The sequence below is a fragment of the Pomacea canaliculata genome, linkage group LG4 (assembly GCF_003073045.1).
Source record: "Pomacea canaliculata isolate SZHN2017 linkage group LG4, ASM307304v1, whole genome shotgun sequence".
In the NCBI taxonomy this organism is placed as follows: Eukaryota; Metazoa; Mollusca; class Gastropoda; order Architaenioglossa; family Ampullariidae; genus Pomacea; species Pomacea canaliculata.
In genome coordinates, this window is record NC_037593.1 from 7,672,726 (window position 1) to 7,881,579 (window position 208,854).

The 208,854-nt window shown below is 41.6% G+C and overlaps 4 protein-coding genes, 1 long non-coding RNA gene, 4 other non-coding genes and 9 pseudogenes across 14 annotated transcripts; 5 read left to right on the forward strand and 13 right to left on the reverse strand.

Annotated features, from left to right (window-relative positions):
* Window positions 1-19,835: 19,835 nt before the first annotated feature.
* LOC112563415 lies at window positions 19,836-20,024 on the reverse strand. Its single transcript, XR_003099048.1, has one exon. It is a non-coding gene; the product is annotated as a U2 spliceosomal RNA (small nuclear RNA).
* A 4,447-nt stretch (window positions 20,025-24,471) lies between these two features.
* LOC112563416 lies at window positions 24,472-24,685 on the reverse strand (annotated as a pseudogene).
* A 19,392-nt stretch (window positions 24,686-44,077) lies between these two features.
* On the forward strand, window positions 44,078-44,259 carry LOC112563432 (annotated as a pseudogene).
* A 7,127-nt stretch (window positions 44,260-51,386) lies between these two features.
* On the forward strand, window positions 51,387-58,933 carry LOC112561702 (THO complex subunit 6 homolog). 2 transcript variants are annotated; one of them, XM_025234317.1, is made up of 14 exons: window positions 51,387-51,527; window positions 53,276-53,391; window positions 53,711-53,775; window positions 54,110-54,164; window positions 54,428-54,479; window positions 54,883-54,920; window positions 55,393-55,444; window positions 56,299-56,373; window positions 56,702-56,804; window positions 57,038-57,090; window positions 57,322-57,390; window positions 57,834-57,947; window positions 58,298-58,426; window positions 58,632-58,933. In XM_025234317.1, the coding sequence occupies exons 1-14, from the start codon at window positions 51,402-51,404 to the stop codon at window positions 58,719-58,721; spliced, it is 1,137 nt and encodes a 378-aa protein (XP_025090102.1). In that variant the 5' UTR covers window positions 51,387-51,401; the 3' UTR covers window positions 58,722-58,933. The 2 variants fall into 2 exon arrangements, with proteins under 2 accessions (XP_025090102.1, XP_025090103.1); XM_025234318.1 differs by lacking the exon at window positions 51,387-51,527 and adding an exon at window positions 52,931-53,081.
* Window positions 52,014-52,181, forward strand: LOC112563417 (annotated as a pseudogene).
* Window positions 58,934-59,958: 1,025 nt separating the features above from the next.
* On the forward strand, window positions 59,959-67,543 carry LOC112561703 (CDP-diacylglycerol--inositol 3-phosphatidyltransferase-like). 2 transcript variants are annotated; one of them, XM_025234319.1, is made up of 6 exons: window positions 59,959-60,085; window positions 62,202-62,336; window positions 63,405-63,558; window positions 64,093-64,174; window positions 64,551-64,632; window positions 64,886-67,543. In XM_025234319.1, the coding sequence occupies exons 1-6, from the start codon at window positions 60,046-60,048 to the stop codon at window positions 65,062-65,064; spliced, it is 672 nt and encodes a 223-aa protein (XP_025090104.1). In that variant the 5' UTR covers window positions 59,959-60,045; the 3' UTR covers window positions 65,065-67,543. The 2 variants fall into 2 exon arrangements, with proteins under 2 accessions (XP_025090104.1, XP_025090105.1); XM_025234320.1 differs by having other exon boundaries at window positions 59,966-60,085; window positions 62,264-62,336.
* Window positions 67,544-67,695: 152 nt separating this feature from the next.
* LOC112561701 (sodium/glucose cotransporter 4-like) lies at window positions 67,696-88,579 on the reverse strand. Its single transcript, XM_025234316.1, has 14 exons — window positions 87,922-88,579; window positions 77,249-77,317; window positions 76,932-77,036; window positions 76,299-76,358; window positions 75,667-75,771; window positions 75,433-75,541; window positions 74,881-74,961; window positions 73,563-73,795; window positions 73,213-73,348; window positions 72,642-72,900; window positions 71,831-71,993; window positions 70,862-71,083; window positions 70,084-70,222; window positions 67,696-69,455 (listed from the first exon to the last, which is right to left on the reverse strand). Exons 1-14 carry the CDS (start codon window positions 88,000-88,002, stop codon window positions 69,238-69,240), a joined length of 1,980 nt encoding a protein of 659 aa, XP_025090101.1. The 5' UTR covers window positions 88,003-88,579; the 3' UTR covers window positions 67,696-69,237.
* A 2,190-nt stretch (window positions 88,580-90,769) lies between these two features.
* Window positions 90,770-90,946, reverse strand: LOC112563422 (annotated as a pseudogene).
* Window positions 90,947-97,876: 6,930 nt separating this feature from the next.
* LOC112563427 lies at window positions 97,877-98,060 on the reverse strand. The gene has a single exon (XR_003099051.1). It is a non-coding gene; the product is annotated as a U2 spliceosomal RNA (small nuclear RNA).
* Window positions 98,061-102,844: 4,784 nt separating this feature from the next.
* Window positions 102,845-103,022, reverse strand: LOC112563418 (annotated as a pseudogene).
* Window positions 103,023-105,583: 2,561 nt separating this feature from the next.
* Window positions 105,584-105,749, reverse strand: LOC112563423 (annotated as a pseudogene).
* A 1,849-nt stretch (window positions 105,750-107,598) lies between these two features.
* On the reverse strand, window positions 107,599-107,785 carry LOC112563428. The gene has a single exon (XR_003099052.1). It is a non-coding gene; the product is annotated as a U2 spliceosomal RNA (small nuclear RNA).
* A 4,809-nt stretch (window positions 107,786-112,594) lies between these two features.
* On the reverse strand, window positions 112,595-112,772 carry LOC112563419 (annotated as a pseudogene).
* Window positions 112,773-115,333: 2,561 nt separating this feature from the next.
* Window positions 115,334-115,515, reverse strand: LOC112563421 (annotated as a pseudogene).
* A 1,827-nt stretch (window positions 115,516-117,342) lies between these two features.
* Window positions 117,343-117,529, reverse strand: LOC112563429. Its single transcript, XR_003099053.1, has one exon. It is a non-coding gene; the product is annotated as a U2 spliceosomal RNA (small nuclear RNA).
* A 4,810-nt stretch (window positions 117,530-122,339) lies between these two features.
* Window positions 122,340-122,517, reverse strand: LOC112563425 (annotated as a pseudogene).
* A 1,129-nt stretch (window positions 122,518-123,646) lies between these two features.
* On the reverse strand, window positions 123,647-128,147 carry LOC112562555. The gene is made up of 2 exons (XR_003098879.1): window positions 128,010-128,147; window positions 123,647-124,062 (listed from the first exon to the last, which is right to left on the reverse strand). It is a non-coding gene; the product is annotated as an uncharacterized LOC112562555 (long non-coding RNA).
* On the forward strand, window positions 128,057-145,879 carry LOC112562554 (mediator of RNA polymerase II transcription subunit 15-like). 4 transcript variants are annotated; one of them, XM_025235849.1, is made up of 5 exons: window positions 128,057-128,423; window positions 128,539-128,662; window positions 130,310-130,978; window positions 140,317-140,437; window positions 144,709-145,879. In XM_025235849.1, the coding sequence occupies exons 3-5, from the start codon at window positions 130,824-130,826 to the stop codon at window positions 145,846-145,848; spliced, it is 1,416 nt and encodes a 471-aa protein (XP_025091634.1). In that variant the 5' UTR covers window positions 128,057-128,423; window positions 128,539-128,662; window positions 130,310-130,823; the 3' UTR covers window positions 145,849-145,879. The 4 variants fall into 4 exon arrangements, with proteins under 4 accessions (XP_025091634.1, XP_025091632.1, XP_025091633.1 ...); XM_025235847.1 differs by having other exon boundaries at window positions 128,057-128,662; XM_025235848.1 differs by lacking the exon at window positions 128,539-128,662 and having other exon boundaries at window positions 128,057-128,507.
* Window positions 145,880-208,854: the final 62,975 nt, after the last annotated feature.

Genomic DNA, 208,854 nt, shown 5'->3' on the forward strand with positions numbered 1-208,854 from the left:
CATTAAGTTATATAGCAAATATTATACTTATTTGAGTTGTTATAACTGTAATATTGGAGAGCTTTTAATCTTGCATTTCTCGATACTGCGTTGTGAACGGTGTAACACTGCATGATATCCAGAGTTATGGATAATTTAAAACCACTTCTCTATTTACTTTTTCTTTTTCCATTTCTCTTATGTGAATGTGTGTAGCAGATTGTACTGGGTGGTTCAATTTACAAATGAAAGGAATAGCTTTGATTTCCAAGCACCTGGCATTTGATGGCGACAGTTGTGGCAAAGTGCCACCCATAACAAAAACCCTGTAAGATCAATTTAAAGCTGTCAAAGATAACTCTTGCCTTGAAAGCAACTGGATCATATCCTATAGAAGGGTTATTGGAAACTGTGATGTCTTAAATGTTTTTTATGTTATTGTTATGTTTGTTTACTGTCTTTGTTTTTCAGTAGACACTAATAAATTAGTAAACAGACCCATTTTGAAAGATGCATGTGTGTAAGTCAAGTTAAAGGGCCATTATATGATTAAAGTGATTGAAGTTGGTAATTTTGACAGATCAGAGTATACTGCAAGCTTCGTTTCTTGTTTTGTTTTCACAAATTCAAACCCATCATCTATCCCCACCATAGCAAAAATATGCAGTACAAGAAAAAGGAAATGTTCAGGAAATAAAACTGCTCTAAATATGCTGGTGCCTTTTTGTTAACCTTAAGCGTGTACTTGTCTATCAGTGTATAGTATGGCAGTCTCATATAATACATCTTGCTACTAATGTTACATAGAGATGCACGTTTCAAAAGTGATTTTGACATTGGGATAGATACTAATGGTTTCATTTTGTTTGGCAGAGCTATTTGGAAAAGTCCTGGGAAATGGCTGAAGGAGGACGACGAGAAAATGAAATGTAAACCCATCCAACAGTCAGGAACAGATTCTGGATACTGCATGTTCGTGACTAATAGAATCATGGAGTAAAACAACAGTTTGCACTTAAATCTGTACAGAGGTAAAAATTGTTTGGACACTAACAGTTATGTCGTGCCCAACTTTATCTCACCCTGATGGCCGCACTGTGACATGAGTATAAATCTCACATTGTCGAGAAATATGCAGTTTTGCAGAAGTCTTTGACATTAAAAATGAAAATTATGTTGTGTCTGGTTAGAATGAGGCCTCTGTGGGACCTCTAGGTGGGCATCCTTTGCGGCACTACAGCATTTTGGAAATTTTGTATATCCCTTTATGAATGTATGTATTCATCACCACTACAAAACAACAAAACACATCATTAATCTTTTTGTTCAAATTGAAAAGCAACCAAGTTTTCTTTTTTTCCAAGCTGGTAATAATATTTAAGATAGCAGGGCAACAACTTTTAAGATTTTAATTAACATATAGGGGTAATGTAAATAGGATTATGTTTTCAGGAGTGATTGGCTTTGCGAACGACCTGACACTTCAGACACCATAGCATTGATCCAATGGCAGCGACAGCCGAGCACCACTAATGTTTAGAATGCAGAGTCATTCTGCTGCTTGTGTCTATTGCCCTACTTTACACGCTCGGTACTACCTTGGGCCTAAGTCTTATGTCCGCATTTTGCACTCCCCGGTGGGCGGTAACTTTAATCCCCTCTCCCCCCCTCCCATTAGCTGGCCGGCTGACCAGGCAAAGCGAGTCGCTCGCTACCCACGCGCTGTCCGAGTCTGTCATCCCTTTAACACGCTGGAGTTGTTTCACATGGGTGCATCATTAGTGGTGCCATTTAAATCTGTGCATATGTGGCCTTGATACTCTTGATCCTGGGGAGTATCTGGGAAAATCCGCAGGTGCGCATTCTCAGTACCAGAAAAGGTATCATAGTATGCACAGATTTTCCCCAAGCATACAGAGGACCACTTAAATTGCTTAACATATTTTCACACCACGTTGTCCTGCCCATTTCTCACTGTTTGTTGTTTGGTAAGGTATTTTGTATTTGTTATGTTTCCATGACGTTTTTCTGGGGTTTCATTTGGTAAATAGCATTTGACAAGGCGGCAATCAGTCTGTCTATGAGAGTGACTAGCCAAGTGTCTCAAACTGATCACTAAAATAATCAAAGGTTGTATTAAAAAAAAAAAGCTCACTAATATGGCATTAAAAGTCTTAGGTCAGCAGGTAAAGTGACAATAGTGCTCGTCACTGCATAACTTTGTTTCTATGTACCATTACAAGTCAGCTAAAGTATGCTAAACATTTCTATTTTTATATCATTTTCAGCAATCGATGGTAAGGAAGATTCAAGAAGATCCACCACCATATAAGAGACCAAGAAAGCAACTGTCAAACAAAGAAATCTGGATGTTGTTACGAAGACGGTTTGTGATTAACATTTGTTTGGGCTGAATTTACTTTGTTCCTCAAGTTGAGAGACTCACAGAACCATTGATAATTTGATTTACCTTAAGTTCTGGTAAGTTCGTGTCCATGCTTATTTGTTGTATATCTGTTAATATGCGTTGTTTCATTTCTTTCTTCTTTCTTGTGTTGTTAGGTGAAGATTGGAAAAAAAGAGTGTTTAATGGTGAGTTCACTGGGAAATGAAATAACCAACAGAAAGAAGGCTGCCAGGTATGGCAGCGAATTGCAGATAAACTTGCTGCTTCTTGCAGCACAGAACATCGAAAGTCTATGTATGTAAGAGAGAAGTTGGGGGGACTTTGAAGTCAGAGGCGCAACCGAAGGCGTGACCAAAGAAAATCCACCTCAGAAAGTTGCTGCTGTAAAATACTGCGAATAATGACAACGGTTCATATTCGAAATTTTAGTGTGAAGGCATCAAACCTTACTGATGGCATAGATGGTGCTTACGTATCTGTTTAAAAACGTGTGATGTATATTTATAGCAAATCATAATTTATTCTAAAACTTTTTTCCTTGATTGTTCATTATAAAAAGCCTCATATAATAACATTGGGATGGACTATGTAAGTTTTTTCAGCTGAAAAGGATTTAATTTCTGTTTGCAAATCCAGCCACCCTTTCCTATTCCCATTACCGCGCCTGTGTGCAGGGTGCCTACCGTGGTGCTAGACTAATATGTTCTGAGTCATAGTGGTACTTATAATGGTGTCACAGTAACAGATATAACATCTCTTTTTCCAGGTGGAACAGATATGTTCAGCTTAAGAACAAGCACAAATTGCTTCAGGTTTGCTTTATTATTAAAGATTTGTACATGTCATTATTGTTTGTAATAAAGTAATTACTTATGTTTAAAATGACTTAAGCCTATTCATATATTAGCCTTTTTTATATTGAATTGACTAATTTGGATCTTACAACATAGTATAAGAAGCAACATCCGTCATGAATATTGCTCCTTCTCACCAAAACACTTGTATCACAGCTCACACATCCTACTTTTTATTTTATTGTTTTGTACAGATAATCCTTCCAGTGCACTGTCACTAGCTGATAGGGTAACTTGCATCGAAAATGATCAACTGTCATTGAAGGGTTTGTATTTTGACTTATCAGCTTAACATTTGTGAAGGGTGATATTTAAAGTTATTAAATGATTCTATGTACAATCTGGAGACAATGTATGACTGGTACTTGTCAATGTGCAGGCTTTATAAGATTTTACGAGGATAGAATCTGTAACAGTAAATGTCATGTCAACGACCAATGGTTAATTATTAAATTTCTGTGTTAGTAGCCATTTGCGGGAAAGCTATAGTTCTGAAGAGTGTATGTAGCTTAGGACCAGCAATTTCGTTCTGGTGCTGTGGCCACTACATTGTGCATATGCCTTTATATACAATCATGAAAATAAAGTACAGCTGGTAATGTGACATATGACTTTGTTTTATTTTAAAAACGGTTGAATCACACCAATGCACATTACAATGTCTGTAAGGATAAAAATATTTTTAAACTATAAATTCGTACAGTATTTTGGTGTTGTACAGCTTTTGTTAACCAAGTAGGATGGATTATTGCAGACATTCCATCAACCTCATTTGCCACCGAAAATTCTGTCAAGCTGGTGGAAGGCGAAATGGCAGACAGTTCACAAAGTTTGTAACAATATGTTAGCTAACTACTGTGAACATGAAAAAATAAATTAATTGTTTGTGAAAATTTTAAAATCAATATAACTAAAACACCTATATTTCTATATATTTTACTATTTGCTTAAACACTTACATCTCATTGTTTTACTCAACTATTGAACATTGGAACCAAAAACCAAACTTAAGAAATAAACTTAAGGATATTTTTCACACACACCTGAATACACTAAGACATACTAAAATTGTATGCTCTTTTGTATCACTTATTTTTTTCATTTTACCCTTATTTGTTAAGCACTGTTACTTTGGCAACATAGACAAGCATGAGCTGTCTGAAAGATAATTTTTCTTTAATGTTAAGAACACAATTATATAGAAAACAGAATCAGCAAAAAGTAAAGGAAAATATCAATGTCATGTCAGATGTTAAGAAAAGCTACATGATGTCAAAAAAATATGTATAAAAAAACTCATTTACATAGAGCAAAACTAAATGCTATTTTTGTATTTTAGTTTCATGTGATAAAGAAACCATACAACTCAACTTTGAAATGCACATAGTACTTTAATATGTGAATGTATTTTAAAAATCCAAATTTTAAAAGAATCTGTTTCTTTGCAGGGAAACCTTCAATGGATACTAGGAGAGGTGAATGCTTATAACCTTATGACCAGTTTTATGAACTATAATTTCAACTGTAATTGTGCAATACAAATAATGTTACTGCTTATCATATACAGTGGAACCTCGGTTAGCGAACGCCTCTGATAGCGAATATTTCGGTTAACGAACAAAAATTTCGTTAAAAGTTTGTCTCGGATAGCGAACAAAATTTCGGATAACGAACAGCCACGTGAACCAGACGTGACCGACCAGCATGTAATCATTCGCGCTCGAGACAGTTACGATCGGTCGTTCCTTATCTGTGCGCATCCTTATTTAGTGATTGTTGTGCTTTATTTTAATAAGGTAATCCTCAATCATGGCTCCAAAGAAGATTAAGAGCAATTAATAGTAGTGAGGTAATGACAAGGAAGCGGCCAACAATTGAATTGAAAAAGGAAATGATTTCAAAGTATGAAGGTGGCATGCGTCTGTCGGATATGTGATGTCGTATTACCGAAGAGTTTTACAAAAAAGTCAGAAGGAACAGACACTGGACAAGATTTGTTTAAATGCTTTCGTTAATGTTTTTATGTTTATTTAACTCCATTTATATTGCATTATAAGTGTTCTCATTAAAACAAATACCTATATAGCCTGTAACTTTCAAATATTAGCGAGTCAACAGGGGCTGGGAACCAATTAAATCTATTTCCTTTATTTCTTATGGAAAAAATTGTTTCGGATAACGAACATTTCGGATAACGAACAGCTTTCAAGAACGGATTAAGTTCGTTAACCGAGGTTCCATTGTATTCATTTATACCACTCAAAAATTAGCACTGAAATGAGAAAAAAATATCAAAGTTTGGCATTGCTGTGTTGAACCAGCTACTGTTTCTAAATGTGTTGTTTTACAAACAGGTAAAAAGAAACCAAACAGGGCAAAGACAGTTCTCACGAACTCTCCTTTTGAAAGCCCCCTTGGGAAGGAGTACCTGAAATCTGAAATTGAAAAAAATAAATCCATCGTTGATCTCAACAAGCTGCGGATGGAAGTCCTCAAAAAGATTTTGCTCAGGGAAGAAGAGAAATCTAACGTAGATATTTTTGACCATGTCACATATTTATGACATGAGTAACTTCTGTGTAAATATTTTTGTATATAATGACAAGGCTAATAAAATGTCTCTTCACCTAGGAGATGCATCTTGCATGATGAATGCATGTGACATTGTGTGTCTTTTCCACACTTTCATCTCAAAACTATTCCACAGTTATATAAAGCCGAGAAATACATGTTCTCTTTATTTCCAATGATGACAAAGATGCACATCATGCAATCTTAAGTTTAATGATGGTAAAAGGGCTTGCATAAATAATTTATCCCAAAATTCCACCATGCACTGTTCTGTAGGCAATATGTGATTACTATTAACTATATAGTAATACTATGCAATAAAAAATAAATATGTTACAAACTTCAGAAGAACCTACAAATCTGTTCCTTGCAGCTCGACCTGCTGCAACTCGCATTCCTTTCTGCAAAGGTAGTAATCATGAAGTTATGCTGTACCTAAAGTCATTATCCTTGTCCTTATCTTGATCCTCTGGTACTTCCAGTTTAAGTATTCAGGCTTTGTTACTTAACATCAGGCATACTATTGTAACATGCATACCTTCTCTGGTTCAAGCTGAAGACCTCGCAGGCAGTACCATCTTCTTTTGGCAACACCTGAAACAGTCTAACAAACATACACTGACTACTGAAACAGAAAGTTAATAAAACCAAATTAACTGCAGCCAGTCCGGCATTTGACTACTTTTTAGTCCTGCTTGCTCCCATAAGGCTGCAACCACACCATGCCAGCGAATCCTGTTTTGGTCATGCTTCAGTTGGGTCCATGTCATCCTGGCTACCTCTGCCTCCCTGTGGGCTGATCTTCATGTCTGAGTCTCCTAATCTGTGGGTTCCAGTCCAGTCCCACCTTCATTCCTTAATGTTTTGGCTGGCAGGCTTTTGGCTGGTTTTTTCCCACAGGTCTGTATTGGAGATCTCGGGCCCTCTGATGTTGAGGATGTGGCACAGACATCTGTTGATGAATATCTGAATCATGTTGGTGAAGGTGTTTGTCATGCACCATGTCTCGGATCTGTACAGAAGAACTGACTTAACGCTGGTACTGAAGAAGCAAATCTTGTGCAGAGATAATGCCTTGGAGTTCCAGATGGGTCACAGGGTGTGGAATGCAAGCCTGGCTTTATTTAATCCACTTATTACATCTTCATTTGCAGCTCCATCTTTGCTACCTACCAAGGTGGGTGAAGTGGTTAGTGTATGCAACACATTCCCCATGTAGTTTGAACAGGGCTTCTTGTTGTTGATCTGCATTACCTCATTTTCTTGATGTTGTCAGGCCAGTTCATCGCTGCTTCTTCTGATAGAGTGATAGCAGTTCACTAAGTAATAATTTGTGATCATGTACATTTCATATACCAATGGTTCTTTCTGCTGTGCACCTTGTAGAAGTATGTGGGATTTTAGAAAGGGCGTCATAAGCTCATGTAGGCACTGAGCATGACACCATCCTCTGGTTTTGGATGTGCCTCAAAAACAGCAAAAACTCTAGATTGTGCTAGAACACTTCCAGGCCATTTTGCCGCATCAATAAATAGTAAATCAGCATTGCAGATGACCCGATGAAATATATATAAAGCAATTTATTACTAAACTATTCTTTTCTGATCTTTAGAATATTGATTTTTTTAAAGTTATATGTATCATATTTGGCTAGTAAAGGTATGAAAGCAAGAACTGGCTTAAATACAGTGGGGAAGGGCAACCGTGCACATTTATGTCAACAATCTCAAGAATGATCAGTTTTGAAGTGATACTGTACAGGCAGTTTTGATTTCTTTTTACTGTATTAAAAAAAATCTAGGTGGGGTGGGGGAGGGCAGCTATGCTTTATGACATAGTATGATGTAACCATTAGACTGTCAATTATCTATAGCACAGTACACTGTTAACGGGATATATATTCAATAGCGACTATATACATTCTATGTGAAATGTTGATGCCAGTGTGTATTATATAGTAATAATGAAAAGGTCTTGCAAGGGCCATTTTCTCACAGCCTGGTGTCAAGCTTAATGCGCTACACAAAAGGCATTCAAAGAAGAACCTAAATATATATATATTGCAATATAAATTTGACGAACATTGAAATTTTTTGGTCAAATGAATTTATGCTCGTTTCTCCTCCGTGCATCCCTAACGCTGGAAAATCATCTGAGTTAAAACAAAAATCTAGCCTTATGTCTTGTTGGCTTCCTATTGATAAGGAAATTGAATCCTCCTCTATGCCCGATCTAGCAGCGCTCTCGTGACTCGGTTAATAATCCGCCCATCCGTTCTGTGGGAGACGGCCCCACACAATCTGAAATGTCCCCGTCGTGTAAAAAAACGAAGATCTAGACATTTGCAATCTATGACATTCCGTCCTTCGATTCGCAGTTTTTTAAGTCGCCTTGTATGTCATCGATGATCTCCAGAATGCCATGACCACGAGTATTAATCTGTGATACAGTGTTAAGTCGTCCCAATGAATCGATTGGATAAGCTTTATCGCGAAATTGTTTCTGAGAAGGTAATTTCTTACCGCTTCACACAGCATCGAGCATCCAGCCGCCATTTTGAACGAGCGGGAGCGGGCTGGACAACCTCTAGCCACCAACTAATTATATATATAAATTATACGTCCGTGCTCTAGCTTAGTGGGTGGATTGACCGGCGGAAGGACCAAAACTTGCGACAGAACTCTCCCGTTACTAAGAGACTCAACCGGCCTTTAAATCGTTTCGAGCCGCGACAAGATTTCGGCCCCTTGTTAATGTGCTAAAATTCTAGTATCTGCTAGTTTCTAACTCATTCTTTATACATATACTTCATTTTTTTTTAATCACTTTTCTAGTGTTTTGCCTTTTTTCTCTCTCTCAATGAAGATGACTGCAAAGAGGACACTGGATTCTGTATGAAACAAGAGGATTGCTCTGAAGAAGAATCTGACACATTCTACCAGACTCAGAAGAGAGGGAAGCTAACTCCTAGTGAACCAGTTTGGAACCATGTTTAATTTTTTTAATGTTTTAGATCTTAAATTTGACTGTGTTCTAAGTTAGAAAAATAAAGATAGGACAAGTGCTAGTTACAAGAAAATGATAAGGCAAGTAGTAACTTTACCAAACAAATCGTGTTTATTTAATAGTCTATGGGTATTCATATGTGCAGTGACGTACTTAAATCTTCTCCATCACCAGCAGAAGAGGAAGTGAAGAAAAAGAACGGGTCATTTCCTTCTTTTAGTCACATTACTTTTGATAGTTCTCAGCAGTCAACATCCACCATAACCCCTTGTGTGCATTCTTCCATTTTTCCAAGCACCTCCTGGACCACTTCAAGCAGCATCAGTTCCAATGAAGGTAACAAAGTAGAGTGCGTTGCTTGTTCATGTAAAGTAATACTAACCAGTGTCGGGGTCACCGAACTGAAGGGGCTTAAGGTCATCGTTAAAAGGCTTTTTTTCTGTTTGTTTCTTTGGCCGTTTATGTGACATAAGGCAAGTGTTGGCCTTATTCCCAAAATGAACAATCCGTAAAAGGTTTAGTTCCGGTTAAGAGATTCAAATATACTTGGGCGGGAGCCGACATGAAGCTGTCTCTTGTGTGTTTTCTAACTGGACAGTTTAATGAGTGCCACCTCTAATACCCAGAAACCAATAACACAACATGGTGTCAGAAGTGAGCAGCAAAGTGCTAGCTGTGTGATTTCTCCAGAAACTTTCAGGTGGGCACGTTTTTCTCATTTTGAAATATTGCGTCGTACGTTCGCAAAGTGACATTTCTCGCAAGATGGCGGAGACACATCAGAGACAACACTTCACTGCAAACGTCCCGATTCCCTCAAAGCTGGATTGTCTTCTAACATTGAAGTAAATTGGAAAAAATTTATTCGCCAGTGGCAGAACTATGAGGTAGCTACGCGCCTTGATAAAGAAAGATTCAGCTTATCGTTGTGCAGTTCTATTAGCTTGCATTGGTGAGGACGCACAAGAAATCTATGAAGGATTATCCTTTGCAGAAGGGGAGAACGACAAAGATATTCAGACTGTCATCGACAAGTTCAACGACTTTTGTTTGGTAGCACACATGAAGTGTATGAGAGCTACAAGTTTCATAGCCCGAAACCAAAACAAGGATGAGTCAGTTGATACTTACGTCACAGTTTTACGCAAGTTAGCAAAATCATTGTGATTTCAAAGATGTTGACCGCATGATTCGTGACAGACTTGTGATCGGTGTTCAAGATGACACTATGCGCGAAAAATTGTTGCAGAAGAAAACACTCAAGCTTACAGAAGCAATAGAAATTTGCAGAGCTCATGAGACGTCCAAGACTCAAGCACACTCGATGTTGGCAAGCAACAGCGAGAGTACAGTTGAGAAAACCATCAACAAGATTCAGAAAGGTCAGCGAAAAGTTCGTTGCGGTACGAAGCCAGGCCTTCGGGGAAAACCAGAGACTAAGCCATGCTCTAGATGCGGAAAAGGTTCCCACAACAGAGATGGTTGTCCTGCAAAGAACGCTAAATGCAGAAAATGTTCCAAGATTGGTCACTATGCTGCAGTCTGTCGCTCTTCAGGTTCTTCTAAGATTCACACAGTGGAAGAGGAAGAAGAAGACGAAGAAGCTTACATGGGTATGATTGTGGGCACTGTGACAACAGATCCTTGGAAAGTCAGTCTCCTGATGGAAGATACAGAGAATGTATTTAAGCTTGACACCGGAGCTGATGTTACAGTCGTACCTCAGACAGCAGTTCCAGCAGCCAAGCGACCATTGCAGAAAGTGCGCAAGAAACTGTATGGTCCAGGTCGTGTTGAGATAGCTGTGGAAGGCATGTTCAAGGCAAAACTGACATACAAGAATGTCTCTACACTGCAAGATGTGTATGTCGTAAAAACACTTGAAGAACCATTGCTAGGTCGACCAGCCATTACAGCGTTGAAGTTGATTGAGAGAATCAACACAGTTATAGAAGACCACGAAAAACAGTACAAGGAAGAATTCCCAAAACTCTTCAGAGGACTAGGAAGTCTACAAGATCCTTACAAGATTCGTCTGAAAGAACAAGCTGTTCCATATGCAGTAGCAGCTCCAAGACGCTTACCTTTGCCCTTGAAACAGAAAGTCAAGGCAGAATTGGATCAACTTGAAGAACAGGGAGTGATTCGCACAGTCACCAAGCCCAGTGATTGGTGCGCCCCAATAGTAGTGGTGCCCAAGAGCGACGAGAGAGTCAGAATCTGCGTCGATCTGAGCAAACTAAATGAAGCAGTTCGCAGAGAGAACTACCCGTTACCGTCAACAGATGAAACTGTTAAGCCCAGCTGTCAGGAGCAAAAATGTTCACAAAGCTTGATTGCAAAAAGGGTTTCCATCAACTTCCACTGGATGAAGGAAGTCAGGAGTTAACAACCTTCATCACACCTTTTGGAAGGTAACTGTTATACACGCTTACCCTTCGGGATAAGTTCAGGGCCAGAAGTATTTCAACGACGATGTCTCAACTTCTGGCGAACCATGAAAATGTGATTTTGTGACATTGACGACTTGCTCATTTTCGGTAAGAACAAGCAAGAACATGATCGTTACTTGAAGAAAGTGATGTCGAACGCTTCAAGAAGCGGGCATTACCCTGAACGACGAGAAGTGCCAGTTTGCCAAGAGAAGATATCCTTTCTCGGGCACATCATCTCGAAAGATGGGATCGCCATCGACCCAGAGAAACTGTCTGCTGTGAAGAATTTTCCCAAGCCAGAGAACATTTCTGATCTCAGAAGATTGTTAGGAATGGTTAACCACGTTGCGAAGTTTGCAGGCCCTAACCTCGCAAACGACAGCAAACGCTACGTGACCTGCTCAAGAAAAAACATAGAGTGGTGTTGGACACTGCTCAAGAAACATCGTTTGAGAGAATTAAGAAACAGCTGACTGAAGCTCCAGTGTTGGCACACTATGGTACTGACAAAACGACCGTCGTCTCAACAGATGCTTCATCTTTCGGTCTCGTGCAGTATTACTTCAGAAACAGTCAGATGGTCACCTCAAGCCAGTTTTCTACGCATCAAGAAGTATGACGGAAACTGAGCGCAGGTACGCGCAGGTTGAGCGTGAAGCACTCGCAGTGACTTGGGCGTGTGAAAAGTTCTGTGACTACATCACAGGACTTCGTGATCTGACAATCGAAACTGACACAAAGCCACTATTGGCTCTACTGAAAACAAAGAACCTTGAAGATCTACCTCCGAGAATTCAGAGATTCCGGATGCGCCTGATGAGGTTCAAGTACAACATTGTCTACACAAAAGGCAAGAATCTCGTGACTGCTGACACACTCTCACGAGCCCCAGTAAGAAACACTCAGAAAGATGAGAGAAGTGAAGAAGAAGAGATCTTCATCAAGCAAGTGATTCAGAGCTTGCCAGCCCAGTGAAAAACGCATCGAAGAAATCAAGAACGAGACTGCAAGAGATACTGTTTGTAAGACGTGCTGTATTATCTCCACAATGGATGGCCACGTTCTAGTCCAGAACATGAAGAACTGAAAGCATTTTGGACAGTACGTTTCAGAAGTCACAGAACATGATGGACTTCTTCTCTACAGATCAAGACTGATCATCCTGAAGTACTGAAGAACAGACATTCTCCACAGACTTCACATTGGACATCAAGGCATCGTAAAATGTCGTGCCTTGGCCAGAGAGAGCGTTTGGTGGCCAAAGCTTTCTAAGCAGATAGAGTCCATGGTACAGAAGTGCACAATTTGCATCAGGAGAGGCCAATTCCCCCTGAGCACTCATTCCCTCTGTCACACCAGCATTCCCTTGGCAGAAAGTTGGCATGGACATCTTTGAACTGAAAAAAGAACAGTACTTACTAGTGGTGGACTATTATTCACGTTATATTGAGTTGGGCACACTTGAAGAAATACTTCGGCGGAAACAGTCATCAACATGTTAAGAGCACTATTTTCCCGCCATGGAATTCCACAAATCGTCATCTCAGACAACGGCCCGCAGTTCTCCAGCAAGCAGTTCCAAACGTTCGCTCAACAGTACGAGTTCACTCACACAACAACGCAGCCCGTACTATCCACAAGCGAATGGCGAAGCGAACGCGCCGTTCAAACTGTGAAATCAATCCTGAAGAAGGCAGATGATCCTTATTTAGCGATTCTCACATATCGCGCTACGCCATTCAGCAAGGTCTCAGTCCAGCAGAACTGTTGTTCGGGAGAAGACTACGCACCATGGTCCCCACAATACCATCTCAGTTTTCCGAGAAAAAGGAAAAAGAAAGGAAGGACTTTCATAAGAAAGACGAGATGCAGAAGTTGAAATATAAACAGAACTTCGACAGAGCACACCGTGCCAGATCAGCCGCTGAGTTGGAACCAGGTCAGCCAGTTTGGGTGAAGCCAACCAGACACAGGGACAAATCATCAAGTCTCTGCCAACAGATCATATGAGGTAGAGAACCCTACGGTCGCCAACGACGCAACCGCCGTCTCTTGATTCCCAGAGATCTCAATCCCGAGAATCCCAGACCTATCCCAAAGACTCTGTCGTCCCTTATTCCAACAAACCCAAAGTCCGAAGAGGATCCCGACCCATTGTCTGGTCTACACTCAGATGATCCAGACGTTACTGTTGACAATCCAGAGCCATGTCCAGGAAGCCGCAGCCAGGAAGGTGCCAGCGTCCAAAGTCATCGCTCTCCTCCAGACCAGCCTGTCAAGACTACCAAGAGTGGTCGCATCATCAAGATCCCACAGAGACTTGACTTGTAAATGATTGACTCGAATCAAACGCACATAGACTTGAATAGGAAATTCAAGAATATTAAAATTAATGTTAATTAAGTTATATTGAAACAATGTCCATTTTAAAGAAAGGGAGATGTGACATAAGGCAAGTGTTGGCCTTATTCCCAAAATGAACAATCCGTAAAAGGTTTAGTTCCGGTTAAGAGATTCAAATATACTTGGGCGGGAGCCGACATGAAGCTGTCTCTTGTGTGTTTTCTAACTGGACAGTTTAATGAGTGCCACCTCTAATACCCAGAAACCAATAACACAACAGTTTACAGGACATAATATTGTACCTCTTCATTAATAATGGTCATCTGCAAAGTCGCAACTTGTCTTGTTTGACCATGGTTGCACTGCAAGTAAGCCATTTTTATGTAAAAACAAGAGAAGAAATGTTTTTCGTGCCTTTTGTTACAGATGGAATGCAATCAAGATTCCTTTTTCTTCTGGAAGAGCTGCTTGATGAAGTAAAGGTCATTGCGAAGTGAGGTTAAAAAAGCATTGAAAGTAATGGAATATATTAGAAACAACACTTCAGGGAGACAATGGATCAGGTTAAACTACCCAGAAGGTTATGAATTCCCCTTGGCATCGGTCAAAGAAAGCTGAAAGGTTGGATGCAGATCTCAAAGCTGATGCAGAAAAGAGAAGACATCTTCGTATGTTACCATTATTTTCTTCACTTTAGATTCCTTTAATGTTGTCTTTTAAACTAGCACTTAAATTTGCTTAGGGTATGTATTTGTGAGAGGATATGTACTCAAAAAGGTCACAGTTATTGCTGTATTTCAAAATATCAAATAATAATGACAAGAAATAATAGTAATAGTGACCAATTTATAAGGTGCAAAAACCTAAGGATAAGTTTAGTTCTAAATGAAAGTCATCCTGTTCCATTGTTAGTCGCAAGTCGGGTGACGCAAATCACAACAGCAGATAAGAGTTAATATAATCATTATACATAAACCAAGTACTATAAAACAGCTTATTTCATGATGATTTTTCTGTTTTCAGGAACACTATTTAGCAATGCTTTGGAGGTTTAATTTGAGGTCAGCATTGAAAGCCATCCTGTCAGCTTTATTCTCCACGCAGCTTGCACGACAGCTAATAATATAATGGCTTGAAGGGCAAGAAGGGATTAAGAGCCTGAATTCAATCATGCAGATAATTTACAGTAAGAAATCTAGAGGCAGTTTGCCCACTGGAAAAAAGAATGATGTTTAGAGCTATTGGCTGATATGTATATATTGTTTGCAGGTTTCAAAGGGTTGAAACTGACAGTTATTATTTTATATTAAACCAAAGAAAGGTTACCTAACTTAAGATTAGGAAAAAGAATTACAGGAATGAGTTTAAAAAATAAAAAGAACAAAAAATATCTTTGGAAATAAATTATAAATGCACTCATAATTTTGAATTTTGGCAATGTCCACAATTGCAAAACAGCATAACCAGAAAGAAAACAATTGTTGTCTTCCGTTCTTTAAAAAGTTCTAATATATAATTAACCGTAGTAGCCCTGTCTCTTGCTCCGTACATGAGGCCCGGTCTGAGACAAAAATGGCTACGTGTTGAGTGAACCTTGTGTGTCTGCCACACGACTTAGCGATCATTTTTATCCCTTTAACATCTCATTGCGACTCCGCCAAAGGGCACATAATTTTTTGTTAAGAAAACTTTATTCCCGATGTCAAAGTTTTGCAGGCTGTAGAGCTGGCGAGACTGACATTTGGGCTAAATGTCACGCAAGCCTCATTGGGTCAGTCCAACATCGAATTCACATGACCATTGGAGCAACTGCTTTTACGGAGCTGCTTGTCTTGATTCTGAATATGTGGAATGAGCATCACAATGCAAATATTTCATATCATAATTACAATATTAAATATTATATTTAGCGGGGATGGAAAGGAGATGGATGGAACTAGCAGTTAAAGCTGTCAAAAGCTGCAGCACATGGATGCTGTAGCACAACGATTAGAGATGCTATGATACTTAATCCACACAGAATGTGATGATGATGATGTCATTTGTAATGCGCAGGTATCCATTCAGAAGAATGCTCATTGCGCAGAAAAAAACAAGAAGAAGGAAAAAATAAAGTGAACAAATATATAAAACACCAGTACATATGTGTACTTTAAACCTGTTTATGTTTTTCAGCTGCTGTTAGAAAACATTTCCAGGATGCCACTGAGGCTGATATTCGATGTCCATTTGTCAAAGTGGCTGAAGCAGAGTACTGCCAGAGACCGGGACTATGGAAGAAGAGAACGCAATAATAAACGTCATGGTGGAAAAGGCCAATCAATGAAAGAGGTTCAGCACAGGAGAGTAGCCAATGGCAGAGAAGATTGTGGCAACGAAAAGTTAAACTCTTCACAAACGCCAATAATATTACAGACACTTTGGAACGAGAACAAATAGTTAAAACAGACACTGCTGGGAAAACTAAGCATTGGCTTTGGTCAGTTTTGGTTGTTATTTGCAATGGCGATAAGTGGTTGCTGTGCTAGTTTTAACGCATTAAAATTTAATTTCTTTACATGCAGTGATAATTTACTTGGTGTTTATGGCATAAATTAACCATTGGCATCCATACCCGAAATTAAATGTCTAAACTAAATGTGCGTATTTGTTCCTACATTACTATATGAATAAGAGCATTGTTGCTCATAGCAGGTTAAAAATATAGCTGCTTTTTTTTAATTATTATTTCTTCGTGTTGTCGTCAGATGACATTGTGTGACTGTTCTGAGGCAAAGGTTGTGTGGCTGTGTCAAGTAATTTGAATCAAGAACAAGCTTTTGTTTTGTAATGACAAGGATATACAGACCGCATTTGTACTGATGGCGTTATTTAACATGAGTGGACACTTTTTTTAGATCAACGTCCATTATTAGTGTCTGTGTTTTGGTGGGTTTTTTTTTTTTTTTATATAAAGCACTTTGATGGTGGTGTGAAGTGCTAAACCCGGCAGACAATGAAAAACAAACATAGAAGGTGCAACGAGAAATCATGAAGCAAACTATATTTTGTTTTTTTTTAATGTTATATTACGGAAATATACTTTATAAATATAAAACTTATTCATTTATAGATTTTGGGATAGACTTTATGAAAGGCAGCGATAACAAACTAAGAACGAAAAATATGATAAGAAGATAGAGGGAAGGAAAGAAAGAGATGGTAGACAGGAAAAAAAATCTTATGGCAATATCTTTCTTATTTTTATTTATTTTTTTAGTGACTCAAAAGGCTTTGTTTCTTTTTTTGCCTCGTCTGTTTCATTTTTTTTTGCCAATAGTTTTCCATCATATTTTTCAGGGTTGTCCATGGGACATATTTTTCTATCCCGTCCCATGGCAATTTATGCCTGTCCCATCCCGTCCCATCCCACGGGATGTTTCCCATGGGATTCCCCATGGTATTAACAATCCTATGGACAACACTGAAAACCACTTTTCGGCTTTGTTCTATAATTCCTGCTACTTCACATACGATAGATGATTCAGAGGAAAGATTTAAATCCTTGATTGAATGACGAATAACAGTAAATTTATTTTGCAATATTCAAATATCGACTACCATGGGAAATACAAATGTGTGCTATCCCATCCCATCCCATCCCATGGGACGTTTCCCATGGGATTCCCATTCCTATGGACAACACTGATATTTTTCTTTAATTTCGTTATCTATTCTGAAAGAATATGCTAGATGGTCTCGCTTGAGTAAAAAAAATGTGTTGTTTTTGTGCTAGGCAGAGTTGAGCACGTTTTCAATCAGTGTTGCAGACATCCATACACTCAGAAACCGCGATCTATTATCAAGAATGCAATCAACGTTTGACACATTAGGGTGAAAGTTACAAAAGCTCGGGTAAATGAATGTTGAAACCCTGTTGGCAGCTCTCTCGCCTCTTCTTCTGTGCAGCTGCAGGCCTTTCTTTCACTCTCTACTCTGAAATCTGGCTTGTCGTCTTTCGTCTTCCCTGGCGCCTGGTCTGACGATCAGAGGCATGCTGGAGGCGAATCAGGCGGCGCTGCAGGCGGACCTGATCGCGGAGCGAGCGGCGAGACACGGCTCGGAACTCTTGCGGTAGAGGAATGCCGTAGACGGCGACCGGCTCCTCCACCATTTTAATAACAAAAGGTCAAGTCGCCAGTCCAATATCCACCTCGGGAGGGTTGTCGGTGGGTTCGTCTTCATCATCGTCGTCATCATCATATGGGGACCCTGTTAACGCAGAACAAAATGGGTGAATACAAATTCCGTCGATTACAAAATTATCTGAAAATTGCCAGATTTCCAAATCCTTTGCAAGTTAGCTTTAATTTTGACTCATTTTAGGAAGAACATGACTTTTATAACCTTAATAATCGCTGTATAAAATCTTTGACAAATGAGGTCGAACGTTTGTCCGGTTAAAGTGGATCCCACAGGACACCTTAAATGACGACTGAATGAATTAATAATACGCGAACGACTCGCTAAACTGCGTACCATAATTGACAAAATAATCACGGCAAGTTTAAAAGTTTTAAAAAAAAAAAAATCCGATGTTTCATCTCAAAGGCAACTTGCTCTCCAGGAATTTCGCCTGTTACAATAACTGTAGTAACCAGCTTTAGCTGAGTCCATGTTGTAAGTGACGTCACGGCTCCCACAATAACCATGGCACATGCTTCTGTCAGCTGCTGACACACCGGAAATGTTACTCATCTCTACGGCTTCGACGCGGACTCTCACATCGTCATTATTATCATCGAGCTGAACGTTGGATAGCTGCGTACAGAAAAAATCTGGTCTAAGTTGGTGATAGAAAAACAGCGAGTCAAGGTCCATCACAGCACAACAACGTGTCAACAAAGTCGACGGTGTATGAAGATGGGGAAGCATGTCAGGTTCGACAAAATGATAAGTACAAGCCGACAACAAAACCCCATTTAATTTCCAGAACATTGTTGTTGACATTCTGGGTAAGCTCGCTATGCGATCACACAATGGCAGCCAAAAGACAGATGTACCTCCGCAGAAACGTTATTGTGTCCGAGCTTGTATATACCTGTTAAACGTGTGGCTTAGCACATCACTTTTTGTTTAATTTGAAGCCACAGATTATTTGCCTACCCAAAACAACAGTATATCTTTTAACGGAAAAAACAATGCAGTTCCTTTTCTCCAATCTCTTCAAACCCCATTCCCTACCTTCAGAACCCCTTCATGACTGAATAATAATAATAATTTTATGGTGCTTTTCTAATGATTTACTCGCAGCGCTTTATAGAAGTGATAGACAAATCTGTCCTCATAAGCGGAATCACAAACACCATGTAGCCATATTCGCATGTACCAGACACGCTCACTTCTACAAAGACACACTCACTCATAGTCAAGGTAAACACAGACGCAGGTTATGCACGCTCGTGGTCAGGACAGGGTCGCAGTGAATTACAAGGATCTGTTCTGAAAACCTTTTTAACAAAATATATTACTGTGACTAATAAAAAATAAACTAAAGAAATGCTTATTTCACCAATAATGTTGAATACTGTTAAAAATTACTCTTTTTAATTAAAAAAGATCTAGCTAATGTCTATATGATGAAAAATTTAGTCAGCCAATTAATGTATTGTAACAATGGCTAAATACGTCCACGTTGATGTTGGTACCCATTTACTTGACTGTTAACCTCAATGAATAAAAATAAAATCTATGAATTTATTAGCACACTAATTTCTTTACTGAGAGAAACAAAAACTTGTAGAATCAACAAAAGAAAAAAAAAAAGGGTTAGGTGAGACCCCGAAGTTGTATTACATATACACGTTAATGATGAGACGTATTAGCAGTGAAAGCTCGCCATCGGGGCCGATCTTGAGTAAATCCTCCCTTCTGACAGCCTGTCCCCTCTTTAATGTTATCACGCTATATCTTTTACTTACCCAGCGGACGCCCTCCCTCCACAAACCCCAGGACTCTTACCAAACTGTGGCCACTATTGATGTGCACGCCCAAATATGCCCTCACCTGTTTTATTGCTGCTTAATTACAAGCAAAGTCGACCGAATCAGTTGGAGGTTGTCAGGTCGCCAACTCCAACCCCTAATTAAATGCTTTCGCTTGGGTGACGTCTATTGACTAGGAATGAATGTGTTGAAGTAATCAGAAGTAACACCGTAACTAACTCTCAAATCTGACATTCATTTGTTTTTCTCCCCAGAAGGGGAGTGGGCCAACCCTGGAGTTTCAACATCACCAGGTCTACCCTTAGCAGAGGTGGAACAAGTCCCTAACCCTCTGTCATGTTCTCTAAATCAGTGTAATATTGAAGTTCCCATATGGGGGACGTATCAGATATTACGCTGATAAGAGCAGAGTTTCACATTTTTCGAAGAAGTCTTTGAAAACGAAAACAATCCAGTAGAAACTGACTTCGCGTCAGTGCGATTGACTAATGATACCCAATATGTCCTGAAACACGGAAACAGTTGCATTTAGATTTACGTAATATTCAGGTTTGGTAACACAACATACTTTTTAAATCACTTTTACTTTAAAATTTCTGCATAACTGTAAGCAAATTTATTTTCTAACTGCAGCTGTTATAATTTTACTTTTTCCGTAGTTTTATTTACATTATTCTTTATATCTTAATGTAAGAATTACTTTTTGCAATAATATTTGACTTAAGATAGCGTAAAGTGTAAAGGGAAACAACTCTAGATTTTCAGATAGTGTTAGTACATGGGAAGCAACTCGCTACTAAATTTATGAAATGGCAGCTAATTATAACAAAATTTTTGGATATCTATTAAAGCAATTTTATTTCTAACGCGGTTGTTATCCTTTATATTTTTTTCCTTAGGTTTATTTGCATTATTTTTATACATTAATGTAAGAAATTACTTTTTCGCATGATATTTAGGCCTGGATGTAATCTCCACAAGCAGACAAAACTAGAATACATAAGGAGAGAAGGATGAACAGCGCAATGACAAACATAAAGACAACTTGAATTTTCAAACTTTGTTTTTTTCTCTTCTCGGTATCTTTTATCTGGTCTTTCCTCATAAGCGGGGTATCGATATTCGGCTTGTTATTCGTGATTACATGTTACGGTCTATGTGATCCTGGGAATCGAGGCGCTTAACGTAACGGTGGCGTATTTTTTTGTTGCCCCCGACTGGCACGGGTGGTGAACGAGGTAAGCTAGACGGTTGTCGCGACAGCGGAGGCCACATGTGGTGCCAGCTGCCCAGGTCACGGTTTGATTGTCCCTACTCTAGTAATCATTGTTAAAACTAGAAACTACGTTTTGCTACACAGCACCATTCAAAGGGTGAAGGAGAGAGTTAGAGTGAGAGTGGGATGTTGATATTGTGCTGATGCTTGTCTGTAAGGATAGAACATCGAAAAACAATTTCCTATATGCTTCATGAGGAGCGACGAGGAGGTCAACAGTACTGTCGTACTTGGAGTACTAAAACAAACACAATTCCACTACATTCTGGCTTGGCGTCTTTCTTGTCTTCCCTGGCGCCTGGTCTGACGATCAGAGGCATGCTGAAGGCGCATCAGGCGGCGCTGCAGCGGGCCTGATCGCGGAGCGAGTGGCGTGACGCAGCTCGGAACTCTTGCGGTAGAGGAATGCCGTAGACGGCGACTGGCTCCTCCACCATTTCAATAACAAAAGGTCAAGTCGCCAGTCCAATATTCCACCTCGGAGAGTTGTCGGTGGGTTCTTCTTCATCATCGTCGTCATCACATCATATGGGACCACTGTTAACGCAGAACAAATGGGTGAATACAAATTTCTGTCGGGTCGATTACAAAATTATCTGAAATTGCCCAGATTTCCAAATCCTTTGCGAAGTTAGCTTAATTTGACTCATTTAGGAAGAACATGGACTTTATAACCTTAATCGATCGCTGTATAAAATCTTTGACAAATGAGCAGTCGAACGTTTGTCCGGTTAAAGTGGATCCCACAGGACACTTAAATGACGACTGAATGAAATTAATAATACGCCGAACGACTCGCTAAACTGCGTACCATCAATTGACAAAATATCACGGCAAGTTTAAAAAGTTTTTAAAAAAAAAAAAAAAAAAATCCGAATGTTCATCTCAAAGTGCAACTTGCTCTCCAGAATTTCGCCTGTTACAAATAACTGTAGTAACCAGCTTTAGCTGAGTCCATGTAGTAAAGATGACGTCACGGCTCCCACAATACCCTGGCACATGCTTCTGGCAGCTGCTGACGACACACCGGAAATGTTACTCATCCTACGGCTTCGACGCGGACTCTCACATCGTCATTATTATGCATCGAGCTGAACGTTGGATAGCTGCGTACAGAAAAAATCTGGTCAAAGTTGGTTATAGAAAAACAGCGTGTCAAGGTCCATCATAGCACAACAACGTGTCAACAACGTCGACGGTGTATGAAGATGGGGAAGCATGTCAGGTTCGACAAAATGATAAGTACAAGTACAAGCTTATGGTTTTAGGGAACAAACATGCGAACGTTAGAACAACGTTCTCGTCGTCTGACAGTTCAGAAAGCGTTTGGCGTTGCGTGTTCTTTCCAGTTCTTTACGAGAAGAAATAGAAACCCACATGCGTCAAGATCGGATTTCTTGAGCATTTTATGTAATCTTGTCTATCCGTAAATTGCTTTGCCTTGAATACACTTTAACTAATTCTATTCAGCATTAAAAATTTTCAAGTTATGTATTCACCAGATTTAACTGTGTTTTGTTTTTGGTACTTAAGTAAATCTACAAAATCTACTATAGTATCTCTTTTTAGCAAACCTCTATCGATAAATCTCATTCCTACAGTCGTGGACTGGGTAAGCAAGTATAGTTTAGCAATGTCAACTGTAATTTTGCTTTTAAAATTCTTAAGTGCAAATAAAGCTTCCCCAAAAAGTATTTTTGTATGGAAAACCATAAATCAATTGTTTAGTAATTTAAGACAAGTAGGCATGCATTATTTATGTCCATACATTCGATGACTGAACGATATTGGATCGAATGACAGGAGACGGCACGACTGGTTCGCATCATGAGCTACACTGCTCGTCTTAAAAACTAACGTCTGCCTACAATTACTGTTGCTCAGTCTCTGTAACTTATCCTGTCATGTGTATATACATATATCTGAGCTACTCTTGTCTAGTTTCTGTAATGAAGTGTTAGTGCAGCCCTGACTGAGCAACGCACGCGCTTGTGGATTGCCCAAAGGTGAGCCACAATCTTCATCCGCCAACGGTTACTCAAGACGTTTCATGGTTATAAGCTTAGGGCAGTCTCATCGAAGAATGAGTTCGTCTGCTAATGGGAAAGAAAGAATTCACAAGCGCTGAATGTTATATGGCTTGCAAAACTAACCACATCAGATTCGATGGCAAATGTGGCCAATTTTTTCGCAGATGGCGCGAGCTTCTGGTATTGGTAGAAATCAATTATAAACAAAAACCAAACAAAAGCAAAATGTCCCAAATCCGACTATATTTTATTTTAAAAATTTTTTTAAATCAATTGACAACAAAAGCCCATTTAATTCCCCAGAACGTTGTTGTTGACATTCTGGGTAAGGCTCGCTATGCGATCACACAATGGCAGCCAAAAGACAGATGTACCTCCGCAGAAACGTTATTGTGTCCGAGCTTGTATATACCTGGTAAATAAACGTGTGGCTTAGCACATCACTTTTTGCTTAATTTGAAAGCCACAGATTATTTGCTCCACCAAAACAACAGTAATATCTCTTAACGGAAAAAAACAATGCAGTTCCTTTTCTCCAATCTCTTCAACCCCTTCCCTACCTTCAGAACCCCTTCATGACTGAATAATAATAATTTTATGTTGCTTTTCTAATGATTTACTCGCAGCGCTTTATAGAAGTGATAGACAAAACTGTCCTCATAAGCGGAATCACAAACACCATGTAGCCATATTCGCATGTACCACGACACGCCACTTCTACAAAGACACACTCACTCATAGTCAAGTAAACACAGACGCAGGTATGCACGCGCATGGTCAGGACAGGGCGCATGAATAAAGGATCTGTTCTGAAAACCTTTTCACAAAACTATATTACTGTGACAATTAAAAAATAAACAAAGAAATGCTTATTTCACCAAAAATGTTGAATACTGTAAAAAATACTCTTTTCATTAAAAAAAATCTAGCTACTTGTCTGTATGATGAAGCAAAATTAGTCAGCCAATGTATTGTAACACTGGCTAAATACGTCTCGTTGATGTTGCTACCCATTTACTTGACTGTTAACCTCAGTGAATAAAATAAATCTATGATTTATAGCACACTATTTTTACTGAGAGAAACAAAAACTGTAGAATCACAAAGAAAAAAAAAGGGGTTAGGCTGAGACACGAACTTGTATTACATATACAACACGTTAATGATGAGACGTATTAGCAGTAAGCTGCCCATCGGGGCCGAATCTTGAGACCTCTCAGTAAATCTCCCTTCGCAGCCTGTCCCCTTTAAATGTTTACCCATAGTCTTTTACTATACCCATCTGACGCCCTCCTCCACATACCCCAGGACTCTGGTGGGAAGCCAAGTCAACCGATATATAACCAAACTGTGGTCACTATTGATGTGCACGCCCAAACATGCCCTCACCTGTGTTTTATTGCTGCTTAATTTAAAGCAAAGTCGACAGAATCAGTTGGAGGATGTCAGGTCGCCAACTTCAACCTCTAATTAAATGCTTTCGATTGGGTGACGTCTATTGACTAGGAATGAATGTGTTGGGGCAAACAGAAGTAATACCGTAACTAACTGTAAGAGCTTACTTTCATTTGTGTTCCTCCCCACGAGGGGAGTGGGCCAAACCTGGAGGTACTACATCACCAGGCCGACCCTTAACAGAGGTGGAGCAAGTCCCTAACCCTCCGTCATGTTCTCTAAATTAGTGTAATATCGAAGTCCCCATGTGGGGGACGTATCAGATATTACGCTGAGAACAATTTTTTTAGACGAACGGACTCGCCGCAAGCAACTTGCTGGTATGGCGAAAGTCAGAGAAACTACCCGCATCATTCGCTACTGAAACACGGAAACAGTTGCATTTAGCTTTACGTAATATTCAGGTTTAATAACACAACATACTATTTAAATCCCTTTTACTTTAAAATTTCTGCATAACTGTAAAAGCATTTTATTTTCTAACTGCAGCTGTTATTTTCTTTATTTCTTCCGTAGTCTTATTTACATTATTCTTTATATCTTAATGTAAGAATTACTTTTTGCAATAATATTTTGACTTAAGATAGTGTAAAAGGGAGACAACTCTAGATTTTCAGTAGTGTAAGTACATGGGAAGCAACTCGCTACTAAATTTATGAAATGGCAGGCTAATTATAACAAAATTTTGGATATCTATTAAAGCAATTTACGATTTCTAAACGCGGTTGTTATTCCTTATATTTTTCCTTAGGTTTTTATTTGCATTATTCTTTATACATAATGTAAGAATTACTTTTTGCAATGATATTTAGGACTGGATGTAATCTCCACGAGCAGACAAAACTAGAATACATAAAGGAGAGAAGGATGAACAGCGCAAATGACAAACATAAAGACATCTGAATTCTCAACCTTTTTTTTTTTTTCTCTTTCTCTGTATCTTTTATCTTTCTTTCCTCTTGAGGGGTATCGATATATTCGGCTTGTAGTCCATGATTACATGTACGGTCTATGTGAGCCTGGGAATCGAGGCCGCTTACGTAACGGGTGGAGTATTTTTTTGTTGCCCCGACTGGCACGGGTGGTGAACGAGGTAGCTAGACGGTTGTCGCGACAGTCGGAGTCCACTGTGGTGCCTGCTTGCCCAGGTCACGGTTGATTGTCCCTACTCTAGGTAATCATTGTTAAAACTAGAAATTACGTTTTCTACACAGCACCAGTTCAAAGTGGTGAGGAGAGAGTTAGAGTGAGAGTGGGATGTATATTGATGTTTTATCTGTAAGGATATAGCATCGAAAAACAATTCCTATATGCTTCATGAGGAGCGACGAGGAGGTCAACAGTACTGTCGTACTTGTAGTACTAAAACAAACACAATTCCTACATTCCCAGCATGTACATAGAATTGATGACGATCGAAGCTTGTCTTCCCTATTTCTTATATACTCCAAATCTGTATAGCTAAAAATCTCCACAAAGAGACATTTTTTGCAGGGGATTGGGGAGGGGTTCATGTTTTTTACATCTCTCCCTTTATTGTCTGCAAATTTGACATGGTGCGAGTTTTTGTTTTTACTCTCATGTCGTGCTCCCTGTAATTTCCGAGGTGACTTTAGTATCAACAGTACGTCCTACCACTCTGACAAGAAGTTGTACCAGAAGTAACAGCATGAGCAGTGTATAGAGTCTTTGTTTGACAGTTCTTCGCAGTCTGAACTTTGAGCTGTACATCTAGGGTTGGTTTCCGTTCAGTAGAACACTCGGAATCTTGTCCAAACATACACAAGCGCCACTTCACAGCTGAGGTATGTGCAAAGACCGAAGTTGCATCGTACATCAGTGGCTTGCAGCAGAGGTGTTTGTGGTTCTGCATTCTTACATCTCTTCCTCTTGTACCAGTCTCAAGCTTCGATCGTCATCAATTCTCGTACATGGCTGGGATGTAGTGGATTGGTTTTGTTTTTAGTATTTACAAGTACATTTTCGTCCTAACCCTGACAAGCATGTTCAGATAGAAGGTATTCACCTCAGCGCTCAGAAACCTACAGCAAGGACTGGTCGGCGTGAGGAAGACATTTTAATTGCCAGGTCTAGTCGGCGGTGCTGTGATCTTACCCCCTTTTGTCCGGGTAGTAATTGGAGAGATTGGACCGCTAGCAGTCCGCACATAATACAATCTGGGAGTCATGCTGTAATGTGCAATAAAGGATATGGAATTATATCCTGACACCAAGGGGGACGTATAGGTTTCATGCTGATACGTTCTACGCAATAAACTTTGTACAGTGATCAGTTGTAATGATCCTGAGAAGTACGTAGCCAAAGTAAAACATAGCTTCTGGTACAGATAAGATCAAATGAGTATTTTAATATTCTTTTATTATAATTAGCCTGCCATTTCAATAAATTAGTAGCGGAGCTGCTTTCATGTACCAACACTACTGATAACCTAGAGTTGTTTCCCTTTTACACTTTAACAATCGCAAGCAAAGTATCACTGCAAAAAGTAATTCTTACATTAAGTATTAAAAGATCATGTAAATAAAACACGAAAAATATAAAGAAATAACGAGCCGCAGTAGAAATAATTTGCTTTAATAGAATTTAACAATTTTAAGTAAAAAATATTTAAAATATATGTTTGTGTTACCAAGCTGAATATTACGTAAAGCTAAATGCAAGTGTTTCCGGTTTGTGGCGATTATTACTCGATTGCCGCGTCATGAAAACTCTCGCACTAGATGACGCCTTGCCACACTTTTACGCGATGAATCATCTAAACATTTTGCAATACTGTTCGTTATCAGTGTAAGACAAGATAATCGTCCCCCGTAAGGGACTTCAATATTAACGATTTAGAGAACTGCCTGAGGGTTAGGGACTTGCTCACTCTACCAAAAGGGTCGGCTGGTGACGTAGTTTCTCCAGGACTGGCCAAACGTATCCCTCCGTGAGAAAAACAAATGAAAAAACAAGTCAGATTTGAGAGTTAGTTACGGTATACGCTCTTGATTAACCGCAGAAGGAGGTTCTCGTCCTTCATAGTTTCATCCGTACACCAGTTCCTCTGGATTGTTCACGGCAAAGCGTCATGTATATTAATAAGTTTCTGTTCTTATTCAGCTTTATTTTGTACTTCCATAGGGGGACTTCATAATAAGTTGATTTTGAGAACATGACGGACGTAATAGGCTTACCCCACTCTGCCACGGGTCGGCCTGGTGTGTTAAATACCACAAGATCGGTCCCTCTCCCTGAACTGGGGAGAAAAAGCACTTTAATTGTCTATTTATTTATATATATAACTTTAACCCTATTCGTTCTGTTACTTATATACATTCATTCCTACTCAATAGCGCGTCACAAAAATGAAAGCGTTAAGGGATTCTAAGGCAAAATAAAACTGCTTAGAATCGCGTAAGGTAGGATAAATTTGACTCTCGTCTATTATATGTGTTCTGTGAAAATGTTGAAGGTTTTATAGAATGTTGTGTTTAATTAGAAGAATGACACGGGACCTTTTTTTTGCTTCCACAGGATCTCGTTTCTCCGTCACGTGACCCTATGACGTGTGGTTTCCAAAGTGAGACCATGCTCGAGAATGTGCTGCACCCGACTTGCACGAAAAGATGGAAAGATTCAAAAATTTCTTTCATCAGTTTCCGACGACAGAGCCTTACAAGCCTTAAACACAGAGTGCGCATACGATTAACAGACGACGTCAATTTCGCAATGATACAGATACAGACACTTCCTGTCAGAGATGACGTCAACAAGACTCTGACTCAAAGAAGCCTGTCTGCTTGACTATCTCTGGGAAGCTATCGTGGTACCGGCGGAAGGCAACAAGGGTCGTTTTCACTGGATTTTTTTCAATTTTTATAAATACGCAACACGAATGTGCAAATAAGTGGTAATTAAGTAAGAACGAATCCTTTGTTTCTCCTGTATTGCTCTCGTGCTCTGTAATTGTAAACAAATATATTTTTGAAAAATGTTTGACCATGCCCCAGAGCCTTATCACAAGCCTTGAGTATCCCTTTAATTACAGTTGAAGTGGCGACCCTGACACTCCAGAACTGATTCGACTCGAATTGTTTAAATTAAGCATCAATAAACACAGTGAGGCAAAATTTGGGCGTGCACATCAATAGTGGATCACAGTTTGGTTATTATCGGATTGAACTTTGGCATCCCACCAAAGAGATCCTGTCCAAACCGTACACAAAGCCCCCTCACAGCTGAGGTATGGCATAAACCGCATCGTACATCAGTGGCTGCAGTAGATGTGTTTGTGGTTATGCATCCCATCCTTCCCTCTCTTTTTCGGTTCAAGCTCGATCGGTCATTCAATTCTCAATGTGCAAAAGTTATGATATTAACCAAATTGCATTACTGCCTAAACAAACCCTAGAATAATGCATTCCTCAAACACGAGCACTACTGACTCATGGTTATTTTGAGTCAGTCTTTGCATTCTTACACTGATGTTCGTGTCTGTTTGTCAACGTGGCTTGAGTTGGTGCCAGAGACCGGGACTATGGAAGAAGAGAACGCAGTAATATACATCAAAGAGGGTGGAAAAGTCCATTATGTCTGATGGCGTTATTAATATGAATGGAACACTTTTTTTTTATATCAAAAGTCCCATTATGGTGTCTGTGTTTTGGTGGGTTTTTTTTGTTTTTTTTGGTAAAGCACTTTTGATGTGGTGATGTAAAGTGCTACATAAATTAACTTTATTATTTATATTTAATTGGTTGGGCGCAGGTATGTAAATGTTTGTGTCCAACCAGCTCGTTGACTGTTGAGGCAATAACTGGTTCATCATTTTCTTGACCAATGATTGGAGAGCAGAAACCCAACCGTTCTTTCACCCATATCAATGTTGCTAGCTGCGCAAGGAGAGTTCAATTTAGCGGGCTACAGTGACCCTTTGGCTAAATTTCTGGTTAAGCGCATTAAAACCGCCAAGCTTATGGACTTCTCTTCCTACCACTTAAAAGTTTTCTTCATTGGCTAAAAGATTTAAAAAGTGAGGACTTTCTGTGCTGTCTATGAATAATTAAACATTAAATTTATACAAGCGACATGATCACACGAAGGAGCACTCTCCTCAGCATTGATACGACCAGTATGCGTGACAGATAAACAACCGGCAGACAATGAAAAACGAAATATAGAAGATTGCAACGAGATCATGAAAGCAAACTGATATTTTACTTTTTGTAAATGTTATATTACCAGATAAATATACTTTATAAATATAAATTTAATTCATTATAGTTTTGGATAGACATAAGATACTTATAAAAGGCAGCCGAAACAAACAGAAAGAAAAATGTTGATAAGAAGAAAGAGGAAGGAAGGAAGGATGGGTAGACAGGAAAAAAATCTTATTGCAATATATGTTTTTCTTATTTCTATTTATTTTTTTAGTGACTCAAAATGCCTTTGTTTCTTTTTTGCCTCGCTCTTTGGAGCTTTTTTTTTTTAACCAAATATTGTTCCCTCTTATTTTGTCTTTAACTTCGTATCGTATTCTGAAAGAATATGCCAAGATGGTTCGCATGAGTAAAAAAATGTTTTGTGTGTGCTGAGGCAGAGGTTGACAGCGGATTTTCAATCAGTCTTTGCAGGCCTCCATACCTCAGAAAAACCGCGCATCTTTTTATCAAGAATGCCAATTCTACGTTGACACGGTATAGGTGAAAGTTACAAAAACTCAGGTAAAGAAACGTTGAAACCCTGTTGCAGCTCTCTCGCTCTTTCAATCTCTGGCCGCGCAAGCCTTTGTTTCACTCTCTACCACTGAATCTGCCTTGTCGTCTTTCTTGTCGTCCCCTGGCCCCTGGGTCCGGACGATCTGCAGCGCCTGCATGGCGGCGCTGCTGGCGGAACATTCCGGCGTGACTCGCGTCGAAACTCGAAGCGTTCCGGAAGGCCGCTGACGGCGACCGGCTTCCTCCACCAGTTCGAAAACCACAGGGCGCAGGGAGGGGGCTGTCGGTGGGTCTCATCACATCATCGTATCATTCGGGGACACTGGATCGACGCAGAACAAATTTGTGTAAAAAATAAAAATCCGCAAGGAATAAAAATTACCGTCGATGAAAAAAATGATGTATTCAGTCTCAAAAGCTACTTGCGCCAGAATTTCGCCTTTACAGTTACTGTAGCAACCAGCTTAATACTGACCAGCTTCCACTGAGTAGTAAGTGACGTCACGGCTCCCACAAAACCCTGGCACATGCTTCTGGCAGCTGCTGACCACCCGGAAGTGTTATATCTTCCACGGCTGCGACGTTGGGACTCTCACATCGTCATTATTAATCCGCGAGGAACTGAACGTGGATAGCTGCGTAAGAAAAAATCTGGTCCAAAGTTGGTTATAGAAAAACACGATGTCAAGGTCCATCACTGCACAACAACGTGTCAACAACGTGTCAACAAAGTCGACGGTGTATGGAGATGGGGAAGCATGTCTAGGTTCGACCAAAATGATAAGTACAAGCTAAGGCCAATGGTTTTAGGGAACAACATGCGAACGTTAGAACAACTGTTCTCGTCGTCTGACAGTTCAGAAAGCGTTTGGACGTGCCTTTCTTTCCACATTCTTTCGACAAGAATAAAACCCACATGCTTCAGGATCGGATTTCTTGATCGTTTTATTTAATCCTTCTTATCTATCCGTAGATTGATTTGCCTTGTATACGCTTTAACTACTTCCATTCAACCTGAAATTTTTTAAGCTAGTATTCACCAGATTTTAACTGGGTTTTGTTGATATTAAGTAAATGTAAAAATCTACTACAGTATCTCTTTTAGCAAAAACATTTATCGATAAATCTCATCCCTACAGTCGTGACTGGGTAAGCAAGTAGTTTGGCAATGTCAACTGTAACATTGTTTCAAATTCTTATGGGCAAAATTAAGGCTTCCATCAAAAAGTATCATTGTATGGAAAACCATTAATCAATGTTTGTAATTTAAGACAAGTAGCATGCATTATTTAAGCCCATAACTTTTTTTCTAAAACTTTTTTAAGATGTGTGACACTAAAAGAGTTATCTATCCAAAGTAACTTACATTCAGACCCGCATGACCGACAGCAAGTCATCGTAGGGTGTCCACCGTTCGGGTGTTAGGATAACACACAAAGATCTCCTACGAGCGAAGACGCCATAGGCCACGATCTGTACACACAAACACACAAACATACGCACACCACGTGTTCAAACAACTCCAATATGTATACAAAAATTGTTCTTTGATGCGAGCCACTTTCCCACGCGCGCGACACACACAACACTGTGTTTAACCTGGAGTGAGCGATAGAGTAGTAAGTTCAAGAACAATTTCATTTACAATTGTTCCCATCTCACGTGGCTCTTCAAAAAACTATATGTGGACCGATCAGTAAGCGTAGATAGCGAATACTTTAGAATTTTGAAAAAAAAAAAACTGACTTACTGGAGGAGACACGTAGTGAGCGTAGAGATCTTGGATGGGTCCTTGGGCCCATCGGTCTGTTACCGCGAAAGTCTGGACCACTTGTACACGGGTGTGGCCAGCTGGGTGCAAAAGGGCCTCCACTTTTCTGTTCGCAGAAGCCATTTTCTTGTGGTACTTGACACAGTCCATAAGGAAAGTATTCGCTCGGGGATTGTCTCGAGTCTGAAAGTTGACATAATAAATGTTTTTTATAGAGCACGTTTCGCTGCTAGTAAGTGTGTTCAGGAGATTCAAGATAAGAGCAGCACGAGTAGGCAAACGTCTGGCGTTATAAGTAGGGGGAGAGAAGAGGGGAAAGAAGATAGAAAAAAGGATGAGACCGAGGATACTCACTGAAAGAGGTGGGGCTTGTTCAAATACGGCACTGCGAACGATGCACGGTTTTCAAAAGATAGAGTTAGAGAAGGAAAAGAAGTCGCTCTCTATCTCATATATAAGCGTGCTAGCGATGAAAGATCCATCATGAGCACACTAGAGAACCTACGGCTGTGGGTGTCACCACCTAAAACATTTGTTCTGGATCAGACCCCACGGCGAACGAAACCGAAAAGAAAACACAGAAACGAGTGTAAGGAGTTGACCAGTATTTCAATGGCGTGGTTCCAGAAAGCAGCTGGCGCCAAGAGCTTGTTTACGAGATGGATTGTCCACGAGCCAAAAATCATGAGGACTCTAAAACGGAGAATCAGGTCCAAGAATATCCTGCCCTGCGCCGGCGCCAGTGGGCTGAATCCGGTCGTGGCTTGGTGACGAGAGTCGCTTATTATTTCTGCTTCTACTGGGTAGCTTGTGAATGCCAAATGCCAAGTCCCCACCCACAGTTCACCCTCTCTCTCTCTAGAGTTTACCACCCACAAACAAACCCTTCAACCACCGTTTCATGACGGACCTTTCCTTATATACTAACGAGCTTATTCAGCTACAGGCAAAAGAATACACTAGTAAACACATGCTCACCCATCTGTGACAGCCAGCCACGTAGATGAACCTCTCATGACCGCGACGCCCTTCTTGCCACCTCGACCACCAGCGTTATCTCTATCTCTACTATCCTCTTACCAAGCCTCCACCGCCCGTTAATCGCAACTGACGACAAAGGAACGAGAAGCAGCGATGTACTTCATCTTCTCATTTAATACTCTCCCAGGGCTGGGGAAACGAAAATGATAACACAGAGGGTCAGATTAACCACTTCGAGCTAGCAAGACTCGGTTGTGCGGGCAAGAAACAGCGACGGAAGGTGTGTAACACGATGGGGAATCTTTTCTCGTATATATCTTGAGACTCGGTTATATAGGGGAAAAGCGTGCTCGTTTCTGACCTCTCTATATATATTCTCTCTATTTTGGTGATGATGCTGAAGGTCCACCATTATCTCCGTGTATCGTCTTGACATTCTTCCACCCAATCCTCAAGTAGAGGTCACCACCATCCCGCCCTTTCAACACTGTTCCTCAGCACAAGCGTCTAATATAGTACAAATATACTACCGTAGATTACTTCCAGGCTGCATGCAACCGAAGAAGTCCAAAATTTGGACTCAGTTAACTCTTTCAATCAGATTAATTACAAGACACAAGAGGAAAGCTCGCTATACGATCACACATGTCAGCCAAAAGACAGATGTACCTCCGCAGGAAAGAAAAATCGTTTATCTCCAGAGCTTGTAAACGTGTGGCTTAGCAACATCACTGTAATTTTTTTAAAACTTTGAAGCCACAAATTATATGCCCCACTTATAACAACAGCATTTTTTTTAAACGGAAATAGGAGAGTATAGTTCCTTTTTCTCGATACATCTCTCAAACCCCACTCCCTCTCTTCAGAACTTCTTCAATTATTCGTGTGCGTGCAGCACATTCTTATTAGAGACTTAGGAGCAACACGTCACACCACACATTAGGTGACAAGGACAATCACAGAACAAGTTGAGAAAAGAGAACGGAAATCTCGCTAAAATAACCAGTGCATGAGCTGGCATCTAAATGGTGTCGCTTAAGAATGTCGCTCTCACGTGCCTTCCTGTCAGTGATCCCGAGACGAAATGCTAGCTGCCTGATATTCGCCAGAAGCAGGCACGTGCACGACTGTCGCGACACTGGAAACTTCTCTGGTGCTCGTGCCTACTGTCTTTGGAACTGCTCGAGCTGATTGTTGATATGCACGCGGTCTTGTGGGCAGCGGTGATTGCATTAGTGATGCAGTGATACCTCTGCTTGTTATTAGAACATAATATAATAATAATAATAATAAAGTTTTTATGCGATTTTCAATGATTACTTACAGCCCTTTATAGAAGTGATAGACAAACCTTTCCTCATAAGTGGAATCACAAACACCATGTAGCCATATTCGCATGTAACATAGTCAAGGTAAACACAGACGCAGGTTATGCACGCTCATGGTCAGGACAGGGTCGCAGTGAATTATAAGGATCTGTTTCTGAAACCTTTTTAGCATACCACAATTAAGTGATGTACATTGTGTGGAACAACATGCATGGTTTTCTTACATACTCCCAAATTTATAGCTAAAAATCTCCACAAAGAGACATTTTTTGAGGGGATTGGCGGAAGGGTTCATGTTTTACATCTCTCCCTTCATTGCCTGCAAAATTTGACATGGTGCGAGTTTTTGTTTGACTCTCATGTCGTGCTACCCTACAATTTCCGAGGTGACTTTAGTATCAACAGTACGTCTACACTCTGACAAGACAGTTGTACCAGAAGTAACAGCCATGAGCAGTGTATTATAGAGTTTTGTTTGACACTTCTTCGCAGTCTGAACTTTGAGATGTACATCTGTAGGGTTGGTTTCCGTTCAATAGACACTCGGATCTTGTCCAAACCATACACAAGCTAACTCACAGGCTGAGGTATGTCAAAGACCGGAGTGTGCATCGTACATCAGTGGCTGCAGCAGAGGTGTTGTGGTATGCATTCTTACATCTCTTCCCTCTTTTACCGGTCTCAAGCTTCGATCGTCATCAATTCTCGTACATGCTGGGATGTAGTGGAATTGTGTTTGTTTTAGTATTACAAGTACGACAGTACTGTTGACCTCCTCGTCGCTCCTCATGAAGCATATAGGAAATTGTTTTTCGATGTTATATCCTTACAGATAATTATTGAGATAAAACATCAATGTACATCCCACTCTCACTCTAACTCTCTCTTCACCACTTTGAACTGGTGCTGTGTAGAAAACGGAATGTCTAGTTTTAAAGGCCGAAGTCGAAATGGGCGTGTTTTCAAATGGTTTCGCCCGTGCGAGGGAAGGTAGAGAGTACACGGGGTCAGTACCAGCGGTCAGTTTTCCCTAAATCTACCCTGGCCCCGAGGCAGGGTGGAGATCGCAAGCGATAAACCGAGCCATAAAACGTGTTTCTCAGCGAGTACTGGTGTTGGCATGTTAGAAAGCTGGAGTGAAAGCGTTTGCAGATGAACATACTGTTCAGGGTTAGGACCGACAATTGAATGTATTCTCCATCAAATACAAAAATAGGGAGAAAGCAGATGAACAGCGGAAATGACACAAACACAAAGACAACCGCAGTTTTAAAACTTTATTTTGAATGCTTTCGTCTATCTGTTTATATCTCTCTATATCTTTCTTCATACTCATAAGGGATGATGATATTCAATATTTTCCCTGGTGACTGACATAGAAATATCTGTTTTGAGTGCAATGTTCGTATTTACAATATAGGCAACAATTACACTACCTGTAACACAGATTCCATCCACCATCTACAACAGCGGGCCCCACGCGTTCCATATTTGTCTGTTGGGTGAGTACAGACAAGGTGAATAACATTGTAGGTCACGTGCATACACATTCAGTCTCGTGCACGCTGCTGGTCAAAGTGAAGATTTCAAAAATGGGTGGACATGTGCTGATCATGTTTGGTTGTCCTAACGGAGGATGACATGTGCAGCCAGGAGCACCACTGGTGTGGGTGCGAGAGGATGTAATGAAAGTATGAAATGCCTCAGATGCATCCATTCAAAAGGAAGTTCCTTCGCCGTACCTGGCAATTAAATAAGTTAGTGAGAACTAGAGTTGTAAGAAACATCGAAACGGAGAGGTGGACGTTGCTAAAAGTTATATAAAGTTGGGATAAAAAAAAAACTGGCACAAGTAGAAAAGCGAACCTCTGCAAGACTGGCGCCTCAGCTCGTGGACTTTCAGTGGTTCTGAATGTTGATCTAAATATGAGATGAAAGGGGGATCGAAGGTGGTTTTGAAACTGTGTAAAATAATTAAACGATTTCAGTTGCAACTATATTTAGCAATAAAACGCCTTTCTCAGCCGACTAGTACTTGATGTAGGGTCTAAGAAAGTGAGGCGAAACGCTTCTATCTGAACATACTGTCTTCCTTCACATCTTTCTTTTTTCATAAGGAGGGGATAATAATATTTAATACTTTCAGTTCATTGCTGTTCAGCTTGGAAACCGTTTCACTTCAGCTTTCGACCGGGCAACACAAGTACTCAGCTCAGAAGACATTGCTTGCTAGGCGAATGTAGAGCCAGTTGACAGTAGGTTCACATAGAAGCGTTTCGCCTCATCGCTCAGCACCCTGCGGCGTAAGATGGGTCGGGTAGGAAGACGTTTTATGGCCAGGCCACTCGGCGGTGCCGTCTGATCTCTACCCCGCCTTTGTCCAGGTAAGTAGTAATTTGAGACGACTGGAACAACAAATAGTCAGCACCGCGTGTACTCCTACATTCCCGTGCACGGGCGAGTACCACTGTCTTTTCCTCCGGACACAAAACTTCGGCCTTTAAGCAATGATTACCTAGAGTATGGGTTCCGGTCAACTGTGAAGTGGGCAGCAGGCACCACAGTGGCCTCCGACTGTCGCTATCGTCTAGCTACTCGTTACACCCGACACCGAGCCAGTCGGGGCAACGAAAAACTACGTCACCCGTTACGTAAGCGAAGGCTAACAATTCCCCCACGGCTCACCATAGACCGTACCTGTAATCACGAACTACAAGCGAAAATATATTGATACCCTTATGAGGAAATAAAAATAAAAGATATAGAGAAAGAAAAAAAAAAAAGCAAAGGTTGAAATTTATTCAGTCTGTCTTTATGTTGTTTGATCATTTTGCGCTGGTTCATCCTTCTCTCCTTTGTGTATTCTTTTTTCTCTGTTTGTGGAGAATAATCCAGTCCTAACCTGATGGTATGTTACATATAGAAGTTATTTCACCTTAGCGCTCAAACCTCAAGCAAGGACTGGCTCGGGTGAGGGAAGACTTTTAATTGCCAGAACTAGGTCGGTCGGTGGCCTGTGTCTCTACCGCCTTTTTTGTGCGGGTAGTAATTGGAGACGATTGGCCGCTAGCAGTCCGCAAATAATACAATCTGGAAGTATAAGCTGTAAATGTGCGATAAAATCGAAAGGAAAAGGTAGAGGGGCAGAGCTTGTATAGACAACCTCGCGGTGTCTAGTTTGGCTCTGGTGTGTGTTGAATTTTGGACAACCCATTATAAAATGGCGGGTAAGAGAGGGAAGAAAGAGCAACAATAACTAACAACAAAGTATAGTTTGCAACTGGAAAATTCATCTATAATTTTATTTGCAGCACAAGTTCTCAAACTCTACTTTACAGATAATATATGTCGCTAGGACAACCAACAGATGATCGTACATGTCCACCATTTTTTTGGGAAATTCTTCACTTGGAGTGAAATCGAGGTGCACGAGACTGAATGTGTATGAACGTGATCTACAATGTCATCACTTGTCGTACTCACCAACAGACAAACATATGGCGCTATTGTTTGGTGAATAGGCTTTGTGTTATCACGGTGTGAATTGTTGGCCATTTTGTTAAGGTACGAACCTATTGGCCACTGTCCAACAGACAGATTGTACTGATTTGTCAGTCACCAGAGGATTAAACTGAAAATATGTGAAGAATCATCATCCTTATGAGAGCAAAGATATGCGAGAGATAAAGACAGATAGGACGAAAGCAATAAAAATAAAGTTTTAAATTCGTTGTATTTGTGTTTGTGGCATTTCCATTGTCATCTTTTCTTCCTTATTTTTTTTCTCTATTAATGGAGCATACATTAAATTGCGGTCTAACCACTGACAGCATGTTTCAGTTGCAAACCGTTTCATTTTATTTCTAAATTCGTCGCCAACACACAAGTTACGTTCGGTTGAGAAAGACGTCTTTTTATTGCTCGTTTAGTTTCCGCTGTGATCTTCGGACCAGGGTAGCATTAGTGGAAAACTGACCGCTGGTAAAAGAGTTTAGCAACTGTGTATCATTCTTCCCTGGCACAGGCGAGACACCATTTTAAACACGCTTACAAGAAATCGGAAAGACAGCGATGAGAGAGAGAGAGATAAACTAAGTTTTTTAAGATATTGTTGGTACATCAACTTGTGAACATTCCTGTATGTACTCTTTTGTTTACATTCTTTATTTCATACTGAGTGATTGTGTTGTATGAGGCAAATGTGAATGTATGTGGTTTCAGAAAGTTATCATTGCGCGACTCTGAGCCACAATACGAACCATTTACAGCGGTCAGCGGCCTCTAATGCAGCATCACAATCTTCAATCACATCTTTGCCAGCACAATGAAGTATTATTATGTAGAACATAAATAACGTATAAGCATTAATTTATTTGAATATTTCCAATTATAGATTTCATAAAGAGCATGCGGTCATGTACCATATATCTTTTATTACAAAATAGTAAAGACTTCTATGGACTTCTATAGTAATCAACTGTCCGCCGCATCCCCTCACTCCTGATTATTTTTTATTATAAACTCTTAAAGTTTCTAGATGCAACAGAAAATGCAGGTGTAATATATTAGTGCATGTGACTTGCCTCGTAACAATACATTCTATGCATGTAGGTAAGAAATGAAGTCTACTTTTATTTCTAATCTGTCTAAAGAATTTTAAGAGCGTTTTGTGGCGTGTGGTGTATGAGACCAAAGTAAGCAGGGACTCAAAATACATAAGTTGACTTCCTTCTTGTTGTGTTATTGGTTTGTGGGTATTAAGGTGGCACTCATAAACTGTCCAGTTAGAAAACACACAAGAGACACGCTTCATGTCGGCTTCCGCCCCAAGTATATTGAATCTCTTAACCGGAACTAAACTTTTACGGATTGTTCATTTTGGGAATAAGGCCGAACAATTGCCTTATGTCACACCTTTCTTTAAAATGGACATTGTTTCAATATAACTTAATTAACATTAATTTTAATATTCTTGAATTTCCTATTCAAGTCTATGTGCGTTTGATTCGAGTCAATCATTTCAAGTCAAGTCTCTGTGGGATCTTGATGATGCGACCACTCTTGGTAGTCTTGACAGGGCTGGTCTGGAGGAGCGATGACTTTGGACGCTGGCACCTTCTGGCTGCGGCTCCTGGACATGGCTCTGGATTGGCAACAGGATGTCTGGATCGTCTGAGTGTGTACCAGACAAGGGGTCGAGATCCTCTTCGGACTTTGGGTTTGTTGGAATAAGGACGACTAAGAGTCTTAATGGGATAGGTCTGGGATTCTCGGGATTGAGATCTCTGGGAATCAAAGACGGCGGTTGCGTCGTTGGCGACGTAGGGAGTCTCTACCTCATATGACCTGTTGGAAGAACTTGATGATTGTCCCTGGTGTCCTGGGTTGGCTTCACCCAAACTGGCTGACCTGGTTCCAACTCAGCGGCTGGTCTGGCAGCGGTGTGCTCTGTCGAAGTTCTGTTTATATTTCAATTCTGCATCTCGTCTTTCTTATGAAAGTCCTTCCTTTCTTTTCCTTTTCTCGGAAACTGAGATGGTATTGTGGGGACATGGTGCGTAGTCTTCTCCCGAACAACAGTTCTGCTGACTGAGACCTTGCTGAAGTGGCGTAGCGCGATATGTGAGAATCGCTAAATAAGGATCATCTGCCTTCTTCAGATTGATTTCACAGTTTGAACGGCGCGTTCGGCTTCGCCATTCGCTTGTGGATAGTACGGGCTGCTTGTTGTGTGTGAGTGAACTCGTACTGTTGAGCGAACGTTTGGAACTGCTTGCTGGAGAACTGCGGCCGTTGTCTGAGATGACGATTTGTGGAATTCCATGGCGGGAAATATGCTCTTAACATGGTTGATGACTGTTCCGCGAAGTATTCTTCAGTGTGCCAACTCAATATAACGTGAATAATAGTCACCACTAGTAAGTACTGTTCTTTTTCAGTTCAAAGATGTCCATGCCAACTTCTGCCAAGGGAATGCTGGTGTGACAGAGGGAATGAGTGGCTCAGGGGAATTGGCCTCTCCTTGAATGCAAATTGTGCACTTCTGTACCATGGACTCTATCTGCTTAGAAAGCTTTGGCCACCAACGCTCTCTCTGGCCAGGCACGACATTTTACGATGCCTTGATGTCCAATGTGAAGTCTGTGGAGATTCTGTTCTCAGTACTTCAGGGATGATCAGTCTTGATCTGTAGAGAAGAAGTCCATCATGTTCTGTGACTTCTGAAACGTACTGTCCAAAACGCTTTCAGTTCTTCATGTTCTGGACTAGAACGTGGCCATCCATTGTGGAGATAATACAGCACTGTCTTTACAAACAGTATCTCTTGCAGTCTCGTTCTTGATTTCTTCGATGCGTTTTTTCACTCGCTGGCAGCTCTGAATCACTTGCTTGATGAAGATCTCTTCCTCTTCACTTCTCTCATCTGTCTGAGCGTTTCTGCTGGGGCTCGTGAGAGTGTGTCAGCAGTCACGATTCTTGCTTTTGTGTAGACAATGTTGTACTTGAACCTCATCAGGCGCATGCGGAATCTCTGAATTCTCGGAGGTAGATCTTCAGGTTCTTTGTTTTCAGTAGAGCCAATAATGGCTTGGTGTCGTTTCGATTGTCAGATCACGAAGTCCTGTGATGTAGTCACAGAACTTTTCAACGCCCAAGTCACTGCGAGTGCTTCACGCTCAACTTGCGCGTACCTGCGCTCAGTTTCCGTCATACTTCTTGAAGCGTAGAAAACTGGCTTGAGGTGACCATCTGACTGTTTCTGAAGTAATACTGCACCGAGACCGAAGATGAAGCATCTGTTTGAGACGACGGTCGTTTTGTCAGTACCATAGTGTGCCAACACTGGAGCTTCAGTCAGCTGTTTCTTAATCTTCTCAAACGAGGTTTCTGAGCAGTGTCCAACACCACTCTATGTTTTTCTTGAGCAGTCACGTAGCGGTTTGCTGTCGTTTGCGAGGTTAGGGCCTGCAAACTTCGCAACGTGGTTAACCATTCCTAACAATCTTCTGAGATCAGAAATGTTGTCTGGCTTGGGAAAAATTCTTCACAGCAGAACAGTTTCTCTGGGTCGATGGCGATCCATCTTTCGATATGATGTGCCCGAGAAAGGATATCTTCTCTCTTTGGCAAACTGGCACTTCTCGTCGTTCAGGGTAATGCCCGCTTCTTGAAGCGTCGACAATCACTTTCTTCAAGTAAACGATCATGTTCTTGCTTGTTCTTACCGAAAATGAGCAGGTCGTCAATGTCACAAATCACATTTTCATGGTTCGTCAGAAGTTGAGACATTCGTCGTTGAAATACTTCTGGCCCTGAACTTATCCCGAAGGGTAAGCGTGTATAACAGTACCTTCCAAAAGGTGTGATGAAGGTTGTTAACTCCTGACTTCCTTCATCCAGTGGAAGTTGATGGAAACCCTTTTTGCAATCAAGCTTTGTGAACATTTTTGCTCCTGACAGCTGGGCTAACAGTTCATCTGTTGACGGTAACGGGTAGTTCTCTCTGCGAACTGCTTCATTTAGTTTGCTCAGATCGACGCAGATTCTGACTCTTTCGTCGCTTTTGGGCACCACTACTATTGGGGCGCACCAATCACTGGGCTTGGTGACTGTGCGAATCCTCCCTGTTCTTCAAGTGATCCAATTCTGCCTTGACTTTCTGTTTCAAGGGCAAAGGTAGCGTCTGGAGCTGCTACTGCATATGGAACAGCTTGTTCTTTCAGACGAATCTTGTAAGGATCTTGTAGACTTCCTAGTCCTCTGAAAAGTTTGGGAATTCTTCCTTGTACGTTTTTCGTGGTCCTCTATAACTGTGTTGATTCTCTCAATCAACTTCAAAGCTGTAATGGCTGGTCGACCTAGCAATGGTTCTTCAAGTGTTTTACGACATACACATCTGCAGTGCAGAGACATTCTTGTATGTCAGTTTTGCATTGAACATGCCTTCCACAGCTATTCAACACGACCTGGACCAATACAGTTTCTTGCGCACCTTCTGCATGGTCGCTTGGCTGCTGGAACTGCGGTCTGAGGTACGACGGTAACATCAGCTCCGGTGTCAAGCTTAAACATATTCTCTGTGTCTTCCATCAGGAGACTGACTTTCCAAGGATCTGTTGTCACACTGCCTACAATCATACCATGTAAGCTTCTTCGTCTTCTTCTTCTCTTCACTGTGTGAATCGTAGAAGAACCTGAAGAGCGACAGACTGCAGCGTAGTGACCAAATCTTGGAACATTTTCTGCATTTAGCGTTCTTTGCAGGACAACATCTCTGTTGTGGGACCTTTTCCGCATCTAGAGCATGGCTTAGTCTCTGGTTTCCCCGAAGGCCTGGCTTCGTACCGCAACGAACTTTTCGCTGACCTTTCTGAATCTTGTTGATGTTTTCTCAACTGTACTTTCTCGCTGTTGCTTGCCAACATCGAGTGTGCTTGAGTCTTGGACGTCTCATGAGCTCTGCAAATTTCTATTGCTTTCTGGAAGCTTGAGTGTTTTCTTCTGCAACAATTTTTCACGCATAGTGTCATCTTGAACACCGATCACAAGTCTGTCACGAATCATGCGGTCAACATCTTTGAAATCACATGATTTTGCTAACTTGCGTGAAAACTGCGACGTAAGTATCAACTGACTCATCCATGTTTTGGTTTCGGCTATGAACTTGTAGCTCTCATACATCTATGTGTGCTACCCAAACAAAAGTCGTTGAACTTGTCGATGACAGTCTGAATATCTTTGTCGTTCTCCCCTTCTGCAAAGGATAATCCTTCATAGATTTTGTGCGTCCTCACCAATGCAAGCTAATAGAACTGCACAACGATAAGCCTGAATCTTCTTTATCAAGGCGCGTAGCTACCTCATAGTTCTGCACTGACGAATAAATTTTTTTCCAATTTACTTCAATGTTAGAAGACAAATCCAGCTTTGAGGGAACAGGAACGTTTGCAGTGAGTGTGTCTCTGATGTGTCTCCGCCATCTTGCGAGAAATGTCACTTTGCGAACGTACGACGCAATATTCAAAATGAGAAAAACGTGCCACCTGAAAGTTTCTGGAGAAATCACACAGCTAGCACTTTGCTGCTCACTTCTGACACCATGTTGTGTTATTGGTTTGTGGGTATTAGAAGGGTGGCACTCATTAAACTGTCCAGTTAGAAAACACAAGAGACAGCTTCTTGTCGGCTCCCGCCAAGTATATTTTGAATCTCTTAACCGGAACTAAACCTTTTACGGATTGTTCATTTTGGGAATAAGGCCAACACTTGCCTTATGTCACACTTCTGTTATTAAATCCGAGATCTGTATATCTCTAAAGATATCGCGTATTAGCCAAAAATATAATACAAATGAGAATCAAACCATCTGAGTATATGGAATTATATCCTGACACCAGGGACGTATATAGGTTCATGCTGATACCGTTCGACGCAAATAAACTTTGTAAAGTGAAAGTAGTAAATTGTTCCTGAGAGTAAGTAGCAAGTTAAACATCGCTCCTGGTCCAGAATAGATCAAATGAGTATTTTTATATGCTTTATTATAATTAGCCTGCCATCTCATAAATTTAGTAGCGAGCTGCTTCCATGTACTAACACTACTGAAATCTAGAGTGTTTCCCCTTTTACACTTTACGCTATCTAAAGTCAAAATATATTGCAAAAGTAATTCTTACATTAGGGTATAAAGAATAATGTTAATAAAACTACGGAAGAAATAAAAAAAATAATAACTCCCGCAGTTAGGAAATAAATTGCTTTACATTTATGCAAAACTTTTAAAGTAAAGGTTATTTAAATAGTATTTTGTGTTACCAAACCTGAATATTACGTAAAGCTAAATGCAACTCTTTCCGTGTTTCATTGTAGGTCGGTCATCGTTCGTCCAATGGGTATTTGGTTCTTTTAAACTGATCTTAGGTGCGCGATCTACGTAAGTGTCAAAACGATGAAGCACAAAACACTGTTCTTATCAGCTTGATATCTGATACGCCCCCTACACATGGGGACTTCGATATTACACTGATTTAGAGAACAAGACAGAGGGTTAGGGACTTGCGCCACCTCTGCCAAGGGTCGGCCTGGTGATGTACCTCCAGGATTTCTTTACTCTCCTCTAGGGGAGAAAAACAAATCAATGTCAGCTTTGAGAGTTACGGTATTATTTCTGATTACCTCAACACATTCATTTCTAGTCAATAGACGTCACCCAATCGAAAGCATTTAATTAGAGGTTGAAGTTGGCGACCTGACATCCTCCAACTGATTCTGTCGACTTTGCTTTAAATTAAGCAGCAATAAAACACAGGTGAGGGCATTATTGGGAGTGCACATCAATAGTGGCCACAGTTTGGTTATATCGGTTGACTTGGCATCCCACCAGAGTCCTGGGGTATGTGGAGGGAGGGCGTCCGCTGGTAAGTAAAAGATATGGCGTGATAACATTAAAGAGGGGACAGGCTGTCAGAAGGGAGGATTTCCTCAGAGGTGCTCAAGATCGGCCCCGATGGCGAGCTTTCACTGCTAATACGTCTCATCATTAACGTGTATGCAAGTTCGTGGTCTCATTGCTTTCTCTCTCCCCCTCTCCGACGACTGGAGCCTTAAGAGTCGACCGGTACTAAGTAAGTGACGATGATGACAGCAAGTGACAAATGATTCGGAAACGTCAGTAAAATTATTTTTCCGTTACATGTAATTTAATCTTAATTATTGCTTGTTTCATCTGCAGCTGTTTATCAAATGTGTTTTTTGCGTACTAGTCCAGTAATGTAAGGTAGTGGTATAGGGTAAGCGCACACTTTTTTTTCTGGCTTCGATGCCTAAGTATGAAAACCTAACACAGGTGATTATTATGATTGTGGAGGTAGCAACGAAGTGTTCTTTTGGAAACGATGACCGTTACCTCTCGGCACGTTCTGATGACATCACAGAACAGCTCTTGTCTTGTAGAGTGGTTTCCCTTGGTGCGACTGGCGTACACAAGTTACAAATTATTTTGGAATCAAATTTCTTCATGCCAGAAGTGAGTTAATCATTATTACAATCAGTTCCGCTACCTGATTTCTTTTAAAGACATTAATAAAGCTTACAGTAAATGGAAATCAGTTTACTTTGTAAAAATTTTAGTTTTTAAATCCAGGGATATTTTGAACCTGACTACAGTTAGTAAACTGAGCTGATTATTCTTAATGAGCACTGTTTGGTCTCATGTAACAGAATAAAGGGAAAACAGGTCGACAGTTCCCATACACAATAGTGTACGATCAGTGTTTCTCTGGCTGAGAAATAGGGCCGTTAAGGGAAGTTACACTCCCAGCCCGGCGTGTTTGGGAAGCGTAAAGTGCATCGCCCCCTTTCGGGTTTTGGGAGAACTCACTCCCTCAGCCCTCCAAAGCCCCACCTTAAAAACACCTCGCAGCCCTTCATAGTCCCTCAGCCCTTCAAAGCCCCACCCTAAAAACACTTCTCAGCCCTTCAAAGCCCCTCTCAGCCCTTGGTAAATACCACCAGACAAAAAAATAGACATGATTCATCAATTTATTATATACAAGCAGATATACATGGTTTTAATATTTATTTACAACAAAGAATTTGTCACAAAGGCAGACCAAAAATATACATTGCAATTTATCATATTCACATACAAGCAAATAAAAGGGTTTTAATATTTATTTACAACAAAGAATTTGAGTCTTCAAAGACTTCAGGCTAGTTGTTGCGAATACCTGACCCCCCAAAAAAAGAAAAGAAAAAAGATCACTACAATCTTCAAAACAATTTATGAGTTAAAAGCAAAAAATAAATATGGATATAATATTTATATACAACAAAGAATTTGTTGCGAATGCCTGATCCCGCCCCCCCCCCCAAAAAAAAATGAAAAAAATCATTACAATCTTCAAAACAACTTATCATATGCATATACAAATACAAGGCAAAAAAAAAGGGGGGGGGGAATATTTATTTAAAACAAAGAATTTGAGTCTTTAAAGTCTTTAAGCTAGTTGTCGCGAATACCTGATCAAAAAAAAAAAAAAAAGTCTTTACAATCTTCAAAACAAGCTCGAGCTTGTATAGACACCGCTGTTAGTTTGGCTCTGGTGTGGTTTGTTGAATTTTGGACAACCCAACAAAAGCGAGTAAGAGAGGGAAAAAGAGCAACAAAAATAACAACAAAGTATAGTTTGTAACTGAAATTCATAAATTTATTTGCACAGTTTCAAACACTTTACAGATAATATATGTCCGCTAGGACAACCAAAGATGATCAGTACATGTCCACCCATTTTTTGACATCTTCACTTGGAGTGAAATCGAGGTGCACGAGACTGAATGTGTATGAACGTGATCTACAATGTCCATCACCTTGTCGTACTCACCTACAGACAAGTTTTTAAAATTATGTTGGACATACTTGTGAACCATTCCTGTATGTACTCTTTTGTTATTACATTCTTTATTTCATACTGAGTGATTGCGTTGTGATGAGGTGTGGGCGAATGTATATATATATATGAATAATGTATGTGTATTCAGAAAGTATATCCATTGCTCGACTGAGCCCACAAAATAGTAAAGACTTCTATGTATTTATAGTCCATCAACTGTGCATTATTTCGATTATTTTTTTATTATAAACTCTTAAAGTTTTCTAGATGCAACAGAAATCATGCAGGTGTATATATATTAGTGCAGTGACTTGCTGTAACAATACATTCTATGCATGTAGGTAAGAAATGAAGTCTACTTTTATTTCTACTGTCTAAAGAATTTAGAGCGTTTTGTGGCGTGTGTGTGTGTAAGACCAAGTACACAGGGACTCAAAATCAGATAAGTTGACTTCCTTCTGTTATTAAATCAGAGATCTGTGTATCTCTAAAGATATCGCGTATTAGCCAAAAATATAATACAAATGAGAATCAAACCATCTGAGCATATGGAATTATATCCTGACACCAGGGACGTATATAGGTTCATGCTGATACCGTTCTAAGCAACTAAAACTTTGTAAAGTGAAAGTAGTAAATGTATCCTGAGAGTAAGTAGCAAAGTAAAACATCGCTCCTGGTCCAGAATAAGATCAAATGAGTATTTTTATATGCTTTTATTATAATTAGCCTGCCATTTCATAAATTTAGTAGCGAGCTGCTTCCCATGTACTAACACTACTGAAAATCTAAAGTTGTTTCCCTTTTACACTTTACTCTGTGTAAAGTCAAAATATCATTGCAAAAAGTAATTCTTACATTAGGGTATAAAGAATAATGTAAATAAAACTACGGAAAAATAAAAATATAACAGCTGCAGTTAGGAAATAAATTGCTTTTACAGATATGCAGGAATTTAAAGTAAAAATGATTTAAATAGTATGTTGTGTTACCAAACCTGAATATTACTTAAAGCTAAATGCTACTGTTTCCGTGTTTCAGAAATAGTTGGCTATAGCATGACTAGTTCTTTAGAATAAAAATAGTTAAAATTGGCAAAGAGAAGCCCTGGTACTTCTTTCCTTGCTTGTTCTTATCAGTGGAATATTTCGTACGTCCCCCGCCCCATCTGGGGATGTATATATTTCTCTGATTTAGAGAATAAGATGGAGGGTTTTAGGGACTTGCTCCTTCTCTGCCAAGGGTCGGCCTGGTGATGTCATAACTTCAGGATTGGCCCCCTCCCCTCCAGGGGAGAAATACAAATGAATGTTAGATTTAAAAGTTAGTTACGGAATTATTTCTGATGACCTCAACACATTCATTCCTAGTCAATAGACGTCACCGAATCGAAAGCATTTAATTAGAGGTTGAAGTTGGCGACCTGACATCCTCCAACTGATTCGATCGACTTTGCTTTAAATTAAGCAGCAATAAAACACAGGTGAGGGCATGTTTGGGCGTGCACATCAATAGTGGCCACAGTTTGGTTATATCGGTTGACTTGGCATCCCACCAAAGAGTCCTGGGGTATGTGGAGGGAGGGCGTCAGCTGGGTAAGTAAAAGATATAGCATGATAACATTAAAGAGGGGACAGGCTGTCAGAAGGGAGGATTTCCTCAGAGGTGCTCAAGATCGGCCCCGATGGCGAGCTTTCACTGCTAATACGTCTCATCATTAACGTGTATGCAAGTTCGTGGTCTCATTGCTTCTCTCTCTCCTCCCCCTCTCCCGACGACTGGAGCCTTAAGAGTCCGATCGGTACTAAAGTAAGTGACGATGATGACAGCAAGTGACAATGATTTCGGAAGCGTCAGTAAAATTTTTTTTCCGTTATGCATGTAATTTAATCTTAATTATTGCTTGTTTCATCTGCAGCTGTTTAATCAAATGTGTTTTTGCGTACTAGTCCAGGAAATGTAAGGTAGTGGTAGTAGGGTAAGCGCACACTTTTTTTCTGGCTTCGATACCTAAGTATGAAAACCTAACACAGGTGATTATTATTATTGTGGAGGTATCAACGAAGTGTTCTTTCTGAAACCATGACCGGCGGTTACCTCTCGGCATGTTCTGATGACGTCACAGAACAGCTCTTGTCTGGTAGAGTGCTTTCCCTTGGTGCGACTGGCGTACACAAGTTACAAATTATTTTGGAATCAAATTTCAGCATGCAAGAAGTGAGTTAATCATTGTTACAATCAGTTCCGCTACCTGATTTCTTTTAAGACATTAATAAAGCTTACAGTAAATGGAAATCAATTTATTTGTAAAAATTTTAGTTTTTAAATACAGGGATATTTTGTTGAACCTGACTTCAGTTAGTAAACTGAGCTGATTATTCTTAATGAGCACTGTTTGGTCTCATGTAACAGAATAAAGGGAAAACAGGTCGACAGTTCCCATACACAATAGTGTACGATCAGTGTTTCTCTGGCTGAGAAATGGGGCCGTTAAGGGAAGTTACACTCCCAGCCCGGCGTGTTTGGGAAGCGTAAAGTGCATCGCCCCCTTGCGGGTTTTGGGAGAACTCACTCCCTCAGCCCTCCAAAGCCCCACCCTAAAAACACCTCGCAGCCCTTCATTGTTCCTCACCCTTCAAAGCCCCACCCTAAAAACACCTCTCAGCCCTTCAAAGCCCCTCTCAGCCCTTGGTAAATACCACCAGACAAAAAAATAGACATGATTCATCAATTTATTATATACAAGCAGATATACATGGTTTTAATATTTATTTACAACAAAGAATTTGTCACAAAGGCCTGACCAAAAAATATACATTGCAATTTATCATATTCACATACAAGCAAAATAAAAGGGTTTTAATATTTATTTACAACAAAGAATTTGAGTCTTCAAAGACTTCAGGCTAGTTGTTGCGAATACCTGACCCCCCAAAAAAAGAAAAGAAAAAAGATCATTACAATCTTCAAAACAATTTATCAGTTAAAAGCAAAAAATAAATATGGATATAATATTTATATACAACAAAGAATTTGTTGCGAATGCCTGATCCCGCCCCCCAAAAAATGAAAAAAATCATTACAATCTTCAAAACAACTTATCATATACATATACAAATACAAGCCAAAAAAAAGGGGGGGGGGTAATATTTATTTAAAACAAAGAATTTGAGTCTTTAAAGTCTTTAAGCTACTTGTCGCGAATACCTGATCAAAGAAAAAAAAAAAAAAAAAAAAAAGTCTTTACAATCTTCAAAACAAGCTCGAGCTTGTATAGACACCGCTGTTAGTTTGGCTCTGGTGTGGTTTGTTGAATTTTGGACAACCCAACAAAAGCGAGTAAGAGAGGGAAAAAGAGCAACAAAAAAAAAAAAAACAACAAAGTATAGTTTGCAACGGAAATTCATAAATTTATTTGCACAGTTTCAAACACTTTACAGATAATATATGTCCGCTAGGACAACCAAAGATGATCAGTACATGTCCACCCATTTTTTGAAATCTTCACTTGGAGTGAAATCGAGGTGCACGAGACTGAATGTGTATGAACGTGATCTACAATGTCCATCACCTTGTCGTACTCACCAACAGACAAACATATGGCGCTATTGTAGTTGGTGAATAGGCTTTGTGTTACAGGTGTGAATTGTTGGCCATTTGTTAAGGTACGAACCTATTGCACCCAAACACAGATGTACTATTTGTCAGTCACCAGAGGAATAAACTGAAAATATTGAAAATCATCATCCCTTATGAGTCAAGAAAGATATAGCGAGATAAAGACAGATAGACGAAAGCAATAAAAATAAAGTTTTAAAATTCAGTTGTCTTTGTGTTTGTGGCATTTCCATAGTTCATCTTTTTCTCCCTTTTTTTTTTTCTCTATTTTATGGAGCATGCATTCAATTGTCGGTCCTAACCCTGACAGCATGTTCAGTTGCAAACCGTTTCACTTTATCTTTCTAAACGCCAACACCAAGTACTCGGTTGAGAAAGACGTTTTATTGCTCGGTTTATTGCCTGTGATCTCGGGACCAGGGTAGCAATTAGTGAAAACTGACCGCTGGTAAAAGTTAGCACTGTGTACTCATTCCTTCCCTGGCACAGGCGAAACCATTTTAAAACACGCTCACAAGAACATCGGAAAGACAGCGAGAGAGAGAGAACTAAGTTTTTAAGATTATGTTGGACATACATGTGAACCATTCCTGTATGTACTCTTTTGTTATTACATTCTTTATTTCATACTGAGTGATTGTGTTGTAATGAGGTGTGGGCAAATGTGAATGTATGTGTATTCAGAAAGTATCCATTGCGCGACTGAGCCCACAAACGAAACCTTTACAGCGGTCAGCGGCCTCTAATGCACACACAATCTTCAATCACATCATTGCCACCAATGAAGTATTATTATGTAGACATAAATAACCATAATAAAACATTAATTTATTTTGAATATTTCCAATTATAGATTTTCATAAAGAGCAGCGTCATGCACCATATATGTCTATCCTTTTATTAGAAAATAGTAAAGACTTCTATGTATTTATAGTCCATCAACTGTGCATTATTTCGATTATTTTTTTATTATAAACTCTTAAAGTTTTCTAGTTGCAACAGAAATCATGCAGGTGTATATATATTAGTGCAGTGACTTGCTGTAACAATACATTCTATGCATGTAGGTAAGAAATGAAGTCTATTTTATTTTCTACTGTCTAAAGAATTTAGAGCGTTTTGTGGCGTGTGTGTGTGAGACCAAGTACACAGGGACTCAAAATCACATAAGTTGACTTCCTTCTGTTATTAAATCAGAGATCTGTGTATCGCTAAAGATATCGCGTATTAGCCAAAAATATAATACAAATGAGAATCAAACCATCTGAGCATATGGAATTATATCCTGACAGCAGGGACGTATATAGGTTCATGCTGATACCGTTCTACGCAAATAAAACTTTGTACAGTGATAGCAGTAAATGTATCCTGAGAGTAAGTAGCAAAGTAAAACATCGCTCCTGGTCCAGAATAAGATCAAATGAGTATTTTTATATGCTTTTATTATAATTAGCCTGCCATCTCATAAATGTAGTAGCGAGCTGCTTCCCATGTACTAACACTACTGAAAATCTAGAGTTGTTTCCCTTTTACACTTTACGCTATCTAAAGTCAAAATATCATTGCAAAAGTAATTCTTACATTAGGATATAAAAAGAATAATGTAAATAAAACTACGGAAGAAATAAAAAAAATAATAACAACCGCAGTTAGGAAATAAATTGCTTTAGATTTATGCAAAAACTTTAAAGTGAAAAATATTTAAATAGTATGTTGTGTTACCAAACCTGAATATTACGTAAAGCTAAATGCAACTGTCTCCGTGTTTCATTACAAGTCGGTCATCTCTCTTCCTTGCGGCATTTTCTGATATCCTTGAAAATGTGAAGGTCGCGATCTACGTCAGTTTCGAAACGATGAAGCACTGTCCAAACAATGTTCTTATCAGCGTAATATCTGATACGTCCCCCATATGTGGACTTCGATATTGCACTGATTTAGAGAACATGATGGAGGGTTAGGGACTTGCTCCACCTCTGCCAAGGGTCGGCCTGGTGATGTAGTATCTCCAGGGTTGGCCCACTCTCCTCCTGGGGAGAAAAACAAATGAATGTCAGATTTCCTCAGAAACACATTCATTCCTAGTCAATAGACGTCACCCAATCGAAAGCATTTAATTAGAGGTTGAAGTTGGCGACCTGACATCCTCCAACTGATTCGATCGACTTTGCTTTAAATTAAACGCTAATAAAACACAGGAGAGGGCATGTTTGGGCGTGCACATCAATAGTGACCACAGTTTGGTTATATCGGTTGACTTAATTGGCATCCCACCAGAGTCCTGGGGTATGTGGAGGGAGGGCGTCAGATGGGTAAGTAAAAGATTTTGCGTGATAACATTAAAGAGGGGTCGTGCTGTCAGAAGGGAGGATTTCCTCAGAGGTGCTCAAGATCGGCCCCGATGGCGAGCTTTCACTGCTAATACGTCTCATCATTAACGTGTATGCAAGTTCGTGGTCTCATTGCTTCTCTCTCTCCCCCTCTCCCGACGACTGGAGCCTTAAGAGTCCGACCGGTACTAAAGTAAGTGACGATGATGACAGCAAGTGACAATGATTTCGGAAACGTCAGTAAAATTATTTTTCCGTTATACATGTAATTTAATCTTAATTATTGCTTGTTTCATCTGCAGCTGTTTAATCAAATGTGTTTTTGCGTACTAGTCCAGGAAATGTAAGGTAGTGGTAGTAGGGTAAGCGCACACTTTTTTTTCTGGCTTCGATGCCTAAGTATGAAAACCTAACACAGGTGATTATTATGATTGTGGAGGTAGCAACGAAGTGTTCTTTTTGAAACGATGACCGTTACCTCTCGGCACGTTCTGATGACGTCACAGAACAGCTCTTGTCTGGTAGAGTGGTTTCCCTTGGTGCGACTGGCGTACACAAGTTACAAATTATTTTGGAATCAAATTTCAGCATGCCAGAAGTGAGTTAATCATTATTACAATCAGTTCCGCTACCTGATTTCTTTTAAAGACATTAATAAAGATTACAGTAAATGGAAATCAGTTTACTTTGTAAAAATTTTAGTTTTTAAATCCAGGGATATTTTGAACCTTACTACAGTTAGTAAACTGAGCTGATTATTCTTAATGAGCACTGTTTGGTCTCATGTAACAGAATAAAGGGAAAACAGGTCGACAGTTCCCATACACAATAGTGTACGATCAGTGTTTCTCGCCATGCGGAAAGTATCTTGCAGCAGGAAGCAATTATGGGGACATAGCCATTTTCAAGTGAGTCGGCCCTTTTTTTTTTCTTTTGTTGATTCTACAAGTTTTTGTTTCTCTCAGTAAAGAAATTAGTGTGCTAATAAATTCATAGATTTTATATTTTTATTCACTAAGGTTAACAGTCAAGTAAATGGGTACCAACATCAACGTGGACGTATTTAGCCATTGTTACAATACATTGGCTGACTAAATTTTTCATCATACAGACAATAGTGAAAATAGCTAGTTTTGTTTTAATTAAAAAGAGTAATTTTTTAACAGTATTCAACATTATTGGTGAAATAAACATATTTTTAGTTGATTTTTGATTATTTTATTCCAGCATGTCCGCTGCACTTTCTTCAGATGCTACAGAAAAATCTAAACACCCAGTATTCATATTCAAAGGTGTGTTTTTGGAATCTATATACTTTTCTTTGGAAAACACATTAATAAACATTGCATGGTTTTCTTTTAACCCATCTTAAGTTCATTTCTTTTAAATTTTTTATTCATGCAACAACTGTTTTTCACCAGCATTATGCCCCATCACAGTAATTGGATGGATAATATACTGTATGTATGACAATTATTTTCACAAAAAATTAATAGTTATAAAGCACATTTAGAAATTATATCAAATAAAACTCACAAGTTTTTGATACTCAAATTGCTTATTTACATCTTGTGAGATGTGCAGTTACTTTTGAGGCAATTCTGAAAAAGTTAACTTTTTTTCCAGGTTGTAAAGATGGTGGCATCTTTTGTTTAACATCAACAGAGACATTTCTCCTCAGGTATGTCAGCATAACACAACAGCCACAATGTGATTATCTCTCATGATTAGGTATTGGCATATTATGTAACAATAGCAACTGAATTAGAAGAAATATATGTGTATGTATGTGAGTTAGTTAGGGGTTGGGACTGAGTTTTACTTAGTTCCTTAATGTTCTAACTATGACTTATTTCATCTATGTTGATATCATTGATAAATTTATCACATATAACCTTGTTGAAAATTAGATCAAACAATATTCTCACATATTCAAACATTTAGTGCAGGAGATGGGGAAATTCAAGCTTGGAGATGGAGTGATTTAACAGCAAAGGTGAGAAACATTTTTTTTTCTTTTTGCTGCACTTTATTAATGTGATAAAAGATTTTTTTGTCCAGCCATCATTTTATGTACATTATATACCACCTACTATCTTCAGGCTAGAGTAGAACAAATCCTTGCTGTCTGTTTTACACCTTGAAATCATCTCAGAGCCTGAGCTCATTGCACAATTGTGAATTAATGGTTAAAAATTCTCAAGACCTTCATGTTAACTAATTGATGAATATGAGAAATCATTGGATGTTTTTTGCTTCAAATTAGCTTTATCAAGCAAATTATTTAAGAGTTTTGATTCTTCTTAGTTTGGTAGAATATTGGATTGGTATGAAAAGCACTAAATATGCTGATAAATTGGATGTATGCTTGTTTTTTTTTTTTTTTTTTTTTTTTAAAGACTGCAAAGTTGGCATGGTCTCTGACCCTTCCAAGAAGGTGGGTACTACAGTTTGTGTAGATTTGGAGAAACATTGTGTGTGTTTACAAATACTGATGGTATTTTTTGTAATGACTGCTTGTATTTTGCTTCCACATTTGAACTCTCACTTCTTATAACATCAGCTAATTTATATATTCTACATCATGATTTATTGATAAGATTTAGTTTATTTATTCTTTAGAATTCTGCAGTCTGAAAGATTTTTAAAAATATGAACTGAATGTCTTGAATAAATCATAACTGGTCTATCATCTTCTGATATTCTGTTTACTTCGTGTTCTCACAAAAATACTTGGTTTTCTTCTAATTAATCAGATCAGATTGTTTGGATCATGCCAAAATGTGGCAGTGTTGTGTTTATAGTATTAATGTATTGTGTATTGTTGCCTTAAGATCTTTGAATTAGATTAAAAACAATATTTGAATGCCTAAGGCTTGATTAGTAATTTTGCTTAGTTTATCTTACAGTGGAGTGCTGGCTAATGCAGAAGTAAACTCCATGATTATTAATCAGCAGTCAGTGAGTAAATCTGCTCTTTTGCTAAACTTTTTCACTGCTACTTTACCTACTGATTGTTTCAGCTGAAATACATGAAATATAATGTTCATATTTAAGTTCAGTTTTATTGAGACAAACAGTTGTAACTTAGTAATTTGTTTAGCAGGCAGGGTTACAGCTGGCTGTCTGACCAGAGGGAATTGTACACTGTATAAGAACTTTGGTCCTGGAAAACAGTAGCTCTCTTTTATTTGAGTATGGTATGATTCTATAACTATTTTTAAAATAGTGTAAAAGGTGAAAAGGTGACATTAAAACATTAACTGAAGATGGTAGTCAGAAACCACTATCAGTACATTATGCCTGAAATATTTGTAAGAACAGCACCTTGCTCATTGACTAATTAATTTATTCACAGAGTTATAGGAATGGAGTTTGGTTGTATCTGAAGAGTGTCTGTGCAGGGCTTCTGCTAAGGCTAAATTCTTTGGGGTCCCAGGGACCCCTTCTTCAGATTTTTAAGGGGTCCCTGTTCTTCGCCCAGATTTGAATGGGACCCCATTGACAAAAATTGAAGCGGTCCTCCGAACTTTTAATGCGTACTGTACGCAATTTTTTGCGTAAGCAGAAGCCCTGGTCTGTGCATTCAGTGTTGAATTCAATACTTGTCTAAGATATGAGTAACGGCTGGCTGCCTTGTCATGACAGTCTTAGCTGCAGGCTTGTTGTAAAACACCAATCCATTTCCCCCTTCTCCCCATTTCCCAAGATAAGAGTAAAAAATTTGTATCCAGTGGGCTGTTGCTTAGCAAAAATACACAGCATATTGGTATCATTTGTATCTGCAGACTAATGCTTCCTTATTTTCTTTTAAGCACAAGTCGTGTCTGTATGCTGGTGGTGGGGACAAAAAAATTCATACATGGGACTTGGAAACTGGACAATATTTGGTGAGATAATGAGTTGTGTTTGGAAGCCTTTCATGACGCTTGTAATTTCAAACATGTTTGTATGACATGCTCTTTAGCATTTTATTGGCATGTTCTTGCTATATTTTAAGGTACTTTCTCTAGTTACTTTGAAATAAGTATAATTTATCAGTACAGAATGGAGTATGCACATGCATATAGATATAAATTTGTATTTGAGAGCATGAATGCATGCATGAACGTGCATTCCTGTGTGTGTGTGTTGAGCATCTGAGGTCGTCAAATATATATCTGTACATTACTTTCAACACATTAACTTTTTAAAATTAATACTGGTTCCTGTAATCAGAGTGCCTTGGAAGGTCACACAGACTACATTCACAAGCTTCTGCTGATGAATGAAGGTCAGGACTGTCTTTCAGCATCAGAAGATGGCACAGTCAGAATCTGGGGTAATGGAGTGCTGTCTACTGTGTACTCTTAAACGTTATTTCCAGTTCTTGGCATCTGGTATCATTTTATCATGAAATTGATTTTCAGTTGCTTTTTTTTATTTTTGATAAATAGACATATAGCCATATGGTGCATTTAATTCAAAGTCCTGACATTTACAAACAAAACTATAAATGTTTTAATTACTTGTTTCAGACGACATGTATTTTCTTTGTTTTTTTGGTTTTTAAAGATACACGAACAACAGGTGAATCAGTTCAATGCATTGAACCTTTCAAAAATGAGGTAAATAACTTTTGCTGCTGACTATTACTAGTAGTAATACTTTTTGATCATATAGATGACTTTATCTGATATTTGATGTGAGATATTTCTGTTGTATAGAAGATTAATGCCATGGGAGAAAAAATATTAACTAATAGTATTATTATTATTGAATATGATGGTGATGATGATGATGCACAAAGGTATGCCGTAGAGTTTGGTGATTAATGAATACATTACTATTTGTGACAGCTCTGTGCACGGCCGTTAATGGGCAAGTGGCTGAGATGTTTGGCTGTGGACTCTGAAGAGGGTTGGCTGGTATGCATATTTCCTTCACTAACCTGTGTGTGTGTTTTTAGGCTTTGGCAACGGCACATACTCTAGTTTTTAAAATTCCTTGGGATTGTTTTCATTTTCTCTGTATCTTTTTATTTTATTTTTTTACTTTTATTTTTAGGAGCAGAACTGCTTAATACTAGTTTTAACAAAATGATCTGTGATTTGTTGATGCAACTAATCACATCAGGGGCAGTAGTGATGGAGCAAAGGTAAGTCATTACCTTTGGGCAACGTAAGGGACTTAAGGACAAGCATCTGGTTTAATATGCCTGTACTTAAGGATATTAGCCTGTGTGTTTGTTTCAATGTATTATATGTATCATGAACTGGCTTAGTCTTAGCTTGAAATATTTTCTTTGCTTATTATTTAATCAGATTTATTCACTAGGAAAGATGAAATTTTTTGTTTCCATTTCTTTTAGATATGTGGTGGAGGTCCAAAAATGTCAGCCTGGCACTTACGTACTTTGTCACCAACAACTGTGTTTGATACCCCCAGTGTCAGTCAGAACGTAGCACTTTTCCATGAAGACTATGTGAGTGAATAAATGTGTAATCAAAAGCATTAAGTTCAAGTCCTATGAAACATAAATGATGATATGAAACAATATCCTGTTGACTTTAATCTGGAAATGGGGTCGTATAATGGTGAAACCTTTTTGAAATGCAGCGCTAGATGGATTATATGCTTGTTTCAGAATTCTTTAACTCAGTATTAGCTATTGGGATACACTGATGGACACAGTTTCCTAGAGGTGGTGTTAACAAAACTGATCTTTCAAGGCTTGTGGGTTTTATCTTTTTATGATTTGTATTTAATAACACTTTTTCCTTTATTTAAATGAATTTTATCGGCATTTTTGTTTGTTTGTTTTTTTCCCCACAGATTTTATCAGCTGGAAGCTTAGCCTGTATGAACCACTGGATGCTCACAGGACAGCTGAAGTCTTCTATTCCTTGCTCCCCTACTTCTGTCTTTAGCCTTAACATCAATAAACGCTCAGATGCAAGCAAGGTGAGGTTTTCAAAAGTTTACACAACTGTGTGCAAACCACACCAAGAGCAACAAGTAATAAATAAACTTCTCAGAGTTTGAAATCTTAGATTATCTCTTATTTTTCTACTTGACCTATTAAAACCCAAGAAAGCATTTTTGATTCTTCGTTTTCATAAAATGTGTTGGTTGACATCTGTGTAATGTGCTTTTGGTTTTTCTTCAGGTGCTTTGTATAGCTGGAGCTAGTCCTTATATAGACGTGTGCATCAATTTTGGGTACACATCGTTTGCCCTGGTCTTCCAAGCAGCATAAATGTCCACACCAAATGTTTCTTGTTAAATCATATTATTCATGCTGTCTCCATACGCTTATTTTATAGTTCACTAAAATCTGCCAATAAAAGTGGATTTCCAAACATGAAAACAATGACTTTTATTTACCGATGGAAAGTTTTGAGATTTGAAATATGTATGCATATTATTTTATGTGACTATTTTTTTTGAATAATAAAAGGCAGTACTGCATACTTGTGTCATATTGTCATCAGGATTATCATCATTGTGATAACTTGACATTGAAAGATTAATACATATTAAGTTTGAGACTTATACAGTGCTCAGATATGAAAATTGCTGAAGGTGTTGAGGAAGAATGCATGTAATCAGCCCTATTTCACAAAATATATAGGCGAGCCACAGGCATCTTTTTAAAGTGATTTCAAAATGATGATTAAACAGTTTGTTGTTTAGTTGCAACCGACAAGGTTCCCCCTCGTCCTTGCGGCAGCCAGCAGGTCTGGTATGAAAAAGTTTGCCCATTTGCCAGCCACTTATCATGATATGTTGAAAGTTTATGAAGTCTTCGCAGCTTTTAGTGTTTGCAGTTACGAACCAGCCGACTTAAGTTTGCGCTTTCGGTCTGTAAATGACCCTGATGTAGCCTTGCTGTATGGGGCTCCCTGTCTTGGCCAATGTCGTAAACAGTTTGCTGTGGGGTCTCTGTCAGCCTTTCTGAAGTCCTCTGTAATGTGACCTGTTATTGTTTAATAACTTGAGATTCATCAAAATATGATAAGTAAAATTAAGTAACTGGTCATCAAATGATGGTGCTGCAAAATCCACATGGCCACAGATCATATTGCTGCTTTAGCTGGTCTTGCTCGTCTAAGTCGATAGTATTCTGCTGATCTCCCTTTTGTTTCTAGCTTGGGGCCGTGTCAGTTTCGCGCTGTATATCTTTCGTGTATCTGAGTTGGACAACCTTGTAGTTACTCTTTAGCAGACGATCAAACACCCACTTGCGCAGTGATATCAAACCAGAATAGTACAATATCCACATCTCTTTGCTAGCTGCAATAATCTAAACCTATCAAAACCCGAGGATACGAAACAAACAAATTTTTCAGTCTCAAATCAAAGCTGCTGAGTAAATATAGAAGCTGACTGCTTAGGTTCAATTCGTTGGGTTCAAATGCCACTTGTAGTGACGTGGCCCTATTCCACATGGCTAATGCCATGTTTCAGGCTAGCTCTTAAAGGTTTGAGATCTCCCGAGAAAGAAATAAATTTGCAGACATACACTTCCGGTTTGACTAAGTGCTAAGCGAGTTCAAGCCAGTTCAACGGTTTTCAGCACGATGACGGGAAATATTTATCTGTTTGTTCCAAATGTCATTGGTATGTAAAACAAACTTTTCAGTTTTATTTCAGTTTGCTAATTCTGATAACCAAACGTGTGGTTTTCGAAGCGAAGGTTATATTTTGATCTACTAGTCTCGTTCGTCGATCGCAAAATGTGAGAGGAACACAGAAATAATACAGATAAATCAGGAATGTTGGCACTTATCAGACCTGATCATTTGACAACATGAACTACTATTTATTACCCACGTTTTTTTTTTTCTTTTTGCATTCATTCAATTACAAGCAAACGTGAAGTTTAACCCGTACTGATATGGTCACAGCCAGCTTATTTCGACTCAGAAAACAGCACTGACTGTACACTACTAGTCTGCAACTCACTCATGACAGTACACATTAGACTATATTGCCCTGTCTTTTCCGCCAAAGTATGTTTAAGAACTATGCCAGAAGAAAATTTATCTTTGATTAACCATAGATTATACATTTCACGTGCAACACCATAGATCAACGATTTTAAGATCTCACACCAAAAACAGATGAGATTTATATCACTTAATGAAAAACAGAGTTATCGATAGAACAATTTAACTAAACATTCAAGATGATTGTGGTTTAGGAAAACTGAATATCCAATGTAATCTATTTGTTCAATAGATATTATTTGTTAGATATTATACAATCAACATTAATTTAGTGGAAAGCGTATAGATATGCCTACTAAGCTGCAAGTAGAATATAGAGATAAATTGAAGTACTTAAGATTTCACTATCAGAAGGTAAGAAAAAGCATGGGGGATCTTATTCAGATGTTTGAGATATTTCATGAATGCAATGACATTAATGCAGTAATCCCTCGCCACTTTGCACCTCACCTTTTTGCAGCTTCACTATTTCGCAGGTTTTTATAAGAAATTAATAGGGAAAATGATTCATGGATCTACACTTTTTCATGGATTTTCTGCAAAGTTCGATCAGTGGAAAATATATGTATATTTCATGAATTTTTAGATGAAAAATGCCCAAAGTGTATAAAATATATTACTGGACAATTTTTTTCACTTTATGTGTGTGGCGGAGAGAGAGAGATTTCTATATTACTGTTCTATTACAGGTACTGTATTACTCTACAGTACATATTATGTGTTTGTTCTTTTATTTACTGTAAAGGTACAATACATGCGCAGAACAGTGTGGGAAGGGTTATTAAGGAAATGGGAAAGGTTTATTTAGAGTAAAAGTAGGTGTTGGGTTTATAAAGCCTTAATATTATGAATAAATATATAAATAAATATACCATCTATTTCGTGGATTTTTGGATATCATTTGTGGTTCTGGAACGCATCTCCCATGATAAACGAGGGATTACTGTATATATGTATTTTTCTCCTCACCACAAACTTTTTTTTTTTTTTTTTGGAACAGTTTTGATGGTTAAGAAAATAAGCATATGAAAATTCATGTACAGACAATATGAAAATGATTTAACAAGGGCGACACTAAATAGCGAGGCTGTTGCAACAATATCCAGTCCCTATTACTTACTACTACTTAAGTACACAGTGTACTGAGCTGACCTCCATGCTTTGAAATAAATTTTACAAACTAATTAATTATTTGTTATTATCATTAGGTAATAAAAAACATGTTTCTGTTAGACTAACATAATAAATAAAGACACACCAAGTTTGACTTCAAAATGTATCAGTTTAAAAGCATCTACTGTTATTTTGTGTTGTGAACATGCATTGATAGAAGTACAAAATACTTGCATTCAAAAAATTCACAATTTAATCACATTTTTAAAAAGTTATCATGTCATTAATCATTGTACAGATAGCAGTTTACACTAAATGCATCCCAGAATAAATATATCATTATTTTGGCAGTGCTGTACATATGTTCAATTTCAGGAACATTTAATGTACATGTATCTTTAATTTTTCTTCCTGTAAGGTACACAGATAAAAAAAAGGTTTTAACACTTTGTGAAAACCCAAAATACTTGTAGAATTCATCAACACGACATTCATTGCATGGACAAAATATAAATAGATATCATTCAAATCATGATGTTTTCACTACACATATGATATGGAAACTTTAAAACATTGCCTTCTATTTTTTTTTTTTTTTTTTTTTTTTTGTGCAGATTACTTCCGAGTAATCTTTGCTTTTGTGTCTTTTTACTACATGCCTTTTGACTACATAAAGGCGAGTGCTTTTTACCTTCTGAGTGGTTTTCTTGATGCATTTGATGGTCATTTTGCTCGAATGCTTGATCAGGGTAAGTATTTGTTTTTCCTTATTGTAATATATATTGTTTAAGATTTTATTTGTTTTGTTCTTATTTATAGCTTTGTCAGTGTATTGATGACTGAGTACATTTTTTTCCATTACATCCTTTAAAAATTTGTAAATACATTAATTTGAACAGTTTTCTTGTTCATATGCTAAATGAGAGTAGTGCCCCTTAGCTTAACTGTGTTTAGGATGACTGCAGTCTTGATTACTACTTTTTTATATCTTTCTTCTTTTTGTCAGCGCCAGTGGATTGTTGTCTGTTTTGGTGTTCACTGTTGCTTTGTCCTGTTGTTAGGTCTTCTGCTTCTGTTCTGGATTGTTTTTCTATTCCTATAACAGGTTTTCTACATTACTGCCTAACAGTCAGTACAGCCATATTTGTGCCACTTTGGTTTACTGCATTCTCTCCCCTTCGCTGCAATTTTCGATCTGTGAACTGTTTGATTTGTACTCCCTTTAATTTCCTTTGCTTATAGACTCTGGATTTATGTGTGTCAACAGTGTAGATTTAACCCTCTGATTTTTTTTCACAATAATTGCTTCCTGTTTCATAAATTTTCTGGACTGTGAAAATGGACAACCATGTACCCTGTTATTAGCTTTATCATTGTTGCCATTAGGACATGCACTAACACTTGTACAGGGCATCTTTAGCTTTGCACACTGTAATTGCTCTGTCTTCTGCAGAATCTACTGTGATATGTGTCCTTCCAATCATTCAAAGCACAACTGTATGCTCACCTTTTTCACCTTGCTGTAAAAGGCAAACCTTACTTTGATGCTATATTGTTGTGGCATACTTCATGTGCATGGTTTTCTTTTTCAGTCTTTTAGTTCTGGATGTTGATATGTCTCTGTAATTTTTATTTGCCAATTTTCTTGGTATATGTCTGAATAGGTACTATGTGGTTTATGCACATGGATTTATAGTTTGTTTGTGTAAAGCATATTTAGTCTACTGTATATCGAAGAAATGCATTATGTAGGTATTTCTTATTTTCATGCTATTTTTATTGCCACCACATTTTTTTTTACTTCTTAAATTCACCAGGCACGAAACTTGGTGCCATGCTGGACATGTTGATTGATCGGATCACGACCATGTGTCTGTGTGCTGCTCTCTGCCAGTTTTATCCACGCTACATGCTCTTTTTCCAGTTTGCCATGGCCCTTGATATCTTTAGCCACTGGTTACATCTTCATAGGTAACAGGTCATTTATACTTAAAGTACAGTTGTACAGCTATAACACTACTTGTACTAGCTTGTACATAATAGCTAATATTCTGAAAATGGAAAAAGAGATTGTTTGCTATCCAACTCATTTTCTGAAACAAGTTGCAAACATGTGACATCAATGACCTTTTAAAGAAAGTCAAGTACAGGTGGTCTCACACTACAGGGAGGCAACTTCCTATTAGTGGTTAAAAGAATAATTATAAAGTTGTATTTCTTTGACAAGCCATAAATATTGACTGATACGTGCACCTTTTATTTTGCTAGTTATTTAACTCTATCCCATAAGATCATAAAATATCTTGAAAGTATTGTAAAGCGACGCAATAACTGTTTTTAATGCTGCTACTAATAAGTGTGGCTGTCTGTTTGGTGACTTTTGAAAAAAATCCTGTATTTTTTTTTTTTAAAGGGAAGTAAAAAGGATCATAAAGTGTTGAAGTATGGTTTGCATCATTATCTCTGTTAGTATTTCCTAATCATTGTGTGATTTCTTTTCTTCAGCTCTATGATGAAAGGCAGTGATAGTCACAAGAAAATTGATTTATCTGCAAATCCAATCCTTCGACACTATTACCACAACAAGGTAATTTATAAAAGAACACTGTACCTCTAAAAAATTTTTGCTTTAAAGTATAAAATATTGCATGGATTTTGTGACAGTGTGGTCAGTTTTTTTTTTTAATTTTTTTTTTTATTTCATTAGATGAGTTCAAGTTTTCAAGAAATAATGAGATAAATATTATCAACTGCTCGTTTCTGTCAGTATACACCTTGGAGGAAGGTACGCTTTTCACGTTTGTTTGAATTTGTGTTCTTAAAGTTTTTTGAAAAAGGCACTAATCATGCTAGTGATTAACAACCTGAAGAATTGGCCTATTTGCTATGAAAGTAATGTTTAGTCAGTTATTGGTTGAGGCTTATATTCATGTGCAGTTCATAAGTAATATTTTACATTTCAGACAATCCTGTTTACTATGTGTGCTGCTAATGAGCTTTTCTTCTGTATGCTGTACCTGGTTCACTTCACACCTGGCCCTGTCGGTAAGTGTGTTTACTCTTACTGTTTAAAAATATGACAAAATATTGGATTATATAAGGGATTTGCATGAAGAATCTACATTTTTTAAAATAGCACTGACTGAATGTTTTAATAGTATCTAGATGTTTTTTACAAAAAATACCAGTCTAATGGTATATCATATAAAAAAGATGATGAATAAAGAAAAATGCTTTTTTATATCATTAATGAGAATCTAGACTGCTAGTCACTCTTTTTTTCTTATGATGATTTCAGTGCCTCTTGGACCACTTTCTGTAGGCATATTCACCCTCATCCTCTATATTTCGGCTCCAATCTCTTTAGCAAAGAACAGCATCAGCGTTATTCAGTTAATTGCTGCCGCAGAAAACATGGCTACCATCGACAGAGAAGAAAGAGTTAAAAAGGCTGCAGAGCAAGCCAAGCAAAAGTAAACTTCAATCATGGTGCTTTGATAGATTGTATTGTGTAGACCACATATGGTTTATTGTTGTTGCGCATAAAGCAGGGTCACTGTAAAAATGTTATTCGCATTGGAGTAACTAAATGTTGAGAACTCTGTTATCTATTGCACCCTCAGGAAAGGAAGAAAAGAAACCACACACAAATTTTGCAATTTTTGTTGTTTGTGCGTAGTGTTGATTTAATGAAGTCTATCACCTTCAAAGCATTGAACCCAAATGAATGCTGTTTGTTTTAGTATGTACTTTTGGAGAAAATCTTCAAAAGCATCATCCCTTTTGCATATCTTTAGCTTTAAAAGTTATTTATATAAAGAATATTTACCCTTCTGTATTTTGGGGTAAATTTTGAAGCAGAAAAAACAAAGGTGTGTTACTGAAATTTTTTAAACAACTAAAGGTTGAATTGCGGCCCTATGCTCCTTGAGTAACAAGAATAAACAAACAAGGGTTGAATTAAAAATTTTAGAAAGACTATGAGAAGCATGCAGACTTAATTTGTTGTTCATCAATATTTTTGACACATACCTGCACCATGAAAAAGGCATCTGGCATTGGTGTTGGATGTTTTGGGGTATGCTACATACATAAGCATACTGATTCTTGAGATGGATATCTTAAGCTCTGATAACATTTTGGTCAGTGCACTGGACTTACTAGTCTCAGGTTGTCTGTTCTTGCTTGCCTAACTAGCAGTGATATATCGGGGAAGGTTAAAGGTAAAGGAGGAGAGTGTGGGACTTAATGGTTTTACTTGTTACTGTGTATGTGTCTCTTAGAGGGAGTGAGGTTTGATATATGTCAATGCCTAGGTAAAGGAGTGCATATGTATGTACAAAGGAGACAATGCCTGCAAGGTGTCAGTATGCACACACAGATGCTTGAGTTTTAGATAAACTGCATTTTTCACAAATTTCTGTTAAAGGCATGGTCATTGTAAGTGTTGAAATTGTTTCTGAAATTCTGCTGTAATCAGGATATAAAAGAAAAGGTTGGCATGGAAGATGTCTAGATGGAAAATAGATTTATACAGGCAAGTGAAAGCAGCTATACAGAATCACAGGAAGGACATCTTGTAGTACTTTTTTGTCATTAGCAACATATGATAGTGACAAAAGTCCTGTTGTTGTATACAGTTTAGTATTGTGTATTTATGCATCAGTACTTTACCTTGATATTTAGCATAAGCTTTAGTCTCTGTAATGCTCACTTTCCAAAGTTAAATTAGTGTTTAGTCCTGCTATCATTTTACAAACATGCTAAGAATGATGTTCAGTCTGGAGTGGTTATTGAATAATACCATAGACAATGTATATTTGCTAGATTGTTAGAATTAACAGTTTGTTTAGAATTTGCAAGAATTAATATAAAAAAGGAGCATGATGTATTTTGTCCGCATTTTGCAAAATCTTAGACCCTTGATTTTTCAGTGCATACATTCCTTTACTAGAAAAAATGGTGCAAGAACAAAACCCATCAGTATTCAGTCACTAGTACAAATAGTTTTTGCCACTGGTGTGTGTGTGAGAGAGAGAGGGAATGGGTGCAGGAGAAGTGCAAATATAAGGCAATTGCTATGAAATTAGGAAAGGAATCAATGGAAGTTTATTGTTTCTAAAAGAAAATATTTTTGAATACATTGATGCTGGAGGAATTTTCCTTGTACCAAAATTAAGATTAAAATGAATAATTATAATATTTGTAAGATTTTCCACATTTTTTAAGATATACATAGAACATTGATGGCATATTTAGAATAATGAAGACACTGATTAACAGATTAACTTTTAGGACTAATCTGTGAATAGGGTGAGGTGGGAAAATACCTTTTTTGCCTAATGGCACACTGCCAGAAATTAAACATTTATGATGCATACCGAAGTTGGGGAGATTTCTTAAATTTTCTTAAAGGGGAGAGTGAAATGTGTTTTCACTACTTTTAGTGAAGCTTACATTACTTATAACAAAGCTTTTATTATTTATAGTGTGGTAGAAACAATTTTGCTTTGTTTACCTGACAACAGATTGTAAGACCTCTTCATCATAGTAAAGCAGGTATTGTGATTTTTCTTACAGTGTACGAAATGTGTTTTTAAATTCTTTTTGTTGCCTTCTTAATTTATTGATTTAGATGTATCATGAAAGTTTGGTTTTATTTAAAGATGATTATGATTTCTTATATTTTTATCATCCTGAAAAATATTTGTTTTGTCAATAAATGTAAAATTAAGCTGCATTCCTTTTTAGTGTTTTACAGAAACTTTAGGATAATTCTAAGCAGAGGTGGCTCTGTTTCTAGGCCCCTCAGTCTTACAACTGCTATTCTAAATGGAGGTTTAAAAACTGTTCATATTTTGATTGGTTCTTTTCCTCTTGTCAGTCTATCTACAGCTGGTGTGCGCAAGTGTGATCACTGTCGGGATCCATGGAATTAAAATGCATACTCAAGGTTGCATAATATTTATATATACAACCCAGAACTTACACAAAACTGGTAAAGACCAATATTCTAGTAGTACAGAAACAGGAAATCCAGGTATTATGTTGAGTAATCTTGGATGGGCGAAAAAAGCTCGCTGAGATGACACATATCAAACACTGGTATTAACTGCAAGGATAGACTGACAGATTTATTGCAAATATTGATCATGCAACTCGCCTGTGACTGCCATTGAATGAAATATACATAATTAATCACATATATACGGCATGCATTCCTGTGACAACCTTCACACTCTCATTGATGGCTGTTGATGAGGACACAAGCCTTGTGCAACAAAATGGATGAGGACCATGCATGCAAAACAAACAACCCCCCTCCCCCTTTCTCCAAATAACAAAAACCAAAATCAAAATTTGAAAAAATTCGGCCGCACTCTGTCACACACGCTGCCACTCAGCACGAGATATAAAGCATGCAACATGTCAATATAGTAATACAATACCAAATAATAATGCTGCGCTTTAAGTGCGCACTCTGATTATATATAAATAACACGCGATAAACATAATTTATTTCTCGCACCAATCTTCTGTGTGCGACTGTCCGACCCTGTTATAAGATTGTTCATCACAAATCCGAGAGAGCTTTCCCTACTGACATGTCAACAATCACAATGAAAGGTATCTGAGTGTTATTGGTAATAGATATATGCATGGTATCAGTTAATACATATGTTTCAGAATACTAGAATAGATGTATCCCTATGGCGGGGATGGTCACAAGTGCTCAATGTGGGGAGTGGAATGTTTCATTGGTACTGGCCAGTGCACGTGAAAGCACGAAGCAAGACGGTGACAAGCTGGGTTAGGCCAGGCCTTGACCATGACACAGGACATTTTATTTATGTAGCGGCTACCAAAAAGAAAAACACTAACAACTGATTGTTCATGTGACAGTTTTGTGTGTGTATGTGAGAGAGGGGAAAAAAGCAACAGCTTCTCTATGTACCCTATGGCACTGCAGTGAATGAAAATGAGAGTTCACTCACATTTCTCTAATGACTAGCACGTACACTACACTGCTTTTTGTGACCAAGGATAGCAAGGAAGCTATCCACTCGTTGATTCCTGGTTGCAGTGTGCGAGAAGAGACAACAAGAAGCAAAACTAGCAAAATCATGTCGGTCATGACCATAGCCACCTTATTAATCGCTGAAGAAAGAAGCAAAAGGCATGTTCAAAATATCTCTACACATGTTTAATTATGTTACTGGACTTTGAAAAGTGTATCAAATAACTAATAATTTAAATCTAAGAGGCTAATTTTTTTAAATGAAAGATGGAGACACAATTATTGTCGACGAAATCCTCACGGGTAGTTTTCATGAAAAATGTATAAAAATCTACGAGAAACTATACAGTGGTTTGTTCTTTATCTCATCCTCTGTCTATAACAGCACTAATAAATAATAAAACATTCTGATAACTAAATTAAAAATACAAATTTCAGCGACATAAAAAATAAAATCCAACATCAATAAAAATAGGAGAAGAATAAAAACAAACAAGCAAAACAGAAAAAAAAAAAAAAAAACAGACAATAATAACAACAAAAGCACTCGTATGCTAGCTAATCTATCTGCGGCCTGGGGGAACCAGACTAGCTTGAAGGACTTGCTTCAAGAAAGTGATGGAGAGACAAGATCAAGCGTAGAAGCCCCAGACGAAGATGGCGAGGGTGAGAAGGAGAACGGCGTTGACGTTGAGCAGGCGGCGCGTGCATGTCTCCTCGTGGATGCTCGTCTGCTTCTCCTCCAGAGCCCGCATCTCGGCGTCCGTCATCTGATGGTCGCCGGCCATCTTCTCGATGCCACAGATCCACTGGCACATCTTCTTGTACCACGGCAAGCTGTCGTATGGAGCTGCGCATGTCACAACGAGAAGAGGAAGGCGATGGTAAGAAAAAGAAGACAACATTCAATAAGATTAACAGCAAGAGGCGTGACAAAATGAAACAACAACAACAACAACAACAACAACACAACAACAACAACAACAACAGCAATGCTGGCTTATTCGCTTCACATGCTCAACAAAACACTTAAGTATATTCGTAGACAGTATACATAGAGAATACAAGCTCTGTCTCTGTCTAACGTACATATACATATTTATATTTATTCGTGAACGGAAAGATCATGCTTGTCGTCCTAATCTCTATTTTTCTATCCTCCACCCCACGTTTTTGGCAGCTTCACAAACTGTCATTGTTTTCTTTAAGCACTTTTCAATAATATTATTTCTGCTACTTGTTGGCGCATTCACAGCTGGACCAAATCTCTTGTATTCCTTACCGCAACGGTCATTAACCCCTACACCTACACGTATATTCAGGGTGGGAGTGAATAGTCCATCGAGCTATAGCTGTCGGGTAGGATGTTGACCCCACCACCACCGTGGCGTGTATAAACTTGAGCTTTGGTTCGGACAGATAACTCTTATACCTCCCTCCTCTCTTCCCTTATTAACCATGGTGGTCAGCGACCTTACCGTCAGTTATATTTAGGGGTGAATGTTTCTTGCTCTCCTCTTTCACTGGTTCTGAAGGAGCACTGTCGTCTGCTTCTGCCTCTGAGATGTCAATCCTCTTCAGCGTGCTAAAGCGGGTCCAGAAGGTCAGCCGTTGAAGCTGTGCCGTTAGAGAAATATAAAGACAATGGTCATAGCAACAGTCTGCAACTAACCAAAGATCTGATGTATAGCAAAAGAAACCAAAGAACGGATACCGACCAAAGAAAGTCAAAGAACAGGCAGCGAACAAAGGAAAGAAAGCAGATAGATATTTGATAAAGGAAACACACACAGACACACACCAAATGAAACCGAAGAACAGATATCTAACGGAAAAACCAGAGAAAAGATAACCTTACCAAAAAAAAAAAAAAAAAAAAAAAAAAATAGCAAAAGAAAAAGGAAATAAACGGAAAAGTATCTAGCAAAGGAAACGAAAAAATCTAGCAAAAGAAATACACGGGTAAATATCTAACAAAAGAAACTAATATCTAGCAAAGGAAAAAAAGAAACCTAACAAAGGAAACCAAAAGAAGGATATAGAAAAGGAAACGATCTCAACTAGACCTTATATTTGGGGGCAGAGTTTACATTACAAGCATCCTGAAAAATCATTTTAGGGCTTATTTTCGAGGAAACATGGTGATGATAACAACCAACCAACCAACCAACCAACCAACCAAACAAACAAACAAACAAACAAACAAACAAACAAACAAACAAACAAACAAACAAACAAAAAAACAAAACAACTTACGTGGATTTCATCAATAGGTTTCGTTAGCAGACTGATGACTGTGGTGACAATGCAGACGATGACAAAGAGGATGATTCCGAAGTGCAGATAATGGACTTTGCTGATGATGCCCGGCCGCTTGTCTTTATCCTCCTCGCCACAAGGCACATTAGGGTAGGCGTACTCCCACGCAAAGCGGACCAAGCCCACCACCAGGCCAACCATGAGACCCCAAAATGCTCCCTAACAGGGATTAGAACCAGAAAGACTTTGCTTTGAGAGCTGGAGGAACCATTATTTCGATCACTCTTATGATAATTATGAAGAAATATTTGAGTTGATGATGAATTGGGATGCGAGATGGAATGTTAAAATACATTGTTAGACGCTCATGGAAAATTATATTTCTCGATGCAAGGAAATAAGAGATAACTAAATCCCATTAAAAGATTATTATTTGTGTGTATTGGAAGGGGGGAGGTGTGGGTGTGTGTATGTGTGGGGGGAGACGCGTAAACTGATCAACCGGAAGTATTGTCAACGATTTTAATTATTTTGAAAATTTTATCACTCCAGTCTCTCCATTATCTCTCCATCTCTTGCAAAGTGTGGCTTGGGTAAGCCTCAGTGTAGATTATCTCCTCTTACCATACGAAAGTTTTTTTTTTTGCTTTATCGTTACTTTCTTACACTTTTGTGTGTGAATGTAGCTGCTTTCTTGATACCTAACAAACAAATCACTACAGCTGCCCTACTGGATGAGTAAAATTGTATCCATGCTTGTACAATTTCGGCGACTGGTATATACCGTTTTAAAATAACTATTTTAAAAGAGTGTTTAAAAGTATTCTAGCTGAGTGTAGAAAAGTAAGAGGTATTTCTAGCACTTTGTCATCTTTCACTTCGTGTACAATATGTCAAGAACATATCATAATGATAGAGGTTTTATATTGCTAATCTTTACAGAAAAATACTTTACGTGCCACGTACAGGCTCGTTGATGCGCTTCCAGAAGATGGCGAGGACGTAGACAGCACACACAGGCGGCGCCAGGAAGCTGGTGATGGCCTGGATGTAATGGAACAGCTCCGAGATGTTCTGCACGACGGGGATCCATGCGATGCCGACCCCCACCAGGATGATTACACACAAACTGCCGAGATACACATCATCATCATTATCATTGCTGCTCCCTCCCAGTTATCAATCCATATGTTCACTCTTTACACACTCAGGCTTGCTTTCTTATCTTCAATATCGGTGATAAGGATGACTAAACCTCAGAATAAAACATGTTATGCAAGAAGACGATATAAGAAAATGAAAATAGATGATGATATTTCCCATTTCAAAAATAGCTGTATAGGAGCAAGAGGACCTAGAAACCATTGAGACATTTGCCTTCAAAGTTGGGCAGACGATATTGCTCTCAGTGGCGGAGGAAAAAAAAAGGGAAAAAATTTCCTTGGAATGTGACCAAGATAAAATACATCTTGGAATACGACCAAAAATATATTAAAAAAAGTGAAAATATCGCTACTCAGGATAAAGAACAGAAAGTACAGTGACACAAACATAGTTAAATCAGAGCGAACAAAGAAAGAAAAAACAAAGAGCCATGAGGAAAAAAGTAACACAGAAAAAATAAAGCATTAAAACTAAGGACAAGAAAAGAAATCAACATCAGATAGTAAAATTAACGAGGACAACGAAGAAAGAAAACGAAAGCACTTAAAGGAAAATGAATGAAAGACACAAGGGAGGTAAATGTGTCTCGCGAAGGTGTGTCAGGGGAGATTACCGTCCGACAATCATGAGCTCCACTTCCGATGCGTTCTTGTGGATGCGGCGCCAGATGTCCATGGTGAAGATGGTCGACGAGGAGTTGAAGATGGAGGTCAGCGACGACACCAGCGCCGACATCATCACTGCCAGCATCAAACCGCGGAGGCCGTCCGGCATCAGCTCCAGCACCAAGGTCGGGTAGGCGATGTTGGTGCACCCCGATCGACTCCCGCAGATGCTTTCGCAGACGTCGGGATCTCCACAGGCGATCTTGTCTGACAAACAAAGATTTCAGTTAGAAAAACGCTTCGGAGTTACACAAGACAACGATGTCATTGTTCACTATCGGTCATTGAGCTCTGGCAACGTGACACCCAAGTCACCCAAATCGCAAACCACTAAGATTCAGATTTTGTTCATTTGTTCATTTCAATGTCATCGTTTCATCGTTTTCATCATTTACAAGCCATCAGATGTCGCAGAAAAATTGCGAAGGACTACATTTCATTTTGAATCTTCAAGGTGTCGGGTATTACAGGTGCCTGGGAATCCCTACAGTGCCACCCGTACAAGATGTCTGGTGTTACCTGGAAAGAGAACACGCGCGATCATGCCCGGGAAGACGATGAGCCACATGGGGAGGAACTTGAGGTAGCCCGCCAGCAGGGCTCCGGCCTTGGCGTTGGCAAGATTCTTGGCCGCCAGGGCGCGCTGGACAATCACCTGGAACAAGGCAACCCGTCGGTCACGCACACAAATCTACAAACATGAATGATGATTCCTTCCAAACTGAAATTTAAAGGGAATGAAGATGCTGACAAACTAACACGACTGTCAGAAGAACCAATAGGAAAGTCACCAACCGCCACATCCCTACGTCAGCAGCAGGAAGATATCAAGCCAGTGAGAGAAACAAACAAATGGTGGAACGACTCACCTGGTCCGAGCACCAGTACCACACGGAGGAGATGGTCAAGCCGAAGATGACCCCCGGCCAAGGGAGGCCGCCATCATCGTAGGAGCGGATGAGGTGCCAGGAGTTGGCGGGGGGGATGCCGCACTGGGTGTAGCTGTAGTTGGAGTCGGTGCCGTAGTGAGCGAGCGTGGTGTTGGGCCAGGCCTCGAAGAACTTCTTCTGCAAAGCTTCGTAGCCGCCGATTTTGAGGAAACCTATTGAACACGTGATGTGAGTTGAGGATACAGTACTCGGGGAATGATCTTAGCCAGTTCCAAATGAGCATCCCTTGTCTTATACAAGAAAAAAAAATGTTAGAGAGTTGTTCATTTATCACGTGATAATTTTCTGAAGCTCATTTAACTCATTTATCAAATCGAGACACCTTAGTTTGTTTTTTTTTAACCTTCAGATAAGAAGGTAAATTATATAAACACGAGGTTTATACCTGTGTGTAATAGGGACTTTTTTTGACGGGAACATTAAATCTGTTTAAAATAGGAATTGGCTCTAGAAGTTTCCATCAGCGTTAAGGTTAAAACAAAAAACAACAACAACAACAATAAAACGTTCTGGGAGAGGGCTTGAGCAAGGTATAGAATGAAGCCACAATAATTCCTTGGTTTCACTGCATCAACACAGAATTTTATTCTAGTTTCTCGGCATTGCTAGAGTAGAATGATGTGAGACAACCAAAGTGTCGGAAAGGAGTACACGACTACGCTGCGGTTGAGGTTGAGACTGAGGGAGGTAAAGAAACGACAGAAGGGCACAGACAAAGAAGGAAAGGCTAGCCCCGAGTAAGTGGGGTCTCGAACCCCTCTCCCCAAACCAACGACCTAAGAATTGTGGTTTATGGGCGACCTTTATCTTTTCCTGTCAACGATAAGGACGGAAGTTTTCAAACGAGCGGGTCAAGGACTAACGGGATCAGCGTCGTTAGTCTGGTCAGGGTGGGAAGGGTGCCAGTAGGGGTGGGTGTCGCTGATAAGTGTACTTATACTACGTGGTGAGTGCTGAGTGTTTGGACTCTTATCGCCGCAGTACTTCTTGCTTTCGCGACCAAACTATGACAAGGCGAACACACTTTTTGTTTCCGTTCTGTGGAACAATATGTAAAGAAAAACACATAGAAAATTCTAGAAACACGTGAAAACATAGAAACATAGACAACAAAGAGAATGTTTGTCTTCAGTAAGGAAAATAAATCTTGGTTTATGTGGTTAAAGTCTCTTAGAAATTATAAAAAAATATATCTCTTATTTATCATTTCATTTAATTTTTTCTTGGACGAACTTACTCATGACCATCAGAATCAAGGCCCCCACCACCATGATGATGGTCTGGATGAAGTCTGTCCAGATAACGGCGGTCAGTCCTCCTGTAACCATAGTAACCAAGAAATCTTGTCGGTTAACCATGAAACAGCTGCAGATAACAATGGTCCAACATCGTGCATCTAGTTACGATGGAATGGTAGTTATCCGATGTTTAAGAGGTTCTTGCGCTTGATCTTCTGATCATTAATAGAGCATCACAGGGAGGCTGGGTGTCAATTGATTAGTTTTGAGTAGAATTGTAGCTTTTGTTTGCACTTGTTAACGACTGGAAGAGATTTCTGCTTGCCTGCGTGCATGAATGTGTCAAGTGCGTGTGAACGTGAAGGGGTGGGAATGGAGAAGGGTAGGGGCATGGGCAAGATTGAACTTGTTTAAAAAAGAATTGGAAAGTGAACAAGCAAGAAACTGAGCTGATAAGAATGAATCAGTCAATCAATGTCCTCAAAAACCTTAAACTAACATCTTTAGTGTCTATGAATATTTCTTAAAAAGAGCTCATCTAACACCCTCACCTCCGATGGTAAAGATGGCGGACACACCGAGCAAGATGATGACTGCGACATAGAGGTTGAGCTCTGGCATGGCTTGTGTCAGAAAGATGGCTCCGGAGTACAGGTCGGCCTGGTGACCAAGGGAATCGAAAGGAGAAATCAAAAGGGACAAATTCTTTCCATCTATTCTTTCTCTCATCATGATAACCACACAGAGACTTTGGTAAAGGTACTGTACCGCCATGGTGCACTCACAGAGATTTTGGTGAACACATACAGGAGCAAGGCCAGCACAGAAAGGTAGATTCGTATCCTCTGTCCCCCGAAACGTTTTCGGAGATACTCCGGCATAGTGAAGACCTGAAGAAAAAAACAAAAACAAACCCGCATGATCATTTGAAGACGAGCAGGGCGATACTCGGAAAACGAACCCGTGACTATACCAAACCCGACAACGCGGATAGTCAGGAAAGAACAGACGATACACACGGGTATAGCGAGCCTCGAAAACGAATGTGTGTATAATTATATATATATAATGTAAGAAGTAATAATTTAAATGTGTAACGTGAGGCGTAATGTACACGTGTATAAAGTAATCTGACAAGTGAAACTGTGCAAAAGCACGAAGGTCTAGCATCCGTTGCCCTTTCAATTCATATCATATTCATGTCATATAATTCTCCAATTTAAATCGTTAGTTTACATGTTTACAAACTAGACACACACAAACGCACAGCACATACAAGCACATAAATACACACGCACCCAAGTACACGAGAACACACACATATGAACACGCGTACACTCAGTGCAGACAAAGACTGAAGAAGGAAGAAATCGAGAGACAAAGAGCGAGAGAGGAAGTGGAGAGAATAAATACTTACGCCTGCCGCAACGTATACTGGGACAAACAGCCAGCCCAGAATCATCAGAATGATGATAGCCTGAAAAACATCATCATAATAATCATCATCATCATGATATGTGTGTGCACCTTCATTTGTACGTGAGTATGTGAGAGAGAGAGAAGTGTGTGTGTGTGAGAGAGAGAAGTATGTGTGTATGAGAGAGAGAGAGAAGTATGTGTGCGTGTGTGTTTTACGCCGAGCCAGCAACTAAGGCAAAGCCCTGTAAACAGATGCCACAAGCAGAGAAAGAGCTGGTGTTCGAGACGAGATGTGAACCCAGGTCATCCAGTCCTCACTGTAAATGGTGACAGACGCTAACCGTTGCGCTACCAAAACCGCCCTTAGAGAGGAGGGGAGAGAGAGATAGAGAGAAAGAAACAGAATGGAAAGATCAATTAACGGGAATTAGAATAACTGTTACACACATAAATATCGATAGATACACCTATATAAACACGTGGACATGTTTCTAATTTAATAAAGAAGCATTTTGTCTGTAATCTGCTCCCTTGTCATTGACCTCTAAGTAATTGCCGAAGTCTCGCCTCTCTGCTTCTATTCTGTTAAAGAAACATCAACACAAAAGTGTCGTGAAGAGTGCTGACTCACATTAATCTCAAAGACAGCGATGCCGATGCCACTCGCTGCCCCGGAGCCAGCCAGACCCACGAAGTGGCCGCTGCCGATGTTGCTGGCAAACAGCGAGGCCCCCACCTGTCCAAACAGAGGAATTAGCTCATCATCACCTGTCACAGAGACTATTTCACGAACACCGACATGCTTCAAATTATTCACTGAGGACAGCACTTAGCGCCGACAACCGTTTTCTTGTTGATTTTATTGAATGACATGGTATCTTTGATAAAATACTACCCCCATCTCCACACCCACAACGACATCTTTGGAGCGAGACAGAGGCGACTGACCGGTATCCAGTGCATGGTTCGTCCCGCCAGGAAGTAACCGCCTATACTGCCTCTGTTGCGGCATGACGACTGTAACAAATAGCATTGTATTAATGATGTGACAATGACATACAACGGTAATGACACGAGAATGATACATAGCTACAGTGATGTCGACATGAGAATGACACATAGCTATAGTAATGACGACATGAGAATGACACATAGCTATAGTAATGACGACATGAGAATGATACATAGCTACAGTAATGACGACATGAGAATGATACATAGCTATAGTGATGACGACATGAGAATGATTTATAGCAATTGTAATGATATGAGAGGGATACATAGCTGTAGTAATGACAACATGAGAATGACACATAGCTACAGTAATGACGACATGAGAATGATACATAGCTATGGTGATGACGACATGAGAATGACACATAGCTATAGTGATGACGACATGAGAATGACACATAGCTATAGTGATGACGACATGAGAATGATACATAGTAATGACGTTTAAAAATGACCTATAGCAGTATTAACAACATACGGCAGTTGCATAATAAATGCCATCATTACCTATAATACTTGTATAATAAATTCGATAATTGCATAAATTGGTATTAATGACTTGGAAAGAGAATGACAATAAGACATCATCAGCTCAATCCTGACGAACGGAGAATGCCTGAGCATTTGTTGTAGAGTGTAGACGAAAAACATTTTGAAAAACATTTCTTCCCTTGACCTTTCTTCTGTTCCATGGAAAGATCTATTGAATTCAAAAGCAGGATAAATTCTCGACAGAACTCCACCCTTGCACTTTGTTTCTTTACTGAATTCAGGATGGAGTTCATATCCTATGGCAATAACATATAACAGAATTAGTGACATGTCAGGGACAAATAATGGCAGTAATGCCATGTGACCAAAAAACCTTCAACACTCATAATCGCATTTGATAATGACAAAGTATTAACTAGGAATGGCAATGAGTTGTGATGTATTCATGACTCATGAGCATGACTAACACACTATGTTGGAGCCGTTAAATTGAGGAAGAGGATCCTTTGTCGGCTTTCAGAAGAGAAAGAGGGAGAGAAGGAGGAGATGTAAGAGTGAATTAAGAACACGTTAAGTATGTTTTCAGGGTCTCCAGAGAAAGGTCAAAGGTTACGAGAAGAATAGACAGTGAGTCTGTGTTAAAATGCAAAAACTACTTTGTAAGGTGTTTGGAAGAGGTAAAGACGCATAATTGTAGAGAAAAGACCATGAGAAGGCAATAAAAGCTAAGGTATCAAGGATAATGTGAGACCCTGACCACGTTTCTGTGAGATCAGAGGTAATAATAGTATTGACAGCCACTGAAATGAGAGGAGCATGCTGCACATTGGAGGGCGCCTGAAAAAATAAAAATCCGGAATGATGGGATAACCCAACCTAAAGATAAAACTGTGTATATCTTTGGCATATACAAGGATGCTTTTTTTAAAAAAACACATTTGAAATTATGTCTAAAAACATTAGTGGCATATTAATATTTAAACACTATTAGACAACATTCGTCAATACTTTAATCCAGTTTATTTTTGTCGGCCTGGGTCCGGATGCATGAAGTGATTGTATGAGTCACTGTAACAGCCATGGACAACAAATGTCTACTTGTTAATCAAGATTATGCCTGGTGATAACACAGGAACCGTTATAAAACTGTTTTGGTCCTAAACTGGAAATACCTGGCATCCGATATTTCTGTGTGTGTCCGGGCAAACGCTTTTTCGATAACCTTCATGAACCTGATGTGTTTTCTCGGTCAGTGAGGGAGTGGACCACACTATCTGGACACATACATCACCCGCCAGATACTCCAGTATTAGCAAAAACAAACAACAGAAAGGTCCCCACAAAAACATCAACTCCGCCTCCGCTTTTATTCCTTTCGATCGTGACCCTCTAAGTCCAGTGCAAACTTACTCCGACCTCGTTCGTGATCTGATAAGTTGGCTCGGTACCAACAACTGCTGAGAATCTGGAAGCAAAATCCACTTCACGTCTGTTATCAGCGAAGTAGTCCCCCAAGGGTTACTTCATTAAAAAAAAGACAATTTTGAAATGGTGTCTTTTAATGAAATTGGTCCAAGGACACAAGCTGATCCGCTGCCAAGGAGGAATTTGAACAAAACAAAATTATGATTCCAATATGCAGCGAACCTCCGAAGCAGTGACAATATTTCTTCAAAACTTTTCTTTCCGAGAAGACATTAGTCGCTGGTAATGTCCAAAAAGGTCAACAGCAAGGTTCCAGCGAGCAGACATACTATGTGTGATATGAGATAAGACATGCAGGGTGTTCAGCAAGCAGAACTGAACTTAGTAAATATTGTGATAGCTTCGTAAATTTTTTTTTTCTAGACTTATTTCACAATTCGATTCCTGCGTGGACCGCTTTTGCTTAAAATGTTGGGAGCTTGGGATAGCTGATACCTAGGTTAAAGGTTAAAGTTGAGAATCGCTATCAAGCCGCCATGCAGCCGACCACACACAACTCACTCCTGTCTTCAAGCGACATGTTGATACGACTACCTACACGTGTTATTTACAGTCTACACAAGCCTGCACCTGAAGAAAGGTCGGTGCATGTATCAGTGAAGTGGGTCATTCTCCATTGTTTTGTCCTAACCTGCCGAAGGTAGTGTCAGACAGTTCTACATCTCTCAGGTTACTCTGCTGTCCGAGGGAGGAGGAGGACCGATAAGAACCTCCGTGATTTACAGCTCGGCGAGGTGCCATATGCATTTCCAAGAGCGGATGACAGCTGGAATGTTCAGTCCGTTTTACATAAATTATGTACCTTCTTCAGATTACAGGCTAAGGTCAGATGAGCAAATACATCATTGTAAGTGGGGGCAGAGAGAGAGATAGAAAGAGTTAAACTGAACCTTTTTTACGGGGTCGCCGTTCTGTACCTACAGGGTCACACAATTTGAGACAGAACAAAATGGAACCCTGGTAAGAGAGAAAGAGAGAATGAGAGGGACTTGAACGAGAGAAGCGACCGGGTGGAAGTGAGATAGCTGACCGTGAAGAAAAACAATTAACTTACACCCCCACCCTACACACACACAAACACTTTCCCTACCCCACAAAATGTCCTTACTTACCCCACAAAAAACAAAAAATACCCCTATCCCCACATCAAAAGGCAGAAAAAGAGAAAGGAGGACATAAAGAAATGCAAAGTTACGAAGGAAGCAATGCACACACACACACGCAGAAGAGAGAACAAAAATGAAAGAGAGAGAGACAGGGTCATGTCCTTTAAGACAGAACAAAATCGAACCGTAGTAAAAGAAAGACGAAGAATGAAAAAAAACCGATTCAACAAACAAAGAATACACCAGAAAGAAAAAAGGTAGTAAAAGAAATGATGACAAAATTAACGAAAATAGGGGACAAAATGAAAAGAAACTTAAAAAAAAATACACAGACAGAAAAATAAAGAGACAGAAATACAGACAGAAACAACGAGAAAAACACAAAGAGACAGAGTAAAGTAAAAAGAAAAAAAAATTGTCCTTCTTGTCTTCTTGCTCCCTTCCTTCAACTCTTTTGGCATCTCTGATAATCAGTGCAGCATCTCACTAACTCCAGTTTTATTTTCCGGGCATCTTCGCCCCTCCTGTACACCCCATCTTATTTTGTCATAGGAGCGAGAGGAAACCCTCAATTAAACCGTTGATGTACAATAAACATTGTAAAGGTCGCCCCGAAAGGTCACAACGCCCCGTGGCCGCCATACCTGTGAGGGAGAAAATCCACCGAGCATCTACCCGCGGTCCCACCCCACCTCACTGACAAAGTCACCACATACCTATATATATGTGTGTGTGTGATACCTACCTACCACCACGCACTCTACAAAGTGTTCTCAGTTCGAGAGTTCACGAGGGACATAAATCTGATGTCTGTTTGAAAAGAGTGTTTGCCAGTCACAAACAGAAGTGTCTCGTCTTTCACGACACTGAGAGATACGCGTCCATAAAACATGTTGGCATGGCAACTTGCTCTCTAACCTCTTGGCCGAGAACACCTTAAATTATTGCAACAAACCAACCGGTTTGCTGAATGAAGGATAAAACTGATCTCAAGTTCTCGAGAAGACCTCAAACCTCTGGATGAACGACACACCCAGGTAGTCGCTTGGGCAAGATCGGGGTTTCTAAAGGTTGAGATAAGATTGGTTAGTTTGATTAACGAAATGATTCATTTACTATGCTTTATGTAGCAAAGTATCGCACGGCGATATTACATCGTTCCAAAGAGATGTTCAGAAAAAAGGAGACTAAAACTAAACCACAAAAACTGGATTTTGAGAATTTAAAACAAAATTCACAGACGGGCTTTCATGAAATAATTCATGTTTTTAACAATCTAACAGAAGTTATGTACAGAAGAAAGATTAAATGTGTTTTTCTTTAAAAAAAAAATACATTCAAACAACCGGTAGGAAAGATTTTAATCCTGATGTGTGGGTTGTTGACCTCTTTCTCTGCCTGGTGAGGTTTGCACGCGTCTATCTCGAGAATACAAGTATACAACAACATATTTTCCCGGATTTGGAGAAATGATATCTTGCACTAAGCTGACCTGATTATTACAACACAATGCAGCAACTTGCAAGAATCTTTACAGAGCGGCAACACCTCGACAGATCGTCCCTACAGGTGTGCTCGGCTTTATGCTCGGGCACGTGTGTCGCAGACCCCTGGTGTCCCCTGGTGTCCCCTTCTGACCTTTGCGCACTGGAGATTGTACATCAGGTTATCGCCTGACAGACTGCGCGGACAGGCGTGAAGTTACGTGGCGGGGACGTAGAGGTGTAGATGACAGGAACACCGTGACCGGCACGTAAACCTTTTTTGTTTTGCTAACACCTCACACCCTGTCCCTCTCCTACTTTATTCTACCCTTCTTTCTCTCTTCAGCGGTGTATCGTGTGCCCGCATTTAAAAACCTATCTTTTATTGCTTTAAGCACATTAAGACTTAATAGAAAAGATGATAAAGTTACAAACCCACTTGACAACCCCTATAATACCTTTTATCCCCCTCCCACAATCACAGCCCCTATACCCACCCTGACCCATCAGTCTATCTCTGCCTTCATTATATACATATTCACGAGAGAGAGTTTTCACTGTATTATTAGTTTAATTTTTTGTTGTTAGAGCATTCATAGAAAAAAGGGAAATGAGCTATATAAATCCTCAACAACGACGACGATGATGATGATGACAAGAAAGTACACTAGCGCCACATTTCAACCCTTGTGGAAAGATCATGACATATTACAAATAATAACAAACAACTTTAATCAAGACCAGACATGCTCCTGTGCCCACCAATGTTCCAGTCAAAGGACAGATCACATGAGTACAAACAAATCATTTGTTGATGTTCGTAGGGTGGTCTGGGTTGAATACCTCTTTGACAAACCACGAGTTCACAACCCATAGGAAGGAAAGAAATCTGAATCCACATACATGTATATAATACTTCTAACACAAGGTTAACAGGTCATCATTCTTCATGCACTGCTGATCAGTCCGCTCACACACACGTATAGATATATTGTTTTGGTGGTGGTGGTGGTGGTGGTGGTGGTGGTGGTGGTGGTTGATCTCAATTGTCATCACGCACTGACTAGTCTGTCACTAATTAACGGGTGGCCACACTCACACCACGTGGTCAACACGTGAGGTGAAAAGCTCGACCTCTGACCTTAAGGATAGTGTCACGGTTTTATTTTTGAACGACGTTTAACATTGTTGTCTTCTTTCTTTCTCTCCCGCTCTCTTTTTCTCCTGACCGATCTGTCTATCCCTCTTTCTCCTCCCTCTTTCACGTCTGTTAAGGAATGAAAGATAACAAACAAACAAACCACAAATTTAGCTAGATATTTATTCTAGGTGTTTTGGGTACTTGTTAATTGAATATGAAGATGTGCCTACACATTTTACATTCACCTCCTTCAGTCACGGCATACACTGAATAAAGGAATGCAAATTTCTATCTCTCCTCCCGTCCCCTTGTAGCAGACACACCCCACCTCCTCTTCTGAAGCCAGTTACTAGTGAAGTCACGGATTCATTTTTTTCTCATCGTCTACAAACTCTTCAAAACATTCCTTATCCCTATACATATCGTGCAAATGGCATATACATGGAAACAATGTTCATGGACTGCTGGATGACACTCAAGTAAACCTAGTTTATCAGTGTATCACCTAACACCACATTGCTGTAAAGGTTCTAGGGAAGCTTTTGTATCAAACTCAAGCCGGAACTTGCATAGTTGAGTCTGAGTCAGTGAACAAACAAGGATCGACTGACAGCCGCTGACAATGGCAGTTTATTTGCATGTCAGAGCCAAGCAGAGAACATTTTACATCCGGACACACCGGTGCACCTTGTGACAGTCAGGAGGGACTACACGAGGTCCCGGATTTTCCAGTTGTGTGCAAGTAAACAGGCCAACCAAAAGTTCTCACCTCCCGTTGTTCAAAGTTTTTTTTTTTTACACATACCGGTGAAGTGGACTCTAGCTTTATTCTTCGTGTTTCTTTCGTTTGATCCTCTGATCGAAGTCATTAAGGTGAAAGTACGAGACGGCACAGATTATTCTAGAAAAGAGAACTTCGTCAGATGGTAGAACAGATGGCAGAGTCGGGGGAGGACAGCAACCGAAGCAATTGTCTGTGTAGGAATGTGAACATTACATGAAGGACGTAGTCAGGAACGTAGTATGGAGCACAGTAAAGAATGTACAGTCCAGACGGTATGTACAGGACGTAGTACGGAAGGCAGTGAAGAATGTAGTTTGGACGTAGTAAGGACGTAGTGCCGAACGTTTACAACGGGAAACAGGGTACAGGAAAGGGTGATAAAAGTGCTGTCGGCGACAGAAATCTTCACTGAGGTTGTAAATTGTCATTAAACTCTTTGAAGGTGGCGGGCACACGGGGGCCTCAAGAGCAAAGCTTCGTCACAACGGTAGAGAGTTTATACATCTACATTCCTCTCAATCTCTCTCTCTTAGTACTTAGCTTATTCTATCCCAGTAACAAGCGATGGCTAAGTGGAAAAAAATGTATTGCTTACTTCTCGTCTCGTTAATAAAGAATTTTCATTGTCTCTTCCACACACACACCAGCTTGAATATAAATGTAGCGGCCAGTGTCTTTGATTAACGGGGACCAGTTCAGGTCAGGTCAGGTCAGTCCCATGCCCGGTCCGGGCGTAGGGGGGACCGTCCGGCAGCAGCAACAGACAGAATTTTCCACCCGGTCCTGTCTTGAGCAGATGCGAGCAGGTCTGGCATCTCGCGTTCGGTCCATTCTTTAATGTTGGTGACCCAGCTTTTCCTCGGATGACCACGACGACGGCTCCCTTCGAGGGTTCCTTGTAGGATCGTCTTGGACAGGGTGTTGTGGCGGGTGACGTGTCCGAACCAGGCGAGCTTGCGCCGCTTCACTGTTGCCAGAAGGGGCTCATGCGGGCCCACGAGGGAGGTTACGGTGCTCCGTACGTATGCGTTGGTCTTGTGTTCGCGGTACGAGATGCGGAGCAGCTTTCTCAAGCACTTGTTCTCAAAGGCCTGGAGCTTCTTTTCCGTTGCGGCAAGCAGCGTCCAAGTCTCGCAGCCGTAGAGTAGGATTGACACTACGAGGGACTTGTACAGCCTGTGCTTGGTACTGAAGCTGATTGAGTTGCTTCGCCAGATCCAGATAACGGGGACCACTTCAAGATAAATACTTTTACTTATCACTAAATATAAGTAAAATTTGTTGCACGACATAAACACAAGGGCCTTTCTTCCAGAATTTATAACAGCAAATTTTAGAAGAACGAGTGTACTCACTCCCACTTGAGAGGGTGCGTGCAAACTTTTTAAAAAAATATAAACCACGATGACCCTCAGACAGGAGCCTTGCCGAGAAGTTCTGAGATCTAGGCTGACTAAAGAACAGAGAATGTTACTTGTACAGATTGTTGTCTCTTACAGGTATTCGTGGGCTTGTATACAGGGACTGTGGCTCTACCCGCGCCTGTCACCGTTAGAGTCAGAGTCGGCTGCCGTGGGTTCGAATTCCGGCTCCGACATCCCTCTCTCAGGATATCACATATGTTTATAGGGCCGACCGCGTGTTGATAAAGATGCATTTGATGCCTACTCTAAAAACAAGAGTGTGCTCTTGGACCGGGTGTTGCTGGAAACATCGCTATATCAATGTGTATGAACATGTATCTATGTGTATTTATTTAATACAGGATTAATAAACACTCTTGATTTTTACACACACCTATAAAACCATGTACTAACACACACACACACACACACAGGTGACCACATCACAGTCGGATGGCGGAAGAAATAAAACTATTACCGTATCTACCCGCTGTAACTAGGGGTACATAAAGATTCTCGAGGAGGGTACAAAGACTTAACAACAACGTGTGCTTCGTGCTGGATGATAGTGGGCTGTGATGCACCGACATAAAATGTTATCTCGACTTCGCAACATTGCTCCCATCAACTGATGTCTCACTACTTCTAAAAATAATGTGTATTGATGTTTCCACTGTGCTGCACCGCTCTGTCTGCAGAGGTTTGATATCTTCATAAGGACGCAGGGTGGTGTCGAGGAAGGAGAGAATGGGGTGGTTCAGTTAGTTGCAAATAGACTCTACCTGCAAATTATCTAATATACAAACATATTCAAGAGCATGTACAAACACACCCAGAGAGTACCTCGAACATGTATTAACACAGTCGAACACGAGTTCAGCCGAGAGGATCCGAATTTACCCGAGAGCACCCGAGATCACTCGAACACAACCGAACATCGGAAAACAATCTTTCACTCTTAAACTGATCATTGGATCACATGTGTATTCAAGAACAGACTCTAAATTAATTTGACATATAAATAAATTACACACAAAAATGCAGCAACAAAGAATTAAGCTCTGATACATTTAGAAATAACTTCAAGTTGACTTTAATTCTCTCAATTCTCAATCGTCTTGGCACCTCCCGACAGATTACAAATCGCCGATTAAACAGTCTGAGAAATCGTGAAATAGTCACAGGTTGGGCCTGCTATTGCAAACGGGAAGACAATAAAGAAGCTAATTAAGTATATGCAAAGAACGATGAAACATTTCGCAATGCTTGTGTCCGCTGTGCCCTGTGTCCGCCATTACCCAACTCGTGACGCACGAGTCGCTTGTCGGTTAGTCTACATCCGCCTTTAGCCACGTCATGCAACCGTCTCCAGGGTTTGACCCGCTGTTTATCTGTGAACAGCAAAGTTGCGATATGCTGCAAACTGCGTAGTTTTGTAGTAAGCAGTATTGTTTGTGTCGGACTTATCAGCTTTCTGGGCGACTGACCGTTGTTCCGGGTTGGCCTCTAGCTTCGAGGTCCTGACCGGCAACCTCGTTATTTAGTCAATTTTTTTTTTTTTAAATCGGTCGACGCGCAGCAGACGGAGGAAAAAAGGGTTTTCTTCCACTTCGTACATTTGCACTCAAATCTGAAGACGAAGACAAATTTCTGCAGGTGTTAAAGGGATTTTAGTTGCGATATCTAGAATTTTTAAATGCAAGATAGATAATAAAAGTTGTTTAAAACTTGAAGCTGTGCATTTAATTATTTGTTTAAATTAACATTAGTGCGTGGAAAGGGACGCCCAGAGTCGGGTGCGATGGTGTGGTTGCGGCCCTGTGCTCCACTGGGAAGAAGGAATAAAAACATTAGCGCGTTTCTATCCTACTAAAACAATCTTCTCTTTGTCGTGGAATTTTCACTAAAAATGGAGATTTTGTGAAGTCACCTGCATTTAGAAGCCGTGGAGGGAGGAAAGAGAGAAAAAGGTGGTGTGGAGATGAGACAAATTAACAATTACAAGGAAATATGCGAAAGAAAGAGAAAAAAAAAATGAATAAAATTTCCAGAACTCGTCAGCAAAAAAAAAAAAAAAAAAAAAAAAAAATGTGTGGCGGGCTGTTTGGGCGTTCCTTGCCCTGAGGTGTCTACAGAATAGACTGTTGACCTAAAACCCGCCCGCCTGTCATAAATAACCTGAGCCACTGCACACCTTTACACAACATAGCAAAGTGACGTCACAGGGAATGTCAGGTGTGTTGTAATGATCGTTGTACCGCTCAGTGGCGGTTGTTTGTCATCTAACCAAAGAATAATATTGCGGACATGTTGTACAGAAGTCAAATAATTTATTAAACAATATATACGTACACATTCTACTGCGCCCAAAAAGTTTCTTAAACAATGTCCCAAAGTAAAATACTTAGTATTATAATGGATATGTGTATGTACAAAAATAAGACATTTTACAGAAGCATATCACATGTTCAGTAATGACCTATCAACTTAAAAAAATATTATACAAGTTCTTTAAGTAAAAGCAGAAATTTTTTTTAAAATCCATAGAACATTTTGGGATTTTTTTAAAAAATTGCCTAATTTAATGACGGATGAAGACAGTTGCGATATAAAGTACAGAACATTAGAGCAAACAACCCCAAGTAGATGATTCTCTCCCACTAACAACATTTCAATTTCTTTAAATGAGAATGATCTTTTGTTTTCACTCACGATTATTCCGACAGCGATGACAGATATGAAGTAGCCGACGATGACAAGTATATCTCCCCAGTGCAGACGACTTTCCGCCATACTGGACTACTCGCTCTTGTCTACAGCAACCTCTGAAGATGTTCAACACTAGACACACCCTGGGTAGAAATTGAAATAATCCGCCTTGCTATACACGCTGGTCACTAGTCGGCAGGTCAGAGGTCAGGACGAGACGTTATGAAGAACTTGGGGAGACTCTCGTCAGACGGAGGTGACTGTGGCGACTGGTCTCAACTCTTTCATTCCTGTGATGACAGTCGGTCCTGTGCAGGCTGTCAAACTGGAGAAATCGCTTCTATTATTAGGACGAAGTCTCCGTATGGTCGAGTTGAAAAAATAAATAAAATATTGAAAGAAGAAAAATTCTTTAAAAGTTAACAATAGACGAAGGCGCTCGCTAAGAGGGTGCTGAGGGGACAGGTGATTCGGTTGCCAGCGCGAGAAGTGAAGGTGAGACAGCGTGCGAGCCAGCCAGGTGAGGGGAACTTTGAAAGTTGGCTCGTACCTGGATACCCTCAAGCTCACCTGCGACACACAGACACACACCTTGGCTGACTGCTCGCTCGCTCGCGCGGGCGGACGCACCTTCAGGCTGTGTGCAGCGGACCAGACAGTAAACAGGTGTGTGAAAAGGACACAATGTGACAGGTGACAAAGTTTTCAAGCCTTACCTGAGAAAAAGGTGCAATCAGTGATGACGAGTAAAGAGATACACCGTCAACAAAAAGGGAGTAAACAGTTGACAGGTTTTTGAAGGACAGGTATTATTAGTCACATCTATCTTCCTTCTCCCACGCTCTTATTTATTTTTCATCTCCTTACTTTCCATGTGTGTGTGCGTGCTTGAGTGCACGTCCACGTGCGTGGGTGCGTGTGTGTTGACGTGTATTTGTTACGTGTTGACGAGCCAGGTAATCGTCTGTGAGGTCAAAGGTGAAGACAGGTAAAAACAGCAAAATAATTGCACGGCACTAAAAATAGTACTGCATGTATGTAGGTCATCTCAGGTCATACCTGTCGGGAGGAAAAAGCTTCCTGAAATCGTTCAAGGTTGTGTTTGTCGACCCTACAGGCAGACAGCTTATGAGGCGTGAAGTGAACTCGTTTTAGGAATGTCTCACACACCTCTACTCACAGTTTTCCTATTAAGGAAAAATTAAACACGTGTGATATTAAAACCAGTAACCCGTAAAAGCGATCACCAAGACGAAATGACTGATGTCGACGAGCTCTAGTAAATACATGCAAGGGGGACATATTTGTGGAGAGGGGGGACAACGACAGGTCATGCGGAACCATGGGGCATGCTATATGGATGTGCGTCTAATATTGTTCTAAAATGCGAAAACGTAATTGAAAAATAAATATTAAAAAATAAATATTGCTATAATCGTGTTAGATACTTAGAGAGATAAAGAGGGGCGGAGGCAGAGAGAGAGAAAAGACGGATAAGGAAACGGGTATGTCAGTTTGAAGTTGCTTCAGTCAAGCATCATGATGCATGACTGACGAATCGGGTACACTGTCATTCAGTTCCCGTCCTGGCATAGATTCTTGATGAGTGGAGTCTTCTTTGCCCGACTGCATGTCCCATCTATCACAAAGCCCTCCCTCCGACCGTCCACCCTCTCCGGATACAGGAGGTGGGTAAGGTGCACTGCGCGAGACTACAGCCTGTCGAGGGTTTTGCGTCATTACGTTTTACGTCCTCTCACCTATGACGTTTCCAAATGGCGTGAAAGACTGGGCAATGCTCTGGTGCGATGTGAAGGCTGTTTGTGCATCCTGTGCCCGACGGGCATGCCGGGAGGATAATTGGTCAGTGCTTGTTTAACCCACTTCTCTTCTGGATAAACAGTTGGAATTCAAAAATTATCTTATTAAATAACGGGCATGCTTTGCTTGTAAATAGTTTAAGTCCTCGACAGTGATTAATGACATTTAATAAACTAAGCTGCATAGTCTGCTGTTGTTGTTTTGCTTTTGGTGGATGTAGGAATGTGGGCTCCGAGATTCAGTCTTTGCTGTGAGCGTTGCTGTCACTAGTCTCGGGTCTCGCTATAGACATATCGTGCACACAGTGAACTGAAAGTGTATCCGGAAGAGGTAGACATCACATCATCGTCAGTCACAACCCCAGCCAGCGGTTATCTGACGACCTACACAATGCTGATTGGCGGCCGGTGATCCCATTGATAAGATGCTCCTGTCATCAAAACAACTTACAAGCCTGTAGCTACTTTCCCTGGTGGTGAAGGCCATATTGTCACGTGGTCTTTTATCACAAGATGTCAGCACCGACTGGCCCCACACCAAATGGCAAGAAAAGAAAAGTGTGTTTGACTTCTTACAGCTTTTCTGATGTCCTGGTGGCTAGAGGATTGATCTAAAGGTGTAATTACCACGTTTTCCCGAAAATAAGACTTGGCTTTATATTATTTTTTCGCTCCAAAGGAAGTATTTGGGTTTATTTTCAGTTGATGTCTGATTTTTTAATTTCCAAAAGTTTACTTTGTTCAAGTACAAAATTTGTCATTTATTCAAACAGTCATGTCAACTTTTTCTGGATAGTCATATCTCACATTATTTATTTACATATTAGTATTGTTACTTTATAATTCAATCTGTCCGTCGTGTGTTTCAACGGACATTATCGTCGGAGACTGAGCAGAGAAGCGGGTGTAATTGAAAGTACGCAGTGATAAAGAGAAATACAATTTATACAAACGACTTGAAAGGAAATATTTAAAAACTCACATATTTTTATAACATTATCATTGACATTGGTTTACTATTCTCCCCTGGAGGGGAGTGGGCCATACCTGGTGGTACCTCACCAGGCCGACCTTTGGCAGAGGTGGAGCAAGTCCCTAACCCTCTGTCATGTTCTTTAACAAAGTGTGATATCGAAGTCCCCATATTGGGGACGTATTAGATATTGAACTGATAAGATCGACGACCTAAAAAGCGGCCATGAAGTTGTGAGGGTATGTCACCACGGACAAGCTGTCCTGAAACACGGAAAGACTTGCATTTAGCTTTACGTATTATTCAGGTTTGGTAACACAACATACTATTTACATAATTTGTACTTTAAAAGTTCTGCATGTATACAACAGTGTTTATATTTTCTATCTGCGGATGCTATTTATTACATTGTACCGTATTTTGGGTAACAGTTTTATTTATTTATACCTTAATGAAACATTTACATTTAAAATAATATTTCTCCTTACGTGTCCAGTGTTAAATGGAGACAACTCTTGTCTCTCAGTAATGTTCGTACATGGGAAACAATTCTCTCACTACTAAATTTGTAAAATGGCAGACTGATTATAATAAAAGCATCGCATACCAGACGTGTCCTACAATTCAGCACCTGACGCTGATATTGTAGATAATTTTCTTAATCCATTATCTGAAAACGTTAAATTTTGTTTTGGTTTTTTTTTGTAACTTATAATACTACGTAGGAAGATGGCGGATGGATGAGGTGGAACCTACTTTGTCTTCGGTCTTGCCTGATGGGTTATTGCTGCTTCCCTAGGCTTCGCTGTCAACTTTAATTTGATGCGTGCCTAGCTGCGGCAGTTTGGATATGCTGCTCTTCCATTCTAGTGACCTCGGTTTTGGTTCTGTTGTGTGGGAGATGATCAGTGGCGACCGTTCTTTACAGTTTCATCTTCACCTTCTTTCAGTGGATTGTATGTCATCGTTCTGCTTCAGACAGATCGTATGGGTCTATGTGAATCTCTGTGATATACTGATCTGCGAGTGAATTTTCTCCGAGTGTGGTGTCTACAGGCAGTAGTTGTGGCTATGTGGTCTTCTTATACTTTATCAACATTTATTTTTGTTGTGCTTCAGTACTCAGTCTGCTGCGTTTCTACGTCATTGTACATTGTCGTCACTGCTGACATCACCGCATGACGGAGTAAAGACCGAACTATAACACTGAACCCATTCATGCTGAGCTTTTGAACTTTGTATATCCAACACCAGGTTATTGGCAATTGTTACCCTTTCCGTCCATCCGACTATAATTACTATAATTAATAACCACCGTATACGTCACAGAGTGTCTGGGGTGTCTATGTAGAGGTAGCACCTTTGACTTTCCGGCAGCAGTGTCCCTTGGGACAGACGGGAGCACTGGTCCTCACATGGCACTCAACTCTCACAGCTGGCTCCAGGTCCTTAACCTGGCTACACCCCGGTAACCGCTTCTGCTGGCGGGCCAAACGCTGTGAGGGGCTCACGTGTTCTTACGCACGTCAATACAAATACTTGGAGAGGAGATGGGCGCCGCCAAGTTCGCCAAAGCCCACTGAAAGGACTCATGGACGCACAACAGAAAAGATGTCTGTTGCTGCTGCCGGAAGGTCCCCCCTACGCCCGGACCGGGCATGGAACTGAACTGAACTGAATACTACGAATCGGGTATACTGTCATTCAGTTCCCGTCTTGGAGCGGGCAAGATGTGACATGTGTTGGTTCCAGCTGTCAGCTTACTCTTGACGTTGAACACCTCGAATCTCTGCGCCGATGAAAGGCCATCGATGAGCTGCGAGAAAGATGGAAGAGCTGATCTGCTCGCCAGCACGATTCCTGCGGAGGAGCATTGCAGGGCCCTCCGTGTCGCAAGAGACTGTTGAGTGCTGCAGTGATTAATGACATTTAATAAACTGCATAGTCACCTGGTTTCGTTGTTGTTGTTGTTGTTTTTGTTTTTGGTGGATGTAGGAATGTGGGCTCAGAGATTCAATCTTTGCTGTGAGCGTGAGTTGCTGTCACTAGTCTCTGGTCTCGCTATAGACATATCGTGTACACAGTGAACTGAAAGTGTATCCGGAAGAGGTAGACATCACATCATCGTCAGTCACAACCCCAGCCAGCGGTTATCTGACGACCTACTCAATGCTGATTGGCGGCCGGTGATCCCATTGATAAGATGCTGCTGTCATCAAAACAACTTACAAGCCTTTAGCTACTTTCCTTGGTGGTGAAGGCCATATTGTCACGTGGTCTGTTATCACAAGATGTCAGCACCGACTGGCCCCACACCAAATGGCAAGAAAAGAAAAGTGTGTTTGACTTCTTACAGCTTTTCTGATGTCCTGGTGGCTAGAGGATTGATCTAAAGGTGTAATTACCATGTTTCCCCGAAAATAAGACTTGGTTTTATATTATTTTTTTTGCTTCAAAGGAAGTATTTGGGTTTATTTTCAGTTGATGTCTGATTTTTTTATGTCCAAAAGTTTACTTTGTTCAAGTACAAAATTCTCATTTATTCAAACAGTCATGTCAACTTTTTCTGGATAGTCATATCTCACAACATTATTTATTTACATTAGTATTATTACTTTATAATTCAATCTGTCCGTCGTGTGTTTCAACTGACATTATCGTCGGAGACTGTGCGCGTGTAATTGAAAGAAAGAAGGTAAAGAGAAATACAATTGATAAAAAAAACGACTTGAAAGCAACTATTCAAATACTCGCATATTCTTAAAACATTATCATTGACATTGGTTTATTTTTCTCCCCAGGACCCGGTTGCATTGCTCGGGCGCAAGGCCTTAGTCGGGACGTAGCAGGGGTATAGTACCCGACTAAATTTACGACCGTTGCATTGCTCCCGACTAGGCGAATTTTAGTCCGCAGCTCGGGTGTAACTTTAGTCCAACCAGGGGGTTGGCGTAGCAGCCGACTAGCAAGTGACTAACTGACGAGCGTCCACAGCAACTCGGTTTTCGTTTATAAATTTTACAGAAGAAACGTAGGACGACGATGTGAAACTTGTTTTTGGTAGATGAAAGTTATATACTTTTACAAAATGGACCTTAAACTTGTTAATCGTTATCGTGAACTTTAACAAAATACGGCGAAAGCGAGCCTTCGGAGTCACGTTTTCGATTCTATTCTTCGGGATGTTTTCAAACAGTTTCAGGAGATACGATCAACATGCATAGGTCGACAGTTTCTCGAACAATTCACTGTTTCTAAGGCTCTTTCCAAATCGTCTAAATAAATCAAATACCTAGCCAGAGGGATGAAAAAGAGCAGAAATCATAATTTTACGCAATCGCTGGATTTCCAAGCGTGTTTGGGTGCGTAAATGACACTCATGTAAAAATACAGGGACCGTCTGAGCACGAACGTGAATTTGTAAATAAAAAAGGTTATCATTCAATAAATGTACAGCTAGTTTGTGATAGTGGCATAAATATAATTAACTGTGTTGTTAAGTATTCTGGAAATAGTCATGACACTAGGATTTTGACCGAGTCAAAGCTGTACCGAGCTTATGAAGTACATCCTTGATTAGTCACGGGATAAACTCAAGAAAGAATTGAAGATGCAACAGTGTGCTGAAAACACGCCTTCCTTGCCTTTTAAAGAAACATCAAGGTATGTCATACTAAATTATATTGGAGTCATAAGTTTTGGAAACAATATTTTTACATTATATTTGAATATTATGTCCACATGAAGGAAGAGAAAATTATAATAACTGCCTTATGTTTTTTTTTCAAGTTAGTGTCTTATATGTTAATAAATTAATATATTATATTTTGCACAAATAACAAAGAGCAGAAAGTAATGGGCATGTTTGAATGTGTTCACATGTGTCTCTTCAGTAAAACTTTTGCATGTATAACACATGCACACCTTTCAAGCCATGTTTCCCCTAAAGAAATAAATTAACATATATTTATGCACTTACATCTAAGCTTTTTCTCATGTATACTGTTCAGTTTTGTTATTAATTTGGTTACTATCATTTTCTAGGTTTAGCAGTTGTTGTGTGCCCATGTCATTTGTATAAAGATGCAGAATATATGATTCCTTTTTGCCTATTTGCAGGTACAGTCCAAAGAGAGCTATAGTTATCATCATGGCATGCATAGTATTACACAAGTATAGTATGCATTCTGTATGATGAGCATGATGATAATCATGATGTTGAACTTTATGGAGGTCAACAAGCCTTAAGTGCAAGAACAAAGCAAGAATCCCTTATTCACAGATCCTTCTCCTAGAGGTTTAATATTTGATGGTAAAGTACAATTTTTTTTTTACGCAGAATTTCAAAGTTAAAATTAAGACATGTCTTTTTCATCAGATTAAGCAAAACTTGTGATCAGCATAAGTCCTCCTAGAGGTTTAAGATGAAGGCTAGATGAATAACAGCCTCAAACATGCATAGTGTCATATATGTAGACCAGCCAGCCTTGTCAATAATTTTAGAAGCTTTTGTATAAAGATGTCTGGTGAAAGTTCATAAAGAGTTTCAAATATGCGACACAGGACTAGTTTTAAATAATGATTACCCTGTATTTGGTTAATGGTATAGGAAGGTGTGATTACTGTGGGGAGGGATGTGTGGAGGTCAAATGTCCCATCACCATGAAAGGTAGAAACAAAAGTGCTGATGATTTTGGATGGTGAACATCTTCAAACAGTGGGAGCTTTAAACTAAGCACAACACCTAGTTATTTTACCCAGGTACAGCTTCAAATGTTCCTTACTGGAACTTATGATTTTCTTGTATGGTCACCACCCTCACTCATTATTACTAATACAGTGTATGTTTCCCTGATTCTGGAATGTTGCAGCACAGAGGGACTCTCATTTCCACAAGTGTTGCAGCAGGGACCAGATGATGGAAGCTATATGATTCTTTGTGACACTCTCCCTATCAGGGCTTACAATGAAGAGGGTACCAACTGGGAAAAAGATGTGCTTCTAGAAAGTGGTTTAAATTTGTATGAAGCCAGATAATTCAAGCAATTTTCTCTTTTTTTTATAATATTTTTTTTACAGTAAAAGAGCTTTTTTCAGTGAAAATAGTTTTGTCTTAGTTTTAAATATCTGTGTGGCTCAATAAGCACACATTGTAGGTTTTCGAGCCTACATGTAAATACTGCAGTTCTTAGCGTTTACAGGTGTATATTTACAAATTTTAGTGTGCACATGTTTTTTTTCCCTCTGTTGGAGCACCCCTTTGCCATGGTCAAGTGGCATGCTTGTCACAATGACCCCCAGAAATATGCCGACAGGAGCACTAGCTCCTGGCATAGTCACCCATTTTGGAGAGATCAAAAGTAGTTCACTGATCCTCTAGGTTAAAGGGGATGGGCAATCGACTAACAATTCATTCATATAAAAGCATATGGTTATTGAAACTGGCGGCATCCCAACAAACTGTGGGACATGTCTGAGATGGCAATTACTAGATTGCGTACTGAAAAATATTTCATTTATAATACACAATATGCAAAAAACAGATATACATGAACTACAATTATGTTTGTACCTGGATTCACCTTTTCAACTGAACAATTTTCATTATCACATCAATAAAGTAGAGAGGGAGCACTTGAACTGTTATTGAATAGTCCTGAGCTCATTTCAATAGGGGAGAGAGCAGTAACATTACATTTCTCGCTTGCTGCTGACTAGAATGAAAACCAATACATAGTGTACGGCAGAATTTACTTTTAATGATTGCAAAAAAAAAAAAAAATTTATATATATGCATATATGCTGTCTGTCAACTCCTTTTTCAAGACAAGGATTTAGGATTCTTGCACTTTCTTTTTTTTATTCCCTCCAAAAATATGTAAATTTTAACATGTTAGAATGTTGGTACCATGCAACATAACAGACATACAGGTTGCACTCAATTCATCAACCAATACATGAATGCTGACTAATAGTGACATGATCTAATACACATTCAGCTATGAGGACTTAAGACTGAAAAGTTTAATGAATCAACACAAAAAAGAACTACAGCTAGTAAGTTCCAACTAATTACAATAATATATAAAGTAAAATAAAAATTACATTAATATTTAAGAACTATAAACGTTTAAAAAACTGCCATGATTCATGATACTGGCTATAAATAGAGAAGAATGATCAATTAACAGAGCGTTTAAATATTTTTTAGTAACTGATGTGTTCAACGCCATTGAAACTTGGATTAATAATGATAAATGCAAAATTTGTAAAGCACATATCCTCCTAAGGAGCTTGCTCTTAGCTCTTAAGAACAAGAACAAAACATGGACAACATGCAAGGAACAGGAAAACAAATAACATATGAACTATAAAAGAATACACAACAGTACTAACAAAGAATAAATTCAAATACAGAAAACAAAGAGGAACTAAATAACAAGAGCTGAGAGTAACATGTTATTGAAACATATCATGATTATGCAACCCAAACATAATTTAGGATTGCATCAATCTACTCTGCAATCTGAGGTTGTGGACTTCATTTTGTACAGGGCCGCTTTACATTGTGGACATTGTTTATCACTCGCGGAGCATTTCTTCATTGCCTGAAAATAACAAATTGCAACCTGTGTCAGCCAGAGCGATACTTTATTTTCCAAATTGATTCCACCTATCCAAAAAAACTATTTTTATGCATTACTTTTGTGGTTGTTTACATGCAAAAAACTTAAAACAGTTTATTTACCTCGTGCATTGATCGTTCTGCCGATGACTGGGCACACGCCGTCCTCGCCACATCTTTCCGCTACTTCTTTTAGTTGCAGTCCTTCGAAATTTTGACAAGAGCAACGTCTGATTTGCAGCGACTGTCACTATTAATCCATAGACGTTTTATTTTTCAATTTGTCTTTCACTTTAGCATCTGACATTTTCGAGATTAGAGTGATCTCCCGCGTGAAAATTTCGTTTCGCGGTGGAAGCCCGTGAAGGTTTTTGTAAAACCCTTAGTCCGTAGTTACTAGTTCGGACGTGGCTAGTCGCGAGCCTAGTCCAGAGCAGTGCAACCGGCGTAAGTGAGGAGACTAGCTAGTCGGGTATAAGGGGGTTTAGTCGGGACTAGCAGGGGACTAGCTACGCCCGAGCAATGCAACCGGGTCCAGGAGGGGAGTTGGCCAGCCCTGGAGGTACATCACCAGGCCGACCCGTGGCAGAGGTGGAACAAGTCCCTAACCCTCCGTCATGATCTCTAAATCAGTGTAATATCGAAGTCCCCATATGGGGGAACGTATCAGATATTATACTGATAATAATTTTTTAAAATTTCGACGTTACTTACAGAAAGAAAACTACTTTTCAGCTTCACGATCGTCGAGCGATAACTGTCCAGTGCAGAAACACGGAAAGACTTGCATTTAGCTTTACGTACTATTCAGGTTTGGTAACACAACATACTATTTAAATACTTTTTACTTTAAATGTTCTGCATATATACAACTGTGTTTATATTTTCTAACTGCTAATATTATTTATTACATTGTACCGTATTTTGGGTAACAGTTTTATTTACCTTAATGAAAACATTTACTTTTTAAAATAATATTTCTCCTTACGTGTCCAGTGTTAAATGGAAACAACTAATGTACATGGAAACAATTCTCTCACTACTAAATTTGTAAAATGGCAGATTGATTATAATAAAAGCATCGCATACCAGACGTATTCTACAATTCAGCACCTGACACTGATATTGTATGTAATTTTCTTAATCCATTTAACTGAAAACGTTTAATTTTGTTTTTTTTTGTAACTTATAATACTATAAAATCGAGTGTCATACCAAATGTGTCATTCACTAGCATCTCGACTTCCTAAGCTTTGCAAGTTTTCAAGACGTGTTTCTGTTTATGTTGCAGGTTTAAGCAGAACTGTGTTTGCATACAACAAGTCGCGTGACTGGAGGATGGACAGTGAGACCGGCAGTGTGACTACAGGATTGCAGGCAAAGGGAGGGAAGTCTTTGTTCACTGGTAACGTAGTTGTTTCCCTTACATAAGAACAGGTTTCTTTACAGCGCAGGTATAAATCAATCAGCCAAATGCCATTCATGATAAAATATTCAGATTTACGTGAATGAAAATTACCTTTTTCTCGTTTTGAATTTAGTCCTAAGCTGAGCTCCATATCCCTCCTTTACAGATGCTCAGCTTACACCGCAGTTATTGCTTACTTTGTGATCTAATCTTATTTATTTCAAAAAATGTTTTTTTTTTTTTTAAAGTTCAGTGCAATGGTATTTTTAAGGTTATTCCATTATTGCAGTCCACTGGCTCCTCATTTAGCTAAGCATAAATTACTTTTGTTCTCATGTTGAGGGCTTTCACTTTGTCTTGGCGCTTCTTTGGATAGGATAAATGATGCGCTCGCTTGCAACACGTCGTACAATTAACTGGAATAAATATTCAGACAAAAATATTTTAATTGCTCCTCGTGTTTCTTATTGCAAGCCAGTATGTGTGTTTTTTGATAGGACAAAAATAACTAGTTAAAAATATACACAGCATTAAACATAACAATATTACACCCAAACATATATTAACAAAAAATATTAACAAGAATGTACAAGTGTCAAAAACAAGAGTTCTTTTCACATATTCGAAATCTGGGTTACGAAAAGTCTTTGTTCATTCGTTGCTTTCACATATTCTTCTTTCAAGTTGCGTCGGGGGTGCGGCGAGGAGGATTTCCCCCTCTCGCTCTGTTGCTTTCACATTAGCTTACCCCACAGGTCGAGGTAGTGCTCTTCTGGCAAAGTGTCTTTGTTCTTCTTCAATCTTGCGTTGACCCTCGAGGTGAAGGCGTCTGCTATCTGGGGTGGTGATACAATGAGTCTGTGGAGGCGTGCTTTGTTTCTTAGTGTCCATATTGCTTGTTTGTACTCTGTGAGAAAGATGGTTGCTGCTGTTTGGGATGCTGTCGATAGGGCGGGTGGGAGGGTGTTGAAGCGTATGCAGGCTAGTGTGGGTGTTGTGTTTGCGAGTTTGTTCAACAGTGTGGCTAGTTGCTTGTGTGTTTGCTGTAGGTGCGTGCAGTGGAAGAGGATGTGTTCTGTTGTTTCGCTTTTGTTCTGGCAGAAGGCGCACATCTTTTGTTTTGTAATGCCTCTGCGGTGTAGGGTGTCTGCGACTGGGAGGATGTCGTGTGCAATTTTGAAAGACGTGTCTAAGGTGCATGGGTCTACGTGTTTGTTGCTAAGGTGTTTGAATGTGTTTGCGAAGTTTATTCGTGGGAAGGCTTGGAGTACTCTTGGGGGTATAGTGCGTTTGGTTAGAAGTGCTTGATATAGAGTTTTCGTTTTCGTGTCTGAGTTCAGACTGAAGTAGGGGTCTGCCGCGAGAAGGTTGTTGAGAGCTGTGCGGCAAGACTGGTAGAAAGGGGGTATGTCTTCGGTGCTGTGTGGATGTTTGTTGGTGAAGGGGTAGTTGCTGAACCTCCTCCTCAGGTCTAGCCCAACCATAGGTGGCCGTAGTGTGTCCAGTCCTGTTCGTCATTGCCGAACAGTCCTGTCACCTGGGCCAGGATGTGGCTTTCCGTCTTGGAGGGTATGTTCAGCAGGCCTATCCCTCCTTCTTTGGGGTGCAGGTAGAGGGTCTTCCACTCAATTGGTTCGTGACCATCGTTCCATAGAAAACGGAAGATGGCCCTTTCTATTTGTGTGGTGTAGTGTGGTGGTATTGGTAATACTGAGGATAGGTACCACAGTTTTGACAAGACTGTGGTGTTTATGATGTTGGCTTTTTCATATAGTGAGATGCGGCGGAGTCTGGAGAGATTCAGTGTTGCAGTTATCTTTGTCAGGACTGGGTGCCAAAGGTCGTCTTGTGTGACGTCACCGAAAGGCACCCCGTATATTGTCAGTTTGTCCGTCCATGTAATGTCTGGGGCTTGTCGATGTCTCTCCTCATTTTCCTATGAGCATGCCTTTTGTTTTTGTTATGTTTAGTTTGGCGCCTGAAGCCTTACTGTACTGGTGGAAGTGTGTTATCACCCTCCTGACTGACTGGTGGTTATTGAGAAAGAAGTTGCTGTCGTCTGCGTATGCAGACACTTTGCACTCCTCCGGTTGCCCGGTATGGAGATCCCTTTAATGTGTTTGTCTTGCCTTATTTGATGAGGACAGGTTCAAGGCATAGAATGTACAGCAAGGGAGAAAGGCTGCAGCCTTGTCTGACAGACCTGGTTATTGTGAAAGAGTCGGAGACGTGTTGGTTTACGATGACACTGCTGTGTATGTCTGTGTATATTGTGGATATCCAGTGTAAGAAGTGTGTGTTGAAGCGAAGGCTTGGAGGGTTTGCAGGAGGTATTGGTGTGAGACTCTGTCGAATGCTTTCTCCTGGTCTACTGATAAGATGAGATTTGAGTAGCCTCGGTTGTTGCAGTATTCTATTATGTCTCTTATTAGGTGGCAGTTGTTTGTTATAGACCTACCTGGGATTCCGCATGTTTGGTTGCTGTGGATGACTTGGTGGAGGTGTGGTTTGATGCGATTGCAGAGTGTTTTTGGTGAGTATTTTGTAGTCTGTGTTGAGGAGTGATATGGGTCTGTAGTTTGTCATGTGTTGGGGGTTATTGGGGTCTTTACAGATTAGAGTGATGTAAGATTCTTTTTGCGTTTTTGTCAGGTGACCAGCCTCGTATGTTGCGGTGTATACTTTGATTAGTATGGGTCCAAGGTGTTTGAGGAAGGCTGAGTAGAATTCTTTTGGTAGGCCGTCGGAGCCTGGCGTTTTGTTTGGTTTCATGCCCTTGAGGGCATTTTCTATTTCTGATAAAGTTATTGGTGTGCCTAAGTTTTCTGTCGCCTCGCCGTCTAGTTGTGGGAGGTCTTGTAGAAGGTGTTTTTGGGTTTCGGGGTCTGTGGTCTCTGCTGTGCATAGTTGTGAATAAAAGGCCTTGAAGGAGTTGAGTATATCGCTCGGGTTTGTTCGAAGCTGCCCGTCTTGACCTATGATGTTGGCTATAGTTTTGCGTTTACCTCGTTGGAGTTCTTTTTGGCAGAAGAAGTTACTTGGTGTTTCCGGTGCGGATCCTAGCGGTGTTCTAGCCCGGATTTGGGCGCCTGTTGTTTTCTCCTCGTGTAGCTGTTGCAGTCTGTTTTTGATGGTGTTCATTCCAGCTAAGTTTTTGTGTTGTTCTAGTATTCGGTATTGTGCACTGAGGGCTCTAATTTCCTTGTTTCTGGCTTTTGCTTTCGTTTGCTGTGTTGGTTTTTTTTTTTTTTTTGGTTTTTTTTGGTTTTGTTTTTTGGTGGATGTAGGAATGTGGGCTCCGAGATTCAGTGTTTGCTGTGAGCGTGAGTTGCTGTCACTAGTCTCGGGTCTCGCTATAGACATATCGTGCACACAGTGAACTGAAAGTGTATCCGGAAGAGGTAGACATCACATCATCGTCAGTCACAACCCCAGCCAGCGGTTATCTGACGACCAACTCAATGCTGATTGGCGGCCGGTGATCCCATTGATAAGATGATCCTGATAAGATGATCCAACTTACAAGCCTTCAGCTACTTTCCTTGGTGGTGAAGGCCATATTGTCACGTGGTCTGTTATCACAAGATGTCAGCACCGACTGGCCCCACACCAAATGGCAAGAAAACAAAAGTGTGTTTGACTTCTTACAGCTTTTCTGATGTCCTGGTGGCTAGAGGATTGATCTATTAATTACCATGTTTCCCCTAAAAGACTTTGTTTTATATTATTTTTTCGCTCCAAAGGAAGTATTTGGGTTTATTTTCAGTTGATGTCTGATTTTTTTATGTCCAAAAGTTTACTTTGTTCAAGTACAAAATTTGTCATTTATTCAAACACAGTCATGTCAACTTTTTCTGGATAGTCATATCTCACAACATTATTTATTTACATATTAGTATTGTTACTTTATAATTCAATCTGTCTGTCGTGTGTTTCAACGGACATTATCGTCGGAGACTGAGCAGAGAAGCGGGTGTAATTGAAAGTACGCAGTGATAAAGAGAAATACAATTTATACAAACGACTTGAAAGGAAATATTTAAAAACTCACATATTTTTATAACATTATCATTGATATTGGTTTACTATTCTCCCCTGGAGGGGAGTGGGCCATCCCTGGAGGTACATCACCAGGCCGACCCTTGGCAGAGGTGGAGCAAGTCCCTAACCCTCTGTCATGTTCTATAACAAAGTGTGATATCGAAGTCCCCATATGGGGGACGTATCAGATATTGAACTGATAAGATTGGCGAACCTGAGTTTCGCCCATGGAGTTGTGAGAGCATGTCACCGCGGACAAGCGCTAATGAGCTGTTTGGAAACACGGAAAGACTTGCATTTAGCTTTACGTATTATTCAGGTTTGGTAACACAACATACTATTTACATAATTTTTACTTTAAAAGTTCTGCATATATACAACTGAGTTTATATTTTCTAACTGCGGATGTTATTTATTACATTGTACCGTATTTTGGGTAACAGTTTTATTTATTTATACCTTAATGAAAACATTTACTTTTTAAAATAATATTTCTCCTTACGTGTCCAGTGTTAAATGGAAACAACTCTTGTTTCTCAGTAATGTTCGTACATGGGAAACAATTTTCTCACTACTAAATTTGTAAAATGGCAGATTGATTATAATAAAAACATCGCATACCAGACGTATTCTACAATTCAGCACCTGACACTGATATTGTAGATAATTTTCTTAATCCATTATCTGAAAACGTTAAATTTATTTTGGTTTTTTTTTGTAACTTATAATACTACGTAGGAAGATGGCGGATGGGTGGAACCTACTTTGTCTTCGGTCTTGCCTGATGGGTTATTGCTGCTTCCCTAGGCTTCGCTGTCAACTTTAATTTGATGCGTGCCTAGCTGCGGCAGTTTGGATATGCTGCTCTTCCATTCTAGTGACCTCGGTTTTGGTTCTGTTGTGTAGGAGATGATCAGTGGCGACCGTTCTTTACAGTTTCATCTTCACCTTCGTTCAATGGATTGTTTGTCATCGTTCTGCTTCAGACAGATCGTATGGGTCTATGTGAATCTCTGTGATATACTGATCTGCGAGTGAATTTTCTCCGAGTGTGGTGTCTACAGGCAGTAGTTGTGGATGTGTGGTCTTCTTATACTTTATCAACATTTATTTTTGTTGTGCTTCAGTACTCAGTCTGCTGCGTTTCTACGTCATTGTACATTGTCGTCACTGATGACATCACCGCATGACGGAGTAGAGACCGAACTATAACACTGAACCACTTCATGATGAGCTTTTGAACTTTGTATATCCAACACCAGGTTATTGGCAATTGTTGCCCTTTCCGTCTATCCGACTATAATTACTATAATTAATAACCACCGTATACGTCACAGAGTGTCTGGGGTGTCTATGTAGAGATAGCACCTTTGACTTTCCGGCAGCAGTGTCCCTTGGGACAGACGGGAGCACTGGTCCTCACATGGCACTCAACTCTCACAGCTGGCTCCAGGTCCTTAACCTGGCTACACCCGGTAACCGCTTCTGCTGGCGGGCCAAACGCTGTGAGGGCTGACGTGTTCTTATGCACGTCATTACAAATACTTGGAGAGGAGATGGGCGCCACCAAGTTCGCCAAAGCCCACTGAAAGGACTCATGGACGCACAACAGAAAAGATGTCTGTTGCTGCTGCCGGAAGGTCCCCCTACGCCCGGACCGGGCATGGGACTGAACTGAACTGAACTGAATACTACGAATCGGGTATACTGTCATTTAGTTCCCGTCTTGGAGCGGGCAAGGTGTGACATGTGTTGGTTCCAGCTGTCAGCTTACTCTTGACGTTGAACATCTCGAATCTCTGCGCCGATGAAAGGCCATCGATGAGCGGCGAGAAAGATGGAAGAGCTGATCTGCTCGCCTGCACGATTCCAGCGGAGGAGCATTGCAGGGCCCTCCGTGTCGATGGACTGTTGAGTCTTGCAGTGATTAATGACATTTAATAAACTGCATAGTCACCTGGTTTTGTTGTTGTTGTTTCTGTTTTTGGTGGATGTAGGAATGTGGGCTCAGAGATTCAATCTTTGCTGTGAGCGTGAGTTGCTGTCACTAGTCTCGGGTCTCATTATCGTGTACACAGTGAACTGAAAGTGTATCCGGAAGAGGTAGACATCACATCATCGTCAGTCACAACCCCAGCCAGCGGTTATCTGACGACCAACTCAATGCTGATTGGCGGCCGGTGATCCCATTGATAAGATGCTGCTGTCATCAAAACAACTTACAAGCCTTCAGCTACTTTCCCTGGTGGTGAAGGCCATATTGTCACGTGGTCTGTTATCACAAGATGTCAGCACCGACTGGCCCCACACCAAATGGCAAGAAAACAAAAGTGTGTTTGACTTCTTACAGCTTTTCTGATGTCCTGGTGGCTAGAGGATTGATCTAAAGGTGTAATTACCATGTTTCCCCGAAAATAAGACTTGGTTTTATATTATTTTTTCGCTCCAAAGGAAGTATTTGGGTTTATTTTCAGTTGATTTCTGATTTTTTAATTTCCAAGTTTACTTTGTTCAAGTAGAAAAATTGTCATTTATTCGAACAGTCATGTCAACTGTTTCTGGATATATCTCACAACATTATTTATTTACATATTAGTATTATTACTTTATAATTCAATCTGTCCGTCGTGTGTTTCAACGGAGATTATCGTCGGAGACTGAGCAGAGAAGCGGGTGTAATTGAAATAACGCAGCGATAAAAAGAAATACAATTTATAAAAAACGACTTGTAAGGAAATATTTGAAAACTCGCATATTTGAATAACATTATTGATATTGGTTTAGTATTCTCCCCTGGTGGGGAGTGGGCCAGTCCTGGAGATACATCATCACCAGGCTAACCCTTAGCAGAGGTGGAGCAAGTCCCTAACCCTCGGGCATGTTCTCTAAATCAGTGTAATATCGAAGTCCCCATATGGGGGACGTATCAGATATTGAACTGATGAGAACAACGCGTTAAAATATCACCTGGAACAAGAAAATCATATATTACCACGGACAAGCAATGGAAAGCTATTCGGAAACACGGAAAGACTTGCATTTAGCTTTACGTACTATTCAGGTTTGGTAACACAACATACTATTTACATAATTTTTACTTTCAAAGTTCTGCATATATACAACTGTGTTTATATTTTCTAGCTGCGGATGTTATTTTTTACATTGTACCGTATTTTGTGTAACAGTTTTGTTTATTTATACCTTAATGAAAACATTTACTTTTTGAAATAATATTTCTCCTTACATGTCCAGTGTTAAATGGAAACAACTCTTGTTTCTCAGTAATGTTCGTACATGGGAAACAATTCTCTCACTACTAAATTTGTAAAATGGCAGATTGATTATAATAAAAGCATCGCATACCAGACGTATTCTACAATTCAGCACCTGACACTGATATTGTAGATAATTTTCTTAATCCATTATCTGAAAACGTTGAATTTTTTTTTTTTTTTTTTTTTTTTTTTTTTTGTAACTTATAATACTACGAATCGGGTATACTGTCATTCAGTTCCCGTCTTCGAGCGGGCAAGGTGTGACATCTGTTGGTTCCAGCTGTCAGCTTACTCTTGACGTTGAACATCTCGAATCTCTGCGCCGATGAAAGGCATCGATGAATGGCGAGAAAGATGGAAGAGCTGATCTGCTCGCCTGCACGATTCCAGCGGAGGAGTATTGTAGGCCCTCCGTGTCGCAGGAGACTGTTGAGTGTTGCAGTTAAGTTGCCAAAGAACGTATAAACACATTCGGTTTACAATGTACTAGTTAAAGACATTGTGTTAGACGTTGTTTAACCCACGTCTCTTCTGGATAAACAGTTGGAATTGAAAAATTATCTTATTAAATAACGGGCATGCTTTGCTTGTAAATAGTCCTCGACAGTGATTAATGACATTTAATAAACTAAACTGCATAGTCTGCCGTTGTTGTTGTTGTTGTTGTTGTTTGTTGTTGTTGTTGTTGTTGTTGTTTTTGTTTTGTTTTTGGTGGATGTAGGAATGTGGGCTCCGAGATTCAGTGTTTGCTGTGAGCGTGAGTTGCTGTCACTAGTCTCTGGTCTCGCTATAGACATATCGTGTACAGAGTGAACTGAAAGTGTAGTCGGAAGAGGTAGACATCACATCATCGTCAGTCACAACCCCAGATAGCGGTTATCTGACGACCTACTCAATGCTGATTGGCGGCCGGTGATCCCATTGATAAGATGCTGCTGTCATCAAAACAACTTACAAGCCTGTAGCTACTTTCCTTGGTGGTGAAGGCCATATTGTCACGTGGTCTGTTATCACAAGATGTCAGCACCGACTGGCCCCACACCAAATGGCAAGAAAACAAAAGTGTGTTTGACTTCTTACAGCTTTTCTGATGTCCTGGTGGCTAGAGGATTGATCTCAAAGTGTAATTACCATGTTTTCCCGAAAATAAGACTTGGTTTTATATTATTTTTTCGCTCCAAAGGAAGTATTTGGGTTTATTTTCAGTTGATGTCTGATTTTTTAATTTCCAAAAGTTTACTTTGTTCAAGTACAAAATTCTCATTTATTCAAACAGTCATGTCAACTTTTTCTTGATAGTCATATATCTCACAACATTATTTATTTACATATTAGTATTGTTACTTTATAATTCAATCTGTCCGTCGTGTGTTTCAACGGACATTATCGTCGGAGACTGAGCAGAGAAGCGGGTGTAATTGAAAGTACGCAGTGATAAAGAGAAATACAATTTATACAAACGACTTGAAAGGAAATATTAAAAACTCGCATATTCTTATAACATTATCATTGACATTGGTTTACTATTCTCCCCTGGAGGGGAGTGGGCCATCCCTGGTGGTACATCACCAGGCCGTCCTTTGGCAGAGGTGGAGCAAGTCCCTAACCCTCCTTGTTCTCTAAATCAGTGTAATATCGAAGTCCCCATGTGGGGGACGTATCAGACATTACGCTGATAAGAACAACGCGTCGACATCTTTCACGCTTCCACTGGAAAGAAAAGAGAACAGCAGTAGCATGTCACCACGGACAAGCGATGCTCAGCTATCCGGAAACACGGAAAGACTTGCATTTAGCTTTACGTAATATTCAGGTTTGGTAACACAACATACTGTTTAAATACTTTTTACTTTAAAAATTCTGCATATATACAACTGTGTTTATATTTTCTAGCTGCGGATATTATTTTTTACATTGTACCGTATTTTGTGTAACAGTTTTGTTTATTTATACCTTAATGAAAACATTTACTTTTTAAAATAATATTTCTCCTTACGTGTCCAGTGTTAAATGGAAACAACTCTTGTTTCTCAGTAATGTTTGTACATGGGAAACAATTCTCTCACTACTAAATTTGTAAAATGGCAGACTGATTATAATAAAAGCATCGCGTACCAGACGTATTCTACAATTCAGCACCTGACACTGATATTGTAGATAATTTTCGTAATCCATTTAACTGAAAACGTTGAATTTTGTTTTTGTTTTTTTGTAACTTAAAATACTATAAAATCGAGTGTCATACCAAATGCATCATTTACTAGCATCTCGACTTCCTAAGCTTTGTAAGTTTTCAAGACGTGTTTCTGTTTATGTTGCAGGTTTAAGCAGAACTGTGTTTGCATACAACAAGTCGCGTGAGTGGAGGATGGACAGTGAGACCGGCAGTGTGACTATAGGATTGCGGTCAAAGGGAGGGAAGTCTTTGTTCACTGGATAACGTAGTTGTTTCCCTTACATAAGAACAGGTTTCTTTACAGCGCAGGTATAAATCAATCAGCCAAATGCCATTCATGATAAAATATTCAGATTTACGTGAATGAAAATTACCTTTTTCTCTTTTTGAATTTAGTCCTAAGCTGAGCTCCTTATCCCTCCTTTACAGATGCTCAGCTTACACCGCAGTTATTGCTTACTTTGTGATCTAATCTTATTTATTTCAAAAAATGTTTTTCTTTTTAAAAGTTCAGTGCAATGGTATTTTTAAGGTTATTCCATTATTGCAGTCCACTGGCTCCTCATTTAGCTAAGCATAAATTACTTTTGTTCTCATGGTGGGGCTTTCACTTTGTCTTGGCGCTTTGGATAGGATAAATGATGCGCTCGCTTGCAACACGTCGTACAATTAACTGAAATAAATATTCAGACAAAAATATTTTAATTGCTCCTCGTGTTTCTTATTGCAAGCCAGTATGTGTGTTTTTTGATAAGACAAAAATAACTAGTTAAAAATATACACAGCATTAAACATAACAATATTACACCCAAACATATATTAACAAAAAATATTAACAAGAATGTACAAGTGTCAAAAACAAGAGTTCTTTTCACATATTCGAAATCTTGGTTACGAAAAGTCATTGTTCATTCGTTGCTTTCACATATTCTTCTTTCAAGTTGCGTCGGGGGTGCGGCGAGGAGGATTTCCCCCTCTCGCACTGTTGCTTTCACATTAGCTTACCCCACAGGTCGAGGTAGTGCTCTTCTGGCAAAGTGTCTTTGTCCTTCTTCAATCTTGCGTTGACCCTCGAGGTGAAGGCGTCTGCTATCTGGGGTGGTGATACAATGAGTCTGTGGAGGCGTGCTTTGTTTCTTAGTGTCCATATTGCTTGTTTGTACTCTGTGAGAACGATGGTTGCTGCTGTTTGGGATGCTGTCGATAGGGCGGGTGGGAGGGTGTTGAAGCGTATGCAGGCTAGTGTGGGTGTTGTGTTTGCGAGTTTGTTCAACAGTGTGGCTAGTTGCTTGTGTGTTTGCTGTAGGTGCGTGCAGTGGAAGAGGATGTGTTCTGTTGTTTCGCTTTTGTTCTGGCAGAAGGCTAACATCTTTTGTTTTGTTATGCCTCTGCGGTGTAGGGTGTCTGCGACTGGAAGGATGTCGTGTGCAATTTTGAAGGACGTGTCTAAGGTGCATGGGTCTACGTATTTGTTGCTAAGGTGTTTGAATGTGTTTTCGAAGTTTATTCGTGGGAAGGCTTGGAGTACTCTTGGGGGTATAGTGCGTTTGGTTAGAAGTGCTTGATATAGAGTTTTCGTTTTCGTGTCTGAGTTCAGACTGAAGTAGGGGTCTGCCGCGAGAAGGTTGTTGAGAGCTGTGCGGCAAGACTGGTAGAAAGGGGGTATGTCTTCGGTGCTGTGTGGATGCTTGTTGGTGAAGGGGTAGTTGCTGAACCTCCTCCTCAGGTCTAGCCCCAACCATAGGTGGCCGTAGTGTGTCCAGTCCTGTTCGTCATTGCCGAACAGTCCTGTCACCTGGGCCAGGATGTGGCTTTCCGTCTTGGAGGGTATGTTCAGCAGGCCTATCCCTCCTTCTTTGGGGTGCAGGTAGAGGGTCTTCCACTCAATTGGTTCGTGACCATCGTTCCATAGAAAACGGAAGATGGCCCTTTCTATTTGTGTGGTGTAGTGTGGTGGTATTGGTAATACTGAGGATAGGTACCACAGTTTTGACAAGACTGTGGTGTTTATGATGTTGGCTTTTTCATATAGTGAGATGCGGCGGAGTCTGGAGAGATTCAGTGTTGCAGTTATCTTTGTCAGGACTGGGTGCCAAAGGTCGTCTTGTGTGACGTCACCGAAAGGCACCCCGTATATTGTCAGTTTGTCCGTCCATGTAATGTCTGGGGGCTTGTCGATGTCTCTCCTCCATTTTCCTATGAGCATGCCTTTTGTTTTTGTTATGTTTAGTTTGGCGCCTGAAGCCTTACTGTACTGGTGGAAGTGTGTTATCACCCTCCTGACTGACTGGTGGTTATTGAGAAAGAAGTTGCTGTCGTCTGCGTATGCAGACACTTTGCACTCCTCCGGTTTGCCCGGTATGGAGATCCCTTTAATGTGTTTGTCTTGCCTTATTTTGATGAGGACAGGTTCAAGGCATAGAATGTACAGCAAGGGAGAAAGGCTGCAGCCTTGTCTGACAGACCTGGTTATTGTGAAAGAGTCGGAGACGTGTTGGTTTACGATGACACTGCTGTGTATGTCTGTGTATATTGTGGATATCCAGTGTAAGAAGTGTGTGTTGAAGCCGAAGGCTTGGAGGGTTTGCAGGAGGTATTGGTGTGAGACTCTGTCGAATGCTTTCTCCTGGTCTACTGATAAGATGAGATTTGAGTAGCCTCGGTTGTTGCAGTATTCTATTATGTCTCTTATTAGGTGGCAGTTGTTTGTTATAGACCTACCTGGGATTCCGCATGTTTGGTTGCTGTGGATGACTTGGTGGAGGTGTGGTTTGATGCGATTGCAGAGTGTTTTGGTGAGTATTTTGTAGTCTGTGTTGAGGAGTGATATGGGTCTGTAGTTTGTCATGTGTTGGGGGTTATTGGGGTCTTTACAGATTAGAGTGATGTAAGATTCTTTTTGCGTTTTTGTCAGGTGACCAGCCTCGTATGTTGCGGTGTATACTTTGATTAGTATGGGTCCAAGGTGTTTGAGGAAGGCTGAGTAGAATTCTTTTGGTAGGCCGTCGGAGCCTGGCGTTTTGTTTGGTTTCATGCCCTTGAGGGCATTTTCTATTTCTGATAAAGTTATTGGTGTGCCTAAGTTTTCTGTCGCCTCGCCGTCTAGTTGTGGGAGGTCTTGTAGAAGGTGTTTTTGGGTTTCGGGGTCTGTGGTCTCTGCTGTGCATAGTTGTGAATAAAAGGCCTTGAAGGAGTTGAGTATATCGCTCGGGTTTGTTCGAAGCTGCCCGTCTTGACCTATGATGTTGGCTATAGTTTTGCGTTTACCTCGTTGGAGTTCTTTTTGGCAGAAGAAGTTACTTGGTGTTTCCGGTGCGGATCCTAGCGGTGTTCTAGCCCGGATTTGGGCGCCTGTTGTTTTCTCCTCGTGTAGCTGTTGCAGTCTGTTTTTGATGGTGTTCATTCCAGCTAAGTTTTTGTGTTGTTCTAGTATTCGGTATTGTGCACTGAGGGCTCTAATTTCCTTGTTTCTGGCTTTTGCTTTCGTTTGCTGTGTTGGTTTTTTGTTTTTTTGGTTTTTTTTGGTTTTGTTTTTGGTGGATGTAGGAATGTGGGCTCCGAGATTCAGTGTTTGCTGTGAGCGTGAGTTGCTGTCACTAGTCTCGGGTCTCGCTATAGACATATCGTGCACACAGTGAACTGAAAGTGTATCCGGAAGAGGTAGACATCACATCATCGTCAGTCACAACCCCAGCCAGCGGTTATCTGACGACCAACTCAATGCTGATTGGCGGCCGGTGATCCCATTGATAAGATGATCCTGATAAGATGATCCAACTTACAAGCCTTCAGCTACTTTCCTTGGTGGTGAAGGCCATATTGTCACGTGGTCTGTTATCACAAGATGTCAGCACCGACTGGCCCCACACCAAATGGCAAGAAAACAAAAGTGTGTTTGACTTCTTACAGCTTTTCTGATGTCCTGGTGGCTAGAGGATTGATCTATTAATTACCATGTTTCCCCTAAAAGACTTTGTTTTATATTATTTTTTCGCTCCAAAGGAAGTATTTGGGTTTATTTTCAGTTGATGTCTGATTTTTTTATGTCCAAAAGTTTACTTTGTTCAAGTACAAATTTGTCATTTATTCAAACACAGTCATGTCAACTTTTTCTGGATAGTCATATCTCACAACATTATTTATTTACATATTAGTATTGTTACTTTATAATTCAATCTGTCTGTCGTGTGTTTCAACGGACATTATCGTCGGAGACTGAGCAGAGAAGCGGGTGTAATTGAAAGTACGCAGTGATAAAGAGAAATACAATTTATACAAACGACTTGAAAGGAAATATTTAAAAACTCACATATTTTTATAACATTATCATTGATATTGGTTTACTATTCTCCCCTGGAGGGGAGTGGGCCATCCCTGGAGGTACATCACCAGGCCGACCCTTGGCAGAGGTGGAGCAAGTCCCTAACCCTCTGTCATGTTCTATAACAAAGTGTGATATCGAAGTCCCCATATGGGGGACGTATCAGATATTGAACTGATAAGATTGGCGAACCTGAGTTTCGCCCATGGAGTTGTGAGAGCATGTCACCGCGGACAAGCGCTAATGAGCTGTTTGGAAACACGGAAAGACTTGCATTTAGCTTTACGTACTATTCAGGTTTGGTAATACAACATACTATTTACATAATTTTTACTTTAAAAGTTCTGCATATATACAACTGAGTTTATATTTTCTAACTGCGGATGTTATTTATTACATTGTACCGTATTTTGGGTAACAGTTTTATTTATTTATACCTTAATGAAAACATTTACTTTTTAAAATAATATTTCTCCTTACGTGTCCAGTGTTAAATGGAAACAACTCTTGTTTCTCAGTAATGTTCGTACATGGGAAACAATTTTCTCACTACTAAATTTGTAAAATGGCAGATTGATTATAATAAAAACATCGCATACCAGACGTATTCTACAATTCAGCACCTGACACTGATATTGTAGATAATTTTCTTAATCCATTATCTGAAAACGTTAAATTTATTTTGGTTTTTTTTTGTAACTTATAATACTACGTAGGAAGATGGCGGATGGGTGGAACCTACTTTGTCTTCGGTCTTGCCTGATGGGTTATTGCTGCTTCCCTAGGCTTCGCTGTCAACTTTAATTTGATGCGTGCCTAGCTGCGGCAGTTTGGATATGCTGCTCTTCCATTCTAGTGACCTCGGTTTTGGTTCTGTTGTGTAGGAGATGATCAGTGGCGACCGTTCTTTACAGTTTCATCTTCACCTTCGTTCAATGGATTGTTTGTCATCGTTCTGCTTCAGACAGATCGTATGGGTCTATGTGAATCTCTGTGATATACTGATCTGCGAGTGAATTTTCTCCGAGTGTGGTGTCTACAGGCAGTAGTTGTGGATGTGTGGTCTTCTTATACTTTATCAACATTTATTTTTGTTGTGCTTCAGTACTCAGTCTGCTGCGTTTCTACGTCATTGTACATTGTCGTCACTGATGACATCACCGCATGACGGAGTAGAGACCGAACTATAACACTGAACCACTTCATGATGAGCTTTTGAACTTTGTATATCCAACACCAGGTTATTGGCAATTGTTGCCCTTTCCGTCTATCCGACTATAATTACTATAATTAATAACCACCGTATACGTCACAGAGTGTCTGGGGTGTCTATGTAGAGATAGCACCTTTGACTTTCCGGCAGCAGTGTCCCTTGGGACAGACGGGAGCACTGGTCCTCACATGGCACTCAACTCTCACAGCTGGCTCCAGGTCCTTAACCTGGCTACACCCCGGTAACCGCTTCTGCTGGCGGGCCAAACGCTGTGAGGGGCTGACGTGTTCTTATGCACGTCATTACAAATACTTGGAGAGGAGATGGGCGCCACCAAGTTCGCCAAAGCCCACTGAAAGGACTCATGGACGCACAACAGAAAAGATGTCTGTTGCTGCTGCCGGAAGGTCCCCCCTACGCCCGGACCGGGCATGGGACTGAACTGAACTGAACTGAATACTACGAATCGGGTATACTGTCATTTAGTTCCCGTCTTGGAGCGGGCAAGGTGTGACATGTGTTGGTTCCAGCTGTCAGCTTACTCTTGACGTTGAACATCTCGAATCTCTGCGCCGATGAAAGGCCATCGATGAGCGGCGAGAAAGATGGAAGAGCTGATCTGCTCGCCTGCACGATTCCAGCGGAGGAGCATTGCAGGGCCCTCCGTGTCGATGGACTGTTGAGTCTTGCAGTGATTAATGACATTTAATAAACTGCATAGTCACCTGGTTTTGTTGTTGTTGTTTCTGTTTTTGGTGGATGTAGGAATGTGGGCTCAGAGATTCAATCTTTGCTGTGAGCGTGAGTTGCTGTCACTAGTCTCGGTCTCATTATCGTGTACACAGTGAACTGAAAGTGTATCCGGAAGAGGTAGACATCACATCATCGTCAGTCAACCCCAGCCAGCGGTTATCTGACGACCAACTCAATGCTGATTGGCGGCCGGTGATCCCATTGATAAGATGCTGCTGTCATCAAAACAACTTACAAGCCTTCAGCTACTTTCCCTGGTGGTGAAGGCCATATTGTCACGTGGTCTGTTATCACAAGATGTCAGCACCGACTGGCCCCACACCAAATGGCAAGAAAACAAAAGTGTGTTTGACTTCTTACAGCTTTTCTGATGTCCTGGTGGCTAGAGGATTGATCTAAAGGTGTAATTACATGTTTCCCCGAAAATAAGACTTGGTTTTATATTATTTTTTCGCTCCAAAGGAAGTATTTGGGTTTATTTTTCAGTTGATTTCTGATTTTTTAATTTCCAAGTTTACTTTGTTCAAGTAGAAAAATTGTCATTTATTCGAACAGTCATGTCAACTGTTTCTGGATATATCTCACAACATTATTTATTTACATATTAGTATTATTACTTTATAATTCAATCTGTCCGTCGTGTGTTTCAACGGAGATTATCGTCGGAGACTGAGCAGAGAAGCGGGTGTAATTGAAATAACGCAGCGATAAAAAGAAATACAATTTATAAAAAACGACTTGTAAGGAAATATTTGAAAACTCGCATATTTGAATAACATTATTGATATTGGTTTAGTATTCTCCCCTGGTGGGGAGTGGGCCAGTCCTGGAGATACATCATCACCAGGCTAACCCTTAGCAGAGGTGGAGCAAGTCCCTAACCCTCGGGCATGTTCTCTAAATCAGTGTAATATCGAAGTCCCCATATGGGGGACGTATCAGATATTGAACTGATGAGAACAACGCGTTAAAATATCACTGGAACAAGAAAATCATATATTACCACGGACAAGCAATGGAAAGCTATTCGGAAACACGGAAAGACTTGCATTTAGCTTTACGTACTATTCAGGTTTGGTAACACAACATACTATTTACATAATTTTTACTTTCAAAGTTCTGCATATATACAACTGTGTTTATATTTTCTAGCTGCGGATGTTATTTTTTACATTGTACCGTATTTTGTGTAACAGTTTTGTTTATTTATACCTTAATGAAAACATTTACTTTTTGAAATAATATTTCTCCTTACATGTCCAGTGTTAAATGGAAACAACTCTTGTTTCTCAGTAATGTTCGTACATGGGAAACAATTCTCTCACTACTAAATTTGTAAAATGGCAGATTGATTATAATAAAAGCATCGCATACCAGACGTATTCTACAATTCAGCACCTGACACTGATATTGTAGATAATTTTCTTAATCCATTATCTGAAAACGTTGAATTTTTTTTTTTTTTTTTTTTTTTTTTTTTTGTAACTTATAATACTACGAATCGGGTATACTGTCATTCAGTTCCCGTCTTCGAGCGGGCAAGGTGTGACATCTGTTGGTTCCAGCTGTCAGCTTACTCTTGACGTTGAACATCTCGAATCTCTGCGCCGATGAAAGGCATCGATGAATGGCGAGAAAGATGGAAGAGCTGATCTGCTCGCCTGCACGATTCCAGCGGAGGAGTATTGTAGGCCCTCCGTGTCGCAGGAGACTGTTGAGTGTTGCAGTTAAGTTGCCAAAGAACGTATAAACACATTCGGTTTACAATGTACTAGTTAAAGACATTGTGTTAGACGTTGTTTAACCCACGTCTCTTCTGGATAAACAGTTGGAATTGAAAAATTATCTTATTAAATAACGGGCATGCTTTGCTTGTAAATAGTCCTCGACAGTGATTAATGACATTTAATAAACTAAACTGCATAGTCTGCCGTTGTTGTTGTTGTTGTTGTTGTTGTTGTTGTTGTTGTTGTTGTTTTTGTTTTGTTTTTGGTGGATGTAGGAATGTGGGCTCCGAGATTCAGTGTTTGCTGTGAGCGTGAGTTGCTGTCACTAGTCTCTGGTCTCGCTATAGACATATCGTGTACAGAGTGAACTGAAAGTGTAGTCGGAAGAGGTAGACATCACATCATCGTCAGTCACAACCCCAGATAGCGGTTATCTGACGACCTACTCAATGCTGATTGGCGGCCGGTGATCCCATTGATAAGATGCTGCTGTCATCAAAACAACTTACAAGCCTGTAGCTACTTTCCTTGGTGGTGAAGGCCATATTGTCACGTGGTCTGTTATCACAAGATGTCAGCACCGACTGGCCCCACACCAAATGGCAAGAAAACAAAAGTGTGTTTGACTTCTTACAGCTTTTCTGATGTCCTGGTGGCTAGAGGATTGATCTCAAAGTGTAATTACCATGTTTTCCCGAAAATAAGACTTGGTTTTATATTATTTTTTCGCTCCAAAGGAAGTATTTGGGTTTATTTTCAGTTGATGTCTGATTTTTTAATTTCCAAAAGTTTACTTTGTTCAAGTACAAAATTCTCATTTATTCAAACAGTCATGTCAACTTTTTCTTGATAGTCATATATCTCACAACATTATTTATTTACATATTAGTATTGTTACTTTATAATTCAATCTGTCCGTCGTGTGTTTCAACGGACATTATCGTCGGAGACTGAGCAGAGAAGCGGGTGTAATTGAAAGTACGCAGTGATAAAGAGAAATACAATTTATACAAACGACTTGAAAGGAAATATTAAAAACTCGCATATTCTTATAACATTATCATTGACATTGGTTTACTATTCTCCCCTGGAGGGGAGTGGGCCATCCCTGGTGGTACATCACCAGGCCGTCCTTTGGCAGAGGTGGAGCAAGTCCCTAACCCTCCTTGTTCTCTAAATCAGTGTAATATCGAAGTCCCCATGTGGGGGACGTATCAGACATTACGCTGATAAGAACAACGCGTCGACATCTTTCACGCTTCCACTGGAAAGAAAAGAGAACAGCAGTAGCATGTCACCACGGACAAGCGATGCTCAGCTATCCGGAAACACGGAAAGACTTGCATTTAGCTTTACGTAATATTCAGGTTTGGTAACACAACATACTGTTTAAATACTTTTTACTTTAAAAATTCTGCATATATACAACTGTGTTTATATTTTCTAGCTGCGGATATTATTTTTTACATTGTACCGTATTTTGTGTAACAGTTTTGTTTATTTATACCTTAATGAAAACATTTACTTTTTAAAATAATATTTCTCCTTACGTGTCCAGTGTTAAATGGAAACAACTCTTGTTTCTCAGTAATGTTTGTACATGGGAAACAATTCTCTCACTACTAAATTTGTAAAATGGCAGACTGATTATAATAAAAGCATCGCGTACCAGACGTATTCTACAATTCAGCACCTGACACTGATATTGTAGATAATTTTCGTAATCCATTTAACTGAAAACGTTGAATTTTGTTTTTGTTTTTTTTGTAACTTAAAATACTATAAAATCGAGTGTCATACAAATGCATCATTTACTAGCATCTCGACTTCCTAAGCTTTGTAAGTTTTCAAGACGTGTTTCTGTTTATGTTGCAGGTTTAAGCAGAACTGTGTTTGCATACAACAAGTCGCGTGAGTGGAGGATGGACAGTGAGACCGGCAGTGTGACTATAGGATTGCGGTCAAAGGGAGGGAAGTCTTTGTTCACTGGATAACGTAGTTGTTTCCCTTACATAAGAACAGGTTTCTTTACAGCGCAGGTATAAATCAATCAGCCAAATGCCATTCATGATAAAATATTCAGATTTACGTGAATGAAAATTACCTTTTTCTCTTTTTGAATTTAGTCCTAAGCTGAGCTCCTTATCCCTCCTTTACAGATGCTCAGCTTACACCGCAGTTATTGCTTACTTTGTGATCTAATCTTATTTATTTCAAAAAATGTTTTTCTTTTTAAAAGTTCAGTGCAATGGTATTTTTAAGGTTATTCCATTATTGCAGTCCACTGGCTCCTCATTTAGCTAAGCATAAATTACTTTTGTTCTCATGGTGGGGGCTTTCACTTTGTCTTGGCGCTTTGGATAGGATAAATGATGCGCTCGCTTGCAACACGTCGTACAATTAACTGAAATAAATATTCAGACAAAAATATTTTAATTGCTCCTCGTGTTTCTTATTGCAAGCCAGTATGTGTGTTTTTTGATAAGACAAAAATAACTAGTTAAAAATATACACAGCATTAAACATAACAATATTACACCCAAACATATATTAACAAAAAATATTAACAAGAATGTACAAGTGTCAAAAACAAGAGTTCTTTTCACATATTCGAAATCTTGGTTACGAAAAGTCATTGTTCATTCGTTGCTTTCACATATTCTTCTTTCAAGTTGCGTCGGGGGTGCGGCGAGGAGGATTTCCCCCTCTCGCACTGTTGCTTTCACATTAGCTTACCCCACAGGTCGAGGTAGTGCTCTTCTGGCAAAGTGTCTTTGTCCTTCTTCAATCTTGCGTTGACCCTCGAGGTGAAGGCGTCTGCTATCTGGGGTGGTGATACAATGAGTCTGTGGAGGCGTGCTTTGTTTCTTAGTGTCCATATTGCTTGTTTGTACTCTGTGAGAACGATGGTTGCTGCTGTTTGGGATGCTGTCGATAGGGCGGGTGGGAGGGTGTTGAAGCGTATGCAGGCTAGTGTGGGTGTTGTGTTTGCGAGTTTGTTCAACAGTGTGGCTAGTTGCTTGTGTGTTTGCTGTAGGTGCGTGCAGTGGAAGAGGATGTGTTCTGTTGTTTCGCTTTTGTTCTGGCAGAAGGCTAACATCTTTTGTTTTGTTATGCCTCTGCGGTGTAGGGTGTCTGCGACTGGAAGGATGTCGTGTGCAATTTTGAAGGACGTGTCTAAGGTGCATGGGTCTACGTATTTGTTGCTAAGGTGTTTGAATGTGTTTTCGAAGTTTATTCGTGGGAAGGCTTGGAGTACTCTTGGGGGTATAGTGCGTTTGGTTAGAAGTGCTTGATATAGAGTTTTCGTTTTCGTGTCTGAGTTCAGACTGAAGTAGGGGTCTGCCGCGAGAAGGTTGTTGAGAGCTGTGCGGCAAGACTGGTAGAAAGGGGGTATGTCTTCGGTGCTGTGTGGATGCTTGTTGGTGAAGGGGTAGTTGCTGAACCTCCTCCTCAGGTCTAGCCCCAACCATAGGTGGCCGTAGTGTGTCCAGTCCTGTTCGTCATTGCCGAACAGTCCTGTCACCTGGGCCAGGATGTGGCTTTCCGTCTTGGAGGGTATGTTCAGCAGGCCTATCCCTCCTTCTTTGGGGTGCAGGTAGAGGGTCTTCCACTCAATTGGTTCGTGACCATCGTTCCATAGAAAACGGAAGATGGCCCTTTCTATTTGTGTGGTGTAGTGTGGTGGTATTGGTAATACTGAGGATAGGTACCACAGTTTTGACAAGACTGTGGTGTTTATGATGTTGGCTTTTTCATATAGTGAGATGCGGCGGAGTCTGGAGAGATTCAGTGTTGCAGTTATCTTTGTCAGGACTGGGTGCCAAATGTCGTCTTGTGTGACGTCACCGAAAGGCACCCCGTATATTGTCAGTTTGTCTGTCCATGTAATGTCTGGGGGCTTGTCGATGTCTCTCCTCCATTTTCCTATGAGCATGCCTTTTGTTTTTGTTATGTTTAGTTTGGCGCCTGAAGCCTTACTGTACTGGTGGAAGTGTGTTATCACCCTCCTGACTGACTGGTGGTTATTGAGGAAGAAGTTGCTGTCGTCTGCGTATGCAGACACTTTGCACTCCTCCGGTTTGCCCGGTACGGAGATCCCTTTAATGTGTTTGTCTTGTCTTATTGTGATGAGGACAGGTTGAAGGCATAGAATGTACAGCAAGGGAGAAAGGCTGCAGCCTTGTCTGACAGACCTGGTTATTGTGAAAGAGTCGGAGACGTGTTGGTTTACGATGACACTGCTGTGTATGTCTGTGTATATTGTGGATATCCAGTGTAAGAAGTGTGTGTTGAAGCCGAAGGCTTGGAGGGTTTGCAGGAGGTATTGGTGTGAGACTCTGTCGAATGCTTTCTCCTGGTCTACTGATAAGATGAGATTTGAGTAGCCTCGGTTGTTGCAGTATTCTATTATGTCTCTTATTAGGTGGCAGTTGTTTGTTATAGACCTACCTGGGATTCCGCATGTTTGGTTGCTGTGGATGACTTGGTGGAGGTGTGGTTTGATGCGATTGCAGAGTGTTTTGGTGAGTATTTTGTAGTCTGTGTTGAGGAGTGATATGGGTCTGTAGTTTGTCATGTGTTGGGGTTATTGGGGTCTTTACAGATTAGAGTGATGTAAGATTCTTTTTGCGTTTTTGTCAGGTGACCAGCCTCGTATGTTGCGGTGTATATTTTGATTAGTATGGGTCCAAGGTGTTTGAGGAAGGCTGAGTAGAATTCTTTTGGTAGGCCGTCGGAGCCTGGCGTTTTGTTTGGTTTCATGCCCTTGAGGGCATTTTCTATTTCTGATAAAGTTATTGGTGTGCCTAAGTTCTCTGTCGCCTCGCCGTCTAGTTGTGGGAGGTCTTGTAGAAGGTGTTTTTGGGTTTCGGGGTCTGTGGTCTCTGCTGTGCATAGTTGTGAATAAAAGGCCTTGAAGGAGTTGAGTATATCGCTCGGGTTTGTTCGAAGCTGCCCGTCTTGACCTATGATGTTGGCTATAGTTTTGCGTTTACCTCGTTGGAGTTCTTTTTGGCAGAAGAAGTTACTTGGTGTTTCCGGTGCGGATCCTAGCGGTGTTCTAGCCCGGATTTGGGCGCCTGTTGTTTTCTCCTCGTGTAGTTGTTGCAGTCTGTTTTTGATGGTGTTCATTCCAGCTAAGTTTTTGTGTTGTTCTAGTATTCGGTATTGTGCACTGAGGGCTCTAATTTCCTTGTTTCTGGTTTTGCTTTCGTTTGCTGTGTTGGTTTTTTGTTTTTTTGGTTTTTTTTTGGTTTTGTTTTTGGTGGATGTAGGAATGTGGGCTCCGAGATTCAGTGTTTGCTGTGAGCGTGAGTTGCTGTCACTAGTCTCGGGTCTCGCTATAGACATATCGTGCACACAGTGAACTGAAAGTGTATCCGGAAGAGGTAGACATCACATCATCGTCAGTCACAACCCCAGCCAGCGGTTATCTGACGACCTACTCAATGCTGATTGGCGGCCGGTGATCCCATTGATAAGATGATCCTGATAAGATGATCCAACTTACAAGCCTGTAGCTACTTTCCTTGGTGGTGAAGGCCATATTGTCACGTGGTCTGTTATCACAAGATGTCAGCACCGACTGGCCCCACACCAAATGGCAAGAAAACAAAAGTGTGTTTGACTTCTTACAGCTTTTCTGATGTCCTGGTGGCTAGAGGATTGATCTATTAATTACCATGTTTCCCCTAAAAGACTTTGTTTTATATTATTTTTTCGCTCCAAAGGAAGTATTTGGGTTTATTTTCAGTTGATGTCTGATTTTTTTATGTCCAAAAGTTTACTTTGTTCAAGTACAAAATTTGTCATTTATTCAAACACAGTCATGTCAACTTTTTCTGGATAGTCATATCTCACAACATTATTTATTTACATATTAGTATTGTTACTTTATAATTCAATCTGTCTGTCGTGTGTTTCAACGGACATTACCGTCGGAGACTGAGCAGAGAAGCGGGTGTAATTGAAAGTACGCAGTGATAAAGAGAAATACAATTTATACAAACGACTTGAAAGGAAATATTTAAAAACTCACATATTCTTATAACATTATCATTGACATTGGTTTACTATGCTCCCCTGGAGGGGAGTGGGCCATCCCTGGAGATACATCACCAGGCCGACCCTTGGCAGAGGTGGAGCAAGTCCCTAACCCTCCGTCTTGTTCTATAACAAAGTGTGATATCGAAGTCCCCATATGGGGGACGTATCAGATATTGAACTGATAAGATTTGCGAACCTGAGTTTCGCCCATGGAGTTGTGAGAGCATGTCACCGCGGACAAGCGCTAATGAGCTGTTTGGAAACACGGAAAGACTTGCATTTAGCTTTACGTATTATTCAGGTTTGGTAACACAACATACTATTTACATAATTTTTACTTTAAAAGTTCTGCATATATACAACTGAGTTTATATTTTCTAACTGCGGATGTTATTTATTACATTGTACCGTATTTTGGGTAACAGTTTTATTTATTTATACCTTAATGAAAACATTTACTTTTTAAAATAATATTTCTCCTTACGTGTCCAGTGTTAAATGGAAACAACTCTTGTTTCTCAGTAATGTTCGTACATGGGAAACAATTTTCTCACTACTAAATTTGTAAAATGGCAGATTGATTATAATAAAAACATCGCATACCAGACGTATTCTACAATTCAGCACCTGACACTGATATTGTAGATAATTTTCGTAATCCATTTATCTGAAAACGTTGAATTTTGTTTTTGTTTTTTTGTAACTTATAATACTATAAAATCGAGTGTCATACCAAATGTGTCATTCACTAGCATCTCGACTTCCTAAGCTTTGCAAGTTTTCAAGACGTGTTTCTGTTTATGTTGCAGGTTTAAGCAGAACTGTGTTTGCATACAACAAGTCGTGTGACTGGAGGACGGACAGTGAGACCGGCAGTGTGACTACAGGATTGCAGGCAAAGGGAGGGAAGTCTTTGTTCACTGGTAACGTAGTTGTTTCCCTTACATAAGAACAGGTTTCTGTACAGCGCAGGAATAAATCAATCAGCCAAATGCCATTCATGATAAAATATTCAGATTTACGTGAATGAAAATTACCTTTTTCTCTTTTTGAATTTAGTCCTAAGCTGAGCTCCTTATCCCTCCTTTACAGATGCTCACCTTACACCGCAGGTATTGCTTACTTTGTGATCTAATCTTATTTATTTCAAAAAATGTTTTTTTTTTTTTAAAGTTCAGTGCAATGGTATTTTTAAGGTTATTCCATTATTGCAGTCCACTGGCTCCTCATTTAGCTAAGCATAAATTACTTTTGTTCTCATGGTGGGGGCTTTCACTTTGTCTTGGCGCTTTGGATAGGATAAATGATGCGCTCGCTTGCAGCACGTCGTACAATTAACTGAAATAAATATTCAGACAAAAATATTTTAATTGCTCCTCGTGTTTCTTATTACAAGCAAGTATGTGTGTTTTTTTGATAGGACAAAAATAACTAGTTAAAAATATACACAGCATTAAACATAACAATATTACACCCAAACAACAAAACACACACACACACAGAGCGCACGCACTCACACATACACACACACTCTCTCTCTCTCACACACAGAGAACTGCATGCTGTTTGTGGTCTCCATCCCTCATGCTGAGCACTAGTGTACGGCAGTCATCACGAGCGGGAGGAATGCCTGGAGTCTCCAGCAGTTGCTGCTGCTGCACAGTGCCGCGCCCTGCGGATGTTCTCGCGCTGTGTAAGGAGATGCTCTTCTAGCAACATCGGATCCCGTTACACCATCAACACCTGCATCCTCGCTGCCACTTGCTGCTAAGCGGCGAAGTCGTTCCAGAAAGAAAGGAACAAATTAAGAAAGCAGGAAATAGAAAGAAGTAAGGAACGAATCAATGAAGTGCGACTTACATACAGAGAAGTCACGGACAGTTGGAAGATGGAGGGGAAATAAAAGAGGGAAACTGAAGAAAGAAAGCAAGGAAAAAAAAAGGAAAGAAAGAACTAACGTACGAACAGATAAAAAAAAAAAAAAAGAAACTAACAACGAACCAACAAAAGAAAGAAGGAAGTAACAAACAAATGAAGGACACAAACAACAAACACACCAAAGTAAAAAGATCTTCCAAAACAACAAGAACAAAACTAATAAGCGAACAAACGTACGAACGAACAAATAAACCAAAGAACGAACCAAAAGAAAAAACAAAAAAATAAGAACTAACATATGAAAGAAAGAACTAACGGACAAGCAAAAAAAAAAAAAAGAAGAAAGAAAAGAAATGTGGCATACTGAAAGGAGATGCTTTAGCAAGAGATTACTAATGTGTCCCGATGACCTATAGCAGAAAACTGACTCCTCCTCGCCTTTCATCATTGCCCTGGTCATCGTCGTCATCGACGCACAGATGGATTGGGCATGCGGTTGGGCCTCAGGCTCGTGATGAACCCACAACTGTACAGCACGCAGGTATGTCCGACTAGGCAGTTCCTCTCCATTCCTTTGATGTACATTTTGATGATAAGCTACAACAGTGTGCAGCGGCAAGTGGTCGCAACATACAAACGGTTCTCACACACTGGGCCCCGGAAACAAAAACACTCACAACCACTTTTTCATCTTGAAGCCAGGCTTTCCCTCCTTTGATTCGTGCAAAATAAAACAAAAACCGAACTCAGTGCCACTTGTGTTGAGAAACAACTTTTTTGAGTCTCTTGAAGCTCAGAGAATTGAATGCATCCCACTCTGCTAAAACACTTTATCATGTTGCCGAGATTTATTTCTCCCACACCTTCTCTCTCTCTCGCCCACAGACCTAGAGGGCGCCACATGTTTTTGAAATCTTTGACCGTGGTGCAAGACTGAAAGTGGTTTTGGAGGAAGGGGTGAGTGTGGGAGGGTTTGTGGTGGGCTAAGTGTCTTCCAAAACCGAGTGTGGTCACCAGGGGACTGTAATGTCGGCAGGTAGAGGAAGACCAGAGGTTGTGACTACTGAGAGCTTGCTGCTGAAGATGAAGAAAGTGCTGATGCCCACTTTTAGATAGTGTAGGGCGTTGGATGATATGAAAACTGGCTCCAACAGGCCAGCGAGCAAAGGAGAAAGAGAGGTGAGAATGAGAGGAAAGTTTAGAAGAGAGAGTGAGGAACAAAGAAATATCTGTTTACAGGAATTTTACACAAACGTTTAGTCTTGGGGAACTTCTCACATCTACTCCCACGTCTGTGCTTATCGTCTGCCCCTGACCGCCTTCAAATAAATGCAATGCTGCCTTTCACTCCATCTCTGCCAAGAAGGGTGTGGGTTCCACTCTACAGACACTCATTGTCCGCAGACAAGATGCCAATGCCATTTTTCCTTCTTCTTCTTCTCATCGACAGGCCTGCTTTGGAGACACACGTGATCCTCGACTTAATGCATTTATTATTCTCCAAATGCTTCTAACACAGACATCAATATCCGATTTATTTCTTCATGCTAACTTCTTGACAGAAACACTTATTTTCTTCTACGGAAAACCTTTGACAGCGGTAGCCTGCAGAAACGTTTAAAAAGTTTATTATTACTCAGTAAAACTTTATCTAAACAAATTATTATTCCTTTTTATGCCTTTTAAAAATTTACCGTTGCGGCAATTTATAACAAGTTAAGTCTGTTTAATCCTGTAGGGGCCTTGTCCTCCTCTGGAAGCCATTCCCACTCCTCCCTTTCATTACCGTGTATCAGCAACAAGACAACAACAAATTGTGAGGTCCAGAGGTAAAGAGCACCGAGGAGTAAACCAAAATAAATAAGAGGACTAAGAAAGCGAGACTCTTTGAACCAGAAGATGACAACTCCAGTCACGTGACTTTAAAAATGCTTTCATCACTCTCAATTTCACTCGCAATGCGAGAAATTCGACTGGACACACACACACACACCTGCGTTCCCTGTTTATGTGTTGAAAACTGATTTTATCTCGTCACGTGACAGATATCGTCAGCCTCCGATGCAATAAGTTTCTTTGACTTATTTCTCTCATTTTTATCTCTCCTCATCTCTCTTTCTTGCTGCTATTTTTTAGCGTTGAATACAGGCATACCCAGCAATTCCCCTCCCCTATCCACCCCCTAACTTACCTGCATCGCCCACCGCCAGAGCGGCAACATGGACGAACGAAAGATTCATTAAAAACTGCTGACACAGAAGACTCCCCTGTCGATGATTAGTTCGCCTGCTCGGGGCTGTTGGTCTGTGTCGGCAAATTGCACAGGTAGCTGTCACGATGCCAACCATTCCACTATTCCTGTCTGCCGGTGGTTCTGGCTCAGGCGCTGAAGCCTTTTCCTCCTACTCCCCCCACCATCCCTCCCTCACACATCCGGCGCTGCAGCTCGAGCAACTGTTCTTATGAAACGTGCTGCCCCTCCCTTGCTTGTCCTTCCCCCTTCCCCTCGTAGCCCGTTACCCCACTTTCTCTACCAGCGCGTCCATCAGAGCTCGGGATGTTTGACCCTAAAGGCCGTTGCACACGTGTGAGTGACATGGAATCCAACAGATTGCATACGTTACAGACATTAAGACGCACTCACCCCACAAACTTTTAATAAACTATAATGAGCTTCTTGGTCTCTCCCCAACGACAGGATTGTCCGCACCAAACCTGAATGAGACTTTAAAGACTTGATGTTGGATAGTGTGTCACGACCTTTATAAGTTTTCGTGATTTACTGTTTGCTAGTATGTATCGAGCTTTAGCAGGAAGCTTACACAACTTTTTGTTGTACAGTGTGGAGGGAGCTTTAGACGAGCCTGTCATGAACCGTGGCGGGGTCGAGGTCAGGCTGTGCAAGTGGTTGTGACCTCAGTGCCGGTGCAGTTCTGCCTGCAGCACCACTCTCCCCGTGGCCGTTAGAGCTTGTAAATGAAGATTTATCATTGCCAGCATTGTCTTTGACATCTACTGTACCGTCGAGTTGATTAAGTAAAGAGTGTTTCTCATCATCTGTGAGTAGTTACTCATGCCTGGCAAAGTTGTTTACACCATCTAACACAAAAGTAAACGATAGATGTGAGTGTGTGCGCGCGCGTGTCTACATGTCCTTATGTTCTCCACACAGACGGGTTTACATTTCTATCTCTCCACTTTCATCTGCTTCCCACCTGTCTAGAAGTACGCACACACTAGAACATATCCCCACACACACACTTAAACACACCCACGCACACACAAACATACCCACGCACACACACATGTTCTCTCTCTATTGTCTTGTACACACACACGGGCGGCACCTTGTCTCTCCACCGCCAACATCGTCCTGGAACAAACATGTCGGGTCAAGGTCAAAACAACCCACTTGACCCCCCACCCCACCCCTTTCTTCAACAGACCTGACCTTCACCCGAGGACTGTTCAATAAACGATGTGTGTTGCTGGGGTTCAACACCTGCCTCCCGCAGCCGCGATATTATTTCCACAGCTAGCGACTGCGATCGATGGAGGAATCTTAGCGTAAATAATAATAATCGTCATCATCATCATCATCATCATCATCATTATATCTCAACCCACCTCACCTCTCGCTGAACGGAGATTTCTCCCAAATTATTCACTTTTCCCGGGATCATGGACCTTATTTCAACCCTCGCCGCCTGCACAAAATGGTGGCGGGATATCCCGTTAAAATAATATAAGGAAACAGACAAAGAAGGAAAGAAGAATAAAAAAGATGTCTGCACGTGCTTGTGGCAGGTACACATCAAGGGCAGACAACTCACAAAGGCAGCATCAATTCTTGGAGCAGCAGCCTCCCTGTAGAGATGCGGAGCCGGCGCAGTCCGCGACCCAGCGCGGAGGGAAAAGGTGTGCGGCAGTTCACGCAACCGCGGGTGGGGCAGGTGATCGAAACGAGTGAAGAAACAAGTCACGCGGTACCCGCCATCTGGCCAGCCGCTGCTTCGCGGAGACTGCACTCTGGCTGGCTGGCTGGCCGGCCCTCCACAGCCGCTGATGGAAGGAGGATGGTAGGGAGCTCTGGTGTTGTATGACGACTTGCCACTACTGCCACAACCACCATCACCATCATCATCGCCACAACAACAACAACGACCCCGGGACAGCATCCCACGAGCGCATGCGCCGGAAGTGACCTCCAAGGCCACCTGTCAGCAAGCGCTCGACACTGCGGCGTCGTGAGTTCTGTCGCTCGGCAAGCGCCACCTGACCTCACACCTGCTCTGCACCTCGTCGCGCCGCGGAAGTGTGATCTCCTGCAGGTAATACGGTCGGCTTGTATTCTTGTTACAGATGAATAGCAGCTACACATGTATTGGAGCGTTTTAAAACTTCGCCGTCCTTCCACACTCCGCGCAGCAGTTACAGCCCGCCATTTGCCATGTCGTCACTGACCGCAAGCGACCAGGGGTCAAAGGTGAGTGAAAGCCAGCGTCGCGGTGTTGACTAGCAGGTGGTGGTGGTGGGGACTGAATTGGCGGCGTGTCACTGCTGTCATAACTGTGTTATTACTGTGTTCTGTGGTATTCACAGCCGGTACTTGACGAGCGTGTGACGAACCCATTCAGCCGGCAGCTATTTATAGAACTGTGTGTGAATAACGGTCAACGCCAAAACAGTCAGCAGCAACAGATGTTCGTAACGGTCGTGGTATACCATGCAAGTAGGTGTAAACAGTAAAGGGATATGTGTCTTTGTTTTGAGATGTCTAAGGCTATAGTTACTGATCGACATAGCGGGTAGATTGGTTGTCACGTGACATCGCGTACCAGCAGTCTCTGCAGCGAAATGTGATCGGTTTGAAGCGGTAATGCGCTGACACCCCGATATATATATAAAGAGAGAGGTAAACATATCTACTTCAGGTGCATTTACAATGCAGTGCAGTTTTATTAACCCACAAGTGGAATTACAGGTAAGATTTACCGGTGCTCATGCTGTCACAATACATGAGTACATCGACATGGCGACTACGACATGTTTACCTGTAACTTAGTTTCCACAGTTATCTTCAAGATGGTCGTTACTCGACGATGGATGAAGTCTGATCTTGTCGGGTGTCTGGTCACTCAGTAGTCCCAATCTTGTCTTCCTTCACTACCCCGTCTGTCCTGCTGATGGAGAGAAAGATCAGAAGACAAGCAGCATCGGGAACAAGTCACGTACCACGGGGTCGGCTGGGGTGGGTGTGGGTGTGGTGAGGGGAAAACATTGTCAGGGTCCCACCTCTGTCTCAGTGGAACTGAAGAACACTGCCATTCCATCAGCTTTGGAAAACGTTTGCAGCGGGATTTTTTTCCAGTTCTGCCTGGAATCTTGTTGCCGGGGAAACGGAAGGTCGTCATTAATGCGCATTGTCACTCCGCGGTCTGTGTTTCTAGTGTGTGGACTGGAATCCAGGGTTTCTAACACAAGGTGCCACCAGGGTCTGCCAAGAAGACATTTCTGTCGCTGTGTGATGACCTGGGCGCACGTGAGGCTACAAGTCTTTACCTGACAGGTCCTCAGGTCTGCGGTCCCCAGTAGGTGACAGATTCTCACGTGGCTGAGCTTAGCGAATTCTAAAGCTGTTTGTGTTTTGTTTCCTGTCTTTTTAAAATGTTTGAATGGAAAGGTTCTTTTACTACCAATGTCAACCGTAATGCAAGTGTCAGCAGGTGTGTGTTTGTGTTGTCAACCTGTCATGTCCTCACCTGAGAGCAAGGTGTGCGTGCATGCGTGTGTGTGTGTGTGTTTGGACACCTGTGTGTGTGTGTTTGGACACCTGTGTGTGTGTGTTTGCTTTTCCCCACTTACTCGTACACACTTATGCATTCTAAGTTTTGCAGTAGTCGTATTCAAAACTTCAAGGATGCTGCATGCGCAGAGTGGATGTCGTAGCGCGCGCTGCTGAACTGCATCTTCAAGCTGCACGCGCCTGCACGTGTCGAAGAACATTTCCAGTCGCTTAGTCACTCACTCACTATTATATATTTTTTTGAAGATGCCGGGTGGATGGAGGGTAAGGGGAGTAAAGGACTCGTTCTCAAGTGAACAACCCCGCCCTCTAATTTTGTGATTGCAGGACTCGGACCACGTATACACAGCCTCGGGCTGCAGTCTTCTCAAGATGCCTTAAGACAACAAACAAACTTTTCCGTCCGCTCAGCAGAAAAAGAATTGAGAGCTGCATCGTTTTCTTTTTCTTTTTTTCTTCTACCAGCTGTCGACGGAACTGGAAGGTGCAAAATACTGCACAAAGATTTCACCGGTACCTTCGTCTTGCCAGCATGCTGTACTGTCTACACAAACATGGCGCCTCGCGTTGTCGCGAGGGAATGACAACAAAGTGCGTGGCATGAGACAGCAAGACTTTCTCTCTACCCCCCTCGTCAAGGGAGGTTCAAAGCCCTATTCCAGCATCTGTTTGTGACTCGGCATACCCTGGATGTGAGGGTTCTCGGTGTATACTGACCCCGAGAGTTGGGGACGGAAAAGCACTGGCGGAAGTACTTTGTGACCCCGCATGACCTCTCAGCACGACAAGCAAGACTTCACGTGACTGTGACGACAAGCAGGTGGGTCTGGTGGACTTCAAGATGGCCGCGGAGATGGCGGCGCGGGTGGCATGGCGGAGTTACCACGACTGGGTCTTGCCCAAGAACGCGGTGGTAGCCATCTTGGCGGGGGCGCTGCTGTTCCTGTTCCTGGGACTGCTCTTGCTGGCCATCGGAGGTGGACTGGGCGTGGTGGGGTGAGTATGTGTTTATATCTATAGCGATTTACGAGTGAAAACCCACTGGGGCCGAAACTAATGAATAGACTATAGACTTCACGGGATGCATGTCCATAAACATCATGTACACAAGAGGTAAACATTCTGACGTCACCTTTGTACACAGATACGCCTTATTAACATATAGTTCTAGCTACTGTTGCTACCACTGATAACAGTCAAAGAAAGTAAAAGGAGACAGCCTCCAAAAACAAGTGTCCAATAGCCAGTGAGAGAATAAAGCAAGAGAAAGAAAGACAGAGAACAAGAAGCAAACAATAATTCTTTGCTGTTTCTTTGCTAACGGCTCCTCAACCGTTCTTGTCGAGCTCGACAATGTGCAGAAGTTGTGTAGTAATCGAGATTATTAAGATTTGTGGGTCGAAACTCCAAGGGTCACGGACTATGAACCCTCGGCATGCCACAAACGAGCAAATCTAGAAGTTTCTAGAACTTTCAGCATTTGATGAATGTCTATGATAACACTGTTTCCGAGGAAGGAGGCGATAACCGTGGCTCAGATCCTGAGTTGTTCTGGACGTTAAGTATCGGAACAGACGGTTTTTCTCCGACTATCAGCAACATAAAAGACTAGGATTTCAATTTGCGGTTTATGCGATCTCTTTCCTCCATTCTTGGGAGATATTCAGATAACTCTTGGTCGATCTTGCTGATTTGTTTCTTGAGGAAAAGGGGCGTAACTCGTTTAAAAGTTTAACTCAGGGGTGTCAAACACCCGGCCCGCGGGCCACATCCGGCCCGCCATGAAATTTTACCTGGCCCGCGAAAGAAGTTTAGTTAATCATTGTTAATGGCCCGGCGACAAGTAAAAGGCAAACAACAGAAAAGTTCCCGTCGAGGACAGCAAGAGGTGGGATGAGTTTAGTGAAGTTTGTACAGACCACCAACAGTGCACACTGGTCAAGTTACCACCTCTCCTGTTGATGACCAGAAGGGTTGGTCAAGACCGGGCCCATAAATCTGACATGTGACACGCGACACCCTGTCCTGAACACGGGCCGCGGGTCGAAGATTTTTAGTACCTGTTAAGTGTTAACTTCCCTGAATCGGTCCGAGATCAACGGGTGACTAGGCTCGAATCTTAAGCCTGTTTGGCAGTACATATTTGTGTGAGCAACTTTTCTCTGTAATGAAGATCAACAAAACATCACACAGGAGTCGTCTTACTGATGTATACTTGCAGTCCATCTTGAGAATCTCCACAACACAGAAACTTACTCTAAACATAAACAAACTTGTTGCCAAGAAAAGATGTCAAACGTCCACTTCTGACAAAGTAAATTAAGAAGAAAAACTGCTAAGCCTTGGTTTTAAAGTATGATTTTGTTTACACAAAATTAATAACAAAACGTTTAGTTTTCTACTGTTGAATAACAAGTTATCGGACTTAAATAATAACCTTCGGCCCGCCACCTTGTGGACGATGTGAGATTTGGCCCCCTGGGTAATTGAGTTTGACACCCCTGGTTTAACTGATGGCAACCCTTCAACTTGCGTTGCTGTAAACCATCCATTCTTATCTTCCGGGTAGGTGGACGGGAGGAGTTTGAGCGGGTGTCGGGATGATGTTGGTGATAAAGAGAACCCCTGTAATGTAATGAAATTGCTGGTAGCGATCATGTTTGGGTGTCTGAGAATGTAACAGCCAGCAGTGATGGTTATTTTGAGGATGGCTGATGTACCTACACCAGTGGGGGCTTCCACAGACCACACGACCACATTCCTGGCGGCGACCGTTAAGTGGTTTGTTTGTGATAGGGAAATATATCATAGGGGAGTATATTTTGGGTGATCTTTTTCTGCCGTAGGGTTGGCATCTTCGTTTCCTCCATTTTTTTTTTTACTCGTTCTTTTATTTTCATTTCTAGCATGATTTATTTCTGTCGACTTTTTTTTCTGCCGCATCTGATCGTCTGGTAAAAAAGCTCGGATATAGGGCGGGCGTGATCCTCTCCAAACCCATCCATCCATCTTTCCATTCACAAGCTGCTATAGTCTGTGTAAAGCTGCTACATGTCATGTCGACCCCGGGTACAAGGGTCTAAATATAGCCACGGAGCCGCTTCACTTGCTATTGTACGAGGCGCGTGCTTCTTGGACAGGGTTCGTGCCCCCAGGTGAGAGAGAACCGCTACACGCGAGGTCAAAACAACCGAACTCCAGACAACTGGCAGCAGGAGAGAAGATCAGGTATGTGCACGTAGGTCTGCATCCTTCCTCCCTTCATCCCATTCTCTACCTGACGTGGCATTCAAACGACAGGTGTGGCATTCCCGGCATGCAAGGCTTTTTGCCAGAGTTTAGTCTCCTTGGCGCCAGTGTCCTGTCACGCCCCGCGCACGAGGGTCACGCACGGCTCAGCATCTCACGTGACCAACAGCAGGTGACGTCAACGTTTTTTAGCAGGTTGAGAGGTTGATGAGGTTGTCTTCAACCAGTATACTGGTTACAAAACTTGCGTTGTTTTGCAGTTCTGAAAAAAAACCCGATAGAGGCGCAGGTACATGCTGTCCTCATTGATAATGTTAAAAAAATTTAAAGGGCCCCAAGGGTCTTTAAAGGAAATGAACTGTAAGTGGTTCATCATGTCTAAGAGCCACTCGCGAGAACTGAACCATCTGTAGTCAGATTAACCTCGCTGTGACCATTGTGAAGATGTACGATAGGGTCGTACAGTAAGAGGTTGGAGAGACAATGGCGAATAAATCCATTTATTCTTTCACAAGACTGTTAACTTCCCTTCTTTCTCACCTTTCAGTCCAAACAGAAGAATTTGCTACAGTGTGTGAAAAATGCCGAAGGTGATCTTATCGGTCTGGTGGGCTTTAGTCCCTTTTACCTCGGACACAGGAATGTGTGGGGGCGGTGTGGTGGTGGTGGTGTGTGTGTGTGGTGTGGTGTGGTGGTGGTGGTGGTGGTGGTCCTGGTGGTGGGGAGCACAAGACATTACTCTGTCGGGCAGGAGATAAAGAAAAATAGCATTTCTTAGGTCAGAGGTCACGAGCTTGTACTGTTTATGTTCTCATCTGTCCTTCAGTCACGGCGGTCCGTTAGACTGTCACACACATCCGTTCTGTGAATAAAAACCCTTTGTTGATAAAAAAGAGGTGAAGGTAGTCCTTTCACCTTTGGGTATTTAGGGATTGAGGTGTTAGAGAACCCACTTATCTCAGGGTTAGGTTGTCAGAATGGGTGGTGGTGGTGGGGTGGTGCCCTTCTCCTCTCCTCCTTGGTACCGTTGCAGCGAAGGAGCTTTGTTGAGGGCGAAACGTTTTATCGTAAACAAAAGTCGCTAACTACCTGGCGCTGTCCTCAAGCATATACTTCTGTCTTTCAGTTGTGCGATTTTTTTTTATTTCTGCTGTTCAGTTTTTTACCTTTTTCGTTTTCTTCCTCCCTTTCTTTCCTCTGATTATTATAAGTACACGTAAGTGATATTATGTAGATGATATTATAATTTATGATCTTTTCAAATATATCGTTAAACTGAGATATTATGTTTCGTCATGATGAAGACTAACCCCATGGTAGAATCAGAAAAACCCTAATAGGTCATAGGTCTCTGTCACACTATCTGTCTCGTTGTCCTTCATCTCTTCCACTTTTCTCTCATTTTTTAAAATTCTTTCGCGGACGCACTCACTCACTGACCTACTGTCTAATTCAGTGACTTACTCACCGATAACGGACTAGCATACTGACTCACTGATTCAATACCTGACTCGTTTGCTGATTGACTGATTCACTATCTGACTCACTCACTAAAACAAAGTCAATTTTAAGTAAAATTCTAGGATAAAGGGAGAAGGAGGGCACACTGTTCTCATTCTGCAGTCATCCAGATGTTACCGATGAAATGTCCGCCTCCTGCGTCGTCATGGAAACAGATTCCTGGGACTGCTTTTAAACTGCACACCATGTGGTGCGCGTGTGGTCGCCTCTCGTCAATCAGCGAGGTGCTAAGTGAACACGATGGTGTGAGCCTGTTATTTCCATGCGACTGTTTATTAATGTGTCAGGTTATGCATCCCGTTGCTTAGGAACACAGGCAGCCTGACCTTCAGATGGTCGACATCTTAGAGAGAAACAGAGCCATGGGAGCGGAAAGGTGAGAGAGGGAAAAAAACTATGGCGGCGGGGAGATGAAAGAGAGAAACGACAACAAACCAGCCGACATGCATGAGTCGCAGAAAGAAAACGAGAAATTTTCCTGAGACAAGATACGAACCCAGGGGACCTCTCATCATTATCTCTCATTTAAGCCCAGTTTGTGACGTCACTTCCTTTTACAGCAGACTCTAACCCTTCTGCCCGCAGAGCTGAGTATTTTTGGCAGCAAGAATCCTTTCGCAAGACTGTGCACCAGACGGACCGTGACGTCACTAACCGTTCGATACCGATTTTCCCATCGCCCAATTCGGCAACTTTCATGGTGTCAGCATGCATCATTACTTTGCTTCCACCCCCTCCCTTCCCGATCAGCGCATCCTTATCCACACCCACCCCCCTAACGTGCACACAGCACAGACAGAGACATGGTGCGTGCTGCACGTGCTGGTCCTGGTCTTCCATCTCGATTTGGTTTGACGACCTCTGTGATCGTTCCCTACCTGGTTTTTATCTCAGTCTGATTTTGCAGACTTTTTTTGAGGGTTGGGGCAGGACAGTGGCTAGCCGAGACTGTTGCCGCGAGGGTGCGCGCGCATCCAGTTATGACCATCCCGGCCCGTCCTCCCTCCCCGTGCGAAGCTTGTAGAGGGGGAGGAGGCATGTTGTCAGGTCTGTTTTTTGGGAACAAAGGACTGGATGAGGTAATGGTCATGGTGATTTGGACGTCAAGATCGATGACTGGTGAATCTGGTTTGTGAAAGCTGCCTAACGGCTGTTACCCAAGATCGATCTTATTCCATGTTTTAACACTTCTTTTCTTCGTTTTTTTTTTTTCATCAGCACGCGCAGACAATGTTGGCCATCGTGCGGTAGCTTTTATTTCGAAATTCTGTATGACTACAGAACTGTTCCTCACCCCCCTCTCACATAGTTACCCTGAGCTGAGTGTGAAATGTGCCTGAAGTTCCTAAAAATCGAAGCAAACAACACCCCACGCGCCTACTTTTCACTTATTGGGAATGCAAGTCTACAAACGTCACCAGAGAGAGATAAGCGATGACGTCACATATCCCTGAAATCAAATATAGTCCTAGCTCTCCCATTGGCTGTCGCCTTAATTACGTAAGAGCCTCCATATACACTTGTGACAGCGGTAGGTTGAGTGTCTGTGTATGAGAATAATCTCAGAACCACCATCAGTCTTCAAAGCTTGCGTCAAGCTTTAAGTCGATGTTCACAGCTTCCACCAAGCTTTGTTAATATTTATTGTTAACAGTTTGCATCGAGCTTTGTTGTCTGTTGTTGTGGGTGAGGGCGGAACCTCGATGCTGTGACTCTCGCTGACGGGTGAAAAGATAATTTCGACATTTGAGATGTGTGTATTTTTCTGTTGAACCATTTTTTGTGGAATGCACTTCCTGTTTCTCTTGGTCACAGTCTCGTGTTACCCTCCAGTACATCGTTTCCTCTGTCTGTGTGTGTGTTTGTGTGAGAGATAAAGAGAGAGAGAGGGAGGGTGAGAATGAGTGCTTGTGTTTTGTGGGCGTGTCTCAGAGACAGTTTTTGAGTTTTTCCTGTTTGCACGTGTGTAATATGATTATGCGTGTTTAAAACTCTGTGAAGTATTCTCGTGCATCCTCGTTGTGTGTCCTTTTATGTGACCTTTTTGCACCGGCCGCTGCAGTCTTCCATCCATGAAATCAATCTTTTTATTTTACGAGCGGACCTGCATCCTCATCTACATCTCTCCTCCCGAAATGGCGGCTGTTGCTGAAGTTCTGCCAGAGTGGAAACAGCTTTCACAGGCCGAGCTAAGTACAGAGTTGTGGACGATAGACTAACAGACATCAGAGGCTGGAATGGACGGTCTGGCATTGGAAATTCTTATTGTCACGGATTTGATTTGTTGGTGGCCATTGTCACCGATCCATTTGTCCAGTGCAAAGAGTGAACGGGGAAGGATGGGAGTCGGACAACGGGCGGGTTAAAGCAGATCACGTGACATCGAATCGAGACATGAAGCATTTAATAGAGGGAAAGTGTCGTCTGCGCTGAGACAGGTGTGGTCCCTAAACATAGTGTCATCTACCTCGGTGGCATGTGTGCGGAAGTGAAGGCATTTGACTTGTGTGGTTGTGGGGTTGGGGGAGAGTCGGTGTTACCTGTAATCCTTCTTTACCTGCGTGTATTTGATGAGTGATGCAGTTCTGGCTGGGTGGGTGGCTTGTCAACGATCTCTCTTTTTGTGACCTGACCTTTACCTGTGTTGCTGTGACAAATGACTGCCTGATGCAACACACACTTGCATGCAATGAGAAAACACTTCTTCATGTGACACAGGTGTCCTTTCTCTCGGTGTACAGCCTGAGAACACACGAGGTGTTGTTGCCCGATGGCTGACCTCAAACAGCAGTTCTTCAGGTTCAGACTAAGATGGAAGGCTTATCTTAGGGCGAAGTTTGTTCACGCGCAGTCCAAGATGGAAGATAGATATATAGACTGACATTTGTCCAAGTGCAGATGGAAGGATGACCTGAGGGTCAAGTTCGTCAAAGTGCAGTCCGTGTAGGAAAGACTGAGATTCCGTCAAAGTGCAGTTCGGAATAGAGTGGTGTGTCTTGTTCTCGATTACTCATGCACCAGCAACACCATTTGGCAAACAGTTGTCATGTGATTGTTGTGCCATGGCTGTAAAGGTGAGTCAACATCATTCTTCCTGTTGCTTCACTAAGACAATGCACCTGCTGACACCACCCTGAGCCTGTTTCTGGACAAGAAGAACATGGCAGTACTGGATCAGCCTGCCTATTCACCTGCTCTTGCTCCACGTGCCTTGTGTCTGTTAACCAAGCTCGAGAAGATTATCAAAGAAACCCGTTTTCAAGGCGTGGAGGCCATCAAGAGCCGTAACGACGGAGTTGAAGAGACATCCCAGAAGAATCCTTCCAGATAGAAGTATGCCCGAGAATAATAGAGATTACTTTGACGGGGAAGCCATGTAATTTGTTGTTTGGAATTCAAATAAGTTGTTTGTGACAGCTGTCCCGTTACTTTCCAGACACACCTCGTACACACAGGGTGTGGTTATGCCAGTCTCATGTCTGATCTGTGTGTGTGTGAGAGACAGAGAGAGGGTCTTGGCTTCTGTACTAAAGGTAGGCTGCTAGTCTGTGCGGAGTTTCAGTGATGATGAACCTGCCATACACCATGTTTTTTTTTTTCTCTCTCTCTGTTGCTGTAGCTGCCGAGCATCTGTATCGTGTACACGTGTTGGCGGGGTGCCTGATGTCGTCGGCAGGGTCCCGAGGCTGTAAATCTCCAACTGTTGTGTTTTTATACGAAAATCAAAAGGCACTTTGTCAGGGGAGATAAGTGAGCGAGAGCGCAGCACGTGCAACTTCACCACGGATTTTAAAAAAATTGTTAAGACATATCTCGTTGTGATCATCAGTTATCATTCACACACACACACACACACGCACAAACGCCCACAAAGCATGTTCACACACACACACACACATGCTCATATACACGTTCAGAGACAAACATACACAAACGCACATGCGCAGAAACACACACACTCACATACACATAAATAAACATGCGCACACTTGTTACAGATCATTGCAGTTACCTTTATTCTACTGGAGACCTGGTGTCGCGTTTATATATACATAGTATATGGTCTGTTTATTTATTCGCCGGTTGGTTGTCGTGATCACCGACTCTCCCCTCACAAGACATAGATATGTATAAACCAACATGGCGGGTGGTTGGTCTGCACCACGTGATACCCACTGCGCCCTGGTGACATCATCATGGCGCGGGGGGAAACCTTGAACCACTCATTACTCAAACCTTCGGGGTGGACAGTGTTTGTTGACTGCTTTACTAGCTAGCGCTTGTAGGACTTGTACAGTCATGCGCAGTTATTGAATAAGATACTAGTTAAACACCACTGACGTCAGCATTGTACACAAGTACGTTTCCGTTGTGGTGGCTTTAGCCAGTGGTAGAACTGGGATCATACTAGAGGGCGTTGTTAGTCAGACACATTATGTCGATCGTGTGGCGATGTTCGATGAATGTTTTACTTGACATACAAGTCACACATTGCACAAGGATGTCCACAAACCCTGTAACCTACTGGAGTTGATGCAGTGTGAAAACAGAAAACCTATTTAAGGGCTTCACCGCATTCACACACTCACAGAAAATTGTGAACTGAAATATCGGTCGGGATATGAAAGTAGGTTGTTATTAACAGGAGGCAAACACATCGCATCCCTTTCTTTTCAACGCATACATTATTGTTTGATGAAAGACACGATGGGGAAAACTTTTTTCTCGCTTTTAATTTATTTGGCGCATGTCTAAGTGTGTAGCTGAGAAATGGGGAAAAAGAAACCGAGAAAATCTGAGACAAGGAAAAAAAAAGAGAAAAGGAGAGAAACATACAGAAATAAAAAAGAGCAGTGAAAAGGACATGAAGGTGAGAAAGGGGAAAAAAAGGAGACAGAGACAAATAAGAAATCTGTATTTAGGAGGGTAACAGGATCAGGAAAAGTTTCACTTTTTTATACATCTAGCCAAACATCATAAATGTGGAAAATAAAATACACTAAACAAAAACAGAAGGAATTATGTATTATATGTTCAAAGATGGGAATTGACAACTCATTTTTACAGGAATGTTTATTTACGAAAATCAAGAATATTGTTGAATTTCAATCTGTTCATCAATGGCCAGACTCCCTGGACGGGAAATCACTGGACTGTATTTTTGGCTCGAGTAAAACTGATTTTATTGCTCGCTTTGATCGAACACTTACAGAAGTTCTACCTAAGCGTGGTCACTGGTCAGCTGTGTAGAACATCTTCCGACAGTGAGGGTTGAGAAAATGTTTGATTTGGACAGGTGATGGCTAAGATATATTGGGACCATGACATGTCATCAACAGTCACCCAGGCAGTGGCTTTGTATTTTTTTATTTTATTGAGTAAGGTCGAAAGAAAGAGTGAAGTGAAAACAGAGAGAGAGAGAGAGGGCGAAAGAGAGAGAAAAAAGAAGAAAAGAGCGAACACAAAGAATCGTTTTAATTCACAAAAGCTGATATACATTAACAACACAAAGGTTTGAAGGTGTAAGACTGTAAGTCATCAGAAAGTGTTTTGTTGGTCTGCAGGCTCATCGCCGCGGGAGCTGTGCTGGCGGGTCTGGGTGGATGTGGCCTGATGGTTTGCCTCCTGCTGTGTCTCCACGCCTACTTCGTCTTCAATGTGCAGGACGAGGCTGTGCAGACCTCGGTGAGTAGGAACCCAGTATTAGGAACGACTAGCCACTCTCACTTCGTATTAACCGTCTTATTGTCGAGAGTATAAAAAGTCAAGCGTCAAATTACACACGAGTAATTATGAACGAACCATTCGAAGATTTGAACCGTGACGACAGTGTAGTAGTGTCACATGTTTGAGACAGTGCTAGGGCTTTGTTACGACAGTGTTACCTATGTGTAACACAGCACCAAAAGTCGCCGACAAAGACTGGAGTGTTCACACCAGGTGTAGGGACAAGCACAGGTTCATGCTGAAGTTCATGGTGTGAAAGGGGCTTAGTCATCGTCCTCATCCTTGCACCAAAGATGAAAGGGCGAAAGAACAACTGGCGCTGTCATTGTTGATTGAGGGTTTGTCAGACCAGGGTTCTTAATTACTTTTAAATTAATAAATTTCTTCCTTCTTTCCTGTAAGTGCAGCCGTTTCCTTTCCGCACCCACCCATGTCTTGTTGCTGAAGATCTCCGCAATTATTGTAAGGGACCACCTCCTGCCCCCAACCCTTACTCCCTCTCTCTCTCTCCTCTTTACCTTCTATTCTGACTTTGTTTTGGCTTTGCCTCTAGAAAACGCCCTCGTTGTCTGATTCATCGTTTTCCTTGCACACGGGTTTACTTTTTCGTCTTTTCTCTCAACTTTTTTAGTCCCAATCACTGTCCCAGTTCTTCCATCTCTATCTCTGGTTCTTAACATCCCTAAGAAGTCTGCACCGCGAGTTGTTTTATTTTCTTCTTCTCATCATCATTATCATCATCATCAGCATCATGATCGTTATTACACAAACATTTTTTCTCTTAAGGTCTTTGTCTCCCTGACCGATCCCAGACTGGCAGAATACAGGCATGGTGTGACAGGTACACCGGTCTGTAAGCATTTACCTGAGAGACTTACAGTGAAGGTAGCTGCTTTGTTGTCAAATGAAAAGTTAGATCATTGCACCAGGTTTGATAGTATACCTGAGCATTGTATCTACTATCAGAAGGACCAGTGGGGAAGGAGGGTGAGCTGTGTTCAATGTTTTGTAGGGAGGGGGTAGTGTTACCCACCCAGTGCTGTTTCACTCTCATGTCAGGTGTGCTCTACATCTCATGCTTCTTGAATGTGATCTGTGTTTGTAACAAGCGACATAATCTGATATCCTTTAATCTTCATTGAAAGTTGGCAAAGTGAAGGAAGCAAATCTGTTCAAATCCGCAAGCCTGTGTGTTCCTGACAATTGTAACTTGTATAGGTTATCGTCTGCTGTAATCTTTCTCTTCTCAAAATAAAAGATTCACGTAGCAAACAACACATACTGGAGAAAACTTGATATAAAGGGTGTAATGTTTTGGAAAGAATAACCCAAAAAAATGTTAAAAAGATAGTACACAGATAACAGCAAAAAAAAAAAAAAAAAAAAAAAAAAAAAAAGAATATTCGACAGAAAGTCCAGTCAAATGTTTGCCCACCGGAGAACAGGAATGGTTAGAACACTGGCATCCACGTTCAGAGGGGCGTCGGTTCGATATCCGTGTAGCGCAGCAAACTTCTAATTGACAGCAGTGAAATGGGTACCTACCTCTAGACAGAGCTGGGAAAGATAAGGCAGTGAGGGAGAGAAGAGGGCACAGCCCTCACATAAAGCTGGCCCCGAGGAAAGTAAGGTCTCTAACTCTTCCCTCGTTAATGACCCGAAAAAGGTTCGGGGGCCACATTAACGCCCCTCCCCCACCTTTATCATGGACTTTAAAATTAAAATCTGCTCGCTAGTTTATTGTCTTTAAACACTAATCTCTGTTTTTGTGGTTATGTATGTGTGCGAGTGTAAAAGAAACTGCACAGAAACACGACACACCATAAAGTTTATGCCGAGTGTGCACACCACCTTCTCTCCTCCCTCAACACCTGAGGCAGTAAAACCTCGCAGGTCTCATGCCCTACACCCAAGCCATCGGGGCTGTGGCAGCCATCAGGGGCAGGAGGCTGCTGCTCACAAACTTGAGAAAAATAGAGAGCACTTGACTGAAGGGCCTCGACATGGCGTCCTTTGTGGCTGAACCTCGGCCCGGCCAACAGCCTACTTCCGTCCTAGAGAGCTCCAGTTGCAGCAGGGGAGTCAGATCACCACCATCCATCCTTCCCGATTCTATTATTATTATTTTTTTTGTTTTGTCAGGGATAATAGTGTTTTGAGAACGGCACTATCAAGATGGGCTTGCAGAAAAGAACGAATGGTGTTGGATAAACTAATGAAGTAAATTTGTTGTTTAACAGCAAACATGGCAGGAGGATAAAGAAAAGAGAGATAGCAGTGATGGGGGAGAAAGAGTAGTGTGAGTGAATTAGAGAGTGTTACCTGCATGAAACAACACCTGTTTCTACTTTAACCAAGTGTAACCCCCTCCTGCTCGCCTCTTTTTCCCTCCTACCTTCCTCTCCCAAACCTCCCTTCGGCACCATCTTGAGCAGAACTTGTAAAATGCTTCCAGTAAATGAAGTAGAAATAGCTTGTGGGTGAGGAATGTTAAAAAATACCCGAGGCCTTAACATATGACTATCCTCAAGCCAGGAGGTCGTTACAAAACCGAGCGAAACATGGGAGGACGAGAGAAACCTGCTGGGTGAGCACCCGAAACATGTTCGCGAAATGTCGACAGGATATCGACATCGTTTGGTCGCCAAACATTCCACATAGGTGTGTCGACAAAACCCTCGACATTGACTGTACACAACCTCTACAAGATGTGTAGACAAACCCTCTACACTGACTTGTACACAACCTCTACAAGGTGTGTCGACAAACCCTCGACATTGACTGTACACAACCTCTACAAGGGTTGTAGACAAACCCTCTACACTGAGGTGCAGACAAAACTTCTGTTGTGCACAATAGACAAAACCACTGACGAACACTTAAAATGAGTTTTATACAAAGAGTGCAGCTTGCTGGCCTCCCCTCACCCTCACCCCCCTGTCGGATGTAAATGTACCTGCAACACTCGCAGTGTTATGTTGATGGCATCCCCAACTCTCGAGGTCGGCGGCTTGCCAGGCCCAGCTCTTCATTTGCTGGGTACACCATGGGTTGGGAGGGTTACCTATGGGAGGGTGGTTGCATGGGACCTCTTTCTTGTTTTAGTGCGAAAGATTCTTGAGGAAATGCTGATGTAAGCAGACACACGGCGGGTAGTAGTCTCTAGCACTGAGATAAGGTGTTCTGGTCTCCACCACCAGCCACCCCGAGAGAAAAAGTAGTCTGCCAGTGTTCTCCCCTATTTACTTTTTGGTATTTTTTTAATTGCCACTAAAAATTCTTATGGAGAGAATTTTTTATGGTTTACCTGGCACACAGCTCTCTCTCTCTCTGTATCTGTGCACGCGTATGAATGTGTGTGAGTATCTGATGATCAGAACATCTTTGTCGATGCACCTGAGCGTGTTTTTGTGTATGAGCACGAACTTTTTTAACTGGCAGTCCTCTATTTTAAGACAAATCTTTTGCAGATGTTTTAACACATTTGGCGTATCTTCAATATCTGTTCGCATAATATATGTGAAGCACACTTGAAAACAGTTATCAGGAAAGGGGACTAACTTCGGGTATAATCAGGGCAGATAAAAAACTCCAAAGAGCATGAAGAAAATTAGGTAGAAGCAGCAGTAGCACTACTATTACCAACGCAAACAGCAGCAACATCGCTACCACCAGTTCCAAGAGGAGGAAAGGGAGCTGAAGAAACGAGAAGACGAGGTACCACCTGCAGCACCAAGGGAAGAGGAGGGCAACCGACTACGAGACATGTTTGGAAGATAAATTTAGTTTCTGGGCAGCTCAGTGTAGGATGATGGTATTTCAGTTGAAGTGGGCTGTGAAACTAAGTGACTGCGGGTGTCAGCAGTGGAAAGTAGTAGAGAAGCTGAGGTGGGAGAGTAGGCAGTTCATCTGAGAATATGGGCAGCGAAAGGTATGATGATGATGATGACGATGACGACGACGATAAAAGGATTTGTAGAACGCATTTTCCCACACGGAGGCGAGCTGGATGCGAGAGACCAGGGGCCGTGGGGAAAGAGGCCGTGAGATGTAGTCGTCACAATCGTATACAAACAAGCACAACACACATACACAAACATGTACAAACATGAAGGAACGCAGAGATGGGAGTGTGGGGCAGAGAGAGAACGATGGACTAGTTACAGTAGGTAGTTATAGTAGGTACTGGCCAACGTGTCGCCCAGGCTGATGTTTGCTTTCTGTGACAGGACATTCCCTGGTCTGATAACATCACGACGGAGGAGAGTCCCTGCTACGCCGTTATCAACAAGCCATCGGCACTCAAGTCATCCGACGGGACTCTGCGGCGAAACGGCGGCGGTGGGGTCAAGAAGGTGACCATGGCCCCGGATGTGGCCCTCGATGCGGACAGGGCTCCGGCCTTGCCCCCGCCGGCGGAGATAGGGGGAGTAGCGGAGATGGTTCCGGCCTCCCCGTCGACCCCTGGCTACAAGACCATTGGTCAGTACTCGGGGGTTGAGGCCACCCCTTTCTCGTCTGCTTTGTCTTACGACCAGCGAAGCTATGCCCAGCAGCAGGCGTTCCAACCACACGCCATGACGCAGCAACAGCAACATCAATACCAACGACAGCAGCTGCAGCTGCAGCAGCAGCAGCAGCAGCAGCAGCAACTTCTCCGTGCCGGAACAACCGATCTGGACATCCAGCAACAACGCCAGCAACTGGAGTACCATCGTCAACATTTGCTTCTGCAGCAGCAACAACAGGAACAGCAGCAGCAGCAGCAGCAGCAGCAGCAGAGACTGCAAGCTCAGCAGCGCTTCAGGATGCAGGATCAGTTTGCCGCCCCCCAGCAGGCGCAGCAGGTGACCTACGCCCAGGTGCAACACATCCCCATCAGAATGCAGCAACTGCAGCCCACGCCGCCTCCTTCGGCTCAGTCGCAACAGTCGTCTTCCATCGTTTCCAACTTCAGTGGCAGCACTGCCGTTGGGGGCGGAGAAGGATTGAGCGACAGGGGAAGCAACTTGTCTGTTCAGCAGGCTGCCTCTACTTCCACCTCGTCACACAGCTACAAGATCCACACGCAAGGCCTGCAGTACCAGAGTGGTCGGCCCTACCTTCAAGAGGACGACGACTACGACAACCCTGCCGTAGAGCGCAGCCCCATGCTGACGTCGACTGTCACTTCCGCTGGTCCAGCGGCGAAGAGTAAAAAGAGTTTCTTCGGAGTTAGCAGGGCCCAACCGGAACCGGATATTCCCGAGCCTTCTCCCCTCGTGCATCCTTCCGCCCGCCGCCCCATGACGTTCGAGCAGCAGTCGTCGTCCAAGATGAGCATTTATGACAATGTCTTGTTTCCGTACGCAGAAAACGACGGCGAATGAGCATTTATGACGGTGTCGTGTTTCCGTACGTCGAAAAATGACAATAATGACAACATTTTCCCCCGTACGCTGGAAAGGAAGGCAACGGATCATTTAAGACATTATCGTTCTTCCATACGCGAGACATGGGACTTTTTCCAGAAAACCCTGATCCTTCTTGAGCCCTTGATATATGACTTGGCCGTGTGCCCAACTGTAAGGGGTTCACCGTGTCTAGGGAACGGCAATTGAAGGCAGAGCCCTAACCTCTTCTTCAACTGCCTTTCATACCTCCCAGTCGGTTCCATTGCTGCTCGATGGTCAGCTTTGCACTCACTAACCACACCGAATTCCGAACCCTTGTGCTTAAAAGTCAAAGACTATTCAGACGATTTCAGAATACGTCCACTAGTGAAGAAAAACATTGACGGAAAGACGAAAAAGAATTTTTTAAAAATAAAATTGAAGGTGTAGTTAACGGATAAACAACCAATAGATTCAAAACAGAGACTTGGCAACACTGTACTCAAACTTACATTGTTAAACATCAGAAACATCAGGATATGTTCCCTTATTTGATTAGCTTGTCGCAATATTTTTTTCAGTTTCAACTCGAGGTCATGTTATTTTGCGCTTTTATGAGTTGCTTGAGACACAAGACCCCTTCTTCAAACCACTTCACTAGCAATATGTTGACTATGTCTCAAATGCAATATTAATCGCCTGACATTGTCGATGATAAAACGGGTTTGTGTAACTGAATTCTTTTCCTTAAATTTATTTTGTCTGCTTGACTTTTTTGTTTTATTGTAACACATTTTTACAGTATTTCCCATGTATGTGTATTTAAGCATGCTTTTAAAATTCTCCACAGCTGCGAAATAAGCTTACATTTGTAAATAAGCAGATCTTGTACAAAGTTGACTGCCAGGAGGTTTAATGTGGTGGGAAAAAGTTTCAAGCGAGGTAACTCTTCAATGTTGCTCTGTTAGTGTTTCTGGAGTTGTCGGGAGTGTGCTTCACAAGGTGATTGTGAGCCCCTTGTTCTTCGCTGCTTTGACAGATTATTTGCGAATAATTTTCATCTGTGTATTTAGAGATATATCACTTCCTTTACAATTAGGAAAAATTGCATTATTGAAATTTGATCCCCAAAGTTATAAATATTAAAAAAAATCATGTGCCACATCCGCGTTGAAGTTAGCTGGTCTGAATGATTTATGAGTGTTGAGAGAAATTCGTTTGTCATCATGCACACTAGCAAACGCATGGAAAGGCCAGTTTCGTGACATGCAGCTCGGTACAAGCTGGTATTGGCATAAGAAAAAAAATGTCCCGCACATCCACAACAAGCCTACATGCACCCTGCTGTACATTTAGAAAAGTAGAAGATTCGGCGGAAATTTCAGTACTAGCGCAGAAGTCAGAGCCACAACTGGTAAAGCTTGAACTGTACTGGATGATGATGATGATGATGATGATAACAAAATACATTTATCCTTTTGGTTGAGACATGCTGAAGGGTCTGTTTAATTTTAGAAGCTTTACTCGATGTTGCATAGGAGAATTGTGTTTTACTTTCTGTCAATCTGTCCGTCTCGCACTCACAAAACACTGTCCGAGTTAGCGAAACATTGAGGCTGAGTACACGTATATGATGTTGCTAAATAAAAAGTGCTGGGTGTATAATATCCCATAAATATTAGTTTCAAACCCTATACAAGAAGTTGCAGGGAAATCACTCTTCCGTCCGAAGACTGCAAACCGATGTGACGTTGGAAGAGCTATCTCCCTTTGATCATTCTCGTTACCTAGACACACATGTGGCGGAGCGATTTATTGCATGAACGAGTATTTATGATGATAGAAGAAAGAGAATATTAAGTATCTAAAACATGGTATATAAGAAGCCAAAATAGGTACAGGAGATCCCGCACGCTGGTGAACTAACAAACTTTTTTCATTCACCTGTTCTTCCAGCCGTTCAACCCATCATCCGTACATAAACATCACATTTTTAGGAACAAAAGTGCTTAAAAGCCTATTCAAAGAAAAAAAAAAAGGTTAGGGTTCTTTGAGAACGAAGGGAAACATGGTGGACGTACACAGGATAAATAATACAAGTGTACTGTACACAATGTACAGATCATACGTAGAATAAAAGCACGTAACCTATCATTGTTAGTGTTTACATGACCTTTTTACACCTTACAACAGACTATTCATGAGTAATGAGGATAAACACAAATCTCACAACACCACAACACACAGACAGACCGTTCCTACTTGAAGCTAATTATTAAAATCTTTATTATTTTACAAACAGTTATTCCCTCATCTTCTCTCTCTCTTTCTCACTCACACACTTTTATTTTTAATCATTGAATACTTCAGTTTGTTTTTGACATTTAAAAATACTGACTTTGGACCTATAAATGATGTTGGGGTAGCTTTCGTAGCCACTGAATATTTCAGTTCCTCTAGCCTAATAGTCTAACAAAATGGTGGAAAAGATTATAACATATTGACACGAAGAGACTTTTACAAGGTGGCAAGCAGAGAGGGTCACGTGTATGTAAGATGAGACATCCCAGAAGTTTTAAAAGACAATTATGATCGCGTGTTCTGTGGCCGCACCCATGTGTTCTCATCTGCATCGACTCTTATCCGGACCCGGAAGCACTGACTGCGTCTGCGCCGGACAACTAGTCACGTGCATGTATATTAAACCCGTGAGCATCATTCATGGATGCCCTTCGTGAAAGATTGAAGGAAATTCTACATCAGGAATTGAAGGACCTCAACAGACGGAAGACCAGCAGCTCAAAGGTAAGCGTAACATCATTTAGTCATCATTCAGTCATCATTCAGATCATTTAGTCATCATTCAGTCTCCTCATACGTCATTCTAACAACCCCTCCCACTTCTCTCTCTCTATTTTCCCCAGGACACTTTGTTTCCGATGAAAGTATCGGGAGGTTGACTGGGAATCCCTAAAGAATGGAATGCGTCTCCTCTCGCTGTTCTACTCTCGTTTGTCTCGTATCCACAAATCCTGTCGTTCAGGTCACGTGGTACTCGCTCCTCGCATGCGTTACCCGCAGAAAACGATTTTCTATCTCGTCACGCGCGCTGCCTCGTGCTCAAAGGTTGTCGTCACGCACGTGCTGGCAAGAAGCAAAACACACGCACAAGCTTCCGAAAAGTTTTTCTCTCGACAGAATGTCTTCACAAACGGCGGTCGTCTGCCACACGGAAACGGTCCAACGGTTTAGTCCGTGTCTTTACAATGAAGTCAGTGATTCGTCAGCAAGGTTATACCGTGACGTCAGCAGTTTTCTTGGAGAGCTGCACCGTTATTTCTCACGTTACCGTTTGTCGGTGGTTGGTGTAGCGAACCATACTATGATGTCAGCCTTGAAGGGAAGACTCGATTGGAACCTTTTCCAAGGACTTGGAATTCCTAAATGCTGGAGTCACGATGTTGTCACAGAAAACTGCAGTATTGAAGGCGACAAAAGTTTTGTGTGCGATACCGGCTTGATAGTTGTCGCCAGTTTTGAATTTATGGACCTATCAGACATAAATATGCACGTAGGCGCGTACACACACACACACAGGCACATTTGTTTTTTCTTTCCCACACACGTGACTCCTCCACCCCTTTCTCCCTTTGTGTCTGTCCACACACACCCATACTCACAGTCACGCGCTCTCCACTTCTTTCTCTCTCTGTTACACACACACACACGAGCAAACGAGGTCGTTCAAACAAGCCCTACCCTAGGATATATATAAATGTAAAATATTTGCCATACACCGTACCTTGTGTGAGGTAAACAAGTTACCTGCATCCTGCCACTACACCAGAAACAGTTGTGTAATCAATAGCGACGGCAAACTGCCAGCTGCTGACAGCGGCACAAAATGTCAAAGGTTGAGAGGTCTTGTGTAGATGCCATCCATCCATCCACCCATCCACACACAGACACAAACTATACCTAGTTCGTTCAGTAACTGCTTCCCATCACCAATAACCATTTCTGTAGCCAGCAGCTAAAAATAACTCGTTCTTTAATGCTGCTGACGATATGCAAAAAATGTAAACACCTCCCGACATGTTGTCTCGCCCGACAAACAGAGTCTGACAGGCATGCAATAAGTCGGGTGGGGACAAACGATAACGCTTTAGCGACATTGATTGTGGGTGAGGGGAGGTGGTGTGGGGAGGAGAGGTGGTGGGGGAGTGAGCGGGAGCCACTTTACCTACTGGTCTACCCTCTGACGTCAGACAAAGGAAAGTCGATGATGTGACCTCCAGAACAATCTGGAAAATGATCGAGTGTGAAATTGCTGTGGGTTCTCAGACCTCACGATGAAAGTATTGTGGGTAGTATCGAACAGTCGAACTTTACTTAATGTGCACTGTGCATTGTTCACATGTACAAATATCTGAACATGTTCACATCTGATTGCAAGTCTGTATGTTATAAAACTTGCTTTAATTATTATTGGAGCATTTTTATACACGTGAACATGTGTCACTGACGTTTGAGCACCAGTAATGGGAAACTTTTATACAGAATGTGTATAGGCGAGCTCAATGGACTGTGGACGAAAGATTCCAATGGAGGCAACCGTCAACACAATAAACAAACCTCCCCCCGTCACTGGAATCATGAGGGGACTAGGGGGCGGGGCAGTGGAATGTGCTGAAAATCGTCGTAGGCACGCTGAACCACTCTAAAGATCAACCTCTATGTAGGACAGTGTGCAACCCGGTGTCGGGTGGTGAAAAGAGTAAACTAGGTCACTAGGTCATGGGATTGTAGGTCACGACCTAAAGGAACCAGGCCATTTTGAGGTCGTTTTCTCCTTTTTTATGTGGACCGAGTTCACTGAGAATGGTAGATCGCTGTGCCAGCATATATACATATAGTGTACTAGGCAATTGTTGTTCGAGTTTTACGCCGTGTCAGCAACTAAAGCCATATCACGGCCAGTATGACCTTGTAAGATGAACAAAGGAAGTTTAGATAGAAACAACGAAAGAAATAAATAAACAACAAAGACGACGGGAAAAGAAAAGCGACAGGGACAGGGAGCCGAGGGTTTGTTTTATGTGGGTTGGCTAGCTGTGGACAGACTGAAGATATTTCATGGTGAATAAAACTGGGTTGGATACGTTATGTCATGGCTGATTGTCCTCCTTTCCGCTTCAACTTTATGGACTACGAGACATAAACTTACTTCGATGTTTCTCCCATACTTAAGTAGAAATTAACAACATTATGGAGAGAAATGGCGATTAAAAGTGTGACATTTGTTGTGATGATTCTAGATTTTGAAGTTTATGCGATGGGAGCCTCAGTCATGACTCAGGGTCAGTGTATGGGGCCGCAGTCACGAGGCGAGAGTTGGTCGTTTCCTTGGGGCAAAACCGAAAACTCAAGAAAAAGCGCCAGGGATATCTAGTCATCACACAAGGTTGACTTTATCACCGGCTTAACCAGGGACAAGAAATGTTTCAGGGTCTTGTAACTAGAAACAGGTGCAGGTCTTGGTTCCAATCGTGTCTGTGGTCCACATGTCTTACCCACCGCTTGGTGTGGCTGTCAGGTGTAGAGTGAATGTGAAGAAGAGGGTACAGATGTAACTCTGAGTTAGTATTACAGACCCAGCCTGTTCATGTCTACAGTTCCCAACATTTTATTGTGTTTTAACTTACAGGGAGACAGGTTTCTATAGCTACAACAGACACATATGGCGCCCCACAAATTTCCTGACACTTTCTTCTGTAATGAAACCGTTGGAGTCCTTAAACTGTTAAAAATGTTGACCAAAAAAAAAAAATACACAAATGCATGGTGTAGCTGGTAGGGCGCACACACAGGATATATGGCAACCAGATACGTAAGCGCGCGTACACACAAGCACACACAAACACACATACCAACAGACTCGCAGGCATAAGCATACCAGTCTCTATTCTTGCTGTCATTACTGAGGTAGAAGGTTGTACTCATATCCACCTGCCATTGTCCACGTAAAGAGCAATACTCAACAAGGAGCAGTCACACCATCAACAACAGGAAGACCTGCTGGAGTCCAAAGTTTGTTTTCTTGCAGCATAACGGACAGACATTACATTGACCACAGCAGACCTCAGTCAACATTTGTTTGTCGGATGACAGCGTTTGATGAAGACGGTTATGTTCGCAGCAGGAAGGGAAAATGATTGTGGCAATGATTGTTTTCTGCCTTAGAGAAGAGAGGTAAACACACTCGGTGGAATCAAATCTTCCAGTAATTTAGCGGAGAAGACCCACTTTGCAGACTGAACTTTTCCACAAACCCTGAGTTTTCTGGAAACTTCATTAAACAAAATGTTCATGAGTGTTTTGATTTTTACGACACAAAAAAGACAGAAAAATGTCTTTCTTCTTGTTCTTAAAGCCATTAGTTTCTACTTCCTTCTTGCCGTTTGCAAACCACGAGCACAAAGATCCCATGACACCATTGCTCTCCAGGAAAGAAGTCAGAAACTGTATTTATTTATAAAACGGTTTATTTTTATTTATTTTTTTAAAACAAAAATCCTTTAGAAACAAAGTTTGCACTTGTGGGAGAAAATGAAAGCTTGGGGAAGGGGTGGGGTTGGCACCCACAAGTCACCCTACCCTCCTGGTCACTCGTTCAAACAGTGGGGCAGCCTCGGATGGCGTTGTGGTCGTCAAGCTCACAGTGACGTCACAAGCACGATGCCCGCATGTCCACAATCGGGGTCCGACCCCCTGTCAGCCATTCCCCGCTCGCCATTCGATCTTTCTCTGGAAGCTGCGGCCGTCCAAAGCAGTTTCCACCAGACAATGCCAGCCATCGATCAGCAGCATTGCGTAAACAACATCACGTGACGGCGGCTTGGCAAAGTCACGTGGGCCACGCGTGCGGTGTGGGGTGGGGTGGGGGGGGGATGATGAAGTTCCTCGGCAGAAAAAAGATGTAAATTGCGATAACGGCCTTTGGACCCCGATAACTGTTTTTGGAATCGATGAAAGAATGTTGTCAGAGATAAAAGGATTTCTGTAATAAAACATTTGGATTTGTCTAAGGGACATAATCGTGTTGTTTCACCTGAGGGATGGGAAGAATGGGAGGCAAGAGTACAAAGAGGGAAACGAGAACTCGCTCGCTTAGACACACACAAACACACACACACAAACACACACACACAAACATAAGCGCACACACACACACGCCCACACACATTTAGCCATTTAAACAAACAATGAAAAACGCAAAACACTGTAGGGGTTCGTGTAAGCACTTGAGGATTAAAATAAAACATTGATAATAAAAAAAAACTAAGGAAGAATAGAAGACCAAGTCATACATACATGTATTCCTACATACCCGCTAAATATAGCAAAAGGAACAAACCCAAAAACACAACAAACCAAACACAAAGCAGCAAAACTCAGATGAAAAACAAAAATAAATTAAAATTGTCTTAAAAGCCAACCCCACGAAAAACAAATGAAGCAAAAAAAAAAACAAAAAACACACACACACAAACAAAACAAACAAACAAACAAACAAAAAAACAAAACCAAAACAAAACAAAAAAACCAACCAAACAAAAACAAAAAACCACCACCAACAACAAAAACCAGCTTCCTCCTTCCCCTCAAAATAATCAGTGAGAAAGAAAGTATAAAGTATATACAGAAAGTCTAACCCACTTTTTCTTTGGTCTGACGGCAAGAAAAAAAAAAAAACACGCCACGTGGTTTGTTGAATTAAAATACCAATAAGACAAGAAAGGTAAATGCTGACATGAAGGTGATGCGTGGCGGACGCGTGCCTATCACGTGGTCTTGCGCGTGCGTTGACAAGCACGTGAGCACCGGTGCCACTGACTTCTCTGTCTTTACTTTCTTTGCCTGTCTGTCTTCATTTCCGCTCTGTCTGTCTGTCTGTCTGTCTGTCTGTCTGTCTGTCTGTCTGTCTGTCTGTCTGTCTGTCTGTCTGGAACTGTCAATGGCATGCATGACAGCCAGACTTCTTCGTCCGTGTCTCATCGATCTCAATGGTTCGATCCTCACTTGGTGCAGGCAGCAAACTTTCCTTCTGTACTAAAAGCCGATCGAGAAAAAGAGGATTTTCGTGTACCGTGTCTTAAATTACCGGAACTTACAGTTGACCCACGCGACCCTGACATACCAGAGGATCTAAGGTGGTCTGTATGTTAGTAGAAGCCAAACCGTGATGTCCCGGTCATCTGTCAAACACACACAAACACAAACACACAAACAAACAAACATACACACAAACACAAACACACAAACAAACGTGCACAAGCATATGCATATCCAGGGTCTGAAGGACAAAGAGGACCAATACAAGGAGGTGTGCTGTCCCCCTCACATTTCTCTTAACAAATCCGAGTGAACAGTTTTCACGCTGTTACACGCTTCTGTGTCATGATCGATCGTTCGTCCTTCCTTCCTTCTTTTTTCCCTCTTTCTTCTCAATTTTTAATAATTGTTTACTGTTGGTTTTTTTATCAGCAAGCAGTTGCCCACTCGCCTGTTCCAAATAACCTGAATGGATTAAAGTGGAGGAGAGAAACAAATTCAGAAAAACAAGGTTAAATGAACAGAATAAACAGAAGATGGAAAGCTCGGGGAAGATGTCAATATTTTAATTGCCATTCAGCCATGTGGTGATCACTGCTCACCCGATGCTTGGCTTGTCAAGATGGATGGCATGCGCCTGGCGAGTGTCCGTTATTGCGACCGTTGGAAAGAAAGACAAAACATGAATTGGTCTTGTTTGTGAGATATGCAAGCTCCTTACAGGGCTTTGACAACATAACATCAACTGTATCAACAGAAAAATACAAATATGAATTATTCACAATGATTTTCTGTCTCTCCCTGTCTCCTTGCTTATACCCAGATAGCTACGTTTAACCGTTTTTAAAATGTTTCCATGCTATCTGGAATGTTTCCATGCTATCTGGGTACACCCTTCAATCGCCATCCTTAATTATTATCGTGACAGTTTTATACCTCTCATATCACAATCGTTTCGCTCTTATTTTATTTCTCTGTTCATCTCTCTTTTTTTTTTCCTCATTTATTTCCACCAATAGCTTTCAACATCCATCACCATCGTCAGCTATCGTCTTCACATCAGTGCCACATCTTCTATCACAATGATAACACTTTTTTTTTACTGTTTGTCTGTTTGTGGAGAAATCATTTGGGGCTAATTACCATGTTAACAGGGAGAGACGGTGGTTTGATGTTCAGTAATAAACTTGTTCATTCTTCATTGGCACCGACGTCTGCCATGCATGCGCACGGCGTGTCGTAGTTGGAGGAGGGAATCGCTGTGGATGCGAACCTCGTAGTTGTTATCACAGAAGCTTGATGACAGGTCTTCGGCAGGACTGTCGGAGGGTGTGTACCCGTATGACGAAATCTCTAGAGGGTAGAATGTGGAGGTTGGAAGAGTTGTGGGGGGACAACCTTGCCAAGCAGTTCTCCCCCTTTATGCAGCAAAAAGGAATCGACGGTATCGCTCGAGCTATTTCCAGACAGACGGTTGGTCGATGAACAGATAGGGCAAAGGTCAGGAGATGACGTCATATCGCTCCGACCCGTACTCCAGTCGCAGATGTAGGTTCCCTTCCCCCACCTCCATCTTCCTGGACGCAGCGCCATCTTGCCGTCTGATGTCTTCAATTCACAAACCGTTATAATTATTATATCACATCGTTTTTCTACGTTTCTTTTTAACAGTTTAAATCTGACTTGCGGAAATCCTTCCACACAAGCCCAGCATGCAAGGTTTAGGCGTTGTACGCAACCATTGTGATTGTGATCTGAAACTAATGGCTGGATCCTGATCCCGAGAAGCCGCCATGTTGGTATTCTTCTTAGTTGTTTGGTGTGCATTGCATTTTGGTGTTTTAAACCGTGCATGTTGTTTGTTTTCACAAACTGCTTCAGTTCTTTGATTTACAAACCGAGAAGGTAGATGTCAGTGTATGTTCTATACTCTGTTGTTTTCTGTGGCATTGCGAGTGGTAAGATGGCTCCAGGCTCCTTCACTGCAGGTGTGTAGTTGGAGAATAACAACCGGAGTACACACCCTGCCTTACACTGCTTTTGTCCTCACCCAGTTCCCACCTTCTCTCTCTCCCCACCTCGCCACTTGTCTGTTGGAGGTGAGGAGAACGTGTATGTTTGTGTCAGAGAGTTTGTGTGCGTGTGTTGTCGTAATGGCAAAAGCATGTTGCTGCCTGTTCTACCTGCATGACCTTTGATGAAAGGAAGTGCAGGTCGTCTGGCAGGTAGAACAGTTTACACCTGTTTGACGACGGTAACAGTCGTGTCGTCAGTTATTCTTTCTCTCACTCGCCTCGTCTTCATTCATCTGCTCACTAACTTTCGATTTGTGCTCTCGCTGTACACGTGCAGTCCATGCAAATGTTTGAACTACTTGTTGTTCGTGTTGTGCTCCAGTGTTTTGTTCACGTGCACTCTAGGCAGCCAGCACACGTGGCACCTTTTTTTCTAACCAAATTTCTCGGCAGCAAGCAAATCCTAATTGTTATCGCACACCTCATTACCACCATCACTTCGGTATCCCGGCATTCCCAGCATCTCACCTGCACTTTCCTCCACGCGCCTCCACGTCGCGGCCAATCTTCAAAGCACGTGCGCTGGCGTCGGTCCCAGGTAACAGCCTTGGTAACAGCACAGGTGCAACCTGGGTAATAGACCAGTCATAACACAGGCCACAGCCAGGTAATGGCACAGGTAATACACTTATAACAGCGCATTTAATCAAAGAGAAAAAGCCCGGATGATGCTATAACGGGGCACGTGATGCGAGTCACGTGGTGTCATCCTCCCTCCAGCTCACTTCTCGTTCCTCCTCAACGTGCGTGACTGTCCTTTGTTGATTCATCCTGACTTTTTTTTTCTTGCTTTTTTAAAAGTTTTAAATTATTATTTATTTCTTGCCTGTTGTTTGAGAGTACAACGAGCACAGTCATGGTTGAGCTCGCCGAGACCAAAGACAGGACATTAAACTCCGGGTAAATGTTTGTTTACCTGTCGCACCTTGATTTGTAAAGTGGAGCTTTTGTTGACTTTCGTACCGTTGTGCTTGGCCACGCAGAACGAGTTGTTTTGTCACAGGAATTGATGCCTGGGAAGCTTGTAAACATTGAGAGGGATAATGCTAATGATGGAGACTTTTCATTTGAAAACCTCTGTTGCGAGCAATATCTCCAGGAACAAATACACAACACAGAGTATAAATAGAAACAACAAGAAAACTGACAAAAAAAAAAAAATAAAGTTTCAAACAGCATATTGTCACAAACTCTCACGAGAGAGGTAGCAGAGAGAAGAGGAGAGAGAAGACATGTATTTCACACTGAGCTCACCCACCCTGAACTCTGACCCCTACTTCCATCCCTCCCCCTCCTTTGTCTAATCAAAAAAAGTAGTTATGGCCAGCATCAGTGTGTTACACGGGTATTTAATGGCTTTCTTCCATCGGTCCAAGCCCGGGGGAAGGGTCGCGATCTCTGTCTTCTCTCTTTTCTATTTTACATTCAAAATGGCGACTTTTTTCTTTTCTCTCTCTCTTTCTCGTCTCTTGTCGTCTGCAGGGTTTAAATTCAGAATCTGTCATGGCTGCAGCTGCAACCTCATTACCGTCTCCTCGCCTTTCCTTTAGCTGGTGGCATTATTGTACGGGTACTTTAACATCCAGAGCCCTGTATTTGTGTCACTGTACCCCGGGTACAATAGTAATCTGTGCTTTTACAGTGCTGACCTCGTGTCCAGGTGTACTTTACAACGCAGTTTTTTTTTTTACATTTTTTTTTGTACGATGCAGTAGACTTTAATGTTTGTCATATTTAGGCCTGACAGTTTCGGGAAACCTTAAAAGATGGTGTTCAGTATAGCTCCCTGGAAAACCCTGTGAGTGTGGGGGATAGAGGTCGCCTTCCTGATTGTGTTTCAGGAAACTTCGGGTGGAAATTCCACTGAATATACGGGTGACGAATGTTTTCGTGGTTGTAGTGGAGACAATTACCAGTGCAAGATAAGTCATCCTTTCCCCTCTCGCACTCCCCCTGCACTCTGCATTAATAGTCAACCTTGTGTTGTTACTGATGAAGTGTCGAGTTCCTTCTCTTGATTAACTTTCTTGGCTTTGAGACTCTTCTTCAACATGATTTACGGACATAGCAGTCATTTTAATTACCTTTACAAACTAACTTAAGTAGTTCACATAGGTATTAGCTTCCTATAAGAGATTATAGTCAATTTGACTACAATTTATAGACTGTTAAGTTGCGTGTCAATGCTTTTAGTTTTCTGTATTCCTTTCTACGGTACTTAAGTCCTTCTTTTGTTTGTTTTTTTGTTTTGTTTCTGTTGTTGTTTTTGTTTTTTGTCAGTAGTGAATTAACCGTGACAGAATTTAATTGGCGGTCGTGTGTTAGGCTCAGCGATAATGACTACCGGGCCTCGGTGCACAGCGGGCCACTAGGCCTTAGCCAGATGGCTAAAGTTAGCAGTCAGCTAGCATGCATGTAGCTAAGATAGTTTAGCTGACAGCTCGGCGTTGGCCACTCAGCTAGAGCCTAGCGACAAAGGGTACACCTGGCCTCAGGTGTTAGAGGAGATAGGTGAGGACGACGTGACAAGACACAAGTGGAGGTTACAGGTGGTGACGGATATACGACAGGTGAGTGTAGGTGTGTTGATGGAGGCGGGCAGGATGGTAGTGCGTGTGATTGCAAGTGTGTGTGTGTGTTTATAAGTGTGTGTATGCGTGAGTGTGGATATTTGTGTAGAGAGTACTGTGTACACACGACGATATGTATATATGTGTGTGTGTGTCACACGTGACCGATTTAAAGCCCCAACGAAACAAAGAAGTCCGGTAGGTCGGCTGACGTGACGAAAGTCACGTGTGTGTTGCGACAACGGCCCTACGTCACATCATGGCGGTCGTTGATAAACGGTTTCTCTTGAGGGTCGCACTGTGTGAACTCTACTGCGACAGTGTCGGAAGACCGTTTCACATCTACCTAACAGTCCGACATTTATTTTGACGAACTGCTGCTGACTTCTAGCCACTGTCCATCAAGTTCACCAACAGCGACTGTGGTTTCGACACCTCGGCTACTCAGACGTTTTCAGTTTTATTCTCAGAAATTATTTGTCCCTGGAACAATGAACAAAGTTAGTCTCTGGGATTTGTCCTTCGTCACTAAATACATTTGACCGCGGAGGTAAGCCGTTACTTGCCCTTCACCGCTGAATGCATTTCACCACCTGAGGGGGACAAGTATAGAAAATAGGTTGTGGTGTTATGACAGCCACGTGTGGCATCTGCCATCTCGAGTATCAAAGTCATGATCAAGTTTTCACGGTCTCGAGGTCAGAGTTTAATAATAGCACGACACCAGCGCACCCTACGGCGCCTTGAAAGTCACTGCTTGGGGCTTGTGAATAATTTCTTGTATGTCAGGGGCCAGCTGCATGAGACTGGTCTAAAACTTAAAACTCGTACAGAAACAAATTTGGTTTTAGAGAAAATATTATTTAGGAAATAATATTTAGAAAAAAATATTAGAAAATATTTAGAGAATTAATTCTATGGCATTTAGAAGCATTGCACTAACGTTAGAGAATGGTTTTAAGAAAGTGGTTTGTCAGATACACTTGCAACAGCTCGGAGTGAAAGTCGTTAAAACAGTTTTAAAAGCACCACATCTCCACAGCCTCGTGATATTCGTTGAGTCACCTGATTTGTTTTATGCTTTTGAGGTCATATCCCACCGTGCTCACTGTCACATTGTCCATGCATACAACTTTGTTTGTTATGTTGTTTTTGAATTTGATGCGTAAACAATCCATTAAGCAATTCTGTTCCCACTGTGTGTGAAAAATTATGCTTTGGCTGATTTTCCATTTTTTTTAAACGTTAATATGTGCCAACAGGAACAGAAGTCGGTTTTAAAAATAACTTTTGTCGCTTTTGGAAATTTAGTTTAAAATGTTGGAAAATTGTGTGCACTACCTTTAGGACCTTTCTATAAAACTGTTTTAACTAAATATGCTTAAGGCCTAAACATTCAAAAGTCGTCATGCAACGGGCCCCACGACCACGAGATCCACCACAGGAGATCCACGATAGCGCATAGGATTTAAAAATAACCCAGTATTGCTATCATCCCTACTGTCACATTAATCGCATATCGCCACCATCATCAAGAGCTTAGAAGAGAAGAAAGTTACAAGTCACAGGCCACGTGAACAAAGGGCCACGTGTGACGATCACAGGAGACAACACAGGCGACAGGAGACAACACAAGTGGGTCATGTTCACAGCACTACTTATAAATTCTTTTTTCTTTTTTTTTCATGGACACCATCTGTGAAATGTCGTCTACAGGGCGTGGACGGCTTAACCAAGTAATCGACTTGGTATCCATAAAATATTTACTTGCAGAAGTTCTCGGAATATTTCGATGAACTTTATGTAAATGTTTGTGTGCTGCGTCACGTGCAGGTGTTGTTACAGGTGGTTAGATAAACTGTTGTTACTGTCGTGTATACTGTGATCACAGCTTGTATCATTACATTGTTGTTACAGCCAATAGGGGTTGTTACAGTTAGTCACGTGGTCTGTGATGCATGCAAGGCAGGTTTAGCGAGATATTTTTAGTTTTAGGGGAGGCGGATAAACGGGTGGATAGAGCAATGGCGTCCTAACCCACAGTCGTTCAGCGATGGTGGTGGTGCGGGTGGTGGTGCGGGTGTGAACTGAGCTTTCTCTAGTCCAACCACTGGGAATGGCTACCTAAGTCCATAGAAGGTTGAGGAAGGCAGGAGAGAAGAAGCTAACCCCAGGGAAAAAGGGGCTTTTCAACAGGCCGGCCACAGGATCATTTGTACGATACAACAAATCTGTCTAAAATGAATTTAATTTTAACGCAAACAAAAACAAAACAAAAACACACCCCCCCCCCTAAAAAAAACAACAAAAAAAAACCCAACAACAAACAAACACAAAACAAAACAAACAAATGAACAAATAAAAAATAAGAACCTTTTTTTTGTTTTCAATAACGTTTTCGGCATAAGAAAATGTTTTTTAACAACTAGAATTCGTTGGACGCCGGGCAGATAATCCACAACGCATGCGCACACGAAGACGGGCAAAAGTAGGTCAGAACGTATGTAAAATCTTTCAAACGTTTTCTAATCTCACTCCCGCGATAACCATCTAGGTCAGTGAAAACCTTTTTCAATCTCCAGGCCATCTCGATTTCCAGGTCAGAGTTTAAAAACAACACGACACCATTGCAGCTTATAGGACCTGAGAACGACCCGCCAACCTGCCCCACAAGATGATACAACGGTGCACGAGATAACTCTATATCAAGCGAGGCAACTCTGTAGCACAAGGAGGAATCAAGCAGAGTGTTGGTCCGACCCGTGACGTCACGAATGTACCTACGTTACCACGACTACAGCCAATGGGAGAGCGAGGATCTTAGTCACCTAGGCGACTCCATGGACATTCGTGATGTCACAGTTGAGATGTAGACATCTTTTGATCATCTTTGCTGCTTTACATCCGGAGAAAAGAAGCTGCTCCGAATTTTGGAAACAGCATCTGAGGCTGAGCTCCGGACATTTTTATTATTTTGCTTGTTAGACATTCTCTGGTGGACAAAGACATAATGAACAAAACGTGCTCCATAATTGTTGTGAGCAGAAGAGTGATGCTGCCTGCTCCCTGAACTAATGACCTTTTGATCTTTTGCTTGGGGCAGAATGATAACAGCAGCTTGGTGGGAAAAGATTAGAAGAATGATGCCCCGAGGCTCGGCACCTTATGAAGCTCAAACGAGGACCCATCCATTACTGGGAGGGCAGTCTACCCCAGCAGCTCGCTAATCATTTGAATAATTGCCCGACTTTCCACTCGCAGGAGTTTTTCAGAACTGCTTCCATCACCTTTGCCACATTCAACTTGCTGTTTGAGTCATCCGAGAGAACAAATATTTTGATTCCTTTTAATACATTAATTTTATAAAATTTTGTTTTGGGGAAATCAGTTCTCGCGAGATTTGTGAACACAGGGACTAAAGGGGAGGAGATGGGTAGAAATAGGAAGTGTACATTTATTTTTGCCCAAAATTTACCCAGAACATGGGAACGGATCTTCGTGAAATGCGCCATTTTTCTATCTATAAATGCTGTATACCAATGTTGTTTTCTACAGGAAGCTTGATTATTAGAATACGGATGACAGACAGCCATTGCCAAGATTCCTGATTAATAAAAAGAAAGAGAGAGACAGAGAGAAAAAGATTTGGTAAGAAAGGAAAAGATTAAGCGATAAATCCACGTCCAGTGAGATTAATTAACAAACAGAACAGAAGGATACAGGAAAAACCCAAACAGTTTTTATGATTTCCCGGCAAAAGAGCGAAGACTTCAGTTCAGCTGCCTTCTGTCTGACACACGCCACGTACATGAACTTGGCACAAACAACAGATTCCAGGAGAGACAGACTCCTAGTGTTTGACCCTCCCTCCACATTGCCCCCAGGTACACGCTGCCCTCGTCAAAATGATTCCATACATATTTTTCTTTTAGTGAACAAAACAAAACCAACAACAAAAACGAAACAAAACAAAACAAAAACAACAACAACAAAAAAAAAACAAACAAACCAAACAACACAACGACGAAAAAAAGCAAAAACAAAACAAAACAAAAAAACAACAACCAGGAAAAGTACAAGTAGGAAAAACAACAAGAACAAAAGTTAAAGCTAAAATAAAAGAATATAAAAAATAATCAAGAATTAAAACAAGAAAAACAAATTATTTCAAGGATGAAGGTTAAAACAAGATCATGAACTAGAACAAAAGAAAAAAATCAGGGGAAGAATAAAAGAGATTATTTTAGTGACACTGCTATTGTGTTTTGTATCAATAATGCTTTGTAACTTGAAATAATAAACAAAATGGAGAACACAATCAAGAACAAGAGCTGAATTAGAACAAGAACGAAAATTAGAACAAGAAACTAGAACAAAAGTCGGAACAAGACCAAGAGCAAACATTAGAAGAATAACAAAACAAGACTTAGAACAAAGCAATAATAATAATAACAATAATAATAATAATAATAACAACAACAACAACAACAACAACAAAAAACAATAATTAGAACAAAAACTAAAATTAGAATTAGAACTAGAACTCCAAATAAAACAAGAAACAGAACAAGAAAGACATTGAGTAGAAGAAGAAGAAAGTCGTCAAAGACAATGTCGGTGTTGCAGTGTTTAAGGCTCACGATTCTATTTTAAGTGTGAAAAATAAACAGTTGGATTGTGTGTGTTTGTGTGACAAGTGAACTGTTGTTACACTGTGGTGGAGTCTAAACTGTGATACAAGGCGAGCACCGACTGTCAGACACACAACGAGCTGTTGTAGCTACCCGGGGTGTCGACTCCACAAACAAACAGAATGTGAGAATGAAGACAGATACAGGTGGCCGCCGTGCTATGAATACCCGGCCACCCGGTGATATTTGCCAGACTGAGGTGATGTCACAATGCCACCCTCAGACTTACCCGAGTGTTTGGTTCTGGGTGTGACAGTTGCAAAGGTTGGGTTTGTAACGGGCAAAACGACGACAGACTTGTTGTTAACTTACAATACTGTGGAGCCTGTATGACTTTGTGATTGCAATGAAAATGAAAGTGATTATTTTACAATATTTGGAGGAGACTGAACGATGAAAGCTCAGATAAAAGAAGATAACCATAAGATAAAAATACAAACGCACACCTTTCTGTTCACAAGAACCCTAACAAACAAAAATAAGCAAACAAATAAAACCAACAAAAAAGGAAAACAAAGCAAGACAAACTAAAGAAATAAACAGGAAACTGAACCAAAGAAGCAAAAACAAAACAAAACAAAAAACAAAGCAATATAAAAAACTAAAAGAACTCCCTCAACAAACCCAGTATTCGTCCCATACAGAAAACTTATCTGTAAAGTCTTCACAACACATAAATAAACGGATTTACAAGTTCTGACCCGGTCAGGCCATTTTATTTAGTTATTTCAACTTTTCAGTGATTAAGACATAAACCGGAAAGGTGGAGGCTGGCTCATTCCCTTGTTCTCAGCTGCTTTCAATTTTTTATTATCTTTTCATCAGAACTCTTGTTTAAACTCTCTCCACCTGTCTCCATCTTTGTGATTAGTGCACGAGTGTATTAGTGTACAAACCTTCATCTCTTACTGACATTCTTTATCTACTTCTCTCTTTCTGTTTTATTCGTTCGTTCACACACAGATGCGCAGATACAGACATGTACACGCACACAGAACTAGCCGATGTGGAGGTACGCACTTACAGACACACACACACATATGTATACACACACACATATATATGTATACACACACACTGATGAACACATATACATTCAAATGCGTCTGCGTACATTGGGCTCACTCCTCTCCGTCTTTTTATCTACATAAATGTCGATATATACACACATACCTTTGTTGTCTAGATATACCCTGTGTGTGTGTGTTTACTTTGTGTAAATGTTAATACTAACAAAATGTTGATGTCCAGGACCTCGTGTCCCACATGCACACTGCGCACTTTTACTCAGATACCTACACAGCAAGTCTGCACTGTCTCAGCCAAACACCTGTATACCACGTATGTATTTTTACATCCAACACCTGCATCACACGTACATCCTCACAAAATTTAAATGCCGTTCGTGAACTTCCTCAGCTTTGTTCTCTTTCTTCTCCTCCAGCTCTCCTCCACTCCATGTTCCACAAACTCTGAGGCCGACTTCACCCTGGTTAAACTTGTAGTCAAGGATAAAGAACAGAGAAAAGGAAGGATGTTACACTCTGTCCTCTGTTCTCATCGCTGTACCTCTGCACTTTAGTGTGGCTAACGGTTAACATAAACATCTAATCTTCCATCAAGAAGTCGGAAATAGCCTAACCGCCAGCTTTTATTTGTCTCTATCTTTCCTTCCGCACAATACAGTCTTTTTTCCCAATGGAGCTCCGACCTGTCTGGTGTTGTTGCCCTGCACCAGCGGTGTTTTCTAGAAGCTAGACACTGAGATCTCTTGATCCCAGCACCCTGACATATTATGGGATGGCAGTCACTGGGACTGAGGTCAAAGGTCGACGAGTGTCGTTTGTTCTCTTCGTGCCATCCTGCAAGGACGGTGGAAAGTTTATTTTCATTCTGTTTTCACAGTCTGCATCAAGCACAACATCGGCCATTGGCAGTGAGCAGATGACTTGGCACATGCAATGCCCTGTTCGTGCCCCTATCTGCCCTGTTCATGCCCTGTTCGTGCCCCTATCTGCCCTGTTCGTGCCCTGTTCGTGCCCCTATCTGCCCCTGTCCTCGCCACCAAAGTTAGTTTTGCGTGAAACTAGTTTTCCTCAGTCGACGAGCGAAATCGATGTTTTGCTGTCAGACAACGGTTTCGTCTAACTGAGTTTTATCACAGCCGTATATCCGGGTACTGATAGAGATGTTTGTCTCCGAGACAAGCGTGACGTATCTACCATCATCCGTTTGTTTTGTCTGAGATATTTTTTCTGACAATTTGTTGGGTTCTATGCTCGATCGGATGCACTGCACGAGGAGACAAGCGACCACAAGATTTCTTTTGGATTATTTACATGTGCAACGGTAAAAAATTTCAAATTATTTCGTCTGTTGAAAATTGATTTGTCAGAACCGTTAGAAAGGTTGGAAAGGATTCTTTTTTCATCCATCACTGCTGCTAGGGACAAAGGTCTGACATCATTGGTGTTACAGCCGCTTGAAGCATGAAGACAAATTACATAGAAGAAAGAAAAACAAAATCTCTGTTTTCAGAAAGGATTACATGATTTGTAAAATTAGTTTTTTTCCTTTTCTGTAGACTTGTTATCTGTCGTTCGCGGGTGTGCACAAACACTACTCTTCTCGTCTGTTTTGTTATCTAAGATTTCAAGATCCTCCATTCAGTCGTCCTGTAGGTATTTACTTTACTTCCTTCTCACTAAATATTGTAGTTCATCGAGGGCTTTACTAGTGAGAGGATTGGAGGGGAGGATTGTGTAGTAATTAGGAAGAGTTGGAGGAAGAGACAGAGAGAGAGAATGAGAGAGAAGTCCTGAGTGAAGACAGTTGGGAGTGGCGTGGGAAGGAGGGAGCGTTGCACTGAAATGAGAAGAAAGTTTCCGACATGTTTGACAGATGACTGAATGATGCCGTGCATACAGGTGTGACAGATAAGAGGTATATAATGTATCAAGCGCCTTTAGTCTCTCTACAATCCCTCATGTTGTACCCTGGAGGTCTGTCAGGAAGCAGACTGGGGCTGGGGGTAGGGTGTGGAGGTGGTGGGACAGCAGTTGACCTTATGACCTCAAACTGTACAAGTGACAGACGGAGGTCAACACAAAAACCGTTAGGTTCTGTCAGAGGAGGGCAGTAGGAGAGAATGTCACGGTGTGAGGGATACACGAGAACCAGAGGATGGGTGAGTAGAGGGAGAGAAGCAGACAGGCAGACAAAGAGGAGTAAAGGGAGAGAGTGAAAGGCCAAGGAAGAAATAGAAAGAAAAACCGGCAATTACAATGACAGTTTTTATTGGTGACAACAAAATCAAAATGTTTATTTTTACAACTAGCCTTCATTCTAAAGATAGACAGATATCAAGAGAATGAGGTGATAAATAGAGAAATAGATAAATAGTGAAAGAAAATAATAGAAAAAGATTAGACAAAATTTTTTTATAGCTCTCTTCTCATGCCAAGGCCGAGCGATCACTCTTTAGAAAAAAAAGTCCGTTCTTACAAAATGAAGGACAACATCGTCTGTTCTCTCTGTAAATAAACCTGACCGTTATGATCATAAGATCGAAAGTTGATACAGTCGATAGCCACAGACATAAAGGAAAAACAACAATAAATAAGACAGACAAAATGTTTTGGATATTTTGGATATTTTTAATATTTCCGCACAAAGACAAGGATACTGATAAAAAGTAAAGGCCAAACGATGGAGACAAATCAAGACAGATGGACACAGAGAAGAAACATGGAGAAAGCTGCGACTGCCTCAAACCGATGAGGCAAGATGGCGTCCACTCATTGAGAGACATGGAAGAGAAGGAGGACAGGGTGAAGGACATCGTCCGATGGGGAATGTTGACGACTGCGGCGATGATTGATGGCCAACGCACCTCCCGACACCGTTTTATTCCTTTATCTGCACAGTTTGCTTTTTCTTTTCTCTCCTTCCTTGAGAACGTGCCGCCAACAGCCTCAGGAGACCTCGGCGGGTGGCGGATTCAGTTATTCAGGCTGTCAGCCTCACTTCTACTTCTATCAGTGTGACTGTCTGTGTGTTTTAGCAGCTGGGAAGTGTTCTCTGAAATTACGTGGACTCCAAGAAAAGGAAGGAGGGAGAGAATAAAATTGGGACTGACGACAGTCTCGCTCCCCCTCCCCTTAAAAAAAATAGAATAGAAAAAAAAAACCGACAAAACACACACAAAACCCACGAGATCCACTTTCTGGACGATGACTAGCTACACTTAGTGGCAAAATGTCTGTGTCTTCTCAAATGACAAACTGAAGCCTTGTGTGTGTGTGAGGACGGCTGATCTCATTCCAAGACAAAGACATTCGTTTGCTCATCATGGATGCTGTGATGATCATGTCGTGTGCACGGCTGTTCTTTTATTTCGGAATTCCTATTTATTTTATTTTTATGTCTTTTCTTTCTTGTTATTTTTCTGATCTCATGTTTCTTGTTTTATTTGATTTCTATCTTTGTCTTCCTTCTCCTTTCTTCTTGCTTCATCTTTTTTCCTTTTTTTTTGGGGGGGATGAACAACTGTGAAACGATTGTTAAAAAAAAATACAGCCCAATCTTTCTTGTCCATAGGATGGTCCGGGGCAAGGGTTTAGTGTGGATGATTGGCACTCCTGTCTTCAGACCTCTTCTCTGTTTAGTTATGTCATTTGTCTTCCTCTCCATGTTGGCATGACAAAACTTTTCCCCACTTTTCTCCTCCTCCCCCTTTTGAAACTAAAGCCCTGTATTTTGTCTCCATCTTAAGGTGTCCGGGCAAATGTTTCCCACAGAGTCAAGGAATAACACTTGACTTTTTGAACTGCAAAATAGGATGTTGAGTGCATTGGCACAGTCCTCTGGTATATTGTTGAACATCTCATCATGTTTGTCGATTTTATTGTCCATGGTCATCATGTAAACATTTACCAAATGTTGTCACGTGTTCGACTCCTTGGTGTGTGTGTGTGTGTGGGTGGCGGGGTGGCTGTAAATTCAACATCAAACTCTTTCCAATGTCGCAGCTACATCATTTCACAGATGACATGCTCATCGCATTCCATAGAATAAATGCTGAAAGTTTAATGAAGGTATCGCTTTTAATGAAGCAACACGCACGGCATTCTGTCTTTGGATTCTCTATCCGCTTGGGTGCGATCTCCATCTGTCACGTGACCCTGACATCGGTTTTTAATAATGGGAACAGTGAGCATCAGAGAAGCTAGCATTATAAGTCTGGGAGAGATTATGAGGTTTCTGATTGCCAATTAAAATGTTTTTACGGCTAAAAATACACTGTCCATGAATCTCATAATTCAAACTAAGTTACCCGAACAAATGCGTACTCAGGTTTGATATGAAAAACAAAAAGTGAGCAACTATTGCTCGTGGGAACCGAGAGGAAACTCCTCGATTTGACAAAGAACATACTTGTATTAATACTCATTATGTTATGCATACGAACACACGAGCACACACGAGCACACACACACACAAACAAACAAAATCCACACACAAACGCACATACAAGGGAGACACGCTCGCGAACTCCAATCTCATCTCCTCGTCCAAAGATACACTAATTTCCAAAAGTCGTTAGTCTACTAATAAATAACAATAAAACCCGCTAAATAATGAAGAACCTAAACAAGTCTGTGTCTCTAGCAGCGCCCTCTATCACGACACCCAGCGTATGCACGCAGCTAAAAATAGACTAATAACTGCTTTGTTTATCTGACCGCTAATGAGCGGCACTGGCTTCCCTCTGTCGGAGCCTGACTTCATCAACAGGGGGGGGGGGCTATTTGCAGCCACCCCCCACACCACAGTGGCATACTCTAGCCTGATAATCAGGGACTAAGCCAGTGGCTTTGCAGTAAACACACGCTAGGGGCGGGGAGGAGACGTAGAGGAGGGGGAGGAAGATAAAAGGAATTGGGGGATAGAGGTAAGGCAGTCCAGGCAGATTCTATAGATAGACAGTAATTATCGTCACGGTGCTCGGCCCTGAGAGACGATACAACGGAGAAGAGGATCGATAACGACTATTTTGAACGTGATCGATGAAGATTTCCCATCATGCAGCTCACTCCTATCATGGGTTATTAGCGATGAATGAACATTTTGCATTAAAATGACAAGTTGTTGTAATGTTGCAGCTCAGCCCCAAACTCTAAAAAGACAATTTTCTTGTCATCATGTTGTTTATTTATCGACACGGTTCCGAAGAGTCTGTTTGCGAAAAGTTTACCTGAAAACAGACGAAACAAGACTGATGCTGCTTGAGTAACTTCATGGTACACATGCACATACAGACACACCAGAGAGATGTTTAGACTAGTCCATTCCTTTTTCACTTGTCTATCATGCATAAACACATTTGCACGCACGTGCACACTGTATCTGCAAGTCATTACCCGTTTTGATTGACATGTAATTTGTGAGAAATATCGAATCTGATACTGTCTGTCTTTTTGAAATAATACAATAAATAATTGAGAACAAATCCCATGTTACTGTTGCTGATGCTGATGCTGATGTAGTGGTGGTGGTAGCAGTAGTTTCATGCATGTGGTAGGGTGGATTTTATGAGTTCTGTGTTGGCCTCTCCTCCATATTTCTGTCTTTATCCTCCACTGGTACCCTAGGGCGCCATGGGGTGCTAGGGGCGGGGGCTGATATCTCAGTGTCAGGTCTTGATGACAGTAAGGTCACGTGACGAGTCAGTCTCTCCCTCTCAGTCGATCCTGTGTCTTCGGGGTCATCCTCTTGCCCGGTTGTCAGAGCATCTTGGAGTGTAGGATCTCAGTACTGGATGGTCATCTGGCAGCCTGGTCACATGGCCAAACCACGTGACCTTCTTCTGGTGGACTGGGCGTGATCCCCACCATCGCTCGGATTGTTCAACAATAATAATATGTGTGATATATATATATATAGCGCATATAATGTCCCTTCTCGTAATGCATGTTCTTCATTTTTATGACCTGTGTCGAGGTCGGCGTTTGAATCTCTGATGTCGGTCAGTCGCATTCTCGTCCAAACGAGGTCTTTATTTACAGACGGTAGCTTACCCATGTTGCCATGGACAGATTTACATCACAGGGAGACAAAGACAGTCCAGCAGTAGATTTTCAGCCTCCTGTGCTGAAGAAGAGGTTGGTGAGCGCACAGAGCAGTGTGAGAACTCACTGCCAGTCTCCCGGAACTGCTTGGCAAACCGCCGGATATGTGCGCGCGCATGCGCATGCCGTACATCATGCGGAAACATTATCAGACGGTGCTGCCGTCTGGTCGCTGAATTATTGCAACACTGGGCGACAACCGAGGGCAAGATTAAAAAAAAAAAAAGATGGTTCAAAGGAACTAGTAACAAGTCGTAGCATCCAAGAGCAGTCAGGATCGACAGACTGAGAGAAGAAACTGGAAGCTTCTACATCCACTCGGATTCGTTCTTCCTTTCGCGGATTCGGAAGATGAAGATTTGCTGATGGCGGCAGTTGCCTTCAGAGCTGTTTGTTGTCTCGCTGCCAGGCCAGCCCAACTCGATTTCTTCTGATAATTTCTGGGTTTTCTTCTTCTAAAGAGTCTTTGGTGAATTGTGAATTGGCAAGATGGCAGTAAGCAGACATGTTTGTTGTTGTTTACTCAAAGAACAAACGTTTGAAAGCTAAGCAATAAAAGCTTTACATCCTCTCTCTATATATATATTCTAAAATTAAACTGTTTTATCATCTATAATCAATTTTGTGTTTGTCATGTTGACACCATTGTCCCATCACGTACGATTCGCTCTACATATTTCCACACGCGGCAGGACAAGGCTGGCTGGCTGGTCACATGTCATGGCACCAGCCTCAGGGCTGAGGTTGCATGGCTAATGGTGTTTTGTTGCTTAACAATACAAGGACCGGAGGACACATGGCCGGCCACCTGCCCGTGCATGACGAGTGAGACCATTCTGGATGCAGACAAACACTTCAGGGTGTCGTGCTGCAGCGGCCATTGTGAGGACGGAAATGACGACTAGAAACTAGATGACAAACAAAAATAAAATAATGAAACTTCATTGACAAACAGCTGGACCCCAGGCTTGTAAACTGTTTTGTGGCCAATTTGCCAGTTGCTGGTCTTGCCTCAGAAACCGGATCGAGCATAGGGGGCCCTCGTGGTGCTTTTTGGATCGAGGTATCATTAAACATGATATCCTACAGGCATGAACAGACAGGTGTAGTCTAGCTGCGTGTGTGTGTGTGTTTACTTGTTTTGTATTCTAAACCATGGATATTGTATCCTCCTCCTCTAACCCATTTTCATTCTGGTGAACACTGCTGAATCTACCCACCAACGATACTAAAATATTGAGGCTTTTATGAACTTCGTTGTTACGAGGGAATAGCGGTTAGCTCCTGTCACCAGTACAGTCAGGATTGGTGGTGCTGAGTTCAGATCTCATCCCGGACACGCTTTTTTTTGTTTTTTTTTTTTTGTTTTGTGTTGTTGTTTTTGTTTTTGCATGTGGCAAAATGCATACAAGTATAGTTCACCAAGCCTACAAGAATTAATATTTCAAGCAGAGTTAAAAATATTTACTAAATGACTTCTATGCTTGTGACACAGTAATGTTGGTTTATGTGTTAGTCTTTAATTCACAAACATAATAATACTGGATGATGGTCTCAAAAACAAGTTTCAGTGTTCTTATCATTATTTACGAGGCTTCCTTCTGATTTCAAGATGGCCCTTGTGTGAATAAGGTCTGTTGTTACAGCTGCTGACCTCGGGTAGAAATACGAAAACAACTTTACCCTCGGCACACCAGCAGTTGTGGTGTATGTATATACAATTGTCGTCTGCATGTTGATCGAAGATAGTAAATAGTCTTCAGTATCTTTGATGTCAGTTGAAGCTACCTCATTCTTGCTTTGACCTGAGCGATGTCGGATTTCTGAAAAAGTGAATTAATCGTCCCCTAGGTTCATGTGAACAGCTAGATAGTGAGTTCTATCATCGATGTGTATATGTGGACTGCTGTCTGTCTCCCGAGACCAACGCTTAGCCTCTTGTGCAGGTCTCTGCTGGTAGTCTCGGCGAGCCTAAACAGAGAATGCGACTAAACCGGAAGCTTAATACACAACTGCCTCGTTTCAGTAGTTAACTGGAAAACATCGTCTGCTAGTAGTCCAGTAATACAAGTTCGTGGCTGTATGAACATCTCTGAATTAGTGTGAGAGGACTATACAGGGTGACAACAACAAACAACGCCCCGTCCACAAATAACCGCCAGACCTTGTTGCTATATTTAGCCGGAACCTAGCAGACGCGAATTAAAACCTGAGCTGTTTTGGGTTTCCTGGTCGGTCCTGCCTGCTTCCCATGATGGACAGAGCGATTGAGGGCTGAAAATAGCCTGGCTGGCCCGCCGCCTGGCGGGTTCGACTTTCAGCGCCGCCACTGGGGTCGCTGCGGTGTGCGGAGTGATGACCGCTTCTTTATGGCCAGGAGGAGCGCAGAAGGTGTGGGGGCTGGGGGACTGGGAGGGTGGTGAAAGGGTATTCATTGACAGAATGAATGAATGCTGCTGCATGGAGATCAGCTGGATTTTTGTGAGACGCCTTGCTAAGTCAGAGTGGCGCTTTCAAATTAGATGAAAGCAAAGAGGTCGGGGGAGAGGTGGGAAGGAGGGTAGACGTCCACCGATCCCTCTTAACTTGTCTCCCCTGTATTTGTGTGTGTGCACACACGCGCACGCATGTATAAAGATGGAGAGACACGCAGGTATAGGTTAGGACCAACACAATGACCACAAAAAGACAAGCTGACAGACAGACAAGAGGGTGGCTAGACTGCCCTAGTCTGTGCATAGCCTGGCATGACGTAAACAGCTCTAAGGGAGATAACTCGCCCTGAGGCGATCCTTTCAAGTACCGCGGCTTCTCCGGCATCTCTATGGTGGTGGTGGTGGTGGCCGCTCCTCCGCACAAAACCATGGCAACGTCGCCGTGTACCCTCCCGCCCCTCCCCCGCTCTGCTATTTTTGCATTGGCAACAGTAACTGTTATTTTCATTCTTGTTGCTGCTGCAGAAAGTGATGAGCGATGAGCTTAGTCACCTCCCCCCTCCCTGCGGTAAGTACCTGCGATTAAAAAGTCGGCAAGATCAAAGAGAACCACCGTTCCGGTCTGCTCGCGAGCTTGTAAACCCGGGGTGTACATACTGTCAGGCGCCTGCAGACAGAAGAACACACAGCAGCATATTGTCCCTTGAACAAAAATATACTCGAGCTCCTGATAAAGATAGAAAAAAAAATGGCTGCTATTTTTCAAGCCACCGAAAACTGAAAGCGATGGCCTGAGAACCACCAGCTAATCTCTGTTGCCCTGTAAACATCTTCATCGCTTTGCTGAGCAGCCATGGCGGTTGTAGGGAGGCTGGGATTGGCTGCCTTTGTGCGGGTATCTCGTTACCATGCATAGAAATACCCGGAAGTTTCAATCCGTCTGTGAAATTTATGGAAAGTTTAAAATGTCGATCTTTGGAGAGAAGACTGCCTAACCTTGACCATAACCAATACTCGTCTTGTGGTCTTCATGTCGGGGTGGGGATGAGAGGAGGAGGATGGTATTCATCCTGACTGTTGCAAAACTCTGATCGACCTGGTCTAGTTTTTTTTTTTCAACTTGCTCTCCTTAGTGGACAGTTTGGAATCTTGAAGCAACATCCGGTATGTGGTCACCGATCGTGGCAACGACAGAAACGATGGAGTCAGAGACAGAGTTTTAGTTCTGTCCATCTTTATTTCTTTTTCCTTCCATCCTTTACTAGTTTGTGCATCTGCATTGTATAGTACTGTGTCGTCTCTCTCTCTCTTTCATCGTCAAGCTGACGAACAAACAACGGTTAAGGTGTGATCGGGTGGTTTTGGTTTCTTTGCAAAATTTGCAATAAAGTCGACTTTCTCGTTGTTACCTGGTGCTGACCTCGTGTTGCAGAAGTCGATGTTAAACTTGTTGCTATCCTGTCCGCCTGCATGTTGCTCATTTATCACCCACCTTCTGTCTCTTCACTTCCCACTTGCTTGGCCGCAATCACAGGCAAGCTTTGATTTATTATCCTCCCTTATTCGCGCGTTGCCACGCGACCACTCGTTTGGCGCCTCTCGTGGGGGAGAGGAAAGCGCTTTCCGCTGAGCTATCGCGCGCGCCAGCTATTTTGGCTGCTGACGACATGTCGTCATCGATTGATGCGTGCGCACGTGCGAGGTCAGCTCGTGACGTGTACAGCGGTTCTCACTTCCTTGCGCAATTCTCTCCCCCTCGTCCTTCACTTTTTCTGTCGTGGAGAGTGAGGCTGGGGGTGGAGGACCGTTATTTGCATGTTAACACTGGAAATGTTTGTCGTCACTCGCATCGCTCTTTCTTTCTTTCTCTCTCTCATCGGAAACACGTCAGTCCCAACTGACTATCATCTAACCTTGTTTCTGGAAAATCGTAGGATGAAGAGCTGGATTTATGAGTGACATGACCTTTCAAAACTTTTTTTTCCACAACCAATCTGCTTTGTCTCACTCTCTGCCCTTTACTCCTCCTTCTGCTCTCCCGTCGTTTGTAATTGTCCTTCACAAAAGATTTATTTAAATCGTTGACCCGTGTAACGGAAAAAGAAGAAGAAAGAAAAATAGAAGAGAAGACAACCTATCAGAATGGAACATTCAAACTCAGTTTAATGGTAAAGAACGATCAGGCATCTAACGGAAAAGAGCAGGTGATTAAAAAACGAACACATGAAGACATGGTATGTAGGGTGGATCGGGTGGGGCAATCAGCGTTGGTGTCATAGATTGGGTCGTTGGGAGAAATGTGTTTGTAAACATGACCTGCAAAATAATAATAATAATAATCATAATAAATAATCATCATCATTCTAGAAAAAAAAGAAAAGCTCTCCCTTGTCTTTCTGTCTCCCTGTCTACACGCTTGCACAACAAAGGTAACAACACTACAACATAAAGACATAAACGAAGACAGGACACAAATAAAGAAGACATAAAGATGTGATCTTGTCTTTGTGTGGATAAAAATAACAACAGCAATAATAAGGAAAATAATGAAGGATGCAAGCTGTCCAAACTGTCTGATATTCGTTTTACACTCCATGAGTCAAAGTTCGAGTCTGCGATGTGTAAGTCAACGACAGATTTGTTGTTGATGAGTGGGGTGTGTGTGTGTTTGGGGGGAAGGGTGGCTGGGTGTGTGCAAACATGAACACAAATGTCCGCTGCTTTGATTGCCAGCTGATGAAAAAATACATCTTCAGCTCTCTGTCTTGAAATGAAAGCAGAGAAAAAGGACGATGAACTCTGAGGATCAATAAAGTTTTTACTCTTCAAGTAATTTTAACGCAGGAGGTAATCGGGATGAAGTAGGGGCAACAATTTAAGAAAATGAAATGGCAATGCAGGATGGACAGAAATGCCAACAGCACAGAGAGAGAGAGACGGGGGAGCGAGACAGAGAGAAGGAAGTGGAGAGACACAGACTGAGGAAAGAAGGAATGAGAGTTTGCTCTCAGACGCCGAGGACCTTGGATTGTCTGTCCTTTCTCTCCATTCACGAAGCGATGACGAAGAAGAGGCTAGGACACGGTCCACTCGTGGGGAGGATACATAGTACAGGGATTATTTTTCTCCTCTACATCTGTTTCCTTCCTTCTCGCATCTGACGTCGAGAAAGATAAACGTGCTCTCTGTTCTGAGACCCGGATATCAAACGAACCCAATGCCCCTCCCCCAAACAAAAATCCCCTACCACAGTAAAGATCAATAAATCAATAGAGCAAACAAAAGGCCATAAAAATAAAGCAACAAATAAATAAATAAGAGGAAATGGCCGCCGACAGACCTTGCCGTGACATTTTTATAACAGTCAAATGGTTTCTTTCGCCCTCGATCTTAAAAGAGTTACTTAGCCTTGACGGAAGTGACGTATGCATCACTGCTGAACAGATTTGTCCAAGAAAGGGACCCTTGCGTATTGCTGTTGACTAGGCATGTCTTCATTTGTAACGCTCGAGATGTAAGCATGAACGATTAACTCATGCCTGTAACCATGACATGAACACGTGACTTATACCTGTAACATGAACACGTGACTCCGTCCTGTAACCATAACTACTACACTTCTGTCCTTTTCCATATCTGTTGGGGATACTCATGCTTTGTAGTGTCATCGTGAAAAACACATTCTTCCCACCTTCCCACGCTGCCATGGGACAAGCCATGAGATGAGTTTGTCTATTTGTTTATCTGTCTGTCTGTCTGTCTGTCTGTCTGTCTGTCCCTGTGTATCACGTGCAGCCGTCTCCCTCCCTAACCGCACAAAGAAGCCAAACTCCGCGAGTCTTCCTCGCCTCCCTCCCGTCCATGTCCCAGGTAACCTCGGTCAGCCAGGTTACAAAATATTTACACACTTCGCCCACGAAACCCACTGCCTATCCCTCCCAATCACGTCCCCTCTCCCTCCACACCAGGATCCCCACCCAGTGAATCAATAGAAAGGAAGACATGTCTGAGACTCTTCCCTCGCTAAAGCAGCGATCACGTGACCACTAAGCCTATCGCCATTTTCTTGGCAAATTTGCTGTTGATCCGCGAAGACGGACCCAGCATGGAATCCACGAGTATTTTAAGGGGAAAAAACAGAATTTTAAGATAAAAGCAACAGAAAAGGAGTTCATTTTTTGGTTTAGACAGGCCCGAACAAATTTCTCGCAATCAGAATGGAAATGTTCCAGCTGTCTTTGTCCTCTGACACTCTCACTCCATCTCTGTCTTGGGAAGTGGTTTACTCCAGGTCTTGACATGCGCTGAATGTTGGTCTGTCTTTCTGTCTGCATGTCTGGACGCCTGCCTGCTTGTGTCTGTCCAGAAGCCAGTCCGTCAATATTTGTTTCTTTGATTATCCACGAATAACATTTTTTACATTGTATTCATCGCTGAGCTTTTAATGGAGAGACACAAGCAGACAGTAAGCTGCTTAGTAAGCTTTACTTCACATTTTATTTCTGTCCTTCGTTCTTTTTCAATTTATTTGTTTGTTTACTTTGTTTTATTTTTTAATTACTTTCTTTTAAATTTGTTTATTTTTAATTTATTTTTGAATTTGTTTATTTTTAATTTCTTTTTGAATTTGTTTATTTTTAATTTATTTTTGAATTTGTTTATTTTTAATTTCTTTGTTTTTAAATTTGTTTATTTTTAATTTTTTAGTTTGTTTATTTTTGATTACTTTGTTTTTAAATTTGTATATTTTTCAATTTTTTAAAAAAATTTGTTTATTTTTAACTTTGTTTCTTAATTTGTTTATTTTTTGTTTTTAGATTTGTTTACTTTTTTCGTTATTATTTTGTTTCCTTTATTTTTTAGTTGTTTTTTTTTTTAGCTTTTAATCATTTTTAAAAATCTGTTTTAAAGGATATATTTTTGTTTAACAAAAAGAAGTTGACGTGAGGTCGCCTCGCATCCAGTGGTTGTGCAAGTCGTGGTGACCTGTTGGTGTAGTTGCTGGCCAGAGTATGGAGACCACAAGAGGCAAATGGCGGTACAAGGGTTCACAGCGCCACCTGACTGTTTGCAGGCGCAGGTTTTAACTCCCGTATTTACCAAAGTAGAGGGCGCTGCGAGTTTCCTGTGCCGCACTGATGGTTGCCAGACCTACAGACACACCGCGCAGGCGCGGGCGCCGGTCGTTACGTCACGTGGTGTGATGGGGAGACAACTCTGTGCGCATCTCTGAGGTTTGACGAGGAAGCATCCGTCAGGCTGCCTGCTGGCCGCTGGGCATTGATGAGACAACTTGAAAAAATATTTTCAAACACGATTCCTGATGTCGGCTGTCTGTTGAAGTCTGCGGACTGTTGTTACAAGCCGTGGCGAGCTGTTTGACATCACAACAAGTGTCATACAATGTTTACACAGGAGTCAATTGTTGTCTATTTATTTACCATCACGAGAGACAAATTTATTTAGAATTGTCGAGAAGAACGTACGAACCATTGTGCAATAAACCCATACCTGCTTTGTGGTTATTTAGAAAATTTGCAAGATGTTTATTTATCAACATGTCTGTTTACAGACAATTGTTTTTACTCCAGGTAAAAACAGATACCGCGCATTACAATTAAAAAAAATAGATAGTGACATACACATATCTACATCTAATGTTTCCTTCCCCTGCTGTACAAACTGTCGATACACCACCAGGACTACCTGTCTATCCTTGTCTCTGTCTGTTTGATTACCTGCATGCCTCTCACATTTTATGTCTTACATTGTGATGAGTGTCACTGGGCAACACCTGTGGTCGTGCCATTGCATCACTTACGTCACTCATACGTAGCTATGGTAACAAAACTCCACAACTCCATAACGGAATTCTACAATGGAGGACGCTTCAAATCTTTGCAGTTAATGACTGAGAAACTGTTTTTTATTGGTGACCCACAGCCTGGCAGAAGTTGATGACACATCAACGGTTAAAATTCTTGACGTAACAAGTCTATAATTGATGACGTCACAAAGTTGACGGTTGGTGACGTAACAAAGTACTTGCAACTGAAGCAGCGACTTGTTTACACTCATTTTCCTGGTTATCGCGAACTGTGTCTGTCATCACCAACACCAGCGCTCGGCGATGTCAGGCGATGTCGGGCGATGGTTGTGACGATCTGTCAGCAGCGACCACCGACTGACATTGTTGCGAGGCAGTCAGCTGCTGTTGTGCTGTCAGTGTTGGCAGTCGACTGGCGGGGCTACAGCCGCAGGTAAAGATGGAGAAATATGTGAGTGAGTGTGAGTAGATAATCTATGCTCAGAAGCCTTTGCTGCATCTATAAACACATTCATCGTTTGGTCTCCATCTGCATCATGCACCGAGTAGTCCCCGGGTCTGGGAGGACTTTCTCACATCTCCCCGGCACCGGGGGTGAGTTGGACTGATGGCTGTCTGCGGCCGGCTCCCGAGAGATAACTTGACAGACGATGCGGGCGATAATCGGTCGGTGCACGTCTGTCCTCGTGTGCGTTAAGATGATAACCTCGGGTCAAATGCTTCATCATCAAAAAATGGAGGACAAATATGTAAATATGTAGACAGTGAAGCAGACAGATGACAGGCAGGCGTGCAAACAGACAGACAGGAGGAGAGAAAGTGAAGCGGGTTGGTTGGTTGGATGGTTGGTTGGGAGGAAAGTGCTTTCATCGAAGGCTGATGTCGCACCGTCATGGTGTAGAGGAGGTGATGGAGGAAACCACATTACCCGGACAACCCTCCCGCTCTCCAAAGCCCGATGGCAGAAGAGATATCACGACCTGAGTGATGTCCCCTGACGAGATTTGAACCCCGGTTCTAATCTGATTCCGACCCTACTGTGAGTGTTTTACCCCTGAATTGCCAAACTGCCCCGAATTCCTGAAGGACAATTCAAGAGGCGAGAGTTCAGAACCCAGAGGTCCCTACTGACCCTGTGTGAGTCACAGATCCTTCACCACCCCGAGGGCAGAAGAGTCATGCAGAAAGGTGTTAGGACAAGGTGCAAGGTTAGGACATGAGACCTCCCTAACCCCGCGAGTAGTCTGTTGGAGGGTGAACAGAAGTGGCACAGCTTTTAAAGTAAGATTGGGATGTAAGAGATCAGTGGCTACAGGGATACAATATCAGACAAAAGGGAGATAACACACAATTGCGTGTGTGGCTGTTGTCAAGATTAATTGGATGGTAAGGAGAATACCTTGCATCCCTGTGTGTGTAATCTGAAGAAAAATAATAAGGGAACTTTTTTCTTTCTAGAGCGTTACAGTGGAATATTTTTAACACTTGTGCAGTTGTACATCCAGGCATCCCTCCATAGTCTGGATCAAGTAACAAAAATAAAAAAGAAGTAAAGATAAGGAAATAAAAAAGGGAATAAAATAAGAAAAGTATGGGAAAGATAGAAAGTAAAAATAAAAAAAAAACGGAAAAGAAATAAGAAAACTGTAAGAAAGTAGAACAAAAAGACGAAAGAAATTAATGAAAGGAAAAAATAAAAAGAAAGAAGGAAAGAGATAGGGACATAAAGAAACACGGAAAAAAAAGAAATTGAGAAAGAAAAAAAGTTAAAAAGGAAGACAAAAAAGAAAGATAATTTTGTGACAGACAGAAGGTTTGTATCCCTCCCTCTGTAGTCAGTGTCGTCTTTCCAAACGACCGACTCTCAGCCCCACTACAGTCGATGTGTGTGTTGAAGTAGCTGTATACCCAACTGTGTTTTGTTTGTTTACAAACTACTGCGCTAGGTGGTTCCCTCTCGAGCTGTTGCCGACATAACCTTGTTAGGGCCTAGTAACCCAACCTCTCAAGTCTGAGTATGTCCTTCATTACCGGGTACCTCACACTTGTTGCAGCAAAACAAACTCACTCTCACCCTGTGCACAAACCCTGGCGTCTGTCTGGTCTTCGCAAGAAACATCCATCCAGCCCTTGGCACAGATACCACAACTGGGTCAACGCTACCCTCCCACCCGCCCCACCTTTTTTTTTTTTTTGCCTCTCCTCTCTTCCGTCGGTTGCTGCTCTATCCGGAGAGTTCTATTTTCCGATAACCTTTGACCTGTGCGAGAGACAGAAATGAAGAAAGCTCTATTTTTGGCTAGGAAGAAGCACCCTGATATCCCTTAACATAAAAGAATCACAAAGATGACGGGGTAGCAGGGGAGGTACAAATATTTCATCTTTGTGCACTGGCACGTGCATCAACCCCATCCAGCGCCCAGGTCAAGGTTACAACACAGGCGGTGGTTCACCCGTTTCTCCTTTTATTTCTCCTTCCTTGTCCTCTATCCACCACCAGCACTAACCTAGTTTTATATCTCGTTTTATTTTGTTTTCCCTCTGGTATTTTCAGAACAGAGAAGAAATAATAATTGCCTCGTTCAGAACAAAAATACTCTTTACGAGGGTTGAGCTCGTCGAGAAAACATGGCGATTGTATGAAGCTGGAGATGGAGGGCAGCAGCATCTCCTCCACGAACTTCGTTTGTAGTTGTTTGCTGGATACAGGGAACATCCTTTTCTTGAATGCCACATCTTCACAAATACCTCAGTCAATATTACCTGACGTCATATTCTATTTTTGGAACTGGACTGGCGGCGCCGTTGCCTGCTTCAGGTGGCGTCGTGAGACGTCAGAGGGCGCAGCTAAGAGGGAGGAGAAGGGGTGGGGAAGCTCCAAGGGGGAGTGGTGGAGACAAACAAGGTAATTCTGTGATGGTCGCCATCAGCACTCCCTCCCGCCACTGGAGACATCTCAACCCTTCGTGACTGGATCAGTGGCAAGGATGACACAAGGCTGACGTCATCCAGCAATCAATGCGAGGTAAACAACAACAAAAATGCGAGACTCAGAAATGTCAAAGTTTGCAAAACATACTAAAAAAACCTTGAAGCAATTAGTTTGTATTTAGAAACACTCCTCACAGAAAGTGGAAGCCAGCTTGTTCAATAAAAACACCAAATATAAAGTCTTCACAAACCACCAGCAGCCTGCGCCAGAGATGGATGGAACAGTTAATATTTGCCTCATCTTACGAAATGTTTTCCCCGGAATGGATGATTATATGTTTCTGTGTTGTCGGAAATAATAAGAGCAAACCAAGATTCGGCTTCAGAGAGGTTGAAGGTGTTTGTGTGGAAAGTTTCCGCTCGGTCAATACAATATTGAGGAACGATTTACAGGGCTAAAAATATTGTTACTGCGACTGGTTCGTTCAGCATCAAAACCTTCAAACAATGTCTGAGAGTGTAGAAAACAAAAACATCTCTAAATCAGTTGAGGTTGTTCGGCTCTGTTATTTTCTAATCTCAATAAAACGAATAATTAATTTAAATAACTGAAGAATTAAGTGGCTAAAGAACCAATATCATACATTATAAAAATACATTATAATTAATCAACTAAATTATCAGTTTTTCTTATTACATTCGCGGTTGAACAAAATCATTAGTCAAATGTGTCTTTCAGTTTGGTTTTTTTTTTCATTCACTCGTGTTCACTATGTTCACGTGCGTCCACACGTGTTGACCCAGTTCCACTCGGTGTCTTGTGTATGTTCACCTACAAAATGTCAGTGTAGGTAGATCATACCAGCTCATTGATTCCCCCTCCCGGGGCACTGAGTGCAAGGGTTCTCAGATGTCGCTGATGCTCACAGCCACGTGACGTGTTGTGGATGTTACAATGTTTTTATCATTAGTATCAACATCGCACCTGCTCGCTTCATAACATCGAACTAATCCATTATGTGCTCCTCCAGTTACCAATGCTCCTCTTTTTGTCCCCCTCTCTCTCGCTTTGACCCCTCCCTTCACTTCCTGTCACGCGCACTCGCACGCCACTGGGCATTGTCAGTGATCTCCCCTGTTGTTTCCTACCTGAAGTGAAGTCAGACGATTTATACTAAGAAAACCGAAAAAAGTGGATTTCTATCTGGCATTATCCTGACATCAAAGCTATCTCAACCACTTTACAGAGAAACAATATAAACACACAGACAGAAGAATAATAATGGTCGCCAGGAGTTCATTCTGTTTAGAATGTGAAGTCCATCAGACACAGTCACTACAGCTCGGTGTTACTACAAGTTGCAGCTGTGAGTTGTAGTCGTTGTATTATAAAAATTAATCTCTGGCAGACTTTCATTACATAAAGAACCTCCAGTGTCCATTGACTACAATTTTTTGCATGAAACTCTGAAATAAAAGTCTTACACAGCAAGCACCGCAGGAGCGATTCACAGTTGCGAACGTTGGGTGAGGGACAGGCAAGCACGTGCTGCAGTTCATGCTGACATCGCCCGACACTAACGAGCAATTCATTACGCAATGTGAACAGCTGCTTCGCCCTCGATCACGGCCATCGATCTCCGAACATAACTCAAGATAAGCACCATTGAAATCTCTCTCACAGCGCTGTTTATTTGTTTGTTTATAGTTAATTTATAGAGATAGCATGAATAGTTGTGGTGTGTGTGTGTGTATCTGTGTGCACGCGCGTGTATGTGTGTGCCTGCATGTGCTCGTTTGTGTGTTCGTCTGTTTGCACTAATTTGTTGTGGATGAAGTCGTTGGCGCCGCACGTGCATTATTAACATGTGCGCTCGCCTACCCACACGTGAACCGTTCTCTCCATGTTCTCCACAAATCTTATCGCCATTTTTATTGTGTCCTGCCCTCGCGATACAACCCCGGACAACAGCGTGCTAATGCCTTTTCCATGTCATCAAAGGCAATTGTGCAGGTCCTCTAGCACTTCATTACACAACCACATTCATCGGCGTCGTCGTCGTTTTTCCTCGTCTATCTTAGGAAAATGTTCTGAAAAATATGAAGAGATGCAGAAAGGCGGACAAATGATTGTGTTACAGGAGATGATTGAACCCACACGATGGTCATTATCCTGACTCCAGCAGATATTTATTATTAAAAATAAAATTTTCTTGGTCAAAGGTTCAAATCAACCAAACTCTGTTTCTCCCAATATTCCTTTTTCGTTGATTTTGTCCTTCAATCTGTTTTTGACCGCAGGATGTGGACGATACAGAGAATCAATGACTTGATTCTGACAGGTGGAAACAAAGCATGTGTTAAAAAATTTTTTTTTCATCCATCAACATGAATCTGCCGATAGGTGATACACATTTTTAGCATTTCAATCATTTGTGTGTGATGGCGTGTTGTTTTCTTTCCTCACATCTCAGATATAACATTTTGTTATTGATTCATCAATCTGTATTTATGTGGAAAGAGTATGTAGAATAATTTACCAGGTAAAAAGTCACGTGATATGCATCTAATTTTTCTTTTAGGCTTTCACTGGTTTGGTAGACAAAGTCTCCGAGGAGATGATTATTGATGACTGCATGCATGAAGTGTTCAGAGCTGTTGACAGCCCGTTGCTATGGCGATGTTCATTATCTGTGTTTTTCATTCTGTAGTGTGAAATGTTTTTATGGCAGCAATATATGGTGATGGTGGCAGGGGTCAGCATATTGTCATTCCAATCACAATTTTTAGAAACTATTTCTCTGAGTCTGGCTTATGCTCTTGCATTTATCTCTTACCGTGACATACCACTATTCTTATGTTTAAATTTTATTTTTTTCTGTTTATTTTCTTACAAGAACTTGTGTCAACATGCATTTTTGGAATGATGCCTGAACAAGGACCTGCCTCAAAAGAAGAATTAAGGGAAAAGGGGCAAAAGTCTAGGTGGAAATAACAGAACACTAGTTGATGAGATGATCTCAAGATTTTTTTTCCTGTCTTAAAACTTTTATCTTATAATTGGCAAATTGACAAAGTCTGCAAGACAAGAATCCAAAACATAGAAAGTAATCCAACACTTACTGGAGAAAAAAGAACATCACTAATCACATTGGTGGAGCAGAATGCAAAAGTTTGCACAAATTCAAGAAAAAAGCTCACAGCCTGCAGAACAAACAGGAAAACTTGAAGCAATTAGAGTTACTTGCCGCTGACAGTGGTTCTGTAAGCATCCTCACATCTTTGCTCAACAGAGCAGAACTCGGGAACTGTACTGAAACACATTTGCTTCTAGACCTTGACAGAGCTTTAGTCATGTTTAGTGGATTGTTTCCATCAACGATTTCTTTTGAGACTTGTGGCCAGGATTGTTCCTTGTTGCTTTCAATCTCGACAAAGTTTTATGATTGTGTGGACTAAGTGTGCACACAAGAAGACAATTGTTACAACGAAAACACCGCGAACGGAAGTTTAATCAAACAGAATCGTTCTGACATGCGCAGTGCCGGTCCGGCGCGACGAAGGTGAATATAGAAAGAACCCTTCTGTGTGTAGATACCCGACTTTGTTAAGAAAGGTGTAGTTGTTTATGACTGGTTTTTATTTCTTTTGAGAACAACATCAGCACAGAATTTGGCACAAAGCTGATTGGCTCAGTTTTCTTTCCGGATGCAAAAAAAATAAATAAAAAGGTGCGCATGTGCAATGCGACTGATTTGAAGTGCATGCAAACTGAGACCTGTTTAGTACGCATGACAAAGACAGCTTCCTGTAAACTGGCGGGTGGTCCATTTGTGTACTTTGCATGTGTCCGTGTATTTGTTTCATCAAGTCCCCAGCCTGAGCTGTGATTGGCTCACAGACTAAATCTTTCACTTTATCCTTCTTTTCACTTCATGCCAGCCTGGCTGTCAAGAAAAACTCCTGTCAAACATTGCAGCTCGCACAATTAAGAAAAGGCTTTTTGCCAGGTAAATATCAGACTTCTCTCTTTCTGTCTCCCTTTGATGAATCAACAGCCTTGACCTTCAGCGAGCGCTCGTTAATGAACTCGTGAAGTCACAACAGATGTGACCGTCGTCACGAGCTCACAAATCCGCGTCTGTGGTGCGCATGCGTCACATTGAAATATAACTTTATTTTAAATATTTAAATATGCCTCAAAATCAGTTTGGCACATGAATCCGACTCTGAACTGCGCATGCGTCATATTAACATCAACAGCTGTGTTCAGATAAACTGTGTTCGCGATGTGCGCTGTCTGTCCGCCAAGAAACTCAATGGGTAACAACAACTGTGGAGAAGGAAGATGGACTGGCAGTGTGTGGACTGTTGTTAGGAGTCCTGCTCAAGGGAGACGGTTTTTAAGACCATGTTTAAGGGACTCAATGGCGGGTAGGCGGCGGATGTGGAAGGGGAGAGAGTTTCAGTATTTTGTTGCACAGTAATTAAAAATCACATCGCTATCGTTAGCTCTCAATATTCCTCATTATAGTTTGTCTTATGGACGTGAGGCATACAAAAGAAAGGATCCAGGATTTCAAACGCTTGCCAAAACTTTTAAGAGCTTCTTGCATAAAAGACAAGATGGCGACGATGCGCCGTGCCATTCTGCTGGACTTCAAAGAGCCTCTTGTGGTAACAGCACTCAGAGCACCACTAGAGGGCGCTGATGTTTAGGTCGGCAGAGGAAGGACTACCAGCTAAAAGTGGACTAAATTTCCCACTCCACATTTGCTTCCTGTCCCCCAACAAAGAACCACAACTTCGGAGAAAATCTCCTAACGTTCCTCCAACGACCAGTGAAGGGACTTAACTCATCTTTCTCCTGTCTCACATCAACCGTTATCGCTTGTCCTCATGATGAGCATGTATATGCACGAACAACTGAGTCTCACGGGTTTCTGATCCTTTTTTCGTTTTCCTTTACCCCAGGAAGTGTGTCCCTTGGAATTAAACAACAGTACTGGGGTCTAGGGTCTCTTGTCTACATCTACATTGAAAAATATTTTCCCACGCTGTCCCAGGGCAAAGACCTGCCCTCGCTAATTTATGCAGGCTTAACACACCAATGGTTGTCCGTGCTAACGTTCCCACGCTCTAGTTACAGCCGGAATCTGAACACCTTCATCTTTTTTTAAATCGCATGCCAACAAATATATTATTAAATGATTATATTAGTTACTCGAGCTGTCGGGAGATTAAGATTTCAACTGCTTCGGTCACTTGAGTTCCGGTAGTTTAGTCAGTTCAGGAGTGCATTGACTGCACATTATACTACTTTGAGGGAGCCACCCTATTCAGAAAGAGATCTACTAGTACTACTACTGTTCCACTACCCGATGTACTGAATGAATTAAAGAACACACTGGTCCTGCGCCAACCGTAGTTTCTCCAGTCTGTAGGTTAGTGTTCGGCTTCAGCCCGGACTTTGGGCAGATCGAAACTCGCCTTTGACATTTTCCCATTTCACCCTTTGCCTTATCCCATGTCTACCTAGTATATGGTTACCATATTTATTAGAAATGGTAGACCACTCAGTTCTGCCATGTCCTAGACACATCCAACCACTTAGGTCCACTCATTCTTCTCTAAACGATCCTTGTACCTTTCACTTTGGGAAAATCGCAGCAGTTGATGTCTTTTATGGAAGTCTGCTGCAATCTTATATCGAAGAATGGAGCTGCTTAAGTCTTTGTGAAAAATGATCCAAAAAGGAATAAAAAGAGCGGTGACTCAGCGTGAGACATACAGCAGTTATCGACTCTTGGAGAGCAGTGGACATGTTGGTCCTCGTTGCCATAAACTCATCCTGTACATCGCTCCAGTCCTCAGTGAAGTGCGGCGATCAGTCTCCGCTCCAGCAACCACAGTTTTAATGTCGATCGATGTTAGCAGCGGTTTGAAACAAGGAGATTTGCTGAGTCTGCTTGTATTTCAGCTATTTTTCAACTGCTTTATGAAGCGCGCCGTCTGTGACCCCAATCAAGATGGCGGCCTCCAGACACAGATACAATTTCCACAATGATGTCATGACAGCTTAGAAAAATAAGAGGTCATTCACTTTTGCTTTTTCTTAGTTTCAATTTTTACTATTGTTCAAGTTTAGGCCAGACTGTTCAAGTGGCTATTGATTTGCTGTGAATGCTTCGGTTTTTAAAAGTAGAGGATTTTATTGGTTTATTTGCTGGTTGTTTTATTTCCACAGTGTTTTTGGCTTGAAAATTTCTCTCAAAATGTGCCTAAGTTCTGGTTTCTTTTTTCTCTCGCCTTGATGTCTCTGACGTAAGGCGATGGCAACCATGATTGCGACAAGCAGTTGCCATGGTAATGTAAGAAATGCAATGACAATTGTTTGTTGTGACTTGTGAAGATAATTGTCTGTTGCAAAGATATATTGTGAATTTCAATGATCGTAATCTGTTGCAATATATGTGTAGTATTTTACATTGATGTGTCGTACATTGCCATGGTTATTGTCTATTGTGATGATGTGATAACGTGCACCTACCTACAGCAGGTGAGAAACTGAGCAGAGAGTCGGTGGACATGGAGAGGGAGGAGGAGGAGCGGAAATACAAAACAGCTTTAATACATCACTAGAGAACATGTCAGCTGAAGCTGTCCGAGTCTGCAGATCACATGAGAAGACATCAGTTTCCTAATTCCTCTCAAAGACATCGAAAAAGAGGAGATAACTCTTTAAAAAGAGGAAGAGTGTAGCGAGTTATCGTTCTTTACGTTCTCCCCATTTGAAGCCGGTGATGGCGGTGTGGAGTCGTATTCAGTGTGTGATAATCCAACTTTGTAAAATAAACAAGGGCACGAAAGTGATGATTCTTTGCCAGACCGCTTGAGGGAGCTAACTCTCTGCGTTTTTAAATTTGTTTTTATTCGTCGATCTGTTTTGAACTGAGCATCCTTCACATTTTTTTCCGGTATTCTCGTCCGTGTGAGAATGGCCGTTATGTTCCTACGCCTTTCAACTTAACCGGATGTTGGTCTTTTTTTATTTCCTCTGACTAACGACAAGTTCGTTGGGTGTGAAGAAGGGGAGATGATGCATCAGTTATTGTCCTGCTAGAGTATTTGAGTCAATGTGTGGTCCAAACAGATGGACGATCGAGAACTGCATCGTCATGTCCTTTAGTTTTCTCTCACAGTACAATATCATAATTCTTATACAGAAGTGTAAAGTTTCATCACATTACTTCACAAGTTTACTGTGTAAAGGAATGTTCGCATCCGGGTCAGAAGTTTATGGCATTGACATGTCCGACAAGAAGCAAATCCATGTGTAACTTGTCCTTTTTGTTGTTGTTGTTGTTGTTGTTGTTGTTGTTATGTAAAAGTGTCAATAGGTTTTGTAAATCACGGTGAGCCTGGCTTTGACTGGGGTCCTGCACTATGTCAGCTCCCAGATCATCACTTTCCGACATAAAAATGACGGCCCTGGATGCGGCAGGACACGACCCCGACACACGACCCTCCCAACGACTAACAACCAAACCGACAGGGGCGCCCCACTGCGGCCATCAACAGTCTGGAGAGGCGAGAAACTTCGTACGAGCTATGACCCCTCAGGGTGAATATGTTAGCGACAAACATGTCCCAGTTAGATACTGTGACCCCAGTCCCAGTGAGAACTGTGACCCCACGAGGTGCGATATCAATGTTTTTATTGTCGTGTCTCGCCGCCGTCCCTCAGTGACTACAGTGTTTGTGTTTAATGAGAGACACAGTGTCAGGACCCGAGGACAGTCCTCTTTGTCCGACTAGTGAATCATGGTGACAACATCCACAGTCTGGGAAACTGTGAGTAGACGGTGAGTATTCTCTTCCTTCTTCGTCATCTCTCTCTCATCAACCAGGGTTTTCCTTGAAATGTGACTGTGTGTCTGTGTGTCTGTGTGTCTGTGTACGTGCAGCCATGCATTCTTCTGCTTAGAAACACGTGATGATGATGATGATGATGATAATGATAGTGATTACACCTATTGTGTAACGGTGCTCTCCCTTCTATTGTGTCGATGTCACCTGATGTGACAGTACTTAGTCCGAGTGACTTTTAATACTTGATCCACGGGAGTTGATAATACTTCATAATATTAATATTTAATCAGTGTGACTAGGTCAGTGACTAAAGAATATTTGGTGATCATGAATACTAGGTTCACGTGGCGAGAATGTAGGACAAAGTGACAGGAGAAGACAGTGTTTATGACTATAAGTAATCACACGGGTCACTGTCATCATAAACAGACATCGCGCTGTATCAGCAACCCCCCAATGTCGAGATAAACAAAGAGACAGCATTAAAAACACAGACAAAACAGGACAATAAATAAACAAAAGCCGCCAGCTGGGCTCTACTTCCCCGCACTTCTATAAGTTCACCCAACGAGAGGAGCGGGGAGCAAGGAGTGTCATCACGAGATAAATGGAGAAAGGGGGGAGTGGGTGGGATGAACGTGAGACCACGCCCACCTTGTAGTTGTCAACTGTAAACACATCTCCAGCCCTTCCTAAAATGGTGGAATTTTTAATCTTGGGCGACTTATTTCTATAATCACATCTGAACCTTTAAACCGTCTCAAAAATAGAAAAACAGAAAAACAAACAATTTTTTTTTTAATTTAAAAATTTCTTTTTCGCTTGATCTCAGTGTCATGATCAATACATCCTGTGTGTGTAGGGGGGTAGCAGCTGCGTGTTTGTCACCTCGCGGTTGAGACCAGCAATGTTTACAAACAAAGGTCCCAACTCGCGCACAACGGTGACCTTGTCCTTGGAGCCCTCGATGTGGGTCAATCTATTTTGGGCGATGACGTCGCCGTCCTGGGCCTGCACAGCGAGCCTTGAGAGGTTGTTGAGCAGAGGCGGACCTCCAGGCTCGGGGACTGCCGCAAGGGAACCTTTCTAGTCATCAACATCAACATCAAGCTATTTCTGTCAACCTGTTCAGATACAGGTATGGGAGGGGCGGCGCCTGTGAACTCTGCACGCGCCACTGACCTTTGAGAAGGAACAAATCCGTAGCCTCCACTTTTCCCGTCTTTTTGCTAACGATCGCTGGCTGCTGTACGCTGCTATTTTCGTTTTCTTGGGTTTCATACAAATTTGGGATCGCCTGAAAGATGTCAGTGATTTTTTCTTAATTTAATCTTCACAGTCGAGGAATAAGTACAGTTTTAGCAACTGCTAAAAATAAAATAAAATGAAACGCCTGGCGGTGAGGTGGAGGTGAGAGAGATTTGCGAACGTTGGCGGACAGGTTGTAGCGAGGATGTAGCGAAGGTAGTAATGGCGTCCTTGCTATCTGTGGGGTGGACGGGCGATGAAACTGTCGATGTCGTCTGCCCAACGATCCTGCTTGCCTGGAGATTAAAGAGATTAGGGAGTGACTGGGGGGCACTGTCTGGGTCGCGAGATTTAAGAGATTAGGGGAAATCACTAAGGGAGATCACTAAATGCAGTCGTGGTTTATCAGCGCGTGTGATGTATTCACACACACAGTGTAATGTAGTTTCACTCACACACACACACACGCACACACAGAGTAACGCTTTTCATGTCAAACGGATTTCTCGGTGACTCGGTTGGTAAGGTTTGTCTCGTGCGTGTGTGTGAAGGAGGGAGGAGGGATTGGAGGGATTAGTTGGGTGAGTTTTGTTATATTATTCAACTGTTTCAGTTTTTTTCTCTCCTACTTACTAACACCGGGTTCAAGCTTCCATGTGTGTGTGTAACAAAAGACTAGCCACAAACACATCACACAGGCTAATTAATACGAAATGGGGAACATCAGATACATAACTATTTCCAACACGAACATAGGGGACATCTTAGTAGAAGTGAACACACACACATACACACACACTTCAACAAAATTGCTCATAGCTGACTCTCTCCCGGGACCATGACAACAATGTTACTTGCTTTTAGCAAAACAGTTGTCTCTCCTGCAACAGGAAGGGATGGAAGTAATTGAAAGTATGGAGAAATATTTTTTGGTAATGGAAAGGCTGTATCATCTTGTCGAAAATTGTCGGCAATGGGGTATGAAGTCGCTGTGAGTCGTTGTTTTCGTCCTTAGTTCTGACCGAAAGTTTGTCGGGGCTCTTTACGAACATTCTCTGTGGTTACACAGTAGCCGCTACCCGGTGTAGCTGGGGTGGGTGGGAAGGCTAATGCCATAAACTACAATCAGTTTAGCCAGTTGCTAAGCGTTAGTCATCCAGCTAAAATCCACAGACTTTTAGTGCTCGTCGTCATTCCTTGGCTGTGGTGTTGATTACCCATCATGCATCGCGCATTCCCTGATACACCGCTGACTGCATCAAAACACACCACCTCTTCCATTGGAGTGTTTGATTGTACGTTCATCATCTAGTATACTGCAATAAACATCAGGTGGAGGATGAATGGAGTTGTCTGCTTGCGGTTGGAGTGAAGACGGAGCTTTGCCCTCCACAAATAATGGGGACACCGACAAGACATTCACTTATCTGACCGAGTTTGAAGCTGTCAAACTGCAAGTGATTTTATAAGGGCTGTTCACTTGACAGAAGGCGATAAGTGTCGAAGTGGTTGGGGATGTGACATCGTGATATGTTATGCCAAGAGTAGTTTCAGACTAACACGCACACTTACACACCAACGTAGCAACAATACACACACATCTCTCTCTCTCAGACACTTCTTTCTTCCCCCAAGTCTCAGATTCTCTGCCAGATCAGCAACATTTCCATGCATATCATATCCGAAGTCAACAAAGGACGCCGACTAAACTCTCGCCACAAGCCTCGTTGCCAACTGCTGAGCTCAAGCGAAAGGTCACAAAGGTCGTGAGCTCAGGCTCGCCTCAACGTTTGTACACTGTTGCCAGGACGGAAATCACTTCCTGCCCTCAGCAACTAACCCCAGGGGTCAACGAGTTAGCGAGATCTTCGCGGTGGTAAAGCCTCGTCTGCTGGCGGTTTGGGGTCCAGTGAAGGTCACAGAGAACGAAGCTTTGTTAAAGGTCCACTGGGGCGCTTTTTTTTTTCTTTGGCGAAGGACTAATATTTACCAAACTTTGGGTGATTACCTTTCTTCTACGTAAGATTCAAGCATACAAACATCGAAATCGTGATGCCCAATGTGTCCACAGATAATGAACATATAGTCTGAGCTTTCTCCACTTAGCTTTCTCACTGGCTGTTGCCATGACAACGTACACAATGATGTCGTTGCTTTTGACTTCAATGTGTGCATTGTATACTTCAACTGTGCAACTATGTCTCGAAAACGAAAAGGGTGCTGGGTGGGGTGGTGGAAAGAGTTTCTTGAACCGACCTTTACCCATTATTTACCCCACTAGGCCTTTAAATCCGTTGTGACGCAACTTCCAGCAGCCTGCAGACAGAAGGTTGAAGTGACCGTTGTGTGACCTGAGCTGTAGGTAAACGTTCGCTATCACGAAGATATACATCAGCTCTTTATAAATTCCCGCAGTAATCTTTTTTTTTTTAATACTGACTGCTGGCGAATGTAACAATACATGAACAGCAACATGCAGTGTGAGGGAAGATGTCGAGGTTGCCGGGTTTTGTCACGACAAAGCTCAGTGTTTAGGCCTCAGAGACTCGTTGTTTGTAGGTAAGAGGCCGAGCTGACCTCATTCCTTCTGCAGATTCACGAATGTTCTTTGTGACTGACCTTTCGGCACTGACGTGGCACAATTTTTTGTCGATAATTATATTCAATCAGTCACGTGGGTCTTTGTTAAAACGAGATCGACGACCACAAAGAGCTCTTTGGCAAATGCAATCAGTGGCAGGTGTACCCGTGCACTCCACCCGGTATTGTTGGCTGTGGTTTGCACTTAATGCCCGCTGCCACAATTTCGCGGAAAAAGGATCTCACACACATTCAAGCTGAATAATGCAAAGTTCTCGCCTGTAGAGTTGCTGCTCTTGTGAAAATTACTTTACTTTAGGATTGTTTGCCGTCAGTGATAGAGAACGAGGAGTCCTGAGAAATTATTGGCCAATCAGAAAATGGAATTTACTTCCTGCACATTTTGCACAATGGCTGCTGCCGTAGCAGACTGAATTGTCCACTTTCCAAATTATGAAACCAGGATAGTTGAATATCTAGCAACAAGAAAGAATGAAGGAAGAATGGAAACAGAGAGAATGAGTAAAAAGGAAATAAGATAGAAAAAGCAAAAATAGAGAAATGAAAAAAAAAAAAACATAAAAAACCAAGAAAAGAAAGAAATAAAAAAAAGAAATCAAGAACGGAAAGAATGAAGAAGGATTAAAAGATAAAAAAGGAAAAAAGAGAAAATGAAAAGAAAAAAGTAACAGAAAAGCAAGAAATAAAAGGAAAGGAAAAATAAGGAAAAAAAAAAGAAAAAGAAAATGACTTAGAAAAAACAACAATGAAATAAAGAAACAAGGAAACAAAGAAACCAAAAATGAATGCAAGTCTGTATACTGCAGGTCACTTGTCTGAACTCTTGTGAACACACAATAATCGTGGAGGGTTGTTTATTCGTTCATCTGTGGTTGCCTTTCCAGCCCTCAGTTACCCGACACCACCTCAACCTAGGGAGGCAGGTAGCTTATTGCTGTTACTGATGATGTCTGCTCAGATGGTCGGCTGCACGGCAGGCTTCGTGGACCTCACAGCTCCGTGGACGACTTGAAAGTGTCAAGGAGACGGGAGAGTGACAAGGGAAGATAACTCTCAGCGAAGATTGACGAGGGACGATAACGCCGGATGGAAGTGACGAGGGACGATAAAAGTCGGAGGAAAAGCTGACGAAGGAAGATAGCGCACATTGGAAGGAAGGCTCGAGTGTTTGGAGGAAATAGAGGCATCACCAAGTGCTGCCACCACTCGGCTGGTGTGACTGCGCATGCGCGTTGTCTGTAAGTAAACACGAAGTTAGAGAGATGAACACAAACATTTATATATATACACTCAGTACACGCTCGTACACCGCATTAACATACATATACAGATGAAAATATCCGTACACACTTGCATGAACACACTCACACACGCATATACACGCGCATAAACAAACCTATACACACGCGCTTGAACTCACATATACAAACATATACGCACGAGCACATACACTCATCAACACACACACACATATCTACACACGCAGGAACACACAGATTCACATAGACACACACATGCATAAACACAAAAATATACACCCACATAAACACACAAACACACCCACGCATGAGCATACTACCCAATTAGTCATGCAAGAAGTCAAATACACACACACAAACAAGCACACGTGCACACTTGAGCATTCACACACATACAAACAGACAAGCCTACAGATATATATACATCCAGGTCCGCTCTCAGCGAGAGGGAAAGAGGAAATGAGATAAAGGAGAATTAGAATAAAGAAACCTTCATGTCTGAAAGTCAATGATGAGAAAGGATATTTCTCGTCGAAGGTCTCCTGGATTAATTGTAATCCACTCTAAACCTCTTACACAGTACGAAAGCTGAAGAAATGCAGCGTGAAGAAGTTGTGAAGCGTAGAGAAAGTGCAGAAGGTCGGTGTATATATAATAGTGGGAGGTCAGACGACTAGGAACTGACGAAACACGATTCTTCTAAAATTTCCCCCTTCCTCTTCTTCCCACTTACCCACCCTCCGACCTATCAAGCAGCTGACAGCTCACTTCACCAAGCAGCCAGTCACAACCAAGTCTTTCTCAATGTTTCTCGCCTGGCTTCACGAGGGTTTTTTCAGGAAATGACCTCTTGACCTGCGTTTGAATGTCCTGCTATGCGCGGCTGGTCGCAACTCCATCGTGCAGTTGGTGGTGCAATCATGGATGTACATAGGTGGACTGCTGTCTGTCTGCCAAGACCAACGCTTAGCCTCTTGCAAAGTTCTCCGCTGTTAGTCTCGGCGAGCCTAAACAAAGAATGTGAATAAACCGGAAGCTTTGTAGCCTCATGCCTCGTTTTAGGAGTTAATCTCAACTGTGAATAAACCGGAAGCTTTGTACACTCCTGCCCCGTTTTAGTAGTTAACTAGAAAATATTCATCTGCCAGCAGTCCAGTCATACAAGTTCGTGGTACGATGGTTAGTGTCTGTTACCAACAGGGTGAGGATTGACTGTCCTGAGTTCAGATTTTGTCTCGCGCACGCTTTTCTGTCAATGCATGTGATATTTGTTATACATGGCCGACTGCGTACTTTGCTGTGATATAGTCTGAGTTGGTGGCTCTGAGAAAAATATCAAGTTTCTCGCGTGTTTAGAGATCTCTAACAGTTTTCAGACTGCAAAAAAAAAAAATTCCATTTTTCCCATAATGTCTTCCAACATAAAAACGCAAAGATTATAAAAATACAAAGTTCTGATTTGAAAAACATTAAAGTACAAACTCGGAAAACGTGATGTAGGTTGGAAATAACTTTGAACAATATGAATTCCATATCTTCTGGTTATTAAGCAGGTTTGAAGATTCTGGAAATGAGATCGACATCATGACAAAGAAAACACGAGGAGATGAAGAGAGAGAGAAGGGGAGGGTTTAATTCTGGGAGACTTGCAGACAGGGGGAGCTGGTGCATGAAAATAAGAGGAAGCTGATGAAATGGAAGATTTAAAAATGAAGTTGAAGCAACAAGCTCAATTCTCGTCTGCTATCTGTTTCACCCCCACTTCAACGGCGAGCAGAAATTTTACCCGAGGTTTGTTTTTCTGCGCAATATTCTTCGTACTTAATGGCTTTCCCCGTCCTGGAAATATTTTGAGAGATAATTAGCCAGGTTTTTATGGTTTATTGCAAGGAGTCTGAAGATAAAACTAAGATGATCACGTGGCTCGTCATGTTAGCAAACACCTCGACACACACATCAGATGATTGTCTCCAGAAGTCGGTCGCTTTCCTCCATCTGTCTCACAAAGAGAGAACGGCTTGCGAGAGTTTATTCACTGTTTGTGTAACAAGAATGAATAATACAACAAATTGCAACAATTCAGTTTCCAGTGAAACAGGATTTTACTGCCTTGACCTGAACTGTGACGTATGATGTTGTATATACGATATGCACATACACGTTACAACCCTCGTTGGGTGATCTCGGGTAAGACCAGGTGTGTCGCCAACTGTTTACAGTCTGTACGATAATGTGTGCATCAAAATGCTAAGTGGAAAAAGTTTTTCTACTCAATGAGTGAGTGTGTGTGTTCTGGGGTGAGCTTGTAGTTTTTTCATGGGTGGGGCGGGTGGATCGGTGGGTCGGTGCATTTGTGTGTTGTGTGGTGTGGTAGTAATTTTGAAAATGTTTTTCTATATATAAAATATTCACCAAAGTTTTACACAACACACACTCACAGATTCACACACACAGTACACACAACTTTATTTAAATCATAATAGAACATCAAACAATCAGCACGCCGTCTGTCTGTCTGCCTGTCTGTCTGTCTGGCCAGTTCTGTCGCTCTAACGATCAAAACAAATTAGTTCAGCCGCAAAGGTTCCCATGAAGTGGTGCGTCACGTGACCCCAGGCTAAGTGCAGTAAGGTAGGAAGGATGACGTCATATAAGTAGACCCTCCGTCAAGCCCGCCACTCCCTGCAGGAGAATAGCGCGGTTAACACAGCGTTGAGACTAACGCCGCGCTTTTATCCTCCTGGCAACGGACTTTTTTTTTGGTTTAAACTTTACACAGACATATATGACAAGCTGCACTCGAGTAAATATCCGCCAACCGCAGGTGCGGGAGCATCAGCAGCAAGCAGGGGCACGTCACTGTCGGAACCTGCCAGAGCGGGAGTGAGTGGTTGCAGGACTTTAACCCCTTCGGTGTGAATCCGTAAATTAGTTTTGCATTTCATTACACTTCTCGTACAATTGAAAACAGATGTTAGCGCTGGTGAAACATCCAAAAGCTAATTTCCACAACATGCGATATGAGGTGGAAAGATAACCGCAGATGCAGACCACACCGAGATTATCGACCTTTGATGATAGTTTCCAGAGCAGGCTGACAGCTTGTTGTGGCGGACGATCTTCTTCGAGCAAGAATCTGCGGAAAAAAGTCCCTCGTGCTTCAGAATACTTAACATTACACTAAACATCCTGCTCTCCCACCCGTTCATTCGACACCACCCTTATTTACACAGTCATGTGAGCAGCCACACGTCATACCGAGCTAGCAGGGCGGGTGGGGTGGAAATGAGGGTATTTGGTTTAATGTTCAGAGCTGAGGGAGAAAATGATCGGTGGTCTCAAAAGAAAAAAAAAGTATTGTTTGCTGGTGCAGCGCAGTGAGTGCCCTTTGTTTTGGTGAAATACTAGCCGCCATTAATGTGTGCCCCTTCTCTTGGGGCTTTTTTGGCTTCCTAACCGGACACATTAATTGTCGACGATAATTCTTCTTGGTTAACATGTTCAGCCACACATTTTCAGGATCCGTCCGCTCAAGAAGAAGCTAAGAGGATGAGTCGGTCCCAGTACTTGGGAGTGACAGATGGAGGTAAAAAAGCTTGAGTAGGTTGGACTTCAAAGGGACATAACCCCGACGTGACATGAGCAACAGACGCACTAGACAGCACCGGAAGTGATATCCGTAGCAGCTGTGACGTCACACCGCACCTTTTCACGACGAAGAATTAGTGTTCGCTCACACCCTGCAGTCTGGGTGCATTTTACAGAGAAAATCTGAAGGAATGGACCTGGGGATGGTTGACTCTTGTTAGGTGCAAGGGGAGAGAATTTTCTTCCCAAAACTCACTGAGTTATTTCCGTGTGTCTGCTGACTATCCACTCCCTCCCCTCACTTGCATCTTGGGGCTGGGGGTCTTGGAAGTACGAAGGAAAGTAGTTTGCCAAACATGAAAAACATTTACCGGAGTTATGGGCCTTGAGGCTGGTTATGCCTCGCATTCTCTCCCCATCCTCCTCCCACTCCCACTATTACGACACAAACACACAGCTGGCATCTCCCTTCATTCACGCTGCTACCACAGGTAAGCAAGTAAAAAATACCTGCACACGCAATGTCAGGCACACAGGTAGGTACTTGTGCCAGCAGACAGGTGTGTGGTGAATGTGTCCCTGGGTCTGCTCGCACCTCTCATTCCTCGGTCCCCACGTCACCTCATGCCTGTCTGCATGAATGTCTGTCTACTATGTTGAATGAATTAGCGTTTGTCTGTATGTGTGCATATGTGCCTGCCTCCCTGCCATCCACCCCAGACATGCAAACCGCCGCAAGGTGTTTACGACATCAGCCTCAACAGAACAAAACGCAGGTAACGCAGTTTTTTGTATTTATTTTCCGTTGGCATCTGACCTTGCACTTTATATGACCTAGATCTGCCAGCTGCAGAGGTAAGTGCCTACCGAGATTACAGGTAATTAAAGTACCTGAAGGTTAACAGGCACGCGACCAGTCCCCTCCCTCCCCCACTCCACCAGCCTCCAACCCGCTGACCTTTAACCTCGGTTACAGGTTTCCTTGCTGGAGTAGGTTGCTGACTGTCCTTATGATGCGTGTTTTCTATTTTAATTCCTCTTCTTATGTTTGCATCGCCTTGTTATCTAAAGGCGTGTGTTTAGTACACACTCACAAACACATGTACATCATGCTCCTGCTGTAGCAAGATGAATCGCCTATACGCAGACGAGAAGACTGACGCCTGGAGAAACTTGTAATCATGTCATGGCTAAAAAAGAAAGGAATAGATAAAGAAAAAATGCCCCTGAAAATAAATAAAAGACCAAAATAAAAAAAACTCCTATTAGGGCTGGAGGTCAGAGTTCAAGCTCTTATCTTCCAGCTCAGTAAAATATCTTTAAACAAAGGCAATAAAAAAGAAAAAAATCAAGAAAAATATAAAGTACAGGGTAAAACGGTTCCGTTGACACTTAAAAAGATTATTTCGCTAGAGAGGTCAAGTTTCAGCTTTTATTCAGCAGTAAAAATGTGTTTCTACCCGTTAAAAATTGCGTGACAGGAGACACCCCTATGATATATTAAACGGGTGGATGTGCGTAACTTTGACTTTAAGGTAACCGTAGATTACCCGGGTGGTTTGGATTATGTAATTGTACTGGGATGAATGTTGTTTTGGAGGGTAGCAGTTGGAGGGTGCGTCTTAGGGTACACAGAGCCAGTTACTCTGACAGCTTTGAAGTTGATAACTGCTCTGCGCAGTTCCGTTACACGTAAACAGTATGGCCGCCCGCCAAGGTCACTGTCATGTCTGCCTGCCTGCAGCCAAATCTGCGTTTCTTGAAAAATGGACTCTTTTTCTTCCAAGGACTTTATATCTCCGATCCCACGTCTGCCAAATGTAACCCTACTCCTCCCCAACAACTCTTAAAGGTCTACTGCAGCGAAGCCCTCGTTGATGTAACCGAGCAGACGTCACTTAACCTCTTTCTGTTTATGATAAATGTTTACAAATGTTTATTTTGACAATTCACCCACATTTCGGGGAAACAGTTCCCCATACTGAGCTCACTCCAATGATTAAAAAAAAGTTGCTTACTATAGTACACCTTTAACTGACGTCTACTCGTAAACTAGACACTAACAGAAACGTCACCGAGGGTTTAACGATTCAAACACGTATCTCCTTACACCTGCACGCAGTTTGTTTATGTAAACATTTTCCTATTTTAAAATGTGCTTTCTTACACCCACGTCATGCAACATACTTCTATCTGCAGCTTCTCTGATTAACTCATCCTTCTTGTCTTTCATTGTCTTCGTCTTCTGCGCGCCGTCCACGCAGGTGAAACGCAAAAGCTCGAGATCGATTCCCTGTTGCGTGTTGTCGTTACAACATTCTGCAGACTGGACAACTCCCGTTGTTCTTCTTCATAACAATAAAAAGTGTTAATGGTGGCCTTGTCCGGATTGTAATAACGTGAAATGTTTTTGTCGATGCTTACAATGTGTTTTTGTTTTTGTCGGCCTTTCATGTTGTACGCAGATCCTTTGTCCTGTAGAAAACATTTCTCGGCCTTACCCTCGGGGGATCAACGTCGGTTTGTAGGTCAGTTGTGATTCAAGCTGATGTCAACACAGCTGTTACATCCAGCTGCACGGGTCATCGGGGTCAGGAGTGAAGAGCCTCTGTGCTTAGTGATTACTTTCCTGCATTATTCCTCCTTTTCTCTCTTTCTTTCTTCATTGTCCTATCTTAGCAACCATTTTATTTCTCTCTTTTTCTCAGGTCGTGAGCAGTAAGCCAACCTCTCTCCTCTCTCCTCTCTCTGTAGATGAGGTCGGCCATTTCTCGGCTTGTCTGTGTGTATGCTGTGTACATATTTCATGAAGGCTTTATTATTATGGTCTTCCCTCCTGCTCGCTGACCCAGTAATAACCGAAGACGAGCAGCGATTTCTACACTGCACACCTGAACAGCTCCATAACATGTTTTGAAAACCAGTCTTGAGATAATTCTACACGATGACAATATTTACATCCTACTTTGGTCTCCAAGGCCGCCGCTCGCGCAGTTTGCAGTTTAAATCCGGAAGAGACTGAAGTTTGTGTACATGGGTGAGGTGGGTGAGGTGGGTGAGGTGGTGAATACAGGAGTTTGTGAGTTTGCAGGAGGTATGTAATGTCGGAAGGTTTGGGGTGGTGATGTCAGCAACTGTACCAGCTCCACAGAGAATGCATGTTATCAGAAATGTAGTGAGCATGGCAAGCCAAGCTAAGGTCTCCGCGTTTGTCGGCCGCCATGCACTTTTATTGCCGCTGCAGCACGAAGGACGGTTTGCTGTGCAGCAACTGCCGCCGGCTATTTCTTGCTGCATCGCGCGGTGCAGGAAAGGAATTGTGTCGAACTCAGGCGGTCAGCGACCTGTCACTGTATTGATGCATGTCAACGAACTGATAAGATGTAAGCAAATGGGATGTCAATGTGTGATTACTACACTCTTCTGTCTTTCTGTCCAGCTCACGTGCTTGCTCTGTGTGTGGTGGGAGAGAGTCGTTGTTATTGTTGTTGTTGCTGTAAGTGGACTTGATTGTGTCAAGAACGTGCACACACGTCTACACCACACACATAAACATGGAGTCTCTGTCACGTGGTCTTTCCATCAACAACTCAACATCTGGATGTTGACTTCCTATCTGTATTCTCGTCCCTCCCACTCCCAGTAAAACTCGCTTATAGTGCTATTCTCTCTTTGGTGATTTTCTTTTCTCTCTTTTAAAATAATTTCGTTTAAATTTTATTTTTTCTAACCCAGGTCGTGCATGACTTAAAAACGCATTCAATAACCAAAGACTAACACATCTACTCAACAAACGTATTTCAACCTACTACAATAAACAATCCACCCTCTCTCCCACGCAGGCACTTCTGAAACTCTAAACAACTCTCAACAATTCGATGTCTCGTCTAACGGCTCCTCCTCACACATTAAGAACTTAGAGATTGTCTCTAGTGCATTGATCACCGAGGATCGAAGTTCTTGCCCCCAGAGGAGGGTCAGCTGCCTGTAGTCAACATTCCGATGTTTACTCCGAGTCTTTGTTGAACATGCGGGTGGAACTCTCGAGTGTTCCAACTCTGTCTGCGTAGAAGGATCGCGAAAAGACAAACACTTTTCACTGTTCGCATTTTCATATATAATTCCAAGCACGCTCCCAGGTCTTGGCCGGGTAGTTGTCACGGGTGGGGGAAACACGCTCGCCCTCCCCTTACCCGCCATTCCCTCAGCTCTATGTCGCGGTGTCGGCGCCCCTTCCCCCTACTTGACATCCTTTCGTAGCTTGGAACGAGGACATTGCTTCCAAAACAATTCTTGAAAATTCCTAATATACGCTTCACACTACACACTAATACATGCTACACATTACACAATAATATACATTGCACACTACACACTAGTACACACTACACACTAATACATGCTACACATTACACACTAGTACACACTACACACTAATACACTTCTTTGACAAGCCGAATCGCATTCCTCACAGTTTGTCTTTTTCTTACTAAATATCTGTGTATTTTCTCTGCGCTTGTAGCTAAATATTTATGTTTGTGATTTGTGTGTGTTTATATTTATATAGTGTGCGTGCTCAGTTCTTGTTTACATCTTTAATGTCGTCAGTCCGAGACTGTAGCTAACGGTAATCACTGGCTATCGCTATCAGTAAGCAGCCTGTACTTTGTACCAACCACCAGCCAGCAGCTTTTGTTTACTTTAAAGCATGAGGGTTGTTATTATTATTATAAAACTGCGATATGTTTACCGAAGTTCGGCCCACACAGAAGTGCGACTATCAGAGCAGCAGCTGCAGCAGAATGTACTGACAGGTCCTCCCCATCCGTCACCAGACCCTCCCCCTCTCCTCGCTCCCGATCGGGAAGGAGTGATGAATGTAGGGTCTCGAGCCTCCAGTCGTCTTATGTTAATCTTTTTCGGTCAGCGACAGGTGGCGGGTGGTTACAATCTTGTTGCCTTCAGCTGGCTTTTTATTCCTTCAACACCTGGAAAATCCTGAACTCAACCTTGTCTTGATCGGTTCTGACCTCGTTTCTCTTTTTATTTTTGTCCTCTCTCAGTATGACGAGCTAGACCCGGTATATCTTGGTATGTCAGGTCAGATGTGTGTGCTACTGATCCCTAACACATGCTGCACCGATTACATTATCAGATGACTCCGTGAAAATAAAGTGCCTGGTGTATATTGAACGGATTGTCTGTTGCACGGACGCAACACACATTCTCTCACTCACATAGAATTCACACACACACACACGTGTATATGTAAACACACACACATATACACGTGTATATATAAACAGACATACCCATGAGCAAGCTCATGCACACACGTAACATAAGCGTATATCCACGTTCGCCATTCAACACACGTACACTAGACTGTATACTAACACACACCTGCTGCACGCGCATGGCGGGGAACATGGCGGCAACGGGAAAACCCGACTTTTCCTCAAACATGGAGAGTAAAGGGGGGAAGACTGGTTCAGGATGTATGTCAAGCATATAGGTCCTCTAGACTGTAAGTACACACGTGTTACATCCTTATTACGTTAAGAGTTACCTTCCCTTCTCCCCCTACTCCCCAGACACCTGACCCTCCCGGAGCACTTAAAAATCATCAGTTGGTTATCGTCTGAACACGGCTGTAACGGCCATAACGGAAGACCTCAGTTCTTCGTGCTTCAATACAGCCAAGAGCTGATCAGACTGCAGTTAATCAAGGAAACAAACTTTTGTTGTTGTTGTGGTCGATGCATTACAGGATGTCGAGAAACGTTCACCACTCAAGCCGCTCACATCCTCCAGCCATGAATTAAAAAGAAAAGTTTCAGGACTAGACTGGCAGGTCATGTGTCAGGCAGTAAACTTTTTACGGACCTTGTCACGTGTTGCCAGTTCACAATGTCCTCCTTCAGTTCTCTTGGCAGCTCGAGCGGGGCTTTCCAGAAAAAAAGTAATTTTGAGGAGAGCGTGGAGACGGATGCATGATACTGAGCTCTTACCAGAAGGTGAATCATCGCCTCGATCGTGACTTACCAAAGTGAGGAAGCAGGGGATGATGAGAGACTTGGTGGCGAAAAATACAAGTTTGAAGTTGTTAAATGTAAAAAAATAAAATAAAAATTTCTGTGGCATTAGAGCACGAAAATATGCATCAGCAGAGAAACAATCTACAACAATGTGTCATGGCCTGATCAGTTAGAATCCATTGTGTTCACGGCCTGTTAAACCGGACAAACTATAGGGCTATGGTTAGCAATTAGTTTTAAATGGTCGTCAGACAAACGTGCGCCAGTCACATACCCGACAATTGTGTTCGGTTAACAAGGTCGCTACAAAGCCTGGTTGAAGAAAGAGTATTGTTCCCATTTTTTGAGCAAGTTGAAATCCTATAAAACAAGGCTAGGTCATGTAAGTAGTGGAGGCTATGAATGTCTCGAGGTCTCGGGATCCTCTTCTGCCACTTTTATCTCCCCGATAAATTAGTTCCCGCTTCTACTCAAAAACTTCTGGGTAGGAGCCACAGACCCCAGTGTTCCATGAGCTATGAACATGTTCAGTAAAATGAACAGTTAGCTGTACGTGAACTGCTCGGCTGAATACAAGGGACTCGTACAAGAAAGAAGATGCAGGAGGAGACGGCATCCTCCTACAGACATGATAGAAGCAATAATCACATTATCCCAACCTTGCACCCTTGCCAGAGCTCGAGCTAACTGTTCCTGTTTGAGAGAAAACACCGGTCTGATAACTGTCTACAACGCTTTTTGCCTTTATAAAATATTGATAACATTTACTGGCACATGAGGATTGTTTGGCCACAACAATCGCAATATTTTGAAGTGTGTCGTAAAGTATGGATGTTAAGTAGTGGGAAACTAGTCAACAATCGTTGTTAGGAATATAAATTCATTCTGGCATTAAAACTAAAACAAACAAACAAACAAACAAACAAAAAGAACCAACTCATGCTCATGGAAAGCACAACCTTACACACCTCAGAAAACCCAAAATAATCATGTGAGTTTGTATGGTGTGTATGGTATGTCTGTGTGTGTGTGCGCGCGCTCGTGCGTGCAGAATGACTAACATTTCGGTAAATGGCGGTTTCCCTGAACACGATTTTCCAAACGTATCGATCTATTTGTGCCATCAGATGATTTCGTGTCAGTTGGGGTTTGGGGGAACCTCTGCCATCATCGGATTATTGAGACAGACACAATGCCCGGAATGATGTGTCTGTATTTCAGGGAGGGATCGGTTGTCCCGCCATCATACTTTCTCTTTTCCTGAAATGAGTTGTCTGACTGTCTGACTGTCTGACATTCATACCACTCGCTTCCTCCCTCAGTTTTGGGTTGTAGGGGGTGTGGGTGTGGGGTTATGCATTCCTTGTGCTTGGTTGTTTGTTTTGTTTCAATATAATCCTCCATTATTACACAGACTTAAATGTTAACCCTGTGAGTTTGGGAAAACACGTTGACGTGTGCATCCTTTAACCCTTGACCCTCTTCCTGTTGTTTTCTTTATCGAATTCTTTGTCTCCGTCAAGAGGTGTTTGTCTTTCATTTTTCCTTGAACTAATGATCATAAGTCACGAGTTGTAAGATATTGACAATGCCCAAGCCAGACATACAAGTGAAATCATATATTTCCACGATGATTTGGTCTCGGAAATATATTTTCCACTACTCACATGATCACAAACAACATAACCAATCAACAATCTACAATCATAAAGTGTTCGTGTGTATGGTTCACCTCACTTTTATATAAGATTTGATCCTTGCACAGTTGCATTTTACCAAGCAGCAGTAAAAACCACATTTTGTGAATTTCTTTATTGTTGTTACTCTTGCAGAACCGTTGTATACCTGCGTTATTACCTGTACGAACTCTATTTCCCTGAAAAGCTTAGAAACTTGCACGTGCATATGCACACTCACGCTGGATGCTTTTGTTGATAAGAAAAGGGGAGGGAAAGATAGATAGACAGGATAAAGAGAACATGCACCCAAATAAACAAACTACAAAAGCCGATTAGTGAAAAAGAAGAAAGTTAAAAAAAAATGCTTTCAGCTCAGGGCTGTTTTTACTCGATATATTTTTTTGCGCGACTGTTTTACGGCTTAACTATTGCGACATTGGCTTCCAGATGGATCCACTTCTCATCGATTTTCGTTCATCGTAATTTGCATCATCTGCGCAACATTATCCGCCGAAAACAAACCCAGTCAACACACAGTCTGTAGGGGGCTCGGCCGGGACACGGAATGAGGACGAACTGCCATTGCTGCCTCCCCACCATCATCCTAATGGGTGTGCATCAGCCCCGGGGGCATGTGAACCCCTCCCCGCTATCTTATCCCCGAGTCCCATCCCAGGGCTGTTTGTTTTCACTGCCTGCAGATTGTCTTTGTAGTGACGGCTGTAGTCTCAAGAGGGGCTGGGGTGTTTTCATCGCTAAACTTCTCAAGCCTCCATGACAGAAATAAAGAAAAACGGAATTACCTACAAAGTATTTAGCATGATGATTTATTGTGTGTTTGTTTGTTTGTGCAAGCATGAGATCACTGAATAATGTCAGGAGAATAAGACTCTACGAATGATTTTTGTCACGGATGGATTTGGTTTCAGTTGCATGCAATCAGACGGAATTATCTTAATAAACCGAGGCCTGTGAGGGCGGAAACATCTCATCACGAACTTTCCTTTTCCTGGTCATGCAACAGTTTAGACACGTGTACGTGAACCTGCACACACGCACGCACACACGTTCGTCAAACACTTTTGCCCAAGAGAGAGAGATGAAAAGAGCGCGGACAAGGAGATCAAATGACAACAATTATCGGAAGCTTTGATGTTCAATACGTAAAGCGAACACAAGGTGCGACAAATCATTCCGCCAGATAAACACAGACACCTGACTGAACATGCTGCAGCCCTATAAACAGTCATGTCCTGCATTCATGTTCTTCTTCAGACCATGACCGGCGCGTGTCTGGAAATATCCGAGTGGAGGTGAGGAGGTGAGGAGGCGAGGAGCACGGCGTGTGATGTAAGAGTTCGCTAAATCCGGAGCTGGACCGGGGTCGACCGGAGGTCACATCTGGGATCGTTGCATAATGTAGTGATGTGTTGTTATCGTCGACTCTTCGTTCATTCGATCGCTCTGTCAGTTTCTGGACGCATTAGCTGTGTTCTGTCGCTCTCTCTTTATTGCTTTTTTTTGTGTGTATACATTTCGCATTGCCGGTAATGTTGTGTGTATGTCTTTTGGTTTCCAAACTGAGGTTTGGGGTCACCCATTTGTTTTTGTTTGTTTGCTTTTTTTGTTTAGGGTTGTTCAAATTTTCTGTACTTAGCTTGTGTCTACACAGCACTTAGGACAGTATCTACCGGTAGGCTTTTGTCCTTTTGTCGCTCGCCATTTGAAGTCTCGACTTTTCTAAAGGTGTCTGCTGACGCGCACTGCTACTTTTCAGTTACTAATCCTCCCCCCCCCCACCACACACACACACACAAAAGCAACCCTACCTGAACCTCCACACCTGGCGTAACGGGCTCAGACCACACACCTTCTATCTATCCCATGCTCCACACACTCAGCTCGCTTGGAGACAAGCCCTAGAGTAGAGCTCCGTGACCCAGTTCGTGGCCGTCACATTTGTAACTGCGACCCTTCGTGACTTCATCAAGGTCAATGTCAGGAAACAAGTGGGAGGAGCAGCCAATCAGTCATTGTGTTTTGACGCCGAGCTCACTTCGCCTGGCGCTCGTTCTGTTCACAGAAGTTTTATGAGCAGCAGCGCGTGATGTTACCAGTCATGCATCAGCGTGACGCGCAGATTCTTCCTGCACTTAGAGAACAATGAATTACAAATACACAGACACACATATGCACACCCTCACACACAAATACACAGACACACATATGCACACCCTCACACACAAATACACAGACACACATATACACACCCTCACACACACACATACACCTCTGCCCACCCTCTCTCTCTCTCACAAACACTACAACTAATTTAGACCCATAGTTAACAAATTAAAAATAAGAGGGAGGCAATACGAGGACACTCACATCCACATAAACAACAACACACACACTCACTGACACATTCATAAACAAAACATACTCTCACAGAGCGAGAGAAGCAGACAGACGGAAGTACACTGCAGTTCAGATAGTCTAGAGCCACAGTTAAAAGACTGCAGTTTAAAATAAGAGGGACAAACACACACACCGTGGATTGCACATACCCTACAGTTAAAGTAATATAAGCCACTCGTGAAACTAACCATAAACAGCATAGGAGACAACCCTCACTGTCCCTCCTTAATTTCTCCTTCCCATGAGAGAGAGAGGTGCAGAAAGATAAGAGAACACGTGAGATAAACAAGCAGCTTGAGAGACAATAAAACTGTCACGGAAGTAACTCGCTGACAAGATGATATAAGGAAGTAACTATAAGCATTGAGTGGACTAACTATGTAGTTTGGGTTTTTCTACACAAAGAAATATAGACATCAGATAATTGAATGCTCTTTCAGTTCAGTCTTCCTTCTTATTTTCTGTAATCATTTCCTTGCTGCACGACCTTCTATCTGTATACCTCCGTGCTCACTGTAAACTTTCC

Excerpts from the sequence above, each read along its gene's own strand:
- LOC112561702 (XM_025234317.1), top strand. The coding sequence starts at position 51,402 with ATGAGAATCAAACCATCTGAGCATATGGAATTATATCCTGACAGCAGG. Across the intron at positions 53,392-53,710 it reads GGGGACATAGCCATTTTCAA|CATGTCCGCTGCACTTTCTT; the intron begins GTGAGTCGGCCC and ends ATTTTATTCCAG. Across the intron at positions 57,091-57,321 it reads TTGAACCTTTCAAAAATGAG|CTCTGTGCACGGCCGTTAAT; the intron begins GTAAATAACTTT and ends TATTTGTGACAG.
- LOC112561703 (XM_025234319.1), top strand. The coding sequence starts at position 60,046 with ATGACGGGAAATATTTATCTGTTTGTTCCAAATGTCATTG. Across the intron at positions 60,086-62,201 it reads GTTTGTTCCAAATGTCATTG|ATTACTTCCGAGTAATCTTT; the intron begins GTATGTAAAACA and ends TTTTTTGTGCAG. Across the intron at positions 64,633-64,885 it reads CTTCACACCTGGCCCTGTCG|TGCCTCTTGGACCACTTTCT; the intron begins GTAAGTGTGTTT and ends TGATGATTTCAG.
- LOC112561701 (XM_025234316.1), bottom strand. The coding sequence starts at position 88,002 with ATGGCGGAAAGTCGTCTGCACTGGGGAGATATACTTGTCATCGTCGGC. Across the intron at positions 75,542-75,666 it reads ATGTGTTCACCAAAATCTCT|GCCGACCTGTACTCCGGAGC; the intron begins GTGAGTGCACCA and ends CTTGGTCACCAG. Across the intron at positions 74,962-75,432 it reads CGCCATCTTTACCATCGGAG|GAGGACTGACCGCCGTTATC; the intron begins GTGAGGGTGTTA and ends CTATGGTTACAG.
- LOC112562554 (XM_025235847.1), top strand. The coding sequence starts at position 130,824 with ATGGCCGCGGAGATGGCGGCGCGGGTGGCATGGCGGAGTTACCACGAC. Across the intron at positions 130,979-140,316 it reads GGTGGACTGGGCGTGGTGGG|GCTCATCGCCGCGGGAGCTG; the intron begins GTGAGTATGTGT and ends GTTGGTCTGCAG. Across the intron at positions 140,438-144,708 it reads ACGAGGCTGTGCAGACCTCG|GACATTCCCTGGTCTGATAA; the intron begins GTGAGTAGGAAC and ends TTTCTGTGACAG.